This window comes from Oncorhynchus tshawytscha, linkage group LG05, assembly GCF_018296145.1.
Source record: "Oncorhynchus tshawytscha isolate Ot180627B linkage group LG05, Otsh_v2.0, whole genome shotgun sequence".
Classification (NCBI taxonomy): domain Eukaryota; kingdom Metazoa; phylum Chordata; class Actinopteri; order Salmoniformes; family Salmonidae; genus Oncorhynchus; species Oncorhynchus tshawytscha.
Window position 1 is genome coordinate 33971146 of NC_056433.1, and position 245706 is coordinate 34216851.

General features: G+C 44.5%; 6 protein-coding genes across 27 annotated transcripts; 3 read left to right on the plus strand and 3 right to left on the minus strand.

Annotated features, from left to right (window-relative positions):
* Positions 1-68383: 68383 nt before the first annotated feature.
* LOC112250531 (CYFIP-related Rac1 interactor A) lies at positions 68384-96555 on the plus strand. Of its 12 annotated transcripts, XM_042321824.1 has the most exons (14): positions 68395-68518; positions 76612-76709; positions 84055-84109; positions 88774-88853; positions 89050-89129; positions 90459-90580; positions 90786-90891; positions 91585-91721; positions 91887-91964; positions 92270-92386; positions 92539-92618; positions 92763-92889; positions 93080-93150; positions 93484-96555. In XM_042321824.1, the coding sequence occupies exons 5-14, from the start codon at positions 89057-89059 to the stop codon at positions 93545-93547; spliced, it is 975 nt and encodes a 324-aa protein (XP_042177758.1). In that variant the 5' UTR covers positions 68395-68518; positions 76612-76709; positions 84055-84109; positions 88774-88853; positions 89050-89056; the 3' UTR covers positions 93548-96555. The 12 variants fall into 12 exon arrangements, with proteins under 12 accessions (XP_042177757.1, XP_024276526.1, XP_024276525.1 ...); XM_042321823.1 differs by lacking the exon at positions 76612-76709 and having other exon boundaries at positions 68384-68518; XM_024420754.2 differs by lacking the exon at positions 88774-88853.
* A 31-nt stretch (positions 96556-96586) lies between these two features.
* Positions 96587-101560, minus strand: fbxo16 (F-box protein 16). Of its 2 annotated transcripts, none has more exons than XM_024420752.2 (8): positions 101477-101560; positions 100944-101097; positions 100830-100865; positions 100228-100434; positions 99774-99938; positions 99440-99702; positions 99078-99171; positions 96587-98571 (listed from the first exon to the last, which is right to left on the minus strand). In XM_024420752.2, exons 2-8 carry the CDS (start codon positions 101061-101063, stop codon positions 98320-98322), a joined length of 1137 nt encoding a protein of 378 aa, XP_024276520.1. In that variant the 5' UTR covers positions 101064-101097; positions 101477-101560; the 3' UTR covers positions 96587-98319. The 2 variants fall into 2 exon arrangements, with proteins under 2 accessions (XP_024276520.1, XP_024276519.1); XM_024420751.2 differs by lacking the exon at positions 101477-101560 and adding an exon at positions 101331-101470.
* A 457-nt stretch (positions 101561-102017) lies between these two features.
* Positions 102018-133429, plus strand: LOC112250534 (frizzled-3). Of its 4 annotated transcripts, none has more exons than XM_024420769.2 (9): positions 102018-102126; positions 102999-103605; positions 115868-116064; positions 116351-116813; positions 117022-117321; positions 117705-117956; positions 128958-129106; positions 129536-129793; positions 130022-133429. In XM_024420769.2, the coding sequence occupies exons 2-9, from the start codon at positions 103312-103314 to the stop codon at positions 130278-130280; spliced, it is 2172 nt and encodes a 723-aa protein (XP_024276537.1). In that variant the 5' UTR covers positions 102018-102126; positions 102999-103311; the 3' UTR covers positions 130281-133429. The 4 variants fall into 4 exon arrangements, with proteins under 4 accessions (XP_024276537.1, XP_024276539.1, XP_024276540.1 ...); XM_024420771.2 differs by having other exon boundaries at positions 102023-102126; positions 103072-103605; XM_024420772.2 differs by having other exon boundaries at positions 102023-102126; positions 103077-103605.
* Positions 131856-223754, minus strand: LOC112250533 (serine/threonine-protein kinase MRCK alpha). Of its 7 annotated transcripts, none has more exons than XM_024420763.2 (41): positions 223576-223754; positions 192157-192248; positions 187128-187211; positions 184060-184155; positions 183415-183563; positions 170968-171061; positions 168816-169016; positions 167524-167662; positions 167158-167267; positions 166925-167004; positions 166254-166420; positions 165721-165849; positions 165232-165365; positions 164843-165085; positions 164560-164670; positions 162769-163013; positions 161212-161317; positions 157862-157986; positions 156929-157034; positions 155394-155542; positions 155094-155185; positions 154780-154856; positions 153469-153507; positions 151170-151289; positions 149987-150070; positions 149683-149788; positions 149261-149397; positions 148848-148987; positions 148387-148468; positions 148002-148221; positions 147725-147787; positions 147338-147591; positions 146824-147163; positions 146418-146515; positions 146244-146328; positions 145861-145984; positions 141162-141279; positions 140668-140788; positions 138641-138801; positions 137604-137678; positions 131856-135424 (listed from the first exon to the last, which is right to left on the minus strand). In XM_024420763.2, the coding sequence occupies exons 1-41, from the start codon at positions 223751-223753 to the stop codon at positions 135290-135292; spliced, it is 5409 nt and encodes a 1802-aa protein (XP_024276531.1). In that variant the 5' UTR covers position 223754; the 3' UTR covers positions 131856-135289. The 7 variants fall into 7 exon arrangements, with proteins under 7 accessions (XP_024276531.1, XP_024276533.1, XP_024276530.1 ...); XM_024420765.2 differs by having other exon boundaries at positions 140668-140773; positions 155394-155545; XM_024420762.2 differs by having other exon boundaries at positions 155394-155545.
* A 1066-nt stretch (positions 223755-224820) lies between these two features.
* On the plus strand, positions 224821-230353 carry LOC112250535 (left-right determination factor 2-like). Its single transcript, XM_024420773.2, has 4 exons — positions 224821-228741; positions 228969-229212; positions 229335-229574; positions 229705-230353. The coding sequence occupies exons 1-4, from the start codon at positions 228474-228476 to the stop codon at positions 230027-230029; spliced, it is 1077 nt and encodes a 358-aa protein (XP_024276541.1). The 5' UTR covers positions 224821-228473; the 3' UTR covers positions 230030-230353.
* Positions 230354-233276: 2923 nt separating this feature from the next.
* On the minus strand, positions 233277-243162 carry LOC112250536 (heterogeneous nuclear ribonucleoprotein U). Its single transcript, XM_024420775.2, has 14 exons — positions 242497-243162; positions 241441-241555; positions 239527-239606; positions 239092-239231; positions 238777-238876; positions 238402-238514; positions 237757-238020; positions 237398-237517; positions 237035-237163; positions 236637-236805; positions 235901-236182; positions 235387-235673; positions 234981-235157; positions 233277-233913 (listed from the first exon to the last, which is right to left on the minus strand). Exons 1-14 carry the CDS (start codon positions 242984-242986, stop codon positions 233863-233865), a joined length of 2517 nt encoding a protein of 838 aa, XP_024276543.1. The 5' UTR covers positions 242987-243162; the 3' UTR covers positions 233277-233862.
* Between the last annotated feature and the right edge of the window lie 2544 nt (positions 243163-245706).

Genomic DNA, 245706 nt, shown 5'->3' on the forward strand with positions numbered 1-245706 from the left:
TGGTGGAGGAGAGGAGAGAATCCCCCAGATAATTCAGCCAGATAAAATAACCATTTACACACACACACACACACACACACACACACACACACACACACACACACACACACACACACACACACACACACACACACACACACACACACACACACACACACACACACACACACACACACACCCCAGCATGCAGTGTGCTGGAATGAGAGGACTTGGCTTTCAAGTCTTATCTCTCTGCGTAGTTAAGGCTGTGTATGGGGTTCTACTGGTGCAAATAGTTGCTCCTGCCTTCCTGCACAGTACACACACACATACACATACGCACACACACACACACACACACACACACACACACACACACACACACACACACACACACACACACACACACACACACACACACACACACAGGTTCGTGTTGGGGGTCTACTGCTTCATGGTCCTCGTGTTCTTGCACAGCGGAGCAGAATATTACCATTGAGGGAGAGAAAGAGAGACTTATTACACTGTTTACACCCAGAGATATGATCATCTGGAGTCTCTCTCTCTCTCTTCAAAACACCACTGTGCTGTTTCAGTGGAACTATTCATACCGAAGTGAAAGGACTGCACTCATTGTGTTTCTGATGCTTGATGGTCGTACTCTCTGCCTAATTCAAGCTGTGTTTCCCCATCTGAATGTGAAATGACTCGGGGGGGTGCTTTGGTGGAGTGTAATTTCTGTACAATAACAGATCACGACACACTCTGAAAAATGGGATTTTTGTTGGATGTCAGCTGCTACCAGAAAAGGAGAGCAGCCGTGTAGGGATGTGTAGGGACCCAAGATTTGTTCCAATTAAACGTCTGAAGTAGGGTTGGAGCAAGATCTGTCATGTGTACTTATTAAACGCATAAAAGCCTGCTTTAATGACATGAGAATGAATTGAAGGGGAATGTATCACAGCCTTCTGTTTTAATGAGGCACAGTTAAAAGTGATGCGGTTAGAAATCAGACCTGGGACCGGTCAATATGAGGCTAGACCATGAAAACATTTGATTTTATATAGCCACCAAGACACACACACACACACACCCACACACACACACATACGCAGCAGAAACGCTCATTGGCATTACATACACTTAAGCCTCTGATGAACACTGAGTACACGAAACATTAGGAACACCTGCTCATTCCATGACATAGACTGACCAGGTGGGATCCAGGTGAAACTGATGATCCCTTATTGATGTCGACTATTAAATCCACTTCAATCAGTGTAGATGAAGGGGAGGAGACGGGTTAAAGAAGGATGTTTATGCCTTGAGACAATTGAGATGTGGATTGTGTACGTGCGCCATTCAGAGGGGTGAATGGGCAAGACAAAAAAAATGTGAGTGCCTTTGAACGGGGGTATGGTAGTAGGTGTAAGGCGCGCCGGTTTGGGTCAAGAACAACTCTGCTGGGTTTTTCACGCTCAACAGTTTCCTGTGTGTATCAAGAATGGGCCACCGCACAAAGGACATCGAGCCATCTTTACGCAACTGTGGGACACATTGACTTCCGGCGCTGACAGAGATGGCCGCCTCGCTTCGCGTTCCTAGGAAACTATGCAGTGTTTTTTTACGTGTTATTTCTTACATTAGTACCCCAGGTCATCTTAGGTTTCATTACATACAGTCGAGAAGAACTACTGAATATAAGATCAGCGTCAACTCACCATCAGTACGACCAAGAATATGTTTTTCGCGACGCGGATCCTGTGTTCTGCCTTTCAACCGGGACAACGGAATGGATCCTATGCTGCGACCCAAAAAAACGACTCCGAAAAAGAGGGAAACGAAGCGGCCTTCTGGTCAGACTCCGGAGACGGGCACATCGTGCACCACTCCCTAGCATTCTTCTCGCCAATGTCCAGTCTCTTGACAACAAGGTTGATGAAATCCAAGCAAGGGTAGCATTCCAGAGGGACATCAGAGACTGTAACGTTCTTTGCTTCACGGAAACATGGCTCACGGGAGAGACGCTATCCGAGGCGGTGCAGCCAGCGGGTTTCTCCACGCATCGCGCCGACAGAAACAAACATCTTTCTGGTAAGAACGGGAGAGGCGGGGCGAATGCCTTATGGCTAACGAGACATGGTGTGATGAAAGAAACATACAGGAACTCAAATCCTTCTGCTCACCTGATTTAGAATTCCTCACAATCAAATGTAGACCGCATTATCTACCAAGAGAATTCTCTTCGATTATAATCACAGCCGTATATATCCCCCCCCAAGCAGACACATCGATGGCTCTGAACGAACTTTATTTGACTCTTTGCAAACTGGAATCCAGACATCATGAGGCTGCATTCATTGTAGCTGGGGATTTTAACAAGGCTAATCTGAAAACAAGACTCCCTAAATTTTATCAGCATATCGATTGCGCAACCAGGGGTGGAAAAAGCTTGGATCATTGTTACTCTAACTTCCGCGACGCATATAAGGCCCTGCCCCGCCCTCCTTTCGGAAAAGCTGACCACGACTCCATTTTGTTGATCCCTGCCTACAGACAGAAACTAAAACAAGAGGCTCCCACGCTGAGGTCTGTCCAACGCTGGTCCGACCAAGCTGACTCCACACTCCAAGACTGCTTCCATCACGTGGACTGGGATATGTTTCGTATTGCGTCACATAACAATATTGACGAATACGCTGATTCGGTGTGCGAGTTCATTAGAACGTGCGTTGAAGATGTCGTTCCCATAGCAACGATTAAAACATTCCCTAACCAGAAACCGTGGATTGATGGTAGCATTCGCGTGAAACTGAAAGCGCGAACCACCGCTTTTAATCAGGGCAAGGTGACTGGTAACATGACCGAACACAAACAGTGCAGCTATTCCCTCCGCAAGGCTATCAAACAAGCTAAGCGTCAGTACAGAGACAAAGTAGAATCTCAATTCAACGGCTCAGACACAAGAGGCATGTGGCAGGGTCTACAGTCAATCATGGACTACAAGAAGAAATCCAGCCCAGTCACGGACCAGGATGTCTTGCTCCCAGGCAGACTAAATAACTTTTTTGCCCGCTTTGAGGACAATACAGTGCCACTGACACGGCCTGCAACGAAAACATGCGGACTCTCCTTCACTGCAGCCGAGGTGAGTAAGACATTTAAACGTGTTAACCCTCGCAAGGCTGCAGGCCCAGACGGCATCCCCAGCCGCGCCCTCAGAGCATGCGCAGACCAGCTGGCCGGTGTGTTTACGGACATATTCAATCAATCCCTATACCAGTCTGCTGTTCCCACAAGCTTCTAGAGGGCCACCATTGTTCCTGTTCCCAAGAAAGCTAAGGTAACTGAGCTAAACGACTACCGCCCCGTAGCACTCACTTCCGTCATCATGAAGTGCTTTGAGAGACTAGTCAAGGACCATATCACCTCCACCCTACCTGACACCCTAGACCCACTCCAATTTGCTTACCGCCCAAATAGGTCCACAGACGATGCAATCTCAACCACACTGCACACTGCCCTAACCCATCTGGACAAGAGGAATACCTATGTGAGAATGCTGTTCATCGACTACAGCTCGGCATTCAACACCATATTACCCTCCAAGCTCGTCATCAAGCTCGAGACCCTGGGTCTCGACCCCGCCCTGTGCAACTGGGTACTGGACTTCCTGACGGGCCGCCCCCAGGTGGTGAGGGTAGGCAACAACATCTCCACCCCGCTGATCCTCAACACTGGGGCCCCACAAGGGTGCGTTCTGAGCCCTCTCCTGTACTCCCTGTTCACCCACGACTGCGTGGCCATGCATGCCTCCAACTCAATCATCAAGTTTGCGGACGACACAACAGTGGTAGGCTTGATTACCAACAATGACGAGACGGCCTACAGGGAGGAGGTGAGGGCCCTCGGAGTGTGGTGTCAGGAAAATAACCTCACACTCAACGTCAACAAAACTAAGGAGATGATTGTGGACTTCAGGAACACCCCCCTATCCACATCGATGGAACAGTAGTGGAGAGGGTAGCAAGTTTTAAGTTCCTCGGCATACACATCACAGACAAACTGAATTGGTCCACTCACACAGACAGCATCGTGAAGAAGGCGCAGCAGCGCCTCTTCAACCTCAGGAGGCTGAAGAAATTCGGCTTGTCACCAAAAGCACTCACAAACTTCTACAGATGCACAATCGAGAGCATCCTGGCGGGCTGTATCACCGCCTGGTACGGCAACTGCTCCGCCCACAACCGTAAGGCTCTCCAGAGGGTAGTGAGGTCTGCACAACGCATCACCGGGGGCAAACTACCTGCCCTCCAGGACACCTACACCACCCGATGTTACAGGAAGGCCATAAAGATCATCAAGGACATCAACCACCCGAGCCACTGCCTGTTCACCCCGCTATCATCCAGAAGGCGAGGTCAGTACAGGTGCATCAAAGCTGGGACCGAGAGACTGAAAAACAGCTTCTATCTCAAGGCCATCAGACTGTTAAACAGCCACCACTAACATTGAGTGGCTGCTGCCAACACACTGACACTGACACTGACTCAACTCCAGCCACTTTAATAATGGGAATGGATGGGAAATTATGTAAATATATCACTAGCCACTTTAAACAATGCTACCTTATATAATGTTACTTACCCTACATTATTCATCTCATATGCATACGTATACACTGTACTCTATATCATCGACTGCATCCTTATGTAATACATGTATCACTAGCCACTTTAAAACCTCTTGATCCTACCTGAGACGCAGACGTCCCACCTAGAGCTCTGGAAATGCAAATGCGCTACGCTACACGCTAATAGTATTAGTTAAAACGCAAACGTTCATTAAAATACACATGCTTGGTATTGAAATAAAGCTACAGTCGTTGTGAATCTAGCCACCGAGTCAGATTTTTAAAATGCTTTTCGGCGAAAGCATGAGAAGCTATTATCTGATAGCATGCAACACCCCAAAAGACCCGTAGGGGATGTAAACAAAAGAATTAGCATAGTCGGCGCTACACAAACCGCACAATAAAATATTAAACATTAATTACCTTTGACCATCTTCTTTCTTGGCACACCTTGATGTCCCATAATCAATACTGGGTCTTTTTTTGGATTAAATCGGTCCATATATAGCCTAGATATCGATCTATGAAGACTGTGTGATAAACGGAAAAAAATAGCGTTTCATAACGTAACGTCATTTTTTAAAAGTTAAAAAGTCGACGATAAACTTTCACAAAACACTTCGAAATACCTTTCTAATGCAACTTTAGGTATTACTACACGTTAATAAGCTATAAAAATCATCAGGAGGCGATGTAAATTCGATAGTTGGTCGTGTGGAAAAAATGTCCGGAAAAACACAGAGACAATGCCTCAGGTTGGTGGTCGGAGGGAATCGGTTCCCTTTGGTCGGATCTACCAAGAATCAAATCAGAATCAAATGAGGAGACTCTATACATCCTGTGGAAGCTGTAGGTACTGCAAGCTCGGCCTCATTTAATACGGTTCACCTTTAACAATGGGTTGAAGTGGCGCATGGATATTTTTTCCCATCTCCAGTGATCAGATTTTCCTGCGCTTTTCGATGAAACAGACGTTCTGTTATAGTCACAGCCGTGATTTAAACAGTTTTGGAAACGTCTGAGTGTTTTCTATCCACACATACTAATCATATGCATATACTATATTCCTGGCCTGAGTAGCAGGACGCCAAAATGTTGCGCGATTTTTAACAGAATTTCCGAAAAAGTAGGGGGGAGGCTTAACAGGTTTTAACTATGCCACTTTGTTTACATACTCATCTCATATGTATATACTGTACTCGATACCATCTACTGTATCTTGCCTATGCTGCTCTGTACCATCACTCATTCATATATCCTTATGTACATATTCTTTATCCCCTTACACTGTGTATAAGACAGTAGTTTTGGAATTGTTAGTTAGATTACTTGTTGGTTATTACTGCATTGTCGGAACTAGAAGCACAAGCATTTCGCTACACTCGCATTAACATCTGCTAACCATGTGTATGTGACAAATAAAATTTGATTTGATTTGATTTTGAGTCGACATGGGCCAGCATCCCGGTGGAAGGCTTTAGACACCTTGTAGAGTCCATGCCCCCAATGAATTGAGTCTGTTCTGAGGTCAAAGGGCAGTGCAACTCAATATTCCGAAGATGTTCCTAATGTTTGGTATAGTCACTGTATATTTCTAATACACCGAAATGCTATGCTGAAATCGCAGCTTCCTCACACAAACACACACACACACACACACATACTCCCGTAAACACAAACACACAGAGAGAGTATTGATGGAAGTAGCTGCCCCATGATTTACTGTTCTGTCCAACACTAATCAGAATACACAACAACTGTTCTGACTGGCATCTCTCTCGTCCCCTTTTCTCTCGCTCTCTCTTTCTTTCTTTCTTTCTTTCTTTCTTTGGTCCACAGCGAAGGAGTTTTATCTTTCAGACGAAAGGAAGCTGTGCAGCCCTGGTCGCTGTAATAACTAATACCACATATCTAATGGCTCCAGATTGTGCTATCGTGCTCCTCCGTGTAATTAGTGACTAGGAAAACCACAGCTCGGGCACTCCTCCTTGCTGAGATGCCTTTGTGTTTTGTTGGGGCCTGCGTCGTTCGATGAATATTGATGAGGCCCCTCTGGATTCCTGATCGCTGTTGTTGTTATGAAAGGTAATTTCCATCCGCTGCCACCTCAACAGCACTCGTTCTCTCTCTCTCTCTCTCTCTCTCTCTCCCCATCTCTAGCTACCCCCCCCTAGCTACCCCCTCCCCACACCTTTGTCCACCCACCACCCACTGTCCCATTAGGGCTTCTAGGAAAAACTCTCACTGCTGCCTACTACATGCAATACAAGGGCCTCTGAGAGAATGGAAGGGCACACATAACCATGACAGTGTTCTTTAGAATGAATACATTTCCTGAAAGATGCATCATGCGGGATACATTAGGGGCCACATCCAAAATACAAGCCTTTATTTTTGGGAAAAGGGAAGGTGAAAGCCCTCACGTTTGTGTGTGTTTGTGTGCATTTGTGTGCATTTGCTTGTGCGTTTGTGTGTTGTATGTGTGTGTGTGTGTGTGTGTGTGTGTGTGAGAGAGAGAGAGCGAGAGAGTGTGAGAGCGTGTGGGCGTATGCTGATGCTTGAGTGTGTTTGTGTGTTTGTTCAAATTTTATGCTGCCTTAATTCAAAGTCCTTTAGAAAGTGCTGCATGGTGAATGTTCTGCGATTTGGGGAAGTGTGTCCGTGGGGAGAGTCCAGAGCTGTAACAGCTGCTCTGGGTCATAATAACCTTTTGGGGAGGACTGAGCCTGAAGCACTGAACCGCACAGAACACTTGGATAGTACTTGGATAATACTCGGATAGTTACAGAGTTCTTCTGGGGTCACAAAATGCACTCAATCGTATGGTAAATGCATGGCATGTTCATATACTGTAAAGACAATGATTGTTTATGGAATGATTTTTGACTTCAGTTAAGGAAATGAAAGAAATGAAGATGGAGGAAAACAACCAGGTCACTTTGGTCTTGATCCGTCCATCCAGCGCCGCGGTCTCTTTCGGTTCATCAGACCCGCCGGTGACACCGGGAAAGCACCGTGACCGTCACACGCAGCAGCACACATCCCACATCTGCTCCTGGCTGTTTCCACAGCCAATCATGATGAAACATGGTAACATCATCAACAGTGTTCGGTTGGGCACTAGGGAGAGGTGGGGGGCATAGGGAGGGTGGTGGGACGATCCATATTGGAGTAAATCACCAATCACCACTGTACACCACACATATTACACACGCGCGCGCGCACACGTTCACGCACGCGCACACACACTTAGATATGCGCAACTGTGCTCATCTGTCCTACATTTAGCTCACTAGGGCACAACGAGGAGTTTACTGTCGCCTCATCTGCTTTATCTGCTAATTTCATACTGAGCTGCATCAGTCGTTTCTTTTTCCTCCAGACTTTCTGTCTCTGAAGATGCTCGCTTAACTTCCCGAGGGGATCCTAAAAGCAGACTTTCTGTCTCTTAAGATGCTCGCTTAACTTCCCGAGGGGATCCTAAAAGCAGACTTTCTGTCTCTGAAGATGCTCGCTTAACTTCCCGAGGGGATCCTAAAAGCAGACTTTCTGTCTCTGAAGATGCTCGCTTAACTTCCCGAGGGGATCCTAAAAGCAGACTTTCTGTCTCTTAAGATGCTCGCTTAACTTCCCGAGGGGATCCTAAAAGCAGACTTTCTGTCTCTGAAGATGCTCGCTTAACTTCCCGAGGGGATCCTAAAAGCAGACTTTCTGTCTCTTAAGATGCTCGCTTAACTTCCCGAGGGGATCCTAAAAGCAGACTTTCTGTCTCTTAAGATGCTCGCTTAACTTCCCGAGGGGATCCTAAAAGCAGACTTTCTGTCTCTTAAGATGCTCGCTTAACTTCCTGAGTGGATCCTAAAAGCAGACTTTCTGTCTCTTAAGATGCTCGCTTAACTTCCTGAGTGGATCCTAAAAGCAGACTTTCAAATGAAAGATGTGGGGATTGTTAAAGGAATAGAATCGATACAACCAATTGGGTCTGTGCTTTGTCTGCATCGCACATAGCTTTCAATAGATGTTGCTGCAACAGCACTGGACTGAACTGAACTCTCCCAGAGTCCTGGGTTACTATTTGAGGGTATTTTAGGACGGATGTGTGTGATGGGAAATTGATTTGGAGCTGAGAGGAATTCATTGTTCATTAATCCACCACACTTTATTTGGGGACTAGGGTTCTGGGCCTAATTCAATGGCTGTTTGAGTTTCACTTCGTACTCTGACTGAGAGTTACAAACCTCTAAAGGCATTAAAGACCTTATTATCACCTGGTTGACTGAACAAAATTCGCATCTCCAGGTATGACATGACATGGCACAATTGGGAGGGGGGCTTTCCTCTTTTGGTCCTCTATTGTTCCCGTAAGCAAGGGGGGAGATCGATGACATCAGAGGGCACACATCAGACCAACTCCTTGACTGGTCAACTCTTGGAGTGTGCAGTTATGTCTAGAAAAACACCATTTTGTTTGAAACAACTACAAAAAAACCTAAGTGTGTGTTTCTGTATTTACACTTGGGATATTGTTCTTCAACAGGAAAAGTTTGCTGGTGCGTCCTTAATGTAATAATAACAGGAAAGGTTTGCTGGTGCGTCCTTAATGTAATAATAACAGGAAAGGTTTGCTGGTGCGTCCTTAATGTAATAATAACAGGAAAGGTTTGCTGGTGCGTCCTTAATGTAATAATAACAGGAAAGGTTTGCTGGTGCGTCCTTAATGTAATAATAACAGGAAAGGTTTGCTGGTGCGTCCTTAATGTAATAATAACAGGAAAGGTTTGCTGGTGCGTCCTTAATGTAATAATAACAGGAAAGGTTTGCTGGTGCGTCCTTAATGTAATAATAACAGGAAAGGTTTGCTGGTGCGTCCTTAATGTAATAATAACAGGAAAGGTTTGCTGGTGCGTCCTTAATGTAATAATAACAGGAAAGGTTTGCTGGTGCGTCCTTAATGTAATAATAACAGGAAAGGTTTGCTGGTGCGTCCTTAATGTAATAATAACAGGAAAGGTTTGCTGGTGCGTCCTTAATGTAATAATAACAGGAAAGGTTTGCTGGTGCGTCCTTAATGTAATAATAACAGGAAAGGTTTGCTGGTGCGTCCTTAATGTAATAATAACAGGAAAGGTTTGCTGGTGCGTCCTTAATGTAATAATAACAGGAAAGGTTTGCTGGTGCTGTAATAATAACAGGAAATGTTTGCTGGTGCGTCCTTAATGTAATAATAACAGGAAAGGTTTGCTGGTGCGTCCTTAATGTAATAATAACAGGAAAGGTTTGCTGGTGCGTCCTTAATGTAATAATAACAGGAAAGGTTTGCTGGTGCGTCCTTAATGTAATAATAACAGGAAAGGTTTGCTGGTGCGTCCTAATGTAATAATAACAGGAAAGGTTTGCTGGTGCGTCCTTAATGTAATAATAACAGGAAAGGTTTGCTGGTGCGTCCTTAATGTAATAATAACAGGAAAGGTTTGCTGGTGCGTCCTTAATGTAATAATAACAGGAAAGGTTTGCTGGTGCGTCCTTAATGCGTCCTTAATGTAATAATAACAGGAAAGGTTTGCTGGTGCGTCCTTAATGTAATAATAACAGGAAAGGTTTGCTGGTGCGTCCTAAATGTAATAATAACAGGAAAGGTTTGCTGGTGCGTCCTTAATGTAATAATAACAGGAAAGGTTTGCTGGTGCGTCCTTAATGTAATAATAACAGGAAAGGTTTGCTGGTGCGTCCTTAATGTAATAATAACAGGAAAGGTTTGCTGGTGCGTCCTTAATGTAATAATAACAGGAAAGGTTTGCTGGTGCGTCCTTAATGTAATAGTAACAGGGAAAGAATGTCAAAATACCCATAGCGGTATCAGACAAGAATACTGCATAGTTTTACATAGAGTCCTGCAGCACACACATATAGACACACACACACACACACACATTCACACGTACACACACGTACACACACACACACCTGCGTTATGGACCCTTCTGTGTATGGACCATTGTTGAACAGGGGGGGACGAGCCTCACACTGACTGGACGTGACAGGCGTAGTGAGGAGAGTTACACAGATAGTGTGTCAGATATCATTACTGAGGCCACTAATTTGACGAGGAGACGACGAGAGCTCTCTGGAGAGTAGGCTCAGTCCTAACCCTGTGCGTTAGTGTCTGTGTGCGCGCGTCCCTACGGGTGTCCATGCATGTGGGCGTGTGTGTGTGTGTGTGTTTGTGGACTGTGGAGAGATCTGGAGAGAAGAGACCGTTCTTACCGGGCATGTCTGGAAAACACAGCAGCTTAATTACCACAGCCTGGATTCCCCCTCGAACACCACAACAAATGGAGTACATTGAGTTTTACTAAGGGAGAAAAAATTCAGAAATCAAGTTATCAAATGACATCAACCCAGGCTGCTCCCCTGCTGATTTTTAAAGGGAAAACAAACAGAAGGAATTGCGCTGTTTGGATTTTCTGGGGGAATTATATTTGAACTGTTTGCTAAATATTTAATTGAAAATGACAGCATAATTATTTTTTGACATTTCAGAATGAATTGTCGTTTCGCACGTGGTGGAAATCCTGTGCCAATGATTGATAATGTCAAATTACCACAGAGAGCATTGCGGTTTAAAAGGCAGGAGGCTTTTCCGTAGCGAGCACTGAGCAGTATAGGATCATCCTCAATGGAGCAGCCAGCTAATCCCTTCTCCTCACGCTGACTGGACGCTTGGAGACGGTCACCGCGACCACTGTATTGGTTCTAACACTGACAAGGCCTCTGGTCGTAAAACAAGAATAAGGCAGCCTCTACCCTCCATATAAGTGGAGTCATAATTCTATCCCGTGTACAGTATTAGAGAACTCTGGTTCTCATTGACTTTGTCTTGATTATCTCAATAATACACAACAACAAGCCATAGACTCAGTCTTCCCATTTAAAAAAAAAAAATGTCACTCCACGTTCAATATTTGAGAACACAAATCTAATGGATCCCTGAACATCGTATTCATGTAATCCTTAATAAGGCACACAATGGGCCCTGGTCAAAAGTAGTGCACTACGTCTGGAATAGGGTGCCATTTGGGATGCAGTTCATCGCCTCTTGGTTTGTCCTAATAATGTACCTACAACAGCATGAGGACACAACAGGGATAGCAGACTAATTCATTGTAATTCACTATGGGCCAGAAACAACAGATTTGTCCTACAGCTACAGTTGGACCTTCTCTCTCCTCCTCCCACTGCCCACTGGTTCTCCATATTCGATCATACACACAGGCCTCTGGAGGTTTAGAAAGAAATACAGCAGGCCAGAGATGATTTCTTTGAACGATAAAGAGCAGCCAAGCATTCAAGGATTCTCAGTCCCTTCGGTCAGATAGCAATTATGTTGTATGTCTCTAATATAGCCTAAGTCCCTGTCTGATTACAACGTAGCTAGAGCGGCTGACTGCAGGAAGAGTCCAGTACACGTCTGCTAATGTCTGCATGGTTTGGGCTATTTGGACTCAGTTCTATACTGAACAAGAATATAAACGCAGCATACAACAATTTCAATGATTTTACAGTTCATATAATGAAATCAGTCCATTTAAATACATTTGGTAGGCACTGATCTATGGATTTCACATGATTGTGCAGAAACGCAGCCCCACCCACTGGGGAGCCAGGCCCAGCCTATCAGAATTTGTTTCCCCCCCACAAAAGGGCTTTATTATAGACAGAAATACGCTTCAGTTTCATCAGCTGTCCGGGTGTCTGGTCTCAGGTGAAGAAGCTGGTTGTGGAGGTCCTGGGCTGGCGTGGTTACAAGTGGTCTGCGGTTGTGAGGCCGGTTGGACGTACTGTCAAATTTTCAAAAACGATGTTGGAGGTGGCTTATGGTAGAGAAATGAACATTAAATTCTCTGGCAACAGCTCTGATGGACATTCCTGCAGTCAGCATACCTATTGCAACCTCCCTCAAAACTTGAGACATCTGTGGCATTGTGTTGTATGACAAAACTACACATTTTTTCTTGTCCCCAGCACAAGGTGCACATGTGTAATCATCATGCTGTTTAATCAGCTTCTTGATATGTCACACTTGTCAGGTGCATGAATTATCTTGACAAAGGAGAAACGCTCACTAACATGCATGCAAAATCATTTGTGCACAAAATTTGAGAGAAATACACTTTTTGAGTGTATGGAAAAATTCTGTAATCTTTCATTCCAGCTCTTGAAACACTTTACATGTTGCGTTTTTGTTCAGTATAGAAAGCTCACACGCTCATGAACACAAAGGTGTTCCCTATCTGTTCTCAATGTCCACAAGCTTCACGAGACTCATCTGAAGGTAACCCGGTACAGACCGGTAAAAAAAAAAATGAAAATGAATAGGCTTGGGCGTCCCGAGAGGGGCAGGGGTCTAAGGCGGACTTTCTGTGCCACTAGAGACTCTGGGTTCGAGTCCAGGCTCTGTCGCAGCCGGCCACGACCGGAAGACCCCTGGGGTGGCGTAGAATTGGCTTAGTGTCATCCGGGTTAGGGGAGGGTATCGCCGGCAGGGATGTCCTTTTCCCAACGCGCACTAGTGACTCCTGTGGCAGGCCGGGCGCTGTACACGCTGACATGGTGGCCAGGAGTACGGTGTTTCCTCTGACACATCGGTGCGCCTGGCTTCCGGGTTAAGTGGACATTGTGTCAAGAAGCAGTTGGTTGAGATGTGTTTCAGAGGAAGCACGGCTCTCGACCTTTGCCTCTCCCGAGTCCATACGGGAGTTGCAGCGATGAGACAAGACTGTAACTACCAATTGAATACAATTCTCCCCAATTTCTCCCCAATTGACTTGTGATCACAACTGATATAAATATTTTTTGGACTACTAGGAAATGTATTTGCTGAATTATATGAATCATACATTGATCTGCATCCATCTATTCTGCCAACAATGCCTTAGTGTACATCATGGAATGTTGAGTCAAAAATAGCCGATTTTTAAAACCTCTTATAAAGTTGTAGCATAAACTGGGAATTTTATATTTTTGATTGATGTTTTGTCTCTTTGTTTCAGGATTTAAAACGCTGTCAGTTCCACTTTAGGTCACTGGTTACTTAGTGTGCGAAATGTGAAATGTTTTTGCAATGGGAAGTAATAGTTGTACATTTCAATTGGGAAATGCTCAATGGTTCTGTTTTTGTATTCTTATGATTGGGACCTACTGGCTTATTATGTCTGAGTTTATGGACTGCTTATCCTTTAACATCATGCAGTGTGTGACTGCTGTCTTTCCATTGGCCGTATGTAGTGGTGCCTGGAGAAGTGGGTATACTAGAATTTAGCCCAAAAGATCCATAACTGCCCGCCCAGCGAAGTAACGGCACCCTGTGTGAAAATTCTTATGTTATTTTAAAGTATTTTCTGAGATTTCGAATTTTCTTATTTTCACTCTCAAAATCACCCAGGCCCATCCATGTCATCCATGCCATTGGTCCATCCATGCCATTGGCCCTGGTGCCTGGAGGAGTGAGTATACTCAAATTATGCCCAAAAATTCCTAAATGGCCAGCCGAGTGAAGGAACAGCACCCTGTGTGAAAAATCCAGTTTTTTTGTTTTGTATGAATTTTTCCTATAGATTATTCAGATGTTCACTGTCAAAACAACCCATACATGTCTACACCCCTGATGCAAACAGAGCATGATGACAATTGCACATCACAAATGGCCAACTAACCAACACTTCATGCTAAACTTTTACAATACCTGGTTTGCAGACCCATTGTTGACTTAGTTATAATTTACTGGAAGATATCATAAGTTGATAGTCTTTCCTACCCTACCGGCTACCGATGTCATTCTTCTGTGAGCTGCTCAATGACAAAACCGGTTGAAAGTTGCACACTCTTGCTGCCTGCAGATGTTATTCCGCTGACACGACACGGATAATATAGAGTTGGCGGGATCCCCCATGCACCAGCAGAACAGAGAAGCTACATCTGGTAAGACGAGGGGCGGGGGTGTGTGTCTTTGTCAATAACAGCTGGTGCGCAATGTCCAATATTAAAGAAGTCTCAAGGTATTGCTCGCCTGAGGTAGAGTACCTTATGGTAAGCCGTAGACCACACTATCTACCAAGAGAGTTCTCATCTACAGTGGCTTGCAAAAGTATTCATCCACCTATTTTGTTGCCTTAGAACCTGGAATTAAAATAGATTTTTTGGGGGGTTTGTATAATTTGATTTACACAACATGCCTTCCACCATGAAGATGCAAAATATATTGTGAAACAAACAAGAAATAAGACAAACGAAACAGAAAACTTAAGCGTGCATAACTGGTCACCCCCCCAAAGTCAATACTTTGTAGAGCCACCATTGGCAGCAACTACAGCTGCAAGTCTCTTGGGGTATGTCTCTAAGCTTGGCTCATCTAGCCACTGGGATTTTTGCCAATTCTTCAAGGCAAATCTGCTCCAGCTCCTTCAAGTTGGATGGGTTCTGCTGGTGTATAACAATCTTTAAGTCATACCACAGATTCTCAATTGGATTGATGTCTCGGCTTTGACTAGGCCATTCCAAGACGTTTAAATATTTCCCCTTAAACCACTCAAGTGTTGCTTTAGCAGTATGCTCAGGGTCATTGTCCTGCTGGAAGGTGAACCTCCGTCCCAGTCTCAAATCTCTTGAAGACTGAAACAGGTTTCCCTCAAAAATTTCCCTGTATTTAGCGCCATTCATCATTCCTTAAATTCTGACCAGTTTCCCAGTCCCTGTCGGAAAAAAAACTGCCACCACCATGCTTCACTGTGGGGGATGTGTTCTCGGGGTGATGTGAGGTGTTGGGTTTGCTCCAGACATTTTCCTTGATGGCCTAAAAGCTCAATTTTAGTCTCATCTGACCAGAGAACCTTCTTCCATATGTTTGGGGAGTCTCCCACACGCCTTTTGGCGAACATCAAACGTGTTTGCTTATTTTGTTCTTTAAGCAATGGCTTTTTTCTGGCCACTCTTCCATAAAGCCCAGCTCTGTGGAGTGTACGGCTTAAAGTAGTCCTATGGACAGATACTCCAATCTCCGCTGTGGGGCTTTGCAGCTCATTCAGGGTTATCTTTGGTCTCTTTGTTGCCTCTCTGATTAATGCCCTCCTTGCCTGGTCCGTGAGTTTTGGTGGGCGGCCCTCTCTTGGCAGGTTTGTTGTGGTGCCATATTCTTTCCATTTTTTTATTATGGATTTAATGGTGCTTCGTGGGATGTTCAAAGTTTCTGATATTTTTATATAACCAAACCCTGACCTGTACTTCTCCACGACTTTGTCCCTGACCTGTTTGGAGAGCTCCTTGGTCTTCATGGTGTCGCTTGCTTGGTGGTGCCCCTTTCTTAGTGGTGTTGCAGATTCTGGGGCCTTTCAGAACAGGTGTAGTATATATACTGAGATCATGTGACAGATCATGTGAAACTTAGACTGCACACGTGGACTTTATGTAAAGAAATATGTGACTTCTGAAGGTAATTGGTTGCACCAGATTTTATTTAGGGTCTTCATACCAAAGAGGGGTATACATATGCACACACCACTTTATTTTTTCAAGTTATTTTTTAAATTTCATTTCACCAATTTTGACAATTTTGTGTATGTCCATTATGTGACATTTAAATATAAATCCATTTAAATTACAGATTGTAATGCAACAAAATAGGAAAAATTCCAAGGGGGATGAATACTTTTGCAAGGCACTGTATATTATTTGTAGCTGTCTATTTACTACCACAAACCGATGCTGGCACTAAGACCGCACTCAAACAACTCTATAAGGCCATAAGCAAACAATAAAATGCTCATCCGGAAGCGGCACTCCTAGTGGCCAGGGACTTTAATTCAGGCAAACTTAAATCTGTTTTACCTCATTTCTACCAGCATGTCACATGTGCACCCAGAGGGGAAAAAAACTCTAGACCACCTTTACTCCACACAAAGAGATGCATACAGAGCTCTCCCTCGCCCTCCATCTGGTAAATCTGACCACAATTCTATCCTCCTGATTCCTGCTTCGAAGGAAAAACTAAAGCAGGAAGTACCAGAGACTCCCTCAATACAGGAAGTGGTCAGATGACACAGATGCTACGCTACAGGACTTTTTTGCTAGCACAGACGGGCATGGGTGCCCAGATCCTCAAAAAGTTCTACAGCTGCACCATCAAGAGCATCCTGACCGGTTGCATCACCACCTGTTATGGTAACTGCTCAGTATCTGACCGTAAGGCGCTACAGAGGGTAGTGCGTACAGCCCAGTACATCACCCGGGCCAATCTTCCTGTCATCCAGGACCTATATAATAGGCGGAGTCAGAGGAAAGCCCAAAAAATTGTCATAGACTCCAGACACCCAAGTCATAGACTGTTTTCTCTGCTATCACATGGCAAGCTGTACCGGAGGGCCAAGTCTAGGACCAAAAGGCTGCTTAACAGCTTCTACTCCCAAGCCATAAGACACCTGAACAATTAATCAAATGGCCACCAGACTATTTACATTTGACCCCCCTTTGTACACTGCTGCTACTCGCATTGACTCGGTACCAGTACCCCCTTGTTATTGTTATTTTATTGTGTTACTTTTTAAAATTGTTTTACTTTAGTTAATTTGCTAAATATTTTCTTAACCCTTCTTGAACTGCACTGTTGGTTAATAAGGGCTTGTAAGTAAGCATTTCACTGTACGGTCTACACTTGTTGTATCCAGTTTGATTTAATACTAGGCTATTTGTGCAGCGAGCACAAGAATATATTTCACCTGCTTTGCAATTGTGTAGGCTACTTTAATTGATAAATTGTATGCCTCAACTACATTAGTTTGTGACACATCAGTAGGGATTAAAAGGCAGTATACTCAACGTCAATGAAAAAAATTGGCTATACAGTTTCTACCTGCGTATACCCTCTACTACACCACTGGACCTTTGTGTTTTACAAAAAGTGCTCTCTCCTACATGAGTGACCTGGTATTACGGTTGCTGTCCTTTCAGCATCACCAACCTGTCAAACACTGAAGACCTATAGGTTCACCACTGTCCTGACCTGTCACACACTGAAGACCTATAGGTTCACCACTGTACCAACCTGTCACACACTGAAGACCTATAGGTTCACCACTGTACTAACCTGTTACACTGAAGACCTATAGGTTCACCACTGTACTAACCTGTCACCCTGAAGACATATAGGTTCACCACTGTACTAACCTGTCACCCTGAAGACATATAGGTTCACCACTGTACTAACCTGTTACACACTGAAGACCTATAGGTTCACTACTGTACTAACCTGTCACCCTGAAGACATATAGGTTCACCACTGTACTAACCTGTTACACACTGAAGACCTATTGGTTCACCACTGTACTAACCTGTTACACACTGAAGACATATAGGTTCACCACTGTACTAACCTGTTACACTGAAGACCTATAGGTTCACCACTGTACTAACCTGTCACCCTGAAGACATATAGGTTCACCACTGTACTAACCTGTTACCTATAGGTTCACCACTGTACTACACTGAAGACCTATAGGTTCACCACTGTACTAACCTGTCACACTGAAGACCTGAAGACCTAGGTTCACCACTGTACTAACCTGTTACACTGAAGACCTATAGGTTCACCACTGTACTAACCTGTCACACTGAAGACCTATAGGTTCACCACTGTACTAACCTGTTACACTGAAGACCTATAGGTTCACCACTGTACTAACCTGTCACCCTGAAGACATATAGGTTCACCACTGTACTAACCTGTCACAAACTGAAGACCTATAGGTTCACCACTGTACTAACCTGTCACCCTGAAGACATATAGGTTCACCACTGTACTAACCTGTCACACACTGAAGACCTATAGGTTCACCACTGTACTAACCTGTCACCCTGAAGACATATAGGTTCACCACTGTACTAACCTGTCACAAACTGAAGACCTATAGGTTCACCACTGTACTAACCTGTCACCCTGAAGACCTATAGGTTCACCACTGTACTAACCTGTCACACACTGAAGACCTATAGGTTCACCACTGTACTAACCTGTCACAAACTGAAGACACACCACTGTACCAACCTGTCACCACTGAAGACCTATAGGTTCACCACTGTACTAACCTGTCACACTGAAGACCTATAGGTTCACCACTGTACTAACCTGTTCACACTGAAGACCTAAGTATAGTTCACCACTGTACTAACCTGTCACACTGAAGACCTATAGGTTCACCACTGTACTAACCTGTTACACTGAAGACCTATAGGTTCACCACTGTACTAACCTGTCACACACTGAAGACCTATAGGTTCACCACTGTATAACCTGTCACAACTGAGGGCCTATAGGTTCACCACTGTACCAACCTGTCACACACTGAAGACCTATAGGTTCACCACTGTACTAACCTGTCACACACTGAAGACCTATAGGTTCACCACTGTACCAACCTGTCACAAACTGAAGACCTATAGGTTCACCACTGTACTAACCTGTCACAAACTGAAGACCTATAGGTTCACCACTGTACCAACCTGTTACACTGAAGACCTATAGGTTCACCACTGTACTAACCTGTCACCCTGAAGACATATAGGTTCACCACTGTACTAACCTGTTACACACTGAAGACCTATAGGTTCACCACTGTACTAACCTGTCACACTGAAGACCTATAGGTTCACCACTGTACTAACCTGTCACCCTGAAGACATATAGGTTCACCACTGTACTAACCTGTTACACTGAAGACCTATAGGTTCACCACTGTACTAACCTGTAACACACTGAAGACCTATAGGTTCACCACTGTACTAACATGTCTATAATATATATAAAGGCTGTTAAGATACTGTATGAATGTTTCAAGAAAGGAGTGGATATGTGTGTCCTGGCGAAGCAGTTTTATGAGCTGACTGAATGGAAGCTGATAATTAGGAGTTTTTTACTCCGCTGGTCTCGGGAAGAAATTACGAGTCCTCAACTGTCCGAAACCGAGTCAAGACCCAGTACAAATGTATCCGACACCAGAGACATGACCAAGACACTTAATATGTGGTCTCGAGGCCGATCTCAAGTACCCCCCCACAAAACCCCTTAGACGCTTAAGGGTTAAATTACCTGGTTTCTCTATAGTCTAAACCCACCTGCTGCACCTGCTGCTAGCTGCCAGGGTTTCTGCTATTATGCTAATGTATGCATTGACTGTGTGTGTGTAGGAGTGTGTAACACAATTGGTGCACTGTACCGCTTCTAATTACCGGTGTGACTCACTGCTGACATTCCAGCACAGAGAACTGCGGTGCCTCATAACCATGGTCACTTTCCCCTGTGTTGTGTGTCAAATACTTTGACGTCAAAATTAGAGTTGGAGGCTTTCCCAGGAAAACCAGGGAATTTGGATGAGGTTACCAGAATTGCGCAACTCTACATCCAATAGAACTTCAGATCATGACCGTCAGTGTGAGAGAATCATATCCCTGATAGTATCATGATTTTGGTTTGTGCTCTCCTCTTTGAGATCTGACAGCAAAGTCTCTGAATGTTATCCAATACCAGTCCGTTCCAATAGCCATCCCCCATTGTATAGTGCGGTATCTCCTAAAAAAGCTTTGGTCTCTATATGTAACAATTACCACACGTTTCAATGTCCTCCCTCGTCAGTTCCTGTTTGACTTTGAGCCTCCATGGTGCCCAAGCACGTTTACTGCAAGATGTGGCATATACAGGAGGGTGAGATTCATGCTTTTTGTCACTAGGGGGTTGTTTTCTACAATGATTAATATGACTGTGACTGGAATTCAATTGAATCCACAGACATTAATCTCCTACCACTCACTCACGCACGCACACACACACATACACACACGCTGTTTACCTCTTCGACAGTGGACATTTATTGAACACACACACACACACACACACAAACAGGTCAACTAACAAACAAACACACTAGGCTAGACAAGACGTGTAATGTGACTGAATGTTGAAATCGATAGCTGTGGCTACTGTCACTGTCGGCACAAAACAACACAAGATCCCAGGCTGCACCACTCCACATCTCCATCTCTTAACAAACCTTACTGTGCGGATTTTTACTTTGTGGTTGTCCGTTACTGTTGAGGCCTTACTGATTCAGAAAGGATTAGCTTGGGAAAAAAGGCAGACTCAACTCATTTGGCTGCCTAAACTCCTTTATGTGGACTTCAGCATTTCATTCAAAGTGAACAGCTAAGGCCCATGAGAGGGCGCTGGTCTCTCTCTCTCTCTCTCTCTCCCTCTCACTCTCTCCCTCTCTCTCTCTCTCTCTCTCTCTCTCTCTCTCTCAGGGTCTCTGCAGGACGGACAGATGGGTGTGTGGTGCGATGCGGGCCTAAAGCCAACTGCAGTGAAATTAATGGAGTCGTAAACTGAAGGGAACAGGTTGTGTCTCGAGATTAAGGTTGGTGTATGACCGTGTGCGCGCGCGCGCGGGTGTGTGTGTTTCTGCGCCATATGCATCAGTTGCTAAGCAATGCCACCACTGACAGCGTTGATTTCTCTAAGCTCTTTATGACGTTCAGATGTATTCATGTAACATCTGATTCATTGACGTATGCAACGTGACTAACGTATGCATGGTGTGCATTTGCTGGCATAAGCAGCCTCATTTTGCTCATAAGTGGCGCAGAAGGTATAGGGCACCTCATCTCATTGCTAGAGGTGTCACTACAGACCCTGGTTCGATCCCGGGCTGTATGACAACCGGCCGTGATCGGGAGTTCCGTAGGGCAGGCACACAATTGGCCCAGCATCGTCCAGGATATGGGAGGGTTTGGCAAGAGAATTTGTTCTTAACTGGCTAAATAAAATAAACATATTTCTTAAAATGCCTTTGTGTATCCACCACCACATGAAATTATGGCAACAATACGTCTTATTGTACAACATGATTTGAACCTCACAGTTATACCTGAACAACAGTCCCGAACTATGCCCCAATATTAGCTAATGTAGGAGTTTGTATGATATAGTGGCTGTAAACATGAATAATTCTTAAAACACATGTTGCTCCTCTGAGCTAATGTGCTTTGTGCTCCTCTTAAGAGAAAAGCGATTACCTTGGTCTTTCTCTCCCTTGACAGGAACCAGCTCCAGGGATAATGATTACTTTTTCCATTTGTAGTGCCAGTCTACCACACAAACTTTCTTTAGTTTACCGTTAGAAGTCCTTTCATAACTTGGGTAATTGCAGCAGAGAAACAGACGCACGCATGCACAAACACTCAGTTTGGCTTTTAGTGAAGACGTGTCTCTTTCACGTAACGTCGCTTTCAGCCAACCATCACAGCTCTAAAAGCCTCAACCTGCGACTCGTTTTTCAGCCACATGATTTTCAATTTCCTCCTCATATTGGGGTTATGATGGGCTAAGACAGTTGTAGTAAGCTCATGATGCATTTGAAAGTGTAACTATTACAAGAATCAATGGTTATAGGCTGTAGCATGAATTGTTATGACCAGTGAACAGCAGTACAGCAGCATCCCAGATTGTGTCTTTAAATTCCAGGCAATGTACTGTAACGATGCAGAACAAGCAACACATCAATTACCCAGAGCTCTTAGTCATACATGACTAGTTGAACCTGGCTGTATCAGTCTAGCTTGGAGGAGGGAGCCCTTCCTGTGTTCTTATCGAGTAATGAATTGAATCCTCATCAAGAGAGGGTCGGTATTAACATGACTTAGTTATCACGAGCTAATGGGACCAAGACAGTTAGAGAAAGTTATAGGCTTTGGCTGTGTCCCAAATAGCACCCTATTCCCTCTATATTGCACTACTTTTGACCAGAGCCCTGATCAAAAGAAGTGCACTATAGGGAATAGGGTTTAACTGTGTGTGTGATTAAATACTCTTATGGACTTCATGTTCCATCCCTAACCCCCTCTAATGTTGTTGCATAATAGCGTTTCTATTACATAATGTGCTACAGTGGACTGCTATGCTGCATGTTCCTCGTGTATCAACTGTGTGTGTGTGTGTGTGTGTGTGTGTGTGTGTGTGTGTGTGTGTGTGTGTGTGTGTATGTGTATGTGTGTGTGTGTGTGTGTGTGTGTGTGTGTGTGTGTGTGTGTGTGTGTGTGTGTGTGTATGTGTATGTGTGTGTGTGTGTGTGTGTGTGTGTGTGCACACCTCCATTCCCATTCCTCCCTCCATCCGTTCTATCAATTGTCCTCTAGAAATGCAGATTGTTAGTTAGACTTGTTGTCAGACTGCTAATCCGTTTCTGGTAAAGCAACTTACATGTTATGAATGTAAGTTTTTATAAAGAGATAGAGTGCTGCATTGCTGTAAATTAAATATATCTACTCAGTTTCTTGGAAGTTGTGGGAACGTATGCTTTTGGTTTCACATTGGTTGTAGGAATGAAGCCATATGTTTCCTGACCGGCAAAACGTAATGTTTTTTAAATGTTCTGAGAAAAGATGTGAGACATTTTGCCTGTTCTGGGAACATTTATTTTTTAGGTTGCAGGGAGATTCTGAGTTAACTCTGGTTCCTTAAAAGTTTTCCAGGAGATTTTATTAACACTGAAAACAGAAATGGTAGGTTATTTGGAGGTTTTTGAATAACCTTCTTCAAAAGTTAACTGAATGTTTCATTTAGACTTTGAATAACACTGCCAGCTGATTTTGGGTTAATTTGTTTTAACTACAAGCACAGATGGGACACACATTAATTTCCTTAGACATTAATCATGCAATAAAACATATTCTTCATTGTGACACAGCATCAGTGAGGTTTGAACCTATAATCTTCCATTCTGTATCTTTCGGATTAGTCCACTGCACCACCAGGATGGAGCTAGCATGCCACTTGTTTTCACCCATGCCAAGCTGTTAATGTTTGTCAATTCAAACAGACCCCATTTAAAAGGAAACAAGCACTCATTAAGATCAGGTGTGGCCAATTAGTGGCAGCGGCCAACACACCTGAACACACTTAACAAGATAGAGGATAGAGAGAGTTTCGTTGATGCTGAGAACGGAATGTTTTTAAATGACATTACTAATGTTTTCTTGTGGTTTTATGGTAAGATTTCTTCACATTCTGAGAAAGGAATATATGTTTTTAAATAAATGCTTGGAACGTTTTCTGAACGTTACTCAAGTTTTTGGGGATTTTTTATGGAATGTTTTCTTAACGTTTTTGGAACAATTTGAGAAAGTGGATTTAAATAGAACCAAGGGGAAACCTGGAGGAAAGGTTATGCTGAAAACTTAAATTCCCACAGAAGAACGTTGTTTCTTAACGTTCTCTGAACTATTTGAGAATATTCCCAATGTCAAACCAGTTGGAGAATGTTCCTGGAACATTACAGTACCAAAATGGAAATTAAATGAAACCATGTTTAAACTTTTACAAAATGTTCTGTTAAAGTAAATGAAAGAGCAAAATAAATGTGTTTTTTTGTCAAGTTCCTTAAATGTGCTGAGAATGTTCCAAAGCCAAGCAGCTATCCTGCCCCATTCCCAGAAAGTTGTATGAAAAATAACCACAGGACAACCACACTCTCACCAAACTCTAAGAAACATGTGGTTCTCAGAATGTTATGTGCTAGCTGGATAGTGTATTTGGGTGGGCAGTGGGCACTATTGTTTTGTTAGTCATGACCAAAGAGATCCCATTAAATTACTAGAGGTGCCAGGTGATCAACCCTCAAAGTTCCAGAATGGGATGATAATGGCAACCATTTTGGTAAATGAGGAATCCAAACCAGTCTAATTAGAATGAACTTGTGTGTGTGTGTGTGTGCGTTTTGGAGATACTGCAGTGCCACAGCTTGCTCGGCGCTGTCTCTTTATAGCATTCCTTAGTGAATAGATAGCCTGTTGTCTTGGCATTTCACCCTGTTTACCATCAGGTGCCACAGCGCCGGCCCTGGAGCGACGCAGAGAACAACACAACACTACGGGACACACACAGTGAACAAGACTTCACACACATGCACGCATGCGGCTGAAACACAGGACAAGCTTGTGCCTGGACCATCTGTCTCTCTCTCACACACACACACACACACACACACACACACACACACACATACTACCACACACAAATACACTAGTTCATAATCACAACTCACAGCCTATTCTGCCATGCCGGTCAGCAACAGCAAGATTACACAGTAAATGTATTTCAGAGCTCTTTAATATGCTCATGGTGTGTTGCATTCTTTACAGTCACACAGCATCACACAGCTGAGGCAGCTACAGGTTGACTTACAGTTGAAGTCGGGAAGTTTACATATGCCTTAGCCAAATACATTTAAACTCAGTTTTTCACAATTCTTGACCTTTAATCCTAGTAAACATTCCCTGTCTTAGGTCTGTTAGGATCACCACTTTATTTTAAGAATGTGAAATGTCAGAATAATAGAGTAGAGAGAATTATTTATTTCAGCTTTCATTTCTTTCATCACATTCCCAGTGGGTCAGAAGTTTACATACACTCAGTTAGTATTTGGTAGCATGGCCTTTAAATTGTTTAACTTGGGTCAAACATTTTGGGTAGTCTTCCACAAGCTTCCCACAATAAGTTGGGTGAATTTTGGCCCATTCCTCCTGACAGAGCTGGTGTAACTGAATCAGGTTTGAAGGCCTCCTTGCTCACACATGCTTTTTCAGTTCTGCCCACAAATTTTAAATAGGATCGAGGTCAGGGCTTTGTGATGGCCACTCCAACACCTTGACTTTGTTGTCCTTAAGCCATTTTGCCACAACTTTGGAAGTATGCTTGGGGTCATTGTCCATTTGGAAGACCCATTTGCGTCTTATTTCCTGACTGATGTCTTGAGATGTTGCTTCAATATATCCACATAATTCTGCTTCCTCATGGTGCCATCTATTTTGTGAAGTGCACCAGTCCCTCCTCCACCACAACATGATGCTGCCACCCTCTTGCATCACGGTTGGGATGGTGTTCTTCGGCTTGCAAGCTTCCCCCTTTTCCCTCCAAACATAACGATGGTCATTATGGCCAAACAGTTCTATTTTTGTTTCATCGGACCAGAGCACATTTCTCCAAAAAGTACAATCTTTGTCCCCATGTGCAGTTGCAAACTGTAGTCTGGCTTTTTATGGCAGTTTTGGAGCAGTGGCTTCTTTCTCGCTGAGCGGCCTTTCAGGTTATGTCGATATAGGACTCGTTTTACTGTGGATATAGATACTTTTCTACCTGTTTCCTCCAGCATCTTCACAAGGTCCTATGTTGTTTTTCTGGGATTGGCACTTTTCGCAGCAAAGTACATTCATCTCTAGGAGACAGAAGACGTCTCCTTCCAGAGCAGTATGACGGCTGTGTGGTACCATGGTGTTTATACTCGCGTACTTTTGTTTGTACAGACGAACGTGGTACCTTCAGGTGTTTGGAAATTGCTCCCAAGGATGAACCAGACTTGTGGAGGTCTACAAATTTTTTGCTGAGGTCTTGGCTGATTTCTTTTGATTTTCCCACGATGTCAAGCAAAGAGGCACTGAGTTTGAAGGTAGGCCTTGAAATACATCCACAGTTCACCACCAATTGACTCAAATGATGTCAATTAGCCTATCAGAAGCTTCTAAAGCAATGACATCATTTTCTGGAATTTTCCAAGCTGTTTAAAGGCACAGTCAACTTAGTGTATGTAAACTTCTGACCCACTTGAATTGTGATACAGTGAGTTATAAGTGAAATAATCTGTCTGTAAACAATTGTTGGAAAGAGAACTTGTGTCATGCACAAAGTAAATGTCCTAACTGACTTGCCAAAACTATAATTTGTTAACAAGAAATTTGTGGAGTGGTTGAAAAACGAGTTTTAATGACTCCAACCTATGTGTTTCTAAACTTCTGACTTCAACTCCACATCTGAAGCTTTTCCTGGATAATTGGCATAACCCAACGGCCCAGTCAAACGTGGAACAGTGGCTGTTTATTGCCTATTTCTGGAGCTCAGAGCTCTGTGCTGCTGCTGTCATAACTGGTGTCTAATTCAATATTTTGTTTGACAACACTTTGAAGTGCGGTGGTGGCAACTAGAGCCTTACTTCTTGGCAACGGTAGCTAGCTGTTATCATGCCGTGAAAGGACATAAGCCAATGAAGAGGGACTGCTTCCCTGATTGTGCTGTTTGGTTGCAAATCAAACGTTTAGTCTTGGTTGTTGCTCTCTGTGCGTGATTGTGGGATGTTATACAACTGCTGACCTTTTGGAGAATGGTTTGAGGCGAGGCGTCGTTGTTAGCAGAGGCCATTATACAGTGTTGAATACAGGAGCCACACACGCACACACACACACACACACACACACACACACACACACACACACACACACACACAAGCACACCAGCCTAAACTCCAGTGGATTATGTGTTGCCCAGACATATTTTACACCCACTCCGATTCATCGTCAGACTCTGGGGTAAGGCTCTGAAATGTAAGATTAAAAAACAAAATGTTTCTCCCACGCACTTGACAAGATAAACTGAATATTTGATTATTTTCTTTGTAGGAGGGCTTTTGATAATACAACAGGGTGCTAAACAAAAGTACATGACTGACAGATGAAGACAAAGTGTTCCGTTCCTGACTCTCTGTTTAGTGGAGGGGTACACACACACACACACACACGCGTGCTCACACAGACACACACACATACACACACACACACACACACACACATAAGAGCTGCAGAACGAACTGAACAGGAGAAGTATGCACTGAATTATTCAACCCAGCTGATAAAAATAGGTGTTCAAATGAGGCCCTATTAAATATGCAGGGGTTAGTGCAGCGGGGTACACAGCTATTTCAAATGAACAAAGCTTGATGATTAGTTGATTATTTTAATCAGCTGTGTAGTGCTAGGGCAAAACAAAAACAAAAACGGGCACCTCTTGGGGTCCAGAGGACCGAGTTTGGAAACCCTGGGTTAGTGAGTCTCCATGTTGAGGAGAAGGAGAAGATGGTGGTGGTGCTGCAGCTCGTAACAACTAGTTATCTCTGACATTAGCCTCTCAGGCTGTGCCTCTGATGAGGCATCCCTTTGACAAACACAATTTACAGCATAAATAATGTCTCATAGTGATACTGTTGGTATCATTACCTTTGGTTATTTTACATGTTGTTGAGCACATCATATTCTGAGAAGGATATGTTTCTTAGAGCTCGTGAGAGTGTGGCAAATTAAGGAAATTAAGGAAATTAACCAACAAATACAAAAAGTGCTGCTAATTACTTTAACAGAATGTTTCCTAAAAGTTCAAACAAGTTACATTAATCTTAATTTTCGTAATATTCTAGGAATGTTCTCCAGCTTTTTTGACATTGGGAAGGTTCTCAAATAGTTTTGAGAACGTTAACATTCTTCTGTGGGAATTACAGTACTTCAGCATAACGTTTCCTACAGGTTTCCTCATGGTTCTATTTCAAGTTATGTTCTCAAATAGTTCAGAGAATGTTAAGAAACAATGTTCTTCTGTGGGAAGTTCAGTACTTCAGCATAACGTTAAGAACACTTTACATGAAAAACACAAGAAAACTTTAGTAATGTTCAAAGAACGGTCTAAAAATGTTATTTAGAAACATACATTCCATTCTCAGAACTTTAACAATTACTTTCCATAAAAACCACAAGAACTAAGAATGTTACTTAAAAACACATGCATTTCGTTCTCAGCTTCAACAAAACTCTCTATCCTCTATCTTGTTAAGTGTGTTCAGGTGTGTTGGCCGTGCCCACTAATTTGCCACACCTGATCTTAATGAGAGTTTGTTTCCTTTGAAATAGGGATATCCTTGTGGCACAGTGGAATAATTCCATGGATAGAGAACAGAAGGTCATAGGTTTGAATCTCATTGATGCCATGCCACAATACAAAATAAATGTTTGAATGATTAATGACTAAGCAAATTAATTTCCATCTGTTCCTGGATTCCAGCAAAGCCACTACACAACACTTCACAATACATTAATTCCACTGTAACGGTGACAAACGGTGCCCACAAACTGTTAGGGCCTACTGTACATAAAGCTGTCCCAACACCTTACCACTGCTACACCTGGCTATCAGTGGAGCCTTGTCTGACAGAGAAACAGTTCCTTCAGCCTCATTTAATGCCTTTAAAAAAACATGGCTGACTTGCTTAAACAAATGTGGTTTCTAATGACAATTGAGATGTATAAACTATGGCATAAGGGGACGACAAGCGGATAAGAGACAATCTGTCATTTCGATTAAGACATCAATGAGCGAGCTAGGACGGACGTAGTCAATATAACTATTTGTTTAGCACTTTTGAAATGTACAGTGGCAGAATTCAGAACATGGGCCGTTCATACACTGTTCTCCCTGTACACCAAGTCAGAACTGTAGGAAAAATAAAGGGGGCATATAAGCAGACAATGAAAGCTCTTACAATATTCAATGATTACATTTCTCTGAAACAGGTTAAACTGTAGGCTACATGTGCACCACCAAGTCAGAACAGTAGGTGACATTAAGAGGGGTAAATATACCAAATTATTAGGGTGATGCACATGCTCTACTAACATCATACTACACTACATACACTTAGTATTACTTTCTTAGCTACAGTATACATATCTCTCTGGCATAGTACATCATTTATGCAGCAGCATACAATACATTTTTGGACTCGCCTTGTTGTGCTGGGCTCACTTGAACAGGAAGGTGGCGCAGCAGTCCTTTGTGGGCAAATGTTGTCATCGAAAGTCTGGCATTCTGTGGATTTATGGTGCTTTCAAAACAACTGGGAACTCTGAAAAAACAAGGTTGAATCATGACGTCATTGAGCCAGTAGATTGTCGACTCGATTCATGATGATGGCTGCTAGCTAAGATTTTGAAAGTATGATGTTGACAGTCCAATCAAAGCTACTGTACATATAACGTGATTTGACATAATTGCATCTGTGGCCACCTTCCCTTAATGATGGGTCGCTACTGAATGAGAGACAGATGTGATAGCATCTGTCAAGTGAAGAGGTCATCATGTCCAGAGAACGGCTGCCCTTAGGACATGCAGACAGACAGACAGACAGACAGACAGACAGACCTTCTGGTTAATAGTTAATATGTCTTGATGTGCCTGTTCTGTTCCCACAGGTGGTTACTGTTAAACAGCCATCAGAGCCAGGGAGAGACTGGGAGAGGGCAAGGAGCTATATCTGCCACAACCCAATGGAAAAAGACTGCCCCCAGTGGAATGCTGAAAAAGAGTGGGGGTGAGAGAGAGAAAGCAGTGAGGGGAAGGGTTGGAAAGGAAAGGCAGAGGTGGAGAGAGATGAGAGAAGGAAATTGAGAAAGAGAGAGGTGGGAAGGAGAGCGGGGAGGGGGTGACAGAGGGCTACTGAGAGGGTGGGAGAAGAAAGGGGAAGGGAGAGCGGGCGATGGGGAGGAGGAAGAAAAGAAGGGGGAGAAAGATGAAGGTCATATGGAGAGTGCTATAACAAGAGAGCAAGAGAAAAAGAGAACAAGCAAGCGTGCGCGAGAGACAGTGAGAGAGAGAGTGAGAGAGTGAGAGAGTGAGAGAGCGAGAGAAAGCAAGGTGAGAATAAGAGAGAGCAAGAGAAAGCAAGAAGAGGATAAAAGAGAGAGAGCGAAAGAAAGCAAGGAGAGAGAGAGAGAGAGAGAGAGAGAGAGAGAGAGAGAGAGAATAAGAGAGAGGGGGGGCTGGCAGGTCTGGAAGGGAAATTGCATTGGTAAGAATTTATTGCTTCAAGTGTAATTGGGTTCAACCAGCGCTCAGAGAAAATCCATTGAAGTCTTCCCCAGTCTCCCTGTAACGTATTCTTGGGAACAGACTGTTCATTCTGTGGCTTCCGGGTACCTACAGTGAGGGGAAAATAGAATGGAAATAGCCCTATTCTCATTATTATTCTGTATTTATTCAGGGAACACCAATTGAGATCATGGTCTCATTCCCAAGGGTGCCCTGATCACAACCATAAAACAACCGATACAATGTAAAAACAAACAGCAATTAATACAAAACACAAAATGTATGAGAAACAGGTCGTCCTCAGCTACTTGGTCCTCAATTAACACCATAAACTGCCTGAGCGGCACCAGAGCATCTGATTGCAATGAGTTCTGCAAACTGTTCCAGCGCTGAGGCGCATTAAAAGTAAAAGTGGGTTTCAACCTAATCCGGTGGATGCCCGTGGAACCTCGAGAGTCCACCAGCCCTGTCAACGGCTTTTGTAACTCCGGTTCTTGATACTTCACCAACAAAGTTAGTTAAAAGTCAGAAGCTTGTAAACAAAAAGGGAATAGTGAAGTGATCTACGGGACTTCAATGGAGGACCGACCAACCTTTCGATACAGGATGCGGTGATGGGTATTAAAACTGCCGCCTGTCATAAAGCGAAGGTCACTGTGGTAGATGGCATCCAGAGGTTTAAGAGCAGTGGCTGCTGCATTCTGGTTCGACCACAGGAATGAACAAGCCAAGCTAATAATGGGACATCCTTACAATACTGCTGCAACCACCATGTACATTTGTCCTCTATTAAAAACCTACAGACTCTTCAGAATTAGGTTACAGTAACGTACTGTACAGTATATCCAGGCTGTATCATATCCAGCTGTGATTGGGAGTCCCATCGGGCGGCACACAATTGGCCCAGCGTCGCTCGTGTTTGGCCCGGGGTAGGCCGTCATTGTAAATGATAATTTGTTCTTAACTGACTTGCCTAGGTTAATAAAGGTTAAATAAAATAAAAAAGCTCTGTCAGGTTCATTTCTTATAATTTTTTTACCCCTTTATCATGGTATCCAATTGGTAGTCACTGTCTTGTCGCATCGCTGCAACTCCCGTACGGACTCGGGGAGAGGCGAAGGTCGAGAGCTGTGCGTCCTCCGAAACACAACTCAGCCAAGCCGCACTGCTTCGTGACCCAATGTCCACTTAAACTGCACCAATGTGTCGGAGGAAACACCATACACCTGGCGACCGTGTCAGCGTGCACTGCGCCAGGCCGCCACAGGAGTCGCTAGTGCACGAACATCCCTGCACCGCCCCTGAGTCTCCCCTTCGCTGCCGACTGCAACAGAGCCTAGACTCGAACCAGGATCTCTAGTGGCACAGCTAGCGCTGCGATGTAGTTCCTTAGACCACTGCGCCACTCGGGAGTACTGTACAGTATATCAACGCCAATTTTTAGCAGGTGTAACTACTGTATACCAAGTTATATATATATATATATATCAGTGATTTGCCATTTAAAGTATTTCAATGCATCAATAACTTCTGAATGGTATTCTGTTCATCAGCAATTTTTCTCTCCTCTCAAAGTCATGTCTCAAGGCTACTACGTACCGTACTATTCTATCAATGTCATTTCACAACACTGAGACACGGAAAAGAGCCTTCTAAAACAATGGGATTTTAGGGGGACATTCGATCTCATTGTATCAGAAAACAGATGGCATCTCAACTCTTGGTTTATGAAAAATAATCAATAATACAATATTCCATTTCTGTATGAATCATAGATCTACACACATGCTCTGCCTCTAAAATAAAACCATGACATAGTCCAGCCAGAGAGGATTTCCTGGCGCAGCACCGTGCATGCATGTATACTCCCAGTTCCCCCAGCCCTCACCCCGCCCGCCACTGAAGAGTGATTCCCCTCTCCTCTCTCGACGTGCACGAGCATTCACAAACCCACACTGCAGAACAGGCCCACTGCTCCAGAATACCAATCGGAAAGAAAGAGAGGGAGAGCGAGGGAGACAGAAAGAGAGACCGAGAGAGAGGAAGAGAGAGGAAGCGGTAGAGAGAGGTTGTAAGGGTCCATCCCTCTCCCCGCCACTGCAGACAGTCAGACAGTCAACCTATTACAGAAAAAAACACTGCAGTTCAGAAAAAGGGATTCTCCTTCTCTCCCTTTGGTTAAAGGATGGAGGGGGAGATGGCGGGGTGGAGGGAGGAACGGATAGAGGGTAGGCGGGGTGCAATAGACACAATGCTGTCTGTTCAAATTGTGGAGCTGGGGCTGCATGGGACTGCCTGCCACACCCACTCTAGTCAAGTGCAGATCTTTCTGTTGTGCACTTGAGTGAGGAACCAAAAGCGGTTTAACAAAAACAGAGTCCTTTAATGTAAACACAGGGAAGACATAGATCCTCTTCAGATGTAGATAATGGAAAAATAGACAACCCGCAGAGAGGGCGACAAATGAAACACAAAGTCCTTCTGATAATTACAAAAGAGCCCCCTTCTTAGCAGCAGAGGAGAATAGCTGGGTTAGCGGCGACAGGCTGCAGGTCTCTCTGGGTAGGCGCGGGTCGTAGAGGAACAGTGGTACCTGATCTCACGTAGCATCAGATGAACTGGACACAGTACAAACGATAAGACAGTTAGCTGAGTACAGGATGCACTTGCCAGGCAGATTCCGACAGGACGGGACAAGGGTGAAGCAAACGAGACGATAGTTTGTTTCTGGCATGAGAAACTCAAACGAGAATCTGACAAAGTAAGAAGCAGGAACAGAGAGAGAAATAGAGACCTAATCAGAGGGAAAAAGGGAACAGGTGGGAAAAGGGTGAACGAGGTAGTTAGAGGAGATGAGGAACAGCTGGAGGAGGAGAGAAAGAGAAGGTAACCTAATACGACCACTGCGACAGGATTAATGATCTGAGAAATACGGAACGGACCAATGAACCGCGGGGTCAACTTGCGAGAAGCTGTCTTAAGGGGAAGGTTTTGAGTGGAGAGCCATACTCTCTGACCGCGACAATATCTAGGACTCTTAGTTCTACGCTTATTAGCGGCTCTCACAGTCTGCGCCCTATAACGGCAAAGTGCAGACCTGACCCCCTTCCAGGTGCGCTCACAACGTTGGACAAAAGCCTGAGCGGAGGGGACGCAGGACTCGGCGAGCTGAGACGAGAACAGCGGAGGTTGGTACCCGAGGCTACTCTGAAAAGGAGATAGACCGGTCGCAGACGAAGGAAGCGAGTTGTGGGCGTATTCTGCCCAGGGGAGCTGTTCTGCCCAAGACGCAGGGTTACGAAAAGAAAGACTGCGTAAGATGCGACCAACAGTCTGATTGGCCCGTTCGGCTTGACCGTTAGACTGAGGGTGGAAGCCGGACGAGAGACTGACGGAAGCCCCAATCAAACGGCAAAACTCCCTCCAAAATTGAGACGTGAACTGCGGGCCTCTGTCCGAAACGACGTCTGACGGAAGGCCATGAATTCTGAAAACATTCTCGATGATGATTTGTGCCGTTTCTTTAGCAGAAGGGAGCTTAGCGAGGGGAATAAAATGAGCCGCCTTAGAGAACCTATCGACAACCGTAAGAATAACTGTCTTCCCCGCTGACGAAGGCAGTCCGGTGATAAAATCTAAGGCGATGTGAGACCACGGTCGAGAGGGAATGGGAAGCGGTCTGAGACAGCCGGCAGGAGGAGAGTTCCCGGACTTAGTCTGCGCGCAGACCGAACAAGCAGCCACGAAACGACGAGTGTCACGTTCCCGAGTGGGCCACCAAAAACGCTGGCGAATGGAAGCAAGCGTACCCCGAACGCCGGGGTGGCCGGCTAACTTGGCAGAGTGAGCCCACTGAAGAACGGCCAGATGAGTAGGAACGGGAACGAAAAGAAGGTTCCTAGGGCAAGCGCGCGGCGACGGAGTCTGAGTGAGTGCTCGCTTTACCTGCCTCTCAATTCCCCAGACAGTCAACCCGACAACACGCCCCTCAGGGAGAATCCCCTCGGGGTCGGTGGAGACTACTGAAGAACTGAAGAGACGAGATAAAGCATCAGGCTTGGTGTTCTTAGAGCCCGGACGATAAGAAATTACGAACTCGAAACGAGCGAAAAATAGAGCCCAACGAGCCTGACGCGCATTAAGTCGTTTGGCAGAACGGATGTACTCAAGGTTCCTATGGTCAGTCCAAACGACAAAAGGAACGGTCGCCCCCTCCAACCACTGTCGCCATTCGCCTAGGGCTAAGCGGATGGCGAGCAGTTCGCGGTTTCCCACATCATAGTTACGTTCCGACGGCGACAGGCGATGAGAAAAATATGCGCAAGGGTGGACCTTGTCATCAGAGAGGGAGCGCTGAGAAAGAATGGCTCCCACGCCCACCTCTGACGCGTCAACCTCGACAACGAACTGTCTAGAGATGTCAGGTGTAACAAGGATAGGTGCGGATGTAAAACGATTCTTGAGAAGATCAAAAGCTCCCTGGGCGGAAACGGACCACTTAAAGCACGTCTTGACAGAAGTAAGGGCTGTGAGGGGAGCTGCCACCTGACCGAAATTACGGATGAACCGACGATAGAAATTCGCGAAGCCGAGAAAGCGCTGCAGCTCGACGCGTGATTTAGGAACGGGCCAATTAATGACAGCTTGGACCTTAGCGGGATCCATCTTAATGCCTTCACCGGAAATAACAGAACCGAGAAATGTGACGGAGGAGGCATGAAAAGTGCACTTCTCAGCCTTCACATAAAGACAACTCTCTAAAAGGCGCTGGAGGACGCGTCGAACGTGCTGAACATGAATCTGGAGTGACGGTGAAAAAAATCAGGATATCGTCAATGTAAACGAAAACAAAGATGTTCAGCATGTCTCTCAGGACGTCATTTACTAATGCCTGAAAGACAGCTGGAGCGTTTACGAGGCCGAAAGGAAGAACCCGGTATTCAAAGTGCCCTAACGGAGTGTTAAAAGCCGTTTTTCACTCGTCCCCCTCCCTGATGCGCACGAGATGGTAAGCGTTACGAAGGTCCAACTTAGTGAAAAACCTGGCTCCCTGCAGGATCTCGAAGGCTGAAGACATAAGAGGGAGCGGATAACGATTCTTAACTGTTATGTCATTCAGCCCTCGATAATCTATGCAGGGGCGCAGGGACCCGTCCTTCTTCTGGACAAAAAAAACCCCCGCTCCGGCGGGAGAGGAGGAGGGGACTATGGTACCGGCGTCGAGAGCTACAGACAAATAATCTTCGAGAGCCTTACGTTCGGGAGCCGACAGAGAGTATAGTCTACCCCGGGGGGGAGTGGTTCCCGGAAGGAGATCAATACTACAATCATACGACCGGTGCGGAGGAAGAGAGGTGGCCCTGGACCGACTGAACACCGTGCGCAGATTGTGATACTCCTCCTGTGAAGAAGAGACAGAGGAAACAGGAGGGATAGCAGACATTAAACATTTCACATGACAAGAGACGTTCCAGGAGAGGATAGAATTACTAGACCAATTAATAGAAGGATTATGACGAACTAGCCAGGGATGGCCCAAAACAACAGGTGTAAAAGGTGAACGAAAAATTAAAAAAGAAATGGTTTCGCTATGATTACCAGAGACAGTGAGGGTTAAAGGTAGCGTTTCACGCTGAATCCTGGGGAGAGAACTACCATCCAAAGCGAACAAGGCCGTGGGCTCCATTAACTGTCTGAGAGGAATGTCATGTTCCCGAGCCCAGGTCTCGTCCATAAAACAGCCCTCCGCCCCAGAGTCTATCAAGGCACTGCAGGAAGCTGACGAACCGGTCCAGCGGAGATGGACCAAAAAGGTAGTGCAGGATCTTGAAGGAGAGACCAGAGTTGTAGCGCTCACCAGTAGCCCTCCTCTTACTGATGAGCTCTGGCTTTTACTGGGCATGAAGTGACAAAATGACCAGCGGAACTGCAATAGAGACAGAGGCGGTTGGTGATTCTACGTTCCTTCTCCTTAGCCGAGTTCCGGATACACCCCAGCTGCATAGGCTCAGAACCCGAGCCGGCGGAGGAAGATGGTAGTGATGCGGAGAGGGGGGCAACGGAGAACGCGAGCTCCTTTCCACGAGCTCGGCGACGAAGATCAAACCGTCGCTCTATGCGAATAGCGAGTTCAATCAAGGAATCCACTCTGGAAGGAACCTCCCGGGACAGAATCGCATCCTTAACCTCCGCGCGGAGACCCTCCAGAAAACGAGCGAGCAAAGCCGGCTCGTTCCAGTCACTGGAGGCAGCAAGAGTGCGAAACTCAATAGAGTAATCTGTTATGGATCGATTACCTTGACATAGGGAAGACAGGACCCTGGAAGCTTCCTCCCCAAAAACAGAACGGTCAAAAACCCGTATCATCTCCTCCTTAAAGTCCTGATACTGGTTAGTACACTCAGCCCTCGCCTCCCAGATTGCCGTGCCCCACTCACGAGCCCGTCCAGTAAGGAGAGATATGACGTAGGCGATACGAGCTGTGCTCCTGGAGTAAGTGTTGGGCTGGAGAGAAAACACAACATCACACTGAGTGAGGAACGAGCGGCATTCAGTGGGCTCCCCAGAGTAACACGGCGGGTTATTGATTCTGGGCTCCGGAGATTCGGAAGCCCTGGAAGTGGCCGGTGGATCGAGGCGGAGATGGTGAATCTGTCTTGTGAGGTCGGAGACTTGGGCGGCCAGGGTCTCAACGGCATGTCGAGCAGCAGACAATTCCTCCTCGTGTCTGCCTAGCATCGCTCCCTGGATCTCGACGGCTGAGTGGAAAGGATCCGGAGTCGCTGGGTCCATCTAGGTCAGATTCTTCTGTTGTGCACTTGAGTGAGGACCCAAAAGCGGTTTAACAAAAACAGAGTCCTTTAATGTAAACACAGGGAAGACATAGATCCTCTTCAGGTGTAGATAATGGAAAAATAGACAACCCGCAGAGAGGGCGACAAATGAAACAAAAAGTCCTTCTGATAATTACAAAAGAGCCCCCTTCTTAGCAGCAGAGGAGAATAGCTGGGTTAGCGGCGACAGGCTGCAGGTCACTCTGGGTAGGCGCGGGTCGTAGAGGAACAGTGGTACCTGATCTCACGTAGCATCAGATGAACTGGACACAGTACAAACGATAAGACAGTTAGCTGAGTACAGGATGCACTTGCCAGGCAGATTCCGACAGGACGGGACAAGGGTGAAGCAAACGAGACGATAGTTTGTTCCTGGCATGAGAAACTCAAACGAGAATCTGACAAAGAAAGAAGCAGGAACAGAGAGAGAAATAGAGACCTAATCAGAGGGAAAAAGGGAACAGGTGGGAAAAGGGTGAACGAGGTAGTTAGAGGAGATGAGGAACAGCTGGAGGAGAGAAAGAGAAGGTAACCTAATACGACCAGCAGAGGGAGACAGAGTGAAGAGAAAGAACAGGAAAAAGACATAATATGACAAGACATGACACTTTCTGCGTGTCTTGATAAGGTTATCGACTGCTTCCATATATGGGATGGGGACATTGATTGGGAATGGGGAGAGGCAGGCTGGGATGGGGACATCGGCACGATCTTCTGTTCCGCTCCATGGCCGCGTCCAAACAGACAAGCCTTGTTCGCCGTCCCGAGCCAATCGCACGGAGCGCGGCTGTCCGTAAGATGATCCGGGATACATCTGGGGATATCCTCTCTTTAATATGTTATGCCGATGGTGGGGGTGGAAATCAGGTGAAATCAAAGCGCTTCGTTTCCAGTCCGTTTCCCCTGCTGGCACTTAGAGACATACAGTAAATATTTGATGAAGATTGATTTTGTTGAAATGGCAGTATTTGATTGAAATTGCCTTCACATGCTCAAAACATGCTCATTTTAGGAAATAAGGGTGGTCGTCATATTTTAGCCTGGGTGAATTATTGTTACAGTGGAGACACTGTATGCAGGCTGGTATAATAGCATTTTAAATCAGAGATGGAGGAGGAAAGCCTAGGGACTAGTCTGCTTAGCTATCATTCCACTCCTTGGCATTCATTGTTATGCTCAACAGACTGGCCTCTCTGCAGTCTTTTACAACCCACTGTGCACACACTGGTTGAATCAATGTTGCTTCCACGTAATTACATTGAACCCACATGGAATAGACGTCTGTGCCCAGTGGGAAGGAGTGGAATGTTAGCTAAACAGACTGGAACCCAGGCTAGGATGAGGGTGGCTTTGGGAAAGATATAAATGCATGCACATTATGTTTAAGAAATGACAACCTTTTTGGAGCCAACCAAGCGTTAAGGGATCTATATCAATTTACTGGCCAAAACCGCACTCATCTCTAATGCTTGAGCATAATACAACCATCTCTTAATACATTGTTCAGTCTTAATGCTCAATCATACAATAACACCACCAATCACCCACCTAACAAAGGGGCTACCCACTAGGAACAAACTGGTTGAATCTACATTGTTTCGACGTAATTTGTCAACATATTGTGACGTGGAATCTACTTGGAAAATACACTGGATTTGAAGAAAGTCATCAACTGTTATTTTGAGGGTAAAATTTCAACCACAGGATTATGTCATCATGGTGACCAAATTTCAACATAGACAAACGTCTGTTACAACAACGTCAGATCTTCAACGTTATATCCACTGTCAGAAAAAAACTATAGGCTGGGCTGCCCCTCCTACTTGAGAAATGATCTATATATCTACAGCTAACCTTTTATCTCCCATACAGGGTTTTAACCAAGCCCAGCTTAGCTACTGTATGACATCTGTCACTGACTATTACCAATGTGCTAATATAAGAATAACTGTTGAGAGATCTCCACTTAAAAACGAAATACATTCCCTGTTGCAGTCAATGTCCTTCCGACGTGTACGTCTAACAGAGGAAATGAAATGGGACCAGACCTTATCACTCAAATACAGTTGAAGTCGGAAGTTTACATACACTTAGGTTGGAGTCATTAAAACTACTTTTTCAACCACTCCACACACTTCTTGTTAACAAACTATAGTTTTGGCAAGTCGATTAGGACATTTACTTTGTACATGACACAAGTCATTTTTCCAACAATGGTTTACAGACAGATTATTTCACTCATAATTCACTGTATCACAATTCAAGCGAGTCAGTAGTTTACATACACTACTTACATACACTTCCAAGCTAATTGACATCATTTGAGTCAATTGGAGGTGTACCTGTGGATGTATTTCAAGGCCTACTTTCAAACTCAGTGCCTCTCTGCTTGACATCATGGGAAAATCAAAAGAAATCAGCCAAGACCTCAGAAAAAAAATTGTAGACCTCCACAAGTCTGGTTCATCCTTGGGAGCAATTTCCAAATGCCTGAAGGTACCACGTTCATCTGTACAAACAATAGTACGCAAGTATAAACACCATGGGACCACGCAGCCGTCATACCGCTCAGGAAGAAGACGCGTTCTGTTTCCTAGAGATGAACGTACTGTGGTGCGAAAAGTGCAAATCAATCCCAGAACAACAGCAAATGACCTTGTGAAGATGCTGGAGGAAACAGGTACAAAAGTATCTATGTCCACAGTAAAACGAGTCCTATATCGACATAACCTGAAAGGCTGCTCAGCAAGGAAGAAGCCACCGCTCAGAAACTGCCATAAAAAAGCCAGACTACGGTTTACAACTGCACATGGGGACAAAGATCATACTTTTTGGAGAAATGTCCTCTGGTCTGATGAAACAAAAATAGAACTGTTTGGCCATAATGACCATCGTTATGTTTGGAGGGAAAAGGGGGAGGCTTGCAAGCTGAAGAACACAATCGCAACCGTGAAGCACAGGGGTGGCAGCATCATGTTGTGTGGGTGCTTTGCTGCAGGAGGGACTGGTGCACTTCACAAAATAGATGGCATCATGAGGAGGACAATTGTGTGGAAATATTGAAGCAACATCTCAAGACATCAGTCAGGAAATAAGTCGCAAATGGGTCTTTCAAATGGACAATGACCCCAAGCATACTTCCAAAGTTGTGGCAAAATGGCTTAAGGACAACAAAGTCAAGGTATTGGAGTGGCCATCACAAAGCCCTGACCTCAAGCCTATAGAACATTTGTGGGCAGAACTGAAAAAGCGTGTGCAAGCAAGGAGGCCTACAAACCGGACTCAGTCACACCAGCTCTTATTAGGAGGAATGGGTCCAAATTCACCCAACTTATTGTGGGAAGCTTGTGGAAGGCTACCTGAAACGTTTGACCCAAGTTAAACAATTTAAAGGCAATGCTACCAAATACTAATGAAGTGTATGTAAACTTCTGACCCACTGGGAATGTGATGAAATAAATAAAGGCTGAAATAAATAATTCTCTCTACTATTATTCTGACATTTCACATTCTTAAAATAAATTGGTGATCCTAACAGACCTAACTGACACTAAATCGGTGGCACAGGTGTAACTGTCCAAGCAGAAGATATACTGTATCCCCTTCAATATAACTTTTGAAATACAAAAAAAAGCCTATTATCTTGTTGACAAGTTAACAATTGATATGTTCAATTCACGTTTCCAACTCAACCAAAAACAAAAGTTAAAGAATGGGATTAAGCTAGTTGTTCAGATGGAACTATGCAAGCAGTAGATACATCTCCTTTAAACATTGATATTTGGTTGTGTTGTCAACCAAACACAAATCAATATTTAATGCACTAAATAGCCTAAAGTTAAGGTAATCTTACAAACTAATGTAACATTCAACCTTCATTAATTATTTACACATCCATGGCCACATTGAGGTTACTGTAACTATAAATGTCTTCTTATGTAATCATTTAAAGTGTGCATGTTCAAGATAGCATGCATAGGTCGTCACAGGTCTGTGAAGATATTCACAATTGCTGCAATATTCTTTACAGAATCTCAAACGGCCTTCTAATGTAATCTCAACCGCAATCCAGGTCATTTGGTTCTGCTATTAGATGAAGCACAGTGATCTGTTGTATAAATAAACAACATATCTGACATTGTATTTCCATTTGAACTTTGCTGTGCGTTTTAAATGTTTGAAAGCTGTAAGGTGTGCACTAATAATCGGGAAGCAAGAACAGGGAGTGAATTTAATGAATAATCGAACATGGGAACAATACCAGAAACACGAGTAGCGTACAGACATGAAACATAGAAACAGAAACAGGGTGAATAACTCCTGGGGAAAGAACCAAAGGAAGTGACAGATAAAGGGAAGGTAATCAGGAAGGTAATGGAGTCCAGTTGAGTCTCATGAAGCGCAGGTGCGTGTAACGATGGTGGCAGGTGTGCGTACTAATGAATAAACTGGCGACAACGAGAGCCAGAGAGGGGGAGTGGGTGTAGATGTGACAGTAACCCCTCCCTGACGCATGGCTCCATCCACAGGTCGGCGACCAGAGGGAAGGTCCCGTGGACCAGGAGCGGGCTAGTCGCTTCTGCCGAGGCGCGGGAACCTGTAGAGCCAGCTGAGGTGCGGGAACCTGACGAGCTAGCTGAGACATCCCCAGTAGCTCCAGCAATGGAAGCCTGACGAACCAACCGAGGCTTGAACAAAGAACTTTCTTCTGAAACTCATCAGTCTATTCTTGTTCTGAGAAATGAAGGCTATTTCATGTGAGCAATTGCCAAGAAACTGAAGATCCCGTACAACGCTTTGTACTACTCCCTTCACAGAGCAGCACACACTGGCCCTAACCAGAATAGAAAGAGGAGTGGGAGGCCCCGGTGCACAACTGAGCAAGAGGACAAGTACATTAGAGTGTCATTAGAGTGTCTATTTACAGGCCATAAATAGTAAATAGAAGTTCCAAACTTGTAATGTTCACAAGAACTGAAGTTGATAAAAAGATCTAACACAACATTAGGTAATATGTGTATTATTATTGATTTATAATCAGCTATAATAGGGTGGTCGTTTTGGACCGGGAACACAGAATTGATTAACTTGAAACGAACACAACAGGAGGGTTAAGGGCTTGTAAGTAAGAATTTTCCATGGCGTGCCCAGTAGGTATCTTACCCAGTGGTTTCTGCACTTCACCATTTAGCATCTACTAAATGATGCACTACTGTCTGAGCCAGTCAGACAATGACAAACAGGCATAAACAAATATTCACTCTCCGGGCATGATTGAGAGAAGCACCTTAGGACTCCACATCTTCCCCCAGAGTCACACACACACACACACACACACACACACCAATCCAACCTAACAAAGACCATCACGGAGGGACTGGCTCTGTCTTGTCGAACAGTGAGCGAAGGAGAAAGTAAATATGGCAATTATGGGGCTTTATGTAACAGTGAACTGTGCATCGTGACGTAAACAGCTTAACAAAGCCTAACGATAAGGTGGGTCTACACGAGGGGGAAAAAAAGCTGTTTGCTTTCATCAAAACAACGATCGGGACCCCAGTGGTCTCCTTGCTCCTTCGTCATCTTAAGGATTATGCAACACAAAGCACAGGGTGGGAATTGGATATGTTTCATTCATCAGCGGAGCCACAGGTTACATAATAATGCACAGTAGTCATCTGGAAAGATGACTTAAAACGTTCATGTGTATTTCAGTGAAAAGAGCCATGTATTATTCAGTAAACAGGAGAGTGTGCATGTGTTTTCCGGTGTCATCTGCCACGCTATGTTTCATGCTGTTATCGAGATAGTTTTGCGTTTCATAGTTTCGAATAGATGAGCAGAAGTACTGTGACCTCGCAAGCTAAGAAATAATATTATATATTATCTGTTCTGAAAGTCAAGACGACTGTGTTTCAAAACAGAAAGAGTTGTTTTTGTCAAACTAATATTCAACAATGCCATTTGTTCATGCTTCCTACTCAAACAAACACCTAATCCTCAATACAAACATGTTTCTCTCCACTCTACAGAATACTGATGTAACTGTGATTTAGCCCTGATAACTGAAAGGGACAAGTGCTGTGAAGAGCTTGGGAGGGGAGGAAGCATATACCTTAACTCTTAATAGGCTGGAACCAAAGATAACAAGTAAAACGAAGTCACTACTCTCCCTTTCCCTTTACCTCCTTCTCTCTCTACCTCTCTCTCGCTCTTCCTCTGGCTCTCCTCTCTCTCTGTCTCTCTGCCTCTTGCTCTGGCTCTCCTCTCTCTCTGTCTCTGCCTCTTCCTCTGGCTCTCCTCTCTCTCTGTCTCTCTGCCTCTTGCTCTGGCTCTCCTCTCTCTCTGTCTCTGCCTCTTGCTCTGGCTCTCCTCTCTCTCTGTCTCTGCTCTTCCTCTGGCTCTTCCTCTGGCTCTCCTCTCTTCCTCTGGCTCTCTCTGCCTCTTCCTCTGGCTCTCCTCTCTCTCTGTCTCTCTCTGCCTTTCCTCTGGCTCTCCTCTCTCTCTGTCTCTCTGCCTCTTCCTCTGGCTCTCCTCTCTCTCTGTCTCTCTGCCTCTTGCTCTGACTCTCCTCTCTCTCTGTCTCTCTCGTTCTTCCTCTGGCTCTCCTCTCTCTCTGTCTCTCTGCCTCTTCCTCTGGCTCTCCTCTCTCTCTGTCTCTCTGCCTCTTCCTCTGGCTCTCCTCTCTCTCTGTCTCTCTGCTCTCTCTCTGTCTCTCTGCCTCTTCCTCTGGCTCTCCTCTCTCTCTGTCTCTCTCGCTCTTCCTCTGGCTCTCCTCTCTCTCTGTCTCTCTGCTCTTGCTCTTCCTCTGGCTCTCCTCTCTCTCTGTCTCTCTGCCTCTTCCTCTGGCTCTCCTCTCTCTCTGTCTCTCTGCCTCTTCCTCTGGCTCTCCTCTCTCTCTGTCTCTCTGCCTCTTCCTCTGTCTCTCTCTCGCTCTTCCTCTTGCTCTCCTCTGTCTCTCTGCCTCTTCCTCTGGCTCTCCTCTCTCTCTGTCTCTCTGCCTCTTCCTCTGGCTCTCCTCTCTCTCTGTCTCTCTGCCTTCCTCTGGCTCTCTCTGCCTCTTCCTCTGGCTCTCCTCTCTCTCTGTCTCTCTCACTCTTCCTCTGGCTCTCCTCTCTCTCTGTCTCTCTGCCTCTTCCTCTGGCTCTCCTCTCTCTCTGTCTCTCTCTTCCTCTGCTCTTCCTCTGGCTCTCCTCTCTCTCTGTCTCTCTGCCTCTCTCTGCTCTCTTCCTCTGGCTCTGCCTCTTCCTCTGGCTCTCCTCTCTCTCTCTGCCTCTTCCTCTGGCTCTCCTCTCTCTCTCTGTCTCTCTCGCTCTTCCTCTGGCTCTCCTCTCTCTCTGTCTCTCTGCCTCTTCCTCTGGCTCTCCTCTCTCTGTCTCTCTGCCTCTTCCTCTGGCTCTCCTCTCTCTCTGTCTCTCTGCCTCTTCCTCTGGCTCTCCTCTCTCTCTGTCTCTCTGCCTCTTCCTCTGGCTCTCCTCTCTCTCTCTCTCTCTGTCTCTCTGCCTCTTCCTCTGGCTCTCCTCTCTCTCTGTCTCTCTGCACTCTTCCTCTGGCTCTTCCTCTGGCTCTCTGTCTCTCTGCCTCTTCCTCTGGCTCTCCTCTCTCTCTGTCTCTCTGCCTCTTCCTCTGGCTCTCCTCTCTCTCTGTCTCTCTTCCTCTGGCTCTTCCTCTGGCTCTCCTCTCTCTCTGTCTCTCTGCCTCTTCCTCTGGCTCTCCTCTCTCTCTGTCTCTCTGCCTCTTCCTCTGGCTCTCCTCTCTCTCTGTCTCTCTGCCTCTTCCTCTGGCTCTCCTCTCTCTCTGTCTCTCTCGCTCTTCCTCTGTCTCTCCTCTCTCTCTGTCTCTCTGCCTCTTCCTCTGGCTCTCCTCTCTCTCTGTCTCTCTGCCTCTTGCTCTGGCTCTCCTCTCTCTCTGTCTCTCTGCCTCTTCCTCTGGCTCTCCTCTCTCTCTGTCTCTCTGCCTCTTTCTCTGGCTCTCCTCTCTCTCTGTCTCTCTGCCTCTTCCTCTGGCTCTCCTCTCTCTCTGTCTCTCTGCCTCTTCCTCTGGCTCTCCTCTCTCTCTCTCTCTGTCTCTCTCACTCTTCCTCTGGCTCTCCTCTCTCTCTGTCTCTCTGCCTCTTCCTCTGGCTCTCCTCTCTGGCTCTGTCTCTCTGCCTCTTCCTCTGGCTCTCCTCTCTCTCTGTCTCTCTGCCTCTTCCTCTGGCTCTCCTCTCTCTCTGTCTCTCTGCCTCTTGCTCTGGCTCTCCTCTCTCTCTGTCTCTCTGCCTCTTGCTCTGGCTCTCCTCTCTCTCTGTCTCTCTGCCTCTTGCTCTTACCGTTCAGGCTTAAATGACACGGTACATCCAAGCGAAGGCATTAGATGAAGCAATAGCACCCTTTTGGTCATTTCCGACTTACTTCACACAGTGCCTTCAGACCCCTTGACTTGTTACGCATTTTGTTACTTTACAGCCAGCCTTATTCTACAATGAATTAAATATTTTTTTTCCCTCATCAATCTACACACAATACCCCATGATGTCAAAGCAAAAAACGTTTTATTTTAATTTTTGCTAATTTATAAAAAATAAAAACCTGAAATAGCACATTTACATAAGTATTCAGACCCTTTTCTCAGTACTTTGTTGAAGCACCATTGGCAGCGATTACAGCATCGAGTATTCTTGGGTATGACGACACAAGCTTGGCACACCTGTATTTGGGCAGTTTCTCACATTCTTCTCTGCAGATCCTCTCAAGCTCTGTCAGGTTTTTTAAAATATTTTTTTATTTAACCTTTATTTAACTAGGCAAGTCAGAACAAATTCTTATTTACAATGACCGCCTACCAGGTTGGATGGGGAGCGTTGCTGCACAGCTATTTTCAGGTCTCTCCAGAGATGTTCGATCAGGTTCAAGTCCGGGCTCTGGCTGGGCCACTCAAGGACATTCAGAGACTTGTCCCGAAGCCACTCCTGCGTTGTCTTGGCTATGTGCTTAGGGCTGTTGTCCTGTTGGAAGGGGAACCTTCACCCCAGTCTGAGGTCCTGAGCGCTGTGGAGTAGGTGGTCATGAAGGATCTCTCTGTACTTTGTTCCGTTCATCCTTTCCTCAATTCTGACTAGTATCCCAGTCCCTGCCAGTGAAAAACATACCCACAGTATGATACTGCCACCACCATGCTTCACGGTAGGGATGGTGCCAGGTTTCCTCTAGACGTGACACTTGGCATTCAGGCCAAAGAGTTCAATCTTGGTTTCTTCAGACCAGAGAGTCTTGTTTCTCATGGTCTGAGAGTCTTTTGATGCCTTTTGGCAAACTCATAGCGGGCTGTCATGTGCCTTTTACTGAGGGGTGGCTTTCGTCTGGCCACTCTATCATAAAGCCCTGATTGGTCACCTCCCCCGATTGCTCAGTTTGGCTGGGCGGCCTGCTCTAGGACAAGTCTTGGTGGTTCCAAACTTATTCCATTTAAGAATGTTGGAGGCCACTGTGTTCTTGGGGACCTGAAAATGCTGCAGAAACATTTTCGTATCCTTCCTCAGATCTGTACCTCGACACGATCCTGTCTCAAAGCTCTACGTACAATTCCTTTGACCTCATGGCTTGGTTTTTGCTCTGACATGCGCCGTCAACTGTGGGATCTTATATAGATAGGTGTGTGCCTTTCCAAATCATGTCCAATCAATTGAATTGACCACAGGTGGACTCCAATCAAGTTGTAGAAACATCTCAAGGATGATCAATGGAAACAGGATGCACCTGAGCTCAATTTCAAGTCTCATAGCAAAGGGTCTGAATACTTATGTAAATAAGGGATTTCAGTTTTTTTTTATACATTTGCAAACATTTCTAAAAACCCTTTTCCACTTGGACTTTATCGGGTACTGTGTGTAGATTGCTGATGATTTGTCTTAATTTAATCCATTTTTTAATAAGGCTGCAACTTAACAAAATGTGGAAAAAGTCTGAATATTTTTCCGAAGGCACTGTACGCTGCACTTCCACCTAAGGTTTACCCTACACCGTGTGTCACCAGTGTTTAACGTTAATGTATTCTCTCATTTAACTGTGCTTCCATCAGGAGTGTGACACTAAAGGCTTGAGGCGAGCAGAATCAACGACCTCTGCATCATTCAAGACAGTTGATTTGTAAGAAGGTGTTGAAGTTCACAATTAGCCATTGTTATGTAAATGCAGCTGAAAAGTAGCAGTGGCCTCAAGTCAGAGCAGGTCCGCCAAAAACAGAAAAGCCTGAGCCTTTTGGGTAAAACACTGAGGTAGATCTCAGATAGAAACTCGACAATAAGGATTTTCTGGACACGTTCCAGTTATGGACACACCAGGAAAATGAATAGGCTTACAAACACATTGAGATGCGTTTCATCCCCTACAGTTCCGGTAGCTGTATGTTTCACACATCCCTCCACTCCAATCTGTCTCTGCTATCTCTACCTCTCTCTCTCTCTCCCTCTCTCTCTACCTCTCTCTGTAGTTTCCGACAAGAGAGAGAACTAGAAATAGACACAGTAACTGTACGGCACAGTAATCACCAGTCTACACAGGGTGGAACAACCCCCAGGCAATCAACATACAGTACACAACAACCTGTAACTAAGAACTTCAGTTTATCTCTGCCTTTTTGTTTTGTTCTATAGTTTATCCTGGAATGGAATTTTACAGGAGCCATTTAGTCTTGTGTGAGAAACGCATCGGTGGCAGTTACAGTAGCAAGAGGCTATGTTTGATCACGATCACCTCATCAAACCATTGTAGCCTGCTAGCTGACTACTGTGTGCTGCTGAAGAAAACAGGACAGATCACACAGGCTGGAGCAGTGTTGCAGAGTAGCTGTGTTGTGCCGGGCCGGCTGGGGTGGATGCGTAGGCCCGGAGTAGGACCATGCCAGGTTTTTGTACCGACAGGGGGGGGAGGGGTCCTTATCAGTGTCCCAAATTACACTATTCCCTGGACAAAAGTAGTGCGCTACACAGGGAATATTAGGTTGCCATTTGGGATGCAGCCCTTCTCTCTGTAAGTGCTGAGGTTACTAAGGGACACTGAAGGGAGATGCTAGCAGTATGGGCTGGCACTTGACACTCATTTTCTCCCTCCACGCTCAAATGCCTCGCCTGATTGCATAAGAACATGGCGTCAGCGGCCACTCCGTCACTGTCACCCCCGGTGGGAAGCAGCACGACAACAACAAGGCTACAAGGCAGCATTGGACAAGAGTCTACGCTGCACACCTATGAAAAGCTTGGTTTCAATCACATCAATCAATCCAATTTTGATTTGAAGAGTTATTTTTTTACAATGGACCGTCCTCTCTATTTTCTTCCCCGACACAGATCTCTGCTTATTGATGTGGATCAATTATGACTGTGTAGACCGCTTGCTAGTACATGACTCTGATTCAACATGATAATCCTGATAAACATCGTGTGATTATTGTCTTACTCTGATATGACAGTCATTTTGATGTGCAAATTATATCCAAGCCTCACAACGGATAATAAGCTATTATTAACTGGGTGGTTAAAATCCTGAATGCTGATTGGCTGACATCTGTGCTATAGCAGACCATATACCACGGGTGTGACAAAACATTTATTTTACCAACTATGTTGGTAACCAGTTTATAATAACAATAAGGCACCTCAGGTGTTTGTGGTATATGGCCAATATATTATTGACTTGGCCAAAGCTTTTGATACGGTAGACCATTCCATTTCTGTGGGCCGGCTAAATAGTATTGGTGTCTCTGAGGGGGTCTTTGGCCTGGTTTGCTAACTACTTCTCTCAAAGAGTGCAGTGTATAAAGTCAGAAAATATGCTGTCTCAGCCACTGCCTGTCACCAACTCTTCTCAATTTACATCAACAACATAGCTCAGGCAGTAGGAAGCTCTCTCAATTGTTTATATGCAGATGATACAGTCTTATACTCAGCTGGCCCCTCTCCATATGTTGTGTTAAATGCTCTACAGCAAAGCTTTCTTAGTGTCCAACACGCTTTCTCTACCCTTAACCTGGTTCTGAACACCTCCAAAACAAAGGTCACATGGTTTGGTAAGAAGAATGCCCCTCTTCCCACAGCTGTTATTACTACCTCTGAGCTTGAGGTAGTCACCTCATGCAAGTACTTGGGAGTATGGCTAGACGGTACACTGTCCTCCTCTCAGCACATATCAAAGCTGCAGGCTAAAGTTAAATCTAAACTTGGTTTCCTCTATCCTAATCGCTCCTCTTTCACCCCAGCTGCCAAACAACATTGATGAATACGCTGATTCGGTGAGCGAGTTTATTAGCAAGTGCATTGGTGATGTTGTACCCACAGCTATATTAAAACATTCCCCATGTTGCGTTTACGCACTGAAGGTAGGTAAGGAGTCAAAAGCAGGAGAGCAGAGATGTCAGTGTAGCGTATATTTTAATAAGGGCAAGTCCAAAAAGACGGTACAGTACAATACCCAAAAACAACGCCCAGGACAATGGGAACTAAAAGTACTCCCGTAAGGCGCAAAAACACAACAACACAACGCACCTTACTATAATAAACAAACGCGAAATACACTGAGGAAAGCCTCCACAAGCATCAAGAAAATAATCCCGCACAAACCTAAGCGGGGAAACAGGGGTAAATATACACACAGAAATGAAAGCAAATGAAAACCAGGTGTGAATGAACCAAAGACAAAACAAACGGAAAAGGAAACATGGATTGGTGATGGCTAGTAGGCCAGCGACGCCGAGCACCGAACAGGGAGAGGAACCACCTTCGGTGGAAGTCGTGACACCCCAACCAGAAACCGTGGATTGATGGCAGCATTCGAGCAAAACTGAAAAAACATGACCGAATACAAACAGTGTAGCTATTCCCTCCGCAAGGCAATCAAACAAGCTAAGCGTCAGTATAGAGACAAAGTAGAGTCGCAATTCAACGGCTCAAACATGAGAGGTATGTGGCAGGGCCTACAGTCAATCACGGACTACAAGAGAAAAACCAGCCCCGTCGCGGACCACAATGTCTTGCTCCCAGACAGACTAAACAACTTCTTTGCTCGCTTTGAGGACAATACCACTGAGTGCCACTGACACTGCCCGCTACCAAAACCTGCGGGCTCTCCTTCACTGCAGCCAACTTGAGTAAAACATTTAAACGTGTTAACTCTCGCAAGGCTGCAGGCCCAGAAGGCAACCCCAGCCGCGTCCTCAGAGCATGCGCAGACCAGCTGGCTGGTGTGTTTACGGACATATTCAATCAATCCTTATCCCAGTCTGCTGTGCCCACATGCTTCAAGAGGGCCACCATTGTTCCTGTTCCCAAGAAAGCTAAGGTAACTGAGCTAAATGACTACCGCCCCGTAGCACTCACTTCCGTCATCATAAAGTGCTTTGAGAGACTAGTCAAGGACCATATCCCCTCCACCCTACCTGACACCCACTCCAATTTGCTTACCGCCCCAATAGGTCCCCAGACGACGCAATCGCACTCACACTGCACACAGCCCTAACCCATCTGGACAAGAGGAATACCTATGTACGAATGCTGTTCATCGACTACAGCTCAGCATTTAACATCATAGTACCCTCCAAACTCGTCATCAAGCTCGAGACCCTGGGTCTCGACCACGCCCTGTGCAACTGGGCCCTGGACTTCCTGACGGGCCGCCCCCAGGTGGTTAGGGTAGGTAACAACATCTCCACCCCGCTGATCCTCAATACTGGGAGACCACACGGATGCGTTCTCAGCCCTTTCCTGTACTCCCTGTTCACCCACGACTGCGTGGCCATGCACGCCTCCAACTCAATCATCAAGTTTGCAGATGACACTACAGTGGTAGGCTTGATTACCAACAACGACGAGACGGCCTACCGGTGAAGGTGTCAGGAAAATAACCTCATGCTCAATGTCAACAAAACAAAGGAGATGATTGTGGACTTCAGGAAGCAGCAAAGGGAGCAGCCCCCTATCCACATCAACAGGACAGTAGTGGAGAGGGTGGAAAGTTCAAGTTCCTCGGCGTACACAAATTTGGCTTGTCACCAAAAACACTCATAAACTTTTACAGATGCACAATCGTGAGCATCCTGTCGGGCTGTATCACCACCTGATACGGCACCTGCAACGCCCACAACCATAAGGCTCTCCAGAGTGTAGTGAGGTCTGGACAACACATCACATGGGGGCAAACAACCTGCCCTCTAGGACACCTACACCACCCGATGTCGCAGGAAGGCCATAAAGATCATCAAGGACAACAACCACCCGAGCCACTGCCTGTTCACCCCGCTATCATCCAGAAGGCGAGGTCAGTACAGGTGCATCAAAGCGGGGACCGAGAGACTGAAAAACAGCTTCTATCTCAAGGCCATCAGACTGTTAAACAGCCATCACTAACATTGAGTGGCTGCTGCCAACATACTTACTCAACTCTAGCCACTTTAATAATGGAAAAATGTATGTAATAAATGTATCACTAGCCACTTTAAACAATGCCACTTTATATAATGTTTACATACCCTACATTACTCATCTCATATGTATATGCTGTACTCTATACCATCTACTGCATCTTGCCAATGCTGTTCGGCCATCACTCATTCATACAGTATATTTTTATGTACATATTCTTATTCATTCCTTTACACTTGTGTGTATAAGGTAGTTGTTGTGTAATTGATAGGTTAGATTACTTGTTAGATATTACTGCATGGTCGGAACTAGGAGCACAAACATTTCACTACACTCGCATTAACATCTGCTAACCCTGTGTATGTGAAAAATAAAATGTGATTTGATTTGATAACCCTGATTCCGATGACCATCATACCCATGCTAGATTTTTTATTTTTTTATTTTTTTATTTCACCTTTATTTAACCAGGTAGGCAAGTTGAGAACAAGTTCTTATTTACAATTGCGACCTGGCCAAGATAAAGCAAAGCAGTTCGACACATACAACGACACAGAGTTACACATGGAGTAAAACAAACATACAGTCAATAATACAGTATAAACAAGTCTATATACGATGTGAGCAAATGAGGTGAGATAAGGGAGGTAAAGGCAAAAAAAGGCCATGGTGGCAAAGTAAATACAATATAGCATGTAAAACACTGGAATGGTAGATTTGCAATGGAAGAATGTGCAAAGTATAAATAAAAATAATGGGGTGCAAAGGAGCAAAATAAATAAATTAATTAAATACAGTTGGGAAAGAGGTAGTTGTTTGGGCGAAATTATAGGTGGGCTATGTACAGGTGCAGTAATCTGTGAGCTGCTCTGACAGTTGGTGCTTAAAGCTAGTGAGGGAGATAAGTGTTTCCAGTTTCAGAGATTTTTGTAGTTCGTTCCAGTCATTGGCAGCAGAGAACTGGAAGGAGAGGCGGCCAAAGAAATAATTGGTTTTGGGGGTGACTAGAGAGATATACCTGCTGGAGCGTGTGCTACAGGTGGGAGATGCTATGGTGACCAGCGAGCTGAGATAAGGGGGGACTTTACCTAGCAGGGTCTTGTAGATGACATGGAGCCAGTGGGTTTGGCGATGAGTATGAAGCGAGGGCCAGCCAACGAGAGCGTACAGGTCGCAATGGTGGGTAGTATATGGGGCTTTGGTGACAAAACGGATTGCACTGTGATAGACTGCATCCAATTTGTTGAGTAGGGTATTGGAGGCTATTTTGTAAATGACATCGCCAAAGTCGAGGATTGGTAGGATGGTCAGTTTTACAAGGGTATGTTTGGCAGCATGAGTGAAGGATGCTTTGTTGCGAAATAGGAAGCCAATTCTAAATGTAACTTTGGATTGGAGATGTTTGATATGGGTCTGGAAGGAGAGTTTACAGTCTAACCAGACACCTAAGTATTTGTATTTGTCCACGTATTCTAAGTCAGAGCCGTCCAGAGTAGTGATGTTGGACAGGCGGATAGGTGCAGGTAGCGATCGGTTGAAGAGCATGCATTTAGTTTTACTTGTATTTAAGAGCAATTGGAGGCCACGGAAGGAGAGTTGTATGGCATTGAAGCTTGCCTGGAGGGTTGTTAACACAGTGTCCAAAGAAGGGCCAGAAGTATACAGAATGGTGTCGTCTGCGTAGAGGTGGATCAGAGACTCACCAGCAGCAAGAGCGACCTTATTGATGTATACAGAGAAGAGAGTCGGTCCAAGAATTGAACCCTGTGGCACGCCCATAGAGACTGCCAGAGGTCCGGACAGCAGACCCTCCGATTTGACACACTGAACTCTATCAGAGAAGTAGTTGGTGAACCAGGCGAGGCAATCATTTGAGAAACCAAGGCTGTCGAGTCTACCGATGAGGATGTGGTGATTGACAGAGTCGAAAGCCTTGGCCAGATCAATGAATACGGCTGCACAGTAATGTTTCTTATCGATGGCGGTTAAGATATCGTTTAGGACGTTGAGCGTGGCTGAGGTGCACCCATGACCAGCTCTGAAACCAGATTGCATAGCAGAGAAGGTATGGTGAGATTCAAAATGGTCGGTAATCTGTTTGTTGACTTGGCTTTCGAAGACCTTAGAAAGGCATGGTAGGATAGATATAGGTCTGTAGCAGTTTGGGTCAAGAGTGTCCCCCCCTTTGAAGAGGGGGATGACCGCAGCTGCTTTCCAATCTTTGGGAATCTCAGACGACACGAAAGAGAGGTTGAACAGGCTAGTAATAGGGGTGGCAACAATTTCGGCAGATAATTTTAGAAAGAAAGGGTCCAGATTGTCTAGCCCGGGTGATTTGTAGGGGTCCAGATTTTGCAGCTCTTTCAGAACATCAGCTGAACGGATTTGGGAGAAGAAGAAATGGGGAAGGCTTGGGCGAGTTGCTGTGGGGGGTGCAGTGCTGTTGACCGGGGTAGGAGTAGCCAGGTGGAAAGCATGGCCAGCCGTAGAAAAATGCTTATTGAAATTCTCAATTATGGTGGATTTATCAGTGGTGACAGTGTTTCCTATCTTCAGTGCAGTGGACAGCTGGGAGGAGGTGTTCTTATTCTCCATGGACTTTACAGTGTCCCAGCACTTTTTTGAGTTAGTGTTGCAGGAAGCAAATTTCTGCTTGAAAAAGCTAGCCTTGGCTTTTCTAACTGCCTGTGTATAATGGTTTCTAGCTTCCCTGAACAGCTGCATATCACGGGGGCTGTTCGATGCTAATGCAGAACGCCATAGGATGTTTTTGTGTTGGTTAAGGGCAGTCAGGTCTGGGGAGAACCAAGGGCTATATCTGTTCCTGGTTCTAAATTTCTTGAATGGGGCACGTTTATTTAAGATGGTTAGGAAGGCATTTAAAAAAAATATCCAGGCATCCTTTACTGGCGGGATGAGATCAATATCCTTCCAGGATACCCCGGCCAGGTCGATTAGAAAGGCCTGCTCGCTGAAGTGTTTCAGGGAGCGTTTGACAGTGATGAGTGGAGGTCGTTTGACCGCTGACCCATTACGGATGCAGGCAATGAGGCAATGATCGCTGAGATCTTGGTTGAAGACAGCAGCGGTGTATTTAGAGGGCAAGTTGGTTAGGAGGGTGCCCGTGGTTAGATCTATGAGGGTGCCCGTGTTTAAGGCTTTGGGGAGGTACCTGGTAGGTTCATTGATAATTTGTGTGAGATTGAGGGCATCAAGTTTAGATTGTAGGATGGCTGGGGTGTTAAGCATGTTCCAGTTTAGGTCGCCTAGCAGCACGAGCTCTGAAGATAGATGGGGGGCAATCAGTTCACATATGGTGTCCAGAGCACAGCTGGGGGCAGAGGGTGGTCTATAGCAGGCGGCAACGGTGAGACTTGTTTTTAGAGAGGTGGATTTTTAAAAGTAGAAGTTCAAATTGTTTGGGTACAGACCTGGATAGTAGGACAGAACTCTGCAGGCTATCTTTGCAGTAGATTGCAACACCGCCCCCTTTGGCAGTTCTATCTTGTCTGAAAATGTTGTAGTTTGGGATTAAAATTTCAGAATTGTTGGTGGTCTTCCTAAGCCAGGATTCAGACACAGCTAGAACATCCAGGTTGGCAGAGTGTGCTAAAGCAGTGAATAGAACAAAATTAGGGAGGAGGCTTCTAATGTTAACATGCATGAAACCAAGGTTATTACGGTTACAGAAGTCGTCAAAAGAGAGCGCCTGGGGAATAGGAGTGGAGCTAGGCACTGCGGATCCTGGATTCACCTCTACATCGCCAGAGGAACAGAGGAGGTGTAGAATAAGGGTACGGCTAAAACCAATAAGAATTGGTCGTCTAGAATGTCTGGAACAGAGAGTAAAAGGAGGTTTCTGGGGGCAATAAAATAGCATCAAGGTATAATATACAGACAAAGGTATGGTAGGATGTGAATACAGTGGAGGTAAACCTAGATTAGGACCTAGATTACGGAGACATAGTTTATAGATCGGCAGGTAAGGGTGCTCTCGAGCGGCTGTATGTTCTTTACCATTCCTCCATCAGATTTGCCACCAATGCTCATTATACATATCACTGCACTCTATACTCCTCTGTAAACTGGTCATCTCTGTATACCCGTCGCAAGACACACTGGTTGATGATTATATATACAACCCTTTTATGCCTCACTCCTCCCTATCTGAGCTATCTACTGCAGCCCTCATCGTCCAGATACAACACCCGTTCTGCCAGTCACATTCTGTTAAAGGTCCCCAAAGCACACACATCACTGGGTTGCGCCTCTTTTCAGTTCGCTGCAGCTAACAACTGGAGCGAGCTGCGACAAACACTCAAACGGGACGGTTTTATCTCAATCTCTTCATTCAAAGACTCAATCATGGACACTCTTACTGACAGTTGTGGCTGATTTGCGTGATGTATTGTTGTTTCTACCTTCTTGCCCTTTCTGCTGTTGTCTTTGCCCAATAATGTTTGTACAGTGTTTTATGATACTACCATGTTGTGTTGCTACCATGCTGTGTCATCATGTGTTGCTGCCTTGCTATGTTGTTGTCTTAGGTATCTCTTTATGTAGTATTGTGTTGTCTCTTTTGCCGTGATGTGTGTTTTGTCCTGTATTTATACAGATTTTAGTTTTTTTATCTCACCCCCGTCCCCACAGGAGGCCTTTTGGTAGGTCATCATTATAAATAAGAATTTGTTCTTAACTGACTTGCCTAGTTAAATAAAGGTTAAATAAAAATATAAATAAAATATACCAGGGCTAAGGGCTGTATCCAGGTGCTCCGTGTTGCGTCGTGCATAAGAACAGCCCTTAGCAGTGGTATATTGGCCATATACCCCACCCCCTCGTGCCTTATTGTTTAAATATACACCTAGTGTATACAAAATTAAGAACACCTTCCTAAAATTGAGTTGCTGCCCCCCCCCTCAGACCAGCCTCAATTCATCGGGGCATGGACTTTAAAAGGTGTCAAAAGTGTTCCAACATGGACCAGCATTCCAGGGATGCTGGTCCATGTTGACTCCAATGCTTCCCACAGTTGTGTCAACCTTGGATCATTGTTACTCTAACTTCCGCGATGCATATAAGGCCCTGCCCCGCCCTCCTTTCGGAAAAGCTGACCACGACTCCATTTTGTTGATCCCTGCCTACAGACAGAAACTAAAACAAGAGGCTCCCACACTGAGGTCTATCCAACGCTGGTCCGACCAAGCTGACTCCACACTCCAAGACTGCTTCCATCACGTGGACTGGGAGATGTTTTGTATTGCGTCAGATAACAATATTGACGAATACGCTGATTCGGTGTGCGAGTTCATTAGAACGTGCGTTGAAGATGTCGTTCCCATAGGAACGATTAAAACATTCCCGAACCAGAAACCGTGGATTGATGGCAGCATTCGCGTGAAACTGAAAGCGCGAACCACTGCTTTTAATCAGGGCAAGGTGACTGGTAACATGACCGAACACAAACAGTGCAGCTATTCCCTCCACAAGGCTATCAAACAAGCTAAGCGTCAGTACAGAGACAGAGTAGAATCTCAATTCAACGGCTCAGACACAAGAGGCATGTGGCAGGGTCTACAGTCAATCACGGACTACAAGAAGAAATCCAGCCCAGTCACGGACCAGGATGTCTTGCTCCCAGGCAGACTAAATAACTTTTTTGCCCGCTTTGAGGTCAATACAGTGCCACTGACACGGCCTGCAATGAAAACATACGGACTCTCCTTCACTGCAGCCGAGATGAGTAAGACATTTAAATGTGTTAACCCTCGCAAGGCTGCAGGCCCAGACGGCATCCCCAGCCGCGCCCTCAGAGCATGCGCAGACCAGCTGGCCGGTGTGTTTACGGACATATTCAATCAATCCCTATACCAGTCTGCTGTTCCCACATGCTTCAAGAGGGCCACCATTGTTCCTGTTCCCAAGAAAGCTAAGGTAGCTGAGCTAAACGACTACCGCCCCGTAGCACTCACTTCCGTCATCATGAAGTGCTTTGAGAGACTAGTCAAGGACCATATCACCTCCACCCTACCTGACACCCTAGACCCACTCCAATTTGCTTACCGCCCAAATAGGTCCACAGACGATGCAATCTCAACCACACTGCACACTGCCCTAACCCATCTGGACAAGAGGAATACCTATGTGAGAATGCTGTTCATCGACTACAGCTCGGCATTCAACACCATAGTACCCTCCAAGCTCGTCATCAAGCTCGAGACCCTGGGTCTCGACCCCGCCCTGTGCATCTGGGAACTGGACTTCCTGATGGGCCGCCCCCAGGTGGTGAGGGTAGGCAACAACATCTCCACCCCGCTGATCCTCAACATGGGGCCCCACAAGGGTGCGTTCTGAGCCCTCTCCTGTACTCCCTGTTCACCCACGACTGCGTAGCCACGCACGCCTCCAACTCAATCATCAAGTTTGCGGACGACACAACAGTGGTAGGCTTGATTACCAACAACGACGAGACGGCCTACAGGGAGGAGGTGAGGGCCCTCGGAGTGTGGTGTCAGGAAAATAACCTCACACTCAACGTCAACAAAACTAAGGAGATGATTGTGGACTTCAGGAAACAGCAGAGGGAACACCCCCTATCCACATCGATGGAACAGTAGTGGAGAGGGTAGAAAGTTTTAAGTTCCTCGGCATACACATCACAGACAAACTGAATTGGTCCACTCACACAGACAGCATCGTGAAGAAGGCGCAGCAGCGCCTCTTCAACCTCAGGAGGCTGAAGAAATTCGGCTTGTCACCAAAAGCACTCACAAACTTCTACAGATGCACAATCGAGAGCATCCTGGCGGGCTGTATCACCGCCTGGTACAGCAACTGCTCCGCCCACAACCGTAAGGCTCTCCAGAGGGTAGTGAGGTCTGCACAACGCATCACCGGGGGCAAACTACCTGCCCTCCAGGACACCTACACCACCCGATGTTACAGGAAGGCCATAAAGATCATCAAGGACATCAACCACCCGAGCCACTGCCTGTTCACCCCGCTATCATCCAGAAGGCGAGGTCAGTACAGGTGCATCAAAGCTGTGACCGAGAGACTGAAAAACAGCTTCTATCTCAAGGCCATCAGACTGTTAAACAGCCACCACTAACATTGAGTGGCTGCTGCCAACACACTGACACTGACACTGACTCAACTCCAGCCACTTTAATAATGGGAATTGATGGGAAATGATGTAAATATATCACTAGCCACTTTAAACAATGCTACCTTATATAATGTTACTTACCCTACATTATTCATCTCATATGCATACGTATATACTGTACTCTATATCATCGACTGCATCCTTATGTAATACATGTATCACTAGCCACTTTAACTATGCCACTTTGTTTACATACTCATCTCATGTGTATATACTGTACTCGATACCATCTACTGTATCTTGCCTATGCTGCTCTGTACCATCACTCATTCATATATCCTTATGTACATATTCTTTATCCCCTTACACTGTGTATAAGACAGTAGTTTTGGAATTGTTAGTTAGATTACTTGTTGGTTATTACTGCATTGTCGGAACTAGAAGCACAAGCATTTCGCTACACTCGCATTAACATCTGCTAACCATGTGTATGTGACAAATAAAATTTGATTTGATTTGATTTGAAGTTGGCTGGATGTCCTTTGGGGTGGTGGACCATTGATACACACGGGAAACTATTGAGTGTGAAAAACCCAGCAGCGTTGCATTTCTTGACACAAACCGGTGCGCCTGGCACCTACTACCATACATCGCACAAAGGCACTTCAATCTTCTGTCTTGCCCATTCACCTTTTGAATGGCACACAAACACAATCCATGTCTCAATTGTCTCAAGGCTTAAAAATCATTCTTTAACCTGTCTCCTCCCCTTCATCTACCTGGATTGAAGTGGATTTAACAAGTGACATCAATAAGGGATCATAGCTTTCTCCTGGATTCACCTGGTCAGTCTATGTCAAGGTAAGAGCAGGTGTTGTTAATGTTTTATATAACTCAGTGTATAGCCATCAGAGATTTATTTTTCTAGGGATTCATTTCCAACATAGGATTGAAAAGCTTCACCATATTAAACAAATATACCAAGCCTATCTATATCTTATTAAAGTCAATGGTGTTTTCTGTAATGTTTGACACCAATCTGATTAGAGATTACCAGAGGATTAAGGGTGCAGTCAGATTATATTCAGGGTAGTGAAAATGAGCCATTTCAACCTCCATCCCTACACTATGTCTCTCTCTCGTCCCTTTCTCTCTCCCCCTCTATTTCTCTCTCCCTCTATCTCCTTACACTATTCCTTCACCACAGATATGTCAGACAGTCCCATGGCTGCAGCTATTCTCATCTCTAACAGAGCACCATGCCAGTCTCTGACAGAGCACCATGCCAATAATTCCACTGTGTGCCCAGCCATTGATCGGAACACAAAAGGAGATTGTGTTGTCATCAATAACCGAGGAATCCTTTACAGCCACACACACTCATGCATACACACCCCTGGCTTCCCATTTCTACGTGTGAGGTGAGAGGAAGCATTAAGGGAACAAACAGGAAGTAGAATCCAGCAGCACTGCAGCCAATCTGAGCGTTGTTCTTTACCAGGAGAGTCTGGGTAATGAAGTAGCAGAGGCTATGACAATGTTGGTGAGATCAGATGCCCAGGAAGACCTAATGTGCGTTCGAGTCTCAAATTCTTGGCAGATCGGAGCACCCCTGTTTTCTGTCAAGGAGAGCAGAGCATGGCTGCTTTTAGGGGAGCGTCCACGATGCAGAAACAGAAGCCAATTAGTTTGACAAGAGTGTGCCGTGTGTGTGCCTGTGCATGCGTGTGTGTGTGTGCGTGTGTATAAGACAAGCTACCCACTGGGCAAAATTGGTTCAGTCAACGTTGTTTCCACGTCATTTCAACAGACAAATTGCAATGTGATGATGTTGAACCACAATGGAAAACTAATTGGATTTGCAAAAAGTCATCAACGTAAAGGGAATTTTGTCCATTTTTCACCTAACTTTGAACCTAAATCCAATTACACGGTGAAATGTTTTGTTGATTTCACATTGAATTCACGTTAGTTGACAACTCAACCAAATTCAAATCAAAACGAGACGCCGGAATGACAGCTGTGCCCAGTGGGTAAAGCCTGGTGTTTCTGAGTGGATGGGTTCACACAATATTTCAGGAAATGCTATTTGCATAGAGCAGCAAACATATAGTAGGCCTATGCTGTTACATCATCCTACCCATCGGTGTGAGACTGTCTGCCTGCTTGTCACTTTGGTTGAATTACAGCAGCGACTTACCCAAACGGATGACCCAGTAGATCCATCTGGGCCCAATGAATAGGCTTTATTTTGGGACTCTTTCCCTCATTTCTCAATGTGCCATGTGTCCTCCCTCTGACGGCGCCGTCGTCTGCCAAGATGCTGAGAGGCGAGACACCTGGGCTGTGAATTCAGCTTTCAACACAAGTTTTTTTTCATCTAATGCCGCAGTTGACATTTAGATCATTGCATACATTTATATTACTCAGTTCAATACATGGGATGTATATTCTGACCCACGAATGGAAATGTCAACATTGTTTAACATTACTTCAGTACAGCATGAAACTATGATGAAAGGGATACGGGGGGAAATGCTCCCATGTTCAAAGTGAAAAACATTGGACCATTTGAATGACTGTTCTGTTCTGCAAGGTTTTCCAGGACACCTGGCTCCACTTCTTCCTAAGAGTCCAAAACATCTAAACGTCAAGTCTTTATGACAAGGTCTGCTGCTTTGAGACTTTCTTGATGCACTATTGTTGAAGCTCTCAATGATGTGTTATGATACTGTGCTAACTGCTAAGCACCCCAGAGGAAGCACCCCAGAGGAAGCACCCCAGAGGAAGCACCCCAGAGGAAGCACCCCAGAGGAAGCACCTCAGAGGAAGCACCCCAGAGGAAGCACCACAGAGGAAGCACCCCAGAGGAAGCACCCCAGAGGAAGAACCCCAGAGGAAGCACCTCAGAGGAAGCACCCCAGAGGAAGCACCTCAGAGGAAGCACCCCAGAGGAAGCACCCCAGAGGAAGCACCTCAGAGGAAGCACCCCAGAGGAAGAACCCCAAGTGGCTTTCACTTGAAATGGAAAAGTAGATTTGAACTTCCTCATAATGTGTGGTTATTATCATGAGACATTGGACAACAAATTCCAAATGATTATTGACATAATCAAAGTAGATGATGGTAAGTATACTATGATACTGTAAGTATACTGATGATTATGGATAACATGAGCATAGACAGAGTATGCTGTGCCTCATAGTATCCTCCCTGGGGTCAGTATGTAGTGAATGACTGCCCTCTGGTGGAATTTCTCCCCAACTGGCCAATGTCTGATCCACTGTGGGTGCATAATCCACAGTCACCACAAGGTGTCACTTGTAATACACTTGCAGTCATACACAGAGTGAACAAAGGTTTGTATAACTAGACCAAGATAGACCAGAGCCTGTCTTTTAAAACGGGAACAAATTAGTCATAGTGGGAAGAACAAGCAAGGAGGTGGGCTGAGCCAAGCACAAGCTAGCGAGATCCTATTGGCGCATTTTAGCATATATTTGCATATTTCCGTGAGGGAACGCCTACTCCGTGAAGAGTGCATGTGCAATAACTCTGTTCGCCTAACTCTGTTCAAATTTAGAAAAGGCTCAAATCTAGAAAACTTAGACAACTGTTTATAGTAAAAAGGAACAGAAAAATGTATTGAGATCAAAGGCTTCATCAATGAGAAAATTAGCAGAATGTCAGCCAAAATCCATCTCGTTCTATCTTCTCCCACTGCCTGAACTGGGCTTCCTCTCCATATTTGGTAGTGAGTGGAAACGCCAAGAGGATGCTAGTCATTTATACATCTGGTGAAATACCTGTCTCACTGCTCTATCTGCGGTGTGGGTATGCATCTATGCACAGGTGACACGAGATGTGCCAGGGATGGCAAGACAAATAGCAGAGTACAGGGGCACAACTTTGGTTTTAGAAGCAGGGGTAACTTTATTTTTATCCAGTCGGAAAACACTACAAACAGCATACCCGACCGCTCGCAGGCGTCCGCATGGTCCTAAAGCACACCGTTGCCTCGTTTTGTATCACATTCCAATGATAAAACTAGCGGGGCCAAAAATGCAATTTCAGAATGTGGGGGGACATGTCCCCCCGTCACCAGTGAAAGTTGCACCCCTGGTAGAGTATGATATGAGATCTAGCCTTAGGCAAGATTTGGTTGCCCTCTCACACTCTACCGCCTGGGCAAAACAGTTTAGTAGCCGCCCTCTTGACGGTGGAGAAACATTTTCATTTTCAAGAACATTTCTTGTAATTCTACACATTTTCTCATGGGGCAGAGAGAAAATGCTGCAGTTTTAAAACAAGTTTTCTGCAGTTCTACACATTTAGCCATGGGGCAGAGAGAAAATGTTGATTTACATTTTTTTACAAATTTCATGCAATTCTACTCTTTTTGCCATTTGGCAGAAAGAGAAGAAATGTGCAGTTTTAAAGCTAATTTCCTGCAATTGTTACTATTTTGGCATGGGGTGGAAAGAAATTGTTTCCGTTTTAAAACAAATTTCCTACAATTCTACACATTTTGCCATGACTTATGCCATGTTAATGATTTTTGAGTGAGAGTGACTAACAAAATCAATCAAATAAAATTGTATTGGTCACATTCACATGGTTAGCAATGTTAATGCGAGTGTAGCGAAATGCTTGTGCTTCTAGTTCCGACAGTGCAGTAATATCTAACAAGTAATCTAACAATTCCTCAACAAGTACCCAATGCACACAAATCTAAAGGGGTGAATGAGAATATATACATAAGTATATGGATGAGCGACGGCCCAGTGGCATAGGCAAGGTGCAGTAGATGGTATAAAATACAGTATATAAATGTGATATGAGTAATTTAAGATATGTAAACAATATTAAAGTGGCATTATTTAAAGTGGCTTTGTTTAAAGTGACTGGTGATCCATTTTTTAAAAGTGTCCAGTGTTTGGGTCTCAATGTAGGCAGCAGCCTCTCTGAGTTAGTGATTGCTGTTTAGCAGTCTTATGGCCTTGAGATAGAAGCTGTTTTTCAATCTCTCGGTCCCAGCTTTGATGCACCCTGGAGGTCAGTGCCCCTGGGCACATGCCCGACAACTATTCGGCCATGATTACTTAAGAAAGCTGGCTAGACTAACTTACCGATCTAAAGATTGTTAGCTGACATGGCTAATTGAGTGACTGTCATTGACTTTCATAACAAGACACATTTTTTTCTCTTGTTATGTCAGTCAATGAATCTAACCATTTTTAGATTGGTAAATTAATCTAGCCAGCTATATAAACAACAAAATTTCAACTTGCACCTTGTCTATTCTACCATTCTAACTCAGAAAAGTAAGTTGAGACTGAGTTCCAAAAAATAAATCATATTTACATGTAAAAAAGTTCCTGCAATTCTACAGTTTGCCATGGCCTCTCTTGAGGCGTATTTTGAAAACAGCACAAGTGGAAGAATACCTTACAATATATATATATATACATATATATATATATATATATATATACAGTATATATATATATATGAGTCATTATATTCAGTCTAACAAACAGCGCTGTCACTGAACTTGGGACTATAACCCCCTAGAGTCGATTGAGGCACCGGTGCATCTGGGCCTCGTCTGAAGGTAACCGGTACCAGTTTTTTTTAAATTAATGCAAGTAGAAGGTAGTTTTGTGCCTCCCCCAAAAAATAGTTAAATATGTGTAAAAATATATATATATGTATAAATATAAGAAGGCTCAGGGAAAATTCTGAGTGTTTACATTTCGCTCCTCTTTCAGCCGACATTTAATCAATGCAGGCAAACTTTTAGCAAGCTATTCATAATAAATCAGTTGTCCCTGCTCCTGCCTGGTGCCAGGCTCAACAGATGCAGCTTCAGGCTCAGCAGCCCTGTCTCCCCATCCCCATCCCCATAGCCCTGAACCAGCCCTGTCTCCCCATCCCCATCCCCATACCCCTGAACCAGCCCTGTCTCCCCATCCCCATACCCCTGAACCAGCCCTGTCTCCCCATCCCCATCCCCTGAACCAGCCCTGTCTTCCCATCCCCATACCCCTGAACCAGCCCTGTCTCCCCATCCCCATCCCCCTGAACCAGCCCTGTCTCCCCATCCCCATACCCCTGAACCAACCCCTGAACCAGCCCTGTCTCCCCATCCCCATCCCCATACCCCTGAACCAGCCTTGTCTCCCCATCCCCATACCCCTGAACCAGCCTTGTCTCCCCATCCCCATACCCCCGTCCCTGTCTCCCCATCCCCATACCCCTGAACCAGCCCTGTCTCCCCATCCCCATACCCCTGAACCAGCCCTAGTTCCAACTGAAGAAGGAGGTGAGCAGCATTGTGTTGAATGACATGTCAGTTGGCATATTTTCAGCTACTGAAATGCACTGAGAACAGGAATGTGATTTTCCAGTCATGAAAAATCTCACTTGACACAGAGGCAGCCAATATCAGAGCCTTAAAGGAAGAGATGCAGGCTCTTAGAGATGGATGGGAGTCTCTCCTGTCTGAGACAACACTGATTGCTTCTCAAATGGATGTTGCATCTCAATTTAGCAAGGAACACAGCCGCCAGGGGAAAGGGAAGAGATTCCATGATGAAACCTCTCAAGAGGAGACAGCTCAGGACAGTGCAGCAACGGTGTTTCGGAACACAGTGTTTTTTTTACTGCTATGGACAACATCTTAAGTGACTTGGACACCGGGTTTGACACCACTGAAAAAATTGTTGAAGAATTTTCTGCTGTCCTGAAAGTTGGGCAGATTAATGAGGATAAAGTCCCTTCTGTGTGCCTGGGTTTCAAAAGAAAGTGAGACACCTGAACATTCTATATGCTGCCACTGTCCCCTGTCCCCTCTAACTTGTCCCCTCTTGGTTTCCTGAATGCAATTTGTAAGATGCAGCTGCAAAGCATTTTTGTAGAAGTTTACATTGCTTTATGTATATTTTGCACACTGCCTGTGACTGTTGCTGGTGGCAAGATAGCTTTCAGTAAGCTAAAACTGATTAAAAAACTATTTGATGTCCACTATGTCCCAGAACAGGCTTTGCAGTCTTGCCATGCTGTCCATTGAAAGTCAGTTAGCTAGAAAGCTGGACTTGATCAGTGACTTTGCTAGCAAGAAGGCTCGGTGAGTAAGGCTGAGCAAGGGCCAGTGATAACTGTTTAATGGCATGGCTATGGATATTGGATCACTACACACATAATGCCCACAGGCTGAGAACAAGACTGAGAACAGACTGAGAAAAAGATATATCGCAAAGTAATGGCTGGATTGCCATTCAATTTGTAGTGAATTCCACTGTATGCAGAATGTTGCATGCATGTCTGCACAGTGTTATATTTTCACAGCTCACTGTCAGTAAATATCGGACAGTAAATATTGGACTACAAGTGCATTGTAAGCCTTTAAAGGTAGAGTTATTGAACGTTTTGAATGGATTCATTGGGGTTCTGGAGGTGTGTGGTTACAGCAATTGTGCAGGGTTGGTGTGGCCTGTGGCGGTGGGACCCAATGTGATATCTTTTCATGGGGCCCACAGTTCCTGGCAGCCCCCCACAAGCTGAATAAAAAAAAACAGGTGTATACCTAACCGTGAAATGATTACTTATGAGCCCCTGTGTGTGTGTGTGTGTGTGTGTGTGTGTGTGTGTGTGTGTGTGTGTGTGTGTGTGTGTGCGTGCGTGCGTGCGTGCGTGCGTGCGTGCGTCTGTGAGTTTTGTGTGTCCGTGTGTGTGTGTGTGTTGGAGTGTCAGTGTGGTATGTGTGAGTGTGTAGTGAGTATACATCGAGCCTGTGCAAGAGAGTCAATGAATAAAATTCTAATAAAATAAGGGGGTCAATGTAAATAGTCCAGGTAGCCATTTGATTAACTGTTCAGCTGTCTTATGGCTTGAAGGTAGCAGCTGTTAAGGAGCCTTGATTGCTGGCATACCATGTCCATAGTCTGCTTATAGGGTAAGGAAGCCAATGTTGTAATTTGGGTGAACTATCCCTTTAATATTAAAGAAGTACTTTCTCTGGCACTGGGACACCTCAGGGTTGAATGTGGTATGAGTTGAACTAAGGACTGGCTGAATGCTTGTTGGACAGAGAGAGAGAGAAAGAGAGTCAGAGGAGAGTCCAGGAGTAATATTTAACGTGCTGGTACTGAAGGTTTAGGGTTGATGTAACTGGTTCAAGGCTGGGCTCTAAAGGTGGCAAACATACATACACGTGAATACTCTATCCATGAATAGTCTTTGTACCATGTGGCATTAAAAGTCCTCTTCCTGTTATCTTGTCCCTGCTGTGCTCTGGGGAACACCTACATCCAGGGAGCCCCACAACCCACCCACCCCTGCTAACATCTATTTCAACACATGTTGCCATGGGGCAGAGAGAAATGTTCAGTTTTATAATGCTATTCTACACATTATGTCATGAGGCTGAGAGAGAATGTTCCCGTTTTAAAAGTACAGTGCAGTTAAAAACACGATTTTCCTGTGTTTTTATATATTTCCACACTATGAGGTTGGAATAATACTCTGAAACTGTGGAAATTATGATAATACCCTTTTAATGTAAGAGCTGTTTGAAAAGACAGCGTGAAATTTCAGCCTGTTTTGGTGGGATGGAGTTTTGGACTGCCTTGGTGACATCACTAGGCGGAAAATGAGTTATTAGACCAATAAGAAAGAGAGTTGCAAACCTCGCTGCCAATAACAGCTAATTTTCAGTTTTCCCCTCCCACTCGGATCACTCCCAGACAGTCCCTGGCAAAAATTCTAGCTTGAGAAATTGCTCTTTGCCTAGAAGCAATTTTTTGTTTATTTTTTACCATTTTAATTGAAAACAATCACAGTAAGATACTTAATTGTTACACAGAAAAGATCCTTTAAAAGGCTAATTTCCTGCAATTCTACACATTTTGCTGTTTTATAGCTCATCTCATACTATTCTTCACATTTTACCAATGAGGATGAGAGAAAGAAAAACAGTTTTAAAGCAAATGTCCTGCTATTCTACACGTGTTGCCATTGCGTATGATGTGTTCTTATGCTATCTGGGGGGCCCCAACTTTTTTTTTATTGATTTAAAATAAATGATTGTGGGGGATGAATTTACCTGTTCTGAATATCGGGGGAACATGTCCCCCCATGGAAATGTTGCCAATGCTGTGAGCACATCAATCAATCTGTATAAAGCCTTGATGATTGAGCTGGCATTGCACAAAGGAAAACTTACTACTCTACACAGTGGATTTCAATTTACCCTGAGGTATCTGAATAGTCTATGACAACTGATGGCAATTTGTTGTATTTCAAAACTGGGTTAGGGACACAACAGATAATATTGAAAATATAGTTTAGTTTGCAACTTCGCATAGGTCAACATCTTGCCACTTTGTGAGGAGTACCTTCATCACATAGACAGCAAGGCCGTATGGATACATTCAAAGTCTAGATTTCAACACTAATTAGAAAAGATTCATTCATATCTACTGCATCCCCAGTCTCATTTCATTATTTTTCAGCCATAGAGCGAGACACAACCACAGTGCGTTTTCGACGTCACTATTGGCCAAAGAGGTAAGCTAATTTCCGTTTTATTGGTCAATATCGGACGGCGCCTATATACTAACCAATGACATTTTGGTATGGGCGGGGCTTAGAGACACGCTTTATAACGGTGTTGGAGGGAGGGGTCCGTGGAAAAAACAGCGTTGTTGTAAGGTTGAAAGTAGGGGGTGAAAGTGGCCTATCGGGGTGCAGAGACATCGGATCTCCCATTCAAAAGTAGTATTTTAAGAAGTCACTGGTAAGTGTAATTGAGCGAGCAACTTTTAAGAGCCGTTGTTTGGCTAATTAAGATAAACGGTAGTCTCGGAAATGTGTAGGCGACGTTAGCGACGCAGAATCAGTTAGTGCCAAGCGAGTTCACATGGATAGAAAACGCCGCAGGAAGTGAGATTGCTAACGTAGCTAGCCTACTCGTGTGTTTGCCAAAATACGAATGCATACATGGTGAATTAGGTAGGTAGCTAAATCCATTAGCTAATAATTGCCTGTTTGTATCTAAATCATTATTTCTAAAAACGTAGTAAATCTTCCAAATACGGAGTTCTTTTCGGCAATGAAATAGTTTTCTGGTCATGAGCTTGACAGTAGTCTAGTGAGCCAACTAGCTAGCTAAAGTGTGCTGCCAACTGCTGCTGCCTTGCATGTTCATACTGTTACACGACTTTAAAGTAACAACATCCTAGTTTTGAAAAGGTCAAACTACCTCTTGATAATCTGTTGAATATCAACAGCTCTCCGTAGTCCAGTTGAGCATGGCCATGGTGGCATTGCACAGTATCTTTTCACATACTTTAACGTTAGCTAGCTTGCTATTTTAACTGATAACTACAACATCACTAGCCTCAGGCCAGTGTCTCAGGCATTCAGGTGAATGCCTAGAAGCAAAATCAAAACTGTAAATGACTTCCTAGCTCAGGGCATCCAGCCCATACAATTGGGAATAGGATCTCTATGTGCCAACCTGCCGAACCGGCAATGGAGTCTAGTGATTTTTGTCTTCAGGGCGCTGCTGCCAGTATCAGACCGCAACAGCTGTTTCTCACTTGACAACCAACTAACTGCCAATTAATGACTCTGCTGCTAGCTCCTGGGAAAGTGATTGCAGATTAGAGCGAGCCGCTCCAACAGATTCATCATAGGCACACAAACAAGTCAGCAGCAGGCAGGAAAATGGACCTTCATTGGTTAGACATGGGAACATAGCTAGCTGACTGGACCACCCAAATACTTGGCATTTTTGTGTTTCTGTCTGTGTGCCCAAACCAGCCTGCGCTATTCCTTCACCACCAGAGGATTCCCTGATTTATTATTGTGCCTGATTCATTGTGAAACGCTGCCGATTGTTGGACGTACAGCGACAGCTGCACTTCTCAACGCTGAGTTAGGAGCAGGGCCTCTTGGTGTGTTTAGTTTCGGTTAGAACGCCGGGTATCTTGTTGCAGCATTTCCTCAGTCAGCGCTGTCACTGTTACGGCAGATGGGTCTTGTGAATATGGATAATTTGACCTGGAAATGACTGAACTGTGTAAGTAGGTTAAACCTCGTCTTGACCCTTGTTTTTGCCACAGTGTCATACTGCCAATACTGTACCTACTGTGACCTAATTGGAGCAATTGAAGATATTGTTCTTTTTTTCCCTGTTGAGGATCCTTGAACCTTGACTAATCAATTATTGTACAGTTTTTGTGAGGACTTTGTCAGAGATTTATAGACACCAGATATCATGTTGAGTCACGTGTTGGAACATATAAACATGTAATAGGGACTGAGTGCGAAAGAACTTGAAGTTAAGTATTAGCTCTTGGCAAAGCATGGGCGGCAGGTAGCCTAGTGGTTAGTGTTGGGCCAGTAACCGAAAGGTTGCTGGATCGAATCCCTGAGCTGACACTAAAAATCTGTTCTGCCCCTGACCAAGGTAGTTAACCCACTGTTCCCTGGTAGGCTGTCATTGTAAATAAGAATTTGTTCTTAACTGACTTGCCTAGTTAAATAAAATATCAGCATAGTATGCCCACCCCAAATTCTCCACTTTCTCTCCAGCTGGCAGAGAAGCGAGTGTAAAATCATAGTTAATCCACAAATGTCCTCGGCTCAGTTTTGTGCACCTGACTGTGACTGAAAAACAGGATGCGTGTGCTTGCCACTTTCACAACCTGTCAGAGGGTTGCTGTTTATTGTGGTTTTGCACTGCTCCTGCGGTGTCATATCACCAGTAGCAAACACATACCTTAGACATTGTCTGATTTTATATTTTGCACGAATGTGCTTTTTGTGTTTTAACCTCAACTTTGCCAGAATTGTTATTTTCTTTGAATGTTTAGTCTTCATCATGTTGTGTTATTGAAAACAACAACAATAATTGGCCTACTTTTTTACTTTGGTAGTCATTCGTTGAAGTCTAAATCAAGCTTTGCGTCAATCTTATTTTGGGACATAACATTATTATCCCGCCGGATTTCCTCCAATTGCCTAATATCTGATTTTGGTATTGGCCTAGCTAACCAAGTAAATCCTCTGAGCTTTATTCAAGACATGCGCCTAAGGGTCAGACGATCAGGTCTTTCAACGCCTGGAGAATTGTTTCACGTAAACATCTCAGGGACACAATAATACACCATTAGGCCCAGCTTATATATAGCACTCTTATAATGAAGTCTAGCGACTACCGTCTGTTGTTGCCTGCAGCTCGACTTCCATAATACCAGGCTGGACCCCCCTGGTCTCCTCCTCTCAGATGCCCTCTGCAGATTATCAGGCAGTTTACCATAGCCCATCAGGGTGCAGCAGCATGCTGAATCAGCTAAAGGGCCATATGGACTGGATTCAGACAGCAGCAGCGCAGACCTGAGCCTCATTGCTCAGACTCAGCCATGATAAGATTGGGATGCCTCTGGATAGGCATAGATGGGTTGGCTGTCTGACTTAACCCCTTCATCTCTGAACCAGCCTTTAGGCTACCTCAGAACCATCATATGACCAGTAAAGTGATCTTAGTCATGTATAAATCTGATCTTTATGACTCTGGGCTATATTGTTCAATGCTCTGATCTGTGCAATGAAGTGATGAGTGTTGGTGGTGTTAAAATGGACGTGTCCATGGTCTTAGCCTACATGCCATAGCAGTGTTTTCATGTAGCCTATGCATGGTCCATCCAATGAGTGGGAGGACCTGGGCACTCTCCCTTATTTGTGTCGTGCTATAACGTGCTAACTAGTCCATATGCAGAGTTTATGTTCCCTCTCCCCACGTGATAATACGAAACATTGCTAAGTTTACATTGCCCGGAGAGCCTAGCTCATGCATAAATGGGTAACTTGGAGAACCAGAGAAATAAACTGAAAAGGTTATGATCAGGGAATAGGCTACAACACCATCGTACAGGTGCTGCGTGAGTGAAATCACACGTTTGGAAGGTCAACAACGCGGTAGCCTATTTTGTGTTAAATTATTTGGTTAATTATTACATGAATTCAGGCTTTCATTCATTAAACCATACGCAGGCCATATAAAGTACAAACCGGTGCGGCCGGTAAAAGTTTGATTAGCCTACTAAATAATAGCCTATTTTTGCAGGCTGTATTCGATTCTGTGCCCCGAGGGGAATATTTATCTCACGTAGAACACGCAGATCAACTGTTCTACTGGGGCGTTTCTGTTGTTTTTTTCCCCCCCTATTTGTTACTCGTTATGTTTGCAGAGGAAAAGCAAATGTGGACTGTTCCAGCATCTTCAAAGGGCACCTCAGCAGGAAAAAAAATGCCATGGAGGCAATGATTTTCTCGTGGCACCGAGCCACAGCTAAATAATTGCAGCGGAAACACTGCCATAGTAGCCATTTTTCAGATGTTTTGTTTCTGTTCAATGTTGGGCTTCCAGGATTTAATTTTTCCGCTTCGTTTTTTTTTTCACCAGACAGGAAAGGAGTTATTTGTATATGGCCGTGCCTGCCCTGTGCCGCTCTGAAATGCTCTGCAAATTATCATCTGGTAGTTTGAGTTCCTGTTTCACCAAACCTGTCTGTCTGGGGGAAATATGTGTTTGAACTGAATTGCCCCGGTTATATGGCTGCACTCTGGCAGTAAACAAACGTCCTGCTCACGTTTCACTTTTCTCATTCATATCCGGAGAGTCTGAGACTAACGCTTTGTGTTGAAATCTTAGCGCATGGTTACAGTCAAATCAAATTTTATTTGTCACATGCACCGAATACAACAGGTGTAGGTAGACCTTACAGTGAAATGCTTGCTTACAAGCCCTTAACCAACAATGCAGTTTTAAGAAAAATACAAACAAAAAAAAGTACAAATACAAGTAACAAATAATTAAAGAGCAGCAGAAAAATAACAATAACGAGGCTATACACAGGGGGTACCGGTACAGAGTCAATGTGTGGGGGCACCGGTTAGTCAAGGTAATATGTACATGTAAGTAGAGTTATTAAAGTGACTGTAGGTAGTTATTAAAGTGACTATACATAGATGATAACAGAGTAGCAGTAGTGTAAAAGAGAGAGGGGGGGGGGCAATGCGAAAAGTCTGGGTAGCCATTTAATTAGAAATTCAGGAGTCTTTTGGCTTGGAGTGTAGAAGCTGTTTAGAAGCATCTTGGATCTAGACTTGGTGTTTTGATACCGCTTGCCGTGTGGTAGCAGAGAGAACAGTCTGTCTAGGGTGGCTGGAGTCTTTGACAGTTTTTTTTAGGGCCTTCCTCTTACACTGCCTGGTATAGAGGTCCTGAATGGCAGGAAGCATGGCCCCAGTGATGTTCTTGGCTGTACGCACTACCCTCTGTAGTGCCTTGCGGTCAGATGCCAAGCAGTTGCCGTACCAGGCAGTGATGCAAACCCCGTCGGTGTGCTCTCGATGGTGCAGCTGTAGAACCGTTTTGAGGATCTGAGGACCCATACCAAATCTTTTCAGTCTCCTGAGGGGGAATAGGTTTTGTTGTGCCCTCTTCACAACTGTCATGGTGTGCTTGGAACATGTTAGTTTGTTGGTGATGTGGGCGCCAAGGAACTTGAAACTCTCAACCTGCTCCACAACAGCCCCGTCGATGAGAATGGGGGCGTGCTCGTTCCTCCTTTTCCTGTAGTCCACAATCATCTCCTTTGTCTTGATCACATTGCGGAAGAGGTTATTATCCTTGCACCACCCGGTCAAGTCTCTGACCATCTCCCTATAGGCTGTCTCGTCGTTATCGGTGATCAAGCCTACCGCTATTGTGTCATCGGCAAACTTAATGATGGTGTTTGAGTCGTGCCTGGCCGTGCAGTCATGCTTGAACAGGGAGTTCAGGAGTGGACCGCGTGGCGGCTGTGTTACCTACCCTTACCACCTGGGGTTGGCCCGCCAGGAAGTCCAGGGTCCAGTTGCAAAGAGGTGTTTAATCCCAGGGTCCTTAGCTTAGTGATGAGTTTTGAGGGCACTATATAGTGTTGAACAATGAGCTGTAGTCAATAAATGGCATTCTCACATAGGTTTTCCTTTTGTCCAGGTGTGAAAGGGCAGTGTGGAGTGCAATAGAGATTTGCATCATCTGTAGATCTGTTGGGGCGGAATGCAAATTGGAGTGGGTTTCTGGGATAATTGCGTTGACGTGACCCATGACCAGCTTTTCAAAGCACTTTGTGTGTTGTGTAGAAGGAAATGGGCCTATAAATGTTGAAAGATTTACGAACAGTAAGCCCAATTCTCCCACTGGTAGCCCATTTGAAATGACGTCAAACACACTGTAACCTAATTCGTTAGTCCGCTACATTGACATCGTAGACAATTCTGCCTTGTTTAGGCTATAGCCTAATGACCATCAGAGGAACACAAGCAATGTTGAAACCAGAGTTGAGGCATGAATCATAGTGTAGGTAAAAATAGGCCTATATTTTTATCGATTTGTTCATCTCTGGTTGAAAATGCCTCAACAGTCTGTCATAGGCATATTTCATATAGCTTATTTTTTGCCGTTAGTACAGTACTTTTTAAGCCACCTAATGCTTTGGAAACACCAGTTTCCTTACCCTAGTCGTTAACGTGATTGACTTTCATCCCATGTTACCTGCCCCAAAATGACACGGCTACACAGGAACTGTTCAGTCATGAGTCCCTAATAGTTTAGTTGACGACCGGTCAATGGTGGCCCTAAAACCTGGTTTATTCAGGAGGGGCGGTTAGCCATGCACTCGGACAAATAATGTCATACAGTTCGGTCGTTAGTCGCCTTAAGATTTTGAAAAGACTGGTCAGTGATATAGGCCTAATCCTGGAGAGTTAGCTTGCTAGCTACGCCTTCATACCGCTCTTTTACAGAGTTCTCTAGCTGGTATCTGATCTTGACTGTAAACCTTGGCCCCTGCGTGGCTGCTTGTCTGTTCTCAGCTCCGCAGCGTGCTCATTGATTACAGCAGCTGCTCGAACAGGAGGGAGATTTATGCTGTTTTTGTAATGGTAACAGTCTGTGAAAGTACTGGGAATATTGTTCAGGCGAGAAAGAAGTGCAGTCACCCGTCTCTGGGTAGTATGTAATAACCGAATGCGCCAAAAAAAAAAGACCACGGGTCAAGTGCAATATTCAGAAATGTATCAAGTAGAGCGAGCATGCTTCGACAGTAGTGTGAAGGAAGTCCTCGCACCAAAGAAAATAAGTGAAAGACAAAATGGTTCAGATAAACAAACCTAGTAAAACGGTGTGGAGTTGAGGTTGGACGCCCAAAGAGGCGTATATGAAAACCACTCTTCCCTTATAGGCGGTCTTTCGTTCTATAACTTCTAAGCTATGTAACTTTGTGTTGCCGACGACAACCTGCTGGCCAGCAGCTGCAGTGCGACGGTGAGGAATTTGGACCATGTTTGAGGAGGAAGTAACGAGGTGGGGTGGCTTGGATATGTTTGACAGCCTGATATGGACCACAGCCAAAAGGGCAGGTTCAACACCTCTCCTCCACAACCACGTGTCACTGAATCCTAAGTGGACCGGCTGGAGTAATGACCTCTGACTTCGGGCCTAGGCTATATCTCATTCAGACAACACTCTATCATGGCTATTATCCTCAGACTATACTGTACTAATCATATACAGTGTACGGTTCTAATTGCTCAGCCAGTGCTCGTTACGCCAGAGTGGGTTTGATTCTTACGTTATCTACTGAATAGCGGTTGCTTAGGATAAAAGCGACCCATTTGAAATCTTACGACAAATAGGCCTAACATTTCTGTGCTTACATGTTGGGCTTAGCGTAGCCATAGCAGTCTCCACCCCCAGGAAAAAGGCCTGCAGTGAATCTCTCTTCTCTCTCACACACACACACACTAGAAATGGCTCCTTTGTATCTCAGTGCTTTTGACTTGCAGAAACCACCAGAACAGAAGTGCTATTCAGGCCGAAGAGGTCGACGTAGGAGGATTTTTTTACGCCTGGAGTCCCACACGGTAATGAACTGTTTGTAAGGGCAGGCAGGGCAGGGCACTCCTCTCTGGCTCTGAATACCACAGCAACCCTCAGTCTCTCAGTGCCACTGACTGACTGGCTGGGCTGACTGATTAAAGAGCTCTTGTTGTTTACCTCTGTTTCCTCCTTACCCCTTTAGCTCTGTCTCTCGCTCTTTCCACTGTTTGCTTTAATTGAAGGTCTACACCGCTTGGTAGACAAGAAGCCAGACGAGTGAGGCGACGTCTAAAATTGATAATGACGCTTTGATGCCGTGACCCTTAACCTCTGTACAGTGTTCGTCGGACGTCATACTCTCCCTCCCTCTTACTACAAATCCACATGTGGGGGCTGCAGTTCATTTGTCTGAGTTCAGCCCCGGCCTTTAGCCCAGCCGTGCTAATGGGAGTGAGCAGCTGAGTGCCCTTCAGAGGAGGGCTAGTCCATGTGGCGGTCGGCCAGAGGAAGCAAGGCAACCATGGTGGGTGGATAGGCAGGTTCCCCTCCACACCCAACCCCCATGCCCTCTGCCCATATAAGGGCAGAACTCAGCCAGCCTCCCTGAAGCTGAGCTTGGCTCCCTGACCCATTACTGGAGCTCCAAGCCTGAGGGAGGCACAGCTCTGCTCTCCTAACCGAAGTTTAAGCCTGTTTTTCTCGCCGGTCCAAACAGTGATGTGTGTACGGTCTTTAAGAATGGATATGAGTGCGCCACAGCCACATGGTGGTTGTGATGAAGTGGAGCATGCAGTTGTCGGCTAAGGCTGTAGTTGAAATGCTTCAGCCTGCGCTTAATGCATTTTAGGTTGTTGGCTTGCCTGTGACAAATGATTTTATATGGTAGCCTAAATCACTAAGTCGTATGACGTTTGTCCCAAAGCATTATTGTCATTTTTTTATTTTTTTCAAAGGATACCGTAGTGGAGGATGTCGGCATTGTCACACAAAACACACTGCCTTGCTGCCGAATAACATCCTGTCTACAGTGCTCCACTACTACTGTACTACAGTGAGTATTTGTCGCTGTCCTCGTGTAATATTAACCTGAGGTTACAGACATGTAAACCAAGGCCTTACGTAGTCTAAATACATATTCAGAAGGACTTTTATGGTTCTTTCCTCGTTATGAAGCTAAAATGACCAATAACGCCACGAAATGTTACTCTAATTGAGGGATTTGGCTTGAGGGTTGTTTTTTAAAACCTTTTGGTTTGTAGTCTTACAATGGGCCAAAAGTGAAGTTTGTGTTATTGGGGAGGTTTTGGGACAAATTGGTGGCTGTCAAAAGACCTGCTCTTTACATGTGGTACTACGGTACTGACTAGTAGTAGTTGCGCTTGCCAGGCCTTTTACGAACCTCCTCCGGACAGAAGTTAATTTCAAACTCTAGTGTTGTTTTGATGTGATCTGCCTGGGCCCTACAGCAAGTTTTGCAGTCTTGGTTTGAAAAGCTGAAAATCAGACTTGTAAATCTGTTGTTGGCGTTTACTTCCAGTTCGTCAGTAGTTGGGGAATATACCGTTGTTTCATAACAGCAGTGGAATACAGCCAGGGGAGATTACGCTGACCATGTTCTGTGGTTTTATGAGTAGTGCTCCCCTGACCTCTTCCTCTTTCATCCGTTCAGTGGTCTCTCTCCAGCTGTCCCGAAACACAATATAAAGACAAGTCTGTTCGCCGATTCAGGCCATCGTAAAGCTCGTCATTACTCTGACGGTTTGTTTGGCGTTTTTTGAACCTGCGGTTATTGGCGAGTCGGATTCCTGAAAGGGTCTTCATCTTCCATTAAACTGGTAATGCATGGTAACTAGCGTTTGATAGACTGTATGAGTAAGCTAGATGTTCAACCTGACTGTTGAATGAGTGGTTTTCTAAGATGCTGGGTTGTGTGGTGTGTACAGACAATGGAGACAGACAGGAAATTCATCTTTCTCTTTATCGTTTCTTTTCTCCCCTTCTCTCGCTTTTATTTCTCCGTGTTCAGCTCAGCAGCAGTCTGTCTCGGAGTAGTACACTGATTTTGAAATAGTCACCTGGGTGAGAACTTTCTCCCACGCCTTTCAGGACAAGTTCAGCTAGTTAGCTGGGTTTGTGCAGAGGAAGAACAAAAAACAGCGTTTCCTGCTCTCTGGTATTGATTTGTGTTTAGACTACTGTCTTCAGGCCCAGCGCAATAGCAGGGTGTAATGACCTTGTAAAATGTAGGACAACCGCTGACATGATAGTTATAGACAAAATGATGTGATGGCTAGATTTTTTATTTATTATTAACTTAAGTTAGGCTAATTTGCTAACACAAACCTCTATAGATGATATGTAACTAATTGATAGCAATTGCTCCTAATATGTATTGGCTGATGTAAAAATATACAGAGCTGAAGGAAATTGTATTTCAGCTATCGGGTAAGAATTGCTAATATGGAATCAGACTTTGATCTGGAGTCTACGTCTCAAATGAGACTGATTGTGACGATAACACTGAACTTTGACCCTTTTTGCCCGTCAACACATCTCGGTTGCCCTAGTTCAAGCAAGGGATTGGTGGAAATAAGCGTATTAGTGTTGGGGCATTGGGTTCAGTGCTGGTTTTGGGTCAATTCTGTTTTGCTCATTCAATTGAAATGAATGAATGAATGAATGAAGGTGATTTTTCTTATCCGGAATGAACAGGAAGTGACCCTTACACCTACTAAGACCCAGCTTCCGAATGGCTCAATGTGTTCTGTCAACATGTCTGGTTAAAAACAATGGTTAAATCAAAGGATCATATTCCTGAAGAAAAAGGATGTGCTCTTAACTAAATCATATCCACTGCTTCAGTGGACAGAGAGGAGACAGGCTAGACTGCCATGCTGTTGCCGTGCAGAGTTGAGATGGCTAGGTGGCCTGGTGTTTTTACACGCGGAGTCGTTCACTCGTGGGACGCTGTTGATCTTCCAGTCCATTGAACCTCCATCACTAACCCTGGGTTGACCCTGGGTTGACCCTGAAGAGAGTGTGCCTGTCTGTCGGTTAAGAGCTGCTCACACTAAGCTCAGGCAGATGTCGGGTCTTGGCAAAGTGTTTTTCCTGTGGCGAGACGAGTGCTGTTGCTACACTGTACACACACACACACACACACACACACACACACACACACACACACACGGGGAAAGAGACGGACATCTTGGAATCCTGGGGCGGCAGCACTGGGAGAGCACCACCTGGGTTTTTGCCAGACTCCCATTGGCTCCCCTTGGGTGACCTCCATTCTGGGCATAGTCTATCGCTCTCCTGTGGGAGAGATGGAGAACATTCTAGTGAATAATGGATTCCCAGGTGAATTCTGTGATCTGTTACCTCGTCAACAACAGACCTTCTGTGGCCTCCCGGGTGGCGCAGTGGTTAAGGGCGCTGTACTGCAGCGCTGGGTTCGCTCTGGGTTCGCGCTCAGGCTCTGTCGTAACCGGCCGTGACCGGGAGGTCCGTGGGGTGACGCACAATTGGCCTAGCGTCGCCCGGGTTAGGGAGGGGTTGGACGATAGGGATATCCTTGTCTCATCGCGTACCAGCGACTCCTGTGGCGGGCCGGGCGCAGTGTGCCCTAACCAAGGTTGCCAGGTGCACGGTGTTTCCTCCTACACATTGGTGTGGCTGGCTTCCGGGTTGGATGCGCGCTGCGTTAAAAAGCACTGCGGCTTGGTTGGGTTGTGTATCGGAGGACGCAACCTCTCTCCCGAGCCTGTACGGGAGTTGTAGCGATGAGACAAGATAGTAGCTACTAAACAATTGGATACCACGAAAAAGGGGTAAAAAAAAAAAGATCTGACTGACACACTATCCAGACTGTGACTATGGCCAACATTTGTGTATTTTCACATTTGCCCTGATAATAAATTCATGCCATACAAAGAGTTCTTTTGACTCTGACGCAGTCATTAAGTAGCCTACTTACAAGGCCTAGATGTCTCTTGCTCTCTCTCTCTCTCTCTCTCTCTGACTCAGAATTTTGTCTCACTCATTCACTCTCACGTGTCACTGAAAGTGTCTGAACGGTGTTCCTCAAATCTGTCTGCTTTATGTGACGACTGATGGGAACTCGTCCCCCCTGGTCTGAATGAGAACAAGATGAGAGGGATTCTCTCTCTGCTTAGAACACCTTCAGTTGAATTAGAATTGAGTTTAATGTCTGACTGAGTGTTCCGGTTGGTTCACTGTCAGTGGGGAACAAAGAGCTGGTGAGGGGTGTGTGTGTGTCCCCCTGTGGGGTTCCGCTACAGAAATGTCATCTGCCTGTAGTAACCATGGCAACAGTTTAGCACCTAGACAGGAGGCCGCAGGCTCTCACCAAAGTGTGCATGTGTGGAGGTGGATCACGTTGTCCAGAATTCCTGACAGGAGAGGAGACCTAGAGGTCAGTGGGGAACACCCATTATTATCCATGACACTACTAGTCTGAGGGATCAATCAGCATTCAATTAGCACCACACAGTCTTTTGTCGTGTTACACTAGGTAGTTAGCCATTGTGATGTAGCCCAAGCATACGTGTTAAGCTCATTAGCTGTGTGTGTGTGTGTCTAAGCAGTAAGCAGACTTTTCCTGTAGACTCTTCGTCATAGCCTGGTCCCAGATCCGTTTGTACTTTTGTCTACTCCATTGTCGTTAGCATGACCATTCCATAAGGAGTTGGCAAGAGAGCAGAAACAGCCTGGCACCCAGGCTAACTTCATCATGCTAAGGAGCAACACGGCATCACTGTTCAAGAGACTGGCCATGATTCAGCCTCGGCATTGAATGTCCAAAGCCTTTCACACTCTCTGCTAGAGATGCACACCATCCTATCTCTTCTGATCTAGGTACAACTCTGGTGTTTGTTATTACTGTGGTAGGGTCACCGGGCTGGAAAATTCCACTCTGCTGAAAAACATGTTTATTTTCTCTCAATCCCAAAGGGCACGATTTTATTTTTAGTGCTCTACTACTTTTTAACCAGAGTGCTATGGGCCCTTGTGAAAATGAGTGCACTAAATAGTTAATAGGATGCCGTTTGGGACTGAGTCTCTCTTCCTGATTCCAGTACCTGCTGTGTCTCTTTCAGGGGAAATGCAGACAATCTTTCCATCGTTCCAGAAAGAGAGTGAAAAGGGGAGAGGGAAGAGGGTCTGTTTCGTCGGTAAAATGTGTGTTTGATGGAGTGGTCTGTGCTGTACACATGGCTCGTTGGCTGCCTAGGTGTGTATCGCGTGTGGTGAGTAATGGAGTGTCTAGCGTGTCGAGGACAAGACCACTTGTGCATTGAACCACGGGGATCCTCCTGCTTTCCGCTATGTCCATATAAGGACTTCTGCTCCAGCACTACAACAGGCCCCATGGGACCAGCCCAGCCCTCTCCATCTATTCCCTCGCTCCACAGCCAGCCAGGTTGGATGGGGGTGTGGGGGGCGAGAACTATTTGCTGTGACCAACAAGGAGTGAGGTAGAGGAAGCAGATCTGTCTCTCCGTCCACTCCAGAGTGTGTTTTCTGTGACCCACCGGAGCAGGAGGCTAAGGGGCTGTCATCAGGACCAGAGGCCCTGAAGCGGAGCTATAAGTGTGGGCCTTGGGTCATGCGCTGTCGCAAGAACCGAAGCCTGAGTCTAAGGGAAACCCAGTAGAGTGAGTAGTGTGTGTGCGTTCGAGTACCTGTGTTGTAGCAACATGCAAGTGTCTTTGCTGATATTTTCAACCTCTCCCTGACCGGGTCTAATACCTACATGTTTCAAGCAGACCACCATAGTCCCTGTGCCCAAGAAAGCGAAGGTAACCTGCCTAAATGACTACCTCCCTATAGCACTCGTGTTGGTAGCCGTGAATTGCTTTGAAAGGCTGGTCATGTCTCGCATCAACACCATCATCCCGGAAACCCTAGACCCACTTCAATTCACATACCGCCCCAACAGATTCACAGATGACGCAATCTCAATCGCACTCCTCACTGCCCTTTCCCATCTGGACAAAAGGAACACCTATGTGAGTGCTGTTGACTACAGCTCAGCGTTCAACACCATAGTGCCCACAAAGCTCATCACTAATCTAAGGACCCTGGGACTAAACACCTCCCTCTGCAACTGGACCCTGGAATTCCTGACTGGCCGCCCCCAGGTGGTAAGGGTAGGCAACAACACATCTGCCACCCTGATCCTCAACACTGGGGCCCCTCGGGGGTGTGTGCTTAGTCCCCTCCTGTACTCCCTGTTCACCCACAACTGCTTGGCCAAGCACGACTTCAACACCACCATTAAGTTTGCTGATGACACGAGTGTTGAGCTTAATCACCTACAACGATGAGACAGCCTATAGGGAGGAGGTCCAAGACCTGGCCAGGTGGTGCCAGGACAACAACCTCTCAATGTGATTAAGACCAACGAGCTGATCGTGAACTATAAGAAAAGGAGGGCCGAACAAGCCCTCGTTAACATTGACAGGGCTGTAGTGGAGCGGGTCGAGCGCATCAAGTTCCTTGGTGTCCAAATCACCAATTAAATATCATGGTCCAAACATTCCAAGACAGTAGTGAAGAGGACACAACACCTTTTCCCCTTCAGGAGACTGAAAAGATTTGGCATGGGTCCCCAGATCCTCAAAGTTCTACAGCTGCACCACCGAGAGCATCCTGACCGGTTGCATCACCGCCTGGTATGGCAACTGTTCGGCATCTGACCATAAGGCACTACAGAGGGTAGCGCGAAGTCCCAGTACATCACTGGGGCCAAGCTTCCTGCCATCCAGGACGTGTATATACCAGGCGGTGTCAGAGGAAAGCCCAAAACATTCCCAGAGACTTCAGCCACCCTAGTTATAGACTCTTCTCTCTGCTACCGCACGGCAAGCGGTACCGGAGTACCAAGTCTAGGTCCCAGGGGCTTCTGAACAGCTTCTACCCTCAAGCCATAAGACTGCTGAACAATTTAATAACAATTGGCACCCGGACTATTTACATTGACCCCCCCCCTCCATTTACATTAACCTGTACCCCCGCACATCGGCTCGGTACCAGAACCCCCTGTATAAAGCCTCGTTATTGTTATTTTGTTTATTTAGTCACTATTTTCTTAACTTTTCCTTGAACTGCATTGTTGGTTAAGTGCTTGTAAGTAAGAGTTTCACAGTAAGGTCTACCAGTTGTTTTTGGCGCATGTGACAATTTGAATGCGATTGTACTTTAGTCCCGTTTGTGCGGCTGCTGCTAACACACACTTTTGTCATCTGTGTGTTGACAAATCAAGAAACGGGGATTGGTGCTTTCTCTCGTCTCAGTGAAACCAGCTCAGCACGTGTTACCCAGCTCTCTTTCACTCTCTACACCTTGGCTGGGTTGTGTGCGGTATTCAGGGTTCTCCTGTTGCTTTTCCTCTCCCTGCCTACATGTTGGCACACAGTGCTGGGAGAAAATGGGTGCTTGTGTGTCGCTGCTTTTCAGGTTTTTTGACCGATACTTAGGTTGCCCTATATGGGTGTTTTTAATGATTTTGTTAGCATGTTGTACTTTCACATTTACCTACTCTTGCACATTTGTATTTATTACCATTACACGGTAACAGAATGATGCTGAGACTGATTATTATTATTATTTTTTTCACTTTAAAAGTATGCCAAACAAAAACTAATGATTGTAAAGTTAAACAAACCTACTTTTAAGTTCTACAGAACATTTTACAGAACCACATCTACTTGAACAGTGCAGATGCAAAGTTTGGACTGTTTTTGCCGCCATTCTGTTAACAAAGATTTCATCTGCGCTGCCCTGCAGCCTAATTTCCAGTCCAATTCCTCAATATTAGATGTGGGGGATCTGATAGGGAACCAACAGTGATGGAGTTCTGACGGGCCCACTAAGCCATACAGTATGTGGGACAAATGCAGAACGTGACGTAGTTTTGCCCTACATATCTTGACTCGTTACAACGGGGCCAAGCTGTGGCATCTCCCATGTCGTCTGTGGCAGTCACTGTAGTTGGTGTGTGTGTGTGTGCGCTCCTTCCCTGCAGACTCGGTCCGGGTCTTCAGTGGGCTTGGAGGATGTTAACCTGGGACCGCTGAGAGATGCGTTTTAATCATCGTGCCTTCGTCCGCCTGCCGTCGTTATTTTAGCACGCCGCTTTCACTTGAGTAATTTAGTCCTGTTTCACCCAGGAGAAGGAGAGGTTGATCAACGGAAACCTAATGTTTGTTTGGGCGTACACACACACGTACCTAGTCAATGCGTAACAAGATGTCTCCACTTCGCTGTTGATCTGACACTCATTGACAGTGCTTGCTTTTAGATGTTCAATGCACTATTGTGCACAAAAATGAGATATTAATAGAAGCTGTTTTTTGTGTTTGTTTTTTCAGAAACTAAGAATAAGTGGATGCTCTAGAAGGGAAGCCAAGTCCTCCGCCAGATAAGGTACAGGTAACCGATCTCTATCACAGTTTAGCTACGCCTGACCTCTGGGCTTGTGGTCATAAGGCGTGTCAGAGTAGGATTGCTGATCTAGGATCATGCCCCCCCCCTTCCTTATTATCTTATTCATTCTGACCTAAAAGGCTAAACTGATCCTGGATCAGCACTCCAACACAACGCATTATACGGGCCCTGACACCACCACACGACTCATTCAGTGACGCGATACAACCCTGTAACAGTGTTCCTATGGTTTTCATGATTACTTGGTACTTCATCTAAGATTAGCTTCTTTGTTATGTAATATACACAACTTTCTGAGTCTGCGGCCATGTTCTCACAGCTATTTGGTAATGTACACGGAAACATGTTTGAGGGGGTTGCACCAATGATGTTTGTCTATTGGTTGCACAGACCCAGATGGTGTACTCCTGCATGAAACCCCACTTGAAGTGGAATGTTATAAGACTTGGGTCATGTTCAGCAGAGCACACCGTTGGCAAAAGTTTTTTTTTTTCCATCGGGAAAGCTAAACTAAAATGTGTTCTTATTGGACAAGTTTCTGTTGCAAATAGTTTTCTCCCATTCTGTACTGAACACAACCCAGGAGTAGGACTAGATCTCGGTCTGGGCAACCACCCTTGAGGGTTTAGTTATAAATGTACTGCCGTTTTTGAAACATGTGCACCAAAGTGATATCCTGGTTTCAATCCAGAGCAGAAGTTGTGGTAGGTTTTTTTCTTTTTTCTAGGCACTCTATTTTCCCCAACAGAGGTTGTTTCAATATAAACGCAGCGAGGAAAGCCGTTTTAGCATTCCACCCATTTCCACTTTAATTACACAGAGTTTTAATTATGAAGCACAAAGCGTGACGACCAGCGGCAATAACCTTCACTTGTGTTCTATTTGTGAAAGTGAAATCAGGACAGTGTTATGGCGCGTGTTAAACCAGCCCTACTGAGGACAACTCGCACAGCAGAGAAAATGAGAAAAACAACCATTTTCGACTTGACATTTAGACTGTTAAAGCAGTGTTGCTTTCTGACCTCCTAAAATAGTTCCCTTTAAAACATGGGTTGTAAGGGGAAATCTGCAGTTGCTACATCCAACTGTGGATTGCCCCTTTAAGACTGGCAGAAGAAGATGTGTCTTCAGACTTTAGTGAGGTATCGTGTTTCCAGGTTGAGCCAATCCAAGACCGGAAAGAGGGGGACATTTTAAGTCACTCAAGCGTTGCTTTTCAGGTTAAAACATGCAGCTCAATAGTTGACAGTGGAACCGAGCGTGTCTGAATTCCCCTCCGTATTTACCATTGTCAGTGAGGCATCGGAGGGTTACACTGGATAGGCCTTGTCTAATAGCAGGAAGTCTACTATCTCACACTGCTAAGGTCGCTTATTGCTAGGATTTCTTTGAATGGGAACATGTTTGTTTGTGGTCGGTGTTCCTGACATTGAGCTGAACTTAGGCCTACTTTCCAGTAAGTTCCAGGGCACAGTAAGGAGACTAATGCAGCCAGTCAGCATGATGTTGTTACTATGGTGATGCCCAGCCTAACTATCTCCCTCTCTGAATATTAGCCTTGTGCTTGTTTAGACTGGCCCTGGGCCTGGACTTGTTGATTTTTGTTTTCTTCCTCCCATTTCTCTGTGAGAGTCTGAGATGGGAAACGGTAGTGAATCTACAGAGTCCATTTCAGCCTGATCAACAGAATCATCCAGCCTGGCCAAGGCAACAAAAAAAAAGAAACAGTATTGTGTTCCACATTCTCCTCTTCTACACACAGCTACATTGGGCCGCTTCCCAAATGGCACCCAAATGTCCTGTGTAGTGCACTACTTTTGACTAGGGACCTTGAGGCTCTGGTTAAAAATAGTGCCGCAAAGTGTAGGGAATACAGTGCCCTTTTGGGATACGGTCTGGAACTTTGACAACTGCAGTTGATCTCCCACTCGAGGCTTTTATACTATCACCCTGATTCAACTGAATTGTTGGTCTCTATTCTAGAGACCACGGTTAGCTGAATTTGTGGTGTTAGTGCTGGGCTGGAGCAAAATCCTGAAAACCATACAGCTCTATCTAGAACTGCTGTATGCAGAAGTTATGAAACGAGAGAAACAAACCCTGTAGTCGACTGATCTAGGACATTCAATGAAGCACTGGAAATAAGCAACATGAGCCAACAGCAGCCCCTAGTGGGCAAAAGTGATGCAAAGGTGTTGCACCCCTCAAATGAAGTGGAATAAACTGGATTCCATTCTCAGGAGTATGTGAGTGGCTGAAGATTCTGAAACGGGTTGATTTGACTTGTCGACTTACATAATGCATTAAGTGTTAGCCGATCACTTTGAAGCGCTTTCCAGTAAAAGAGATGCAATGTGGGAGACGTACAGTGTGATGATCATGTGCAGAGCACACTGTAACAGTGGGTCTTTGTGTCGCCAACCTAATAGTTACTGTCTGGGATCTGGAAAAAGCTACATTTTAATATATCACTGTACTGTGTGTGAGTTCTCTACAACTAAACACCTGGATATGGCCTACTAAATAGTACGTAGACATTCCTATCAGTTTTACTAACACCCTTAGCTTATGGACCAATCGAACCGCAAATCGTGCAACCAAACAGCCAACGGGCCTGATCATCCTGATCATTCACTCCCTCCCCCTTCTGTTTGGTCCAGCCGTGACTGCATTACCCCCAGGGGACCTGGTACACCTTGTTGGGAACCACTGCATTAGATCAACCTCTCTTAATGGTAATCATGCTCACTAGCCTCTGATGTACCTAGCCTGGTGTGTAATTATGTTATAGTGACCACCCGGAAAGCAGTGCTTAAAGTCTCCTATCCTCTGGAAATGAGTACCACCTCGTCCCCAATGAAATGGTTTAAAGTGTCTCAACTGGTGTTTTTAAGACATGCACCCCTTTCCTATTGATTTAACAAGACTGAGCTCTTAATAAAAGGATCTGCCCCTTTTTTTTCTTTTTTCAATTTTCACCTTAAATGACAAACTCAAATCTAACTGCCTGTAGCTCAGGTCCTGGAGCAAGGATATGCATATTCATGATTCCATTTGGAAGGAAAAACTTGAAGTTTGTGGAAATGTTAAATTAATGTAGGAGAATATAACACATTAGATCTGGTAAAAAGATATTACATCTTTGAATTGCAAGAACGAGGCCATAATGTATGATTCCAGCCCATGTGCAATTTAGATTTTGGCCACTAGACGGCAGCATTGTATGTGCAAAGTTTTAGACTGATCCAATGAGCCATTGTATTTCTGTTCAAACTGTATCAAGACTGCCCAAATGTGCTTAAATGGTTTATTAATACATTTAGGTTCATAACGCTGCACTCTCCTCAAAAAATAGCATGGTATTCTTTCACTAATATCTACTGTAAATTGGACAGTGCAGTTTAGATTAAGAGTTTAAGCTTTCTGCCAAAATCAGATATGTCTATATTCTGGGAAATGTTCTTGTTACTTACAACCTCATGCTAATCGCATTAGCCTACGTTAGCTCAGCCGTCCCACGGGGGACCCACCAATCCTGAAGAAGAGTGAGGACTTCATTGTCTAAATGCCTGACCTGAAGATCTGGTTTAAGTATCGTCAGGCCTCCTCAATACACACACACACCTCATACACTGTGAGACATAGAGGAGCCACTGTGTTATTTCATTACACAGGCCTAGTACATGGAGTCCATAAACGCCTAACCCACAACTAAATCACATCAATATATCTTGATGTGGAGTAGTGGTTCTCGACTGGTTTTGCCTCTGGTTGAACCAGGCTGTCACAGTCGAGACCCAATATTTGCGTTGTGATAAAGAATTGGCAAAATACAATCTGGAAAACTTTTTTTTTTTTTGTGCTATATTGATAGTAAATGTAGCAATTATGTGACAAGGGAAAAACATGCCCGCCTCATTGTCAATAACATTTTGCCCATATTCTTGAATGTTCATAAACTCTCGTTTTGAGGCTTCAAACACCAAAATAGCACTGCTAATAATAGCTCCTATATTTAAATTAATGTGATTGAAGAATAACATTTCAGAGATTAAATGATTCAAAAATGTTAGTTCAATATCGTTTCTACACACTTTCTACCTGGTTTAAGTTGTTTAAATTCAGACTGGAGTCTATATTTAAAAAGAAAATGAGAAGATTGCCCAGACTCGCGACCCATTGTAAAATGTGGGTTGCGATTACGAATCGCTGGCGTAGAAGACACCCCACATAACTGTAACACACACACACTGGTGAGAGAATGCTAATGGACTGGAATGTTTGACAGCGGCCTCTAAAATATTGTTTTCACTCTTGAGTGTCTGTGTGAGAGAACCACTTTACCAGTCAGGCCTATGAGATTTAGTGACTTTCACTTTACACAAAATGTTGTCGCTGTGATTCAGTCTATATATAAAGGACAGAAACGAGTTGAAACAACCTCTGTTGTACTAGATAGTACTGTGAAATGTGTTCAAAGGGGATTAGAAATAAATGTTTAAATCTTTATAATCACTGACTGTTTTTACCACAGTGAATGTTCTCTTGAATAATTTGACACATTGAATTGTAAGTATATTCAAAATGCATCTAAAAGGATTTTTACCTTTTTTTTTGTTATCATTCTTTTCATTTTTGATCAGGTTTGCTGGAATGGGTAATCTTCTAAAAGTCCTAACAAGGGAAATAGAGAACTATCCACATTTTTTCCTGGACTTTGAAAGTAAGTCTGAAGGAGTGTGCAGGCGTTTGACAGGATGCTGTAACCATGAAACTCTTCCCCCATAGTCTGTCAGTAAGCAGGTGGTTTGTATCTATGGGTCACTCCTGGACCGAAAGCTGTGTCGACGTCTACTTGTCTCGATCTCTCTTAACACGCCACCCACCTCCCTTTCTTCTCTCGCTTTCCTCTCTTTCAGAAACCAAATGGGGAATCTGTTAAAAGTGCTCACTTGCACTGAGCTCGAGCAGGGGCCAAACTTTTTCCTTGACTTTGAAAGTGAGCACAGCTTTTGCCTGGCCTGGGTTCTTCTACATTCTCTACATCTTCACTTCTGTAGAGCTTTTACTAACCAGGGTTTTGGGACAATTTCAATTCGCTTCCAATTAGAATTATTTTTGTCATTTTGTTTTTCTTCCATTGGCTGAAATGAACCGGAATTGTCTCTGACCCTTTTTATTTTATTTTACTAACCTACCTGCATGCTTCATAGTCCCTCTGCTCCTAGAACAGCCTATTGTCTGTCTATCTAACCACGCGATATCTGTTTAAAAGCTGCACCATGTCATCCTTCCTCACAATGTCTCATGCCAGCGAATGACGCATTCTAGAAAGATCTTCTGGTATTGGATGTTTAATACGTCCCGGCATCCTATTGGTCTATGCTTGTCCCGCTAGTAGAGATCTTAGACTAGGCCCAGATGCAGTCGAAAGGAGCGTAGTGGTTGTAAACCAATGGCGTCTCACGTTGCACGAACGCATGCACCATGAATCTCCATTGCTTCATTGCCTTGCCCTCTTCCTACACATAATGTAGGTTAGACACAACAGCTGAACTGTTTTAACATATTCAAATATCCTGTTTTTAGCTTAGTCACACATGGGGACACACACTCACGCCAAGCATATTCCTTAGTGCTAACCTTATTCATCCTGTGTTGTCATGGCAACAACATCACTCTTTTTTGATTTATTTTTTATCTACCATAAAGGAAGGGAAGGAGGGGAATGTTTTTTATAACGCAAATACTCCCCACAGTCAGTATTGTAACTAATGTTCTATATTTAGCCTTTGTCTGAATATATTGTAGGCTACTGACTGTTAGCTGCAGCTTATAAGAAAATGCCATGGGTACGCTTTTGAAAAGCTAGCCGTCTAAAGGGCAGAGCTGTAACTCTTCCGCCTGCTGCTGTAGCTTGGTAGGGAGGAGCAGGCCATGCTGCTTTAATACCGTAAGAGACCCTGCCGCTCACCTGTTTCACCACAGACTGGCCTTGCTTTGTCTCGTCATGCTTTAGATTTAGTCTAGCTTTGATTCTACAGTTTCATGTCTGTCTATATAATTCCCTGACTAAATTAATTTAATTCTATTAATTGTTTAGAAGTTGTATTACGATGCGAGGAAAGTGGCCTTATACGTACGTGATTTGTTTTCGACAAACCGACAGTCATACACATTGGAGCGTCCCCAATTCCTGTAAACGTACCGTTTGCCTCGTCACATGATCATTAAAAACCAAAGTGTCAGAATGTGTATGTAGTTTCATGCACAGTGTTTTGTCTGTGCTGCCTGTTAGCTAGCCAGGCTAACTGTTGTTGTGTGGCAGATGCGCAGCCTACAGACTGTGAGAGGGAGGTATGGAACCAGGTGAACACTGTGCTCCAGGACTCTGAGAGCATCCTCTCTGGCCTACAGGCCTACAAGGGAGCAGGACAGGAGATACGAGATGTATGTATATCTACTGGATAATGCTCTCTCTCTCACACACACACAGACTATTCATATTCAGCACACACACAAACTGAAACAAACCTATACATTTATCGTTCTGTTAATGATCTCAATGACTTCCAATTCCCGGACCTGTTATTTTATTTTTTTATATATCCCATATAGATGTATATTTAACCATTGTGTCTATGTGTGTCCCCAGGCCATTCAGAACCCCAATGACATGCTCCTACAGGAGAGAGCCTGGAACTCAGTCTGCCCCTTAGTCATACGGCTCAAAAAGTTCTACGGCTTCTCCCTGAGACTAGGTCAGTGCAACATTCAATTCCTTCACGAAGAAGCGCAGAGGGGGGGGATGACATTTTGGAATCTCTATCAAAAGCCAATCAACCCAATTTGGTGACTGTGCTGTACTGTTATCTTAAAGGGGATTCTCTGCTTCCTTTGTACTTTTTAGCCAAATAGTTTTCAAAGTAGCGCTAAAAGTGTTCTCTCCTCCCCCCGACGTACTGCGTCACGCAAGTGCTGACACGTCGTTGCTCTCTCGCTTTGCTGTGGCTCCATGATGTGCCTCTTGCCAGCTGTCACTCGTATGGCAAGGGGCTGAAGCTCATTGGTTAAACTTGAATTGCTAGGGGGCCGGCCCATGCGGGGAAGCATTTTAGTGAATGGCACAGCTTTTAGAAAAACAGTTGCTTTCAACCTAGAGATTTCGTGGCTAATTGAGGTAAAACCGTAATTCCACAAAAAAAGTATACACATAAGATACACGTTGGCACATCAACCCAAAGTGGGAGGTAAAGAAAATGCGTAGAATTCACAAGTCCAGGAGCATGTCTTTTTTAAGTGTAGTCTTTTTCACATTTGAGACGTAAAGTATTTTTTGACAACTTAGCCTCGTTCTCCTGGTTAGGGGGCCATGTGTAGCCTACTGGAGAGCCTGGCGTGTTTAAAACCTCACTCATGTTTGTAACGTAATATATGTGTTTCTGCTCCTGTAGAGAAGGCTCTCCAGGGCCTGCTGGAGTCCCTGACGTGTCCCCCCTACACCCCAACCCAGCACCTGGAGAAGGAGCAGGCTCTGGCCAAACAGTTTGCTGAGATCCTCCACTTCACCCTGCGCTTCGACGAACTCAAGGTCGGACTGGCTGCTATTGGAACACTACATCATCAAACCACACTTTAAAAAAAATTAAACATATCATTTCTGTGAAAGTGCAAAGTTTTGTACCTGTTTTATTCCCTCCGGTAAAGAGTTCCTATATTGTTTATGTTGCTACTGAATGATTGTTCTGTCTTTCAGATGAGGATTCCTGCCATTCAGAATGACTTCAGTTATTACAGGAGGACAATCAGTCGAAACAGGATAAACAACATGAATGTGAGTCAGAGAAAGTGTTGTCATATCTAGGGTTGCAAAAATCCTGTAACTTCCCCAATCCTGCAACTGGGATTTCTGAAAAACTTGGCAATTTTGGGGAAGTTACCAGAGTTTTGCGTCCCTAGTCATGTCTATTTTAGATCCAATGTGACAGAATAGCTCATCTGTATTTTTTTTTGGGGGGGGGGGCTGGTTCGCAGTCTCTGAACTCCTTTGTCGTTGGCATCCAGTCTCCTCTGCCTTGACGCCAAAGATGGATCAGACGTTGAGCCTGACTGTCTGTTTTACGCCTGTCTTGTCTCTAGTTGGATATCGAGAGCGAGGTCAACAATGAGATGGCCAACAGAATGTCACTGTTCTATGCCGAGGCAACGCCCATGCTGAAGACCTTAAGCACTGCTACGACAAACTTCGTAACAGAGGTAAGAGACTAGTCGTTTTCCCCTTTGTTTGCTGCTCGGTGATACAATTTGGTCAGGTTTGTGTTTAGTTTGATAGCAGCACAGTTCAGTCTGTTTTGAGGCAAGTTGGTGATATGTTGTTAATAGCGACCTTGTTCTATTCCCCCCCCCAGAATAAGACATTACCCCTGGAAAACACCACTGACGTTCTCAGCACCATGGCCAGCGTCTGTAAAGTCATGCTGGAGACACCGTGAGTTGACTTGACATTTTAGCAGCGCGACATTCCAGGGAAAATATATCCAGAGCGACAGTATGTTTATCGATGCCACTATTAAACACGGTTCAACGTGTACCTTTAATTGAATAGTGTGTGTCGATGTCTTTCTCTCTCCAGAGACTACACGAGCAGGTTCAACAGTGAGGACACGCTCCTGTTCTGTATGAGAGTGATGGTTGGAGTCATCATCCTGTACGACCACGTCCATCCCAACGGAGCCTTCAACAAGTCCTCCAAGATCGACGTCAGCACCACCTCTAATATATACTGATTCTATAATACCCTGAAGGCCCAATCTTACACTAATGTTAGCATGCGTAATTTCGCTCTTTCGTCTAAATCGCATCAATGGGAAATGTGGGTGAGTTTTTTTCCCCGAATGCTTTAAACATGTATTTCAAGGTTTAAATGTATTTTTTTTTGTTTCTCATCAGATGAAGGGATGCATAAAGGTCCTGAAAGAACAACCAGCAGATAACGTTGAAGGTCTCCTGAACGCCCTCAAGTAAGTCTCTCTCCTCGCCTCAGTTTAGTACTTCTCTGAGGGGGAGAGGGGTAATGTCCGACCTTACTAAAGTTTCTGAACACCAAATGATTTAGAAATGGTGCCTTGGTAAGAATGCTACTAACAGTTTTTGACGATGGTACGGGCGGTGCTCTTTGGGTGGAAGCATTTTCTCTGCAATGCAGCGAACAGTCCATGTGACTCCTGTGTCTTTTTTTTTTTTAGACGACCTTAATTAACATGGCATATTTTGATAGAAAAGTCTGAAAACAGCTGCCACCGAGGCGTTTCAGTCCCATTGCCTGCTTCACATTAGTCTGCTCTCTCTTTCAGGTTCACCACAAAACACCTGAATGACGAGTCCACTCCAAAAAACATCCGAACGATGCTTCAGTAACATTTCTATCGAAAGAGGATCAAATGTACTGACCTCAAAAAAAAAGATGTATATGTTTACATAACTTAAGACTGGATGTTAAATACTTGTGTATTTACATAGTCATTCCCTCCAACTTACTGAAACATACAGAACATGTACCTTTTACTTTGAAAAATTAGTTGGCTATACTGTCATTTTTGTTGGAAGCACAAATTGTGGATATACCTTTCAGCCTTACAAAGCTTGGCAAGCAGCACTTGAAGACACAAGCACTCCGGTTGGTTCCTATGAGGGAGCGAGCGAATGAAAGGAGCTTCATTGGTGGTTCGTTGTCAACAGAAGCTGAATTCCGAATTGATGTCGAACCGGGTCCCAGATCACTTTGCGCGGTCTTCCTAACGCCTGTGGTGGTTCCAATGTTGGCAAGACGGCACAAACTGACCTCTGAGACCATGCTACCCAATCCCTATCCATCTCTGTAGATCGGGATGATTGGATGGGTGTAAGCAATATGGTGCAAATTCCACCTAGTCTATCAGAAGGCAAGGAGAAGATTGTTCAAACCTATCAGATCTACAGGAGTGCCTGTAGGGACGGTTTGGAATTTAGCGAGGGGGGGGGGCTCTTTCATTTGAAGTGGTTTTGGTAAGTTGGCGGACGTTGTTGTGCTTCGTTGGCAAGGAAGTGACGGTGCCATAAGAATTAAACCAATCAACCAAATGTTTGAGTCTATGTGGCAGGAGGATACAGTATGTTGTTTAGTTTTCTTTTCATGTATCAGGTGTGTTCCTTTTTGTATCTAACAGAAGTCCATTGCTCAAAGAAGCAGCTTTCAATACAAATTAAGTCATGACACGCAGTGGCAAAAACAATTCCTTCCTTTTTTTGAGATCTCTACTCTGGTAGTAGGATAGCGGTGATTCTGGTGAGCCTTTTCTCCTAGTTGTTCTCCTTTATCCTCTTAAGGACGAGTGACGCCTCCGTCTGACTGTGGTCCCATTCTTTATCCTCCTACCTGAAGTGTACTCATTCCCTCACCGTTGGTGTAAGCGTTGACTAGACTAGAGGGAGTTCCCAAACCTGTCCATTCTATGAAGGGGTGTGAGCGAGTGCACACTTTGAGAAGACGGGCCGAGAATTGGGCTGCGGTCACACTTCAAGACAGTCACTTCTGGTAGGGTGAAAAAGAAATCCCTAAAAAGTGTACTCACAGCAGTCATCATTTCAGTACACACAAAGTACCATTCTGTAGAATAAGGCCTTGTCGCTCGCTCCTATACTCTTACTTACATCCGAATGTGCAAATACATTTGTGTCACTGATTTTGTTTGGGGGCACTCCAAGATTAAATCTACACTCCATATCTTGGTTTGATGATTGATTAAATATGTCAATTTCAGACTGGTGTTGACCCCTGTGTAACTTGTTGCCCTTTTTTGAGTAGGTTTTGTGTGTGCGCAGCATTGTTTCATGCTAATGAACATTGACCAAAGGGGCATTATAGGAGTATTCTCGACGCTCATTCAGCGTGTATGCACTGGTGTCTATCTTTTTGACTTGGTTCAGTGGTGAATAATATTCATCTAATTATTAACAGGAGAACGATATCGGAAAGTTATCTACAAAATGTCAGGATTGTGAGTGGCTTTTGTTCTGGAAATATGTGGTGATCTATGGAATTAGAGAAACGGTTGTTTGGTAAAGGTCAGACAATCGCTTGTTATTGATTTTGTTTTTAAATGACTTGGAAGAAAATCTGCATTAACTTGTTGTGCTGCTGTCTCGATCCTGTCTGTCCAGACGCATGTGGGATTGTAGCTTCTTTTTTATGGTGGGGAAATGCAGAGATGAAACCATTTTAGACTATGGCTGTTTACACAGGCAGCCCAATTCTGATGTTTTGCTCAATTATTGGCAAAAAGAGCTGATTTGGTCAAAAGACCAATTAGTGGAAAAAGATTAGATTTGGTCTGCTTGTGTTAACGCAGCCTAATTGGCCTATGTCATGTTGAGCAGCATGCAAACAATTAGCCTGGTCCCAGATCGGTTTGTGCTCCTGCCAACTCGCATGAGGTCATTGTCAAGCCAAACATTTCACTTGACAATGAGTGGCAGGGAGTTGGCATGATGGCACAGACTGGCACTCGGGCTACTAAACAATGGCCAAGCCTTTACAAATGTGTCCTGTTCATATTTTCCTTATTAGAGAAACCCACAACCCTACGACCGTCAATGGGCTTTTATGCTAGACTGAAGTAGCCTGTCTTGTGCCTCTTGTCACGAAGTCAGCAATAGTCACCAACCTCAGAGAATTATGAATTAAGTGTATTTAATTATACAGTAAATTATTAGGATCTACAGTGTTAATGTGAAATGAGACGAAGGGCTATTATAGAGTTTTTAAAATCCACACAGTGAATATCTGTTTGTCCATCCAAGCTTCAATAAAATCCTTACTCAATGCATCTCTGTATCTCTAACATTACTCATCGTGATAACATACAATGCTACTAACAAACGTTTAAGAAAAGAAAAAAAACAGGTCATTAACCTCCATGGATTTTGACATTCATGTTAATTGTTTATTTTCTACATTGTCTGGTGATCCATAATGCACTTTGACAAGTGTGAGCCATACTTTTTGTGTGTGATGGATGCAATGTATATATGCAACGGATGAATACTGTACGTGGACCTGTCAAATGTCAAGCTAAATGTGCACCATACAGCCATATACTGAGGATGTTTCAAAGGTTTAATTCCAAAAAAAGATTTCAGTCAAACTTCTATCAGTATTGAACTACACAATGTCTTCAGCACAATACATGTTGTTATTATTATTATTGTGTGTTGTATGCAAGCGGTGTTGAATATTGAGATATTTGAATAGTAGTTGGATTTGCTTTAACTGACAATACTTTTTAATGGTTTGGAACGTTGGTTCAATGTTTCTTATAAATGGCTTTTGCTTTATATTGAATGGATGTGTGAACCGAAAATTAAACTGGTACATTTTCTGCACCTGGGTTTGTTGTCATGAATATTTTATTGACATTTTTCCATACCAAACATAAAATTATATAGTCATGTCCACAGTGTGTTCTTGTCATAATTCAACTTAGTGGAAATGTACGTCAACATGATTTGATGTAAAATCAAGAGTACACTTCTCAGTTCCATCTTCCCAGTACTGTTTGGTTGAACGGCTTCTATTCTGATTCTCACTACTTCAGTATGTATAGTACTGTTATCAGTACTGTACGTCCTCTGTATTGTATACCAGTGCTTCTCAACTGGTTTTGCCTCCGGACCCAAATTGGTACCCGTTGTCTCGGTCGCAACCCAATATTAGAACTAAAAAAAGCCACCTGGAGAAGAATTTGTAACGCTATATTGATAGTAACTGTAGCAATGTATATGACAAGGTAACAACGTTCCCACATGTTCTATTGTCAATACTAATTTGACCCATGATTGATAAACGTGTGTATGCTAACTGGTTTGAGACCACAAAATCAACCAAATCTGCTAAATAGCTCGATATTGAGATACATTTTTTAAAATGATTTCTACAACCTTTACCTGGCTTTCGTAGTTTAAGTGCAGACTGGAGTCTTTTATTCATCACCCCAAAACAATAACCACTTTAGAAATCGGTCGCGGGTGTCTGATTAAATAACCACTCGACCAATGTTCCCTCTAAACTTGCGCGCATTTCCTCCAGGACTGCTGCGCAGAAGAAATGCATGAGATTGAACTTCACTGAGTTCGCCCAATTAGTTTGCAATATATAGATCACGTTTTTTTCTGTGATCGAATCAACATATCAGCCCCTTTTCAATGCAACAAACCTAATTTTACAATATTGAGTCTGATTTTGTTGTAGCCAGAGGCATGGCGTAGAGTGAATGCACTTTTCAGATCTGAGCCGCCCGTGCGCACACTTCTTGATATTCTTTGCTAGTTAGCGCGTTATTAGCTCAGTTATAGATTAGTATAGGTCAGCAACGGGGAGTTCCAGCTTCCTACAAGAGCACAAAACGTGTAGGCTACATTTCAACATGTCTTTGAAAAGTCAGTCCGGTAAAAAGCTTGTCTTAATTAAAGGAGCAGAGTTGTATTTTGAGACAGGCTTGAATATGCAAATAAGCCAATAGGCAGAGGGGTGGCGTACATTGTCTAATTCTCTGTATGGTAATAATTCATTTTAATTTGTAAAGGGGGTTCTTGCATCATACAACCCAAGGCAATTTACAGTCACCTATTTGGCCCATTGTCTAAAACTGTATGGGTACAGCCTCAGTGCTCACTGTAAACGCGCGCCGGAAGTTGCACAAAATTCTGACAATGTTGAAGTTTCTGCTCACAAGACATTGGTCAGACTCCAGTTGAGCACCGCTGCTGCGTTGTGTCTGTGCTACAGTACTAACGTGCTCCACAGGGTGGCGATAGAGTTCACTCGTCTGATCCACCACTGGAAGCTTGTATCCTCCAAGGCTGCCCCTCAAACAGTGGTGCTGCTGAAACCTCAAACCATGTAAGTCAATTATACATCATACATGATACAGAACATTCACACAGTGAAAGAAAGCATTAATTGAGTAAGAATATAATGTCACGTGTTTGCTTGGACACAAGTTTCCTTTTTGATGGAGAGCTCATTCTGTTAGTTCAACCAAGAATGTACATGAAAGGATTGGTCATCTATTGTCTTACTAGGCGTGGTCCTGTGTGTCCTGTGCGATGAACAGATTGTAGGAAAGGAGGAAGGAAGGGAGGGAAAGATGTTTCTAACTAGGAGTACTCCTGTTTGTCCTCATTGATGCCCTCAGTCCTTCCTGACTGAGCCTGGGCACCGCTGGCCTCACAGGACCAGGTCGTATCCCAGCGTTCCATTGGCTCGACCGCGACAGGCTCTTGGCTGTTGCCTTGGTGACAGGGTACTCTAGGCTCTGTGTGGCCCATTGGGGGCGGAACCGGTTCTGCTTCTGCTGTCCTGCTCCAGAACTCGAACCTGGAGTCAGGTCCAAGGACAGGAACATCTAAGAGGGAGAAGAACAGATGCAAACTATGTATATTTTGATGCATGTTATACTGTCCGTATTGTCCCAATCTGTGTCTAAGTTGCAAGATGACACGGTATGTGAAGTCCTCTTATTGTATTCTGTAACAATATATTTAGGTGTGTTTTCTCTTTTAGTTTGGTATTTCGGCTGATGAAACGTCTGGTATTTCGTCTGATAAAATGTGTGGTATTTCTGTAAACGGAAACACTTAGAATGTTCAATGACAGTGTTCTCTCTCCTCCTCCCCTGAAGCAGCAACAGCGTTTTTGTCCTCACTCTCTCTCACACACACACACACACACACACACACACACACAGAGAGAGTCCCCCTGGGTAACGCATTTACATGAATTTCCATGTGAAGTCTGTTCAATATGCATTATGTCTCTTGGTGTGTGTCTCCTGGGAATTCTAAGCATTCCCTTGGCTGTTATCCAAGATAGGGTCTTCAGACTGGTCATATTCTGATGAGAGGTGCTTACCAATGACTTTGCCTTGCGCAGTTTATAATTGAATGCAGACAGCTCTTTGTTATTTTCACTGTATGTGTTGAAGACCCCTCTGCTCTTCACTTTTCTGGAAAACAGACCATTGTCACTGGAACACCAGGTCAAGTTACATTGGAATTCATCGGCTGATTTAATCGATGTCTGATTGTTCAATTCAATATTATACTTTATTTATAGCCTCAGGGGCAAATAAGAGTTGATTGTGCTTTCATTTGGGAAGGAATGCATTGGTTTGGTGAATGCTTTGTATTTCAAGACTGATGTACTTTTCACTACACACACACACACACACACACACACACACACTAACTACATACTAGAGGAAGTGGTCTTACGCTTGGTGGGCATGCTCTATGGGGTCCAGATTTTCCAGATAATTGAATCGCACGGTGTCAGTGGGGTGTCTGTCTGCACCCCTCCACGGGGGTAGCCCCTTCAGCTGGGACCCTCCTGACCACCTCGTGGTGCCGCCACCGCTCCTCTCTTGCTGGGCGGGGCGTGCGGATCGCACCTCTCTGAGGAAGCTCTCTGATTGGTCAAACGTCACACTGTTTATGGACGTCACCTCGGGGACAATGAACTCCTGCTGTGATAGAGTCTGAACACACAGAAATGGTGTCTGTTCCGTGCAGGTAGTTGTATACACTGTCCAGGCCTCCAGTCACTCACCTTAGGTTTGCCGATGTGGAGCTCCAGTACGGTCTCTATGTAGTGTCTCTTCCAGACCCCATGTTCAAATGGTGTGGGAGCAAAGTTGATGCACCAGCCCAGTTTAAGACACTTGGGCATCCATTGCTGGTCCAACTCAACTATACCCTTCCAGTGCCAACTCACCTGCCAACACAGGTACACAGGTACTGCTAAAATGGGCCAGGACATGTCACACATTTAAGTGTTGTAATGTGGTGCCTAATAGCATATGTATGATGCTGAAATGACTGGGTGAACATAGCTATGAACCTATTATTATAGAATGAGAGAGAGAGTTAGTGTCTCAATTTAAAATAATAAAAAAATAGCTACACAATCTTCAGTCACATAACTTGTTTACTGTTCAATTTCTGCTACATATATGAACAAGACCAGAAACACCCTTACCTACCTCCCTCCCTACTGTACCTACCTGTGCACACCTGCAAAGACTCCTGGGGTCGAGGAAAGAGAAGATATAGAGAGAGAGAACTCTGGGCAGGACAGAGGTGAAGTCTAGGTTCTCTTCTGGAACCCTCTTGGTCAGGTTCTGACGGAGGAAACGCAGCTGGCCCACTGAACACCGCGAGAAAAAGTCCTGTAGAACCGCCTTCCTCTGGCCGTCACTCCACTTGTCAAACTAACAGACACACAGGGATGGCATCAGCTGATCTTAAGTGATGTATACTGTCATTTATTTTTTAATGTAACTAGGCAAGTCAGTTAAGAACAAATTCGTATTTACATTGAGTGGGTTAACTGCCTTGTTCAGGGGCAGAATGACAGATTTTTTAATCTTGTCAGCTTGGGGATTTGATCCAGCAACCTTTTGGTTACTGGCCCAATGCTCTAATCACTAGGCAACCTGCCGCCCCCAAACAAGCACCTTCTTCAGATGGGGGTAAATAAAGTAGAATTGAAGGCTGTAAAAGGATTGCTTATGTGGTTCTGGCTGCATTGCTGTATGTCTAACCTATTCTCCATGGTTAATATTTTATCAATTTATAACCTTCCAATTTTTAGAGGCCCACTTACCCATTTTCCCAGCAGGTTTCTCCGCTCTTGAAACACCTAAAGGAGAGAGATGTTTAATCTAAGTAGAAGATTGCATTAAAACTGGATTATTATAAACATTAGAGTCACCGTTACATTGTTATTAGACAGCTGGTGGTTAAGAGGTGTCCAGGCACTCATTTTGGTCTGCATCTTGGCTGAGGTTAGTGAGGTCATCTTGGCTGAGGTTAGTGAGGTCCTCGGTGCAAAGGACATCTTTCAGCTGCTACAAATTCGCAACAAGTCAGATCTGTGTGGAGGGAGAAGAAGACTGCATCACCTGAAGTGAATCGTCATTGGTTAGGGCTATCGCATGTGTATTTATTTGCGTTATCCACTCATTAAATCAGAGTAGCCCAAGCAGTCCTAGTCAGTCAATGAACAGTCACATAAAACCTACATAAGATACCTGTACTATTACTAGCTCTGCTTTCTCTATATTACAGATGTGGATGGTCCACTAGACTAGTGGAAAAGTCCTACCATCAATCTCCTCCGGCCTATGATGCATGAAGCAAGCAAGCATAGTTATCATCCCAATCACGAATCCTCAGTGTTATGTATTCGTATCTTGTCCATAGGATTACCAGTACATGTCACTTTGTTCTTCAAGCGCTCGTACAGTTTACCTGTTTCCATAGTAATGGGTGTACTGTGGGGTGCACCTCCCCCTCTCCTTCTCCACCCAACGTTGTCACCGTCGCCGCCTTGCGTAGTCAAGAGCAACAGAGCAACGACATGAGCGACGCAAACACCGCTTGACACACAAGGGTGGCGCTGTTGCCACCGAAATGCAATCCGCACACACAAGGTGCGGCATGCATGTGGTTTCAGTGGGTACAATGTCACCGTTCACAATGTTGCATATCACGCAGAGCATGTTGCACACACGATACGGATTTTGTCTAGTTTGCAACACATGTTGCCATTCAGGGAGTTTGATGACTTTATAGCCTATATTCTCCACATTTGTCTCACGTCTTTCCATTTGTATTTTATTCCTTGTAGATGTAGGGCTTCAGTGCGCACACGTGTGAACCTCATTCAAACAAATCATTTTGTCATTTCAAAACTGAAAAGGCAAGCATTTGAGTTCAGTTGGCTGCGCGTCTGTGTTTAAAGCGCGCTCTCGCTCTTCGAGGCCATCGGTTGTAAACCTGCTGGGCGAGGAGGAGGGAGGGAGAGAGGGAGCAGGGGAGGAGTGGGCTATTCACTCATTGTTACGGCCTCGAGGAGCGGCGAAGACCCCAACACGTGAATTAATCTTCCCGACAGAAAGGTAAAATCGTCTTATTTTATGATATATTTCTGGCACTCCCCTAGATATTTTCTGTTACAGAATTGCGGACACGTGTATTGGCAACACGGCTGGATCGTAGTAACGTTAAATCATCGGGATACGCCTGGAGAGATTCAGTTTAGGTCGACTAGTCACCATACGGTCAGTATCAGTTGAGATGAAGTAGCCCAACCGTCATCTTTTGTTCTGCTTCATAAAATGTTTATTTTTGTCGGATAAAATGTGTTTATCCATTAGGCGCTGTCGGAGGAGTGACCAGCTGCCTTTGACATATATATACTACTATAGTTTCATGTCATCACTGTTGTGTCTATTTACCGGTAGTTTTGTAACATGGTTCTAAGCATGTAATGCGCAACAATCCTGCCGAAGACGCCAGTAAATGCTATTACGCACAGTCATTTGCCTACAGTGCAAGCCACTACCAGTATATTCAATTGTGAAATGTCACATAATGTTTGAAATGTTTCGGGGTTGTTTTACGTTGTCATATTTGAAAGTGCATGGTCTGTTAGTGGTAATGGATGCTGTGGAAAATAGGTTCTGGCGAATAATTATCTTGCAACAGGGTGTGTGCGTATTTAGAGAGAGAATATATAATGCAAATTGGTATAACTTTACTATTATGGTGCCGTTAAGCTACTACAGAAATAAAATTGGTGCACTAATTCACTCATTCAATATCCGCCCACATACCAGATTATAATCCCCATGAATAGATTATAAAGCATAATTTCTCATAATGTGCCTCTTAAAATATTGTGTTAAGATGCATCATTAATTGTAGTTGCATTTGCAATTGTTTACATTTTGTAAACATTTATTATCTCCCCTCTCTATTCTCCCCCCAGATCCCTTGACATCTACACTTATTGCAGGGATCCACTCTCTGATCCTAATCATTGTTCATATTCTGTGTATAAGCACAGCGACCTGGTGAGAAGTGGTCCAACACCCAACGTCAGGACTCATGCTCAGGTGACGTGGCTCCTATGACTCAAGAGGGAGATGGAAACAGCCAGCATCAGCCATGGCGTCCATCTTGGATTATACCCACGTACACAGACTGTCACTCTCTGAGACCAGGAACAGGACCAGTCTCTCCCCTGACTGTCAATTACCTGTACCACGCGTGAGCTCTCTCTCTTGCGCCAACCTTTGTGAATGAGGGTGATCATTCGGACTGTCCCTGTGTCCAGCCTGGGTCCCTCCTTACCCCTGTCTTTGCCCCTGCCTGCGGGGACCATGGGGCTCCTGTGGGTGCTGTGTGTGTCCATGCTGATGGCTCCAGCAGTGGTGGTAGAAGCCATCCCCATGGAGTCTGCTGCTGGGAGCCACAGCATGTTCACCTGTGAACCTATCACCCTGCGCATGTGTCAGGGGCTGCCCTATAACTCCACCTTCATGCCCAATCTCCTCAACCACTATGACCAGCAGACCGCCGCGCTCGCCATGGAGGTAAACACTGACTCACTATTTTTCATGTCTTGCTCTCTCTCTCTTGCTCTCTCTCTTTCTCTCATTTCCAGTCTGTATCACATCCGGCCGTGATTGGGAGTCCCATAGGGCGGCGCACAATTGGCGTTGTCCAGGTTTGGCCGGGGTAGGCCGTCATTGTAAATACGAATTTGTTCTTAACTGACTTGCCCAGTTAAATAAAAGTGAACAAAATATATATAATGTGTCTGGATGAAGAGACACATGCTGCAACTGTACTGTCCTTATCTGTGCCAGGCTCTATGGTCTGTCTGCCCCATGGACATCGTAACAGTAGCAGACAGTGCTACCATGGATAATGGCATAACCGGTAATGTTGATAATATCAAAGTGGTAGCCTACTTTTAGTCGGCTCCTCTAGCCCAGGGGACTGAGAATATATTACAAAAACATTATGTGATAAATTAACTTTTAACATTTCTTTTGGGGCCATTTTTAAAACCATCAATTATTAAATGACTCTGTGAAATGAATTGTGTGGTGGTCTAATCTGCTGCAGCAACCTGCTGTTTCTGCTGTGACAGACAAGCCAACAGCAACTAGAGACGATTTCAAAGTCATTTCTGCTTTAAAGACTATAAAAACCCATTTTATGTAACAGGCTTTGCTTCGTGGGCTTAACATTTGGCTAGGATCTAGATCCACTCTGCTGAAGTGAAGTGAATTAACAGTCCTGTTCATGATACGATGTTGGATTCCAGCCGCTGCCGGATTAAGCTGGCTGTACAGTGCATTATTTACCCATGTTTATTGTTCTAATTCCGGTATCTATGGAGCTGTAACACACTCACACATACAGTGCATTCGGAAAGTATTCAGACCCCTTCCCTTGTTCCACATTTTGTTACGTTACAGCCTCATTCTAAAATGGATTTAAAAAAAAATCTTCATCAATTTACACACAATACCCCATAATGACAAGGTGAAAACGTAAGTATTCAGACCCTTTGCTATGAGACTCGAAATTGAGCTCAGGTGCATCCTGTTTCCATTGATCATCCTTGAGATGTTTCTACAGCTTGATTGGAGTCCACCTGTGGTAAATTCAATTGATTGGACATTATTTGGAAAGGCACACAGCTGTCTATAGAAGGTCCCACAGTTGACATTGCATGTCAGAGAGAAACCAGGCCATGAGGTCAAAGGAATTGTCCGTAGAGCTCTGAGACAGGATTGTGCACAGATCTGGAGAAGGGTACAATTTTTTTTCTTCAGCATTGAAGGTCCCCAAGAACACAGTGGCCTCCATCATTCTTAAATGGAAGAAGTTTGGAACCACCAAGACTCCTCCTAGAGCTGGCTGCCCTGACAAACTGAGCCATCGGGGGAGAAGGGCCTTGGTCAGGGAGGTGACCAAGAACCCGATGGTCACTCTGACAGAGCTCCAGAGATGTGGAGATGGGAGATCCTTCCAGAAGGACAACCATCTCTGCAACACTCCACCAATCAGGCATTTATGGTAGAGTGGCCAGATGGAAGCCACTCCTCAGTAAAAGGCACATGACACCCCAGTTGGAGTTTGCCAAAAGGCACCTAAAGACTCTCAGACCATGAGAAACAAGATTCTCTGGTCTGATGAAACCAAGTTTGAAACCAAGATTGATGGTGCCAGGTACAGTGAAGGCAGCATAATGCTGTGGGGATGTTTTTCAGCCGCAGGTACTGGGAGACTAGTCAAGATCAAGGGAAAGATGAATGGAGCAAAGTACTGAGAGATCCTTAATGAAAACCTGCTCCAGAGCACTCAGGACCTCAGACTGGGGCGAAGGTTCACCTTCCAACAGGACAACGACCTTAAGCACACAGCCAAGACAATGCAGGAGTGGCTTAGTGACAAGTCTCTGAATGTCCTTGAGTGGCCCAGCCAGAGCCCGGACTTGAACCTGATCGCACATCTCTGGAGAGACCTGAAAATAGCTGTGCAGCGACGCTCCCCGTCCAACCTGACAGAACTTGAGAGGATCTACAAAGAAGAATGCCAAATCTTTTCAGTCTCCTGAGGGGGAAAAGGTGTTGTTGATCCCTCTTCACAACTGTCTTGGTGTGTTTGGACCATGATAGTTTTTTGGTGATGTGGACACCAAGGAACTTGAAACTCTCGACCCGCTCCACTACCTCCCCGTCGATGTGAATGGGGGCGTGTTTCTCCCTCCTTTTGTCCATGATCATCTCCTTTGTCTTGCTCACTACAGGTGTGCCAAGCTTGTCGCGTCATACCCAAGAAGGCTCGAGGCTGTACATTTGCAGACATTTCTAAAAACCTGTTTTTTGCTTTGTCATTACGGGGTATTGTGTGAAGATTGATGAGCGATTTTTTTTTTTAAAGAAAAGAAAAAAAAGAAGATATTTTTTAGAATAAGGCTGTAACGTAACAAAATGTGGAAAATGTGAAGTGGTCTGAATACTTTCCTAATGCCCTGTACGCACACACAGAGCTGGCGGCTATAATGCATGAATGTGTCCTTGCTTTTGACTGTTGAGTGATCCTCTTTACAAGCTTGATTGTTGGCATTTGAACTCAATCAGAGAGCAGCTGCATTGCCTCGTTAGGTGAATCTAGTGGCATGTATATCTATCTATGTAGATTCATCTAACAGGAACTTAGCAGGTTGCTTCCTTGCCTTTCCATCCCCCTCCATCCATCCACCCAATGCTCCATGCCACCCAACCCCACTCTCCACCACTACCCACCTCTCTCTCCCCTGTTCTGCCCACTCAGAGGGGCAATGGAGGGGATGATACTGAATGCTGAGCCCTGTCCGCCCACTTGTTCCTATCCTACTATTAGGGGACTGAGATGGAGGAGGCAGAGAGGGAGGAAGAGAGAGTGAGTGAGAGAGCAAGGGATATGTGGGAGTTATGTAAGTAAACTCTGCTCTGAATGTGCCCTGGCCTCGGGAGATAGAGAGAGGCACTACATCCCATCTGCACTAAGTGAACCCAGCTTATCCCTTTTAAATATCCCATCACATTCCCATGCCATTCCCTGTAGTATTCCCAAAGTATTCCTGAGATCCCGACCTCAGTTGTAGGGGTTTAATCAGTTGCTGTTCATAACCCAAAGCAGTTATTATTATTTGGCTGTAAAATAAATACACAAAAACGACCCTAGATGTGAACCAGTTAGCAGTGTTAGCTTGACTTATAAACCACTGTTATTTTTTTAGCCCCGTTTTTTTTTTACACTTGTTTAGTTTGAATGTGCACTAAACTAAGGCTTTTGGTTAGAGACAACAGTTCAGTTTGATTAGACATGCTTTCACCAGCATGTCTCTGTTAGCGCATTCAAAAGCTAGTTTGATGTTTGGAAAACACATGAATCCCAATAGATGAGGAAGAGTGCGGCTCCAAAACGCCTCTCTATTTCTATGTCCATGTTGTCTCTTCATACTAGCCTTGGCATGGCCGACCGGTCCATGGGAGAATACCAGAGCCTTTAAGAAGAGAAAAAGCCAAATGAGGATTGACAGTTGATTTGAAAGGGAATTAGGTCCACCCAATAGCCATGATAATGATGATGAATGGCTTGTAGCGTGGATAAATTGTGACTTGGACGAGAACCAATGGCTTCCTTTCATCCCTGTCTGGAGAGAAAACCCTCAGAAGTGGTGTGCCTTTTAAAGATCTTCATGTCTTTTCCTTCTAAGTGAGGTTGGGGCTGGGAAATTTGTAGCATAACTGGCTAGCCCTTGCCTCTCGAGTAAAAAAACGCTCAGTATCTACATCCCCCAAACCCCAACCCTCATTTACTCATCCTCCAGTATCGTGTTTTTCAGTTTGCTTTCTGTTTTTTGGCTCTGTGTTGGCTGACCATTTGGTGCACAAATTACACCTCTCAAAATAAGCTCCCAGTCAGTCAGTCGTTGGGGATTGTTGTGGCTGTGACTGACCTCAGTATAACCCCACTGCTGAAGTGGGACAGCAGCCTGAAGACTGGGAATCTGCTATTTCTGTGCCATCTTCTGTGCTTGCTAAGAGAGGGAGCTTTGGTGGTACATCTGTATGGAGTGATATTAGTGCCACCATAAATTTCATATGAATTTACTCATTTCAGATTCAATTTCTGATGGGACTAGTATCACTCCATAGATCTGACTGGCATGGGTAGAAGATAGATAGATAGACTATATATACATAAGTATGTGGACACCTCTTCAAATTAGCGGATTCAGCTATTTCAGCCACACCTGTTGTTGACAGGTGTATGAAATCGAGCACACAGCCATCCAATCTCCATAGACAAACATTGACAGTAGAATGGCCTTACTGGAGAGCTCAGTGTCTTTCAATGTGGCACCGTCATAGGATACCACCTTTCCAATCAGTTCATCAAATGTTTGCCCTGCTAGAGCTGTAAGTGCTGTTATTGTGAAGTGGATACGTCTAGGAGCAACAAAGGCTCAGCCATGAAGTGGTAGGCCACACAAGCTCACAGAAAGGGATCACAGAGTGCTGAAGCGCAAAGAGCATAAAAAACGTCTGTTCTCAGTTGCAACACTCACTATCGCGTTCCGAACTGCCTCTGGAAGCAGCGTCAGCCCAAGAACTGTAGGTCGGGGGCTTCATGAAATGGGTTTCCATGGCCAAGCAGCCGCACACTAGCCTAAGGTCAACATGTACAATGCCAAGCATTGGTTGGAGTGGTGTAAAGCTCGCCGCCATTGGACTCTTGGAGCAGTGGAAATGCATTCTCTGGAGTGATGAATCACGCTTCACCATCTGGCAGTCCGATGGATGAATCTGGGTTGGGCGGATGCCGGGAAAACGCTACCTGCCCCAATGCATAGTGCCAACTGTAAAGTTTGGTGGAGGAGGAATAATGGTCTGGGGCTGTTTTTCAGGGTTCGGTCTAGGCCCCATAGTTCCAGTGAACGGAAATCTAAAAGCTACAGCATACAATGACATTCTAGGCGATTCTGTGTTTCCAACTTTGTGGCAACAGTTTGGGGAAGGCCCTTTCTTGTTTCCGCATGACAATGCCCCCGTGCACAAAGCGAGGTCTTGCCTTTTACCAATAGATGATTGAATCTATTGGTACAGAATGGCTGACTAAATGTAATATTTATGATACAATAATGAACAAATAATAGTTGAATTATTATAATGAATCATTCCCCCATTTTATGCCTTTTGTCAGTGTTTGACATGTGTAACCTCTACAGATAAGGTTTCTGTGGTATATGAAACAGAAACTCCATCCGTCCGCTGTAAATAAAAGGCTGACTGTGGTCTCTGATGACCGTCAGACACACGTGCACAGTATGCAGATAACACATGGCTAGTAGCTAGCGAGGGATGTACGATACATGTTATGGTCTGATAAACCCAGCTCACTCTGACCCAAACCCACAATAGACCTCTGTTTTATTTAATGTCAAACATGCTGTTTATAAGCTCCGGACTGAATGGAATCTCTCTTTCTTTCTCTCTTTCTCTCTCTCTCTCTCTCTCTCTCTCTCTCTCTCTCTCTCCCTCTTTGTCTTTGTCTTTCTCTCTCTCTTTCTCAACAACAACTGGTGTGTGTGGTTAATAAACAGTAATGTGAATAACACGGCCGGCTAGCTGAAGGAGGAGGTGGCCCATCCTTCTCTCCCTTTCTCTCCTCTGCCATATCTCAGTCTTTTGTCCTTCGCTCCCTCCCCTTCCCCCATGCGAGGTACACTGCACGGTTGCCTGGGAAACGGGTCCCAATTGTGTCGTTAACAAAGGGGCAAGCTTTCTGTGGCGCTCAGGAGGTGGTCCCCGCTCGCCGCCCTCTGACCCCTGCTGAACACACCAAGGCCCCATCCTTAAACTAGACCCTCCGTCTGTTGGTGCATCAGCCGTTGCCATGGCAGTCAGGGTAGAAATGCAGAGAATTGAGCAGAGAGGGGGAAAGGAAGGAAGGAGCAGAGAGGGAAAGAGGAGAACGCGGGAGTGGATGGATGGAGGGATAGATGGGAATAGAAGATAAATCCAGTCAACTGTGAGACTTCTTCCAGATATTTAATAGTAGTATATCACTCAGATCAGTTGTCTGTGTAGATACAGTACATTGTTGATTGATCTGTCATTAATTCTCTTATCAGTGATTTACTTTGAGTCAAAAATAATCCCCAAAGTAGCAATTTGTTTTTTAATTTATGTATTTTTGAGGGCAGCCTTTTCCAGATGGCTTCATATAATTTGACCACTGTTTTGGAGATCCAAAATCTCTTAACTACCCCCATAAATACATAATCACATTACAGCGAGTTGAAATTGCATTATCATACTTATCCTCAGGGCTAGAACAGCATTTGACAGAATTGTATGTATTACACGCTTGAGCCACTTACATAGTAACAGTGGAGTGAGGGGGCTCTGGGGCAAAAGCAGACCAATCTCCGCCGTGCGTACGTACGCACACACACCCACCCACACACACCCACACCACACACACACCCACACACACCACACACACCACACACACACACACACACACACACACACACACACACACACACACACACCCACACACACCACACACACACCCACACACCCACACACACCCACACACACACCCACACACACCCACACACACACACACACACACACACCCCCACACCCACACACACACACACACACACACACACACACACACACACACACACACACACACACACACACACACACACACACACACACACACAGCCAACCTCTGGCAGACACACAGCAGCTGTTTCTATGTGACTAAGTTACCATAATCCACTGTTCTGTTCCAGAGCACACAAGACAAGACGTCTTACATTTGTTTGGGCTGCCATGTGGATAAAGATAGACACACACACACACACACACACTAGGGTTGAATGGCGGAACCGGTTACTGGGATTTACCGCCAAAAAACACTCCCTTTTCCCGGGATAAATAACTGCGAGAAACCAGTAAATTATAATCCATTATGTATATGAACAGCATGGCGTGAAATGGAACTGTTAAATGATATGTGAAGTCTAAATCTGTCTTCTCTACGGCCTCTCTGCATGATGAATCATCAACGCTCAGGGTGGGGACAGACAGCCCATCTCAGTATGGAGCGCAGCTCACAATGCATGTAGACCTATCATCTCATCTTGGTAACTTTTATTCTTGTCACAGGTAGGCCTGCATTTGCTGCAGCAGAGTCAGTAATATAAAGAGTGAATGTGCATCTAATTTACCCATCGCCGTCTGGCTTTCGGGGGTCACCTTTTTTAATTGTAAAAATAATTGTTTTTATGTTGCAGCTGCAGAGTTTTAACTCGAATACCGTTGCTTTAAATCAGTGTGCACACACTCTCTCAGTCTTTCTCTCTCTCCATCAACTCCATTCAGATTGCATCCAAAATAGATAATCCTGTTCTAGATTGATATATAGCACTATGTACAGATGCTGTAGCCCACCTCCTTCAGGTAATACATTCAATGCAGTATTAGTCTTATATTCAGCTAATTAATGATGGGTTATGCATAGTAAGCTTCTAACTTATAGCCTTTGTCTCTTGCGCAATACGCACGTAATCTGCTGGCCTCTCTCCTTTAAAAAAAATGAGTCCCATGCAAGAAAAGCTAGACCAAATGATTGTTTGCATTTCTTCAACCAATAGACTATTCGAAGAGGGACGAAAGTGCTTTGTTTGCTGAATGTGAAATACAGCAGCCCAATAGAACTCACCGGTAGTCTGACAGAAGAGCGAACGCTCGATGGCGGTAGGCTACAGCAGTTATTCATTCAGACCCATAACACTTCAGTCTTCACGAAGAGAAGTGAAAGCCTTCTGCATCTAATTCTAGTCCTATATTATTGAAGGATGTCATTCAATTTCTAAAGACAAGGACAACAAAATGTATTTCATTTCACTTTTGGAAGCGAGGAATGAATAAAGCAACAATAGAGAGAGAAAGAGGAGGTAGACTAATAACATTAGGGGAAATATTATGAAAGGTATATGTGCCAGCCTACTAATTATACAAATAGGCCCTATTATATTTCAAAATGAAAGTCAAATTTGCTAGCCTATACTTGTAACATTGTAGGCCGCATGTGCTGCACCAGAATCGCATGTTCTCTCCCTGCTTTATCATGGTTTGAACACATTATTCCAGTACATATAATACAGTATAATACGACACAGTACAGTAATGCAGTCCACACTGAGAAATATTAGCCTAGTGGAGCTAGTTTCATTTATTTCACCAAGAGAACATATACCTAGCTACATCTATGGGCTTTTCTGTTGTGCTAAATGTGCAGTAGCCTATATCATATATGTATTGGATAACGGCGCATGTGTGCTTTTTTGTGCTAGGGCTAGGGCTAAAATGTTTTTTAATAAAAGTCTAAATAAATAAATGAAATTATAAATTTATTTCATGTAATGGTTCATCAGGCTCAGGTAGCATCAGACTTTAATTTTGTTTTTATCAAAGTTCTAAATCAAATCCAGACATAAACCTATTTATATGAATTATAATGCTTTTGAACGACACTTCCGGTTTTGGCGGGAAATAGCGGGCTACCCGGGAGAAATGTGATTCATTCTCGGGATGGAACATCTGTAAAATACAGAGAAAATATTCAACCCTCTAACACGCACACACACACACACGCACACAGGCTGTACCGTACATTCATCTCGTACTAGAGCACACATCTGCCTTGGAAGTGCGGAGGCAGAGAGCAGAAGAAAGGCAAACCCCAGATGCATATCCACTTGAAGTTAAATCATCCCTGTCCTGTCTGTGTGTGTAATACACCATGTAATGCACCACGACAGGGCTCTGATGAGGTAATGCATGTCACCGGACTGGAGGCTGGCGAAGGCTAGGGAAGGGTGCCACCCTGTTTGATTCTATACAGATCAGATCAACGTGGGTGTGTTTGCCTGCTTGTTTGATCTCAAAGATTTGATTAGGAAGATGGTGCCAGGTGTGTCATAAGATCTTGGTTTAATGAAAAGGAATGCTCGAGGGTTGGGGTAACAGGCATTTACCGATTGGTTGCTGTGAAGGAAGTTCTTCCCCATAGAGATCCTATAATACACTCTATTTCATTCTGTGTTTCTTCCCATCTTACCATCGCCTCAAGCGAGACTGTTTTGGGCCTTGTGTCTGCAGGCGGTCCATTTATTCAGAACTGATTGCTTTGACTGTTTTTGACAGGTGTGGAAGTGAACCAATCTACTAAAATACACATAAACAAGAAAAAAGCCTTGTACAGATGCAGTAGTAAGTCACCAAACACAGTAAAACCCACACAAAATACAAAATAATTCCCCTGGTGATGATGAGGACGCGTGGCATTTGCTCTACCGTGCTTTCCTGTACATCTATAAACCCAAATATATATTTTCTACTGCATTCAATATTTTGTCCAGAGGATGTCAGTCATCTCAGACGTCTGCCTGAGCCCTATGTTCCAACTGTCACTGAGCTGTCTAATAAAACCGCACATCAACGTCACCTCCTTTATGTTATGGTCAAATGAAAATCTGAAGGCAGAAATATTGTGTTTGATATGTACAAAGCATTTACAAAAGCTGTCTGGATGTGGATGTGATGTAGGTTCTTTGTGTGGGAATCGGCAAGCCTAACAGCCGTCCTAATCCCTTTAAATACAGGCAGGCGTCTGGGAGACAGCCCAGACTGAACACTGGTGTCAGAAGTGGAATTCTGTCTACATTTCTATGTTAGAATTACGATGAATGAATGGTGTAATATGTAGGCTAAGCTATGGTGATGATGGATGAAAAGGTAGCTGCGCCTCCTATCCTAGTCATAGGAAGAGTGTGTGTGTGTGTGTGTGTGTGTGTGTGTGTGTGTGTGTGTGTGTGTGTGTGTGTGTGTGTGTGTGTGTGTGTGTGTGTGTGTGTGTGTGTGTGTGTGTGTGTGTGTGTGTGTGTGTGTGTGTGTGTGTGTGTGTGTGTGTGCGTGCGTGCGTGCGTGCGTGCGTGCGTGAGGGAGGAAGTGTATGTGGTATTGAATATAATAGTGCTGCTGTGTATTCCTCTGTCTTGGAGACTGAATATAGGTTAAGTTAATATACAATATGTAACTTTTTGGTTGACCTGACCAAATTCTCATAGAAATGTTAGTTATAGATCTTTCATTCATTCTATGTGCGCTATTTATGTACTTCCCATTTTTAAGTTTTGTTTGTGTCTTTAACTTTTAGTTTTGTACTTCAAAATTCAAAAGGCACTTTTTTGCAGGTGCATGGCAACAGTTGAACAAGATGAATGAAAAGGGAAACTGCACACTGCTCTTGATAGTATCACTGATCTTTAATAAGCTTACATATCGGCCTCACGGCCTTCGTCAGAGCTTTTGTGAATTTCTTTAAATTAGCACCCTTATGTAGACCTAGCAGTACATTTGAATGACCTGAAGCATGACATTTCTACCTTTAGATTTTGTGGCATAGAGAAAGTTAAGATATCAGACAGGGGAGGTGATATCAATAATACTCTGAGTATAAGAGAATGCTTTTGGATTTTTACCCACCAGACATTATTTCCTAAAGGTCTTAATGATGAAATGTACGTTATGTTGTGAATTTGAACATGAATTATGTCTCTATTTAAGGTTACTCTGCTGTTTTTAATACGATGTACCCAATAATTCATGAAAACTTGCTCGGTAGGTCTATGTCCTCATTGTGGTTTTACAGACGTGTTTAATACGTCTTATTTACACACTTTATTTGAATATTTATGAAATGCATATTGTTATATTTAACACTTATTTGTTTTTCCTTCACCTCCAACCCCTTTTCATGTGTGGAACGGATGTGGGTGGGGCCAGGTCTACATAAGGGTGCTTAATTTAAAGAAATTCACAAAAGCTCTGATGAAGGCCGTGAGGCCGATACGTAAGCTTATTAAAGATCAGTGATACTATCAAGAGCAGTGTGCGGTTTCCAACTGAGGACAGATGATTTTTATGCGCATCCCATTCTTGTGTGGCTTACCACTTTGCGGCTGAGCCGTTGTTGCCCCTAGACGTTTCCACTTCACATTAACAGCACTGACAGCTCTAGCAGGGCAGACATTTGATGAACTGACTTGTTGGAAAGGTGGCACCCTATGATGGTGCGACGTTGAAAGTCACTGAGCTCTTCAGTAAGGCCATTCTACTGCCAATGTTTGTCTATGGAGATTCCATGGCGGTGTGTTCGATTGTATACTCCTGTCAGCAACGGGTGTGGCTGAAATAGCCAAATCCACTAATTTGAAGGGGTTGTTCACATACTTTTGTATATATAGTGTATATTTAATACATATCCACTGAATAAAAACCCTGTTCTGTTCCCCTATTACTCCCTATTAATGAAATTCCATTTAGCTCATCTTCCCATTTTGGCTGCTTGGGTCCCTGTCTTGTCCCCCTCCCCCACTCCCCCTCTCCCTGTCACAGTCACAAAGGCTGGCCCCAGCAGGAGCAGGATGCGTCTAGCTTGGCCCTGGGTGGGGCTAGGGGCCGGTGGGGACCCTTTCTTCACTCCCCCTGGGGATTTGCATACTAAAGCCATGCCTCACAGCTACCGTTCTCTCCCTGAATGCATATTGGCAGAGAGGGAAGTGTGTGTGTGTGTGTGTGTGTGTGTGTGTGTGTGTGTGTGTGTGTGTGTGTGTGTGTGTGTGTGTGTGTGTGTGCGTGCGTGCGTGCGTGCGTGTGTAACAGCGTTGCCCTCCCCCAAACACAAAGGACTCTCCAGAGCCCCTGCCTGTGCCGGGTATCTGATGAACGGGGGGGGGGTTACCAAGCCTGTCCTACTCCTCCTCTCTCCCTCCCTCCTTCTCCTCCCTCTCTCTTATTGCCGGGTTGATGGGAGAAAGGGGGGGGGAGGAGGATTATGAGGATAGGGGACGGAGTTGTGTTTTTTTGAGTCGGCTCCAAACTATGTCAGACAAGATGATACTGTCTGTTTTCTGCTCTCATTTTGGCTTCACATGAATAATGTCCTGCTTTAGAAGACTGTTCTGTTGTCTGTGTGTGTGTGTCTCTTTAATGCTGAGGGGTTGAGTGTTTGACAGGTTCTGTGGTAGATGCACAGTGTGCTTGACATACGGTGTGTACGAGTGTCTCCGTGTGTATGATTGTATATGACAGTAGACGTATGATGTGTGTGAAACACAGACACACTCCATAACCCCCGCCCTCTCATACTCAGCTGTGACTATACACCTCCTGACAGTCTTGTGTTTTCCTCTCCCCTCCGCAGCCCTTCCACCCCATGGTGAACCTGCAGTGTTCGTCAGAACTCAGGATGTTCCTGTGTGCCCTCTACACTCCAGTGTGTACAGAGTACGGGCGCATGACACTGCCCTGCCGACGGCTGTGCCTGAGAGCCAAGGGAGACTGTTACAAACTCATGGACATGTTCGGCGTCACCTGGCCAGAAGAGATGGATTGTAACAGGTTAGTAGTCTACTGTACTGTCAGGTACACTTTTACACACATGGGGCACATATGTATTTTTTGGTATCATTCCTTTTACCATGAATTTATCAGGAAATACCTGGTCATTCTGTACCATAGCATCAAAAAGAATGGCAAAATGGTAATTGCACAATGGTAACACGTGATTTCCTAGCAAATACAAGGTCAAAACTGTGGAAACAGTATTGTAAAATACTACCTTTGTGTCTTTCTGTAGTTTAAATATAATGTGTCTAACATAAGCTGTTTCCTCTCCGTCCCCCAGGTTCCCAGACTGTGACGAGCCATACCCCCGTCCTGTAGATCTGCTGTCCAGGTCAGACTCCACAGAGTCGCCCATCTCCGTCCAGCGCGACTATGGCTTCTGGTGCCCCCGCGAGCTCAAGATCGACCCCGACCTGGGCTACACCTTCCTGGGTGTGAGGGACTGCTCGCCCCCCTGCCCCAACATGTACTTCCAGCGGGACGAGCTGGTCTTCGCCCGCTACTTCATCGGCGTGGTGTCCATCGTCTGTCTCTCGGCAACCCTCTTCACCTTCCTCACCTTCCTCATCGACGTGTCCAGGTTCCGCTACCCGGAGCGGCCGATCATCTTCTACGCCGTGTGTTACATGATGGTGTCCCTGGTCTTCTTCCTGGGCTTCCTGTTGGAGGACCGGGTGGCGTGCAACGCGGCGAGCCCCGGGCGCTTCCGGGCGTCCACCGTCACCCAGGGCTCCCATAACAAGGTGACCCATCGGCCACGCAGTGATTGATTGATAACGGATTGTTTAATTAACTAATTGATTGTTTGATTTACCATTTTCTCTGTGACATTCAGGGCTATTATATCATCTTTTTTTTGTTGGTACGATATTTTCAATGTTCTTGGATTTTCAATGTCTTCAGTCTTTTTTAAACCTTGTTCTCTTCTCCTCCTCCCCTCCTCCCCTCCAGGTGTGCACTCTGCTGTTCATGGTGCTCTACTTCTTCACCATGGCTGGCAGTGTGTGGTGGGTCATCCTCACCATCACCTGGTTCCTGGCTGCCGTGCCTAAGTGGGGCAGCGAGGCCATCGAGAAGAAGGCCTTGCTCTTCCATGCCTGTGCCTGGGGCCTGCCCGGCTGTCTGACTGTCACTCTGCTGGCCATGAACAAGATCGAAGGGGATAGTGTCAGCGGGGTGTGTTTTGTGGGGCTGTATGACCGCACAGCGCTGAGATGGTTCCTGCTGGTTCCGCTGGGCCTGGATGTACTGGTGAGAGGGCTGGAATGAGTCACAGTGGGATAAGGCGTGTGTAACAAATGGCAGCCTATTCCCTATATAGGGAATAGGGTGGCATTTGGGATGCAACCTAGGTGATTCAGCAAAGTCTTTGTAGGATGTCCTTTGTGGGTATGTGTGCGCAAAGTTTACATGTGCACATGCACAACGTTCAGGAAACGTGTTGACACTGTGCCTTCTCCTTCGATTATACCACGGTCATACACATCTCAAAAGTCATAAGAAAGTGGATCTGAATGGAACTGAAGGAAATGATTGAAATTGTTAACTACCCAACCAATATACCGTGTTCATTTCCTGGTCTTATGTCATCATCTTTTGTCTAATCCTTCCATATCAACTCTGTCTGATTCTAGGTGGGGGTGGCGTTGCTGCTAGCGGGCATCCTGGCGTTGAACCGCGTCCGTATGGAGATCCCTCTGGAGAAGGAGAACCAAGACAAGCTGGTGAAGTTTATGATCCGTATCGGGGTGTTCTCTGTGCTCTACCTGGTCCCTCTGCTGACGGTCATAGCCTGCTACCTGTATGAGAACAGCTATAGGACTGTCTGGGAGACTACCTGGGTACAGGAGCGCTGCAGAGAGTACCACATCCCCTGTCCATACCAGGTGAGATCCATACTCTAACCAGTACACCACAGCCCCTGTCCATACCAGGTGAGATCCATACTCTAACCAGTACACCACATCCCCTGTCCATACCAGGTGAGATCCATACTCTAACCAGTACACCATATACCCTGTCCATACCAGGTGAGATCCATACTCTAACCAGTACACCACATCCCCTGTCCATACCAGGTGAGATCCATACTCTAACCAGTACACCATATACCCTGTCCATACCAGGTGAGATCCATACTCTAACCAGTACACCACATCCCCTGTCCATACCAGGTGAGATCCATACTCTAACCAGTACACCACATCCCCTGTCCATACCAGGTGAGATCCATACTCTAACCAGTACACCATATACCCTGTCCATACCAGGTGAGACCCATACTCTAACCAGTACACCACATTCCCTGTCCATACCAGGTGAGATCCATACTCTAACCAGTACACCACATCCCCTGTCCATACCAGGTGAGATCCATACTCTAACCAGTACACCACATCCCCTGTCCATACCAGGTGAGATCCATACTCTAAAGCAGTACACCATATACCCTGTCCATACCAGGTGTGATCCATACTCTAACCAGTACACCACATCCCCTGTTCATACCAGGTGAGATACATACTCTAACCAGTACACCATATACCCTGTCCATACCAGGTGAGATCCATACTCTAACCAGTACACCACATCACTTGTCCATACCAAGTGAGATCCATACTCTAACCATTACACCATATACCCTGTCCATACCAGATGAGATCCATACTCTAACCAGTACACCACATCCCCTGTCCATACCAGATGAGATCCATACTCTAACCAGTACATCACATCCCCTGTCCATACCAGGTGAGATACATACTCTAACCAGTACACCATATACCCTGTCCATACCAGGTGAGATACATACTCTAACCAGTACACCATATACCCTGTCCATACCAGGTGAGATCCATACTCTAACCAGTACACCACATCCCCTGTCCATACCAGGTCAGAATAGGGCTGCTGCAGTGACCGTATTACCGCCACGCTGGCAGTCATGAGTCATGACCGCAGTAGAATTCCATGTGACTGTTGAATCACGGTATTCTCCTCTTATGCACTCAGGACATGCATTGGTAGTACCCTAATGACCATTAGATCACTAATGGCCTGGTACTCAAGGCTCTATTGTCCCTCTAACCACCCATACAGCAATGCAAATGCAATTGAAAATCACATCGAGCACTTATCATCAAAACAGCATCGTGCTTTTAAAACTCACCTCACTGTGATTGATCCATTTGAAGAAAGAAGTTCAACAGCAGGTGGAAACGTGGCTGTTCTGGCTGTTGTCTCAAAGCCAAACACAATGAAATGGACAGCGCTTTCTAAGGGGATGATTGATTTCAAAACATCCATGTGCATACAGTGCCTTCGGAAAGAATTCAGACGCCTTGACTTTTTCCACATTTAAATCAAAATAAATCCTCCTCCATATACACACAATACCCCATATTGACGAAGCCAAAACAGTGTTTCAGACATTTTTGCAAATGTATACAACAAAAAAAATACAAAAAAATCCTTATCTACATACACTACCAGTCAAAAGTTTGGACACACATACTCAATCCAGTTTTTTTTAATTTTTATTAAAATATGTTATAAATTGTAGAATAATAGTGAAGACATCCAAACTATGAAATAACACATCATGTAGCAGAAAACAAAAGTGTTAAACAAATCTGAATATATTTTATATTTGAGATTCTTCAAAGTAGCCACCATTTGCCTTGATGACAGCTTTGCACACTCTTGGCATTCTCTCAACCAGCTTCATGAGGTAGTCACCTGGAATTTCAATTAACAGGTGTGCCTTGATAAAAGTTCATTTGTGGAATTTCTTTCCTTCTTAATGTGTTTGAGCCAATCAAGTTGTGTTGTGAGAAGGTAGGGGTGAAGATAACCCTATTTTGTAAAAGACCAAGTCCATTTTATGGCAAGAACAGCTCAAATAAGAAAAGAGAAACGACAGTCCATCATTACTTTAACATGAAGGTCAGTCAATCTGGAAAATTTCAAGAACTTTGAAAGTTTCTTCAAGTGCATTCGCTAAAAACCATCAAGCGATGAAACTGGCTCTCACGAGGACCGCCACAGGAACGGAAGACTGAGAGTTACCTCAGCTGCAGAGGATAAATTCATTAGTTACCAGCCTCAGATTGCAGGTCAAATAAATGCTTCCCAAGTAACAGACACATCTCAACATCAACTGTTCAGAGGAGACTGTGTGAATCAGGCCTTCATGGTTGAATTGCTGCAAAAAAACCACTACTAAAGAACACCAATAATAAGAAGAGACTTGCTTGGGCCAAGAAACATGAGCAATGGACATTAGATTGGTGGAAAGCTGTCCTTTGGTCTGATGGGTCCTTAATTTGAGATTTTTGGTTCCAACCACCGTGTCTTTGAGGAATGCTTTTCCAACTGTCTTGAAGGAGTTCCCACATATGCTGAGCACTTTCTGGCTGCTTCTCCTTCACTTTATGGTCCAACTCATCCCTGATGGTAGAGTGGCCAGATGAAAGCCACTCCTCAGTAAAAGGCACAAGACAGCTCGCTTGGAGTTTGCCAAAAGGCACCTAAAGACTCTCAGACCATGAGAAACAAGATTCTCTGGTCTGATGAAACCAAGATTGAACACTTTGGCCTGAATGCCAAGTGTCACGTCTGGAGGAAACCTGGCACCATCCCTATGGTGAAGCATGGTGGTGGCAGCATCATGCTGCGGGGATGTTTTTCAGCGGCAGGGACTGGGAGACTAGTCAGGATTGAGGCAAAGATGAACAGAGCAAAGTACAGAGAGATCCTTGATGAAAACCTGCTTCAGAGCGCTCAGGACCTCCGACTGGGGTGAAGGTTCACCTTCCAACAGGGCAACAACCCTAAGCACACAGCCAAGACAACGCAGGACTGGGTTAGGAACAAGTCTCTTAATGTCCTTGAGTGGCCCAGCCAGAGCCAGGACTTGAACCAGATCTAACATCTCTGGAGAGACCTGAAAATAGCTGTGCAGCAATCCTCCACATCCAACCTGACAGAGCTTGAGAAGATCTGCAGAGAAAAATGTGAGAAACTCCCCAAATACATGTGTGGGGTTGTAGGGTCATACCCAAGAAGACTCAAGGCTGTAATCGCTGTCAAAGGTGCTTCAAGAAAGTACTGAGTAAAGGGTCTGAATACTTATGTACAGTGCCTTGCGAAAGTATTCGGCCCCCTTGGACTTTGCGACCTTTTGCCACATTTCAGGCTTCAAACATAAAGATATAAAACTGCATTTTTTTGTGAAGAATCAACAACAAGTGGGACACAATCATGAAGTGGAACGACATTTATTGGATATTTCAAACTTTTTTAACAAAACAAAAACTGAAAAATTGGGCGTGCAAAATTATTCAGCCCCCTTAAGTTAATACTTTGTAGCGCCACCTTTTGCTGCGATTACAGCTGTAAGTCCCTTGGGGTATGTCTCTATCAGTTTTGCACATCGAGAGACTGAAATTTTTTCCCATTCCTCCTTGCAAAACAGCTCGAGCTCAGTGAGGTTGGATGGAGAGCATTTGTGAACAGCAGTTTTCAGTTCTTTCCACAGATTCTCGATTGGATTCAGGTCTGGACTTTGACTTGGCCATTCTAACACCTGGATATGTTTATTTTTGAACCATTCCATTGTAGATTTTGCTTTATGTTTTGGATCATTGTCTTGTTGGAAGACAAATCTCCGTCCCAGTCTCAGGTCTTTTGCAGACTCCATCAGGTTTTCTTCCAGAATGGTCCTGTATTTGGCTCCATCCATCTTCCCATCAATTTTAACCATCTTCCCTGTCCCTGCTGAAGAAAAGCAGGCCCAAACCATGATGCTGCCACCACCATGTTTGACAGTGGGGATGGTGTGTTCAGGGTGATGAGCTGTGTTGCTTTTACGCCAAACATAACGTTTTGCATTGTTGCCAAAAAGTTCAACTTTGGTTTCATCTGACCAGAGCACCTTCTTCCACATGTTTGGTGTGTCTCCCAGGTGGCTTGTGGCAAACTTTAAACGACACTTTTTATGGATATCTTTAAGAAATGGCTTTCTTCTTGCCACTCTTCCATAAAGGCCAGATTTGTGCAATATACGACTGATTGTTGTCCTATGGACAGAGTCTCCCACCTCAGCTGTAGATCTCTGCAGTTCATACAGAGTGATCATGGGCCTCTTGGCTGCATCTCTGATCAGTCTTCTCCTTGTATGAGCTGAAAGTTTAGAGGGACGGCCAGGTCTTGGTAGATTTGCAGTGGTCTGATACTCCTTCCATTTCAATATTATCGCTTGCACAGTGCTCCTTGGGATGTTTAAAGCTTGGGAAATCTTTTTGTATCCAAATCCGGCTTTAAACTTCTTCACAACAGTATCTCGGACCTGCCTGGTGTGTTCCTTGTTCTTCATGATGCTCTCTGCGCTTTTAACGGACCTCTGAGACTATCACAGTGCAGGTGCATTTATACGGAGACTTGATTACACACAGGTGGATTGTGTTTATCATCATTAGTCATTTAGGTCAACATTGGATCATTCAGAGATCCTCACTGAACTTCTGGAGAGTTTGCTGCACTGAAAGTAAAGGGGCTGAATAATTTTGCACGCCCAATTTTTCAGTTTTTGAGTTGTTAAAAAGTTTGAAATATCCAATAAATGTCGTTCCACTTCATGATTGTGTCCCACTTGTTGTTGATTCTTCACAAAAAATACAGTTTTATATCTTTATGTTTGAAGCCTGAAATGTGGCAAAAGGTTGCAAAGTTCAAGGGGGCCGAATACTTTCGCAAGGCACTGTAAATGTGATATTTCAGATGTTAAAAAAACAAACATTTTCAAACAATTCTAAAAAACGTGTTTTTCTTTGTCATTGTGGGGTATTGTGTGTAGTTTGGTGAGGGAAAAAAACAATTACATATATTTATAGAATAAGGCTGTAACGTAACAACATTTGGAAATAGTCTAGGGGTCTGAATTCTTTCGAATGCACAGTATTCGTTTATGCATAAGTTTATGAGGCCAAGCCCGATAAAATACCTTGAATCAAAATGATGCTCGTGCTGTTATACAATACACAGCCTACCACATACTCTGCATGGCAGAAAAACATCAAACAAAACTGATTTAAGATGTCTTTGGTACATAATTGGTCTAGTTTATACTCCAAAATTAAACGCATTTGAGTAATCGTGTAGACTTTATTATGTTGCATACTGGATGGACTGGATTACCTTATGCTACGCTCCAAAATGTCTATCCACGAGTCTGGGAGAGAATGTATAGCCCTAGGAGATGCTGTTGGTTCATTGATTGTACAGGGCGGCTTACAGTTAGCTTAAAATTATAGAGAATTTGTATATGATTTTGAATAGCCTAGTAATGGGGATTTGGTTATATTTTCATAATTAATAGGCTTACATTACCTTTAGCTACAGAACATCTCACCACTATGCATTTCCCTTTTCTCGTCTCTCTCTCCTTATTTTTTTTTCTCACGTGCGCAGACGGTTTGTCAATAGTTTAGTGAAATATGTTTAGTTGCGAAAACATGTTACTATCGATGTTCCCGTACAGATTTAAGTTTGTTTCCGAAATTAAGCGCTGGGTATCTGCAGGAACAGGGTTGGAGAACCCATGGCATACAGTGTTTGGGCGGAATATCACCTGTCGCACAGCGAGAGCATGCTCCTCAAACAGTGGTTGACGTGTGTAGTGAAATAAATGGTCTTATATTTATTTCTCAGCTGTTCATATTAACCACAGCTCCAATATAAAACAGAGGTAGCCTATCCGGCAACATTGGAAATACCCGCAGGAAAGCGCGCAGCCTCCATTCGCTATTCGAGTGCATAGCCTACGGAATATGTATTTTTTCCACTGCCCCTGTTCCTGCCCATTTGATCATGGGCCATTCTAAATGGAAACTCATTTGACATATTAGTAAAGACAAGATTAAATTGAGAATAGTCTGATGGGTGAAAATATGATCACGTGATGAGAGAACAGCTGTGTAGCCTGAGGCGAAGACAGAGCGCAGGCTTCTTTTTTTAGCATATAGTCGCATCGTGCAACCCATATATGTTTTGATTTCTGAGAAATTATATGGTTTGTATCATTCACAACTAAAGTTGCTAAGTAATTCCAATATATAGCGTAGCCTATAGGACCTGTTTCAAATTATCACGTTTACGCTCAACATAGCCACTTCATATAAGCACTCCATTCTATATTACTCAGCTAAGTTAAATGATATCCTTCTTACAATAACATTATATTATATCAAATAATGTTACGGGACTTATAAGCATATATTGTCAGCTAAATGAACAAGCCTACAGCCTATGGCATAGAGCATAATCAGATAAAATACAGTAGGCCAATGTAACAGATGTCTCCATGCGTTGTGTTTTCTCAAAATAAATCACTTCGGCCAGTGGTCCCAGTTGAGCATTTATTTCTGTTGTTAAATGGGAAACAGCACGTTAGTTGTGCAGGGCTTAACGGTATTGATGGCTGTCGATGGCAAAATCTGTAGCATGAAGACAAGCAGTGGCTTATGTGACCATTACATCGGTGTATGCTAGCTAACACACTTATTTACAGCAAATCAAATCATATGCCAAAGCACATCCCAGAAAGCCCCTCAATCCCTAACAGGTACCATATACCCACACATGTATAAATCAGTAACGTACAGCAAACCCATTGGAAAATAGAACATAGAAAACAGTATTCAGAACGTGACCTACCCCTTGCGTCACATTTTCATACTCCCCCTATCTGCAAGCAAGCGGGGCCAATCACAACACACCTTACTGTCATCAGAGTTGAACTAACCAATAAGAATGCTTGAACATTAAATACACATTTCTTTAACCAACCCTGTTACACCAACTCATTTTCTTTTGCATGACAATAACCGGCTGACATAACTTCATGACCACCACAGCACAAGGTGAGATCCATACTCTAACCAATACACCATATCCCCTGTCTTACCAGGTATACCATGTACCCCCTTTCTTAAGCACTACACTACATTACATCTGCTCTAACCACTACACCATACACCTGTCCTTAGGATGTAATATCAGATTATACAGCTACTGTAACCATTTCTAGAAACTACAATCAACTACACTCAAATATTATTATCACCCCTACAGTACACCAGTCATTCTCAACCAGGGGGCCTTGGACCCCTGAGGGACCTCTGTGAGCTTTCATGGGGTCCCAAGAAAAAAGATGGGATTGAATTCTGGTGCCAAGTTCAATAAGGGAAAGAAAAACAACAGAGTAAGAAAAATGTATTTCAGTCTCACACAGTAGTTGTATTCCCAACACACCTAGCTCCAGTGTTCCAGTGCAAACACAGACCGGGGAGAGATCTCAGGTTGGTTCTATTTAATAGATGAAGCACTTCAGAGAAGCTCCTCTCTGCCTGGAGCGGTGGAACAACATCCCCACTCATCTGGAGAAGCAGTTAATCATTCAAACACTTCATCCTTGCTGGTGTAAAATGGTAGCATTTTCGTGTGTGTGTGTGTGTGTGTGTGTGTGTGTGTGTGTGTGTGTGTGTGTGTGTGTGTGTGTGTGTGTGTGTGTGTGTGTGTGTGTGTGTGTGTGTGTGTGTGTGTGTGTGTGTGTGTGTGTGTGTGTAGAGTAGATGTTTGTTTTTGTGTGTGTGTATGTATGTATGTATGTTTGAGTGTGTGTGTGCTGTGCTTCTTTTTCTGTCCTCCTTAAAAAGGTTTTGTGTTAGTAGTTACTGTGGTGGCACAGATAGCAGAGTTTGGATGGGTAGAGAAGTGAAAAGAGTGAATAGCTTCTCTACTTGTTTGTTTGTAGCAAGTGTCTAGATGTCACTGTTTTTCAGTTCCATTGCCACGTTTGGATGTGTGAGGGTGTGTAATCTCTTGCCTTTTAGTTAGTTCTAAAGGAAGGGTGGTTGGCACACAGTAGAGCGTCTGTCCGTCCGTCCGTCCGTCCGTCCGTCCGTCCGTCCGTGTGTGTGTGTGTGTGTGTGTGTGTGTGTGTGTACCCCCAACAAAGATAGCTTATGACGGCATTAGAGGCCTGTTACGGTGGGGGGGATGGGGGAAACAGAGGGGGAAGGCCGTTGGGGAGGCAAAGAGAGTCGTTTGGGGCCTTAATCTGTCATGCAAGCATAACTGCGTAAGAGAGCGGTGAGTTCATTTCTCCCAGAGGTTCTGTTGCTGGGGGAAAGATGGATCAGAGACAAGGGCGACACTATGGTAATGCAGTTATAAAGAAAGTAAAGCTACTGTATGGACCAAACTACACAGGCAAAATGTAATAGTGAGGAATGTCTGTGGTTTGGTAACGGCTAGTAAGGGAAGGGTAATGGAACGAGTGAAAGTCTTTCGTTTTTTATATAGAAAGACTGAGAATGGGCGGCCAGGTCTCTGCAGGCCCGCTGACTGCCCTTCATAACTTTGTGATGTGTGGAGGATGTGAGTGGGAGGATTCTGCTTCTCCAGAGCACACAAACATACAGTAACACAGTAGCTAACATGTAAACAGACAATCTCCTGAGCACAAAAATACTATAAAGCTATGGTTCAGCAGAGATCTATATACACAATATATACAAAAGTATGTGGACATCCCTTCAAATTTGTGGATTCGGCTATTTGAGCCACACCTGTTGCTGACTGTTGTATAAAATCAAGCACACGTCCATGCAATCTCCATAGACAAACATTGTCAGTAGAAAGGCCTTACTGAAGACCTCAGTGTCTTTCAACGTCGCACCATCATAGGATGCTACCTTTCCAACAAGTCAGTTTGTCAAATTTCTGCCCTGCTAGAGATGCCCCGGTCAACTGTAAGTGCTGTTATTGTGAAGTAGAAACATCTAGGAGCAACAACGGCTCAGCCGCGAAGTGGTAAGCTCACAGAATGGGACCGCTGAAGCGGGTAGCTTGTAAAAATTGTCTGTAGTCGGTCACAACACTCACTTCCGAGTTCGAAACTGCCTCTGGAAGAAACGTCGGCACAAGAACTGTTCATCGGGAGCTTCATGAAATGGGTTTCCATGGCCGAGCAGCTGTTCACAACCCTTAGATCACCATGTGCAATGTCAAGCGTCTGCTAGAGTAGTGTAAAGCTCACCGCCATTGGACTCTTGGAGAAGTGGAAACGCGTTCTCTGGAGTGATGAATCACGCTTCACCATTTGGCAGTCCGACAGACTAATCTGGGTTTGGCGGATGCCCCAATGCATAGCACCAACTGTAAAGTATGGTGGAGGAGGAATAACGGTCTGGGGCTGCTTTTCTAAAGGGCTAGGAACCTTAGTTCCAGTGAAGGGAAACCTTAACGTTACAGCATACACTGACATTCTAGAGGATTCTGTGCTTCCAACTTTGTGGCAACAGTTTGGGGAAGGGCCTTTCCTGTTTCAGCTTGACAGTGTGTGTGTGTGTGTGTGCCACACAGAGAGAGAGGTCCTGTGTGGCTTAGTTGGTAGAGCACGATGCTTGCAACACTACAATCGTGAGTTTGATTCCCACAGGGAATACGAAAATCTTAGTCACTTTGGATTAAATGTCATAGAGAAAAGGAATCAGCTGTGAAAACCAACCAGTGCTACTATGGGTCAGGCCCATAGAAATATTATCACTAGATGTGTCCACCCATTACAGACCCATTGACTTGAATAAGGATGGCCATTCTATTTCAACGAGTCAGTCCTGCTGCATCCACCCTGTGCCTTTCTACTACTTCCCCTCTGATTGTCCAGAACCGTATGAGATGCCAATCTAGAGGAGTTTAGAAGATAAGACATGTTAACTGAAAGGACGTATGGCTGCAGTGATTCAGTCTCTCTCCTCTTATCTCATTCTGTTGTAATGAGGTTCTCTGAGCTCCAGGCTGCTCTGCCTGCCTGCTCCACTCATAACGAGGCCATCAGGACTGCTGTGTATGTGCGTGTGTGTGTTGGGGGAAAAAACAAGGGATGTGTGTGAGTATGTTTCTTACAGGGATAGGGGGAGATAGATAATGCCATAGCAGCCTTAGTAAACACACAGACACATATTGAATGTATGTCAGTGGAGGCTGCTGAGGGGAGTACGGCTCATAATAATGGCTGGGACGGAGTCAATGGAATGGTCTCAACCACATGGAAACCACGTGCTTGATACTAGTCTATTCACTCCATTCCAGACATTATTATGAGCCGTCCTCCCTTCAGCAGCCTCCACTGACATACATTCAATATGTGTCTGTGTGTTTACTAAGGCTGCTATGGTGTTACAGCAGTGATGCAGTGTATTTGCAGGTATGGGTGAGAAGATGAGTGCTGTGTTGTGTTGTGTTGTGTGCTGCTGTACTGTACCCTTCTGCAGTAGAGACCTGTGTGAGGCTACAGTGTAGCCTGAGGGTACAGGTGCACTATCTACGGGGGGCACAGAAGAGAGAGGGGGTGGAGGGAAAGAGATCAAATTAGAGGGGGGAGGTAGAGAGGGAGGGAACGATTGGGGATGGATGGGAATGGAAGTAGAGAAAATGAGAGCAGGGGTGGAGGAAGGGAATGAGAGGTAGAGAGAGGGAGAATAAAGACAAAGGGAGGGGGAAGGAGAGAGTCATGCCATTGTGTCGGCTGCTGATTTGTTTATGCCTGTAGCGGTAAGCTGCCGAGTCTGTTAGAAAATACATGCATGTGGGAAAACACACACGACTCAGGAGTGCAGTGCCTCACTGCCTTGCAGACAACCTACCGTAGTAGTGTCATACTTACTGAGAACTACATTCTCACCCACGCAGCCGAGCAGACATACATGTACAATCAAACGTACTCACAGACACACATTGTTTCCCTACAGTACAGATTGCTAGTAGAGTACTCCCTTATGGCAGACCCACTCACACCTCTCTCCTCTCCATGGGTGACCTAGGTCGAGCAGACCAGCAGACCAAACCTGTCCCTGTTCATCATAAAGTACCTGATGATGTTGGTAGTAGGGATCCCTTCAGTGTTCTGGGTGGGCAGCAAGAAGACCTGCTTCGAATGGGCCAGCTTCTTCCACGGACATAGACGCAAAGAGTAAGTCTCTAAAACACGCTTTCTCTCCCTAACATCAATGTATTTCTCATGAAGAGCAATGTTGTCTTGTTTTTTAATGAATTGCACGATTAGTGCAAATTTGAATTCAATCAAATAAATATGCTGTTGTATGTGTGTGCATCTTAATGTATTATACCTGCTGGTTTTAAGTAAAGTGGTACCAAGATTTTAAATTCAACAGTGCTGTATAGTAGTGTTAGTGAAAGGCCCACTCTCTGCGTTCACCCCCCCCCCGCCCCCTGTTATCAGAGCATTAACCCCCTCTCCCATTCCCTGTTCCACACACTCCTCCTTCCTCATCTACCTTTCCACCTTCCCTCTCTCTCTCCCGTTCCTCCTCCGCCTCTCCCTCCCCTCCATCCCACCCTTCCCCTTCTCCTCGTCCCCCTCTTCCTCTCCCTTTTCCAGTAGCGTGGTCAACGAGAGCAGACAGGTACTCCAGGAGCCAGATTTTGCTCAGCTGCTCCTGCGGGACCCCAACACCCCCATCGCGAGGAAGTCCAGGGGGACATCCACGCAGGGCACCTCCACCCACGCTTCCTCCACCCACCTGGCCATGCTGGACGAGCCCCCCAGTGGGAGCACCAGCCGGGCAAGTAGTGTCCGCAGCGCCCGCAGCAAGATGAGCAGCTTCCATGGAAGTCTGCATCGATCCAGAGACAGCAGGTAGGGATGGACGGGGAGGGTGGGGTGGGAACCGCGGGGGTGACAGATTGATTTAATAGATTTGGGGATTGAAAAAAAGCCAGATGTGGAAAACAGGTATGGATGAATAGAGGCGGAAATGTGTAGATCTGAAAGGGTTTGGAGAGTGTTAAAAACATGGAGTATTTGTCATGTTATTTACAGTCCCAGATGCCTGACCAACCATCTCTCTCCTCTCCTCTCTGTCAGGTACACAGCATGTAGTTTCCGCGGCGTTGACGATCGCCTCCCCTATGGCAGCATGCCCCGCCTCAACGACCAATCAGGGTCCAGACACTGCAGCACCAACAGGCTAGACAGCCTATCAAAGCATGGCTCCACCCAGCGTCTGGATAGCCAATCACGGCACAGCAGCATCAGGGACCTTAGCAACGTCACCCAGGCCATTCAGAGCGCCCCCGGCAATGGAATCCACAGGGTCCTTGAAGAGGATGGAGCCACGGCCTGAACTGAGACATCTAAACGCTTGGCGGCAAAACAAACCTTAGCCTCTACCCTAAAAAAAACCTTAGCCTCTGCCCAACCTTTTAGCTAAACAAGAAGTGTCTAGGACATGTGTCAAACTCATTCCACAGAGGGCCAAGTTTTTGCGGGGTTTTGACTCCGCCCTTGTACTTCATTGATGAACTAAGACCTGGTGGTCTTAATTGAAATGGAAAAACAAAAAAATCTGTAGATTCTCGGCCATCCGTGGAATTAGTTTGATACCCCTGGTCTAGGGGGTAGAGGTTGATTTTGGACTGGACATACTGCAGTCCTCTATGGCTACATTTACACAGATCTTTTGATCTTTTGCCCAATTACTGGTCTTTAGACCAATCAAATCAGATAATTTGCCAGTAATTGATAAAAATACAAATAAAACAGAATTGGGCTGGCTGTGTAAACTCAGCCACAGTATGGCAGTTTGAAAATAAGGAGATTGTGAGGAAACTGGACAGTTTGACAATGTGTCTGAACATGTCTCCTCTCATTAAACAGCACTGATAAATGAAGATAGCAGACGACTTGGATTCAGAGGACAGTGTAACTTGGACTTGCAGGAGTGAGAGCTGAACCAATAAGACTGACATGGAAGAAGAAATCATACTCTTGGGCACAGACGCTTTTTGTTCAATGTTCTGGAGTCAGCTCTTAGTGAAGGACACTCTACCCTTTAAGTGTAGGACAGCTCTGGGATCCGTTTCAGGCTATTCATCCATACCTGACATTACAGAGCTTCTTATCTAATCGGAACATTCCACTACTCAGGGGGGTGAAAAGGGTTCAATCTAAAGGATTCTACATTATGCGTGACACAAGCACTCGTCCATGAAGGCCAAGCCGTTATTCCTGCTAACCACATTGTTTACCTGCACGAGAAGTACGGTAGACGCGTCTCCACAACCACTGTTGTACTACACTACTATACATTGAGGTACTTTTATACGTCAATTGGTTTCATTGCACTTCTGATGGAGGCAGCTGAAGGTACTGTGTGTGATGAGTAGGGCCTGAAGTGTTTCCTGACTGTGACCTTTCCCTGTCCAGGGAAAACTCTGGGTCCTAGTGATAATGTGAAGGCGATCGGGACAGTGTCCTGTCCTGTTGTCAATCAATTGGAAACAATTGACATTGATGAATCAGCCATTGTGAAGTGAAGGGCTGTATTGTATTACAGGATAAAAGCGGAATTCCAAACTCCAGCCTTATAGGTAGAATATGAGTGTTCTTCTCCCCCCCCCGTTAGAATTAGAATCAGTAGTAGTATTACGAAATGCATACTTACTTGTATAGATAATTGTTAGCCATAACTTCTAGTAGTGGCATGTGCATAGGTGTAAATAGATTTGAGGGGGGGTCTTTTGTTGAATTTGTAATAAATCTTCTGAAAATACATCTGGGAAATGTGTAAGTGAATCTGTGCCCTAGCCTGGAAAACAAACTGAATTGCTCCATTTTACAAGTGAATCAGAGCGATTCAGTGTGGAGCCAGGCTATTATGTGTGCTCCCAAGGAAATAAATGATAAGCAGGACACGAGACTCAGTGAAGCCGTATTTGTAACAGCCCTCCGCTTTATTGAAATACATTGGAGTCAGGTTAATATAATGAGTTCTCCACAAGTGTGGTGGCCAGTTCCATACATTATTTGTTTGACCTTACACCTTAAATATTTCTGTGCAAAAAGAATCTACATCACCTGTAGTGGGTATCCTCAATAAAACTCCCCAAAACTGTTCAAATAAAATGAGCAAGTCAAAATTAAAAACAAATCCAAAAACAAATAAAATGATTACATCTATAACATGCAAAACTGTACAAATTATTACAAAGCAATCCTAGAAAAACAAGGTGTATAATATGATATGAAAGAACAAAATAATATAGAAGGAACTGAAGATAAGACCTCACTGAAATGCAAAGGCGTTTTTTTTTGTATATTTTTGAATGGTTATCATGGTAACACCTCAGCCTCAAACTACTACCCCTCCATCTGCTCCTTCACCTCTTTTCATCCTTAATTCAAAACACTTGTCTGAGTTCTTCCTCCGTGTATCCGTCTTTTCTTCCACCTGAATCTTTAGACCCTTACGCCTAGTCACAGCTGGCTACACTACGGCTAAATGTAGCTCTTCTTTCCCAAGTGTAGTCTGTTCTGTCACACTCACTTCCATTGTTAGGGTGAAAATAATCATTGGTTCTGACATTCCTGAGTTTTTTTATTTTTTATTTTTTAAAGTGGGATTTCGGGCCTTTAACTGTACAGTATAAAGCCTGGTCTATCATACTCTCAGACTAAGATATTTCCTCTTCGCTCTCAGCTAATACATTCTACAGACAAGGCCCAGCAGATATGAATAGAGACTCTTGGTAGCTTTAAAAGGAAATCTTAAGAGAGGTGGTTAAGTTGAGACGGTTGAGTAAAACCAACTTAGCGAGACTGACGTCTAAAGCAAATTCTTATTTTGCAAAAGCTCAATATAAAATGGAATTCTAAAAACACGTGGAATGAGTAGGCTAGAGATAAATTACTGTATTTTCAAGGGAATATAATAGAATTGTGGTTTAGGGTTAAGGTTTAGGCCCCCAATGGCACGAATGAAAGCAGAAATCTGAAATCTTATATTTTTATACACTTCTGACTAGGATCAATAAACTGCCATGTTTGACTACTTGGTACACTTCAACACTCCTAAACCTTAAGACAGAAGGTCCCTTTGAACAGTAAGTAACAACGGTCATTCATTAAACGGTCTGTAACATAAAAATAATTCCTCATTAGAAATGAAAAAAGTCCCCTTTCCAGAATAAGGGTCCCCTCCCTTCCGCTTGAGAGAGAAGAGTCAGCTGATCTAGGCACTCGACCCAAAGCTTGTTTCATTTCCACATATAAATACACATCAACAACACCCACCATGCTGTGATTTGCATTAGGGTTGGGGTCCATTTCAATGTAGGCAATTCAGAAAGTAAACAGAAATTCTAATTCCAAATTTGTCACAAAGAAGCATTGAGGAAAATTGGAATGGAACTTGAATTGACTGAAAAAAAAATGGAATTGACCCCAATTTGTGGCTTGTATCAAGGTTATTGCATTACCAGACAATAGTAAGAACATATCAATGACAGCAGGGAGGATTGGAACAGAAATTAAACATTGAACTTGTCCTCTTAGCATTTCTTTTCCATTATTTCACTCTTTTTTGACCCCCCATTTCAGCCTAGCGCTGTCTGTCTGTCTAGCCCCTCCCATAACCTATCAAAACATTCTTCAAAATAAGCAAGGCTGTCTGAAAAATAACAAAGACTCAAGATTCCAAGTCATTCTATTTTTGGTTATAACAAGCTTTCCAAAATCTGTCTCGGAAGTCAAAGGATACAACATATTTGAGGTTCACACGTTGGTACCACAGAGAAAAGTATGGAAATACACACTTAGTGTTTCAGAATGAGTCAGTTAGGAAAGATGCAATCCCACCTCAAACTGATCCAACTGTGGACCATAGTGGAAAGAGTGGCGGGGGAAACGCCCGTGTGTGTGTGTGTTCGCGTGTGTGTGTGTGTGTGTGTGCATGTGAGTGTGAACGCATGCATCTGTGACAAGACGATCGCTTCAAATAAATGCACATATTCACTTAACAGCACGGGGTCCATGCGACCCATAATATTAGTTTCCTCAAACGCAAATCAAAATGACACTTGACAGTTTGTGTCTCATATATGAAATCGAAAGAAAAAAACTAAATCTAAAAGCAAATCAGAGGAACTTGAAGTGGTTTAAAATGGCTTTTGTGCGGATATCACCCCAAATCATACTCGAAAGATAAACAGGAATCGAGGATCTTCTCCCCATCATCTATTTCTCTATAGTATTTCCCTTATCATATATTATTCTCTGATTTGAACCTATGTACATGGTTGTGATGGGAATCGGCTTTTTGGAATTGATCGGTGGTTGGTCTATTACTGCACTTACGGTACTAGGTCGACACTACATGGAAAATGGTCCCAGATCACTGGATGAGGTCACTGGCCCATGTCATGAGGAAGTCGCATAAGGAGCTGTGATGTCATCATAGAATGTTCAGTCTGCTTCTAAAACACCGCTGTCCCTAAGAATTCGAGAACATGAAGCCAGCGAGGTGTCACCTAGAGTTAAAATACCCCTAACCATACTTGTATTTTTGTACTGCTTTACTGTAGCTTTTCGCTGATGGTACGAAGAAATTAAGTCACAGCACATATTTCACTTCATGAGCAAAAAAAACCCCAAAAAATACATCATTGCTTTCTTTTTTTCTTAATTAAAAAAAAATGTTATTTTGTGAGCCTTGTATTGTAAATGGAATTCCCCCTCTTCTTCTGCTGCCAACTACCATTTTGGAAGAAAGCAACAGAAGGAAAAAGAGAGAGTGAAAACATCCTCTCTTTCTCCTCTAGCTGCAAAGCACCTTGCTCTCCATGTCTTCGATAGATAGATGAATAAATAAAAGGTGGCCACCCCCCAAGCCCAAAGGGTGCTATGTACACGTATCAAATGATCTGTTGTTTCATATTGATCCTCTTCTCTTTGTCGCGTCTTGAGGTTTGTGTGTCTCTTTACAGGAGTTGCCAATGACATAATAATCTATACGGGGCTAGTAGTGCTGCAATCAAAAGTACTCTCAATAAAACTCAGCGCTTCGCTTATTCTGGTTATCAGCTACAAAGCAGATGAAAGGGGGTGTACATTTTAATTCCTATATTGTATGCCCTCCCTCAAAAACACACACACACACAAACATGAACACACACACACACACACACACACACACACACACACACACACACACACCCTTTCCCAGTATTTCCCTCTTGGTCAAACACTTCCTTTCCCTGTGGCAGCGGGTGCAGTTCCGTGGGCAGGGCCCGGGAAGGGGGGCGGGCCCGGGAGCTTGGTGAGGGTCAGGGAATGGAGCTGTGTGCGGTCTGTCACTCATGTGTCCCAGCCACTCATGCGGTCTGTGCTCTCCAGTGAGAGGGACTTGGTCTTGTGGGGTGAGGCCGGGCTGGGGGGACTGCTGAACGTAGAACTGTTGGACGCTGTTGAGTGACGGGGTGAGTCAGAGTCCTGGAGAGAGAGGGGGGGAAGAAGAGAGAGAGAGAGGGAGGGAGGGAGAGAGAGAGGGGGGAAGAGAGAGAGGGAGGGAAGAGAGAGAGAGGAGGGAAGAGAGAGAGAGGGAAGAGAGAGAGGGAGGAGAAGAGAGAGAGAGAGAGAAGAGAGAGAGAGAGAGAGAGAGAGAGAGAGAGAGAGAGAGAGAGAGAGAGAGAGAGAGAGAGAGAGAGAGAGGAGAGAGAGAGAGAGAGAGAGAGAGAGGGAGGGGGAGAGAGAGAGAGAGAGAGAGGGGGGGGAAGAGAGAGAGAGAGTTAAAGATAGGGGAGAAGGAAAGGGGAGGAACAGGAAGAAAGAGAGAGAGGGAGAGAGAGGGAAGAGAGAGAAGAGAGAGAGAGAGAAGAGAGAGAGAGAGAGAGAGAAGAGAGAAGAGAGAGAGAGAGAGAGAGAGAGAGAGAGAGAGAGAGAGAGGGGAGGGGGAGAGAGAGAGAGAGAGAGAGAGAGAGGGGGGAAGAGAGAGAGAGGGAGAGAGAGAGGGGGAAGAGAGAGAGAGAGAGTTAAAGATAGGGGGAGAAGGAGAGGGGAGGAACAGGAAGAAAGAGAGGGAGGGAGAGCCACTGAGATGTCATATTTTTCTCACAGCTAAACACAAAACAGGCAAGGGTCATGGTCAGTAGGCATGCAACGCAAGAAAACCCTGAAACACAGGAGGCGATATGATCTTAACTTGTCTGAGAAAAATATTGCCCCTTTTTTAATAAAAAATAAATAACACACAAATAATATACACACTTTCTCATATTCGTGCCTACTGAACACAACCCATCTCTCCAATGGGCTCAGTAGATCAGGCCTGGTCAACACCAGTCCTCAGGGACCTCTGTGTGTGTTTGTCCTTCCAACCAACCACTGTCATCATCAAAGCTAATCTGCTGTTTGACTTCCTGCCTGCCGATGTGGACATGGTGAGATCTCTTCACATCACCACACAGAGCACTAGGCAACAGTGACTTAATGCCCCGGGAACCTTCCACATCATCAGACAATGAGCAGCTCGATTGGCCGGAAGTGATTGGTTACAGCAAAACACATACGCAATACACACGAGGCCCCTCGTCTACGGTCTACTACTACAATACACAGCAGTCAGTGGAGGTTGACCAACTTTTGTTCCAGCCTAGTAAGAAAACGCACGGTTCAAACAATCAATACATTTATTGGTTTTGGAGCTAGAACGCGATTTGTTAAATCAGGGGTGTAGTGTGTGTGTGTGTGTGAGTGTACTGGGCTGGAACAAAACCCTGCATACACTGCTAGTCCTCCATAATTATGATATGCCACCCCTGCTATAGTATACCATTGTGTACAAGATATCCCTGAGGACAGCACTGAGAGTTGCTAGTTAAGAAAAGCAGGGTTGAGATCATCTCCCTCCTTCACTGAAGGTAGGTAGCAGGGTTTGCAAAATTCCATTAACTATCCCACAATTCCCAGGATTTCCCAGAAATGTCCTTATTATTCCCTCCTGATTCTGGGAAACCTTCCAACTGGGGTTTCTAGAAAACCTGGGGATTTGAGGAAAGTTACCAGAATCTTGCAACTCTACACGGGAGGTGGCGAGTGTGAATTTGTCCTCTGCGCCACATGTTTCTCACACATGTTTCTTCGCTTCATTTCTATGGCTATTTGTACAGTAGGCTACGGCTGTGGGAGCTACCACTGTCCACCACCGCACTACAGTAGCTGGCACAAAGGTACAGGTACTATAATGGCCTATAGGAGAGGAGCGTCACAGTATCTTCCTGATGATGTATCAAATCAAATCAGATACTGTCATGATCATTATTAGAAACATGGGTTGGGCTGGCCACAGGAGGACAGTATGGAAGCAGACAGACGCATGCAGGATAGAGGATGATGGTGACACACCATTCAAAAAACCAAACCAGGAAATGAAGTAGAAACCCCAGGGTAGGTCAGGGGAAAGGGGAATGAGTAACCGCCCTCTAGCCAGAAACAGAGGGGGCAATCAGATGCTGGTGCTACTGGGGCTGAAATGGTGCAGTGGTGGGAGGCTTTGGGGGCAAAGCTTCACGACTGTGGGCAACGCGCGCACGTGCGTGTTGGTGTCTGTGTGTGTGGTTGAGGGGTGGGTTACAGTGCGTCTGGGTTGGTTGTGTGTGTGTGCTGACATTACCTTCATCTTACTAAGCAGGGTCCTTAAAGCCCTTTTCAGATCGGGGGTCTTCTCCGATGGTGAGACCGCCTGCCACTGGAGAGGAACAGTTACAGACTCAACGACCCGGCCCGGCCCAGAGAACAACATGCTGGGGGGGACCGAAGCGGGTGGAGGGGGGCGAGATGGGGGCAGGCACGAATCACGATGGAGCTAGCCAGGTATGAGGGACAGTGGGGGTGTAGACAGTCAGCCAGGCCAGAAGAGGGAGCCAAAGGCACAATGGATAGCTAGAGCAAGAATCCCTTGCTTTGAGGATGGCTGGATGCTTGAGGTAAAAGCTGCTCTTAACCACAGATCTAGGATCAGTTTACTAGACCCCAAATCTAACCTTAAACATTAGGGGGATGAAAAAACTATCTGACCCTGAATCAGTGGTTAGTGGTGACTTGTAGCTAGCTACTACTGGCTGGGTGGTTGAGGCTGAGTGAGGAGAGGCCAGATGCAGAGAACCAGAGAGGGGAATGGCTGTGACTGAGGTTCGGGTCAGGGTTGCGTATGGGGGGCCGATTGAGTTCCCTATGAGGGGCTGTGGTGGGTCTAGGAACCAATCAGACCGAGGGATAAGATGAGGCAAAGGGCGATATGGGAGGGCACGAGAAGACGTACGCTGGGTGGTGGATGTTGTGGGTAAAAGGGGGGCACAGAGTTACGGGGCACACTTTGATATGTCTAATTACATAGATGTTTGATATGTCTTCCACATCATTGGTCACCAGCGAGAGTATTTTCAGTGTCTGTGTAGTGCTATGGTGAACCTAGTCATATTTAGAGCAACTGTGCTCAAACGACTAGTGAAACGTGGTTTCAGAAACATCCACTTGACTCTCACAACCATCTGAACACTAGTATCGGAGATACGACGGTATATCATCTAAGCGAAGACACAGATTCAGCACAATTGTTCCCAATTATTAGTAGCCGAGTTTTGGTAGCCTTAATCAAGTGCAATTTACCCAGGCGCCCGAGGGAGGAAGCAAGCTAGGCTGGTCATGTACCTCTCTGTCGAACTGGGAGAGGGGTGCGTCGCTGCAGCCATCCATACCCCCTCCGGAGGACAAGGAGCTCTCGGAGGGTGAGGTCATGGTCTGGCGCTTAGAGCTGTAGCTACCCCCGGACAGCTCTCTCCTCAACGCATTGCCGTTCTGAGATGACGAACCTGGAAAAAGGAGGGAGAGAGCGAAAAAGAGAGAGATAGAGGAAGAAAGAGAGGAATGGGGAGAGAGTGGGACAGAGAAGGGAAGGGGTAGTTAGGAAGAGAAGTGAAGAGAGAAAGTTAGAGACAGATGAGTGTCACCCTTCGGAATCTATTCAGACCCCTTGACTTTTGTTACATTACAGCCTTATTCTAAAATGGATTAAATAAAAAAAGTCCTGAGCAATCTACACACAATATCCAATAATGACAAAGCGAAAACACGTTTTTCGACATTGTTGCTAAATATATTAAAAATAAAAAACAGAAATACCTTATTTACATAAGTATTTGGACTCTTGCTAGGAGTCTCGAAATTGATCTCAGGTGTATCCGGTTTCTATTGATTATCCTTGAGATGTTTCTACAACTTGATTGGAGTCTGTGGTAAATTCAGCTGATTGGACATGATTTGGAAAGGCACACACCTGTCTATATAAAGTCCCACAGTTGACAGTGCATGCCAGAGCAAAAACCAGGTCATGAGGTCGAAGGAATTGTCCTTACAGCTCCGAGACAGGATTGTGTCGAGACACAGATCAGGGGAAGGGTACCAAAACATTTCTGCAGCATTAAAGATCCCCAAAACACAGTGGCCTCCATCATTCTTAAATGGAAGAGGTTTGGAACCACCAAGACTCTTCCTAGAGCTGGTAGGCCAACCAAACTGAGCAATCGGGGGAGAAGGGCCTTCGTCAGGGAGGTGACCAAGAAGCCGATGGTCACTCTAACAGAGTTCCTCTGTGGAGAACCTTCCAGAAGGACAACCATCTCTGTAGCACTCCACCAATCAGGTCTTTATGATAGAGTGGCCAGACGGAAGCCACTCCTCTGTAAAAAGGTACATGACAGCCCGCTTGGAGTTTGCCAAAAGGCACCTAAAGACTCTCAAACCATGAGAAACAAGATTCTCTGGTCTGATGAAACCAGGATTGAACTCTTTGGCCTGAATGCCAAGCGTCACATCTGGAGGAAACCTGGCACCATCCCTACGGTGAAGCATGGTAGTGGCAGCATCACGCTGTGGGGATGTTTTTCATCGGCAGGGACTGTGAGACTTGTCAGGGTTGAGGCAAAGATGAACAGAGCAAAGTGCAGAGAGATCCTTGATGCAAACCTGCGCCAGAGCGCTCAGGACCTTAGACAAGGGCGAAGGTTCACCTTCCAACAGGCCAACGTCCCTAAGCACACAGCCAAGAGAATGCACGAGTGGCTTCGGGGCAAGTCTCAATGTCCTTGAGTGACCCAGCCAGAGCCCGGAAATCTCTGGAGACCTGAAAATAGCTGTGCAGCAACGCACCCCATCCAACCTGACAGCCCTTGAGAGGATCTGCAGAGAAGAATGGGAGAAACCCCCCAAATACAGGTGTGCCAGGCTTGTAGGGTCATACCCAAGAAGACTCAAAGTTGTAATCGCTGCCAAAGGTGCTACAACAAAGTACTGAGTAAATGGTCTGAATACTTTTGAAAATGTGATATTTCAGATATATTTTTTTAAATTGATTTTCAAAATGTATTAAAAAACACAGTTTTTGCTTTGTCACTATGGGGTAGTGTGTAGATTGATGAAAAAACAATTTAATCCATTTTAGAATAAGTCTAACATCAAAATGTGGAAAAAGTCGAGGGGTCTGAATATTTTCTCAGGGCACTGTAAATGCATTTAAATCTACAAATATCTACTTTCCATTGTTCACCAGTAACAAACACATCCATTTTCTCTACCCAGGCCTACACCTTTTGATGCTTCTTTAATCCCCATTTTACTATACAATATTTATTTTACTATTAAGCTTACTAGCTTAGTGTGTTTGGTAGTGTGGTACTTACGGATGCCCAGTCCACTGCTGGCGCTCATGGACCGTCCCGGCTCGGCTCTGTTCTTGGTGATGGAGGGGATGGACACGGAGCCACTGAAGCCTGCAGCACGACTCTCCTGAACACGCACGTTCTGTGTCAGAAAGGCCAGTGGACAGGGGAGGACAGAATAGACCGGGGCAGATGAGGACAGAGGGGGCACAGATATATGGATTATGGCAATGGGATGAGAACGCATAGATATACAGGCACATAGAAACATTTGTGAATACACATTCCCCCGAATGACATATATGGATATGAACACATATAACATGTAATTTAGGCATGATGACCACACATATGCACATACAAAAACACAGACATTAAATCACACAAACGCACAGACATTTCACACGTACAAACACATGATGCTCAGTCGGACCAGGGAAGGAAGTACAAGTACTCAGCATGTTTACAACTAAGCAGAACATCTATGGACACTCTCTGTTGTGGCCCCGTCTTACCATGGGCAGGTCTTTGAGGATCTGGATGCCATCCCCAGGTCCCATGTGGGCCACGTGGTTGAAGTTGGTGGGGTTGGAGATCAGCTTGTTCCTCATCTCTGGGTCTCTCAGCATCTCTCTGTACAGGACACACACCAAACCCAGGAATGAGGTCACTGTGGCCAGAACAGGGTGAACGCACCAGTCGAGAGTGATATTGCGTGAACAGAATGAGCTTTTTGCCTATGGAGGGGACGAATATGGATGAACGGTATGGAGTGTGTACTAAATCTGTAGTGTGTAATGTACCATTAGCTGTACACTCCCTCTGTGAAGTAGCTTGGTGTAGCGTATTGTGCACTACATAGCGTATTGTGCACTACATAGCGTATTGTGCACTACATAGCGTATTGTGCACTATTTAGTATGGCGTGCACTACATAGTGTATTGTGTAGTGTGCACTATGTAGTGTATTATACACTGTGTGTAGTGTATTGTGTAGTGTGCACTACGTAGTGTGTAGTGTATTGTGCACTATAGTGTATTGTGTAGTGTGCACTATAGTGTATAGTGTAGTGCACCCTATGTAGTGTATGGTGTAGTGCACACTATGTAGTGTGTGGATATGAACAGATGCACATATGTCGGGGGGCAATAGCAGGGTGCATGTGACACATCTAGTGCAGTAGTGCCTGGTTAGAGGTTAGTTGCATGCCCCGCTTACCATGGGCCTGCATACTCTCTTGTGGTGAATTGGGGAGCAGTTCATGCACAAGTCTCCCCTTGCCGGTACAAAGCCATGACCAAGACTCCAGTCGGGCCTTACCGCGGCGGCACACGTTAACTGGTTGTCTTGAAACACCAGGCTAACCCAGCAGTGGGTCTCGAAGCAGCAGTGTGGACACGTCCTGGCAGCCATCAGCCACTGTCCCGCTGCCTTGTGGGTTAGTCTGGTACGACAAAGGCAAGGGGAGCACACCCTGAGAGAAAAGCAGCGTGCTGGCGGCGCGGTAGGTGGACGCAGACAGACTGGGGTTCAGGCAGCCTCCTGCAGCTGTGGAAGGTACTGGTCGTCCTGGATTTCCCCCCTTGCCACTGGAATGTCACCTTCCTACAGTGAAGTTGATGTTGAGGATTGCGCACCCTCAGCGACACCTTAAATAACTTCCTTTGTGCAGGTATCCGACCTCGGTGAAGCCATCAACCGGAAACCGGCCTAAAGCCTGGCAGGTTTGGGGTGTCTGGTGACGGGGGCAGGAGAGAATGCACCGGGAGCCCTTAATCAGACCCCTCTGCACGCCAGCGGCACAGGGCTATTATGGTCACCAGCAGTTGGGACATGAGTGGCAGCTGCTCTCGGCAGACCCCCGTGTGACTGAGCAGCCCTATTTAGCCACACTGCTCACCCCAGCTGGGGAGAGGCCTAGAAAGTGGCCTAAAAAAAAACGTTCCACTCAGCGGTTGAAAAATGCTAAAGAAAATAATTCCCCTGAAACTGGCGACATAGAACATCAGAACTCTTTTGGACACTGAGGATAATAGCGATAGACCCCATCGGAGAACAGCTTTGATTGCTGCAGAACTAAGGCGCTACAACATTGACATTGCTGCCCTGAAAGAGACCATGTTTCTGGGTGTACGTTCCCTGAAAGAGGAGGGAGAAGGTTACACCTTCTTCTGGAAAGGTTACCCTCCGGGTGGACAACATCGGAACGGTGTGGGACTGGCAATTAGAGCCTTCTACCCAGCCTCACCGAAACACCTTTCGGCATAAGCGAAAGACTCATGTCTCTCCGTTTCCCCCTAGTCTTTATACTGGGTGACTTCAACGCTAGGGTGGGACAGAACACGGAGCAGAGTGCTGGGTAGACATGGTGTTGGTTATGTCAACGAGAACGGCACGAGTCCAGTAACTCTATATGCCGAGCACGATCTCATTGTCACTAACACCTTGTATTCGTTCTTCTGCTGGAACAAAACATCATGGATGCCCCCACGCTCCAAACACTGGCCCCTGATCAACTACGCCATAGTGAGACGCTCTGACACTAATGACGTCCTGCTGACATGTACCATGAGGGGTGCAGAATGCTGGACAGATCACTGTATGATACCGTCTAAACTCCACATGAGAATACGTCCACCCCCCCCAACACCTGCAGAAGTCCAGAAAGAGGCATCTGCGCTGTATCCGGCTTGAAAAAGTGCAGTAAGGGAACAAGTTCTGTCGCTGAAAGGCTGGGGGAGACTGAGCCTCTTCTGAGCGCAGATGACCCCATGGACCAGTTGTGGGCATCTATTAGCTCAGTGCTCTATCAGGCAGCGGCCCACTCCATTGGCTACAGAGGTAGGAAACATCAGGACTGGTTCGATGACAACTCTGACACCATCACAGCCTTACTGGACAATATGCACAAAGCGCACAGGGCTATTCTCAACAGCCCCACATCAGCTACCCTCTGCAAGCAATGGCGTGCATCACGCAAGGAAGTGCAAACAACCTTGCGTGCTCTGCAGAACGAATGGTGGACGAATAAGGCACAATAAATCCAAGTTTATGCTGACAAAAACGACATGCACAATTTCTACAACTCAACTAAAGCGATGGCCCTAGCAGTCACTCCATCACCCACATAAACAGCTGATGGTCTGACTCTCTTGAAGGACCAAAACCAGATCCTGACGAGGCGGGCTGACCACTATGAAGCACTACTCAATCAGTACTCTCCTGCAGACCACTCCATCCTGGAAGAACTTCCTGTCCATCCAGCCATTCAAGACCTCAACCATTCACCAACCTTCCAAGAGGTGTTATCAGCTATCCATTCCCTCAAGAGCAACAAGACTCCTGGCGCTGACAGCATCCCGGCAGAGCTACTTAAGAAGGGAGGCTACTTCTGCACCAGAACGCTCCACCATTACATCACTGAGGTTTGGGACTGGGAGATCGTCCCCCAACAGTGGCGGGATGCAAACATTGTAACCACCTATAAGATCAAGGCTGACAAATTCATCTGCGGCAACAGCCAGGGGATATTTCTTCTGGCTGTTGCCGGCAAGGTCCTGGCCAAGGTGATGTCACACAGGCTGGTGAACAACATCACAGAGGAACTGCTGCCAGAGTCACAATGCGGCTTCAGAAATCGACACGGCAACTCCAGGAGAAGTGCCGTGAACAACATCAGGACCTTATCATTGCCTTTGTCCAAGGGCTTCAACACGGTGAGCAGGGAACTACTACGGGGCATTCTACACAAATTTGGCTGTCCAGACAAGTGTGTTAACATCATTTGCCAGTTCCATGATGGGATGATGCCTCAGTGGCCATAGGAGGGCAGGAGTCAGTGCCCTTTGGAGTCAGCGTCGGTGTTAGGCAGGGGTGTGTGTTGGCACCTATACTCTTTAACATCTTCATCCTATGTGTCCCCCAGCTTGAGGACAGCAGCGGGGTTGCGGTGGACTTCGGGCTGGATGGAAATCTATTCAACGTCAGGAGGCTCCAAGCAACCGCCAAGGTTTTTGACAGAGCGGGTTCTTGAGCTGCAGTATGCTGTTGACTGTGCTCATGGCCACACTCTGGAAGACCTTCAGTCTGTCCTTGTAGCGGCTGTGAGGGTCTATAGCAGGATGGGACTGTCTATCAACTGAGTTGGTCTACCAATGGAGATCCAGCCCACCACCCACCACGCCTGTCTTCACAATTTAACACAAATCACTGGCAATAGTCCCATCCTTCAAATAACTGGGAAGCGTCCTCTCAAAAAACTACAGTATCGACCTCGAAATTCAAAATAGGAAACTCTGACGCAGGGTCTCCCAAAACAGGGATCTCCACCAAACACCAAAATCACTGTCTATTAAGCCGTCTGCATCACCACACTTCTTTACAGTTGTGAAGTCTGGGTCACTTACAGTCGCCACAACAAGCAGCCCGAGCGACTCCACATAAGATGCCTGCAGCGCATCCTGGGAATCACCTGGTGTAACCATGTGCCCCATACAGAAATACTTGCTAAGACAAACTGCAAGAGTATGGAGGCCATGGTCACCCAACACCAACTGCGCTGGCTTTGGCATGTCATTAGAATTTTATTTATTTATTTTTTATTTTACCTTTATTTAACCAGGTAGGCAAGTTGAGAACAAGTTCTCATTTACAATTGCGACCTGGCCAATGCCTCGGATGAATGCCTGGAGAATGCCTCGGGAGCATTTGCCACGGAGGATCCTGTATGGCCAGCTACATCTTGGATGGAGGATCCTGTATGGCCAGCTACATCTTGGACGGAGGATCCTGTATGGCCAGCTACATCTTGGACGGAGGTCTGCAGGGGGGCAGATGAAGCGCTACAAGAACCAGCTAAAACGTGGCTGAAGAAGTGCAACATCAAACCCACAGACCTAGAGGACGCTGCTGCCGACCGTTTCACCTGGCGGCAGCTCTGCCAGAGTGGTGTACAGAGGTGGGAGGAGGAGAGGAGCACAAACAGACAGCAAGAACAGCTCAGGAGACATACAACCATGCCTGCCCCCGCCAACACAGACCGCATACGCCCCACCAGCAATAAAGTTTGTGGATCTCAGATTGGACTCGACAGTCACCAAAGAATCCAGCGCTAACTCAGAAGTGGAAGTCATCATCGGAGACGATGGACTATCATAAGCAGTGTAGTGTGCACTACGTAGTGTGTAGTGTGCACTACATAGAGTGTAGTGTACCTCCTCTGCTGTAGCCTCTCCTCTTCGGGGACTCTGAAATAGAAGCGTCTCTTGTTGTTCAAGCTGCGAACCATCTGCTTCCTGCTGTTGTCAGAAGTCTCGGGGACCACCAGCTCATCACCCTCTGGAATATTAACAACATGGCCACCGTCATCAACAACAACATCATCATCAGTAGCATGACCATGATCATCATATATATTTCTAATCCAGTTTTTATTTTGTTTGTTGAAAAAAAATCTCTTTCAAAAAAGAACATGATAATACTACTGTGGAATACGACCATTAAAATGAGTATTACACTCAGTCAGTGGTCATAATCAAGATATGGATCTCTCCTATGCATTTAGAGGTCCGAAGGCCTATCCTGTGTGCAAACTGACCTGCCGTCTTGTTTCGGAAGTAGATGAGCCTCACGGTCTCCAGACCCAGGAGGTTCAGGGATCCGTCAGGGTTCAGAGGTCGCACCTTCAGGGGGGATACAAAGGAGTCAAATGTTACACCTACAACAATCCGACGACCGGCCCTCCGCTACATGTGCAGTCCTATACTCTCACCTTCTTTAGTGGGACGGTCTGAATCCACTCCATTGTGTTGACATCAAACACATCTACAGCATTCTCACTGTACACTGACAGGTAGGGGGCGTTATAACCTGGAGGGGAGGAAGGAGGACAAGATCAGCTTCAGGCTTAAAGTTACATTCTGGGATTTGCTTTTAAATGCAAAACGACAGCCTCGCTACTTGTTTTGGTAAACAGCTTTGGGATGAGGCAGAGGACATATAACCCCTCACAAAATTGTAGACAGCCGCACTAGAAGAAAGGACTGTCTCCACATGATAGTTTTAAACATATTCGGAAGCTATATACTTTTTTATTTACTTGTTTGTAAACAGTGGAGAAATAAAACCTATTTTGGTTTATGATAACGGTAAGACACTTGTGCTGGTTCAGAACTCACAGGCGGAGTTGGGCACGGCCGGCCACATCAGCTCCTGCTGGCGCGAGCGGCGGCCCTGCGAGTCCACATAGACCCCTATGGCTGAGAAGCATAGCAGCAGCTCCTTGGAGGAGATCTCCACGGCACACAACGCATCCAGGCCCTGCTGGGATATGAAGGCCAGGGTGTGGTCCTCGGGGTGCAGCAGGCTGACCGGGGCACAGTCCCCGTGCACGCTGTAGCGCGTGAAGCCAGCCTGGTAGCCCACACACAGCCGCTCGCTCAGGAGACCCATCCACTGGACAGGACCTGGGGTTTGGAGCTCCCGCAGCCGGCGGTGGCGCGCCTTGCTCTTGTTCACCTGGGAGATAGAGACCATCATGCTGTTATTTAGTGAGTACATTTTAAAAATATTTCATAATCCCATGAAAATAGCCTATATATCGTTGCTTTCCTAAGCAAAGTTATTCTACGTAATTTGTAAAAATGCGACAATGTACTTTAAAACCCCATCCCTTCCGTCCCCACCACCCACCTCGTAACAGATGACCTGTCTCTTCATGGCCACACACAGACAGATGAGGGAGTTGTTTCGGACGGGCCCGGACACCAGCGCTGTGCAGCCCTTGGTCTCGGCCAGCTTGTAGGAGTCCATCTCCCGTCCGTCCAGCGCGGCCATGGGGAAGAGGCGGACGTGGCGGTTACGACCGGAGATGACTGCTAGGAGCTGCTCCTGGGGGACCAGGTCGATGTGGTAGACCTTCTTATTGTCTCCCACGCGGATGATCTCTGTTAGGTCAGGAGGGGTGTGAGAGAGAGCGAGTTGTCAAAAAGACCTCTGCACTGTGATAGCCAATATGTGGTGAGCATTCTACTGCAAACTGGGTGAAGTGCATCAGGTGGGTAGGTGCAAGAGTCTTACCATCTTTGGTGACATGGATAACATAAAGGCCTTCCTCGTTGCCCAGGGCAACACGCTCATGGTCTGAAGAGAAAACATCAAGAGGATGTTTGATACAGTCTACCGCATAGCTAGGTAACAAGGTGCAGAAAGTATGTCCTGATCCCTTCTGCAGTAGAACATGCAGTGGCTGTATACTACAAACTCTTAATGAGACAGATACAGAGAGGACCCCCCACCCCTTGCTTACTACATGACCAAAATAGAGGGGCAGCGTGTGTGTGTGTGTCTCCCCTACCTATAATAGCGGCGGACTGCGTGGTCTTGATGAGCGGCAGCGTGCTGTCGTAGGCCTCTTTGGGCACGTAGACGAAGCGCTCCTTCAGCTTGTTCTTCTTGAGGATGCGCTGCAGCTCGTTGAGAAGCCCCACCCACTTGTTCCTCTCGTGGTCGGTGTCGGCCAGGATCAGGATGGAAGGCTTGTGACTGGAGGAGGCGGACAGCTGGGCAGCAGTCACCTGGAGGGGTTTAGAGGTCAGAGGTTAGGGCTTTTGGAATGGCATCTCACAACAAGTTTGAAGTATTGTTAAAAAGCGGAGAAATCTGAAGACTGGAATAGGCGGGGGAGTAATCATGGAGTAAATGTACGACTGTATAAATGCATGTATTCAAGAAAGGCTAACCCTGAATATACATGGGATGTCCTTGCGGCTGGCGTGAATGACGTCAGACGCCAGAACAGAGCTGACTGAAAACTCCTCATCCCTGGAAAACAAAGGAAGGAGAAAGTGTGTGAGAGGGAGAGGGGAGAGAAAGTGGGAGAGAGTGATTGAGTCAATCAAATAAAGGACTAAACCCAGAAGTAATTCTAATAAGCAGCCATTTCTCTCTGAGAGACTGTGCTGTAGTTCAGACGGAGCTCAGGTTGTAGTCCTTGTCAGTCTCACGTCATGTCTATGACCTGACTGACCACCACACTGGGCGTTGTGGCCCTTCCCCAGCTATGGGAGTTCTAGTTCAGACAGAGCTCAGGTTGGAGTCCTTACCTCATGTCTATGACCTGACTGACCACCACACTGGGCGTCGTGGCCTTGCCCAGCTATGGGAGTTCTAGTTCAGACAGAGCTCAGGTTGGAGTCCTTACCTCATGTCTATGACCTGACTGACCACCACACTGGGCGTCGTGGCCTTGCCCTCTCCAAGCTCATACAGGAAGAGCTTGAAGTCACACACTACGGCAACCGCCCGCTGCCAACCCTTCTTCACCCCCGTTGGCTTGGGCACCTGGAAACACACACAGGGACAGACACACACTTCAGTCTCACACATTGACCCAACCTAGTATTGACAGTGGTAAACAACCTTTAGAGACAGAGACATATTTTACTATACAGACACAATTAACAGGCAAGCCTCACACACAGGTCAGCCACTGGTGATATAGGGACGTTAATTGTACAAGGTAAGTTTTTAGTTTTACATTTGCACTTTAATTCACAGGTACTTATTCTACCAGGAAATGTTGTTAAAACAAACAATCTTCGGTGTCATACGTACTCTGACGTGTCCCTCGTAGGCAGTGCCGATGCCCCTCTGAGGGTCAATGCCCAATGGCCCCTTGGTCTGGTCGTGTGGCACGGGGCACACTGCTGGAGCCTTGTCAGCACATGTCACGTGGCACGAGAAGTTACAAACTGCAGGACCAGACAGGAGAGAATAAGGGGTTTATATCAGATTTATATCTAGCCTCAAAATAGACTGTACTCCCACCTCAGTCCTGCCCCACCTCACCTCCTTCCATCCTAATCCCCTGCCTTCTTCTCTTCCTTCCATCTGTTTCCCTCCATCCCTTTCCTCAGATCCCAGTCTTCCTTCCTCTATCCCTCTCCCTCCTCATTCTCCCATTTTTGTCTTCCTCCCGCTCTCCTCTACCCTTTACCCCTCTCTCCCCCTCGCTCTCTCTCTCTCTCTCATTGTACCTTCGCAGGTGCAGCCCTGGCGGATGAGTCCCACCATGAGAGAGGTGCACTGGTTACACTTGGTTGGAGCACTGAAGGACTTCACCACAAACTGGTGGGCTTTGGGCTGCAGGGGACAAACAGAGGGCCGGGTGAAAACACATAGGACTAATACAGACGCTTTATTGGACCACAGCAACAGTTTACTTATTGAAATACAGCAACTGGTCTTCGTCGGGTCCACGGGATTGACATTACTAAGTATTGACCGAGGTTAAAACAGTAGAACGGTATTTGGGAAGTCAAAAAGGATGTCAGGTCTTACCTTGGGTGATGAGCGGCCAATACTACCGTACCCTCCTGACCGCATGGTGGCGGTCTGGACTGGCCGTGGGGGGTGGTCTATCAACTAGAGGGTGGGAGAAGACAGAAAGATCTGAGTACAGCTCGGGCTGTGGCGGTCACGAAATGTCATCAGCCGGTGATTGTCAAGCAAATAACTGGTCGGTCTCACGGTAATTGACCGTTAATTTACAAACACATTTAGCGTCTCCTGGCTTCCACACTGATAAGAACATCTACGTTTTACATTTAATATAGCCTACACCTTCACAATAAATCCATGATGTATTTTTAGACGGGTCTAAAGAAACATGATATGAAGAAAATGAAGTCTTTTTTCAGAAGAACAGAAGAGCATACTATTGTCCTTATGTTAGGTCCTGATCTGGCTATGCCAAATGGCTGTGGGTTACACTAGTTCATTTAGCAGACACAATTTGCTTAGAATTCCATGGCATTATTTTAAGAGTATGAAGAATACAACTGAACAAAGCTGAATTAAATGGAAAGGATACTATCTCCAAACGATTTGAGGGCGTGTGCACATGCGGCTATTCTGCGCTGAGCAGTTCACAACGAAATAGGTACTCCTATATGCGTAATTTAGAGTTATTAATGTAACTTTAGTTGTTCTACAAACATTGGGCTATCCGTTTATGTTTAACACATTGTAAAGGCTGCGTGATGCAACTCTAATTATGATTTTAAAAAGTTGAAAATGATCTTCCCCAAACTTGAAACTCACTTTGCAGCTTATGTATCCCAGTCAGGCTCTAAACCCCTGTGCTTCATTTTCTTGCGCAACATGAGCTCTCATGAAGTGTTTGATTCGATTTGTGATGACATTTGCATTGATGTCAGGGTGATTAGAGGAACAATAGGGTGCGGGGAGTACCAGGCAGTTAGCAAGTTTGGCCATCAGCAGCATCAGAGCTTGGAGAAGCCTAATTACTGTGACTAAATGGTCATGTGGAATTTGACTGCCTTCATGACTCGTGACCACCGGTGTGGCGGTAATATGTTATCACCTTAACAGCCCTAAGTACAGCACAATATATACCTAGTTTTTATTTTATGGTTGGAAAATTAGCCCTTAGAAATTAAAAACAGTCTAAGATTAAGCATAATATAAGTTGGAGGTCCAAAGTTCAGAGGTTAGAGTTCACCTCTATAGGCTCCACGTCGCTGGCCATGGAGGGCGACCGTGAGCGTGACTTGAGCTGGGACTTGGAGTCCTCGCCTCTGGATGGAGTGTTGGAGGGAGTGAAGTTGTCCACCGAGTCCACCTGGAAAAAAGGATGAGAGAGAGAGAGAAATAAAGAAAGAAAAATGGGTTGCAGGACATAGAAACAGGTGATGGAGTTGGTAGAAAGTAAGGAAGCCAAAAGGGACCAAAAAGCACCATCCATGCTTAGAGTAAAAAGCAAGAAAACAATTCAACCAGGTAGATGCACAGTATTATAGGAGGTAAATGGTGACTGTAGTCGTAGCAGAGATGGGACTGACCAATCCATTGGTCAACGGTCATTAGGAAGCCTACAGGTTGGACCACAAACCCATGAACGATACGAGTACTACACATACAGTACATTCAGAAAGTATTCAGACCCATCGACTTTTACCACATTTTGTTACAATTACAGCCTGATTCTAAAATGGATCAAATACATTTTTTCCTCATCAATCTACACCCAATAGCCTATAATAATGACAAAGCGAAAACAGGTTTAGACATTTTTGCAAATGTAAAAAAAATTATAAAACTAAATTATTTACGAAGTATTCAGACCATTTGCTATGAGACTCGAACTTGAGGTCAGGTGCACACTGTCTCCATTGATCATCCTTGAGATGCTTCAACAACTTGATTGGAGTCCACCTGTGGTAAATTCAATTGATTGGACATGATTTGGAAAGGCACACACCTGTCTATATAAGGTTCCCAAGAACACAGCATTGAAGGTCCCCAAGAACACAGTGGCCTCCATCATTCTTAAATGAAAGATTTGAACCACAAAGACTCTTCCTAGAGCTGGCCGCACGGCCAAACTGAGCAATCGGGGAAGAAGGACCTTGGTCAGGGAGGTTACCAAGAACCCGATGGTCACTCTGACAAAGCTCCAGAGTTCCTCTGTGGAGATTGTTGTTCTTCTGGAAGGTTCTCCAATCTCTGCAGCACTCCACCAAGCAGGCCTTTATGGTAGAGTTGCCTGACGGAAGCCACTCCTCAGTAAAAGGCACATGACACCGCGCTTGGTTTGCCCAAAAGGCACTTACTGTACTCTCAGACCATGAGAAACAAGATTCTCTGGTCTGATGAAACCAAGATTCTTGTTTCAATGAACTCTTGTTTCAATGTCAAGCGTCACATCTGGAGGAAACCTGGCACCATCCCTACGGTGAGGCATGTTGGTGGCAGCATAATGCTGTGGGGATGTTTTTCAGTGGCAGGGACTGGGAGACTAGTCAGGATCGAGGGAAAGATGAACGGGGAAAAGTACGGAGAGATCCTTGATGAAAACCTGCTCCAGAGTGCTCAGGACCTCAGACTGGGGCGAAGGTTCCCCTTCCAACTGGGCAACGACCCAAAGCACACAGCCAAGAAAAAGCAGGAGTGGCTTCGGGACAAGTTTCTGAATGTCCTTGAGTGGCGCAGCCAGAACCCTGACTTGAACCCAAATGAACATCTCTGGAGAGACGTGAAAATAGCTGTCCCGCGACACTCTCCATCCAACCTGACAGAGCTTGAGAAGATCTGCAGATAAAAATGGGAGAAACTCCCCAAATACAGGTGGGCCAAGCTTGTAGCATCATACCCAAGAGGACTCGAGGCTGTAATCACTCTGCCAAAGGTGCTTCAACAAATTACTGAGTAAAGGGTCTACTTACGGAAATGTGCTAACCTTTTTGTTGTTGTTGTAATATATACACACACGTTTGCAAAAATGTATAAAAACCTGTTTTTGCGTTGTCATTATGCGGTATTGTGTGTAGCCTGATGAGGAACATTTTGTTTTTCATCAATTCTAGAATAAGTCTTTCACCGTAAGTCTGTCCGAATGCACTGTAACCCGTTGACCATGCTGACTGTAGCCACGAGGGACAAGAGCACAGCCACACACCATACACTTGGTTTGGGGAAATCCACAAAGCCACGTGGAGGATGACAAAACAGCTGCAGTAGATGCACACATATACTCTACTGTAGTTTATTGGAGGACTACAGTGCAGGCCATACACCCATACACCCACCATGCCTTAAAAGCAAAGACAAATACAATAAAATACTTCACTTTTATGAAAGTCCAAATGTTGCATCTCCACAAAGCCCCATGCATAACAACCGACACAACACACACACACACACACACAATACATTCCCTTTCATGCAACAGACACAGTTGAGGTTCGGAGGGTGATTGGGCACAGACAAAATCACAAGCACAGAGCCGCTGCTTAGCTTACACGTCTGCCTTTGCTAGTTGGCCCAACGGATGGAGAGCGCTTCGGTGGGGGGAGGGAGAGAGGGACAGAAAAATGGAAAGAAGTCAACATCGAGAAGTCTGAAGTGGCTCTTAAATAGGTCACATTAAAAGGAATGGTAGCCTATCTATTTGCTGAGGATGTCCTTTCCACATTGCACTGAAGGACACTGCCTGGATTGGGTAATAGCTCCCGGTGTCCCAAATGACACCCTATTCCCTACACAGTGCACTACTTTTGACCACAGCCCCTGATCAAAAGTAGTGAATAGGGTGCGATATGGGACATAGGCTCTAGGACTAACAGGGGAACTCGTGATGGCACTACAGTGTGGAAGGGAAGCTCACTCCAGAGTGTTAAACAGTATGTTCTGTAGTGTCTGGACTCAAAGCCAAGTAGCCATGGATGGCATCAAAGAATGTCTGTATACTAAGTGGGAGGAATCGGCCTCAGTATACAAACATTCTTTCAAGTCTTGACTAAATTCCAAGGAGCCCGAATTCTGCTGCTGCAAACCCCACTCACGCAATGGCTATTTTCCGTTTCTCCGCCCTTTTCCTGAACTGAGCACTTTCTCACATGGATTTAACAAATGGGGGAAACTCCCTCTAGCCAACCCTTTGCTTTTAAATGCATGACAACAGAGTGTGCAAGTGCACAATTTGGGAGAAGGGTGGAAAATCAGGACCTAGCCAAAGACTGGGTATGCTGCTGATCCACTACTACATTCAGAAGACTCATTGGCTAGTAGGCGTATCTACTCACACGGGACTAGCTACGACGCTCACAGATACCCACACGGACGAACACAGAAAGGTATGGTTCACTCACTCACTCACTCACTCACTCACACAAACACTGGACCAAATCACACCACCACTCTCTGAGGCAACTAGTTAGCATATTATCCATCTACAGTCTAGAGCGCCACACACGTCAGCCACTGCCCAACAGAAACTTACGTCTTCCCAAAAATCTATTAAAGAGGATGAGGACAAGGAAAAATAATCCTGACGTGGCAGAACATGAAAGCAAGGAGAACCAAATAAAAACAAGATGTGAAATATTTACACAAATGAAATAAAGAAAATTGAATAGAAGAAAATGAATGTTCTGAACAAAATCTGTTAAAAAAAAAAGTTTTTAAAGTGAAAGAAGACACTGTCAGTCAACAAAAGAAGAGAGGCCTTTTAAACATTTCCTTTAATCTTTAAACAAGTCAGAGACCGTGGAATTTAGAGCAGATTATTAAAAAGCCACCCTGTCTGTAAAGTGCGAGGGATGGCTACTTACATCGAACTGGTCCAAGGCTGTGGTGGGGGCGTTGAGGAAGGCCAGAAAAGAGTTCTGGGAGTCCTGGTGCTTCACACCTACACAAAACAACCACACCAGAGAGAGACCACAATCACATCACCATGCTGTCCTAAAAGCAGCATAGAGAAAGTAGAAACATAATGCCCTCTCCCAGTTTCATACATTGAAAGTTTCTTAGTTGGTGCTTAAGACCAGATATTCCATACATATAAAAACTCAAAGGTCAGCACTCAAACAGAACATATAGTTGGGAGATGAGAAACGCAGGTCAGAGGGGATGGTTCCAGTCTCACCCCTGCGCAGGCGGAGCTCCTCCGTCTCCTTCTTCAGCCTCTCAATCTCAGCTAGCAGGTCCTGGTTCTTAGTGTCCGACTCCTGCAGCTTACTGAGGACAGAGGAGGATAGATGAGCCAGAGAACGTCAACAATGCCAAATCCGATCATGCAAGCGTAACAGAGTAATGGTTTAGGTGCGCGCTCTTGACTGACTGCACTGTACTGCCATTGAATGTGCCCCATATCCCAAGTCTCAGCGTAGTTCTTAGACTAAGAGTTTAAAGGTAGAAAAGTAAGGAAGAGCAGCAGTGGACGTACCACTCAGTGGAGATGTTGGAGGCCTTGACTTTGTTCAGTTCGTCCTGGATGGTCTGCTTGGCTCTGATCTCAGCGTCCAGTGCAGACTGCAGCTCCAGACGGGCTGACATGTCCAGCTTAGCGAACCTCCGCACCTTCCACGGCATGTCCTGCTGTAGGGGGTGAGAGGGAGAGAAAGGGACGTAAATGAAGAAGGGTAAGTCCAATGCAGATGTGAGGAGAGAGAGAGGTTCTTGCGTGTGTGTGTGTGTGTGGGTGTACAGAGGTTCTGTGCGTGTGTGTGTGTGTGTGGGTGTATATATATGTGTGTGTGTGTGTGTATACGTGTGTGTGTGGGTGTATATATGTGTGTGTGTGTGTGTGTATATATGTGTGTGTGTGTGTATATGTGTGTGTGTATACGTGTGTGTGTGTATACGTGTGTGTGTATATATATATATATATGTGTGTGTGTGTATATATGTGTGTGTGTATATGTGTGTATATATATATGCGTGTGTGTATATGTGTGTGTGTATATATATATATATATATGCGTGTGTGTATATATATATATGCGTGTGTGTATATGTGTGTGTGTATATATGCGTGTGTATATATATATGCGTGTGTATATATATGCGCGTGTGTATGTGTGTGTGTATATATATGCGCGTGTGTATATATACACACGTGTGTGTGTGTGTGTGTGTGTGTATATATGCGTGTGTGTATATATGCACGTGTGTGTATATATACGCGTGTGTGTATATATACGCGTGTGTGTATATATACGCGTGTGTGTATATATATGCGTGTGTGTATATATGCGTGTGTATATATATGCGTGTGTATATGTATATATGTGTGTGTGTGTGTATATATATATATATATATATATATATATATATATATATATATATATATATATATATATATGCGTGTGTGTATATATATGCGTGTGTGTATATATGCGTGTGTATATGTATATATGTGTGTGTGTGTGTATATATACGCGTGTGTGTATATATATATGCGTGTGTGTATATATACGCGTGTGTGTATATATATGCGTGTGTGTATATATGCGTGTGTATATGTATATATGTGTGTATATATACGCGCGTGTGTGTATATATACGCGCGTGTGTGTATATATACGCGTGTGTGTATATATACACGCGCGTGTGTATATATACGCGCGTGTGTGTATATATACGCGTGTGTGTATATATACGCGTGTGTGTATATATGCGTGTGTATATGTATATATGTCTGCGTGTGTGTATATATATGTGTGTGTATATGTGCGTGTGTGTATATGTATGTGTGTGTGTGTGTATATGTATATGTGTATATGTGTGTGTGTGTGTATATGTGTGTGTGTGTGTATATGTATATGTGTGTGTATATGTGTGTGTGTATGTATGTGTGTGTATATATATATATATATATATATATATATATATATATGTGTGTGTGTGTGTGTATATATATATATGTGTGTGTATGTGTGTATGTATATATATATGTGTGTGTGTATGTATATGTCTCACCGGGGCCCTGGCACCTAGGCTGGTGTTTCTCAGTCCCTCCAGCTCCTCAGTCATCTTAGTGGCCAGAGCCTGGAGGTAACCTCGTGCATCCTTCTCATCGCTCACCCTGGAAAACGCGTCGCACACAAACAGAGAACCCATTCACTCGCGTCACTATACAAACACATGCACTCATGTGGGCACACAGACACACACCCTGTAGGTAAGCCATACCCTGTAAGTGGCACGCATGAACTCGTTGACCCTGTCACACAGTCAATAAATACAGGGATATGAGCAGCCCTCACAACTCACTAACCACAGTATCCGTTGCATAAGCTATCATATCCAAACTGTCACTTTAACTGGACTGCAAGATTACGATAACTTGCCATTGCCCTCCGATTGAGTATTAGATTAAGGATATGTCCCAAGTGCCACCCTATTCCCGATATAGTGCACCGCGTTTGACCACAGCCCTGGGCTTCGGTCAAAAGTAGTGCACTATAAAGGAATAGGGTGCCACTTGGAACGAACACTAAATAGGCCCAGAGCCAGAGTTCTATGTGTACATACAGGGCATAGAGGGTTCTGAACATTCCTGGGCAGTACATACACATTCCCCCCACTAGGGGTCTCGAAGGTCCATACAGGTGTTCCAGTCGGCACTAGTTACCACCATATCCACAACTACAGTGCTAACCTTATGCCCAACCCTAACCGTACAGTAAACCCAAAAAGCACATTTAGGTTTTCATGATTTTTTACAATATAACCAATATTGCCTTTATTTATGGCTGTGCTATCTAGTGGAAACCAGGAGCTCTGGGCCAGACTCTATTCCTGTTTCTTCTACTGCAGTGGCCTGGAGTGGCAAGCAGGGGGCACCAGTCACCACTGTATCAGTTCATTGTTACAGAGTGTGTGTGTCCTGTAGGTCTCTCCGTCCCTCACCACTGTATGATCTCAGTGATCTGGGCCTCCCAGTGAGCAACGCTCTCCTTCTTGTCAGCCAGCTCCCTCATCTCCTCCTCCAGCTGTCTGTTGCTGCTGCTCAGCTTCTCAAACATGGACGTCAGCTAGAGGAGAGAGGACAGGACAGAGGGCAACACAAAGTCAATCAGAGCCATAGATATTATACAGAGTTTGGCAACCTCAGCAGATAATGCGATAGAACTTTAATTTGAGCCATGTTGCGCCAGATTTTCAAGGGTATGACAGGGTGGGGAAAGGCAGGGCAGGGTCGGAGAAGGGGAAAGAGGGACAGAGGATAGAGGGGAGAAAAGGTTAGGGCAGAATGTAAGAAAGTTAGGGAAGGGGGGAGGGGGCATAAAACATTACAAAAAAAAAAAGAAAAAAAAGGGACAGGGTACAGGGGAATGTTAAAAGAAGAGGGGAGAGAAGGACAGGCCAGGGGTGGATGCCAACCAAGGGTAGGGTGGGTAGAGATAAAGAGGAGGAGGAGGACAATTATGATCGATGATGTCATAAGTGCTGATCCTAGCCTTCGTGGTAACTGGCCATATCTAAATACCTGTAGCTGGCTTGGTAATTATAAGCTACTTGACAGTTGCAAAGGGAATGTGTTTTAGCGTAACGGTTTGACAGCGGTAAATTATTACTGCGATTATTGCAAAAATCTGATCAGTGGCAAGTAGGTTGTTGGTTGACATAGGACGAGCAAAACAATAAGTGCAAGCTAACATGGACCTGGAGTTAGAATACACCGTTTGAAGGATCATTTAAACAGGATAAATATAATAGTTCCAAGGTAATCTTTCATTTGTTGACATGTGTTAAATGTATTTCCGAACGAAAGCAGCTAGCTTTAGAATAGAAAACATTTAAATATAATCTGATCATTCATAGAATTTTTTATATATATATATAATCTGATCCTTGTGTTCTGGCTTTCATGCGGAAAGCATGTGAAACAGAATGATATGGGCCTGCGTCCCAAATGGCCCCCATTTCCCAAATAGTGCACTACAGTTGACCAGTCCCCTGGTCTGAAGTGACGCACTATAAATGGAATAGGGTGCCATTTGAGACACAGCCAACGATATGTGCTTCTCCCTATTCTTCCCTGGCACAAGTTGAGCATGTGTTCAGGAAGTGTTGGGGAATGTTCCCTATTTTCCACATACACCCTGGCTGCTATCAACTTCCAGGCATTGCTTCATACTTAATATACAATACCACAAAAACAAACATCACTTTTAATACGATACGTCAGAACTCCTACAAAAGTATTTTGCTTGGGAACTCCCAATTCTCATTCCCATTTCTCCCACTTCCAAAGTCAATAGTATGGGATCCAACGGGCCGGTCCATTTGCGTGTGTAAGAAACTGTGGTCTGTTTTGAAGGTAGATATAGATGAACAGTGATTATATTGGCTTTGCCAGGAGAGAAGGGTGGCGGCCGGAGGGGATGGCTGCTGTTTTACGGAATCCTAAACAACTGTGCTATTTTGTGTGTTTTTTCGCATTGTTTGTAACTTATTTTGTACATAATGTTGCTGCTACCGTCTCTTATGACAAAAAAGAGCTTCTGGATATCAGAACAGCGATTACTCACCCCAAACTGGACGAAAATGTTTTCTTTAATGAGTCCGACGCGAAGGATATATATACTGCATCTCCGAGACCAGGCCCAAATCCCCGTCATTCTCGCGAAGAAAATACACAAATACAGGGGGCGGAGATCGGGGTGCCTTGTCAGAATCTGCGGCGAGTGGGTAACCCGCTCCTACCGTCAGTTCTATTGGCCAACGTGCGAATGGATGATTTCCATTCGAGACTATCCTACCAATGGGACATTAAAAACTGTAATATCTTATGTTTCACCGAGTCGCAGCTGAACGACAATACAGAAAATATCCAGTTGGCTGGGTTTTCCGTGCATCTGCAGGACAGAACAGCAACGCCTGGTTATGTCGCTATGCTCTCAGACGAACCATCAAACAGGTAAAGCGTCAATACAGGACTAAGATAGAATCCTACTCCACAGATGACGCAATCTCAATTGCACTCCACACTGCCCTTTTCCACCTGAACAAAAGGAACACCTATGTGAGAATGCTGTTCATTGACTACACCTCAGCGTTCAACTCCATATTGCCCAAAGCTCATCACTAAGCTAAGGACCCTGGGTCTAAACATCTCTCGCAAACTAAATCCCGGACTTCCTGACGGGCCGACCCCCAGGTGGTATGGGTAGGCAACAACACATCTGCTACACTGATCCTCAACACGGGGGTCCCTCAGGGATGTGTGATTAGTCCCCTCCTGTATTCCCTGTTCACCCACGACTGCGTGGCAAAGAACGACTCCAACACCATCATTAAGTTTTCTGACGACACAACAGTGGTAGGCCTGATCACCGACAACGAGACAGCCTATAGGGAGGTCAGAGACCTGGCAGTATGGACAACCTCTCCCTTAACGTGAGCAAGACAAAAGGAGCTGATCGTAGACTACAGCAAAAGGATGGCCGAACACACCCCCATTAACATCGACTGGGCTGTAGTGGAGCAGGACGAGAGGTTCAAGTTCCTTGGTGTCCACATTACCAACAAACTATCATGGTCCAAACACACCAAGACAGTCGTGAAGAGGGCACGACAACACCTTTTCCCTTCAGGATACAGATTTTTTTTGGGCGTGGGTCCCCAGAGTTATACAACTGCACCATAGAGAGCATCCTATACTAGGCGGTGTCAGAGGAAGGCCCAAAAAATTGTCAAAGACTCAAGTCACCCAAGTCATAGACTGTTCTCTCTGCTACCGCACGGCAAGCGGTACCGTCTAAGTCCAAAATGTTCCTTAACAGCTTCTAACAATTAATCAAATGGTCAAGCGGACTATTTACATCGACACCCCCATCTGTTTTTACACTGCTGCTACTCGCTGTTTATTATCTATGCATAGTCACTTTAGCCCTACCTTCATGTACAAATTACCTTGATTAACCTGTATCCCCGCACATTGACTCTGTACCGGTACCCCCCGTACATAGCCATGTTATTAGGATTTTATTGAGTTACCTTTTGTTTTTGTATTTAGTTTATTTAGTAAATATTTTCTTAACTCTATTTCTTGAACTGCATTGTTGGTTAATGGCTTGTAAGTACACATTTCACAGTAAGGTTTACACCGGTTGTATTCGGCGCATGAGACATACAATTTCATTTGATTTGAGGTGGGGGGTGATGCGAGAATTGGGATGTGTGTGTGTGAGGGTTTACCTCAGGTCAGGGCAGTGTGTGTGTGGGTACGTGTGTGGGTGCGTGTAACATCTCACCTTGTCCAGTTCACTGGAGAGCTTCTTGTTCTCCTCGGTCAAAATGACCCTCTCCCTCTCGTACTTCTGCTTGTACTCCGTCTCAAACTCCTCACGCTCGCTTTGGCTGCCAGACACACACACACACACACACACACACGACACACACACACACACACACACACACACACGAGACAGACACACATTCAGATGATCCATCATCACTTACACAAACACCCACACACTATACCTGCTATTCAGAGCAAGATCCGATGAATACACACATAGGGCAGAAAAGGAGCTTTGAGACAAAGACCCGTCAGACATATTAATCTCAACCACATCAATACTGTTAAAGAGACTATCCAGGGGCCAGATCTGCATCCCAAATGGCAACCCATTCCCTATGGGCCCTGGTCAAAAGTAGTGCACTAAATAGGGGAGAGGGTTCCATTTGGGACACACAGGGTTTTGAAGTAGACAAGCCAGGGATGCTAAGCTGGAGGGTGGAAAAACAACATCTTACAACTTCTTCTCCAGTGTCAGTCTCTATCAAGTGCCGTTAGGTTAGAGGAATGTTGCTTCTTGGATAGAGGCAGAGGGGTATATAACACTAGCTAGACCTAAGGGACTCTAAGACATGAACAAGGGTCCTCTCAGGAGCTTGGTCAGAGGAGAGAAGGTAACTAGCATTAAACTACACTGCGAGTACAGCACAGTTGAGGCCAGGGTGAAGTAACTTTGACCATGTTTACCTTGCATAAACCTCGCTGGAAAGAAGAGGACAGGTACACTGTCAGGTAAGTGCTACGACAGAGAGGGAGAGTAACTGGTCTACTGAATAGGTCAACTCTATAGGCCCGTTTCCCGGTACCAGATGAAATTAACTGGACTTAAAAAGCACTTTGAATGGAAATGTTCAAGTAGACAGACAAACAACGTCAGTTAGATCTAAGGGACATTAAGACATGTACAAGAGTCTTCTCAGGAGCAAGGTCACAATAGAGGGGTAGGGTTGTGACGATACCAGTATCGTGATACTCAGATGCATCTTAGCAAGGAACATGAAAACTTGAAGCAGACTTAATATCTTAAGGAAAACCGTTCTTAACTGCCTCATGTTGTCACCTGTTTATTTCCCGAGCTACACCACACAATATTTGGCATGAAGCAGGTTTTTAAAGGAGCAATGATTTTAGTCTGCTTTGAGGTTTTTTTATGCCATGGAAAATGTTTGTGTCACGATACTGGTATGGTGACAATCCTAATAGGAGGCATCTAAGATCAAACTACACTGTGAGCACAGTAGAGTCCAGAGTGAAGCAACTTTGACCATGTTTACCTCGTATAACCCTGGCTGGAAAGAAGGGGAAGAACACAGTCGGGCATGTATAGTATATCTCCATGTACTACAAACAGTTTTAACCAGAACCACATGAATGCTTTGTCTAGGTCTCTAAATTGACTGTCCTATAAGTCTATGAGTGTTGTGGATATCCAAATCCATTAAGGCGGCAGCGCACATAACTCATTACACACACAAAGAAATACACATGTCGACAGACAAGACAAACACACCTCTCCCTGCGCGTCTTCTCCAGTTTGTCCTTGAGCACCAGGATCTCCTTCTGCAGGGTGAGCTGCTGTCCCTCAGCGTCGCGGAGCTCCTTGCGGAGGCCCTTGAGTTCGTTGGCGTGCTGCGCCTCCCTCCTGCTCAGCTCCTCCTCGTAGAACAAGGTCTTCTTCTCCAGGTCGGCACGCAGCTTCCCCACTTCCTGGCTCTGGTCCGAGCCCACCACCGAAGCGGACGGCCCCACCTGCTTCTGGTTCAGGGGAAGAGAGGAGTTAGCCAGATACACACGTCCAGGGGTGCGTTCATTAGTGCATGCCGGAGCAAAACGCTTTGCAATGGAAAACATTTGCTTCCTTTTGGTTCCTAGTGAACACACCCCAGGTGTGTGTGTTTTGTGAGTTGCAGTATTGGTTCCGTCCCTGTCCCTGTTCCAGATTGGGCTCAAAAAAGGGACCCTCTGAACACATCGAGAAGTGTCATCCATGAAGTAGCGTGACCAGTCACGCTACAAAAAACAACGACCTCTAGGTCTCAGAATGGGTGACCTCATCGATTGAACGCTACGCTAACTAGCTAGCCATTTCACATCGCCTACATGTGAGTCTCTGACTACAAGTCGCTCTGGAGATCTGAAGATCTGTACATGAGCAACAGAGAGTGAGAGAAAGAACTGGAAAGAAAATAAGAGAATGGTGAGTTATGTCTTCTAGAAAGGGTATCTGTGTGTGTGTATGTGTGTGCGTGTGTTAGAGGTCCTCACGAATCCACCTGTACCCGAACACCCGAGACCCGATCCGCGATCCGAGTGGACTCGGATCCAGAATTCTAAATAATGTCACGGGTCTGGGTCGGATCTGATATGATTGTCACGGGTATGTGTAATTTTAACTGACTTGTCCAGAAGGAACCATACAGATCTGAACACGATTGCAGAGGGAGAGAGAGAGAGAAATGGTATCATTTATGCTGCTGCTCTTTGCTTTTCACGAGAATGCCTCGTGTAGCTTGTTGTTGGCCAATCATAAGTCATCAAAGGGGCAATAGGCTACAGTCATAGAGCCTTCGTGTGTGGCAAAAGTTTAAAAAATATCTAATCAATGGAAGATGGAATAAAAATGACGGAATTAAAACAAAGGAGAAGGATAGGTTACAACGACCAAGAGCCAACAGGCTCGCTGCTACTTTATATTCTGAATGGAGCTAGCTAGCTAGCTTAACTAGCTTCTCCCAGTTTGATGCAGTCAAGAAAGGTACTACGTAAACATATTTGATGATAAATAACCTAGCTATGGCAGCTATTAGTCTACTATAGAGCGAGTCAGCTTGGTTGGTTGCAGTCTCTCGTCTCTCCCTCATTCTAGACTGTAAACTCTCCTTCCAGATTCATATCAAACATCTCCAATCTAAAATCAAATCTAGAGTCAGCTTTCTATTCCGCAACAAAGCCTCCTTCACTCACGCCGCCAAACTTACCCTAGTAAAACTGACTATCCTACCGATCCTCGACTTCGGCGATGTCATCTACAAAATAGCTTCCAATACTCTACTCAGCAAACTGGATGCAGTTTATCACAGTGCCATCCGTTTTGTTACTAAAGCACCTTATACCACCCACCACTGCGACCTGTATGCTCTAGTCGGCTGACCAGTTCTATACAGAACGGATCTAGTTGTCCGCGAGTCCGTTCGGAATGGGTCTCCATATTTTACAAATGAATTTACGCATATCGGGCCCAGATGGGAAAGCCCCAGGCCCATCTTTTTGGCCCCCCGTGAAGGCCTCCAGTGTGTGTTACCTTGAGTCCGTCCAGCTCCTCCTCTAGCTGTCTGCAGTGCTGCTCTGATCGTTCTCTCAGCTTCCTCTCCTTCTGAGCGTCTGCTGTCTGCTCCTCAGACTGGGCCTCCATCTGAAAGACACATCCAGCAAGGGGTTAATACACACACACACGCCACCACAGATCTTCTTTCACGTAGACACGCACACACGAAGTATCCAAAACTAAACAGGTTAAAAAAAACATCCAACACACAGACACACCAATACCTCGAAGAACCAGGGGAACCACGAGGCTACTCTACCTCCTTCTTGGACCTCTCGGCCTTGCGCACCTCCAGCCGTAGAGCCTCCACCTTCTGGGACAAACTCTCCATCTCCTCCTCCTTGTCCCGGAGCTGACGGCCCAGGCGCTGCTTGGCTGATCGGAGGTCAGTCAAACGCTCGTTGAGCTCGGAGAACTCCTGCATGGCCAGCTTCCTCTGGCTGTGGGCTTCTTTCAACTCCTTAGACTGACTCTTCATCTTCTCACTGGCCTCCATTAAGTCCTATAGGGAATGAGGGTCAGGGTCAGTGGCTGACACTGAATGACTGGGAGTAACACCCAGGCGGGTGCTGTATGTTAGTGGTGAATAGGGTGAGTTAACCCAATACAGTATCAAGGCCTAGGGAAGAATCACACCGACACACACACCTTGTGCAGGTCGTCCCTCTCCAGGTTGAGGCTCTTCATCTGTTTCTCCAGGCTCCTGATGTGTTTGGATGTTCCCTCCATTTCTCGACGGGCTGATGTAGCTTCCTCCAACTTCTGCTCCAGTTGACCCGAGTCTGACACACACATCACCCACATTACAGAGGGTCAATGTTGTTATATACAACATTGGCCAATATGCATTACATTTCCCTCTGATGTATGTTTCGGTCATTATATATATTTCATTTTACAGGTCAATGACTATGCAATTCCCATAATAAACCTGGCTTGTTTACTGTGTGCATTATTTATTGCCAGCTATTACGTCTTCCTAGTCATTACTGTCCATCTTTCCATTTCGTCTCTCCACTTGCCCATTATGTAGAATGTATTTCCAGTCTGACTCTATCCATGTATGGTCAACGCTGACCTGGCTGGAATGTGTTTGTGTTCTACTACACAGTAACATCTTTACAGTTGAATGTTTACCTGCGATCTGTTTCTTGAGGATGTCAATCTCAGTCTTCAGACTCCTGATCTCCACCTCCTTGTTAGAGGGGACGGATGCTGGTCCTTCTCCTGGCGCGTGCTGCAGGGCCTGGACTGTCTGGGTCGACTCTGGAAGAGGAAAGCGGAGAGGTTGAGGGGAAGGTGAAAGGAGAGTGGGAAAGTGATTTCAGAGTATTAGAGAGACGGTGTGTAAATTAAACATCTGGAGAGTGGCCTGGATGAGGAGACAGGTTAAAGAAGGATTGAGACATGATTGTGTATTTGTGCCATTCACAGGGTGAACGGGCAAGACAAAAGATTTAAGTGCCTTTGTGGTAGTAGAGAGCCAGGCGCACCGGTTTGTGTAAAGAACTGCAACGCTGTTGGGTTTTTCACGCTCAACAGTTTCCCGTGTGTATGAAGAATGCTTTACCACCCAAAGGACATCCAGCCAACTTGACACGACTGTGGGAAGCATTGGAGTCAACATGGGTATATATACTCAGTGTATATGTGCGTGTGTGTGTGTGTACCTAGCAGCTTGCGGCTGAGCTCAGTCTTCTCCTGCTCCAGGCGTCGTATCCTCCTCTCGTAGGCCTCGGTAGCTAGACTCTCCTCCAGACTGCGCTGGACACACACATCCATCTGTGCCGGACCCGAACCACCCGACTCCCTCAAACAGCCCCGGTCAGATAGGGTACTGGAGGTGGGGGAGAAAGAGGACAGGGAGGAGAGAGAGAGAGGGGAAGAGAGAGAGAGGAAGAGAAAGTGAGGAGAGAGGGTGAGAAAGTGAGGAGAGAGGGTGAGAAAGTGAGGAGAGAGGGTGAGAAAGACAGAGAGAGAGAGAGAAAACACTATTAACAGACCATTAGCCTTCAGGCTAGGATAAGAGATAAGATGACAAACAATCCCAATTCAATAGCTTCTCACTAGTGGAAATTGAGTGTTGGTTTAAGTGTGGTTGTGGTTAGATCAGATGATAGAAAAGTAGGAGTGAAGTAGCCTGGTCCCAGATCTGATTGTGCTGTGTAGTCTATGGTCATTGCTATGCCAAACATGACCATAGGGGTTGGCAAGACGGCAAACAGATCTGGGACCAGGCTAGGAGTGAGGATGTATTTTTATGCATGCTGTAGATACTAACAAAGCTGTATAAGTAAACGTTGTAACTGAAGACGTGTGACGTTGTTTAGTGGCCACTCACCATTTACTGGTGTAGGTGAAGCCTACGAAGGGCAGGTGGTGTCCAGAGAAGGCCGTGTGAGAGGGAGGGGGCATCGTCTCCTGACACAACACAAAACACATTGGATTAAAACACACCTCTACAACGTCGCAGACTGTTGAGATGATGACGCGATCAACGATGGAAACAGAGACGGAAAGATGAGAGTAAGAAAGACTCCAAGTCTTGATGTAGTCCAATAAAGAGAGTTTTACCGAGTTCTTGAGACAGTCATCGTCCACGTCAAAGTTGGACGTGTCTGTGGGGCTGCTGACTTCTGGTATGTAAGGGGCCTCGCACGTACGGATGTTGTCCCAGTCGATGCCTGACAGGAATGGCAGACATTGGCATTATAGTTTCTTATTAAGGTCATATTTATCATAATATACAGTTTCTTATTGCCATATAAAATTGTATCACTATCGTCTAGTTTCACTTCAACGGCAGTCATCTCGATAAAAGCAGCTATAGTCATTTTATCTCGATGATTGGAGACAAGGGTTTGCGTGATAATAGGCTAAAGTTGCACAGACAAGAGTTACGGCGATACAGAGCCCCCTCAAAACGGTTTCGAGCCCTACCAGAGAAGAAGGGGTGAGATTTGAAGTCCTCAATGCCGTTCTGGCCCAGGCGGTGCTCACGGCTGCAGATGAGGCGCCGGATAAGGTCCTTGGCCTCTTCGGACACGTCCGTCATCTGCAAGGGGAACTGGAAACGCTCCTAGGGACCCGGCGGAGGGAGGAGAGGGAAAGGAGTCAGAACAATGAGGATATGTCCCTAATGGCACCTTATTCCCTATTTTAGTGCACTACTTCTGACCAGGGAATAGGGTACCATTTGGGACGCACCCTAAATATATTTTTTTGTGTAAAGTTGTCAAAAATCGTTCTATTTCTCGTTTATTTTCACTGATCGTGCATTATCCCCTATTACAGTATACAGCAGTATAGTTCCATACTATAATTATTTTCCTGTTTCATGTATTTATTTGTGTATAGGGTCCTTGACAAAGAAGCACAGCACATTTTTTAAATGTATTATATATGTTATATGTATATATATGTTTCCCCTGTTGCAGTAGAAAGCAGTATAGTTCTATGCAAGCTGGTTTAACGCACACAAATAAGGCATTCCTTTCAGCTAATATGGCCGCCAGAGTGAGAGTGAAAGTATAGTTGAAAGATGATGGGAAGGGAGAGGGGGCAGAGTTAGGAAGTGGTTTGGAGTCAGAATAGGCTGAAACTAACTATGAACAGACCTGGGGTCGTATGTATCATTCGTCTCAGAGTAGGAGTTCTGATCTAGGATCAGGTCCCTTCTATCCATTTAATCTTCTTCATTATGATCTAAAAGGCTAAACTGATCTTAGACCAGAAATCATATTCTAAATCGCTTGATACATACAGCCCCTGAACTGAACAGACTCACACTTTAACCACTATCACTCAGACCCAGCCCCAAATCGACCCCAAGCCACCTACCGCCTATGCACTTGTGGAGATCTGAGAGGAATCTAGAAGTGTATAGGGGGTAGGGGAAAAGGGTCCATTTGGGACTGGGCAATCAGACCCCCAAAAAGAAACACTCACAGCAGCACCTAACTCCTCCTGTCGGTGGACGGAAAGGATCAGGAGAAAAAGGGGTAGAGAAGAAGGAAGAGTTGAACGCTTTGTCGTCAGAAAGAAGAAAACGAACTCTATGAAACAGAATGTACCTGGAACGTACAAACTCAGACTTCAGCCTAAACAATCACACGTGTCTTGAACAAAGGTTTGAATAAAAACAGAAAGGTCTTATTTAAAGATGGGATTTAGTACAGTAAGTACAATGTCACTACCAGTCACCATCAACCACTATAAGCAGCCCTCCTCACCTTGTGGTTCATGATCTTGCCGTAGGTCTCCACCAATGACTCTGCGTAGAAGGGGGTCTCCCCATACAGCATCTCGTACATGCACACGCCCAGAGACCACCAGTCACACTCAGGACCATACTTCCCCTTCCCATCCTCCATCGCCTGCAGGATCTCCGGAGAGATGTAGTCCGGGGTCCCCACGGCAACCGACGACTGGACCTGAGGGAGACCAGGCCCAGGAAATGACTCGATTAGTAAGTGGATAGATGACATGAGGGATCAACCATATAAATAACATAATACTTTATTTACAGTGCCGTCAGAAAGTATTCATATCCCTTGACTTATTCCACATAATGACAAAGTGAAAACATGTTTTTAGAAGTTTTTGCAAATTTATTGAAAATAAAATATCTAATTTACACAAATATTAACACCCCTTCGATATGACACTCCAAATTGAGCTCAGGCTCATCCAATTTCCTTTGACCATCCTTCAGATGCCGCTACAACTTGATTGGAGTCCACCTGTAGCTCATTCAATTGTTTGGAGATGATTGAGAAAGAAAAACACCTGTCTGTATAAGGTCTCGCAGTTGACAGCACATGCCAGAGCAGGAACTATACCATGAAGTCCAAGGAAATGTCTGTAGATCTTAGAGATTATTATGATGAGACCTACATTATATCTGGGGAAGGATATAAAACAATTTATTGAGCATTTCAAATGTTCCAAGACCACAGTGGTCTCCATAATTGGGGAATGAAATAAAAATATGGAACTACCCAGACACTGCCTAGAGCAAGACTTTTGATCAAACTGAGCAACCGGGCAAGAAGGACCTTGATCAGAGAGGTGACCAAGAACCCAATGACCACTCTGACAGAACTACAGAGTTCCTTGGCTGATTAGGGAGAACTTGACAGAAGAACAACAGTCTATACCGCAATTCACCAATCTGGGGTTTATGGGAGAGTGGCCAGACTCCTGAGAAAAAAGAACATGACAGCACGACTGGAGTTTGCAAAAAGGCACATGAAAGACAGAGCATAAGGCAAAATAATCTATGGTCTGATGAGAAAAAATGTTAACTTTATGGCCTGAATGCAAAGCACTATATGAAGCATGGTAGTGGCAGCATCATGGGGATGCTTTTCAGCAACAGGGACTGGGAGACTGGTAAGTATATAGGAAACAATGAATGGAGCCAAATACAGGCAAATCCTTGATGGGAACCTGCTTCAGAGTGCAAATGACCTTAGACTGGGGCAAAGATTTACGTTCCAACAGGACAGGTACCCCAAACATACAGCCAAACAACAGTGGAATGGCTTCAAAACAAGAATGTGGAAGTCCTTGAGTGGCCCAGCCAAAGCCCAGACTTGAATCCCATTGATAATCTGGGGAAAGACTTGAAGATTGTTGTTCACCGCCGCTCCCCATCTAACTTAACAGAGCTTGAGAAAATCTGCAAGGAAGAATGAGAGAAAATCCTCAAATCCAGATGTGCAAAGCTGATACAGACATACCCAAGACTCAAAGCTGTAATCGCCGCCAAAGGTGCTTCTACAAAGTATTGACTCAGGGGTGTGAATACTTATATAAATGAGATATTTCTGCATTTCATTTTCAATAAATGTGCCATTTCTAAAAGCATGGTTTTCACTTTCTCGTTATAGGGTATTTATTGCGTGTAGATGGGTGAGAAACTGTTCATCCATTTTGAATTCAGGCTTTAAACAACAACGTGGAATATTAAAGGGTATGAATACTTTCTGAAGGCAATATATCATCTGGAGCATGAATATGTAATCAGGAGATGTTAATTGCGTGTCTACAGTAAGTTTGTAGTCAAATACATCCGCCAAACCTGAACGAGACCAATACCATAGGGTTAATACTACATAAATACTACTTAACTGAGACTGGGCCAAAAGAGCATCAGTCACAGCAGCTTGAGAGAGACGGGTCCTCTAAGGTCTCAACTCATTCAAAGCCAAGTTGCCAACCCCTTTGGAGAAGCTCAACTAGAGGAAGTGTCTTAACCACAGGCAGAGCCATGAAATCCGCCAGAGGGGAGGCCAAGAGGGGGGATGATTGGCTGCTGGTTTGGAGGGGTTTGGTTTGGAACATAGCCGCGTGTGTGTGTGTGTGTGCGCATGTGCTCACCGTGCCGTCCTCCATGAGTTTCAGGCAGGAGCCGAAGTCCGCCAAGCGGATGTGGCCGTTCATGTCCATCAGGATGTTGTCTGGCTTGATGTCCCTGAGAGACACACACAGAGACACCAAACTAAATGTACTGATACCTAAGAGGAAGAAGGATAGATGGAGGAAGCGGGAGTGGAACAACACAAAAAACACATCCCAGAGGGGGAGACTGGGAGAGAGAATGAGAGAGTGAAAACAACTTTAAACGCACACTAGTGATTGTTTGGTGTGAGAGAAAGAGACTGTGAGGGAGAGAGAGATTTTGGTTCTGTAGAGTGTGTTTTCTCCTGGAAGCCTTCACGTCTCCCATCATTAAGTTGTGAAGAGGGCACAACAACACATTTCCCCCTCAGGATTTGGCATGGGTCCCCAGATCCTCAAAAAGTTCTACAGCTGCACCATCGAGAGCATCCTGATCGGCTCCAGTAAGTCACTGGGGCCAATCTTCCCGACATCCATGACCTATATACACTGCTCAAAAAAATAAAGGGAACACTTAAACAACACAATGTAACTCCATGTCAATCACACTTCTGTGAAATCAAACTGTCCACATAGGAATTAATACTGATTGAGCGCCCTGTGCTCTTCACAGATGAAAGCAGGTTCACACTGAGCACGTGACAGAGTCTGGAGATGCCGTGGAGAACGTTCTGCTGCCTGCAACATCCTCCAGCATGACCGGTTTGGCGGTGGGTCAGTCATGGTGTGGGGTGGCATTTCTTTGGGGGGCCGCTCAGCCCTCCATGTGCTCGCCAGAGGTAGCCTGACTGCCATTAGGTACAGAGATGAGATCCTCAGACCCCTTGTGAGACCATATGCTGGTGCGGTTGGCCCTGGGTTCCTCCTAATGCAAGACAATGCTAGACCTCATGTGGCTGGCGTGTGTCAGCAGTTCCTGCAAGAGGATGGCATTGATGCTATGGACTGGCCCGCCCGTTCCCCAGACCTGAATCCAATTGAGCACATCTGGGACATCATGTCTCGCTCCATCCACCAACACCACGTTGCACCACACTGTCCAGGAGTTGGCGGATGCTTTAGTCCAGGTCTGGGAGGAGATCCTTCAGGAGACCATCCGCCACCTCATCAGGAGCATGCCCAGGCATTGTAGGGAGGTCATACAGGCACGTGGAGGCCACACACACTACTGAGCCTCATTTTGACTTGTTTTAAGGACATTACATCAAAGTTGGATCAGCCTGTAGTGTGGTTTTCCACTTTAATTTTGAGTGTGACTCCAAATACAGACCTCGATGGGTTGATAAATTTGATTTCCATTGATAATTTTTGTGTGATTTTGTTGTCAGCACATTCAACTATGTAAAGAAAAAAGTATTTAATAAGAATATTTCATTCATTCAGATCTAGGATGTGTTATTTTAGTGTTCCCTTAATTTTTTTGAGCAGTGTACTAGGAGGCCCAAAAAATTGTCAAAGACTCCAGTTCCCCATAGACTGTTCTCTCTGCTACCGCACGGCAAGCGGTACCGGAGCGCCAAGTCTAGGACCAAAAGGCTCCTTAACAGCATCTACCCCCAAGCCATAAGACTGCTGAAGAAATAATCAAAATGGCCACCCAGAGTATTTACATTGACCCCCCTCCCTTTGTTTTTACACTGCTGCTTCGCACTGCTTATTATCTATGCATAGTCACTTTACAAGTGACCTCGACTAACCTTTACCCCTGTACATTAACTCTGTACCGGTAGCCCCTGTATATAGCCTCGTTATTGTTAAGTCATTTTCTTGTGTTATTTTTTATTTTATTTTTATTTTTAAAAAATGTGTTAATTTGATAATTATTTCCTGAACTATTTATTGAGCTGCATTGTTGGTTAAGGGCTTGTAAGTAAGCATTTCATGGTAAGGTCTACCTACACCTGTTGTAGTGTGACAAAATTTTATTTGAAGTCTTGTGTTTATTCGGCTCGCGCCTCCCCTTGCTGCCTCTACTGCCAATAGGGGAGGCCCCTCATAGGGTTACACACACGCTCCCTGCCCAGGAGACCCTGTCCCGACCACAATTCCAAGAAGGCTTTACACCCCACTTAATGCAGACAATGTCAAACCCGTGTCTCCACTGTTCCCCTTATTAATATACTATTAATGCACAAAACATACCAGTGTAGCTGATGCAAATCCAAGGTACACACCCATACAACACAAGTTGGGAGGGTTCTAGTTGGAGGGTAGGGTGTAGGTGGGCAGTATGGGGGTACAGTACACCCTGCTCTGGGGAGGAAGGGGTGTAAGGGGGTACCCCCTACTCATAAGCAGGCACAAAGAGGTAAACAGAAGCCCTGGCTTGCTGAGAGGATTGGGGGGGGCAGCAGGATACAAAAGAACAAAGGCTTCTCACTGGACAGCAGGATACTGAGGCTGCAGCCCAAAATGGCACCCTATTCCCTACAAAGTGCACTACTTTGACCAGAGCCCTGGTGGCCCTGGTCAAAAGTAGTGCACTTAATAGGGAATAGACCAGAGACAGAGAGAAGGAGCCTTTATTTTCATGTTGAATCAAGTCAATGGGCTAAAAGGTGCACCAACAGAACACCCTCCTACAAAGTAGGCCTACTTACTTTCGCCTCAAGTTTAGTTATAATGATACAATTAAGTAATTTCTGTGTTGTTTATTCTGTCCAACCATGTCTTTAACTGTGTATTTGGGCTCCCGAGTGGCGCACCAGTCTAAGACACTGCATCGCAGTTGCATTAGGCATCACAACAGTCCCTGGTTTGAATCCAGGCTGTATCACATCCGGCCACGATTGGGAGCCCCATAGGGCGGTGCACAATTGGGCCAGTGTCGTCGGGGTAGGACGTCATTGTAAATAAGAATGTGTTCTTAACTGACTTGCCAGGTTAAATAAAGAAAAAAAATTAAAAATACTGACATGCCTTCTCTTCAGGACAAACTCAGTTTCCCAGTGTGCACCTCTCCCCCCACCTCTGCTCCCTCTACTTAACACCTCTGTGGGTGTCTCCAACCTCTCAGTTATAGGCTCAAACCTGGCCCTAGCCTGCCTCTCTCTGTGTATGTATGTGTGTTCCTCCTCCAGATAAACCAATTAGAACATAGTGAAAACCTGAGCTGCTAACAAGCAGAGATCAAACAGAACATGGCTACCAACCCTCTTTCCCTCCCGGTCGCTTGCCTCATCTCCACCTCCCCTCTATGTCGGTATCTGACATTATCTCCACTCCTTTTCTCCCGTCCAACCTCTCATTCCTCCCTGTAGGGCCACGGTGACTCGACAGTGGGCGGCGTGGGCAGGTTAATGCCTCCAAGGCAGGTTAACATGGCTAACAACATTAGCGGTTTCTCCCCTAGACATACCACAGGGGATGCTAAGCTAGTTAGCGCGTTGCTAATTAGGCTGCTCTGCCTCAGCCAGGGCAGGGCTCCTGCGGTCTTAAGGAAGGAGCAGTGGGGCTGAGAATAGAGGGGGGTAATCTCCTTTAAGACCTCATTGGCATCCATCTGTGAGGGCCATCTGGACACACACAAGGCTGGACTGGGACAAGAATTCAGCCCTGGCATTTTATCCACACTGTTTGCCTCCCTGTTGTGCTATCTGTCTCAGCATCTTCTCTGCTGTCACTCTGTGCTTCTTCTTGTTCTCTCACTGTCTGAATGCCTGTCTGCTTAAGCCTTATACTAGGCTTGGGCAGTATGTCGTATACCGGAGTATTTTGAAATAGCCACAGATGGTTTTTCAATACCGCCAAAACTATTTCAAGTTTTTTGATTTTTTATAAATTGGAATATTTGGAGCTACTTTTTTTTGTAGTCAACTTGTGCAATACATTAGGAGATAAAAAAAATATTTTGTTCTTCATTTCACTCATCACATAACTTTTCATTATGAAGCTTGCCCGTAGTCCCCAGTCACATAGTGTTTGTTTACAAGCACACAACGAATAGTGATTGGAGCCTTGTGAGTCACTGTGGTGCAGTACACTCCAGGTGATCTAGTTACAGTATGGAATGCACAACTAAAATGTTTGCCAGCTAGATATCTAATAACTATTAAGTTAACTGTCTCAAATGTTCTAAATGCTCTGCAGCTGTGCATTTCATTTGCTAATTTAGTAGCTAGTTAGCCATCTTGCTAAACAAGGAATCTTGCAAAATCAAGCTTTGATTGGTAACAGCAGAGAATCTCCTCCTGGATCAAGAGCCTTACTGGCCAATATTTGTTTTGTGCGCATGGCAAACTGAGTAGTTTTTTTGAGTTACTTGTATAACTGTATGAGCTGGGATGACTGTCTTGCAAATATACTAAACAAAAATATAAAACGTAACATGTTACACTTTCAACGACTTCACTGAGTTACAGTTCATATAAGGAAATCAGTCAATTGAAATTCATTCATTAGGCCCTAATCTATGGATTTCACATTAATGGGCAGGGCCGCAGCCATGGGTGGGTCTGGGAGGGCATAGACCCACCCACTGGGGAGCCAGGCCCAGCCAATCAGAATGAGTTTTTCCCTACAAAAGGGCTTTATTACAGACAGAAATACTCCTCAGTTTCATCAGCTGTCCGGGTGGCTGGTCTCGGACGATCCCGCAGGTGAAGAAGCCGGATGTGGAGATCCGCGGCTGGTGTGTTTACACGTGGTCTGTGGTTGAGAGGCCGGTTGGACATACTGCCAAATTCTCCAAAACAACGTTGGAGGCAGCTTATTGCAGATAAATTAATATTCATTTATCTGGCAACAGCTCCGGTGGACATTCTTGCAGCCAGTATTCCAATTGCACGCTCCTTCAAAACTTGAGACATGTGTCATTGTGTTGTGACAATTCATTTTTTTATTTGTTGTACTTTTTACCCCCTTTAAAAAAAAAAACTTTTACACCTTTTTCATGATATCCAAATTGGTAGTTACAGTTGCTGCAACTCCAATACGGACTAGGGAGAGGCGAAGGTCAAGAGCCATGCATCCTACGAAACACGACCCTGCCAAGACTGCTTCTTGACACACTGCTCGCTTAACCCGGAAGCCAGCCGTACCAATGTATAGGAGGAAACACCGTACAACTGGCGACCAAAGTCCGCCCGCAGGCGTCCGGCCGCCACAAAGAGTTGCTAGAGCGCAATGGGACAAGGACATCCCAGCCGGCCAAACCTTCCCCTAACCCGGACGACGCTGGGCCAATTATGTGCCTCCTCATGGGTCTCCCGGTCACGGCCGGCTGTGACACAGCCTGGGATCGAACCCGGGGCTGTAGTGACGCCTCATGGGTCTCCCGTTCACGGCCAGCTGTGACACAGCCTGGGATCGAACCCGGGGCCGTAGTGACGCCTCAAGTACTGAGATGCAGTGCCTTAGACTGCTGTGCCACTCGGGAGGCAAAACTGCACATTTCAGAGTGGCCTTTTATTCTCCCCAAACATTACCTGTGTAATGATCATGCTGTTTAACCAGCTTCTTGATATGCCACACCTGTAAGGTGGATGGAATATCTTGGCAAAGGAGAAAGGCTCACTACCAGGGATGTAAACAAATTTGTGTACAAAATTTGAAAGAAATAAGCTTTGACTGCATATGGAACATTTGTGTTCTTTTATTTCAGCTCATGAAACACTTTACATGTTGCGTTATTTTTGTTCAGTCAAGTTTAGATCAGCGACTGTATAAAATGTGCAATTGTTAGCATTTAGTTAGCATTCGTTATGGGATTTTACAGTGCCCCCTGTGTTCAGTGCCGGTATTACCGAATTTCACAGGATGTTTACATGGTCGGTATGAAGGTATGACAATTTGGATACCGCCCAAGCATACCTTACACATTATAAAAGCCAAGCTAATGACTTAGACTATATTGCAAATGAGAGATATTTTTGGTTGACAAAACGAGTAGCTATATTTTACTTTCAAAATAGAATTACAGAATTTCCATTTTTATATATATATATATATTTTTTTTAAATGAATTGCATACATCTTTATGCGTACTAACTAATATCTTACGCTAATTCATTTGGGTTTAAACACCTTAGGAAGTATAAACTCAAAGCACATTAACTAGAGATCGCTAACTAAATATAATACCCACTACTAGTAGCTATGTATTCATCCAACAGTAAATGTTATGTCCTAAAAATACGTTGCAGTTGTAAGCTACTACCCAAGGCCTATGCCCTCGCAACGGCAGGTGAACATTTTGCGCAGGCACGCCACTCCATATCTCAAAGCCATATCAAATATATTGGTTGTAAAATAGTTGCTATTGAGCTAAAAAAAAAAAAAAAAACCCTACAAAAGCTGAGACCCTCCTCTCTTCGACAGGGACAAGAAGAATTCCAAAGCTGTGTTTTTCCCACAATTGCATTTTGAAATGATCAAAATGCATTTTTATCATCTCGACCACATGAGGGGAGAGGAGAGTGGCTCGTTCCTTACAGCAGCAGGCCCCACTGAGGGCACAGGCCAGATACTTTCAGTACATGAGGATATTGCACTTTACTGTTTGACCAATCATCGTTTTAGCCACCCCAAAAATTGAGTGAGGTGACAATGTGGAATGTGCTCTTTCTACACTTATCGGTGCACTTTAGTTGAGTTTTTTTAATGATCCATATGGCGGTCTAACTGATAACATAGTCGGCGCTGGGCTCTTTTCTGATGCAGAGTTTGACTTTGAACGTGAGTTTGCGTGACCGGAGCTCAGCTTATCAGAAAACCAGGCCGGCCTATCTTGATAGGGCCAAAGGGTCATTACAGATTTTTAAAAATACAAATAAAAAAAACATCTTAGCAGGCCCATGGGCCACCGGCCATGCCACCTTTGAGATTGTTTTATTTTTATACAAATTTTTTAGGGTGTGTGTGTGTGTGTGTGTGTCAATTTCGACCAGCTCACCCAACAACAAAAGAATTGTCCAGCCCCTCTGACATTTGCCAGAATTGCCAGATGGTCAATCCACCCCTGCAAACAAACAAGCAGACTCGAGCACACAGACACACAAACACACCACACGTCTCCTTACAGAGACAGGGACAGAGATAGGGAAGGGACACAGGCAAACACACACAAAATGCTCTATGGGACCTCATCGCCACTGTTTGGACGCACGCGCAAACATACTGTACATACATGCCATTGGCCGTTACGGATATAGGTACCATTTATTCAAATTTCTACAACAACGAACAGGGAATTGTTCATGTCACTGTTACCATGGTGGCTTTATAATATTAACCAGTAATGGAGATGTCTGTGGCCGTGGTCAGTGCAGTGGTCCTTCTGATGAAAGGGGTTGGTCCCTTAGATCATTGGGTGGAAACAGGGCTGTGGAGCACACATGGCCCTGATCAATAATATAACACACACGGCCCTGATCAATAGAGAGAAAGAGACACACACACACAGGCATGCGCATCACACACGACGAGTGTGCACAAACACAAAGACACTGACACACAGGCCAGATGCTGGCCCTGCTAACAGTGCGCTGGGCCATGCTGAGTTGGTCCATTGAAGTGTTTGTTTGTCCCTGTGGGAGGCCATGCCTATCACTGAACAGCCTCACTCACACACACACACACACACACACACACACACACACACACACACACACACTAATGAGGAGGGGGATGGGCACTAAACTGTTTATTTATTTTTATTTTTAAAAATTAAAGAAAGTTTAAAAGTATACATATATTTAATTTAACCATTAGGCCTACTTCTCCTAGGTAGGTTACTGTGATTGAGATATAACAGCTGAGCTGTGTTTCAGTGGCACTGACAAGGCATTATGCTTACAGTGGTACTTATATACAGGACTGAACTACTTAACTTACATAGACCATTTCTATAACTAGGCCATCCTCATTTCAGAAATGTGGCCTATATGCACTGATTCGAGCTATTTTAAAGGGCCTTATATTAGATCAACTACAGGGTTAGCCTAATGCACTGTCCTTTCAGTAAGCGTAAGTCACATCCACAGCAAAACACACACACACGCACAGAGAGAGCGAGAGAGAGAGATAGAATGCACCCTCCTCAAGGGACTTCCCTTGCTGCATCCACCCTCCATAAACCAAGCGTGCCAATCACCCCCCCTCTCCCCTGCATACACACCGCACAACCGAGCACCCCGTCATTACCGTCCCAAAACGTCTCAGAGGGCCTCAAAGGGGAATGACACGTCAACCGCCACTGCCCCTCCCGCAACTCCCCCTAAAACACCATACAATTAGTGGGTCCCCAATGCTACACTGAGTCTATACTACTGCTCCGCTATGGGAGATCAATGCTACTACTGGCCAGCCAGGCACACCCTAACTCCTGTGTGCCTCTTCCCTTCCTCTCTCTCCCTTTGTCCCCCTCCCCCTCAGTCTCTCCCCCTCTCTCATTCCTCCCTCCCTCCCTTTTGAGGACACAATCAAATCGTTGCTCCGAGGCCTCTTCAGAGTCAAGACCGTCATTATGCAGATTAAGCCTGGTGACCACTTCCTGTGTGTGAGAGGGAGAGTGGTTTCCACCACACAGGCACCAGACATCCCACGAGCCCTTGAGGCTGAGGACTTTTCCTATTGGCTGTCACATCCCTGATCACAAAACTCCCTCATTGCCAGGGCGTTAGTCAGGGGACCACTGCAACACATCTATTTAGATTGAGAGTTTGGCTCAGTTGGTAGAGCATTGCGCTTGCAACGACAGGATAGTGGGTTTGATTCCCGGGACCACCAGTACGTTCAAAAAAAAATGTGCAAACATGACAGTCGCTTTGGATATAAGCATCTGCTAAATGGTATATATTATTTATATGTGAATGAGACTTGACAGAGTACCAGTCAAAAGTTTGGACACACCAACTCATTGCAGGGTTTAACTTTATTTGTACAATTTTCTACTTTGTAGAATAATAGTGAAGACATCAAAACTATGAAATAACACATATAGAATCATGTAGTAACCAAAAAAAAGTGTTAAACAAATCAAAAATGTATTTTATATTCTTCAAAGTAACTACCCTTTGCCTTGATGACAGCTTTGCACACTCTTGGCATTCTCTCAACCAGCTTCATGAGGTAGTCATCTGGAATGCGTTTTCTTAAAAGTACATTTGTGGAATTTCTTTCCTTCTTAATGCATTTGAGCCAATCAGTTGTGTTAAGGTAGGGGTTGTATACAGAAGATAGCCTTATTTGGTATAAGACCAAGTCCATATACGTGACCCGATTTAGGAAACTAGGCGTATGTCGCAAGTCGCGACTTCACAGGAGAGCCTTTTGAACGTAAAACATTTTCTTTTATCAAAATACATTTTTTGGCAGAAATGCCTTCTCAAAAGCCTTAATATCAAACTTGAATGTCATCTGTAAATACAAATAAAATAGTTAAATTGCGAGCCTAGTTGGTTTAGCCACAGAGAAAGTCAGCAACCTTCCTGCAGCCATGATTGGCAGAGATAATGAGTGGGCTGGTCATGCCAAGAGATGAGTTTGGATTGGTCTGCGGTGTTGCATCGTGTCTATAAAATGAGCTGCTCATAATGCCTTGATAATCGTTTCTACTGCATTTTTTTAAAGATAACTTTATCCATGGAGAACTGCAAATATGTTGCTGGCTTGCTAACTAACAATGAACCTAACGTGAAGCTTCCATACATGTATACAGGTAAGAATCTAGCTACAGATTCAGATATGATACGTTTCTAATTTTGTCAAAGTTGTTATTGCAAGCTAGAGCTTGCCATTAGCTAGCCAGCTGGAATTCAATGGCTGGCTTGCTAACTAACATTAAACCTAACGTGATTTGGTTAAATTTAGCTTACTATGACAATCTGTTTGTATTGCTAGTAACGTTACTCCATGGATTGGTATTATAGTTAATTTTTTTAGCTAGCTAATGTTAACGTGACATGTCTAAACAAAAGATCAAGTTACAGCTTGCTGTTAGCTAGCTAACATTAGGTGAGGTTAGGTGGCTGGCTTGCTTGCTAGCTAACATTAACTTACAGTGGGGCAAAAAAAGTATTTAGTCAGCCACCAATTGTGCACATTCTCCCACTTAAAAAGATGAGAGAGGCCTGTAATTTTCATCATAGGTGCACTTCAACTATGACAGACAAAATGAGGGAACATTTAACATTACCTGAATGAACTGTGTGTAGTGATGTTCTCAGAATTCCATTTCACATCCATTGTATAATAATGCTAAAATCTTTGTATCTGGAATTTGTCTTTCAGCATCAATCAGTATTACACTCCTGACTCTTAATCCATGCACTATTTTTTCACAAACTACAGAGTTGGGAAAACACATGTGGACTTGAATTGTGATAACTGCAGTGTCCAAAACAAGAACAAGTCTGTGCTCTGGTATTGTGCCTTCAGGACCATGCACAAGCTCCACCGCAATCTGGGCCTTCACTTCCTGATCACAGGCCACACCAAGTTTGAACCTGACTGGTGCTTCGGCCTCATCAAGCAGCGCTTCAGAAAGACCAGAGTGAACACCTTGTCTGAGATTGTTGGTGTTGGACAGCACTGTGACAGGGGTTAACATCCCACAGCTTGTTGGACTGGAGAATGGTACGGTGTTGGTGGAAAGCTATGGCTGGCAACAACACCTGACTCCGTACTTCAGGCTGCTGCCACAGATCAAGCAGTACCAGCACTTCGGGTAAAAAAATATTTTCATTGTATGAGGTTATTCTTATCTTAACTTGGGAGGTGAATTGATGTTGTGCAGGGTTGTAATGTCTTCTGATTTTGCGTTGTCATTCCCTGTTTAACAGCTTCGATGCTCTGGAGCCTGGTGTTGTCGCCAAGGAGTGCTCGGCCTGTTGGGACCAGGTTTCAGCTGCTGCGCAACGCTGAATGGGTGTCGACAAAGGAGCGCTCTCCAGTAGGTACCAGAACATTCAAAGGCCCTTTTCTAAAAAGTGAGTTTAAGTGTATCAACTTTCAAAGTAGAAATACTTTCCCATTGTTCCTCAAATATGCTGTGTATGATATTCCATTTTGTAGCTCTGAGTCTCTACTTTTATGTAAAATGTTTAAAAAAATAATCAAATTGTGCAACATAAACCCAAATCCAGGTGGTGAGTCACATGTGCCAAGAACATCTCAAATAAGCAGAGAAACGACAGTCCATCATTACTTTAAGTCAGTAAATCTGGACAATGTCAAGAACATTGAAAGTTTCTTTAAGTGCAGTCGCAAAAAACCATCAGGCGCTATGATGAAACTGTCTCTCATGAGGACAGCCACAGCAAAGGAAGACAGAGAGTTACCTCTGCTGCAGAGGATATTAGAGTTTACCAGCCTCAGAAATCGGCAATTAACTGCACCTCAGATTGAAGCCCAAATAAATGCTTCACAGAGTTCAAGTAACAGACATCTCAACATCAACTGTTCAGAGGAGACTGCTTGAATCATGCCTTCATGGTCAAATTACTACAAAGAAACCACTACTAAAGGACACCAACATGAAGAAGAGACTTGCTTGGGCCAAGAACCACGAGCAATGGACATTAGACCGGTGGAAATCTCTCCTTTGGTCTGATGAGTCCAAATTTGAGATTTCTGGTTCCAACAGCCGTGTCTTTGTGAGACACACAGTAGGTGAACGGAGAATCTCTGCATGTGTGGTTCCCACCATGAAGCATGGAGGAGGAGGTGTGACGGTGCTTTGCTGGTGACACTGTCAGTGATTTATTTAGAATTCAAGGCACACTTAACCAGCATGGCTACCACAGCATTCTGCAGAGATATGCCATCCCATTTGGTTTGCGCTTTGTGGGACTATCATTAGTTTTTAACAGGACAATGACCCAACACACATCCAGGCTGTGTAAGGGCTATTTGACCAAGAAGGAGAGTGATGGAGTGCCGCATCAGATGACCTGGCCTCCACAATCAACCGACCTCAACCCAATTGAGATGAGTTGGACCGCAGAGCAAAGGAAAAGCAGCCAAGAAGTGCTCAGCATATGTGGGAACTCCTTCAAGACTGTTGGAACATCATTCCAGGTGACTAACTCCTGAAGCCGGTTGAAAGAATGCCGAAAGTGTGCAAAGCTGTCATCAAGGCAAAGGGGTGGCTACTTTGAAGAATCTAAAATATATTTAGATTTGTTTAACACTTTTGGTTACTACATGATTTCAAATGTGTTATTTCATAACGTTGATATCTTCACTATTATTCCACAATGTAGAAAATAGTAAAAAATAAATGAGTAGGCATGTCCAAACATTTGACTGGTACTGTATGTGATCGCACTCTCTCTTTTCTAAGGAGCATCATATTTTGAATACCTAGCTTTAGAGCCACAATGGAGCCAAATATTTCAGAGTTCATACAGGTGGCTTGGAAAAATGAGTCTTCATGAGTCATTAATACAACACACATTAACAAACGCTCACGTGTGTGTGACTCACCTGTGGACATAGTGCAGTTGGTGCACTGAGTCAATAGCCAACACCATCTCAGCCAGGTAGAATCTAGCCATGTCCTCCGGCAACCGGTCTTCAAACTTACTAAGCAGGGTGAGCAGGTCCCCACCCACATAATAATCCATCACCAGATACTGAGGGGAAAGTATAAATGTTAACATCACTGACCATGTAGTGATAATAATATGATAGTAGCTGTATGAGTAGCTGTACAAGTAACATTCTCTGTATTCCTCAACTTGTTCCCTTCATCTTCCGAACTTACTTCCTTCAGGTTCTACCCCCCTTCTCCTTACTCTCCTGTCTCATCCTGCCATTCTTTCATCCCAAACAGCATCACATTCTCTATATATTGCACTACTTATGACCAGAGCCTTTTGCCCCAGTAAAAAGTAGGGGTAGAAGGGTAAAGGGTGCCATTTGCGACGCAAGCCTTGAAATGTGAAAGGGGGAAGGGCAGTCGGCTCAACAGTGGGAGCCAATGAGAGTCCATTAGAACGCTGCTTAGTTAATCAACTGACCCGTCACTATTCTTTACCCAACTAATGCTCGAGTGGTCACCATATGAAACTGATTGACATACAGTATATTGAAAGCCTTTGAAACGTTTGGAGTTAGTGGAGATCTTACAAGGTTGTTGTCATCCTGGAAGGCATAGTGCAGGGTGGTGATCCACTGGCTGTCCCCGTTCACCAGCACGTCCCGCTCCTCCCGGAAACACGCCGTCTGAGGGAGAGGACAGAGGACAACCGTCATACAAAGATAATGAATAGAATGTAGCTACTCTCATTGGAACTCACTGTGCGCCATCACTATTTGGTCCAACCCAGTGCTTCTTTTGGGCAGGAGCTCACTGGAACTGAGGACCAGCACCTCAAATTTGCTTCTGCTTGACTTCCTTCGTCTCTTATAGAATACCAGCTAAAAAGTATTGCATAGTTCCTTTACCTAAATAAAGGAAATGAGTACCGGCACCGATTTCAAATCAAAGTTAAGCACTGTTCCAACCTGTGTGTAATGAATTCCTGTGTCTGCTACTGGTGGGAAACATAGAAATAGAATCTATTGAGTCTACCTCTATGTGGGAAACCCCCTTTCAGCCCCTTTGGGGCTCAAGTATATCAATTCAATTACACTTTCTAACAATCTTATTACACAGTCAAATGTATATTTTCCATCCGTGTGGACAAAGCTCATTCTAACTCTATGAGCAAGCCAGCCTCTGTCCTCTGCCTGTAGCTAGACTACACTATATATACAAACGTATGTGGACACCCCTTCAAATTGGTGGATTTGGCTATTTCAGCAACACCCGTTACTGACAGTTATATCAAATCGAGCACATAGCCATGCAACCTCCATAGACAAACATTTGTAGTAGAACGGCCTTACTGAAGAGCTCAGTGACTTTCAGCAGGGCACAGTCATAGGATACCACCTTTCCAACAAGTCAGTTAATCAAATTTCTGCCCTGTTCGAGCTGCCCAGGTCAACTATATGTGCTGTTATTGTGAAGTGGAAACGTCTAGGAGCAACAACGGCTCAGCCGCGAAGTGGTAGGCCACACAAGCTCACAGAACAGGACTGCTGAGTGCTGAAGCATGTAGCGCGTAAATATTGTCTGTCCTCGGTTGCAACACTCACTACCAAGTTCCAAAATGCCTCTGGAAGCAACGTCAGCACAAGAAGTGTTCGTCGGGAACTTCATGGAATGGTTTTCCATGGCCGTGCAGCCGCAAACAAGCCTAAGATCACCATGCGCAATGCCTAGTGTCGGCTGGAGTGGTGTAAAGCTCGCCGCCATTGGACTCTAGAGCAGTTGAAACGTGTTCGCTGGAGTGATAAATCACGCTTCACCTTCTGGCAGTCGGACAGACAAATCTGGGTTTGGCGGATGCCAGGAGAACACTATGTGCCCCAATGCATAGTGCTAACTGTAAAGTTTGGTGGAGGAGAAATAATGGTCTAGGGCTGTTTTTCATGGTTCTGGCCCCTTAGATCAAGTAAAGGGAAATCTTAACGCTAGAGCATACAATGACATCTAATCTAGACGATACTGTGCTTCCAACTTTGTGGCAACAGTTTGGGGAAGGCCCTTTCCTGTTTCAGCATGACAATTCCCCCATGCACAAAGCGAGGTCCATACAGAAATGGAGCCCTGACCTCAACCCTATCGAACACCTTTCGGATTAATTGGAACGCGGACTGCGAGCCAGACCTAATCGTCCAACATCCCTGCCCGACCTCACTAATGCTCGTGGCTGAATGGAAGTCCCCGCAGCAATGTTCTAACATCTAGTGGAAAGCCTTCCCAGAAAAGTGGAGGCTGTTATAACAGCAAAGGGGGGACCAACTCCATATTAATGTCTATGAGTTTGGAATGAGATGTTCGATGAGCAGGTGTCAACATTTGTTGTAGTTGTAGTAGATGGGTTTGAGACAGAGTTTGTTATTGCAGACAGTTTCCCATGTCAAGACACACTGTGGGTAGTTCTGGGAACTGCGACACACAAACACGCGCACATGCAAGCACACACACACACAGGGACCACTATGACCGTCAGGGGAGGCCAATGAGAAAAGCACAGCGCATTAACAGATACAATTATGTACACACCTCACATGGTAAAAACAAAAAAAACTGTGGTAATCAAATTCACATTTATTATTCAAAACTTTTTAATGAAAAAATTGAATGAAAATCTTGCTTCGCATGTTCTATGTAATGCATGTTTTATGCAAAAGCCAGAGTTACATAATGCTATCTCCAGTTAGCATTTAGCCCGGAGTCGTGTTGTAATGCAATTAGGCTTGGGCAATATAGCGTTTATACTGTATCCCGGGGTATTACAAAATACTAACTGTATTATTTTCAATAACGTTAAACAACAATAATAACAATAATATTTGGGCGGTTGCAGGGCACCCACACCTCGCGGGGGCTGCGTGCTTACGCCACTGCTTCTAAGTTAAGTACAACTATAAGAAATCCAAAGATGTGTCAAGTAAAATTTATCCAGCTCAAGACTCCAGCTATGCATTTGGTTTTCCTCAGTTGCTAGCTAAGTGGCTAGATGTCAAATTGTTTTGTGCTTCAATTTTTTATTTTTTATAAATAAAATAGTAACAATTATTAGCACCCCTTGTACGCACATTCGGTAGTACCGTATAACCCGGTATGGTACAGAGACGGTATGAAAATCTGGATAACGCCCAAACCTAAATGCAATGTAGCCCTGAGGAATGCTGTAAAGCATATCTATCAAACTCATTCCACAGAGGCCCGAGTGTCTGCGGATTTTCACTCCTACCCTTGTACTTGATTGATGAAGGTCACAATTATTATTATTTTTTACCTATATTTAACTAGGCAAGTCAGTTAAGAACAAATTATTATTTTAATGACGGCCTAGGAACAGTGGGTTAACTGCCTTCTTCAGGGGCAGAACGACAGATTTGTACCTTTGTCAGCTCGGGGATTTGAACTTGCAACCTTTCGGTTACTAGACCAACACTCTAACCACTGCCGCCCTAATTAATTAGGAACTCCCCTTACTTGGTTGTTTAGGTCTTAATTGACAGTAAAAAAACAAAGACCAGCAGACACTAGGCCTTCCATGGAATGAGCTATTGCTGTTAGCATTTATCCCTGAATAATGCTGTAATGTTATGGCTGTTAGCATATAGCCAGTGCTCACCTCTGCTCTCTTCAGCATCTCCCACTTGTTGAGGATCTTCATGGCAAACACCTTGTCTGCATTCTTCACTTTGACCACAGCAACCTACAGGAAACAGAGGAGAGAGAGAGTTAGAGGATGAGGGAGAGAGAGGATATGTTAGAAAAGTTTCCATCCACCATATTCATTACATCTACCCTGTCATGTTCATTACATCTACCCTGTCATGTTCAATAGGGCAAATCCGTAGGACGAAGTTCAGGTAGAATCTCTGTTTCCCTTAGTTTCAGAACGTTCTCCCTACTGAACATGACCCACTCCTATTAGAACCGGGAAGGGGAGTGAACGAGGGCAAAAGGGAACATCTTTGCGGATTGAAATGCGTCCATACAGTCAGAGGACGAGAGGAGTAGGGGAAGAGAAAGGAAGAGGGACAGGAAGTGACCTCGGACACAGAGGCAGTGACCCCTGAGACACACCACCTGGATCCTCTTTCACACACACACACACACAGCTGGGATCCTTTTCGCTCAAGGGCCTTGACGTGCCACTTACAGTCGCACGGCAGCACAAATACACTGATTTCAAACTGGTTTGCAGCAGGGTAGTTCCGTTTGATTTCAATAACTTTGACCTCATACCTTTTGATTTAAACGCAACATTTTATACCTATTACCCATGGTAGAAGTGGTTGGAAAGTAACTTTTTGGACCTGAATGCCAAAACATTTAGATGATAAAAGGTGATCAAAGTTGACCCATTTTGCATATCACACCATTCAATAAGACATCCATGTCTTCATCACTGGAAAAGATAAAGGGTTGAGTTTGATATCACTTAAAAGCAGGGCTGTCAAATGATTTTAGAATTCTTTGAAAAACATGTTTTTAAATAAATAAATAAAAAATCCCCCTTTAACAATAATTGTCTTCATTTTTCAAATATGTTTAGCTTAGACTCTATTTTACATAATCTGAGGTGTTTGTGTTGTGCCCGCCATTGGTTGGGGAACAGCATGATCCACAGGGTGGATGTCATACTACTAAAATGGGAAAAATCAAAATGTCAACTTTCAAATGGTAGCACAAAGATGGTTGGAGGTCCACACATCAGAGAATGTTGACTTGAATGGGAATATCAGTTGTTTTAAATTATACTGTCAATTTGCCATAGGAAACCTATTAAAATCATAGAAATGTAGATACTAGAGTAGACATCCCTATTTTAGTTGACATTCGACGGTGGTTGGACCGACGGCCATCTTTGTGGTAGTAATTGGAAGTAACAACGTCAATTCAAATTAAACCGTCAATGATGTACCAGCTAATTGCAGTGGTCTGAAGGGATATGTCCAAACTATTAATTATATTTCTATGATTGCAATGACACCCACCCTTTATTCAAAAGTATGCTGTGTCTCAACTGATGGGGTGCACAACACAAGAAACTCAGATTGTTAAGTAGGGTCTAAACTACAACATATGTGAAAATATATATCGATTGTTTTTTTAAGTTTACGCGTTTAGATAATTGATGTTAAAGGATAAAAAAACGGTTTCTTATTTTTATTACAAAATAGTTTGAAAACAATGTAAGCTTTAAACTATATCAAACTTAACCGTTTATCTTTTTCAGTGATTAAGACATGGATAACTCATTATTGGGTGTGCAAAAAATGCTACTACCATGGGCAAATATGTATGGAAGGTTTCCTTCAAATCAAAAGGGATACGGTCAAAAAGTGATTGAAATCAAACGGAACGACCCAGCAAGGATAGGACACCTAGGTAGTCAAGCTACTGCTAAGTGCTAACGTCTCTGACGCAACCACAGGCAGCCCCCATTGTTAGGCCTGAGTGTAGTAAACAAGAGCATTCCTAAAACGAGTTGAGTTGCAACGGGAGCAAGGCCAGATGACTTCAGCTAGCAGGATTCCTCCCTCCTGCCTGCCTGTCTGCCTGCCAGAAGACACAAGAGAAAGCCTTTTTCACTTCAGCTTCTCCGCAACTCCCTCCGTCCCCCATGGGAGGAATTTAAAGCACCAATCATCCACTCAGTCACACAAACACAAGGAAGCACGCATGTGCGCACACATACGCAATGCACACACACGCACACACACACACACACACGAAATGCACACAGAAAATTACATGCAACACACACAAAAACTCTGTAGTCTGTAGTCCATTAAATGAGCTGGAGAAAAAGAATGAACGCTAAATGCAAATATAACATTCCCCTGCTGTTCGGGTTTCCTCCTGGTGAACTGATGGGGGGAAAGGAGAGGACTGTTCTTGCTACTGGCCCTGTGTATAGCGTATACTCCCTCCCTCCCTGTTTTCTTAGCTTTCATCACTCAAACATATGTGTGAGAGCTTGACATGCAGGGTGGCTGACTGGCTGCTCTACGCTGTAGTGATACAAAGAAAAATACATTCATCAGGAGAGCCAAAACATCACACACAGATGCCAAGCTCCCTCTCCCAGCTCACAGACAGACGCCATCTCTCTCCGATTTGACAATGGGGATATGAAATAAAAACATCCTGCTCATAATTTGTTCTCTTTTCTTTTTCCACAGCTTCCCACTCCACACTCTTCCATAGGGTTGCCAGATCTTCCTGTCCCTTTTTCAGATTTCACAGGTTTTTCCTGAAATCCCACTTTGAGGATTCCCCTCCCTGCTTATTCCCTCCTGATTTATGTAATTCTCCAACTGGTATTTATGGAAAACAGGAGAACTTTGGAAAAGTTTTTCAGAAATACTGGTAGGGGTATTCCTCAAAAAATAAATAAAAAGTAACGAGGAAATTTTCCAGAATTTTGCAAAACTGCTACTGTGAATGGGGTCTTCCTGCGGCATTATGAGAAAGAAAAAAAGAAAAAACATTTTCCGGTGTGTCGCTGCTAAATGAATATAGGGGAAATACTGGTTGCACTATGATGGCTTACCACTGGAAAGACATAAGATGGACCTCTGGCCAGAGACCTTTAAATCATGATGACTTCATAATCATTACATAGATCTAGACCTAAGCTATGTCTTTGCCTGCCGGCCACTGGATATGGTTGTTGTTGTTGTGAATAGGCCTGAAAATGTATAGTGAGCTGAATAGACCTGTGATTGTAAATATACGTTTTTATGAATTAAACAACTCCAGCCACTTACTTTGTAGCTGCTTTTCCAATCAACTCAGTAGATTTGGATAGCATGTAGGCTAGGCTATATGAAATACACAGGCCTGCATGATACAGCACAGGAGGCACAGAGACTAAAGGCGTCCGCATGCTTCCCATCCAAAACAGTTTGGGAACAGTTTGTGCATATATTATGACGAAATGTTGATCGTTTTGGCTTTCGACAAGTGTTTATTTGGCTGTTCATGGACACAAAATTATTTGAGGCAAACCGAAATTCCGAAGCCGAAGTCGGTGATTGGTCAACAGTAGGGATTCTTCAATGAAGTGTTGTCATTCAAAGATAGATTACTCGTTTTCATGCACATTTTTCACTTGAGAAATACTGCCCCAAACATCTTAGTTCGATGTAAAACTGTTCGAACTAAGATCTCCTTGGCAAAAACAGATTGCTTGTATTACTGTATCTTAGATTAAGTCTGACTATTCTGAAGAAGGGTATACTAGCTACGGAGTTTCAAGATGGACAAACCGCACTAATGCCGATTTTTTTTTCTCGTTTTCCAAGCGAAGGTCTTTTAATGGTGTATACGAATACACTCGTTCAGTTCGCCTAGCCGAGTTTGACTAGGCGCCAGCCGAAACCGAATCTTGCGGAAGGAAACCTTTAGGCCAACCTCAACACAAGGTGCGAGAAGAGATGCGGTACACCACAGGGGCCTATATCAGAAATACAATAAGTAGAGGGTCAACTGTGAGACTGTAGCTTAGCTGAACGTCAGAGCCACAGAAATAGCTCTTGCACGAGTGAACGCCACTGCTAGCCTGACACGGGGCTAAGGACCAGGGCACAAACATGTTTTTCTTTCATTCACTGTGAATTAAAACCCCAATAAAAAAAGTCTGAAACAGGCCATATGGACTTCAGCACTGGGTAGAGCGCCAACCAACCCATTCCACCACACGTGAATTTAAACACTATTCAAAATCTTTCAAATACTTTGAGCATTTTCTCTAACCTGCCTGGAACAAACAGGCACCAAGACTGCTTTTACCCCCAAGCCATGAGACTGCTAAATAGTCAATTAATGGATACCCAAACTATCTGCACTGACCCCATCTTGCACTGACCCTTCGACCTTTCATTGTATTCGGCGCATGTGACAAAATTAGATTTAGATTCTTTTTGCAGTGTCAGATTTGCCAGTTTGAACTATTCTATTGGTCCATGAAGCAAGCCAAGCTCAATCAACCACAGATAAATTAGGCTATTTGAAATCATTTCAAATAATATTGAACCCAGGTCTGCCAGCAGCACAGCAGCTAGCCTAGCAGGCTATAATATACAAAGACCATTTGTCATGTAACCTTACACGGCTGAGTTTCTGCTGCCATTGCTAGCTCGCCAACATTCCCCAGGTTTGACATCACTCGCAGTAGAAGACATAATAATAACTATATTTCAACTCCTGCCCTCGAGCCGTGAAGAAGAAAAATAAGGTTCGGTTTTAGTTTAATTTTGTATAGAAAATCTTTCACAACGACGGTGATGAAAAGATTAAAGCTTTTTCTCTTACATGTTGAGTCATGCATATAGCATGTGGCCTAGTGACCCATGCCTTGCTGCTGGGATCACACTATGTGCACCAACTATCAAATAGCATAATATATATATATGCCCAGATTCTTGAGGAACTATATTGTCTTTGCATGCATTGTTCTGTTGTTGTGATTGTCTCTAGGCCCTATGTAGGCTACACTTGAAATGCTTTTTCCTTTGCTGATGTCTTGCAAGCTTTCTATTGAGGTTCAAACTTCAAAAATACTTCCTGGTGAAATCAGGTTATAAAAAAGCACAATAAAAAAGGCATAAAAAAGCACAATAAAAAAGGCACAAAAAACAACATACCTCTCCAAAGGCTCCTCGTCCAATCACCTTGAGGATCTCAAAGTCCTCTTTGTGCAGGCGCATCTGTTTCACCTGGGAAGTGAAGGGTTTGGCTGCAGGACGAGAGGAGAGGAGAGGTTAGAATTCTGGGGACTTAAAATATTGAACTTGACCTGAGAATGCGCACACTAAAATAGTTGCGCAACATCATGATTTAATTCATAAAACAGCAAATCAGAAATACATTTTTTAGGTGGATACTAGAAAGCGGACACAAAGCAAGTGGCACACAACACAGGTAAATCCATTTGAATGTAATCATTTTTTTGATGCCATTCCTTTTGATTTAAACAACAACAACAACTTTCCATACATGTTTGCCCATGGAAGAAGTAGTCAGAGCGTGACTTTTTGGACCTGAATGTCAAAAACAGTCAGGAGGTAAAGTTGCTCAAAGTTGAGCCATTTTGCATAACCCACCACAACATGAGGCATCCATGTGTTCATCACAGGAAAAGATCAACAGTTGAGTACATCATCATTTAAAAGATTACTTTTTTTTTTTTGCCTTTTACGTCAATTATCAATTTCTATATTTGCAGGTTGTAGTTTCGACCCTACTTCACATCTGACGTTTTTGTGTTGTGCCCACCATCAGTTGAGACCAGTGATGTACGGTATATACACCCTGGATTGGGTTTACTATATAATTGAGCATTGAGAGGCATTGAAGCCACTGGTCATCTAGTCTATATATAAATCATTGATTGAGACACAACATGCTCTTGAATGCAAGGTGGGTGTCATTTCAAATCATAGAAATATAATACATAGAATGGGCCCATCCCTTCATACCACTGCAATTTAGCTGGTACAGGTACACCGTTGACATTTAAATGTTTTAATTACCACCACAAAGATGGCTGTCATTCCACCAACCGTCGATTGTCTACATAAATGGCTATCATGTCTATTATATTATCTATATTTATATGATTTCAATAGGTTTATTATGGAAGATTGACAGTATAGTTTAAAACGAGAGATATTCCTATTCAAGTCAACATTATCTTATGTGTGGACCTCCAACCTGATATAAAATAAAGTCTAAGCTGCAACATTAGCTAATTGTCTTTTATTTTTGAGTTTGTGTTTAGATAAATGTAAAATAAAAATGTAAGGTAAAAAAAAAATCTAATTTTTTTTTTTTTTGTCACTGTAAGCTTTTAAATTATATCAATCTCAACCCTTTACCTTTTCCAGTGATGAAAACATGGATGTTGCAGGGTATGCAAAATAATTCAACTTTGAGCACCTCTCTCTCTTTAATGTCTTGGCATTTAGATACAAAAAGTCACTTCCTGAGCACCACAAAGGGCACATTTGTACAGAAGGTTTCGTTCAAATCAGAAGGTGGTGCTGTCAAATAGGGATCGAATTCAAATGGATTTAGCCACGAGTAATGATTTCCGGTGAGTGTCCTCCTGCCTGTCAGTCCTGTATGCGGAGGGGTTGATATAGTGTCAATCTGTGATCATGACCGCTGAGATCTTTATCGTAAACCACAGTGGTCTGGAAGTGCAGAAGGCAGTTATAAAACTGTCTACCGTTACCCTTACATTTGACCTAGCCTAGGGTTCTGGGTGACTCAAACGTAATCCGGAGTAAACAGACAAGCAGCATTTTCCCTACTTTGTCGAGGAAGGACATTCATCCACTTCCTTTTCTAATTTGGATCCTCCATTAAACCTGGAGGTAGACTGCCAGTTGGTTCAGCAGGGTCAGACTACCGAGCAGCAGATTGGATACTATTGAACATAATACAGACCTATTAAATGCCTATTGGCCTATATGTTAGGATATAGCATGGACCTACTGATGGATGGAGCTGATGATCTGTGCAGCATTTTGCTTAGGTGGACCCTTGTGCACAAGCAGAATACATGGGTCACATCAAATACTCAATCATTTAGTCATTCATTCATTTATTCATCCATCCATCCACTGGTTAGTGTTCCATCCTGGCACGGTCATCATGTGCCAGACTTATCCAGAGAGGCCCTTGGCTCCCCTGTCAGACTCCCAGCCAGGCAGAGAACAACAGACCAAACCAACGCCCAACAACAACCTTTACTGATAAAGGAAAGGAAAGGAGGGGCTTTCAGTTGCTCAGTGTGGTATGACGAATACCGATGTCCCTTCTTCAGTGTTTAAATATACTGTAAGAGTGCACGTCAAGTTAATGTCACGTGCACAAGTACAGTGAAATGCTTTTCCAGCGAGCTGGAAACCCAACAATGCAGTACTCAATATCAATGTAGGACGAAAAAAATAACATAGAAAAAAAACAAGAAGAACACGAGAACTAAGTAAGCTACTGTATATCCAGGGTCAGTTCCAATACCATATTTACAATGTGCACAGATACTGGACTGACAGAGGTAGATACACTTTAACGTACATACAAAGGTATGTGGACACCCTTCAAATGAGTGAATTTGGCTAATACAGCAACACCGTTGCTAACAGGTGTGTAAAATCTAGCACACCGGCATGCAATCTCCATAGACAAACATTGGCAGTAGAATGGCCTTACTGAGGAGCTCGGTGACTTTCAACGTGGCACCGTCATAGAATGCCACCTTTCCAACAAGTCAGTTCGTCACATTTTTGCCCTGCTAGAGCTGCCCTGGTCAACTGTCAGTGCTACATCTAGGAGCAACAACGGCTCAGCCGCGAAGTGGTAGAACACACAAGCTCACAGAATGGGATAGCCGAGTGCTGAAGCACGTAGCGCGTAAAAATCGTCTGTCCTCGGTTGCAACACTCACTACCAAGTTCCAAACTGCCTCTGGAAGCAACGTCAGCACTATAACGGTTCATCGGGAGCTTCATTAAATGGGTTTCCATGGCTATGAAGCCCAACGCAAGCCTAAGGTCACCATGCGCAATGCCAAGTGACGGCTGGAGTGGTGTAAAGCTCGTCACCATTGGACTCTGAAGCAGTGGAAACGCGTTTCCCTGGAGTGGTGAATCACGCTTCACCATCGGGCAGTCTGGTGGACATATCTGGGTTTGGCAGATGCCAGGAGAACGCTACCTGCCCCAATGCATAGTGCTAACTGTAAAGTTTGGTGGAGGAGGAATAATGATTTGTGGCTGGTTTTCATGGTTCGATCCCCTTAGTTCCAGAAAAGGGAAATCTTAATGCTACTACAGCATACAATGACATTCTAGACGATTCTGTGCTTCCAACTTTGTAGCAACAGTTTGAGGAAGGCTCTTTCCTGTTCCAGCATGACAATGCCCCGATGCACAAAGCGAGGTCCATACAGAAATGGTTTGTGGAGATTGGCGTGGAAGAACTTGACTGGCCTGCAGAGTCCTGACCTCAAACCCATCTAACACCTTTGGGATAAATTGGAAAGCCGACAGCGAGCCAGGCCTAATCGCTCCAACCTCACTAATGCGCTTGTTGCTGAATGGAAGCAAGTAGCCACAGCAATGTTTAAACATCTCGTGGAAAGCCTTCCCAGAAGAGTGGAGGCTATTATAGCAGCAAAGGGGAGACCACCTCCATATTAATGCCCATGATTTTGGAATGAGATGTTCTACGACACTTTTGGTCAGGTAGTGTATGTAGTGTGTGTGTGTGTGTGTGTGTGTGTGTGATGGAGTGTCAGTGTGTGTGTGTATATGTGTAGAGTCCTGTGAGTGTGCATAGAGACACTTTTTGAGGATTAGAGGTCCCATGCCAAACCTTTTCAACCTCCTGAGGGGGAAGAGGCGCTGTCGCACCTCCTTCACGACTGTGTGCACGTGTGGACCATTAAAGAACTTGAAGCTGTCGACTCGCTCTACTGCAGCCCCGTCGATGTGGATGTGCTCGGAGGGGAAAATGGTGTTAAATGCTGAGCTGTAATCAATGAACAGCATTCTCACACACAGGATTTCCCTCTTATCTAGGTGGGTGAGGGCAGTGTGGAGTGCAATTGAGATTGTGTCGTCTATAGATCTGTTGGGCAGTATGCAAATTGGAGTGTGTCTAGGGTGTCTGGGATGATGGAGTTGATGTGGGCTATGACCAGCCTTTCAAAGCACTTTATGATTATAGTGAGTAATGAGTGCTGCAGGGCGGTAGTCTTTGTGGCATGAAACCTTAAAGTTCTTGGGAACAGGAATGATTGTGGTCAGTTTGAGACGTGGGGATTACAGACTGGGACAAGGAGAGGTTGAAAATTACCGTGAATATGCCTGCCAGCTGCTCTGCGCATGCTCTGAGAACGCGCCCTGGAATACCAGTCCTGTAGCATAATCTCTGTTCCTGATGACCATTTCTCAATGGAACGAGTCACCGTTAATTCCTGTGAACTCGGAAACACGGCATGAACAATTTCTGGGGTTTCAACAAATATTTCACAAGGGTCTATTTTCCTTATGTCCGTCCACATTGTGGGAAGTAGAACGAGCCAACGCTTAGCTTGGCACACACTGGGCCTTTCTCCAATCCTTAATCTCGCAGTTACTATAACGCCCCAGTATCACCACCACCACTTCTTAGCTTGTTGCATTGACCTTTAAAAAAAAGACACAGTAACTAGGCCTAGAAACAAGCAGTCTTGGACACACAAACACCAGTCTCGCTCAAATTTACCCACGGGTCACGTGCTGTTTTGTCTAACAGGGAAGTAATGTACATTGTGACATCCCGCCCTTCTTACTCCGAGCTTCCGACAAAGACCTTACAGTTCTGACGATACATCTTTACTTAACTATCAAAATATACGGGTCGGCCAAACATAGCAACGGTTGCAATGACAAGGTGTGGCGCAAGCCAGTTTGTGGCGCTTTAAAACGTGAATATCCAACCAAACGATGACCGACTTGGTGTTTGTTTTGTCCCTGACGGTTTTGCAAAAGCTTTCAAACTAAGTGACTTCACTGTTAGCAGGACAGAGCGCACATAACATTATGCACTCACACTCAAAACAGCCATGAGACTTTCAGTTTCATTGGTTAGAAGCACTGGCTGTGACTACCTATGCAACACAACTGGAAAAACATGAGTAGGCCCAACTAATCCAGTGACGGACTGGTTTATCCCAGACACAGATTATCAGACAGATCTAGGTCCATTCGAAGAAGTGAGTTTATTATCCACAGACGATGCAGCTGAAGGAAAACGTTGTACTACTGTAGACAAGTGTGTTCATTCAGCTAAAGAAACAAACGTCATGGTCTATACAGTAACCAGGCGTCACCCTAGGGCTCTGCACTTTCAATACTGTGTGTGTGTGTGTGTGTGTGTGTGTGTGTGTGTGTGTGTGTGTAAGCCTAGGCCTGTGTGCGTAAGCACATATGTGCGTGTTCATTGAATGTGTCCCCCTCCATATGCACTGGCCTACATGTGCCAATGTATATTTGCTCTACCCTCCCCGTACTTGAAACAGGTACAGTAGAGAAGGAGAGAGTGTGTACTCAGACCTAAGAGAATCTTTCTTTCCCCAAATGATCATTCACTACAAAGAATTTGAAACTATAAAAAAAACGAATAGTGTGAGAAACAAAACCTCAAATGCGCCATTTTGGCAGCCAATTGCGGTACTCGTCCTCCTCCCACTACCCGATGGGCCGCCAGTGAAAAGTACAGAATGTATCAATAGTATTTGCCATTTTGTTTTGTTTGGGCTTTCATGGCATGTGGCTTCTCAGTCATGTTAAAACAAGTCTACTACTATTACTTTTATTCATTATTATTCTCATTAGATGTTGTTAATGTTAATAGCATTACTACTACTACTACCAGGCCTACTATTATTATTGCTACTATGGTTAACCCGATCTTTGTAGTTTTATGTGTACTTAATTTAACTTGCCCTGTCAATAGTCTATTGAATTGAACGGAGTGAGAGAGACAGTAGATCCCACATCCAGGCAGCGCTGTGATGTACAGAGAGAGGGGACATCTGGAAGCCATAAGAGGGATTATTTACAGCCAGAGTGAGGTAATGACACAAAAATGCCACCTCCAGAGGAGGAAAAGAGGGAGAGCGAGAGGGGCCAGATCTGGGAATGGCTTTTCACAGCACTACTGGAAGGATGTTCCTCATAATAAGTTCGACCTTGTAAGAGCTTGGCTTTCATACTTTTGGAATTCTCGACGCGGCTCACGCCATTTCCCCAACCGTCATCACATTCAAAAGGAAGAGAAAACGTGTAGCTGTCACAATGGGACGCAGGACTAACGCGTCTTTGTCTGTGGACTTCAACAGTTCTAACCAGCCGTTGGAACCAAAATTATTTTCCAACAGTTTTGTTCTGAACAGAACCATACTTTTTCCCCGTTCTGTTCCGACCAGCAAAATGAAGTTCTGAACCGGATAGAACACCCAATAAGTAATGGTTTATATCGTTCCTTTCTGTTCCTTTTTAAACATCTGAAATCAAATATTTAAAAAAATATTTAAAAAAGGTTTAGCTCAACATTAAATTTGTTCACCAATCAGTGCAGATAGAGCAGCTTGCTATGGAGCAGGTAAGCGATAGTTGTAGGGCACAAGATGCGACTGATATTTTGTGGGTAGGTAGAGGGCAAGAGAGGGTGATGCGGGAGGTTTGGCTTGAAGCACCTGGGCATGAAGGGATTTCTTTTAACTTCAGAGTTGGCTTAAAGTTGTACCAGAGTAGGCTAGCTAGCTAACAAGCTTGTGGGTGGAGAGCGACACGACATTTGAAATAATGATCATACCATTTTCTATTTAATAAATCCAATGTGAAAGGAGATCACTATAGTATCCTTAACTAGTACTGAAAAAGTGTTAGATGCTTCTAGCTGCTCCTCTTTCTCCCGCTGCTCACTGCAGCCTGTATCTGTGAGTTCCCTAGCAAAAAGTCTCTGCCCTGGCTTGCTCACAGCTCACTGACTAGAGACAGCCACTAGTTGACATAAGAAAGCTACTTTCTAACGCTATAAACTCACTCTACATTATTTATATCAATATAATAACTCCGGTCGATCAAGACGGTGTTCTGGTAATGGCGCCGGAGGCGATGGCTGGCGTTTTACAGCGGGCTCCTAACCAACTGTGCTATTTATTTATTCGTTTTTTCCGCATTGTTTGTAACTAATTTTGTATATAATGTTGCTGCTACAGTCTCTTATAACTGAAAAAAAGAGCTTCTGGACATCAGAACAGCGATTACTCACCTCGACCGGGACAAAAACAATTTTTTTAATGAGTCCGATGCAAAGGATATACTGCTTTGTCGAGACAAGGCCCAAATCCCTATCATCCGCGTGAAGAAAAGACGGAGAAAAGGGGAGAGGGCAGGGTGCCTTCTAAGAATTTGTCCGACGAGTAGGTAAACCACCACTTCCCTCCGTATTATTGGTCAACATGCAATCATTGGAAAACAGACTGGACAATCTATGATTAAGACCATCCAATCAACAAGATATTAAAAACTGTAACATCATAAGGCTGAACGTGGCTAAATGACCACACGGATAAAAAAAAGAGCTGGCTGGTAAGACGAGAGGCAGGGGTGTGTGTGTCTATTTGTCAATAACTGCTGGTGAGCGATGTCTAATATAAAATAAGTCTCGAGGTATTGCTCGCCTGGGGTAGAATCTCTCATAATAAGCTGTAGACCGCACTCTTATTCATAGCCATCTATTTATTACAACAAACCGATGATGGCAGTAAGACCACACTCAACGAGCCTTATAAGGCCATAAGCAAACAAGAAAATGCTCATCCAAAAGTGGAGCTCCTAGTGGCCGGGGACTTTAATGCAGGAAATCTTTAATTTGTTTTGCCTAATTTCTACCAGAATGTTACAAGTGCAAACAGAGAGGAAAAAAAAAAAAAGCTCTAGACCACCTTTACTCCACACACAGAGATGCATACAAAACTCTCCCTCGCACTCCATTTGGAAAATATGACCATAATTCTATCCTCCTGATTCCTGTAACAAGCAAAAACTAAAGCAGGAAGTACCAGTGACTCAAAACATAACTGGTCAGATGACGCGGATGCTACAGTACAGGATTGTTTTGCTAGCACAGACTGGAATATGTTCAAAGATTCATCCAATGGCATTGAGGAGAATACCACCTCAGTCACCGGCCTCATCAAGAAGCGCATTGACAACATCGTCCCCACAGTGACCGTACGTACATATCCCAACCTGAAGCAATGGATTACAGGCAACATCCACACTGAGCTAAAGGCTAGAGCTGCCGCTTTCAAGGAGCGGGACACTAATCCAGAAGCTTTTAAGAAATCCTGCTATGCTCTCAGATGAACCACCAAACAGGCAAAGCATCAATACAGGACTAAGATTGAATCCTACTACACTGGCTCTGACGCTCGTCGGATTTGGCAGGGCTTGAAAACTATTACGGACTACAAAGGGAAACCCAGCCGCGTGCTGCCCAGTGACGCGAGCCTACCAGACGAGCTAAATGCCTTTTATGTAATTGCTGCAAAAGGTGGCTCTTCAAAGTATTGACTTTGGGGGGGATGAATAGTTATGCATGCTAAAGTTCTGTTTTTTTGTCTGATTTCTTGTTTGTTTCACAAGAAAGTATATTTTGTATCTTCAAAGTGGTAGGCATATTGTGTAAATCAAATGATACAAACCCCCCCCAAAAAATATATTTTAATTCCAGGTTCTAAGGCAACAAAATAGGAAAAATGCCAAGGGGGTGAATACTTGAGACAGCCTATAGGGAGGAGGTCAGAGACCTGGCAGTGTGGTGCTAGGACAACAATCTCTCCCTCAACGTGAGCAAGACAACAGAGCTGATTGTAGACTACAGAAAAAGGAGGGCCAAACAGGCCCGCATTAACTTCGACGGGGTTGAAGTGGAGCAGGTCGAGAGTTTCAAGTTCCTTGGTGTCCACATCACCAACAAACTATCATGGTCCAAACACACCAAGACAGTTGTGAAGAGGGCACGACAACACCTTTTCCCCTCCAGGAGACTGAAAGGATTTGGCATTGGTCCCCAGATCATCAAAAGGTTCCACCACTTGGTATGGCAACTGCTCGGCATCTGACCGGAAGGCTCTACAGAGGGTAGTGTGTACAGTCCACTACATCACTGGGGCCAAGCTTCCTGACATCCATGACCCTATATAAACTAGGCAGTGCCAGTGGAAGGCCCAAAAAGTTGTCAGACTCCAGTCACCCAAGTCATAGACTGTTCTCTCTGCTACCCGCACAGCAAGCTGTACCAGTCTAGGACCAAAAGGCTCCTTAATCAAATGGCCACCCGGACTATTTACATTAACCCCCCCTTTGTTTTTAACACTGCTGCTACTCACCGTTTATGATGTATGCATAGCCACTTTACAAATTACCACGACTAACCTTTACATTGACTCGGTACCGGTACCCCCTGAATATAGCGTCATTATTGTTGTAATTATTATTATTATTATTTCTTGTTACTTTTTTTTTTTTTTTTTTACCTTTTACCTTAATTTTGTAAATATTTTCTCAACTCTATTTATTGAACGGTGTTGTTGGTTAAGGGCTTGTAAGTAATCATTTCACAGTAAGGTCAACACTACACCTGTTGTATTCGGCAAATACAATTTGATTTGTTAATTTCGGCCAGCTAACTGACTATCTGTTAACCATTAACATCCCTAGTTCTCATGCTGTTCCTCAAAACCGGAAAAGAACAAACATTTTTCTCTTCTGTTCCCTGAACCAGTTCCAACCCCTGGTTCTCTCTCATTTAAACTAGAGTTGCCTTCTTGATCTCTAAGGATTTGGATATTCTTTATTTCAACTGGACTTCCTGGTTAAATAAATAATCGAATTAGGGTACAAATGCGGCTGGGGAAACCGCTGCATAGTCAGTTGTTTCCTTATCAAAAATGAAATCTGTACTTTTAAGTAGGCTGCTACCCCAGCTGCTTTGAACTAGAGTGACCCAAGCGTCAACCAGCCAGGCAACTTTTTTTTTTAAATAACCTTTTAGCCATTTAATTGCAAGTAGCTTTAAAACATCCTGTAAATTACCCAAATTACAGATGAAAATGTAACCAGGCCCTTCAAGTCGCGGCCAAGGGGCTCTCCGGTCTCCAGTACACAGATGTGGAGTGAGGACAGGCTGAGGAGGAGTAGCAATACTAAAAGACTTGGCCGGGAATCAGACAATCTGCAGCATGCGAGCTACCCAGGCTTAGCCAAGGGGACTTCCATAACATGAATTTTGTCATGTATGATATACACTGAGTGTGCAAAACATTAGGAACACCTTCCTTTATCCCTTAGAACAGCCTCAATTCATCAGAGCACGGACTCTACATGGTGTTGAAAACGTTCCACAGGGATGATGGTCCATGTTGACTCCAATGCTTCCCACAGTTGTGTCAAGTTGGCTGGATGTCCTTTGGGGTGGTGGACCATTGATACACACGGGAAACTATTGAGTGTGAAAAACCCAGCAGCGTTGCATTTTTTGACACAAACCGGTGCGCCTGGCACCTACTACCATACATCGCTCAAAGGCACTTCAATCTTTTGTCTTGTCCATTCAACCTCTGAATGGTACCCAATTCATGTCTCAATTGTCTCAAGGCTTTAAAAATCCTTCTTTAAAGATGTTTAAGTCTACATCGCGTAAAGAGCAGGGCTGTTACGGTGAACGTATTACCGCCACACCAGCGATCACGAGTCATGACCTCAGTCAAATTCCACATGACCATTTAGTCACGGTAAATAGGCTTCTCTGATGCTGCTCATGGTCATTAGTAGCATACCAAACTTGCTAACTGCCAGTCGCTAATGGCTTGGTACTCAGCACGCTTGTCACTAACCACTCTGACATCAACCTAAATTCAATCAAACACTTCATGAGAGCCCACGAGCTCATGTCGTGCAACATTTCTATGGGATAAGCAACTGCGTGAGAAAAGGTTTGGGAACGCTAATTTTCACCATTAAAAAAAATGCACCTTTATAATAAAGCATTCCATGCATCGTCGCATTTGCAGACTTACGTAACATAACCTACTATTCATAATGTGACGAGTAGATTGGATAGTCATAATTTAGGCTAATAATAGAACTCAATCACTGTTTGCAAAAAAATGTTTTAAAAGACTTCAATGCATGGTTGAGTGTGCATTGCGTAGAGTAGGCCTAGGCAACAGGCTAGATCAGATACTTTTCTTCTTTCTTTGCATGGGGAAAATTTCATGCAATTCTACTACACTTTATATGACGGGAGACATTAGCAGAATTTTTTTATTTTATTAATACGACAAATTACAGGGTAGACTACTATTCTGACACTGAAAGAGATCAATAAAAACAATGTTGTCCATATAATAAGCCAACGAGAAGGAGACAAATAGAATATGATGTCCATCTAAACTGGAGGAAATTATTGTCCAAAAACAATGTTTGTACATTTTTAAAAAAATGGAACCTCCATTCGAAATGGATTAAAATAATATTTCTTACCCATCTACACACAATACCCCATAACTGCATGACCCAGCATGACTACAACACCATCATTAAGTTTGCTGATGGCACAACAGTGATAGGCCTGATCACCAACAACGATGAGACAGCCTATAGGGAGATCAGACTCTATAAAGAAATCTGGCAGTGCCTTCTGATTAAATTCAAATTTCACAGAACCGCTTGTTGCAATTTCGATGAGGCTCTCTTGTTCAGATATCGGTAAGTGGACTGGAGGCAGGGCATGAAAGGGATAACAAATCCAGTTGTTTGTGTCGTCCGTTTCGGGAACGTACCTGCGTAATTGCACACACAGCTCACTCAGATGCTTCGCTGTATCACATTTGACATTGTCAGTAAGCTTGAGTTCATTTGCACACAAAATAAAATCATACAATGATGCAAAGACCTGTGTGTTGTCCTTGTTAATGCAGACAGAAAAGAGCTCCAACTTCTAAATCATAGCCTCAATTTTGTCCCACACATTGAATATAATTGCAGAGTCCCTATAAATCCTAGATCAAGATCACCCAGATAGGCCAGTCGTGTGAGAAACTCAACATCATGCAAGTGGTCAGTAAAGAAAACTTTAAGCTTGTCTCTCAATTTAAAAAAAACATGTCAATACTTTGCCCCTTGATAACCAGCGCACATCTGTATGTTGTAAAATAATTACATGGTCGCTGCCCATGTCATTGCATAATGCAGAAAATATACAAGTTCAGGGGACTTGCTTTAACAAAGTTAACCATTTTCACTGTTGTGTCCAAAACATCTTTCAAGCTGTCAGGAATTCCCTTGGCAGCAAGAGCCTCTCGTGGATGCTGCAGTGTACCCAAGTGGTGTCGGGAGCAACTGCTGGCACACGCGTTACCACTCCACTATGTCTCCCTGTCATGTCTTTTCGCCATCAGTACAGATACCATACCAACACATCTTGACCACCAAAGTCAATGAATGTCACAAAGCTGATGTCACAAAGCTGTCCAGTACTTTAAAAATATCCTCTCATATTGTCCTGGTTTCCAGTGGTTTACAGAAGAGGATGTCTTCCTTAATTGAACCCCCATAAGCATAACAGACATATACCAGGAGCTGTGCCAGGCCCGCCACATCTGTTGACTCACCCAGCTGTAATGCATATAATTCACTGGCTTGTATGCATAGCAGTAATTGTATCAAAACATCTCCTGCAGTGTCACTGATGCGTCGTGAAACAGTGCTGTTTGATGAAGATATTGTCTGTATAGTTTTTTGGGCCTTTTCCCCCAGCATTATCCCAGCCATATCCACAGCAGCAGGAATAATTAAGTCCTCCACAATAGTATGGGGCTTGCCTGTCCTAGCCACTCGGTAACTCACCATATGAGACGCTTCTAGCCCCTTCTTATTATCTGTTGCTTTTATGCATGTCTTACTACTCAAAAGTCATCTTTATTCTCCTTCAAAAAACTCCTGTGCGAGATTTTTCAAATTCTCATGTTTTGTTTCTAAATGTCTGCTCAAGAGTGAAGGTTTCCCACGAGAGAGTAACGGTTAATGTGATTGGATAAAATAATTTGACTAGGCTACCTGTATTTGACATTGCGTTGTTATTTCGCTGAGCACTAGATGGTTGAATTTTATTTCTGGCAGTGAAACGAGGCTACTCAGGTGAGAAAATAACCTCACCCAAATGAATAGCCCCGTTTGAAAATATAAACGGACTGTTTGAAAATATGAAGAAATGTTTTATATACGTTTTTAAATGTAAATCATATTTTTATTTGGCGTACCTCCGACGGCACTGCGCGTACCCTGACCCAGTTTGGGAATACCTGCTCTATTGAGAATGTTTTTCTGTGGCGAAGACATTTTTGTAGTCGGGTACAGCCCTATTTTTCACCCATCTAGCAATAAGTGCCCTTCTTTGCAAGGCATTGGAAAACCTTCCTGGTCTTTGTGGTTGAATCTGTGTTTGAAATTCACTGCTCAACTGAGGGACCATACAGACAATTCTGTGTGGGGTACAGAGATGAGGCAGTCATTCAAAAATCATGTGACTTGTTAAGCACATTTTAACTCCTGAACTTATTTAAGCTTGCCATAATAAAGGGGTTGAATACTTATTGACTCTTATTGACTCATTTTTTTATACATTTGTAAACATGTTCAAAAAACCTAATTCCCCTTAGACATTGTGTGGTATTGTGTGTAGGCCAGTGACAAAACCTAACATATTTAATCCATTTTAAATTCAGGCTGTAATATAACAAAATGTGTGAAAAGCCAAGGGGTGTTGGTTCTTTCTGAAGGCACTGTAGCCCATGTGTGGTCCATATGATCAGGTATGCTATTAGCAATAAGCATTCTATCACCTGTAGCTGATGGAGCATAGAAGCTATAAATAAATGGGCTGACGCATTGGGTTGCCTATCTGCTATCGGGCTAATTATTTGCTAGATCCCATATGTGCTCTTTGAAATAGTTAGCATCCTTTTGATTAATTCTATGCCCCCCCCAAAAAAACACACAAACACAGTGAATATAATCTAGGCCTATCTGTTAGGGTAACTTGGGGGTAAACATCCACCCGGGGTAACACTGCCTGTACTTCTCACAGAAACCACTTCATATCACCATTTTCCCCCAAAACACTTTCCCTGGTTACCACTACTCTTGCTCAACTAAAATTGTAATCAGTCTCATCACAATTTGTTAAGACACTCCCCTCCCAAAAACATTTGAGGTAGGGTGGCATTTTACCCCAAGATACCCTACAATTGACCCGTGTTACATATAGCCCCATTCTACACTATGCAATTTGCTGAGCAGTAATGTGCTTAACCATAGTGCTGCTAAAAACTCTGGGTTTAAAAATATGCAGTTTGCGTATATTTTAAAGCTGAGAAATAAATAATCTAGGAATGGAAAGCTGGGATATAGGGCTGTTGCGGTGACCGTATTACCGCCACACCGGCGGTCACGAGGCATGAAGGCAGTCAAATTCCACTTGACCGTTTAGTCACGGTAATTAGGCTTCTCCAAGCTCTGATGCGGCTCATGGTCATTAGTAGCCTACCAAACTTGCTAACTGCCTGGTACTCAGCACTCGATTGTCCCTCTAATCACTCAGACATCAATGCAAATGTTTCAAAAATGTAATCAAAAACTTCATGAGAGCCCATATTGTGCAACATTTCTATAGGCTATGCAATTGCGTGAGAAAACAGAGTGATGGCCTCTATTAAAAAGAGGGATCCCATCAGCTTTCTATAGGCTAGGCTACTATGTTGATTTCTCGACTTCCCTAATATTAAGCACATTACTGTTCTTTACAATAAGAGTATAGCCTACCTGGCTGGCATGAAAACGAATCACGGGAAAGGCGTCCTCCATTCACTATTTAAGTGCATAGATGTGCACTTTAAGTGCATAGTATTTTTTTCTGCTGCCCCCTGTTTCAAGACAGGTGCATGATAATGGGCCATTCTAAATCAAAACAAATGTTCACACATATATGTAAAGACAAGATTAAATCAAGAATAGTCTGATGGGTGACAATATTAGCCTATCACTTGTGAATGATGGCCAGCATAATAAACAGCCTTTTTCGGAGCATGCAGCACTAAGGAAGAAGGGCACAACAAAGGCATGGACTTTTTTAGGGTACAATACAGCCACAATGGGGATGCCGCTGGGAAATTGGAGGCATTATCAAGTGCTTGTCAAATTACGAATTTGAGACTAATAAAGTTTGTACAGCCTGCACAAAACAAACTAAGCAGAGCTCATGATATTCAAGCAACTTTTTTCAAATCATCATTAGAGTCGCACCATGCAGCCTTAAAATGTATATAAAATAAAACACAACCCAACATTTATAGAACAACTAAAGTTACATTAATATTCTAAATTAAGCACAGAGGAATACCCATTTCTTTGTTAACCGCTCACAGAGTAGCCGCATGTGCGCACTCCCTCAAATCGTTGAGAGAAAATATTTATATTTTATTCAGCTTTGTTCAATTGCATTCTTCATACTATAAAAGTTATGGAATTCTAAGCAAATCTTGTCTGCTAAATGAACTAGTATAGCCCACAGCCATTTGGCATAGCCACATCAGGACAACTCAGAGGATGCTATTCTGTTCTTCTGAAATAGTCTACATTTTCTTCATATCATGCTTCTTTAGACCTGTCTAAAATAAAATCATGGATTTATTGTGATGGAGTAGACTATATTACATGGATTTATTAGACTTTTTAAAATGTAGATGCTCCAAAAGATCTGTATCAGTGGCTTGTAGGCTATGTGTGGAAGGCAGGAGATGCTAAATGTGTTCATGTTAATTAAAGGTCAATTACCACAAAAGCAACAGTTATTTGCTTGACATTTTGTGACCGCCACAGCCCTACTGGGATCCCCCTCTTTTTAACAAAGCCATTAAAACTGCTGTTTTTCCCTCCATTGCAAGACTTTGTGCATTGACTGCTTGTCAGAATGCACATTTCCCTCCCTATGGCACTCAAACACTCCTTGAGACGGTATTCAAGTTCTCACATAGAACACACCACAACAACAAGCCAACTAGGTAAATAGATAAACTTCTCTTCTATGGGGTAGTCACCCTTTTATTCATTTCTCATTTAGTTTGCAGAGGAACATTTTATGTGGACTGTTCTGAACATCTTCAAAGTGCGCCTCGGCAGAAATATGTTCTCACGCTCCATCTTTTTTTTTTTTTGCCGTGGCGCAGCGACACATAAATGACTGCGACGAAAACACGGGATATGTCAGCCCATCACTGAGAGGAGAGTGGAACCATTAAATCATTAATAAAGTGCCCCAATACAAAAACGCGTCTGGGATCCTGGGAATCACTTACATAGCACGTCAACATGCATCTGACCAATACATTTGGTTTAATACTGCACTGCACACTCGTGACACTAGAGTTCCCAGAGCAATGACGTCGTCCCCCGTCTCCACAATAATAGGAGGTCAGGGCACTATATGGTGTGCGTTTCAAAAATGGCAACCTATTCCCTATATAATGCACTACTTTCCTGGTCAAATGTAGTGCACTATATAGGGAGTAGGGTGCCATTTGGGCCGCAACTGGAATCAGAGACGTTTTAAATAGAACAGGGTGCGTCTCACTGTCGCTGCAGTAAACAAACAAACATGATGTACTTAAAATATTAAGAAAGCGGCAGAGAAGTGGGGGGGGTAAAGGCACAAGACAAAAGATTAGATCAGAGTTGTGTCATGAGTCATGACAACTGAAAGGCTACACATGGGACAAAAATGCAAAAATGATGAGAACATCGGCTTACAGGAGTTTCTGTTTTGGCGTCGCCTAAACGTGTGAAACAAAATGAGACTTCAGCTCAACATGAATTGTCTGGAAGATTTCAGCCTAAATCGACAGATTCACTGTTTATTTAGACAATTGTATAAATTGGAGGCTACACCAAACCTTCTGACATAGAAACATATTCAACTTTTCTGTAAAAAAAAAAAAAAATTGAAGCATCAGAGACATCTAGGTCTAGGCTATGTGGGCATTGGGAGAGATATTTCAGCGATAATGTGCCCCCACTGGGATCATACCTACCATGCCAGACAGATGCTTGTCTGTCATTACAAACCGCAATGAGGTCTGTAATTTTTATCATAGGTACACTTCAACTGTGAGAGACGGAATCTAAAACAAAAATCCAGAAAAATCACATTGTATGATTTTTAAGTAATTAATTTGCATTTTATTGCATGACATAAGTATTTGATCACCTACCAACCAGTAAGAATTTTGGCTCTCACAGACCTGTTAGTTTTTCTTTAAGAAGCCCTCCTGTTCTCCACTCATTACCTGTATTAACTGCACCTGTTTGAGCTCATTACCTGTATAAAAGACACCTGTCCACACACTCAATCAAACAGACTCCTACCTCTCCACAATGGCCAAGACCAGAGAGCTGTGTAAGGACATCAGGGATAATAGACCTGCACAAGGCTGGGATGGGCTACAGGACAATAGGCAAGCAGCTTGGTGAGAAGGCAACAACTGTTGGCGCAATTATTAGAAAATGGAAGAAGTTCAAGATGACGGTCTATCACCCTCAGTCTGGGTCTCCATGCAAGATCTCACCTCGTGGGGCATCAATGATCATGAGGAAGGTGAGGGATCAGCCCAGAACTACACAGCAGAACCTGGTCAATGACCTGAAGAGAGCTGGGACCACAGTCTCAAAGAAAACCATTAGTAACACACTACGCCGTCATGGATTAAAATCATGCAGCGCACGCAAGGTCCCCCTGCTCAAGCCAGCGCATGTCCAGGCCCGTCTGAAGTTTGCCAATGACCATCTGGATGATCCAGAGGAGGAATGGGAGAAGGTCATGTGGTCTGATGAGACAAAAATAGAGCTTTTTGGTCTAAACTCCACTCACCGTGTTTGGAGGAAGAAGGATGAGTACAACCCCAAGAACACCATCCCAACCCTGAAACATGGAGGTGGAAACAGCATTCTTTTCTGCAAAGGGGACAGGACGACTGCACCGTATTGAGGGGAAGATGGATGGGGCCATGTATCGCGAGATCTTGGCCAACAATCTCCTTCCCTCAGTAAGAGCATTGAAGATGGGTCATGGCTGGGTCTTCCAGCATGACAACGACCCGAAACACACAGCCAGGGCAACTAAGGAGTGGCTCCGTAAGAAGCATCTCAAGGTCCTGGAGTGGCCTAGCCAGTCTCCAGACCTGAACCCAATAGAAAATCTTTGGAGGGAGCTGAAAGTCCGTATTGCCCAGCAACAGCCCCGAAACCTGAAGGAACTGGAGAAGGTCTGTATGGAGGAGAGGCCAAAATCCCTGCTGCAGTGTGTGCAAACCTGGTCAAGAACTACAGGAAACATATGATCTCTGTAATTGCAAACAAAGGTTTCTGTACCAAATATTAAGTTCTGCTTTTCTGATGTATCAAATACTTATTTCATGCAATAAAATGCAAATTAATTACTTAAAAATCATACAATGTGATTTTCTGGATTTTTGTTTTAGATTCCATCTCTCACAGTTGAAGTGTACCTATGATAAAGAATTACAGACCTCTACATGCTTTGTAAGTAGGAAAACCTGCAAAATCGGCAGTATATCAAATACTTCTCCTCACTGTATGTACGATATACTGCTGTATGTAAAATATTGTGCTTGGAAATTAATTGGGACTCTGGATGACGACATAACTATGTTTGTTTCTGACATCAGGACTGTTTTTCTAAAGAAGTTAAATCTGTCTCGTGTTTGTTTCCTTGCCGGGATACTAATGAGTATTGTGATACTGGCCTCATCCCGGGCCATAGATTTCAGCATGTCTTCTTCAGTCATTGTGGACAATAGTGCAGAAGGATGGGTGGAGGAGAGAGAGAGAGAGAGAGAGGGTGACATGGGCAGCTGTGAGAGAATCTGCCGGTTTTACTTTTAGCAGAACACGGGTGCTTGTTTCTCAAATGAAGGAACAAATATATTTACGGATCTCTAGGAGTCCTCAAAAGCCAGAGCTGGGGCCTACATACCAGATTGCTCTGGGACCTGATGAAGGGGGTTCTCAGTCCCAAATGCCCTTACAACATGCCCCATAACCTTAATGAATAGAATAGAACACAATAAGGCCAACACTAATTTTCAGAGACTTGTCAGGGTCAGAAAATATTGTCAGTTGATTGTGCTGCTCTATGTAGGATATAGATTACCTAACCTAGTTTAAGGTGTGAAAAAGGGATAGGCTTAATTCAACCATAAATCAACAACTGTAACCTTGAGAAGCAGGAGAGACGACTCTCTCTCCCCAGTTAATTACCTAAATGACCTGAAACACAATGGAAGGCTAGCCTAGCACACCCTGCCTGCTGCAGCCCTCGAGCTGTGTACAGTAGGTTCTCTACCCTGGCTTAAAGCAAACAGGTACAGATGTTCAAAATGGAGGAGAGGGAGGGAGAACTCGTCTAAGCCCACATACTGTACAGCTGTATTCTGAGATGACAGTGAACCCTTAGCTTCAGCCCTGACATAGCCCCTTCTTTTTACACCGATCTGTCACCGTGGGGGGATTTACAGATTATCCGTGTTTTCATTGAAAGACATTAAAATGTCAGGCCTTACTTTCCTCTCCCCCCCAGAATGGCAGAATGCATCACGGACGGTAGAGGTAACTCTAACCCTTTCATTCTGCGGGAAACCAAACCGACAGTGGCTGAGGTGAGGTGCACCCTGGCTGGAGGTTCTCTGTCATGGCTGATAGGAAAGAGGACCTGGGCCCCGGGTGCTGATCTAGGATCAGGTCCCTCCTGTACATAGCATCTTATTCGTTATGATCCAAAAAGGTCAAACTGATCCTAGATCAAGTCCGACACAGAGACTATTTGTGAATAGGGGACCTGGGGGTGGTGGAGGTCAGTGTAACACCATCTCCCATACTAAGCTAACCTTTGTACTGACTGCATCCGCACAGAACACCAAGTACTACACTGCAGGCTAATGATGGTGGAACCAGCCCAAGCTGTTTCTTCTGTGACTGATATGACGAAAGGGCTTTAGACCAGACACTATTTGAGGACAGTGACGTGATGGGAGGCTAGACCTTTCTTGTTTAGCCTACTTCTAGGGCTAGTCAGTGTGTTCAGTTATCCATTGCAGGTGGCTACGGTTCCGAACAAGGATACAATAATATGTTTACAAAATGGGTGCCGCCGAGTTGAAAACCCACCAAATTACCACTTTTTGCCTACAAGAATAAATGAGGGGGGACAAAAACCTATATATACACACACACACACCACACACACTCCTCCGCAGTCCGTCAGTTCACAGCATAGCAGATGCTTTCTAGGCCACAACCAATCCCTACGGCAGGGAAAACTACTAATTATATCTCTGAAACTAAGGTGTCAATGCCGAGACTTGTAAGTAACCATAAGCAGAAAGTATTCCCAGAAATATGCATCTGGCTGGCTACAGATCGGACGTGTCTCGACGTGCACCTCGCTCGGGAGGAAGAGAAAAGACACATGCAACTGCTCAAAAATGAATTATAGTACAAAGGGAACATATTGCAAAAGTGCTTCTATTGGATGAGGGATGAGTGCCAGAGAAAAAGAAGTGTTTGACAGCAGTCAGACGGTTGTAACCAGGTTGACTTTTTGAAGGCCGGGGTTCGTCCGGTTGTTGTTGTTTCTGACATAATAGCATAATCAAAGGACTGAGTAACAAGTCAAATCCATGATATAAGTCCACAGCATGAGAGCCATTCAAAACACCTCATCATGCTCGGCCCCTTTCCTATCCACTTGTGGACAGAACAGACAGTGTTTTTGTTGAGGGTGTTCCTAACAAGAGGACATAACCTGACTAAGTTCCCAACGCTTCATAAGTAGGCTAATCTTTACGGAGTATACACAGCATAGTGACTGACACTAGCCATCACGAGGAAGAAATTAAGTTGGTCCTATTTAAAGTAGGCTAGTGCCGTATCCAAATGCTTTCATTGGAACTATAACTTATTAGCATACTATAACCAGGTTGTTGCTATGTTATTACCACTTTATTCTGTTCTGTAAAAGTAAGTGCCCCCAACATTTCTTTGCACTTTCAGTCAATGACCGGCTATACTTCACAGCTGTTTGAGTAGCATTATAGGCCTTACACTTGGCTCACAATAACAGACAGGCTTATCGAGGCCCACTTAGGAGACAGATTTGCACGAACCTGGATCTTGTAGGCCAGCCTTTCTTAAAAGTATAGGTCACTTTGGGTCGCAGACCTGTTAAATGGTGGGTCATGAGGTGTCTAAATATAGAAATATGGAATATTGGAATTGATTTGGCCAAGTGCAACTGCGCTCTCTGCTTAGCAGCGGTGTCTCTGCTCAGTTTGGAAGCTGCGCAAGTGGGAGGGATCTCCGCGTCTGCATCGTGGTTAACATGATATTTTTTCTGCAGTTTTCTTGAAGATCACTCCGCGACCCACACGCTGAAGCGCTGCCGTTCAGAAGCAGATGATGCGGTGTCAGCCGCTGTCAATCATCGAGTGGACTCAAGCTTGCCACAAAGTCTGACTGAGCTCAATCGTCATGAAACGCAAAAACAGTGATGAGTTTCTCTCTTGGTTTCATACAAACTTTGATAAAATACGAGGAGTGCCCACAATGCGTTTTGTGCTGGGAAGTGCTCAGTAATGAGTCTCTCAAAACGAACAAATTAAAACGATACGTCCTGACCAAACATTCATAGCATGACAGTAAAACCAGGGAGTTCTTTCAGAACAGGGCAGAATGCTTCAACAAACAGTGCTTCAACAGTGGAAGAGCAAGTCAGCTAGCAAGGCATTGTTATCATTTTACAACAGGTGATGATAAACAGAAATAAGGGAGTACTCTCTCTCATAGTAGTAGATTTGAGTTTCTCTTTCAAACAATGCCCTTGTACATAGCTAATAGCTAAAGTAAGCTACCTAGCTACTTATAGTGCAACCCTAAGTAACAGTACAGATGAAAAATGGTTGAAAACAAGTCTAGGGTGGTACTGTTGCTGTTAAAAAAGTCATCATTTTGATTCTGAACTGGAATAAACTGATTGAGGCAATATGCTTTTTGAGGCAAACACACTCGCACAGTTCTGGTTTGCTCATCTACAGCAGGAAGTGGTCTCCTGCCTGACTGAGAAAGCAATAGATGTTCTGATCCAGTTTGCCAGCATATACCCATGCGAGTCAGGATTCTCAACTCAACGCGGAGCATGACCTCAGGGTTGCACTATCAAAAACTGAGCCTGTGTGTGTATTTTAACAGCAACAGTTCCAACCTAGACAGATATAGAAGAGTGTTTTTAAATGGGCATAAATAAACATGAATAGCTATTTATATGGGTATTTCATTGTTTTTGTTTTAGTCTATGTTGCATTTGTTTTAGGCGTAAAGGCAATGAAATGTACCGATATTTACGTATAGTTGAGTGTGTTTATAAGGAAAACACCATTTCTAATTTGAGTCCCAGGCTGAAAAGGTTGAAGAACCCCTGATGTCGACCTATTTATGCTTTATAGATGGATATTATTCACCAAAGCAACTAAGGTTAAGTATCTAGCTGAAGGGTCTACATTAAAACATCTTGAGCATATGGCCGGTAATTATCATTAAAATAAGTCATTACGGCTGGAAAAGCTTATAAAAAAACTAATTATTTTCTACCTCAACGTAAACTCAGCATTACAATTATTGAAGTGTGACGTGAATTACTAATCTGTAGCCAGAAGGACCATGGGGCTATAAATGGTGTGTGTGTGTGGGGTGTGTGTGTGTTGGGGGGGGCATTAAAGCAAGTCATCCAGCAAGTCATCCTAAGATAATGAGGAAAACACACAACCAAGCAGCAGATGAGCAGAGCTGTCAGACACACAGGCCTGAGGCTCTTTCATCCAAATAAATCTCCCACCCTGACAGAGCCAGACAGATGAATTATCATTCTATATATAGGCCTATTGGCAGCAGCAGAGATGTCCTATCCCACAGGCAATTGAGATGACAATCAGAGCGACCAGAGGATTTCCTGATGATGTCGTGTCATGCGAGGGAAGGCAGCGTTACTGGACTGCTCCTCTAGCCACAGCTTCCTGTGACCCGACAAGGAGGAAGATGTCAGGGAACACTCCACCACAACAACAGGATCCACACACACAGACGTGTGCACACACACACACACACACACACACCGAAGCAAGGCTGCAGCGAACTCCTTCCTAGGCGACTCTACAGCGAACTCCTTCCTAGGCGACTCTACAGCGAACTCCTTCCTAGGCGACTCTACAGCAAACTCCTTCCTAGGCGACTCTACAGCAAACTCCTTCCTAGGCGACTCTACAGCAAACTCCTTCCTAGGCGACTCTACAGCAAACTCGTTCCTAGGCGACTCTACAGCGAACTCCTTCCTAGGCGACTCTACAGCGAACTCCTTCCTAGGCGACTCTACAGCGAACTCCTTCCTAGGCGTGCGCCCGCGTCTGCACCATAAGATGGAGACTGCTAGCAATTTTTTGTAGGCCATGTTAAATCTTATTTCACAGGTTGATCTCTCTTCTTTGTCTATTAAAAAAATACCTGAACTGCATGCAATTGAACAAGTCACAGAAAGCATAGGATCTAGAATCGAATGATCAATATAATAAAACTAGGCCTACAATAATATTATTTCCTTGAAAATGGTAGAGGCCTGCCTATATGTTGAATAGCAAAGCACTGTGCAGATTCATACATTTTCAGAACGAGGAGTTTAGGGTATAGAACTTTGGCATAGTGGCATACTCCCTCCAACATGCCGTTTGTCAGCAGCATAGGCCTACTCCCTCCAACATGCCGTTTGTCAGCAGCATAGGCCTACTCCCTCCAAAATGCCGTTTGTCAGCAGCATAGGCCTACTCCCTCCAACATGCCGTTTGTCAGCAGCATAGGCCTACTCCCTCCAACATGCCGTTTGTCAGCAGCATAGGCCTACTCCCTCCAACATGCCGTTTGTCAGCAGCATAGGCCTACTCCCTCCAAAATGCCGTTTGTCAGCAGCATAGGCCTACTCCCTCCAACATGCCGTTTGTCAGCAGCATAGGCCTACTCCCTCCAACATGCCGTTTGTCAGCAGCATAGGCCTACTCCCTCCAACATGCCGTTTGTCAGCAGCATAGGCCTACTCCCTCCAACATGCCGTTTGTCAGCAGCATAGGCCTACTCCCTCCAAAATGCCGTTTGTCAGCAGCATAGGCCTACTCCCTCCAACATGCCGTTTGTCAGCAGCATAGGCCTACTCCCTCCAACATGCCGTTTGTCAGCAGCATAGGCCTACTCCCTCCAACATGCCGTTTGTCAGCAGCATAGGCCTACTCCCTCCAACATGCCGTTTGTCAGCAGCATAGGCCTACTCCCTCCAACATGCCGTTTGTCAGCAGCATAGGCCTACTGAATTTTCTCTCCATAGATTGGAGGAGTATTATTAGGCTACTAGTGATCGGCACCAATATGGAAAGTCTACTAAATTGGCTGCATTTTTTTTTTTATATGAAAAATGTGAGAAGGAAAGGTGACTGAACTTTACAGGAAGGAAAGTTTCCAAGACTGCATGCTGATTGAACAGTTTAGACATGTGTGAATGTTCTGGAAGCGTCATTCTAATCAATCATCCAAAAACAATAAGAAGCCCATCGAAACCTGATTGGCCATCAGCGGGACAATAATCTGATGAAGGGGTCACATTAAATTGATTAGTCGTTCTTAAATAATGATGCATAGGCTAACAGCCTACTTGTTGGACGTGCATTTTGGTAGCGAGCTGTTTAGGAAGGCCTATTGTCAACCATCAGCTGATCCAGTAAATCATTTCTGAATGACAGTGAAGTGATTAACAGTGCTAATGTCTGCTTTATTTACAGCAAGTTCTAGTAAGAAAAAAATGAAGGTAATGATATAATGTTTTCATACGTTTCTATGTGTCAGATTCGTTTTCAGAACTGATCAAAATTTGTGACGCTACAGCCTATATATAATATTCTTCCCAGATGAACGCATGTATTTTAAGCCATATAAAGAACAGCTACGCATGACTTAATGAAAAGCAGAAAACAGGTACAAACAGTGTTTCACATTAATAAAAGACAAACAGAAACGGGCAACAGGCTTCAGCTCGCTTCACAGTTTCCCTGACAAACAGACCTAGGAAACTCAATGTATCTAGATGAAGTTGAGTGCACGCAGGGGGTAAGTATCGTCCATAAAAGGTTTTGCTCGTCAAAAAGGCATGTAAGCGAGGGACACACACACACGATTCTGGGTAGAAGAACCCGCAAACACCTTCACTATGTCACAGCTACCTCATACATATCATGTGACCGCATGTAGTACAGAAAGCAACTTGCTGACAGACAAGTTATGTGATTAGTCTGCAAAGGACAGGAGCTTCATTTTATGAGGAAAATCGAGCTTGACGACAACAGACGTTAGCCACCACCACCAGATCAATTTTATTATTTGAAAAATGAGTACCGGACCCAATGGCGACCCGTCATTCAGGGCAGAGCACATTTTTAGCAACAAAAAATTATAATTATATATATAAAAAATATATAATAATTGGGGCTTGCCTGTTTTGCGTGTTATTTTGGCATTAATGTGTGTCACATGTGAATCATTCAGTTAATAAATCTGTATACACACACTAGAGGTCGACCGATTATGATATTTCAATGCCGATACAGATTATTGGAGGACCAAAAAAAAAGTTGATACCAATTAATTGGATGATTTTTTTTAAATGTATTTGTAATAATGACAATTAAAACAATACTGAATGAACACTTATTTTAACTTAATATAATAAATCAATAAAATCAATTTAGCCTCAAATAAATAATGAAACATGTTCAATTTGGTTTAAATAATGCAAAAACAAAGTGTTTTGTTTTAAAAGTGCAATATGTGCCATGTAAGAAAGCTAACGTTTAAGTTCCTTGCTCAGAACATGAGAACATATGAAAGCTGGTGGTTCCTTTTAACATGAGTCTTCAATATTCCCAGGTAAGAAGTTTTAGGTTGTAGTTATTATTGGAATTACAGTGGGGCAAAAAATGTATTTAGTCAGCCACCAATTGTGCAAGTTCTCCCACTTAAAAAGATGAGGCCTGTAATTTTCATCATAGGTACACTTCAACTATGACAGACAAAACAATGGGGGGAAAAATTCCAGAAAATCACATTGTAGGATTTTTAATGAATTTATTTGCAAATTATGGTGGAAAATAAACTTTTGTTATTGACCAAATACTTATCTCAATACTTTGTTATACACCCAAAGGACCGACGCGCCACCAGCTTTGACAGCACTACTGATAGTAGTGGTGGCGCTTGGCTTGCACATGTCAACTTAAAATAGATACGGTCACCCTCAAAATCACCAACGTACTAAAAGTCAAGGGCACAATCTACCCACTCCCAGAGAAATGCTAGGTGGTAGTATAGGATCGGAAAAAGAATGACAGACATTGCAACTCAAAGCAGTACTCCACAATATGTGGATGGCCGCCAGTCAGCAGCCATATTGAACATATCCCAACCTTTGGAACATTTCATTAATTAGTAGCCTGTACTTCTCACAATGCAATGCATTTCTTATCATTCCAAAACAATAGACTACAGTGCCTCCTTATTTGACTGTCCATAACCACGGATTCCCTCCATTCTACTTCTATATCCTGTCCATTGCCACTGATCATGGTACCGTGTGTCCCAGTCCCTGATATAGGCTTACATACTGTATACATAAATAGTGTGTACAACCAGATAGCTACAGAGCTCTGTGTTGTGCTGTACAGCAGAGATGCGACTCAGCAGCAGCGCTGTCAGAGAACACTGAACACCGCTGGGCTCTGGGCGGCTGCTGCACCGTCACGGTCACACCGGCTCAGCCGCCATACCCAACACACACACACACACTGACTAGTCACCATACCTGAACACAGGGCCTCAGAGAGGATGGGAAGGAGGGAGAGCGATGGAGGAGTAGAAACTAAGAAAGGGGGTGGGGGTGGATGGAGAGAAAAAGAAGGGGGCAGGAGAGGAACAGACACAGACGGAGTGAAGGGGGAGGGTGCAAGAAAGAGATGGGAAAAAGAAAGATGGAGAGAAATTGCAAGAGAGAGGTGGAAGATGGAAAGACAGGGAAGGAAATAAAGCATGGGAGAGAGAGAGAGGACAGGGAGGGACAAAGAGCTAGCCCCTAAACAGCTGCTGTATTCCTCACATTGCACCTCCAATCCAAATTCCGCAGCCGAGCTGTGAAGGACCGGGGCTTGGCTGAGTCAGCGCTTTCACACACAGCTGAGCTGAGCCTCCACAAAATGCAGGGATGCTCTGGCTACGGCACGCACAGGGGCTCATAAAGCACCCACTTTTTTCTCATTCACTTGCTAGCTACCACAGGCTTTCGCTGGCCTGCCTGTGCCCCATAATTAACCCATCACCACAACACCTTTGATGTTAAACACCTCACCACAGAATACATTGTTTATTGCTATCTAATAGTATAATTTTGGGAACTTGGCATGTGGCAATGTTTCTTTTGTTGGTCCTGCTTGTGTTGAAGAATGATTGTAAATGCGCCGTCTGTTTGCTTCATATCAATCTGTGCGTGAGTGTGTGTATGTTGGTACGCGGGTGTGTGCACGTCTGTCTGTAGGCATATTTCCCAACCACACCCAGACCCAGCAAGGGACACAAAACATACAGAGGGCACAAGCTAGTGAGGGAGAAGGGGAGAAAACCAGGCTGGGAGGAAGCAGAGGTGAAATACAACCATAGTATTGCAGCTGGTGTTCGGTGCCAAGCCCTCTGTGTTTGGAAGCAACATCCTGTGATAGAGGGGGAACCAAACTAAAAGCCTAGAGAGATCCTGGTTTTTCTGCACGCTATTTATTAACTCAGACCCAGCTTCTCAGCCCTGAAGGATGGCTGATCTAAGATCAGGGCCCCCGGTCCCGTCATGTGATCGTATTCATTATGATCTAAGAAGGCTAAACTGATACAAGATCAGCACTCCTACTCTAAGACGCTGGACCTGTTTTAAGAGCTGCTAATAGTTTTCATCCTGAGGTTGAAGGTAGTATATCTGGGCACGGATCCAATATGTGATGACACTTTTTTAATCAGTTCCGGTATCTACCAGATAGGCAATCAACTGGAATTGATACTTCAGTTTATTTCCTGAATAAACTGACTTGAAACGTAAGTTATCCAAACCCTGCTTAACAGAAGCCCTCTGGGTCCTCTCCCTCTGCCCTGCTACCACAGAAACCCTAGCCCAGTATGCCTAAGTGAGGGGGAAAGACAGAAGTATGCGAGGTGTCTTTGCCAATTGGCTCTGCATCAATTTCAGCCAGAACAGCTCAACTAGCAGGCCTTGCATCAATTCATCCTTTCAAGTGATAAATTATTTGGGAAAACAATGTTGCTCTGTGTCATTGGTCTAGACTTGGCTGGCAGAGGGAGGGAGGAAATGGAAGAGTGGCTAATTGTTCCTTTGGGTTTGACTAATTTAGAAGTACAGTTATGCTCCTTATTCAGCCCATGTGTGTGTGTGTGTGTGTGTGTGTGTGTGTGTGTGTGTGTGTGTGTGTGTGTGTGTGTGTGTGTGTGTGTAGGTACACCATCATACATTTTAGGATTGTTGTGACTTGTGAGTTAAGCCACAGGGAAAACATTTGATTCCAGGGCCATTTTTTTGTATGAAATTAACAACGAGAAACCATTTTGAAATGGAAAGCAGAAATGTGTTTTCTTATTTAACATATATTATATATACACCATTTACCCATTTGGACAGGTAGAACGAGTGTGTGTGTGTGTGTTCTTATTCACACCAAAAAGTTCTGTAAATACAGCCTGGCCAGCTGGCTCCACAGGCAGGAGAGGAGAGGGATTGAGGGGTCACCCCAGCGCCAGAGGGAGTATGGGGAGCCCCAGGGGAGAGCAGACAGGCAGCCATTTACCAACCTCCTGGTCCTCAGAGGCTGCTAATAAACAGAGCTGTACCCTCTGGGAGAGAATGGTGAGAAAGACCAGAGCCAGTCATGCATACTGTATGTAGGAGCTTAGCTTCCTTCTGCAGCTGTAATATAGTATTTATCCTCAGCTTCACTTTCTTTTGGTTAGGTAGTTTGTTTCGTAGATTAGAGCTGGGAACCTCCTCTTAGAAGCGGGTATGTGTGCTATTTGAAGTATGGAGGAGGGTGTAAAAATGTGAGACTGCTGGTCTGCTATATTTAGGCTACTTCAACTGTCTGATGTGGAGTGACAGTTCAGGGAAGGCACCCACTTTGAGGCAAGACATGACATGGGCCAACCTTAGACTCCATAGTACCCTTTTGTGATTGTGAACTCACTGCAGTACAGGAGTGACCAACACAATAGAGGCAAGCCACTTCCTGGTATGACATCATGTGCCCAAAGAGCCCAGCTGCCAGTCCCAGTGTTTCCTGTTAGCTGCCCCTGTGGAATCTCCACACAGGAAACAGTATAACATCAAGAATCATGACAAGGATGTCCAGACCCTTGGCATCACAATCAACCCTCATCATCGGCATCCAAAGACCCTTTTAGCTTCAACCATGCCCATCTGCACCTGGCCTGGGCAGTGTGTGTGTGTGTGTGTAAAATATCTTCACCACCACAACCACTGCATAAACAGAGGTGGAGCTCTTCAACTACCAAACAGAGACACACCACACCAGAACCAAAGTTAATTCAAACAGAGATTGTTGTTTCTTCTGTTCTGTGAGTGATCCAACTCATATCTGGACAAATTCTCAGGCTACAAAGAAATACATACTAGTATAGTATCATATAGTATAGAATTAGGCCTATAACATGGTTATTATTATTGTATAGTGCTGTAACAGTCATTATCAGTATTTAGAATTAACATGATTTTCAATTACCAGATACATTTTTAAAAGCAGCTAATACAATGACGTTAGACCTACATGTTGAATAATTGAGCCTTAAGATTAATTTAAGTGAAAGGCTCTTCCCAATCTTCTGCTTACTGGCTCTCATCTGAGGTGGTTATGAGGACATAATAAAAGGATATGGTGAACTAGGCCTGGTCCATTCACTGATGGCTGCTGTTTACACAAGGGTCTCCATTTCAACCAGAATGAGGTCACCAAACAACTAAGTGATGAAAAGCAAACCTTATACTGTTTGTCTTTACTGTAGTGGGCTGAGCATTAAAGGGGATACGAGCGGTGACAAATAGGCCTAAGTCATTACTAGGCAGCCTAGTTATAGGCCTATAACTTCAAAGTATACTATCTATTCTTGATGACATAGGCCTATGTTTGGAGTATCACATTTTGTGAACATTAAAGTCCAAGTGAACTGTGTTTTTTTAAAGTTAAGTGTCTCGCCCATCGTTGGGGAGTGCTGTTTCATGTAACAGGCCTGGGTGTCCATTCTGCTATGTAACACCTGTCATACGATGTCATCAAACCTTGCTGTGAGCTTTGAAGTCAAAAGAAGGACACCAACGGCGTTGATAGCTGCTTTATTTCAGTAGGGCTACCTGTACTACACTACAACCCCTTAGCCTATATGAAGCAGACAAGTATGTTTTGATAGTTTCTCTATGGTGTTTTTAAAGATGAAATATGTTCCATTGTTTGCAGCTACTGCCAGTGAAATGAGTGAGTCCTGAATAAAAGCAATCTTTGAGGACCTTATTGCAGTACCTATTTGAGTGTTTCCCACTTCGTGAGCCATCACCCCTGGACTCAGGCTGTGTCCGTGTCAACAAGGGGAAATGTCAAAATGAAATCACACTTGGCACTTTGTCATTTCGGGAAAGGCATGCCCCGGCAACAGAGTTGTCCCCCCCCAAAGGTTGTCACAAACAGTTAGTTTATAGTTATTTGTGTGTGCGTGTGGTCCTGTGTGCTTTGCTTTTATTTTCACTGACTGTGAGAGGTTACAAGATTTCAAACGTTCCATGACATTTGGGGCTCACGCTAGGCCCCTGCCTGCATGCCTACTACCACCAACCACGTCTACAACAAATGGCAACAATGTCACCGTTCTTCTGTGGTTCGTTTATAAACGTCTATTTGTTACGGGGTCACGAAACAAGTGCGATAGAAAGTACCTCAACGCAGTCATACTCCACTACAAAGTCTCAATGGCCCCGACAACTAGCTTGCAGTTCAAATGTAAGTGTGGAAGGTGGCCTAGGCTAAGAGGATAGCAGATCCTCCATGGGCCTAGTACTGAGGTCTCTACTACTATAAAAGGAGTGTTGTGAAAGGGAGGGGACACATTGCACCAACATTATCATCTTACATAAAAAGAAACGGGGGAAGAAAAGAAGAGAAGAAAAAAACTTACCCCAATCTAGAAACTCCAATATGTTTTTCTCTCTTCTGAGGGGTGAGTTGTTGCACTCATCATAAAGGCAGATAAGGATATCCAATAGCGTTTCCACACTAAGGCATTGGCCATTTGACTGAGCTGGGCCGTCCAGGATCAGCTTTTCCAGTTTCTTCAAACGGACCTCTCCCGACATGATTCGAACTGTAGTCTGGTGATGATGGCAGTCGTGAAAATGATAGAAACTCACTTAAAATTGTTAAGCCTTATATTCAGGCTTACCGGTGACGAACAGAAGTTAGTCTAGCTCGTCTCACCTTGTAGCAAAATGAGAAGAAGAAAAAACGTTGAAGTTTTGATCCAAGCGAGTTACTAGCGAGCTAAAATAGATCTATCATGAGCCACCTCTCACAAAAGGTATCGATAGAGTATCTCGGAGTTGTGCGAGACATGTACATTTTCCTCATTGTATTTAGTTAGCTAACCTATTCCCCCAAGACACATAAAGAATTCACAATTACCAGACCCTGCCCTGGCCGGCAGATTTTGACGTATTGTTAGCCTTATGAACGCCGCTGGTATTATTCCCTTTCGTATTTTTCTAGTCTTCTTCCTGGCAAAAAAATCCAAAGCAATGAAAATATTACCCGTGACAATGCAGTTATAGCAATCCCCTGAGTTATTATCTGTGGTTGTCAATTCTGCAGCGACAAAAAAAAAAAAAAATGCATCAACACTAGATCTGCAATGCTACAAAGCCCCAATGCCCCTCCTCTGTTGAGTCTGAGAATGGAAGGGCGAAAGGCTTAAGCTAGCTCGTTTTTTCTTTTAAGTCCAAATCTTCTTTAAAAAAAAAAAATCATCTGCCTGGCCCTCTTCGCGGTTTAAAAACCATGGTTCGAGTATATGTCCATTGCCGTATCCGTCGAAAAGGCGGTTTCTCCGAAGGGGTTGAACGCTTTCCTGTCAAGAAAAGAAGCGATATTCTTGCTTATACCAGTCCAGGACACTGCCTTCCTCCCTGGTCGCTTGCCGTCTCCAACTACTGCTTGCTGCTGCAGGCAAAATCCCAGCTCATCATGGCGACCGTCACAGCATCTGCTGTGCCGTGGGGCGCAAGGGTATACTGCAAGGAGAGTCAATAATATTGTGAATGGAAACTGTGGCGGTCGGTGTGGAATGGAATGACACGTTTACGGTAAGAACGAAAACCTGGCCCTTCAATGGCCTAAACATATATATGTTTTTAGGCACATTTATATTGAGCGAGCAACTAACACTAAATTATTTCTTATTTGGGGGGATAGGCTACACCCAAAGTAGCTCACCTGGGTATTTTTTTTTTCTTTAGTTAACAGGCAGGAAAATGAGAATAATTGGACCTCACCAGAAGTCAAAATATGTTAACTATTGACTTCATTGATTGACAAAGATATTCATATTATCTCTGCATTGTGTTTTAGCGAGCCTATCAATCAATGTTGGTGTTCTTGCAGCTTATTATGATAAATAAAAGTACTGCTAACATAATGGTGTTGAACTGTCAACATGAGAGGCATTTACATTTCAAAGAGAATAGTTCAAACGTTATGGGTTTCAACATTGAAAAGAGTTTTCAGAAACTATAACCTTTTATTTTGTTTAAAAATCTTCCACCACCCCTTTGATCTAGCAGGTATAACATAATTGTGTTATATTCTTTGCCATTAAACAAGCGTATCAAGGCCCAAGGGTTGAAATAATTAAGTTAAAAAATATATTATTATTATTTCAACACATGCTCGCACTGGGTCAAGAAAGTCCCAAATTGGATCTGATGACCTACTTGGAGCAATCGCGCCCCCTGGCGAATTTTTTGCAGCCTAAAATTCTCTGGGTGCTACAGACAACGATTGATAGATTTGTCAGTCATCCACAAGGTGATTAAAAAGTTACTTTTATTTATTTATTTCAAGTTTATCAATTTCATATTAACAATGATAAATATGGAACCTCTGCCAAGTGAGCATCTACAGTAGTCAGATGCTAAATAGTGTAGCCTCCTCTTCAAGATTATGACAGTCTCCTATAGTCAATGAACAAATGGAAATAAATTACTAGGATGAAAACAGTTAATATTGTTTTGAAACGATATTAACTGTGATACAAATTAAATTAACACAATTATGCTATAGCCGGGTCAATTAAATACCCTATACGACTGAACCATTAGTGGATTGTTGTCTGGCCCTGCACATGTCTAGCGCTTTCAACTGGCTTGCCTCCCACTCTTGCCTTGTCCTCAGACTTGCTCAATGATTATTGGCCTACATTCCCCCCACTTGAATCCTGGGCAGTTAGTTACAAGTAGAGCAATTCAGGTGCAAAACATTGCATTTCTTCAAATATTTGAGATAAGGCAGGATACTATAATCAGGAAGTTAGTGACAACAATGTAATGTCATGTAAATAATTAGGGCAACAACTTCAATATTGACCTTTACACACAGCTTCCTTTTCTCATTTGAGATCCTCAAAATAATAGGCCTAGTCTTCCGATGTTCTGCTGAAGTCAAGTCCATGCAAATGTACAGTATGCCTGTACTTTAGATTTGGGTAAATGTAATTTTAGGCATCTTTCACCATTAATTATCATATTTCAAACCATAAAATACATTTTTAAAAATTGATTTAACGATCATGTGATAATGGGTATAGAGAGGGGGATTTTGACTGTGTTTACACAGGCAGCCCAATTCTGATCTTTTACCCAATTATTTGCAACTGATCTGTTTGATCAAAATACCAATAATTGGCCTAAAGATCACAGATAAATTGAAAAAAATTTCTAATGCAGATGTGAGATGTTAATTAACACTACTGTTATGGATTGTAAGAGCTGGCCTTTGATTGAAGATTATTTGCACGTTGGGAGAATCAGGTGTATCTGTGCTTTGAACCAGGGACCTGTCTTGGCTTTGATTGGGAAGGGAAAAAGGAAAGACTGCCAAATATCGTACAAGAGGAATCTTAATTTACTCAATTACGGGGTCGAAGTGGAAGGAGAAGTTTTGTGTGTTTTATGCTTTCAAGAGATCACTAAGATCCCTAGGCTATGTATAGGTTGACCCAATATATCTGGTCTGAATTCACATGTCTACTGTGGTGTTTCTAATCAGCAGACAATCTTATTGCATATTCCAACCTTGCATTACAAGCTACTTGTTTGTGTGAAAAGATCATACATTCACTGATGTGGATATGATTGTAATCTACATTGTAAATCAGTACTACTGATTTCTTAAATGATATTTTCATGTGTCTGTAGATTTAAGGATGTAGTGATTGATGTATGCAGACTTGGGTCAAATGTCAAATCCTTTGGAGCTTGGAGTTTGCACTTTTGGCAGTATTCCATGGGCAACATACTGGGTAAACTAAATCATGCCTAGTTTAATTGAAAGTATTTGACATGAACCAGGTCTGGATGTACCTATGTGGCAATACATTTCAGGTATTTTAATGATTAAAATAGCCTAGACTATAGTAGCTGCAGAGCATAGAGTGTGGTTTTCAGATGTGGCTAGCAATGGTCCCCCTGAAAGTCATCTGTCATTTGTTCTTCCTGTGTCCTCCTTTAGTTTGTCTGACATCTCTAAGCAAATAAGCCCCAATACACACACACAGACAGGGCCCATTCTAGGGCCACCAACCCCTCTTCTAATGTTTGCGTGACAAAAAAAAAGGCAAGGCAAATCCTGCAATGGAATCAGATAATCACCACCATGTGAAGAGCCTCCCAATCCACATCGACTCTTGGATTAACTGTCTGTTTGGCTAATAATTTTAATCTGTCGGAGGGGCAGAAGGGGTGGTGGGTTTGGAATAAACATGTAATCCCTTTGCCCCTCCTCCCCAGAGTCCCCACACCAGTGATGGGCCATAAATGGGACCCTTGATCAACTAAAATGGCTGCCAGACAGACATAAATAAGCACACTGACATACTGTTGCCAGACTGGGCTTGCTTTACATTGTCCAGTGGAATGCACACGTTAGAGTGTGTAGACAACGGTGATACTGAGAGGGTGCAGCCCAGGTTCACAGGGTCAGGGGCTGTCTGGGAACACATGTGCAGATGTAGACAACATGAAGATGAGTCAATGGAAAGGCATTTGTTTTTAAAAATGTAAAAGTATTATGCAATGGTAATATTTAGCCTCTTTAAAGAAATATACTTTAGTATTGATCTAAATATTACATCTATCTAAAAGTGTTCATAATTAGTGATGATTTTTGAAATATCGGAACAGGATGCAGACATTTACTCCAACCAATTTGCAATCCTCTCCTCCTGCAAACTAACAATTATTAAAACTACTACAAATAAAGTAGGCTAATACATGTATGCCTCTGGATCAATTCACTATTTCCAACCCACAACAATCCAATAACTGTACTGTCGTTAGGAGTTTTCTTACCTCAAACATCTCTGCAAAGTAATGCTTTTGTGACAAGCATCCAAGACTTCCCATTGACATTGAGCAGACTGAATTTGACAAACGCTTTGTATAAATTTGTAGGTTATAAATTGTAGAGATCCCTGTATGATTCTAGACGAATGGTGTTCAAATGACCCTATACATGAAACGGATACAATACATCGTTTGGGAGATGGTTGCCTTTCAAGTATGGCACTTCTGATGTCTTGACCGGTACGTGGCTTCTAATGTCACACCTTTTGTTGAGATAGCCTATCGGTCCCCCTCCTCATCCCCCTCCTCCTCCTCCTCCTCAATGTGTGAATGACTGCCTGGGAGGGCCAGGGGCTTATAAGGGCCGGCCCGATGTCAGAGTGCCACTGTCTCTCTCTGAGCTACTTTGCAGCTGTACTTCTCTCCTCTCTGCTGGACACGACACTCTCTTAGAAGATTTACGATGGATTTGCTCCGTGTTTGCGTTTTGTGCGCTGCTGCTTTCGTCACCGTCTCCAAGGCTTTTACGCACAACGACATGAAGGATGCGCTGCTTCAAAAACTTGGGCTGGATGATGTTCCGAAAATTCACAAAAGGGACTTGGAGAATCTTGTCATCCCGACGCACGTTAAGAATAAATATCTGTCAATGCTGAAGCTGCACCACGACAGGCGGCGCAGGTCTCTGCCGAGCTTGGCGGGGATCCTGAGGGGAATTCGAGGAAATGCAGGTAAATTAATTTGACAGTACAGACATTAATAAAATGCTTCCTAAATCTGAATTATTTTTAATTGAATCTTGTCAGACCTATTTTTGGCATAGGCGCACACATTTACTTTTCTATGCCCTTTGTGCGCCCTCATTGTTCTGTTTATGCAAGTGTGCATTCCAACCCATTCATATTTTTATCGGATTTTATATTCAACACCTAAGCATTTCTATGTTCTGTTTTATTAGACATCTCTGGGGTGTTTGTGTACTCGGACACCACTCGGCAACGGATGGTCTTCGATATGGATACCCGCATCCCCCATAACAGCGAGGTGACCATGGCCGAACTGAAACTGTACAATAAAGCCCCTAACAAGCGCTCCATGCCCGAGAGGAGGAACCACCGGCCAGTCAATAACGCCAGAGTCTCCATCTACTGGGTAGATATGCTGGAGAACGGCTCTAACAGAACCTCTCTGGTGGACTCACGGTAAGATTTTACGCAAAGCCATGTCGTGTCCAGATCATTTCCGTTAGGCTATGTGTTGTCCTTTGTTCTTATCATTTAGACCCTATGTGCAAGGTTTTTAATCAACCATTTATTTCCTGTAGGTTGATCCCCATCCATGAGACCGGTTGGAAAAGCTTTGATGTCACTCAGGCTTTGCACTATTGGTCAAAGACGCAGCAAAAAACACCTATGCACCTGGAGGTGTGGATCGAGGGCGAGAGACCTGGCAGCTACGCGGCAGAAATTGCTAAGAGTGTCCACTTTACCACCCAGGACCAGGCGGACAACACCTTGGGAAAACCTGAGCTGGTCCTCTACACGCTCAACCTCGAAGAGTTTGGGTAAGGCGCTCTTTTAATATGCAGAATGTGTAAACATTGTAACACTGGTCCGGTGACAATTATCATACCTTTAGGCTACACACCAATTAGTACAAGTTAACTAACGACTCCCTATTTGGTTTCCGCATAGGTCTCGAGGCGACTGTGAAAACAACCCAGATAAGGACACGTGCTGCAGAGATAAATACTTCATCGATTTCCGCGCGCTCACGTGGACCCAGTACTGGATCATCGAGCCAGCGGGATACCAGGCCTACAGATGCGCCGGGGGATGCAAGCAGCCCAAGCGCAACTATGGCTACGGGGAGAGGAAGTGTAGCATCGCAGAGAGCGCTCCGCTGCCCATTATGTACCTGGTCAAGAAGGGCGACTACACCGAGATAGAAGTGGCTGAGTTCCCCAACATGATCGTGGAGTCATGTGCCTGCACCATGGACAACATCTCCATAGTTTGAAGTTAAGTGTTTGGGACTGGGCAGGGCAGGACGCCTCCAAATGGACTTACAGTACTTTTCTATTTAAAAATGGGAATTCTCAGGGAGAGTTGCAGGCTATAATAAGAGGGAGCACGGCAGATCTCTTGAGATAAACTAACCAAGCACTTTATTATATTTTGTAAATAATTCATTCATAAGTTTGCCTTTGTATGAATGGTATACTGTACCACTCAGACGAAACTGTCAAGATTTGGTCTGATGTTATATTTTTGAGCTGTAAATACTATGGATTTCATGATTAAATGTAACATATTTTCTTTAATTAAAGAAGTCTTTATTTTATTATTTGTCATGAAGCATGATTGGGAAAATCACACTGACAGACATTTATTATTAAGGTATCCTTCCACCCAGCACAGATACACTTGGCTTCATCTAAGCCTACATACACCTTATCCTTGGTTAGCACTGTATTTAGTTGGTAATGATAAGTCAACAACCATTATTTATCTAATGACATAACTTGTTTCAGTGAAAGAGCATTAGGCGGGGACTGTCATGGTTAAACAGGTTTGTTGAGCATCATTTACATCAGCTTCCTGACTGAGTGTGCTTGGTTGTTTGATTCCATTAGGATGAGCCGGTGGCCACACACAAGCCCAGAGGCCATATTTACATCTCCATGTTTACATCTGGCTTAGCAGATAAATAGGACCCAGACATAGTCAAGAAGAGAGAACTCCATCGACAATCAAGGCTCAATTGCAGACTCTGGGGGTCTTGTCATTTTAATGGGGGTACTTAAGGCTTTAGAGCTTTGGCTAGTCTGGGTACACATTGCAAAGGCAATGCCAAGAGCACCCTGTTGTGTGCTCTTGGTTAGGAAAAGTAGCTTGTGTCAGCCACAGACTTCTGATATGTTATAGAAATAAGCAGCTAGGTCTCCTCCTATATCACATTTTCAGATATAAAGTGAACCTTTAGGGACAGTTTCCCAGACACAGTTAAGCCTAGTCCTGGACTAAAAAGTACTTTTAATGGAGATTCTACATTGATCAAGTCCAGGACTAGGCTTAACTGTGTCTGGGAAACTGTCCCTAAAGGTTCACTTTATATCTGAAAATGTGATATAGGAGACGACCTAGCTGCTTATTTCTATAACATATCAGAAGTCTGTGGCTGACACAAGCTACTTTTCCTAACCAAGAGCACACAACAGGGTGCTCTTGGCATTGCCTTTGCAATGTGTACCCAGACTGGCCAAAGCTCTAAAACCTTAAGTACCCCATTAAAATGACAAGACCCCCAGTCTACAATTGAACCTTGATTGTCTGGGTCCTATTTATCTGCTAAGCCAGATGTAAATATGGCCTCTGGGTTTGTGTGAGTGTCTGCTCCCTATGTGGCCACCGGCTCATCCTAATGGAATCAAACAACCAGCACACTCAGTCAGGAAGCTGATGTAAATGATGCTCAACAAATCTGTTTAACCATGACAGTCCCCACCTGGAAACCTTCCCTTGGAGATGTGGAAGAAGAAGCACTTGTTTTTGAAAATGTTTAATAATCATTCACTTTATTGATCATGTGACAAAAATACATAGAAAACATAACTGAAGCATCAACACATATCAAAACATTGTCCAATAATTTAAAAAAAGATCTCAGCAGGAAGAGAAAAGCTGTAAGTTACTTACAACGTAATGAATTAGTATATTGAAAATATTTAGTAATATACACACACTGCTGAAAGAAATATTTTTTGATCTGTTTGGTTGGGCTATTTTTTAACTTACATTATTATGCAGAATACTTTAAATCAGTTCACGAACATCCATTCAATTTGACATGGGGAAAAAAACTGTTCAAGTACACATCACACCTGGTCATACAATTTTAAATAAGCTAATGAAACAATTACAAAATGGACTGACAATGTCTAATTGTTTTCAATGATCTAGCAACACAATGTTACAGTGGAACACACATCACTTTGACACTGCTGGTAGGCTCTTCAGCCTGAGCTATGAGAGTTTACACATGTAAGAGCTGACATTGTCGGACTACTCCGTCACCAATTCATTTGAACAGAGGGTTCACACACCTCAACAGATGTGACTGACTTGGTTTGGACCTGGATCATGTAAGACTGTTAGCCTACTGAGCTTAAGCCCGGGCATTAGCATTGAGAGATAAGAGCATTGGGCCAGTAACCGAAAGGTCGCTGGTTCAAATCCCTGATCCGACTAGCTGAAAAATCTGCCAAAGTGCCCTTGAGCAAGGCGCATAACCCTAATTGCTCCTGTAAATCGCGCTGGATAAATTACACTAAAAGCAAGACTCCAGGTCTCTAACCTCCATTACACATACAAAACTCAATGTCTGCTGTATGTGTTGCAATGTCAGTCACTTCTAGTAGCAGTGAGGGTATTGGTGGGTATACACTGACATGTAGGCCTTTATTTGCTGGTGTAAATGCAAGCCGCTGTAATTTTTAAATCATCAACCATTTTCAATGTAGCCTACAACTGAGTGTTGAACATATGTGCTAAACCAGCCACAGAATGTATACCCTTCCATTAAAGCATAGTTCAAATTAGCCTGGTCCCAGATTTGTTTGTGCTCTTGCGAACTCGTTTGTGGTCATTGACTCTGGGAGAATCTCAATTCCATATGGCTTGCGTCCTCTCGTGTTTAAAACCCACCGGATGAGAAAGCCTCTGACATTCTCCTCCAATTGTTGAGGCGAGAACAATTGAGATACTCACTATTCAAAGCTTAACCTAAAAATGCCACACCAATCAACCAAAGTTTGACAAATTAAAGGAACCACTCTTCAATTTGCACCTGAGAATCAAGCCTGGTCAGCACCATGATCAGTAATGTGTCCCATTTTATCAAGAAATATACAAATCACAAAATAAATGATATCAAAAGGCATAATGCAATATTTAAAATGGCTTCTAATACCCTACAGAAATGGATTTCCTGTAATACTTCTACAAAGCACAATGGCATCCAGATGAACAGGTATCTCTTGCAAAATATCAACTCAATGAGATGAACCTGTATCATGAAAAGGTGAAAAGGATAGAGTTGTGAATTAACAACGGATGAATTACATCAGTAAGTAGCACATTGTGAGATGCTAACTGTGTAGATATAGGGCAGATGTCGTTGTTTGAAGTAGCAAACCAGCCCATTGCCCATTCAAAAGGTACTTTAGGTAACCTTTGAACTCAAGTAAAAGTCATAAGCCATAGACTTCTGCAAAAAGCAAATCGGTTGTTTATTGTAAATCTACGGAGTTTAGATTACATGCTTGATGTTTTAATTAAAAATAACAAATTACTGTTTGTTGCTTATGGACTACATATACAAATCACTAACAATACAATAGCTACCATGCCTCTCATAAGATAATAACCGAAAGGAACTAAGTGTTCTCACTTCTTATACAAACAAACATAACTACGCAAGACAATATTTACATTTTGTAAAAAAAAAATTTTTAAAACATGACAGAAAATGCACAACCCTGAAAATGTCACTGAAGCAGAGGGAAAATGTTGCGTTTCGTGATGTGGTACGTTTCTCAAACATGGGATTTTTAAAAGCATGTGATTTCTTTAAAATGTGGGGATCATAAAATGTACAAAATCAAATGAAAAACCCATAAAGCTTCAGAGAGACTCCTCTCCTCGGATGTGGAATGTTGCTCCATCGGCTTGTGTTTTTTGTTTTCAATTTAAAAAGTGGGTTCTAGAAAAAACGGGAGGGGTGGGGCAGGGGGTCCGTGGCTAGTGGTTGGTTACCATTAATGGCCACCAGTCCTTTGGATCAGAAAGTCTTTAATAGTATCCTGGCTGATACTGCTGGCTCCATGGCTTCTGGTTCCAAAACTGGGGACACAGATCAAGGAAGTTAGATGCAGACAATAGAAGACAACTCTTAAAAAGTGACATTAGGCCTCACAATGCAAACTTTCCCAATTCGCGTTCTCAGCCTCAAAGTATACTCCACCATCCAGAATGTAGTCATAATCCCCATAAAACCTAGCGGTCAAACAGAGAAATAGTTCCAATCATTTTCCATTCATTTTTCCCATAGGGGATTTTAGAAACACTTAAAATAAGGGCTGTGTTTTGCATAGGCTTACCCTGGCGTGACGTTTTGATAACCTTGTAAATCTCTAGGACAAGGTGACGTATCAATCAATATATTTGCCTATATTTTCCACCCAAAATAAAATGCTAATTATTTGCCAGTGGCTATCATAAGGTACTACAAATTCCATGATCAACGAGACTGACGAATCGAGGCAAAGGTAAGAATCTCTGGATTAACTATCTAGTGTTAGTTAAATGTAGTAATGAATAAATTGGCAACATTTCTTAAATTGACAATTCTGTGAACTGTCTTGTGCAAGTTTTAAATTGACAATCCCTGTTAGCAAAGGTGTCTGCCAGACATGACACGCAGGAGCCCGCAGGGATTTGTAGTTTTGCTAATTAGCATTTTCAAAAATCAGAGTAAATAAAGCAGAAAATATTGTTAAGTAACCCTGGCCTAGCAAGACTTACATGGTTACCAAACCTTCACGCCAGTGGAAGCCTACACGAATCAGTCCTAACTTTAAGTGTTTCTAAAATCCCCTATGGGAAAAATAAATGGAGGAAAACGATTGGAACCATTTCCCTGTTTGACCTCTAGGTTATGGGTGTTATGGGTATAATGACACGTCCAGTGGACCCTATAGACCCTAGCTGCATTTACACATGTAGTCCAATTTTGATCTTTGCCCAATTATTAGCAAAAGACCAATTATTTAATAAAGATCTGTATTGGTCTGCCTGGGTAAACACAGCCACAGTGTGAGAAAAAAAAATACAAAAATGGGAGAACCTTCAATTGTTTTACAAGGCTAACAAGCTAGGATTTGCCCTTTAAACTCAAAACGGAGACTCACCCCTTGCTGCCAGCTCTGGTTGAAGGCCTGAGCCTTGTCCATGCCAAATCCTCCACCAGTCCTGTTGTCTCCAAATCCGCCGCCACGTCCTCCACCATTCCTGCCGCCCCCAAACCCACCGCTGCCATTCTTGTTGCCAAAATTCCCACGGCTGTTGCCTGCTCTGGGCTGGAACCCCTGGGGAGAAAGACAACAGACTCGCTAATAAATACACAATTGTAGCAATAACTTTTTGATAACACCTTATTTGGATAGTTCCCTAAAGATGGTTTATAAATGTAATGTATCAACTAACTATATACCAACTCTAATCCAGGTCAATAGTTTGAGCATCTACACACCTTCTATAGAAGATTATCCAAATAAAGGCCAACTTGTAATTCTCCATTGCTGTGACCAAACCTACCTGGTTGAAGTTGCCCCTGTGACCGCCGCCTCCTCGGCTCATGTGACCGCCGCCTCCTCCTCGGCTCATGTGACCGCCGCCTCCTCCTCGGCTCATTGGAGGACCACCTCTGTTCATGGCTCCACCCCTGTGGCCCCTCATCGGTCCTCCTCTTGGGGCCCCTCCTTGGGGGGCCATGAGGGCGCCGCCCCTGTTGAAGTTGCCCCGGTTGGCGAATCCACCTCTGAAGGCTGGAGGGGGCATGAACCCTCTAGGGGGGCGAGTGAACCCACCACGTGGGCCTGGAGCTGGGTGGAGGCAGACATGGACACATCAGTTAGACTGGGGTTGAATCTTAATGATCTAAAACCCATCAAGCGGTTTAATTTGCCTTCACCTGTCCAGTCCTATCAGATCATTGCAGACAAAACAAGGAATGTTTTAGCAATTTAGCAAGACCTAAAAACGGGGTTAAAACCGGTCATGCAAAACCCTAACCATCTGACCAATATGGCCGATAATCGTGACCTCCCACCTCCTCGGAAGTTGCCTCTCTGCTGGAAGCCACCTCGTCCACCTCCTCTCTGGCCAGGTCCACCACCACGGTTGAACTGGTTCTTGCCTCTGCCTCCCCCCCGGACACTCCCTCCTCCTCTCTTGGGGGTCAAAGACCCCTGGTTGGGCTTCTTCTCAGCCGGCAGGGCCGCCTTGCTCTCCTCCTTGTACTGCTCCACCAGCTTGGCGGCATCCTCCTTCTGCAGCTCAGCGTAGCTCACCACAGCGAAGCTCTCGCCTTCCTCTGGCAGGGTGAAGAATCCTGCACAGGGGAAAGAGTCAAGGAGATGGTGTGGTTACGAAGACAGCTTATGAACACCATCTTATGATGTCCTTCGTAGCAAAAACTAGATTTCTAGTGCTGCTGTGAAAGCTGCGGTGTTCCTCCCACCAGGCCCAGAGGCAGGGGTACAGCCCCTGACCCAGGGTTTAGGAGAGAGGGTCACTCTGCCCCCCTGATATGGCCACTTGTGACACAGACAGCCACGAGTGGGCAAAGCTTAGAAGGGGCTAGCCATGCTAACATGAAAACCAAAATAGTTTTAGGGAGAATATATACGAGTGTACGTGTGCGGGTAACCTTACTCTATTACTACAAACTTTCTGAAGGCTTTTGGATTAGTGCTAAAGACGTGAAGTCGCCATCTTTTTAGCACGGTAGGAGAGACTACTTTTAACAGTTTTTATTAGTGAAGTAGCTCAGCTCACGGCGTTACCTTTCATTTTGAGGAGAGCGTGCTCGGGCACGTCTTTCCCGTCGCTCTCGGCCTTCTTCTGGGCCCTCTCCTTGTAGTCGTCGTCTGAGGGACAGACCACCACAGCCTCCCGCTGGTACCCAGCAAATAGACACATCTTCCTCTTTTGGCCCGGGGCAGACAGGTTGGTCTGGGCAGAGGAAGGAGGGGGAATTACTTATCATAAATAATGATGATTTGGACTGCTTTGTTGGCATCGAAGACCTACCTACACTATATAATGATGTACTCATGTGTATGAGACTATTCTATGTGTATCCAAACATCTACTTTCCTATTCACAATAAGTACTAAAGGTCAGTGTTCGCGACTTGTAAGAAATCGGCTGTGATGGAATGCGATTGAATATCAAGCCTTACGTGGTCCAGGATATAGTTCCTCTTTTTGCGAGCAGCGATCTCAATGAACTTGCCCAGGAAGAGAGGTGCACGCTGGGAAATGGCCGTGAGCTTTGTTGTGTCCTTCGCCTGACGCTTCAAACTGCCAATCTACATATGAAAATTAATGGCAAAAAGAGACTAATAAGATTGATGCAGGACAGGATATACACCTACAGTGCCAAATGACCAGGGACTACATATACAACAACTAGGATAGGACTGAACATTTAGCTCACAAACTAAACTGACAGACAACTAGGACCTCATTCTAAGATGGGTGCAGAGAGAACTTACTCTAAAATACCAAGGGCCACAAACACCATGACTAAGTACAACACTGACCATCATCTTCTCCACGATGGTGTCGCTACCCAGGATGTAATATTTCCCAGGGTTCTCCTGGATATGCTTGTTGACCCAGGTGCTCTTTCCTGAGCCAGGCAAGCCCACCATGGCAATCACCTACAACGACACACATACGCAACAGATCAGTAAGTGGTGGAAGAAGTTATGCACGTAAAATAATCAACATTAGTTTGAAGAAAAGGGCCCTAGAAATATGCGAATCATTATCTAATACACATTTTACTAGCTGTTTATTCTGAAATATACAGGTTGAGCTTATGGATAGATCACATTGCTAGGGAGGCCCTTGTGTCAAACAAATCACTGCCAATGATGTTTTGGGTTGCCATAGTTACCTCGCAGTCCTTCTTGGTGTCAGGTGCCTTGGGTCCGCGGACACGGTCGTCCATGGTGACCTGCTGCAGGAAGGTGTAGCCCTCTGGCTGGGGGAAGTAGGGCGTGTCCATCTGGCCAAAGTTAAACTCCACTGCACAATTGTGGCAGATGACGTGGGGGAAGAGCGCTTTCCCTACTAGGGACTCCTTACTGGCCTGGAAGGCCACCACTGGCTCATTACCGTTCTTAGAAAAGGACATCTCCACCTCCTCACCTTCAAAGTTCTGCAATAGAACATTTTACAGCTTGTAGTTTCAATGTACAAAATATAACATTGCCCATTGAAAATGTGAGGTGCTAATGAGGAAGTTATCACCCCACACTTAGAATCCCCAAACACAAATACTGGTTGGTTTTGAATGGTTTTTGTGGACATAGATTACCTTCTGAACAGAAGACTTTGAAGACAGCTTACATCACTGACCATATTTTTAAATAAATGTCATCTAAATGCTTTGTTTTTTTGGGACGGGCCTCAGTGACGAGGAACTCGACACCACATGCAAGTCTGAACATTCATTTTATTTATTTATTTTTAAATCGGCCTGTGCGTTGAGAATATTACGTTATTACAATTAGTAAGGCTAAATTAAGAAAGATCTTACAATGAGGCAGCAGATGACGTCATTCTCATCATAAGTCTCCCCGAAATCTTCAGTCACGCAATTGGTGGTTTTCTTGCCTTTGCCAGAGTAGGCATAGGAATGCTCCTCCTCACCTGCAATGACATAACTCACGTCAGACACGATACACACAGCTGACTAGGTGAAGTAACTAAAACTAGGATTTTGTCATATAAATTTGGTGATTTTAGTGTTTCTGCACTCATTCCATAACACTGCATTGTTGCCTTGCAAAATACAACACACACAGGCTTTGTTCCAGTTCCATGTCATGCTCCCTAACAACCTCTAGAGGGTACCAACATCCCATAACAACCATTATCTTTTTGAAAAACAACAATGCCATTGGAGACTGACCAAGGAGCAGACTGCCAGTAGCTAGGGACCATCCAACCTGGACCTCATGGATGTCCATGTTCTTACTGGATATGTGTTTCACTGGGATTTTCTCAGTTATCTGTAGGCAGAACATTACATTGGTGATGTTAGCAAATGGACTACATCAGGCATTTAATTGCACAACCAGCAGATGAAAAATATATAAAAAATATGACCCTTTATTTAACTGTGTAGTGGTGCATTTAAATTATAAAAATGGAGATATTATCGTTTGTTATCAGAGGTCAGAATGTTATGAATTCCCAATTACAAATGAAACGCAAACTGGGCTACCTTCATCTCGTAGCAGGCCTTGCCCTGGGACAGCCCGTATGAGGCTCTGCCCCCGGACCACAGGTAGGCAAAGCTCTCCATGGTGAGAGAGGAGGCGCTGTAGCGGTCCCGGGACACCTTGAAGTGCAGGTCGCAGTTAACTGGAACACAAACAAACAAAACACATTAAGTTCCCTCTTCTCGGTCCCCTGACACGTCTAGATTCTGGTGTCATATCCCAAAATCGTCCCCTAGGCCCTATGCATTAGCAGAAATTAGAGAATATTGGAACGGATATAGGCAATATAGCAAGCTAATCTTCACAAGTGCATAGGGGCAGTAGTAGGGGCTATGATTTGGGATTGGGTGTAGGCATATTACTTCTGCACAAGTGTTTGTAGAGGGATTCATTAAACCCAGCCCCGGCTGTCCATCTACACAACAAACATGACTCACAGTTGTCCAGGCAGACTTTTGTATCATCAAACTCCTCATCTTCCTCCTCCAGGGGTGGCAGTGGAGACTTGAGACTAGGCCTGAAAGAGAACACAGCCAGTCAGTCACAACGTCAGAGAATTAGAACCTTTCTGACGGAACCTGAATGCAATCGCAGGGACGGCCATCCGGTTGTGACCTCCCGGAAGAGAAGGAGAGGTCCAACAGTGGAAAGAGTCCAGACTATGGGCAGAAATGGAACTCCAACATTTAAGCTATTGGAGTCTTTAGGTTTTGACAATCACGATGAAACAGCATCACTTACCTGCAGTGGTCCACTGGTGCCTTGGATAAAAATACAAAATAAAACTAGTCCCAGGGGCTATATTTCTTATTATAAAAAGCATCAACAGCCAAAAGGCCTCAATGTGGGCAGAAACTGTGTTTATGTTTTGGAGAATGCTGAAAGGTCATGCCGTATAAAGGGCTACTGGATATATTTAACTCTGTGTGGAGCTGCTCTCACTAAAGGTCAAATCTCACTGAAGCTGCCGCTTCATGTTCACGGAACAGAGGCTCGCAAGCTAGCTCCACGTAGCCTATAGGGACTTCAACTGTGTGGCAGGGGTTCTAATACCCCAGCGACTGTAGTGATAAAAAGGTGAACTTGTTTGGAAATGTTGTGCCACACCGACTTATGAACAAAGGCCTTCAGAACCAGAATCAAGCTGTTGCCAAGTTTATGAAACTAGCTTTGAAATATTGAATAGGAGTATCACAACATGAGGATGAGTGTGTCCAAAGCATGTAGACTGAAGCATTTGCAGAACTAAACCCTGCCTCCGGCACAGGAGGAACACCATAATGCAGCGTTGCTCTTCAATCTTTGCAACAAAACAAGTTAAAAACCTGTTCTTGGTCATATTGCACAGTCCTCACAATGGCCACTAGTGCTGTACGGTCAGACGCAATGGCCTCTCTCAACATTGGTCAGACCACACTCAGACCAAGGAGCATAAGCCAGGGGTCATCCAGTATAGTGTGTGGTTTAGCTAACAGCTACGAGGGGCTCTGCTCCAGTCAAAGGATCAGCCACCAGGTGATTTATTTGTTTACACAGGCTAGTGACATTCTGAGATGACAAGATAACCGCTCACTGGGTCAATGAAAACAAAATAGGGTTCCAGATACACACATGGGGGAGGGGGTGTCGTTTCCCCAGATACAGATCAGCCTAGTCCTGGACTAAAACGTTTGTTTAATGGGGAATATCCATTTGAATTTATTTTAAGTCCTGGACTAGGTTTAAGTGACCTGTATAGTGAGAAAGCATTCCTGTAAAAAAACAAAACATCAATCACACGGAATATAATGATGACATGGTGGAGAGAGATGTGATTTGACATAAAAGCAAACATTTTTTTTAAAAGACAACAGTGCGAGCAGGAACAATGAGCGGTCAGTGGAGAGCACCCATCTCCAATTTGCGGAAAAAAGTGATACGTCCGGAAAAAAGTTATACATCCTTGTGCCCTTACGCGACCCCCCCTCCCCTCCCATCATCTGCTACTCTTCCGGGAGTTTTTTTTGAGCAGCTTTGCGTCACCCTGTCAGTGTACACAATAAGCCTTTCTGCACAAAGAGAGTGAATGTTGAACAATCAAATTCATAAACTGGTGTTCATTTCTCTTAATACATTATGCAGTCCATAAGGGGTGTATGTGGGCTCTGCATGTGTAATAATGGTAAGGTTCATTTAAAAGCCAGGGATGACCCTCAATTCAAACATGTATGAAACTTACATAATGTTGACAGAAGTTAGTTAAGTGAGGGTTTTGGCGCTAATTAATGCATTGGCACTTAAAGCCAATACAGTTCACATAGCTGTGATGGCTCTTCAGACATACCGAAGGCCATTTTGTCTCCCATCCTTACCAGCTGTATTTGTTCTCTTCAATAAACTCAAAGTAGCCCCTTCCATGTTCCTCCCGGCGTCTCTTAACACCCTTCTTATTCTTCTGATCAGCATTCGTGTCTTTGTCCGCATCCCCTTAGGAAATAAAAGAAGAATATAATGAGGTGCTCCTTTATTGAAAGGATAGGTCGCACTGTGACTGTGGTGGGGCTGGCCCACAGAAGACTAACTTGTTGCCCATTACATTAGGACCCCATTGCCTGTCTGAAGTTAGACAGAAGTCTACGGCTGTTTTGACCAGAGAGTAGGGTTGATTACAATGTAGCTGGTCAACAATACAGATCAAATGTAAAGAGATGTAAACAATCACGACAAAAATAGTAAAATAGGCACAATAACCCAGTTACGGCTAGAGTTATTAAAATGGATCGGGAAATAGACCATTGTCAATCAGTCCCTGATGTTGGGGTCAATAGTTTACTGAGGCAAGTCAGTGAAGAGACGAAACTGAACTGCAGGCTATCCTCCATTGACCCCCTTCCTGCACAATGCCATACGCGGCTAGCTTACGAGTTAGCTTGACAGCTAGCTAGCTAATCCTTGTTCATTCAGTTACTGTTTACACAATGTTTATTTTAGCTAGCTACATTTCTACTATGACCAGTTTATTGGAACCCGTTTGTAGACGAATTTAGAATACTCTTGAGTAGTAGTTAGAACCACGAGCCTACCAAACCCAGCACCTGTCGAATCTTGTCCACTGTCTGCTAGCGTCGCGAGTTAGCTATCCTAGTTAGCAAGCATTCTTTTGTGTAGTTGCTAGCTATGCTATCTAGCTAGGCTAACCAACCAAACATAAAAAAGTACGTATAGGGTGAGCCCAATAGTGTTCTTCGTGTAGTAGGACCAAGTTAAACAATATTTACATAATTTTCTAGCTACACTAACCTTAACTAGCTAACAAATATACATCGAAAACAATTTCGCGAACGCACCCGACATATTATAGGCTAACGACGTTAGCAAAAACATGTGACACCCAGCCCAATCATTTTCGAATGGAACCAGCGACTCACCCTCTGCTGGATGGTCTCCAGGCTCACCATCTTCTGCGTCCAATGTAATTTTCTCCATGTCGTCCACACCTTCCTTCAGCATTGGATCCATTTCTTCCTCTTCTACCTCACCCATTTCGTCGTCCTCCTGGGCCGCGTTCTCTTCCTCCTCGCATTGGTTCACGACAGCGGCGTCTCCCTCTCCGTTTCCATTCTCTTCCTCCTCGTTGGCATCCATGCTTTCAACAACGGGGCCCTCGTCTTCTTCATCTTCCCCCATGTCCTCTTGGTCATTAGCAGCGGCGGCGGCGTCGTCGTCGTCTCCCTCGGGAAAGCCTCCCTCCGCGGCCTCCAGCCCAAGGGGAGAATCTCCGGCCAGGGCCTCTTCGTCAAGCGCGGCCTGCAACCGGTCCATCAACTCGGCCTTCAACCCCTTGTCCGACAGCTGACGCTTTTTCAGCTCGTCCTTCAACTCGTTTACTTTCAGTTTTTTTACGTTAATTGAACTCATTTTGATATATGTATAAAACACTAAACTGAAACACGCTGTTAAAACAAAGTAAAATTACAACAAAGACGGGAAATTCTGTAAAGGACGCTATGCAAGTTCACGTATTTTTAACTGCGCCAAATGGCAGTAGCGTTAATAGTCCTTTTCACTGGCAGAAGGGGTTGTGGGCGCCAAAGCGAGCAAACCCCTCCCGTATTCTCCCCCTTCTTCTATGATATAATGGCGGTCTGCAAACCAACATTATAGGTGCATACCGCCACCTACTGTTTTGGAATGTGTGGTCAATCACGGTTTACAACGTTTCTAAATCCTCCTAACGCAGTACTTCTGAGAAAATAAAAAAAGGCCATGTCATCTTACCCAGCACTCCATCACTCTCCTTCTTGGTCAAATAGCCCTTACACAGCCCTTACACACCACTTCCAGTGCCGACAGAGATGGCCGCCTGGCTTCGCGTTCCTAGGAAACTATGCAGTATTTAGTTTTTTTACGTGTTATTTCTTACATTGGTACCCCAGGTAATCTTAGGTTTTATTACATACAGTCGGGAGGCACTACTGGATATAAAAACTCACCATCATCACGACCAGGAATACGACTTTCCCGAAGCGGATCCTGTGTTTTGCCCACCACCCAGGACAATGGATCGGATCCTAGCCGGCGAACCAAAACAACGTCGCTGTAAAAGGGGCAGACAAAGCGGTCTTCTGGTCAGGCTCCGGAGACGGGCATATCACGCACCCGAGCATACTACTCACCAATGTCCAGTCTCTTGACAACAAGGTTGATGAAATCCGAGCAAGGGTAGCATTCCAGAGAGACATAAGAGACTGTAACGTTCTTTGCTTCACGGAAACATGGCTCACTCGAGACACGCTATCGGAGTCGGTACAGCCAGCTGGTTTCTTCATGCATCACGCCGACAGAAACATGCATCTTTCTCGTAAGAAGAGGGGCGGGGGGGTATTGCCTTGTGATTAACGAGACGTGGTGTGATCATAACAACATACAGGAACTCAAGTCCTTCTGTTCACCTGACTTAGAATTCCTCACAATCAAATGTCGACCGCATTATCTACCAAGAGAATTCTCTTGGATTATAATAACAGCCGCATATATTCCCCCCCAAGCAGACACATCGATGGCCCTGAACAAAATTTCTTTGACTCTATGCAAACTGGAAACCACATATCCTGAGGCTGCATTCATTGTAGCTGGGGATTTTAACAAGGCTAATCAGCATATCGATTGTGCTACTAGGGCTGGTAAAACCCTGGATCATTGTTATTCTAACTTCCGCGACGCATATAAGGCCCTCCCCTGCACTCCTTTTGGAAAAGCTGACCACGACTCCATTTTGTTGCTCCCAGCCTATAGACAGAGACTAAAACAGGAAGCTCCTGCACTCAGGTCTGTTCAACGCTGGTCTGACCAATCTGATTCCACGCTTCAAGATTGCTTCGATCACGTAGATTGGGATATGTTCCGCATTGCGTCAAACAACAACATTGACAAATACGCTTATTCGGTGAGCGAGTTTATTAGCAAGTGCATCGGCAATGTCGTACCCACAGCAACTACTAAAACATTCCCAAACCAGAAACCGTGGATTGATGTCAACATTCGCCGCGAAACTGAAAGCGCAAACCATTGCTTTTAACCAGGGCAAGGCGACCGGAAACATGACCGAATACAAACAGTGTAGCTATATTCCCTCCGCAAGGCAAACAAACAAGCTAAGCGTCAGTATAGAGACAAAGTAGAGTCGCAATTCAACGGATCAGACACAAGAGGTATGTGGCAGGGTCTACAGTCAATCATGGATTACAAAAAGAAAACCAGCCCCGTCGCGGACCAAGATGTCTTGCTCCCAGACAGACTAAACAACTTCTTTGCTCACATTGAGGACAAGACAGTACGACTGACACAGCCCGCTACCAAAACCTGTGGACTCTCCTTCACTGCAGCCGACGACTCTCCTTCACTGCAGCCGACGTGAGTAAAACATTTAGACATGTTAACCCTCGCATGGCTGCAGGCCCAGATGGCATCCCCAGCCCCGTCCTCAGAGCATGCACAGACCAGCTGGCTGGTGTGTTTACGGACATATTCAATCAATCCTTATCCCAGTCTGCTGTTCCCAAATGCTTCAAGAGTGCCACCATTGTTCCTGTTCCCAAGAAAGCTATGGTAACTGAGCTAAACTACTTCCGCCCCGTAGCACTCACTTCCGTCATCATGAAGTGATTTGAGAGACTAGTCAAGGACCATATCACCCCCACCCTACCTGACACCCTAGACCCACTCCAATTTGCTTACCGCCCCAATAGGTCCACAGACGACGCAATCGCAACCACACTGCACACTGCCCTAACCCATCTGGACAAGAGGAATACCTATGTGAGAATGCTGTTCATCGACTACAGCTCAGCATTTAACATCATAGTACTCTCCAAACTCGTCATCAAGTTCAAGACCCTGGGTCTCAACCCTGCCCTGTGCAACTGGGTACTGGACTTCCTGACGGGCCGCCCCCAGGTGGTGAGGGTAGGTAACAACATCTCCACACCGTTGATCCTCAACACTGGGGCCCCACAAGGGTGCGTTCTGATCCCTCTCCTATACTCCCTGTTCACCCACGACTGCGTGGCCATGCACGCCTCCAACTCAATCATCAAGTTTGCAGATGACACTACAGTGATAGGCTTGATTACCAACAA

What these genes read in the sequence shown, in the direction of transcription:
- fbxo16 (XM_024420752.2), bottom strand. Translation starts at nt 101,063, where the DNA reads ATGTCCTTTGCACCGAGGACCTCACTAACCTCAGCCAAGATGACCTCA. An exon ending in GTCTTTGCAGGTGTGCACAG is followed by an intron (nt 99,939 to 100,227) that starts GTAGGTACAGTA and finishes CTGTGTTGGCAG; the next exon opens with GTGAGTTGGCACTGGAAGGG. An exon ending in ATAGAGCATGCCCACCAAGC is followed by an intron (nt 99,172 to 99,439) that starts GTAAGACCACTT and finishes TCTGTTTTCCAG; the next exon opens with AAAAGTGAAGAGCAGAGGGG.
- LOC112250534 (XM_024420769.2), top strand. Translation starts at nt 103,312, where the DNA reads ATGAGGGTGATCATTCGGACTGTCCCTGTGTCCAGCCTGGGTCCCTCC. An exon ending in CCGCCGCGCTCGCCATGGAG is followed by an intron (nt 103,606 to 115,867) that starts GTAAACACTGAC and finishes TCCCCTCCGCAG; the next exon opens with CCCTTCCACCCCATGGTGAA. An exon ending in ACATCCCCTGTCCATACCAG is followed by an intron (nt 117,957 to 128,957) that starts GTGAGATCCATA and finishes TGGGTGACCTAG; the next exon opens with GTCGAGCAGACCAGCAGACC.
- LOC112250535 (XM_024420773.2), top strand. Translation starts at nt 228,474, where the DNA reads ATGGATTTGCTCCGTGTTTGCGTTTTGTGCGCTGCTGCTTTCGTCACC. An exon ending in GGGAATTCGAGGAAATGCAG is followed by an intron (nt 228,742 to 228,968) that starts GTAAATTAATTT and finishes CTGTTTTATTAG; the next exon opens with ACATCTCTGGGGTGTTTGTG. An exon ending in ACCTCTCTGGTGGACTCACG is followed by an intron (nt 229,213 to 229,334) that starts GTAAGATTTTAC and finishes TATTTCCTGTAG; the next exon opens with GTTGATCCCCATCCATGAGA.
- LOC112250536 (XM_024420775.2), bottom strand. Translation starts at nt 242,986, where the DNA reads ATGAGTTCAATTAACGTAAAAAAACTGAAAGTAAACGAGTTGAAGGAC. An exon ending in AGGCCTGCTACGAGATGAAG is followed by an intron (nt 238,877 to 239,091) that starts GTAGCCCAGTTT and finishes TTCTGCCTACAG; the next exon opens with ATAACTGAGAAAATCCCAGT. An exon ending in CGCTCTCCTCAAAATGAAAG is followed by an intron (nt 236,183 to 236,636) that starts GTAACGCCGTGA and finishes TCCCCTGTGCAG; the next exon opens with GATTCTTCACCCTGCCAGAG.
- LOC112250531 (XM_042321823.1), top strand. Translation starts at nt 89,057, where the DNA reads ATGGGGAATCTGTTAAAAGTGCTCACTTGCACTGAGCTCGAGCAGGGG. An exon ending in CAGGACAGGAGATACGAGAT is followed by an intron (nt 90,581 to 90,785) that starts GTATGTATATCT and finishes GTGTGTCCCCAG; the next exon opens with GCCATTCAGAACCCCAATGA. An exon ending in GGTCTCCTGAACGCCCTCAA is followed by an intron (nt 93,151 to 93,483) that starts GTAAGTCTCTCT and finishes TCTCTCTTTCAG; the next exon opens with GTTCACCACAAAACACCTGA.
- LOC112250533 (XM_024420762.2), bottom strand. Translation starts at nt 223,753, where the DNA reads ATGTCGGGAGAGGTCCGTTTGAAGAAACTGGAAAAGCTGATCCTGGAC. An exon ending in ATCTCACCCCTTCTTCTCTG is followed by an intron (nt 167,268 to 167,523) that starts GTAGGGCTCGAA and finishes CATTCCTGTCAG; the next exon opens with GCATCGACTGGGACAACATC. An exon ending in TCTCCCAGTTCGACAGAGAG is followed by an intron (nt 137,679 to 138,640) that starts GTACATGACCAG and finishes GTTCCTCTCCAG; the next exon opens with TGGCAGGCGGTCTCACCATC.